This window comes from Girardinichthys multiradiatus, chromosome 12 (assembly GCF_021462225.1).
Source record: "Girardinichthys multiradiatus isolate DD_20200921_A chromosome 12, DD_fGirMul_XY1, whole genome shotgun sequence".
NCBI classification, from domain to species: domain Eukaryota; kingdom Metazoa; phylum Chordata; class Actinopteri; order Cyprinodontiformes; family Goodeidae; genus Girardinichthys; species Girardinichthys multiradiatus.
In genome coordinates, this window is record NC_061805.1 from 32,804,858 (window position 1) to 33,090,487 (window position 285,630).

At 39.8% G+C, this 285,630-nt stretch overlaps 15 protein-coding genes and 2 long non-coding RNA genes across 30 annotated transcripts in view; 11 read left to right on the forward strand and 6 right to left on the reverse strand.

Moving 5' to 3' along the window:
* Positions 1–15,696: 15,696 nt before the first annotated feature.
* On the reverse strand, positions 15,697–27,549 carry mvk (mevalonate kinase). Its single transcript, XM_047382614.1, has 10 exons — positions 27,253–27,549; positions 26,302–26,449; positions 25,930–26,074; positions 23,159–23,314; positions 21,157–21,260; positions 20,964–21,009; positions 20,725–20,815; positions 20,200–20,319; positions 19,860–20,013; positions 15,697–16,349 (listed from the first exon to the last, which is right to left on the reverse strand). The coding sequence occupies exons 1-10, from the start codon at positions 27,328–27,330 to the stop codon at positions 16,198–16,200; spliced, it is 1,194 nt and encodes a 397-aa protein (XP_047238570.1). The 5' UTR covers positions 27,331–27,549; the 3' UTR covers positions 15,697–16,197.
* On the forward strand, positions 20,721–34,177 carry mmab (metabolism of cobalamin associated B). Of its 4 annotated transcripts, none has more exons than XM_047382618.1 (10): positions 20,721–20,862; positions 21,172–21,316; positions 28,035–28,093; positions 30,116–30,209; positions 30,834–30,891; positions 31,073–31,145; positions 31,223–31,320; positions 31,398–31,462; positions 33,750–33,809; positions 33,901–34,177. In XM_047382618.1, the coding sequence occupies exons 2-10, from the start codon at positions 21,297–21,299 to the stop codon at positions 33,983–33,985; spliced, it is 612 nt and encodes a 203-aa protein (XP_047238574.1). In that variant the 5' UTR covers positions 20,721–20,862; positions 21,172–21,296; the 3' UTR covers positions 33,986–34,177. The 4 variants fall into 4 exon arrangements, with proteins under 4 accessions (XP_047238574.1, XP_047238575.1, XP_047238573.1 ...); XM_047382619.1 differs by having other exon boundaries at positions 28,038–28,093; XM_047382617.1 differs by lacking the exons at positions 20,721–20,862; positions 21,172–21,316 and adding an exon at positions 27,682–27,878 and having other exon boundaries at positions 28,038–28,093.
* Positions 34,109–41,682, reverse strand: aldh3b2 (aldehyde dehydrogenase 3 family, member B2). The gene is made up of 10 exons (XM_047382613.1): positions 41,426–41,682; positions 40,808–41,003; positions 40,452–40,562; positions 40,063–40,183; positions 39,901–39,986; positions 37,427–37,508; positions 36,961–37,350; positions 36,701–36,867; positions 34,568–34,667; positions 34,109–34,485 (listed from the first exon to the last, which is right to left on the reverse strand). Exons 1-10 carry the CDS (start codon positions 41,476–41,478, stop codon positions 34,286–34,288), a joined length of 1,506 nt encoding a protein of 501 aa, XP_047238569.1. The 5' UTR covers positions 41,479–41,682; the 3' UTR covers positions 34,109–34,285.
* A 101-nt stretch (positions 41,683–41,783) lies between these two features.
* Positions 41,784–59,533, reverse strand: ube3b (ubiquitin protein ligase E3B). The gene is made up of 28 exons (XM_047382612.1): positions 59,379–59,533; positions 59,134–59,199; positions 57,956–58,124; positions 57,733–57,850; positions 56,939–56,998; positions 56,745–56,849; positions 56,556–56,652; positions 56,372–56,457; positions 56,169–56,251; positions 55,925–56,030; positions 55,727–55,847; positions 54,029–54,206; positions 53,642–53,808; positions 53,388–53,555; positions 53,123–53,294; positions 52,740–52,858; positions 51,594–51,708; positions 51,394–51,493; positions 51,192–51,311; positions 50,925–51,101; positions 50,718–50,828; positions 50,498–50,635; positions 50,293–50,358; positions 50,154–50,212; positions 49,856–50,038; positions 49,609–49,720; positions 47,788–47,880; positions 41,784–45,058 (listed from the first exon to the last, which is right to left on the reverse strand). The coding sequence occupies exons 3-28, from the start codon at positions 58,114–58,116 to the stop codon at positions 44,867–44,869; spliced, it is 3,207 nt and encodes a 1,068-aa protein (XP_047238568.1). The 5' UTR covers positions 58,117–58,124; positions 59,134–59,199; positions 59,379–59,533; the 3' UTR covers positions 41,784–44,866.
* Positions 59,534–60,911: 1,378 nt separating this feature from the next.
* On the forward strand, positions 60,912–69,013 carry kctd10 (potassium channel tetramerization domain containing 10). Of its 2 annotated transcripts, none has more exons than XM_047381788.1 (7): positions 60,912–61,048; positions 62,616–62,829; positions 62,927–63,096; positions 64,850–64,936; positions 65,029–65,081; positions 65,196–65,391; positions 67,839–69,013. In XM_047381788.1, exons 1-7 carry the CDS (start codon positions 61,046–61,048, stop codon positions 68,049–68,051), a joined length of 936 nt encoding a protein of 311 aa, XP_047237744.1. In that variant the 5' UTR covers positions 60,912–61,045; the 3' UTR covers positions 68,052–69,013. The 2 variants fall into 2 exon arrangements, with proteins under 2 accessions (XP_047237744.1, XP_047237745.1); XM_047381789.1 differs by having other exon boundaries at positions 60,939–61,048; positions 62,620–62,829.
* Positions 69,014–69,269: 256 nt separating this feature from the next.
* Positions 69,270–104,602, reverse strand: myo1ha (myosin IHa). 2 transcript variants are annotated; one of them, XM_047381786.1, is made up of 33 exons: positions 104,476–104,602; positions 100,413–101,048; positions 87,630–87,764; positions 87,428–87,543; positions 82,146–82,344; positions 81,962–82,042; positions 81,547–81,726; positions 81,356–81,454; positions 81,168–81,281; positions 81,012–81,083; positions 80,801–80,920; positions 79,487–79,554; positions 79,245–79,350; positions 79,074–79,154; positions 78,569–78,660; positions 78,333–78,427; positions 78,172–78,218; positions 77,912–77,992; positions 76,945–77,050; positions 76,749–76,866; positions 76,542–76,655; positions 76,378–76,454; positions 76,233–76,301; positions 75,777–75,861; positions 75,529–75,691; positions 75,374–75,457; positions 75,201–75,294; positions 75,071–75,126; positions 74,855–74,990; positions 71,057–71,127; positions 69,768–69,865; positions 69,584–69,683; positions 69,270–69,498 (listed from the first exon to the last, which is right to left on the reverse strand). In XM_047381786.1, the coding sequence occupies exons 2-33, from the start codon at positions 100,446–100,448 to the stop codon at positions 69,472–69,474; spliced, it is 3,120 nt and encodes a 1,039-aa protein (XP_047237742.1). In that variant the 5' UTR covers positions 100,449–101,048; positions 104,476–104,602; the 3' UTR covers positions 69,270–69,471. The 2 variants fall into 2 exon arrangements, with proteins under 2 accessions (XP_047237742.1, XP_047237743.1); XM_047381787.1 differs by lacking the exon at positions 100,413–101,048.
* Positions 104,603–104,766: 164 nt separating this feature from the next.
* Positions 104,767–105,042, forward strand: LOC124878048. The gene is made up of 2 exons (XR_007040654.1): positions 104,767–104,908; positions 104,993–105,042. It is a non-coding gene; the product is annotated as an uncharacterized LOC124878048 (long non-coding RNA).
* Positions 105,043–106,537: 1,495 nt separating this feature from the next.
* Positions 106,538–118,294, forward strand: foxn4 (forkhead box N4). Its single transcript, XM_047380725.1, has 10 exons — positions 106,538–107,305; positions 107,806–107,911; positions 109,862–110,028; positions 113,307–113,419; positions 113,505–113,615; positions 114,768–114,895; positions 114,984–115,080; positions 115,184–115,391; positions 115,475–115,867; positions 117,688–118,294. The coding sequence occupies exons 2-10, from the start codon at positions 107,832–107,834 to the stop codon at positions 117,936–117,938; spliced, it is 1,548 nt and encodes a 515-aa protein (XP_047236681.1). The 5' UTR covers positions 106,538–107,305; positions 107,806–107,831; the 3' UTR covers positions 117,939–118,294.
* Positions 118,295–121,525: 3,231 nt separating this feature from the next.
* acacb (acetyl-CoA carboxylase beta) lies at positions 121,526–162,712 on the reverse strand. 3 transcript variants are annotated; one of them, XM_047380965.1, is made up of 54 exons: positions 162,610–162,712; positions 160,824–161,373; positions 149,584–149,716; positions 149,365–149,503; positions 149,126–149,235; positions 148,923–149,004; positions 148,742–148,840; positions 148,526–148,635; positions 146,874–146,984; positions 146,572–146,781; positions 146,309–146,479; positions 146,046–146,207; positions 145,810–145,973; positions 145,364–145,514; positions 145,157–145,260; positions 144,986–145,067; positions 141,887–142,032; positions 141,647–141,797; positions 141,407–141,541; positions 141,138–141,284; positions 140,861–141,049; positions 140,682–140,782; positions 139,863–139,951; positions 139,647–139,771; positions 139,437–139,550; positions 139,226–139,339; positions 137,616–137,705; positions 137,402–137,520; positions 136,855–136,878; positions 135,625–135,765; positions 135,435–135,534; positions 135,240–135,347; positions 135,106–135,162; positions 133,876–133,917; positions 133,560–133,775; positions 133,292–133,447; positions 132,079–132,282; positions 131,818–131,973; positions 131,617–131,739; positions 131,272–131,541; positions 131,068–131,165; positions 129,838–129,958; positions 129,649–129,759; positions 129,177–129,320; positions 128,980–129,100; positions 128,800–128,896; positions 128,626–128,722; positions 128,397–128,532; positions 127,130–127,307; positions 126,923–127,035; positions 126,688–126,842; positions 124,833–125,003; positions 124,465–124,601; positions 121,526–122,146 (listed from the first exon to the last, which is right to left on the reverse strand). In XM_047380965.1, the coding sequence occupies exons 2-54, from the start codon at positions 161,351–161,353 to the stop codon at positions 122,014–122,016; spliced, it is 7,287 nt and encodes a 2,428-aa protein (XP_047236921.1). In that variant the 5' UTR covers positions 161,354–161,373; positions 162,610–162,712; the 3' UTR covers positions 121,526–122,013. The 3 variants fall into 3 exon arrangements, with proteins under 3 accessions (XP_047236921.1, XP_047236923.1, XP_047236922.1); XM_047380967.1 differs by lacking the exons at positions 160,824–161,373; positions 162,610–162,712 and adding an exon at positions 152,589–152,748; XM_047380966.1 differs by lacking the exons at positions 136,855–136,878; positions 162,610–162,712.
* LOC124877620 lies at positions 122,158–124,758 on the forward strand. The gene is made up of 2 exons (XR_007040572.1): positions 122,158–124,091; positions 124,526–124,758. It is a non-coding gene; the product is annotated as an uncharacterized LOC124877620 (long non-coding RNA).
* Positions 162,713–163,649: 937 nt separating the features above from the next.
* Positions 163,650–183,853, forward strand: pole (polymerase (DNA directed), epsilon). The gene is made up of 48 exons (XM_047382688.1): positions 163,650–163,907; positions 164,000–164,135; positions 164,218–164,298; positions 165,713–165,757; positions 165,833–165,925; positions 166,016–166,170; positions 166,247–166,391; positions 166,480–166,560; positions 166,654–166,761; positions 166,836–166,946; positions 167,078–167,163; positions 167,333–167,452; positions 167,537–167,669; positions 167,759–167,872; positions 167,968–168,180; positions 168,257–168,364; positions 168,448–168,576; positions 168,660–168,762; positions 169,371–169,517; positions 169,605–169,750; positions 169,845–169,993; positions 170,077–170,169; positions 170,729–171,031; positions 171,117–171,312; positions 171,403–171,617; positions 172,218–172,320; positions 172,424–172,504; positions 172,592–172,714; positions 172,809–173,018; positions 173,161–173,373; positions 174,041–174,187; positions 174,281–174,421; positions 174,544–174,697; positions 174,983–175,089; positions 175,311–175,487; positions 176,260–176,483; positions 176,570–176,790; positions 176,875–177,079; positions 177,173–177,346; positions 178,128–178,253; positions 179,489–179,621; positions 180,907–181,108; positions 181,189–181,320; positions 181,392–181,585; positions 182,396–182,596; positions 182,677–182,802; positions 183,309–183,398; positions 183,483–183,853. The coding sequence occupies exons 1-48, from the start codon at positions 163,840–163,842 to the stop codon at positions 183,603–183,605; spliced, it is 6,885 nt and encodes a 2,294-aa protein (XP_047238644.1). The 5' UTR covers positions 163,650–163,839; the 3' UTR covers positions 183,606–183,853.
* Positions 183,854–186,798: 2,945 nt separating this feature from the next.
* Positions 186,799–195,766, reverse strand: p2rx2 (purinergic receptor P2X, ligand-gated ion channel, 2). Of its 3 annotated transcripts, none has more exons than XM_047382012.1 (12): positions 195,503–195,766; positions 194,904–195,024; positions 194,745–194,816; positions 194,585–194,660; positions 194,405–194,501; positions 192,805–192,885; positions 192,557–192,707; positions 190,668–190,798; positions 190,478–190,568; positions 190,322–190,387; positions 188,654–188,743; positions 186,799–188,340 (listed from the first exon to the last, which is right to left on the reverse strand). In XM_047382012.1, the coding sequence occupies exons 1-12, from the start codon at positions 195,667–195,669 to the stop codon at positions 188,245–188,247; spliced, it is 1,239 nt and encodes a 412-aa protein (XP_047237968.1). In that variant the 5' UTR covers positions 195,670–195,766; the 3' UTR covers positions 186,799–188,244. The 3 variants fall into 3 exon arrangements, with proteins under 3 accessions (XP_047237968.1, XP_047237967.1, XP_047237966.1); XM_047382011.1 differs by having other exon boundaries at positions 188,666–188,743; positions 194,904–195,039; XM_047382010.1 differs by having other exon boundaries at positions 194,904–195,039.
* A 706-nt stretch (positions 195,767–196,472) lies between these two features.
* On the forward strand, positions 196,473–210,061 carry pes (pescadillo). Its single transcript, XM_047380498.1, has 15 exons — positions 196,473–196,643; positions 196,819–196,898; positions 198,300–198,453; positions 198,713–198,822; positions 200,469–200,640; positions 200,723–200,812; positions 201,906–202,022; positions 202,128–202,205; positions 203,434–203,523; positions 205,887–206,017; positions 206,161–206,286; positions 206,523–206,707; positions 209,053–209,189; positions 209,274–209,441; positions 209,692–210,061. The coding sequence occupies exons 1-15, from the start codon at positions 196,620–196,622 to the stop codon at positions 209,761–209,763; spliced, it is 1,734 nt and encodes a 577-aa protein (XP_047236454.1). The 5' UTR covers positions 196,473–196,619; the 3' UTR covers positions 209,764–210,061.
* A 6,073-nt stretch (positions 210,062–216,134) lies between these two features.
* Positions 216,135–226,721, forward strand: gal3st1a (galactose-3-O-sulfotransferase 1a). Of its 3 annotated transcripts, none has more exons than XM_047381950.1 (3): positions 216,135–216,327; positions 220,680–220,830; positions 225,492–226,721. In XM_047381950.1, the coding sequence occupies exons 2-3, from the start codon at positions 220,703–220,705 to the stop codon at positions 226,639–226,641; spliced, it is 1,278 nt and encodes a 425-aa protein (XP_047237906.1). In that variant the 5' UTR covers positions 216,135–216,327; positions 220,680–220,702; the 3' UTR covers positions 226,642–226,721. The 3 variants fall into 3 exon arrangements, with proteins under 3 accessions (XP_047237906.1, XP_047237904.1, XP_047237905.1); XM_047381948.1 differs by lacking the exon at positions 216,135–216,327 and adding an exon at positions 219,102–219,253; XM_047381949.1 differs by lacking the exon at positions 216,135–216,327 and adding an exon at positions 219,143–219,253 and having other exon boundaries at positions 220,684–220,830.
* Positions 226,722–235,143: 8,422 nt separating this feature from the next.
* On the forward strand, positions 235,144–248,760 carry lztr1 (leucine-zipper-like transcription regulator 1). 2 transcript variants are annotated; one of them, XM_047382336.1, is made up of 19 exons: positions 235,144–235,735; positions 235,822–235,884; positions 235,970–236,026; positions 238,587–238,666; positions 238,762–238,870; positions 239,140–239,223; positions 239,323–239,380; positions 239,466–239,605; positions 239,681–239,882; positions 240,752–240,862; positions 240,965–241,057; positions 241,179–241,274; positions 243,868–244,060; positions 244,144–244,313; positions 244,541–244,824; positions 246,380–246,529; positions 247,214–247,319; positions 247,417–247,497; positions 247,936–248,760. In XM_047382336.1, exons 1-19 carry the CDS (start codon positions 235,584–235,586, stop codon positions 248,050–248,052), a joined length of 2,346 nt encoding a protein of 781 aa, XP_047238292.1. In that variant the 5' UTR covers positions 235,144–235,583; the 3' UTR covers positions 248,053–248,760. The 2 variants fall into 2 exon arrangements, with proteins under 2 accessions (XP_047238292.1, XP_047238293.1); XM_047382337.1 differs by having other exon boundaries at positions 243,871–244,060.
* Positions 248,761–254,314: 5,554 nt separating this feature from the next.
* Positions 254,315–255,158, forward strand: cldn26 (claudin 26). Its single transcript, XM_047382564.1, has one exon. It carries the CDS (start codon positions 254,339–254,341, stop codon positions 255,047–255,049), a length of 711 nt encoding a protein of 236 aa, XP_047238520.1. The 5' UTR covers positions 254,315–254,338; the 3' UTR covers positions 255,050–255,158.
* Positions 255,159–260,432: 5,274 nt separating this feature from the next.
* Positions 260,433–285,630, forward strand: part of LOC124878568 (apoptosis-inducing factor 3) — a 30,112-nt gene continuing 4,914 nt past the window's right edge. The window contains exons 1-14 of one of the 2 annotated variants that reach the window (XM_047382575.1): positions 260,433–260,809; positions 268,519–268,733; positions 275,071–275,284; positions 275,607–275,664; positions 278,537–278,646; positions 278,739–278,848; positions 278,951–278,995; positions 279,863–279,959; positions 280,070–280,182; positions 282,028–282,114; positions 282,204–282,295; positions 282,366–282,496; positions 284,397–284,512; positions 284,979–285,050. In XM_047382575.1, the coding sequence (XP_047238531.1) occupies positions 275,134–275,284; positions 275,607–275,664; positions 278,537–278,646; positions 278,739–278,848; positions 278,951–278,995; positions 279,863–279,959; positions 280,070–280,182; positions 282,028–282,114; positions 282,204–282,295; positions 282,366–282,496; positions 284,397–284,512; positions 284,979–285,050 (1,182 nt within the window). In that variant the 5' untranslated portion in view covers positions 260,433–260,809; positions 268,519–268,733; positions 275,071–275,133. The remainder of the gene's footprint in view (positions 260,810–268,518; positions 268,734–275,070; positions 275,285–275,606; positions 275,665–278,536; positions 278,647–278,738; positions 278,849–278,950; positions 278,996–279,862; positions 279,960–280,069; positions 280,183–282,027; positions 282,115–282,203; positions 282,296–282,365; positions 282,497–284,396; positions 284,513–284,978; positions 285,051–285,630) is intronic. The other variant, XM_047382574.1, reaches the window with a different exon arrangement.

A 285,630-nucleotide genomic window follows, 5' to 3' on the forward strand; every position in this document is an offset into this window, starting at 1 on the left:
CTTAACAGTACATCCAATGAAGAAGCTCTGTTGACACAAGAATGCATCACAGTCCTGACAAATTAAATAAACAAGTCCCCATTATTTATATGTATGCAAACATGGCAAGTATCTGTATAAAAGACAGTAAGACAAGATGAACCCTAAAATCTAAATAATTCTGAATGATAAACATGACATCTGCAATAGAAGATGTTTCAGTAAGCTTTAGAAAGGCAAATATAATTTTAGCAATGAAAAACAAATGAGTGTACAATACAGTTCTAATTCATAAGTTAAAGAGCAGTATTTTTTAATATTTCTGCAGGTCTTTACCACTGCTGTGATTTCTAATCTAATATGTGATAACCAGCAGGAGTTAAAGATACACTGAAACAGTCCTATCTGTGCTAAACATTTACTCAGGTCCTTAACTATGAACAACAATAGAAACAAGTTGCTAATCTTTGAAAGTCACCAGTAAACAGAATGATTAGAAAATTCCTTATTATGTAGGAGCGAAGGTAGGAGCACACAGGTGGATTACATCTTGTAGGCAATGTAATCTGAAGAAACTAAGTGACTGCAAGGTAGTGGTAGGTGAGAGTGTTGCCAGACAGCATGGGATGGTGGTGTGTAGAATGACTCCGATGGTGAGGAAGATGAAAAGGACAAAGACAGAACAGAGGACAAAGTGGTGGAAGCTGAAAGAGCTTCCCGGTGGTTTTCAGGGAGCAGCTGGGACAGGCTCTGGGTTGCCAGGAGGTGCTTCCAAATGACTGGACTACTACTTGGCATGTCTTCTGGAAGGACGGTTGATAAGAAGACTGGAATGAGAAAGTACAGGAGTGAATACGGAGTAAGAGATCAGCTTAGACAAAGTGGGACACTGTGAGGACTGAAGAGTCACCAGGATTAGAGGGAGACTCAGCTTTAAGTGAAGATAGAGGTAAGTAAGGCCAAACAATGGGCATACAGTGACTTGTATGATAGGTTGGACAGCAAGGAGGGATGAAGGATTTATATAGGTTGGTGAGACAGAGATAGGAAGGATGATCAGCAGGGTGATTAGGGATCGATATGGAAATGTACTGACAGGTCCAGCAAGTGTGACAGGAAGATTAAATGAGTACTTCAAAGAGTTGATGAATGAGGAAAAATGAGAGAGAACAAAGGGCAGAACAAACAACTATTGTGAATCAGGAAGTAGCAAAGATCAGTAAGGAGGAAGTAAGGAAGGCATTGAAAAGGATGAAGAGTTGGAAAGGCAGTTGGTCTTGATGATTTACTGTACCTGTGGAGGTATGGAGTGTCTTGGAGAGACAGCAGCAGAGGTTTTGACTAGGCTGTTCAATGAGATCTTAGAGAGAAGATACCTGAGGAATGGAGGAGAAGTGTGCTTGTGCCAATTGTAAAGAGCAAGGGAGATGTGAAGAGTTGTGGTAACTACAAAGGAAAGTTGATGTGTCATAAAATGAAGTTATGGGAAAGGGTAGTAAGTCTACGAGATGCATGTGTCTGTATTAACAGTGCAGCCATGGTGTAAAGCACATGATCCATATATGGAGGCTAAAGTCATCGACACCACCGTCATGGGTTCAAGTCTCGGCCCGTTGACCTTTGCTGCATGTCTCCCCTCTCTTTCTCTGTCCCTTTTCCTGTTGGTCAACTTACTAAATAAAGGTCACTTGTGCTACAAAAAGAAGGAACTGCCATTAACCCCTTCTGATCTTATCAGTCAAATAGGGAATTCTCTGTTATCTTGGAAATAACTCCTGTATTTTGTCCCCTCTTAATTGTAGGGTACCTCTAGGCTCTGTCTTGGGCCCAATTTTCTTCTCATTATAAATGTTTTCATTTGGTTTCACTTATAGAGAGCATAACATATCCTTTTTTTTTTTTTTTTTGATGATCATCTTAAAAGGTTTTTATTATGGTATTTGTATTATTGCATTTACTCATACTTTGTTTAACTGTCCCAAAGAACATGGTAGGAAATAAACCTCTTGAAATTTTTCCAGACAGAACTTACTCTGCAAGCTAAATCACACACAATATCCCAGGGAAGACCCCGATCGTTCAGTGCTTAGATGATTTATACAATAGATGACGTGTAACAAAATTACAATGATTGGTTACAAAAAGGTGGGGGGTGGAATCTGTGGGTGAGATTTTAGACGACCCTTCGTGGAGATGAAACGTTACTTCATCTCTGTCTTGGGTGAGTAAGTCTTGTTCTGTTATTTAGATTGTCCATTTACATTAAGAACTTATCATATAAGGCTCGGAGCCTATCAATTTGGGTTAAAATTATGTCATGCACAATCCAGCTGACTGCTGTTTGCCTCCTAAACAAGTATCACCTCACTGCAGGTATTCTACCCCGTCCCCCCTTTAAAAAAACTAATTTATTCATCATATTATCTCATTAAAAATTTTGTTATATTTGATTGTGTCTTTCATACGTTTATATTACTGCCAGTTTCTATCTTTCTCTTGTAAAACACTTTGTTCAATAGAAAAGTGATTTTAAATAAACATAAACATAACCTCTGTGCCCAGTAATTGACTGGAGATATGTCCAGGGTGTACCCTACCTCTCATTGGTCACTGGAGATGGGCAAAATCACTGCAGTTCTTTCTGGTATTATTATTATTCAGTTTATTGTTATTCAGCGTGTTTCTGTATGACCAACTGACAACAAATGCAATGTCAAGACACTTTACAAAAAAAAACGTTATTCTCCATTGCCATTTATACAGAAAAAACATAATTATCAAATCCACAACAATCCAGTCTGGTACAGCTATATAGACAGATTAGATTTAACGACAAACAACATCTAAACTGGAGGGTTAAATGTTGTTTGTTAGATGTATTTTAAAACATTCAAATTCAGTTGATTATACCAATTCATCAAAAGATGGCTATGTAAGGAAGTCCAGCCAATTGCATTGTTGTCAATGGCTTTGCAGCAATCCCTCCTCCTTAGCAAGCAGCAAACAAGTAGCAACAGTGAACAGATAGCCTAAAGGATTACTTAGCTCCTTTCACAAAACACTTTAAGATGGTATTAAGGTGCCTTTTTTAGCCATCTCCATGTGAGTCATTAAAGGACTGATGCGGTGAGGGGAGTAGAGATAGGCTACCCAGCGTTACATCCCTGTCTCACCGAGAGAGGCAGTCACAGCCCTGCAATGGCAGATTTGGGGTAAGAAGACTTCAAGGTGGAGGGTGTGATGTAGTGATGTTAGTACGACCTACCGGCAGTGGGATTTACAAGTGGAAACAAGATTTGGGAATCAAATTTGCTGAGAAGAGTAAGAAAGTAAACTATGCTGGCAAAAACTTAATGTTCACCTTCTACAGATGATCCACATAGCCCTGTCTTTCAGTGTTTAATTCTTCCTCTCTCCTAGACATAGCAATTGACTGAGCTTTTACTGTAACTAATTATATGTGCTCTCTTTCAGACTCTATCCTTGAAAACTGGCTCAGAGTTTATCTGTTCTTTCTTTCTAGATGAAACGACTAAAGGAGCTACATCCACTAACATTTACTTTTCCTTCCCATAGAAAGGACTCCTGGATCAGTGCTTCTGTGTTCTTTTTGTGTCTCTGCTCTGTTCTCTCAAACCCCCAGTCGGTCGTGGCAGATGGTCGCTCACACTGAACCTGGTTCTGCTGGAGGCTTCTTCCTGTTAAAAGGGAGTTTTTCCTCTCCACTGTCGCTACATGCATGCTCAGTATGAGGGATTGCTGCAAAGTCAACGCCAGTGACTGTCCACTGTCTCTACATGCTCATCCAGGAGGAGTGACTGCTACAAATCTCTGACTGGATGCAATCTGCTGGGTTTCCTTAGATAGAAAAACTTTTTATCCAATTTGAATAAAAAGCTAACTCCCTGCACTGTTCAATTGTTAGGATTAATTGGAATGTATGTACCTGACTGTTGTGAAGTGCCTTGAGACGACGTGTGTTGTGAATTGGCGCTATATAAATAAACTGAATTGAATTGAATTATATAATTTTTATTTAAAGCATTTGCTCAGCCAACGACAGAATCGCTACATGGAGTTTGTTTGCCATTATTGCTTTAAAAAGAACGTTATGGGGACGCTTCGGATGCAGATTTAATGCATAGTGCCGACAAAGATGCCACATGAAGCTTCCAGTCTTCTTGCACTGCTGGCTATATTTTTTGTACACTCAAAGCTTTGGGGGATATTGCTGTATCCACTTATGGTTTATGAATGACTAGAGGGAGCTCTGAGTCTTTGACGTTCTGTGACAGAGGCAACTTTGCAGAAATCCCTCCTCCTGACCAAGCGTGCGGCGACAGTGAAAAAGAACAACTCCCTTTTAACAGGAAAAACCCTTAAGCTGGACCAGGGTAACTATGAGAACCCATCTGTCTTGACTGCCTGAGATTCTGAAGATAGAAAACAAACCCATAAAAACAATGGACCCTGTTAATCAAGACACACAAAGATTTATCACAGGATACAAAGCTAGCCACCATTGCATTTAAAACTCTGTGGTTAACAGGGCTTTGCTGTCCACATGCAGACTTTTGAACTGGTATATTTTCATTTGCACATCACCAACAGGTTTACTACCACTGCATCAAGCTTCCTATACTGTAGGTCACTCAAACAGACCAACTATAGACTCAACACACAGACTATTGTTCATTCACTACAGAGAAAAAATAGCCCTTCAGCAAATGACGTGGTGCAGCTTAACCCAACTGAAAGATTTAAACACATTTTAAAGACATGGTAAAAACATCTCGAGATGATCAGTCCTAATTTTAATGTTTTCTTGCATTTGTCTCCTGATTTGTTTTTACATTTTCAGTTGGTATGTTTTATACATTGTTTTGCCTAAACAATATTGCTCTCCATGTTTGTTTAAATTAGGACTCTTGAAAATGAGATCCAATGTTTATGTAAGTAACAAAATGAATCAAATGAAAACATTAACATTTTAAATGTATACTTTAATGATATACCTAATAAAAAAGGTATTCAGTGCCACCTTTCTAAACTAACAGAAGAGAGTTTTGATTGGGCACAAATTAAGATTTTGATTGCAATTGTGAGATGCCACATTAAACTATAAATCAAATAAGAGCCAGATCTTCCATTTTATGTTGGCTGCTCGTTGGCATTACCCATTAACTAGTTGGAATATTGGAATAAAAGAAGTTGTATGGTGTCGTGAATAATGATCAGAGTACACAAACCAGACCACTACCTGTAAGCCCAAACATGCATTAAAGCACTGCAGAGCACAGTAATAATTTTCCTTCTGTTCATCATGGCATCTTTTAGATTAATCAAATACGGTGCTCATATCAGCCGTCATCACCTTATCAGCACCAATCACTGAATTTTGAGACAAGCTTTCTTTTCTCTTGGGGAAAGAAGTGACAGAAATAGTCATTTTAATGGAAGAAGCGCTTCAGTGGTCGAAGTGTTATAATTAGCATTCAAAGTGAAAGTGGGATTATGTGACCACTGGCTGGGAGCTTTTAGGTTCTGGCCCAGTGGACACAAAAAGTGGACTCCCCAGGGAGTGAGACATGCTGGGTTTGAGAGGGGTTACTGGACTGTGCTGTCTCTCTGACTGTGAACCACTGGGGACCAGAGCAGAGGCGTCTGATGGTGCACTGAAGCCTGAGTGCCACACCTGGGCTGCCCGTCATGGCTGCAAACGCTGACAACAAGACACTTGACAGGATGGGAGTCGAGGCTGCAACAGTAGAAGTCAGGACCCAGCTGACAGCGAGGATGAAAGGCGTACAGATCAAACTCAATAATTTCAATCCAAGCTGGCTTGTCTTCGTCTCCCTCTCGTCTCCTTGGCTCAGAGTTCATGGCCCCTTTAAATAAATCAGGGTCTTGAAGAGGCAGAACCCATCAATTAGAGTTATTTGATGAGACTGTGTGTGTGTGTGTGTATTAATCAACAGTGTGACAGGCTAAGAAGAGACAGGAGGGAGGGCTGCAGTGCTGAGGAGCTTTTGGAAGAGCTCTGACAAACAGGCTCTTAAAGATGAACTTCCCAGCATCCCTCGCTAAACTAAACTGATATCCAATTATGTCCCCCACATAGACAAGCAAACGGAGCAGCTGTGAGCAGAAAAGGCTCACATTGTCAGAATTGTCCAGGCGCGAGGCAGAGAAACCCAGGACCTTGAAGGAGATGTCACAAGGAGGCCAGAGTCAGCTGCTTGAGTGAGCGATGGTCCACACGCTTGCCTGAAAGCATGACATTGCCGAAGGGGGAAAAACACCATTTTATCATTCAGTGCGATTCGCACCCTCTCTCCCTGTCAAACATGCCATATGTCCCCGTCACAGGTCGTCTTGCTGGCTTATCGAGTGTGACAGGGCTATTCACACACTGCTCCCAATCAGACACTATCTCCTGCAGAAAAAAAATCACCACCAAAGCACAGTGACGGGCTGTCAGGCAGAGGGCACCAACCTCCACAGGGCATGTGACTCTGCCCATCTGGGGGGGTAAAGGCCAGGGGTTATGCTGGGAGAGCCTGGGTGTCCCCACAAGCAAACAGCTACTGCATACTCATACTATCCTTTTATTATTTAGTCTTCAAAAAGACAGAACTTTGTATGTCGTTAGAAACAAAAATTGGTCCTCAGTGCTGCCTTTGAAACAATTGATTACAACACACTGATACCCTAGAAAGTAGTGTTGAATTGCTGTTATAGATTGGTTCAGATCTTAATTATCAGACCAAGGCTTCATTGTGTCCAAAAAAAGAACACACATGGGGTTCCTCAAGGATCCATTCTCACCCCACTTTTATTTAACATTGATTTACTACTCCTCGCTCAGATTAGAGTATACAACATACTTTACCCTACGTATGCTGATGACACACAACTTTGTATTTCTCTGCGGCACAGACCGCAGTCCTTTACAGTCACTGAGTGTGTCAATAATATCAATATATGAATGGATCTGATTTTTTCCCCAGTAAAGGCAAATAAAACAAAAGTCATCGCAATGGTATAAAAAAAGGCAAAGTTGGACATTAGAACCCAATTAACCACACTGAGGCTAGAGACCATGGAGCATGAAAGAAATCTAGGTGTGACACAGCTATTACACAATGAAGAAGAAAATGACGGAATCGAAATGTTAATGTCAACATACAGTCGATGACTAAATAAACCGACTATCATCATAAAAATGCTGCCAGGATAGAGGGTATCCAGTTAAACAGGACAGAAAAAACAACGCATGCTTTAACTTTTCAACAGCTTAGATTACTGTAATAGTGCGTTTGAATTCATCAGGCCCCTGAAGCGACAAATGCTGCGGTCTTGATCCACTCTACAAAAATGCCTTATATCAAATCAGTCCCTAAATCACTTTTTATTTCCATTATTGTTGAAGAAAAGCTCTGAAGGGTTTTGAGCCTAAATACTTTTCAGAGTTGATGGTCATGTATAAACCACTCATGTCTACAGAGACCTGTTTACAAGGACTAAATAAAGGGAGGCAATATTTAACTTCTACACCCCTGAGTTCCCTAAAGTCATGAGACGTATAGAAACTGTTGGCTCCTTTAAACCAGGATACAAAAAAATTATGAACCTATTTTCTGTTATTCTTTTAATGTATTTATTGTCTTTAATGTAATTTGTAGTATCCTTGTTTCTTCATTACCTTGGTCTTGTCTAAAGACATAAAATCACTGGATTGCAATACAAATAAAGCGGTAGTTTCCAGCATAAAAGTGGTTAAAACTGAGTCAACCATCCAGCTCTCTTTTAGTAGTCTGGATCTCCATGATATGGATCATTGTGAATGTGAGGCAGGTTATTTGCCTGACAGGAAACAGAGGAAGTATGTAAACCTCACCTGGGACTTCACACAGGGATCTGCTCACCAGACAATTTTCCTAACCAGTAGACCATACAGGCCCCCTTATGTGTTACGCCAACCTGTGGCTTCAAGTCAGGAGAGCCAGAGGTCACACAAATGCATACACGCCTCGCTTCAGAATTGCCTCAGCTTCAAAGTCAACAAATGAACACTTGGGATGCCTGAGGATTTTAGTGGTACTTAGCCGCTTGGCTCCAAACACAGTAACACTGTAGATGCTGAATATATTCTCTAAGTGAGCAATCAGTTGCAAAGTGGGCTGAAAATTGCACTTATCTTACCCATAATGATATGCATAGAGAAATAAATCAGAAAGCAGAAGATGGAGCTGAGGGGCAAGAGGGGACAGTGGTATCACCTGATCTATCTTATGTTAAAAAGCAGCATGATTTGGTGCCTCTACTCCTCTGGAAGAAGAGCCAAAACCATCCCGTTACATTTTTTTATATGAGAAATGTCTGTGAAATGATTGCTAATCTATGCAAAAAAGCAATCAGTGACTCATTCATAATGCATGAGCAACAAGATACCAATTTTGCCACGCTTTCAGATTATTAGATGTTATCACCAATGCAGCAAATGAAATATGAACGCGCCTACCTGTTTCTTTGTAATTATAAGACTGCAGCAGTCCAGACACACTGTACACTACACAGGAGGAGGGAGGAAAATGTGAACAAACATACAGTCAGACAGACCATCAGATTGAACATCCATTACTATCTGACTGCAGATAGCTCTAGATGGGAATATTTGTTTCTAACAGCTTTATGTATCCATTTGGGTCGTGATTTATCAACCTAAAAGCCGCCGTTTTAAGTACATCTGGCTGACGTTTTAATGGTCCATCAATCACATGGTGTCACGTGATGACATTTTGAGATCATCTGCCTCTGAGCTGCTGTGTGTGTGTGTGCGTGGTTTGGGGAGGGAGGGGCGGCGTGGGATTGGGGTTATTTGAATCCGATAAATTGGCTGCAATCCCAGGGAAATTATGAGAAACTATTTCAAATTCAAAGCAAGTTCATAGTATGAATGTTAGATAAGCTGCTTCTCAAATTAATGCAAATCAAATTTCATTCAGGATGTTTTTGTTTTGCATTATAGATGCGCATAGGCTAAATATATTCCTGTGCCAGTATCTGAGCTTCAGTTAAAAGCCGGAAAAACAAATCCTGTTTGGATTATTAGATTTTTTTTTTTCATTCTGTAAAGACAAAAATTGAGTCTCCTATAAGAGTCCCTGTGAACAAAGGTAAAATTAGCAAATGTTTTAGATTAAAAAACACCTCAGATAATCCTAAATTACAATTTATTCAAAAATACTGTACATACAGCACCTGTAACACTTAGTTGCATCTTTGTAAAGATGTGTGAAAGTTGTTCCTCTTTTATTTCGACAGTAAAATGTTGGAAAAAAAACCAAACCTTAAATCAATGTCATATAGTCATCAGTGCCTTTCATACTGGAACTCCTAAGAATTCCTGCAAAATAATAGTAAATGAAGGACCATTTAAAACTTAAAGGTTTTAAGTTTCAACCCTTTAACATAATAAATTTTTTTGACAACCCTGTAGACAAGGGTTTCTGTTTCTTTCTTAGTGTGCAGCTCCCTACACACTCAGCTCCCTGATGACATTTTATAAGCTTTGGAATATATAAATTTTTTGCAGAGTTATAAGCCCAGCTTTAATTTAATTATTTTTATTTAGTGAGGCAAAAAAATCTCATGTGATGAAATAATTGCTTTAGCTAAATTATGAATCCCTTTAAAAAATGCAACTGAAGCCTTTCAAATCTATGTTTTACTCTTGTTGTAATGAAAACTTTAATTAGTAATGAATGACAAAATGTTTTCCTAAGGTATAAATATGAGGAGACACAGGGTCCTCTTTTAGCCACTCTTCAAAATGGGAACGACAACAGAACATAGCATTTAAGTAAGGCAGATGTCGGTTGATCTTAATAAGTTTGCCTGAACTTGCCCACACCTACAGCCAAAGGCTGAAAGTAAGGCAGAATGAGGCAGGATGAGGACCCAAACCTCTCTTGCTACCAGGCCTAGTGATGAGGATGTAAGACGAGTAAAAAACAAACTATTCTCTCCAACGCTCACTGTTAATGAGCTGCTGCAAAGACTGGCATTTTGGGGTCTACAAGTCTCCATAACAACCATTAGAAGCTTCTCACACTTAAATGTGTGGAGTTTGCTAAACTCTACTGGGCTGGAGCCCCTGGCTTTCGGAGATCTTTTAAAAAGAATGGGATTTTAAGTAGAAATCTGTTGGATTCCACCTAAAAATGGGTCATTATTGTGTCTTTCAACAGGATAATAATCCACATCATATGGCCAAATGAACAGAGAAATTGTTTACCAGACACAACATCGTCCTTCCATGGCCAGCTCAGTCCCAAGACTGAAGAGAAGCTGAGGAGAAGGGAGTATAAAAAAGGAATCCGGATGATCTAGAAAATTGTGCAAAGAGGAATGGTTAAAGATCCCTTCTCTGTATGCTCCAGCCTAAAGAAATGTTGGATTTTGCTTGGTTTTTCATTGAGTTCATGCTACTGTAATAGAAGAACAATGTATTTTAAGGTTTTTTAAAGACCTTTACCAAGGGTACTAATAACTGTGGTCAGGTGGAATATCTGTTTGTCTCTGTTAGCCCAATCACCCAAATGAACCTGTACTTCATAAGGTCTGTTTAACCTAACATTCAGCAATTCCTACTGACACTGAGACTGGCAGACTGTAGCAGAGCCTTTCTTCCCATTTTTTTTTTATTTAGCCAGAAAAAAAAAGAATGGACGCTCCTGACTTTTAATAGTTGAGTGTTAACGTGTCTAAATAGCAGCTGGAAGCCTTGTGAAAGGCAATGGCAGATCTCATGCTTTTACATTCAGGAAAAGTCTGACACAAGGGATTTGCTCTGAAAGCGGAGCACAGAGGATGAAGGGTGGTATAAAAATCAATGAGGCTTTTCAAAGGTAACATGAAAAGCCAGCGCCTTAGCCTGCAATTAAAAAACATACTGCTGCTGGTGCGTGGAGATGACGGAGTATGTTGCACAAGCCCTCAACTCCATAGGATCAATATCAAGATCAATACTCAGACAAATACAATTAAATAATGGAAAGAGAGACGTGGAGCGAAGGTGTCGTGTGTTTTCAGATATTTACTATTGTGCAACTCTGTCTGTTCCTGAGGGATAACAGAAACCCAGCTCCAGACATAAACTACCCTCCAGGTTGAAACCTAATTTTGAATGTTTTGGCTATGTTTAGATCTGTTAAAACAGGCTCCCAGTCCAAGAGAGCAGGTGGTTGTGGCCCACAGAGACATGATTAGGATGGCAAAGATAAAATAAATCCAACACATCACAAGTTTGGTTTCTTTTACTTATGCAGTGATGCCAGCTTTGAAAGTTTGGTAACATCTTAAAGAACCAAGCAGGAAATCAACAAATGACACATGAATATCAAGAGTAGATATTTATCACTGGTTAGTGTGGAAACGGAGGTCGGCCCATAAATGAGATCCAACAAAAGCCCCAAACAGCTTCATTTGATGTGCAGCTCAGATTAGTTGGCAGGAGTGACACAAACTTTGGGTTTGGCTCAGTTTACCGACCAATCTGTTGTCTGTGGGATCGAATTTCCTCCCAATCATTTGATCAGGTGACACCTTCAAACCTGATTTGTTTCTGCTAACCAGAGTTATTATTATTCAGCTAATTTCCCTCCTCTTCGTCATAGAGATAAGGGTTGGGGGAGTTTATTTGAGCTTTTCCATTTAATTCTAATAAAAATGTTTTCAAAATACTAGAAAGGATTAAAACTCTACTGGGAGGAACTTACTTAGGCTATCATGAATTTACCATAATTCTTTAGTTTTGATGTAAGATACAGTTGGTATTCCTCCCTCTCTCAAGTGTTGTCTCTTTGAGGCTCTCTCAAATTAAGTTAGAAATCAATCCTTCTTATTGGATACTCAGGATCTAATCAGTGACAAGCATTGTTTAAATAATGAAATAATTAAAAAAAAAATTTCTCCAGTCCTGTAGACTCAGGATCCGAAAGGCTTATGAGCTTTTGGTTAAGTTCAGCAGATATTTGTTTGGTCCGGAGATAATAACGACACTAAAAAATGAACATTACAACCTCCTAAGTGTAGAATTATCTGAAAGAACTATTTTCAATCATTCATTGCATCCATCGTAACTAAATTTATTTTAAGTTAGGTCGGCAGGTTTCTAGATGAGTAACTAAACAAGCAAGTACAATCCTTTTTTTGTTTCTTTTTTAAAGCAGATCAATTTTGTAATCCCAAAACCTCTGAACAGAAACTGTTTAGGGAGAAGCATTTGCCAAATGGCAGCAGGTCAAATAAGCTCTTCACAGGCGTCTCGATCACTGATATGTTGTTAATAAACAGAAAAGAATATTGCAGGTTTATATGGCTTAATCTCCTGAGGCTGGGCTAGATCATAATATATTAAAAAAAACATTTTAAAACCAGCAGAAATGAACCACACAGAACAGCTCACAATAGAGAACTAAAACCTGCAATATTATGGCACTCTTACAGCACTGCAGCTTCTTAGTAGTACTGGATAATAAATGTTAAAATACCATAACTACTTTTTTGAGTCAAGCTGAAGAAGGAGTCCTATCAGCTGTGGTTGGTTTGTGAGACTCCTGAGGCGGCTGATGGGTACCGTGAGGCTAAGTGTGCCGCAGCCCGGGCTGTGGCAGAGGCAAAAACTCGGGCCTGGGAGGAGTTCGGTGAGGTCATGGAGAAGGACTAACAGTTGGCCTCGAAGCGAATCTGCCAAACCGTCCGGCGCCTCAGGAGGGGGAAGCAGTGCTTCGCCAACACTGTTTATAGTGGGGGTGGGAGGCTGCTGACCTCGACTGGGGACATTATCGGGCGGTGGAAGGAGTACTTTGAGGATCTCCTCAATCCTGCCATCCTGCATTCCCTAGTGGAAACAGAGGCTGGGAACTCAGGGTTGGACTCTTTCATCACCCAGGCTGAAGTCACTGAGGTGGTTAAAAAGCTCCGTGGTGGCAAGGCTTCGGGGGTGGATGAGATCCGCCCTGAGTACCTCAAGTCTCTGGATGCTGTGGGGCTGTCATGGTTGACACGCCTCTTCAACATTGCGTGGCGGTTGGGGACAGTGCTTCTGGACTGGCAGACTGGGGTGGTGGTCCCCCTTCATAAGAACGGTGACTGGAGGGTGTGTTCCAACTACAGGGGGATCACACTCCTCAGCCTCCCTGGTAAGACCTATGGCAGAGTATTGGAGAGGAGAGTCCGGCCGATAGTCGAACCTCGGCTTCAGGAGGAGCAGTGTGGTCTTCGTCCCGGCCGTGAAACACTGGACCAGCTCTATACCTTCTGCAGGGTGAACAAGGGTTCATGGGAGTTTGCCCAACTCGTCCACATGTGTTTTGTGGACCTAGAGAAAGCATTCGACTGTGTCCCTCATGGTGCCCTGTGGAGGGTGCTCCAGGAGTACGGAGTCAGAGGCCCTTTATTAGGGGCCATCCGGTCTCTGTACAAGCGGAGCAGGAGTTTGGTCCACATTGCCAGCACGAACCCGGACTCCGGCAGGGCTGCCCTTTGCCACTGGTCCTGTTTATAACTTTTATGGAGACCAGTGGATATCGTCTCTTCTTTTTACAGATGACGTCGTCCTGGTGGCCCCCTCTAGCCAAGACCTACAGCATGCACTGGGGCGGTTCGTAGCCGAATGTGTAGCTGCTTGTTCACGACTGAAGGTAGAATCGACAGACGGATCGGTGCAGCTGCCGCAGTAATTAGGGCGTTGTGCCGGTCCGTTGTGGTGAAGAGCGAGCTGAGCCGAAAAGTGAAGCTCTCGATTTACTGGTCGGTCTACTTTCCTACCCTCACCTACGGCCATGAACTTTGGGTCATGACCGAAAGAACAAGATCCCGGATACAAGCGGCGTCACTTTATGGACGCCTTTCAATATATAGATTTTAGAAAGACAAGTTGACAATGAATTTATTGCATATATTTCTGCAGTAATCAGGCTTTACCTACAAAAACCACTTGATGGACGGACGGATAAATGGCTGGATGAACATGTAGATGCAACATTTAGGCAATTGGACAGACCTACAGAATACTTTTTATGAAATTCCAGATTACTCCGGACTGCATAGGGAGCCTTTAAGATGAGTTCTGTAATACTATTCTAACACCCTGCCGTCTTAATCGGACCCCTGCTTCCAATGCTGGTCGCCAACCCCTACTTAGCAAAGGGCAAATAGCCCCGGGAGGATCATGCAGCTCATGGTGTTGACTGTGCCTCTGTCATTGTGTTCCTATGAATGCTGAGAGGGAACGATTGCCTAAATATCCCCCACTGTGGCCAATTCCTCATCTGTGGCTAACACAGATATGACAAAACAACACACAAAACAGGCACTTTCCATAATAACAAGCAGAGACAAATGCTAATCTATGCATGTGAATGCATATGCACACACAATGTATGGAGCTGTATACTAAAATCTCCATTAGCAAAACCACTGGACATCAGCTTCACGATATCTTGTCACCCAGGTCTAATACTGCATTCACTCTTAATGGTTCCTGACAAGTCTCTCACCAGTTGACAAGGGACCAGAGGGGATGTGCAACAGCGAGCAAGACCACTCAGCAATTTCATATTTAGCATTTCATTCCTCCTGCTTGGACAAAATGAATAATTCATCCCTGTTTCGCTTACACAGATTCATACAGACAAAACTCCCTCAAACACCCAAAATGTTAAATGATTTTTACATACCACCCTCCCTCACTGCAAGGGCAACTCACATTCCTACTGTACATCTGAAAATCTGACATGCTCCCTTTTTATCCTTGAACCCCTTTCCTTACCCCCTCGGTTATCTGAAATAATCCCAGGCCTTCCTTAGATTCTATTCATCAGAGCAGAAAGAAGCCGGCACTGACACTGATATATAAAAAAATACCATCTGCGCCTCACTCGGGTAAAAGGACTGAAAGAAAATGAGACAGAAAATAAAAAAAGGGTTTCAAATAAAACTGGCTTCGTTGTGTCCACCCCCACTAACCCTCACCCAGTCTGCCTTCCCACCCTCCTCAATGCCATTTCAATTGAAAAGCACAGTGGTAATTAAATTCCAGCAGGGGTTAGGGGCAACTGTGCAGCACGCTGACAGGGGGGGTACTCTGACATAAAGATGACACAATTTAAGAGGACATAAGGGGCGGAAGCCGAGAAGGGCTGGGTGGGCGTGGTGGGGGTGGTTAGGGTGACAAATGCCGTTTATTCACTTACACTGCCAGATATGGGCTCCTCAATCTTCGTGACATTTGAAAAAACTAAATGAAATGAATATTCAATCTCAGCCGATTCCCACAATGACCTTTTCCCCAAATCAGGGGGTGTTCCAGACAGATCTGTCCTCTGCATCTGTGCCATTTGCTGCATATTTTGCAATGCTTAGGAGGATGAGCGATTAAGTGGAGGAGAATTTGGAAAAGCTGTTGTGTGTCTGTCGGCACAAATGTGTAACTCAGAGGGACGATGTTTGTTGTTTATTCACAGTACAGTGATGCTAATCCAGATCCTCCAGAGAGGCCGCACACGCCTGCTGTCCTGTTTTCTGCAACCTTCATTAGCAAAACAACACAACCTGTTAGTCTTTAACTGGAGATATAAAACTGCAAAATGAGTTAGTGTCTGCAGGTTTTTACTTTAAACTGGGACTAGACATCAATGCAACCATCAGTTTGTTGGAGAGTTTTTATATATTTAATCTGGCATGCATCAATTTTTGGAATAATTACTTCAAGTGGATTTACAAAAGGTTTTTGTAACTGATGTTTCCTAGCAAATAAATCACAGCTTTATCACGTTTACTAAAGCGGGTATTTTGCAAAATATGTTAAAATGTTAGAATTGTTGATTTAATATTATTTAACTAATCTATTTAAATATTACAATATTAGACTTTTTTCCTGATTTATCGGAAGCATTTGTGCTACTCTGCTGCCATCTAGTGTACAGATATATTACTGCATACGATTGTGCTTCAAAGTACAAAAAACCAGATTGATTAGTCAGTTAATGACACAAAAAACAATAAAATTCAGTGAAGAAAATCCATTGTAATCAATGTTTCTGTTCTTTCAGTCGCCGTTATCAGCTCGGTATATCACAGGTTTTGAGGCATCATAGGAAAAGTCCTACAGTGTATGAATCAGTCTTCTTGTTTAGCCACCGGCAGGCCTCAGTACCGATTTAAAACCTCCAGAATTTCCTCTTTAACAGAGAAGGGGAAGTGCTGCTGCACACCTGGTCCACCAATACTTGTTTCCCAGCAGTCAAAGCCGCAGTCCCTCAGGTCCTTTATCGTCCCCTGGACAGTCGTCGAATCAGTTTCTACAAAACATACCAAACACAACAATTTCAATAAACAAGAAAAGTCCGACAGGCATTTCTGTGAAGGCCTCAGAGGTTTGTTAGAGAACATTAGTGAACAAACAGCACCATGAACAGCAAGGATCAAGACACGTAAGTTGACACAGTCGACAGATATAGAAATGTAGCAAGAATAAAGCCATTGCTAAAAGTTCAACAGTCTCAATTCAAGGGTTTTTAACATAATTGATCTGGTCTTTATCCCATTTTAAAATTATTTAATTCTAACCTGACGTATGCAGAAACAAATACCACAGATCCATTAAAGACAAAATGTATTGAACACAGATGAAGCCAAAATGGAAAAGCTTGTGACAAACTAAGAACACCCCAAAACCCTTGATATGTAAAAAACACATAACATCCTTTCTTTTTTCCATGACTGTCTATCCCCAGGTGAAGGCATAGCATCTACAGGCAGAGATAAAATAACTTGTATGCACTCTTCTAATATTATTATAACGGCCATTAGAGCAGACAGATTTAAAAGGGTTTAAAATAGCTGCAATTCAAAAACAAATACATGAGAAGAAAAAGAAACTATTTGGAAATCTATTTTGGAGATTGAGAACTTGTTAACATTGCATATGCTGCAGGCATTAACAAAGACTGAACACAGGCTTTCTGATTGGTTCTGTACAGTATCTGCATGAGCACACATTTGTATATGTGCACACAAACTGCTTTTTTGTAAACCATCTCATGCATTGTCCTTATAGTCCTTACATCTGAGAAAAGGAGCGAGAGAGCGTCTGAGGAAAACAGAACGTTCAATGTCACCGAGAGGTTCTGGCAACTCAAAGTAGGCAGATCAAACGTATTTATGCTTAAACTGGGACTGCTAAAAATGTGGGTAGCCTAAGAGGCTGAAGAGGGTTATTAAAATGCATAAATGTAGTTACATTTTCCACCAAAACATAAACTTACAGACATTAATCATTTAATATTACTAAAAGAATTGCCTTTAGAAACATACAATATGGAAATAAAATGGATTTTTCTCTGCATAGTTGTCTTGAAAAGACGACCTCTCCCACTGTTTGCACTGGAATGAATGAAGGTTCGGATCTATCAGCCACAGGCATGAAGAATGTTTAGTTAGAAGAGGAAAGATGGAATTCAATTAAATAAATACCAGGAAAGTCAGAAAATAAATAAGACTGCAACTTCTAAAATTAAAAACATACTTTAAATTTGACAAAGGACAATATCAAGAGGCATGAATATTTTGCAAAGGCCTCTCGATTACTTTGAGCATTTCTTTTTTTATCTGGGTGGTTTTCTGAGGATCAGTGCAGGTAAGAAGGCCAACATAGGAAGTACTTTTTATTTACGGTATATTATTTTTTAACCTTCAAATGATGGAGCAACCTTTCCATTGGTTGTGAAAGCAAATAAGTAATTTTACATACGTATCACACTTCTCAGCCTCCATGGAGGTGCCGTCATACATGGATGATGACGGCACCGCCTAGAAATCTCCTATAGTGATAACTGAATGCATTGACTGAATTTATTAGTTCAGTTCAGACCAGGAAGCAGGGTCGTAGTTTAATACTCCTCTCTGCAGCTTCTGTACTGCTACCCACCCGTTACCCTATTAAGACAGTGTTGTGCCCACGCCCAAAATTGAATAGATTAAAAAATAATCTAGAAGGAGGGAATCATCAAAATCTAATAAAAATAAACACAACTCAGACTAAAAAGAAAAATAAAACAATTAAATGTGGCCTACTGAACATAAGATCTCTCTCTTCAAAGACATTGCTAGTTAGTGACCTGATTTGTGACAATCAGATTGATTTATTTTGCCTCACAGAAATCTGGCTGCAGCAAGAGGATTATGTTACTTAATGATTTAGCTCCATCATACATCAGAGATCTGATTGTTCCATATATTCCTAACAGAGCACTTCGTTCTCAGACTGCAGGTTTACTGGTGGTTCCTAGAGTCTCTAGAAGTAGAATGGGAGGCAGATCCTTTAGTTATCAGGCTCCTCTCCTGTGGAACCAGCTTCCAGCTTTAGTCCGTGAGGCAGACACCCTGTCTACTTTTAAGGCTAGGCTTAAAACTTTCCTTTTTGATAAAGCTTATAGTTAGTGGCTTAGTTTATCCTGAACTATCGCTGTAGTTATGCTGCTATAGGCTTAGGCTGCTGGAGGACATAATGACCACTTTCACCCTCTTAGCTAAATTCTCACACTACTCTCCAATTTTGCATTATTTGCTGTTATTTCAGCTTTTAACTTTATGTTCTCTCTCTTTTCTCTTCCTAGAAGCTACACCTGGCCTGACTCTGTATCTACCTGTGATACCTTTCTGGAGAGGGGCATCGTCCGAGCTTCTGCTGGCAACAACTTAATGCTCACCCTCTACCGATGATCCACATAGCCCTGTCTTTCAGTGTTTAACCCTTTCTCTCTCCTAGACATGGCAATTGACTGATCTTTACTGTGACTAACTCTATGTGCTCTTTTTCAGACTCTAACCTTGAAAACTGGCTCAGAGTTTATCTGTTCTTTCTTTCTAGATGAAACGACTAAAGGAGCTACATCCATTAACATTTACTTTTCCTTCCCATAGAAAGTACTCCTGGATCAGTGCTTCTTTGTTCTCTTTGTGTCTCTGCTCTGTTCTCTCAAACCCCCAGTCGGTTGTGGCAGATGGCCACTCACACTGAGCCTGGTTCTGCTGGAGGTTTCTTCCTGTTAAAAGGGAGTTTTTCCTCTCCACTGTCGCTACATGCATGCTCAGTATGAGGGATTGCTGCAAAGTCAACGCCAGCGACTGTCCACTGTCTCTACAAGCTCATCCAGGAGGAGGGAATGCTGCAAGTCACTGACTGGATGAAATCTGCTGGGTTTCCTTAGACATAAAAACTTTTTATCCAATTTAAATAAATAACTAACTCTGACTGCACTGTTCAATTGTTAGAAATAATAGGAATGTATGAACCTGACTGTTGTGAAGTGCCTTGAGACAACATGTGTTGTGAATTGGCGATATATAAATAAAACTGAATTGAATTGTTTTCTGGGCAGAAAAGTTTTTTTTTTTTTAACATGACCAATGCATGTGTGGCTGCTTATTGGAGACACAGAAAAATGATGGTGCGAGCACTTTAGTGGGAAAAGTGGCTAAGCTTAGTCTCCTGGTTTTGCTCCGGGATTATGAGACAACTGGAAATTGCAGTTTATGTAAAGAAACAACTCAAAGCTCGGGGATGAGGACACAACAAATGTTGTCGACTGCCTTGTGTTTGCCTTTTTCTTTCCCACCTTTTCTTTTTACATTTTTCTTGATTTCAGACATGAAAATGAATGTAACCACAAGCTCAAACACATTTGAAAAGGAAATATTATAAAAATGATGATATATGCCTGTAAAATCTAGTAAGGTATTATATACCGGTAGCTAAAAATTTAAACCGAACTGTTATGACATAGAAAAAACCCATTATTGTGCGGCACCTGGTCTCAGGAGGGTGATCCCACAGCCTCCTCCGCCTGCTCCTGTAAGCTTGCTGTGAAGCCCTCTGGCCGCCGTGACCTGGCACAACGTGTCTAAAGAAGGATGTCCTACACCCATCACATTCAGATGATGCTGGTTGATGTCAATCAGCTCCTATAATGGTTAAATGAAGCTGTAAAAATACAGGCCATGAACGGTAAACATATTTACGTGAATATAAGCTCTAGGGTTCCAGTGCTTTTATGTTATAGGATATTATCAAATAAAATAAGGTTGTACTTCCTGACTGCACATTTTTAATAAAAAAACATTTTACCCAAATGACTGATAAAATTTTACCTCTAAAATATTATAGTGCTCTCCTTTGATAGGCTCACAAGTCATCTCGTTTAGGACTTTCTCACATGTGCAGGAAATGGCATCGACTGAATCCAAAACGGGGATCAAGATGAAAGGAAACTGCAGGAGGGCAAAACAAAAACAGACCCACAAGGCAGATTAACATCTCCAGCATACCTTGTACACAGTTCCTGCAAATGCGAGTTTTTTTTTATGCGCTGAAATTTACAAATGCTGAGCAGATTTCAAGAGACAGCCTGCATGCAGGCAGCACATTTGACTGATTGTGTCCAATACTGGCACAACATCGTGCAATCCCAATCTCTGTCCGGGGTGGAAAGCTGCACACCTGCTGGTGTCGCCAAGGCAACGCCACACAGGGGTGCTGGCTAAGAGTTTAATTTTAATGTTTTATGGAGGCACTCAACCCCATGCCCTGGAGTATCAGCCGCACAAAAGCAGTGCCTATTATATTAATTATAGTGTCGGCAAGTAACACACGGGGAGGGAAAAGCCGTTTAGTACCTTGTTAATTTTGTCCTTCACCCTGGCAACAAGTACCTTGGTGCTCCGTGGTACTTTGGTGTTGGTGAGGAGGATTCTTAACAACGGCACCCTGGCAGTAAGAAAGATCGGAGAGTTCAGAGATCTGCTGATGAGGGGGTGATTTCACACACAAACCTTAATTTCTGTTACCAAAACCACAGAGTATAGCTTTTTTAATTGGCTTATTAATCAAAAACTCATAAGCATTGCATCAGTACCTGCTCAGTGGTATTATCTTTCCAGCTAAAAATCTCAGCATACCACCTATGTATAAAAAAATTTTAAAAGGAGGTTATTTGGTGATATTGTTAAGTGTTGGTAAAATAATAATAGTGTCTCTACTGAGATTAAAAGGTAGGAGAAACAATTTTTTGGGGTCATATGTCATGTTTAAACACTTTTCTGTCTCACCCCACGTTCCAACAGCGTTGTCTACTCCTGAGGGATTTCCATGGACGATCTTCTCAGCTTGGAAAGCCCAACTGTTGATGAGCTCCAGATCCTCCTGACACCATCTGCAGTCAGTTCACAACGACACAGGGTACTGTTTAATGAGCGATCACAATTACAGGTAAATAGCTGTGTGTTTAATTGAACTATTACAGAGGCACTGTTTGGGATTGCACAGTCTCCATTAGCACACTCGTGTGTTTTAGATCATTAAACACCATTTAATTTCAGATTAAGATTACATGGGTAAATAAAAAAAATATGCAGTTTTCTGATTATTTCATTTATTAGGAAAAAAAGCTTTAAAATCTGCCCCTACGTGAAAATAACTATGATCAACCATATTTTGGACAGCTGAGTTAAATGAATGAATTACTGCCTATATTGACCTCTAAAATCAAGAAACCACTTAGTCTGAAAGCACGGTGTAGGGTAAAAGATTTACAAGAGTAACATCAAGAACAAGAAATAAAGTCACCAACATCTATCAGCCTGGAAAGGTTAGAAAGCATTTTCTAAGGTTAAACCACAGTGAGAGCAATTATCCACAAATAGAGAAAATACTGAATAGTGTTGAACCTTCCAAGTAGTGGCTGGCCTACCTAAATTACTTCAAGAGTGCATCAATCATTGATCTGCGAGGGCACGAAGGACCAAGAACATCTTAATCACTGCAGGCCTCACTTGCCTCAGTTAAGGTCAGAGGTCATGAAGAAAGACGCCAGGCAAAATGGTATCCATGGTAGAGTTCCAAGGCCCAAACCACCGTTGATCGAAAAGAACACTAAGGTCTGTCTCACATTTGCCAACAAACATCTTGATGACTTTTGGAAAAATATTTTGTACTAAGTGGTTTTTGTTACATCTGGTATAAACGTACCACTACATTTAGGAACATCATACTTAACTTAAACAATTCTGCAATGAAGAGAGGATCAAAATTCCTCAACAGTTATGTAAAAGTTTAATTGTTAGTTATCACAAATGGCAGTTGTGATAATTGCAAAAAGCTGCAAAAACAGTAGTTAAGTTTAGGGGGTAATTACTTTTTCACACTGGCCTGGGTATCCAAATGAATAGCTTTCTTTCTCTTAATTAACGAAATCATCATTTGAAAAGTCCATTGCATGATTCATTAAGTTATCTTTGTAAAATTAAAATAATTTTAATGTTTGATATTCAAAATTGTTGGGATAAAATGATCTGAAACATTTAAGTCTGATTAAAAAGAGATCAAATCTGTAAGGGGGAAATACTTCCCTGATTTAAATGGATGTAACTCTCAACCAAATTTTGTGGATCTAAATAAGAATCAGATTTTTTGCAACACATTTTCCAAAAACACACGGCATATGCTAATGTAAATAAAAACAACAAAAAGTGATGAGTCGCAACTCGCGCAGGTCTTTTTCAAGTCAAGTTAAAACAATATCTTATGTATGCAATAATTTATTTTAACATTTGCTGAATCTGACACAAAGCAACAGGTTTAAAACAGGGGTTACGTTGATGCACAGGTAACTTTTAGATTGTACAGACAACTAATCCTAAAACACACATACAGTTTCTGCAACACATGAAACTTTCTGGCTTGGATGTGTCAGTTTTTTAAAACTTTTAGTTTTATTTGTAAATAAAAAATGCAACACGTGACTTTAAACCTTTTGAAAGCAAAAAGAATCATTGTCAAGACTGCGAGAAATGTTTCCTTCAGATCTGAAACATTTGCAGAAAGCTGAAAAAAGAAGCTTTGATCCAACGTAAGACAAATTTGCCAGGCCTTACTTTTATTAAGCATGTCACCACAATCAGATTGGAAAAATCAAGCCAGCAAAGCACAACTTAAACTTGCATAAATACCTTGTATAACCCAATGACTATGTTTACTGTTTAGACAAAAAACCCAGAGACTATTTGTGTTGAAGCAAAAATCCCAGCTCATAAAGGGAAACCCTGGTCTTACCCAGCAGTCTGCTCCCACTCTTTGAAGGGAGTGGGAATGGCTCCACTCGCGCAGAGGACAGCTGCAGCTAAACACACCGAGTAGGCAGCACTTGAGCCCAGTCCTGCTCCAGTCGGCAGTTCTGACCACACACACACCGTCAGACTGGGCATATCTCTGAAAACGCAACCACAAACAATAAATTCATGTTTTCAATTAACTTAAATTGTCTACATGTGACTAAAAAAAGCTAAAAAACAGATGACTGTGGTATGTTTTTTTATTTGAAGGGATAGATTTGCTAATACATCTGCAAAAACAAGGAAAAGATTGCATGATGATTCAGTTCCAGCATTAACATGCAGAATGAATTTCTTTTAATGCTACACTGATGATGCAGTAACACATAGACTGCTTAATAACAGCAGAAACAAACTTGACACTTCTGTCTATGTCATTTCAGAGTGGTTGCTTTCAGGCAGAGAAAAATACTCTAAACTAATTGTCCAGTACTGCTCTCAAGGGGGAAACCCATCCAGACTTGTTAAAGGGTGCAGAGTGGCCTGCACCTGACTCTCATTAGTGGCCATCCTGTCAGAAAACCTTCACCTCTCTCTGACACGGCAGCACCGTGTCAGCGGCGATTAAACCCTCCAGCAACCTGCAGCCCGTAATGTTCCTGAGCATCTTCCCTGCTCACAGCAGCTGGGTCTGCAGTGTCCACCGATCTGTCTCCATTAGCTGTCTTTATCTCAAAGAAAACTGTTTTAATTCATCCATTTAACACATCCATGCCAATAAGGAAATACATTTTCATATTAGGGTTGTAAAGTAAGGAGGTAAAAACTGCAGGCCTGCACATGAGTGCAATAAATCTCTAAACGAGTGTTCATCACCACGTTTTCTTATACGGGTACATCTAAAAACATTTTGAATATGATGAAAAAATGTTATATTTTTCCCTCATTTCAGAAAGTGTAACTCATATTATACAGATTCATTACCAGTCATTCATCCATCGTCTTCCACTTATCCAGGATCAGGTCATGGGGCAACAGGTCCAGGAGGGAACCTCAGAAATCAGAAATCCAGAACTTTGCTTTATGGGTCAGTTCTTTCTTTACCACAACAGATCGGAGCAGCGCCTGTATTACTGCAGACAGAGCCCCCAATGCGCCGGTCCATCTCTCGTTCCATCCTACCATCACTTGTGAACAAGACACTTGAACTCCTCTGCTAGAGTCAAAGACTGACCCCAGATCCAGAGGGGGCAGTCCACCTTTTTCAGGTTGAGAACCATGGTATGAGACCTACAGGAGCTGACTTTCATCCCGGCGCCTTCGCACTTAGTAGTGAACTGCTCCAGTGCACGCTGGAGGTCATGGCCTGAAGAAGCCAACAGAACCACATCATCTGTGAAAGGCAAAATGAGAGTCCTGAGGTTCCCCAACCAGACACCCTCCTCTCCACGACTATGCCTTGAGAGCCTGTTGGTGAACACCACAAACAGGATCGATGACTCCCTGGCAGACTTCAACATTACTGCTCTCAAGTGCACAAGGCAAGATCCATAAAGATAAGAGTGTGTTTGGTGTGGAAGAACTTCAGCGATATGCACAGATTCCTGACCTCAACCCAATAGAACATGTTTAGAATTAATTAGAGATGAGACTGTGAGCCATAAGATATCACTCAAGTTCATATGCGTGCAGGAAGATCTGTCAACGCCTTTGCCAATATAGTGCATCTGCAAACACAGTCACTATTAAAATGCTAAAAATGTAATAAAGCATTCCTACTGTCTATCCAAAATAACTGTGGGTGAGTTCCAGTAATCTTAATTAATATCCTCTAAATGTATTCCAACTTGTGTTTAATATAATTTTTTTTTGTAAATTGGGCCAGAAACCTCCCGTTACATGATATGGAGCACAGTGAACTTTTCCCGCACAAAATGTTTCCTTTGACAAAAATATAATACTTTGTCTGCAGACACAGTCAGTAGCTTCCCCTGCAACATTTGACACTTCCAGATAACAAAAACTTCAAATTATCACATAATTTACCTGTGGACCCAGAGCATAAACATCTGTCCGCATTTCTTGCCAACGGTGGTTATGAATTACCATACCTACTTTATTTATAAACCGCAATAAAACAACGACAGCTGAAACAACGTGCATAACTGCAAACTCTAAACACACATTGAAAGAAAAAACATAGAAATTAGAAAATTAGACTCCTAAACACAATGAAACCATTTAAAACAAAAAAGGCCACTGATGTTAAAAGCCAAAGAATTGAGGGGCTGAGGAGATACGTTGGGACAAGGTAATTCAAGCATTTAAAAATTTAAATAAACGTTTTAAAATAAACTCTTAAGGTTTTACAGGCAACCAGTGGAGTGAGGCCAGCACAGGGGAGATAAGTTCTGTTTTTGAGTCCCAGTTTAAAGGACGTGCAGCACAGTTTTGAACCAGCTGCAGACAAGAGAGCAAGGACGGACTCACTCCAACATACCGTCCATTACAGTAATCTAAGCGAGACGATATGACAAGCATCGTTCACTGTTTCAAAAGGTTGCCTGGCCAGAAATATTTCACTTTTGCCGACCGCCTTAAATAACAAAAGCAGGGCTTTAAAACTGCTCTAATCTGGCTGCCCAATTTAAAATCACTGTTTAACTTAAAACCCAGATCGGCAACAGTAGTTACAGTAGATGAGAAAGAATTTCATGATTTTATGGGCCTGGTTTCTGTAAAATGTGGAAAAGAGCATTGGCAAAATCTTACCCTGATCCGAAAAGTGATAAGTAGATGTAAAGGAAAGCTAAGGTGGCTGTGGTACTGCTGTCCAAATTTTCATTGGTCACACCCATAAATTCACGAAGTCTCTTGACCAGCTCAGGATCCATACATTGTCCCTCTTCTTTTTTACCTGTTAGTAATATAACAAAATAAAAAAAACAGAACAAACTATTTACAAAACGCACTAGCGTGAATTTATTCCACAACACGCTAGTAATAGGTTATTAAAATGTTTGTGTCGATTTAAACACAAGTCTGAATCAGTGGATGTGATCTGAAAAGAGTATTGCTCTAAAAAAGTTAGAAATCATCCCCCAGCCAGAGTTAAATGTGTTAGTGTGCTGCATCTTCTCTCACCGCTTAAACAGGGGTTCAGCTGCTTCAGTTCAGAGAGCTCCCAGCAGACGAACGTGTCAATATTAGGTAGTTTAATGGAAACTTTGCCATCGGAGCTCGCTTTCAATTGCAAATATGTTCTCAGGTTTAAACTCACAGCAAGAGCCACCTGCAAAAAAGGAACATGCAACTGAATTCATCCTTCAATAATCCCTTCTGATTACAATTAATCCCTTCCTATGTCCATTTCTTACCCATGTACTGAAACCATGGCATATCAGTTTATTGTTCCTTGTTCAGAAGTATTATCATGAATTATCTTAGTCAACTTAGTCAGGCCTTAAATCCAAGAGAGAAAACCAACAACTGGTATTCTTAAAGACTATGTTAACACCCATAATAGCAATACATTTTCGCTGCATTTTTCTCTTTCAAACACAACATATCGACTCTGTTGTATAGTACTGAGCGTGAGAAAGATTCAATGCAATACAAATCAGCACTGTAATTAGCCCGTTTTATATCCAAGGCACCCAGATTAGATTTTGAGGTCTGGGTTGATGGAAACTCTTAGTTTTCCCACTTGTTGACTTTTAGAGACATTCACTTCTGAGGGAAAATGTAAAACTACATTAAGCAGTGATGGATTTGAATACTTTAGTTGTTATAAAGCAACAGCCCGAAAAGGTCCTGTTGCAGCACTGTCTTAAAAAAAAATGGCGATGGTTATACTTTGAAATCTTAATATGAAAAATTGGGAGCAAAATACAAAGGTGCAAAATGACCAGCATCCAACAAGGCTTACATCAGTTCAAGCTGAATAATCAGCACACCAATAACTCGAACCCACTCTACACATTGATAATAATAATACACGAAAAGGAAACTTGACAGATTAGATGGTGCGCCTTTAAAATCTTAGTTTAGCAACCACAATCCCAGCTTGGTTTTAAATGTGTGTTTATATCATACCTTTCCATGAACAACAGCATGTTCTCCGTGGAGGATCGCTTTCCCGGGAGCAGAAATCAGACAGTCTCTAACCTGCATCTTTCTGCCGGTTTCTACAGCTTGAAATCTTCCCAAATTCAACTTTTTACTCACAGTGTTGTCATTGAAAAGGCTTAGTTGATGTTAATCCGCTGAGGCCGGGGAAACCAGGCAATAATTTAAACTCACAAATATGTGGTTAAATTTCGCGAACAATCGGAAAAAGTTCCAAGAATTGAACCACGCATTTCAACACCAGTCTAACGCTCTGACAGCTATCAACGAAGCTAAAAAAAAAAAACGTCACCTCCAACATCCAATCACCGCCGCAGCTGCGTCAACACATTTTCTTCTGACCAATCAGCGTCCCGCAATCTGCCTACGACGGGATGAGTTGACCAATCGTGCGATGAAAACGAAACGCCTACAAACTATGGACACAGATGAGGGACAAAACTCGGAACTAAACAGCACTCGGTTTCGGTTGCTACCCCGTAGCTCGGTATGAACTCGGTTATTATCAGACCTGCTCTCCTCCGCTGTTTTATGAGGACACAGAGGATCATAAGCGAGCATCGGACACATAAACCACTGTGTTCAGACAGAAGGTATCTGCGAACTCACATGTTTACAGTGTTGTCTCCTCTGATGCCTGCCCGTCATACCAACAGAGCAGAGAACCGCTGAAACCAACCATATAATGTTGTACATGTTGTCTCTACGCCTATGAAGTAATTTTATATTAATTACTTTCTTTTCTCCAGCAGTTATGCCACTGAAGACAACAAGTCCCCCAAAATATACACTAAAACTGGAGATAAAGGTAAATCAGCCTGAATAACACAATCCACGAACTACAGTTAAAACAACCCATAGATCTTGTGTGGTGTACAAATGTATTCGGTCCCCCTGGGTCAATACTTCGTAGAACCACCTTTGGCTGTAGCCAAAGCCGCCTGTCTTTTGGGCTATGCCTCTACCAGCTTTGCACATGTAGAGATAGATAAGGGGGTCCTTTTTCTTTGCAAAATACCTGAAACTCTGTCGGATTGGATGTAGAGTATCTGAGAACATTAATTTTCTTGTCCTTTCAGGTTCACAGTTGGATTTAGGTCTGGACTTTGACTGGTCCATTTTAATATGTTTTCATCTAAACTATCCCATTGTAGCTCTGGCTGTATGTTGAGAATCCAGGTTTTCTTTAAACATTTAATGTGTTTTTGCTCTGTCAATATTCCTATTAACTCTGACTCGCCTCCCTTAGCATGAGGCTGCACCATATTTCACTGTGGCGATGGTGTGTTTAGGGTGATGTGCAGTATTAGGTTGCCTCCATTCGTTACATTTAACTTTTAGGTCTGAAATGTTTAATTTTGGTCTAATCTGACCGGAGCACCATCCCCATGTTTACTGTGTCTCCTACATGGGTTGTGGAAATCCAGAAAGGAGACTTCTTATGATTGTCTTTCAACAATTTCTTGATTTATGCCACATTTCCAAAAAAGGCCAGATTTGTGGAGTGCATGATTAATAGTTTTCTGTGGCCTTATTTTTCCACCTGTGCTGTAGATTTCTGCAGCTTCTCCAGAGTTACCATTGGCCTCTTGGCTGCCTTGTTGATAAATGCTATTCTTGCATGCTTCTCAGTTTAGGTGGATTGCCATCTCTTGGTGGGTTTCCATCAGGGCTGTACTAATTCCATTTTCTGATTATAAATTGAACAGAGCTCTGTGAAATGTTTTTAGTTTATGATATGGTTTTATAACCTAACCCTCCCTAAAATTTCTCCACATGTTCATTCCTAACTTGTCTGTGATGTTCCTTGGTCTTCATGAAGCTGTTTAATCAGCAATGTTCTCTAGCAAACCCATAAGTCCTTCACAAAGCAGCTGCATTTCTACTGATAACAAATTACACTAAAGGACTCTAATTTAATAAGGTGACCTCTGAAGGAAATTGATTGCACTGGATTTTATTTAGGGGTATCAGAGTAAAGTTGGGTGAAACAAATGCACACATTTTCAGAACTTTACTTGTAAAATGGTTTAAAAAGCTGAATGTTTTTATGAGATGCTTTGAAACCTGTCAATTAAATATTTTAATTTCTTGTTGGAAAATGTATTACTATATGCTGGCTCCAGCCTGACCCTCCTACAAGGGACAACTGGATAGGGTTGGTTAATGAAGTGGACATAATAGAAAAGATAAAGCTTTAGGTCTGTTTACATGGAGATATATTTACAAAATTATGATCAAATTGAACAACTTTTATAAGACAAACACAGCCTGATTTTAAAGGACTTAATTAGTTAATTCTGAAGAGTAAGGGGTTTCTTATGAGCTGTAAATAGCTAAGCAGAAGGAAGATGTATCTGTTCTTTATGTTTAAAAAGCAGTGGGTGGACTGGGGATGCTTGTGTGATTTCTTCTATGTACATTTACATTTAAATGCCACATGATGTGTATGAGAAAATGCGCCTAATGGACCAAATTAAAGCATGTAAATCTTGTGACGACATCTGTTAGGTAAGCAGAGTCTCCTTGCAGTCATATGAGTGCATATCAATATTCACGATTTATATATTTTAAAAATGTGAATGTTTTGGAAAACAAGATCAGAGGATGAGAGCTCATGATGTATTGACAGTCATAGATCAAAAACAAAAAAATTGTTTCTATTATATTTAGAATGAGTACTAGTTTTTGTTGGTCTCTCACATAAAATAGGAAAAATAAAACAACATTTGGTTGTAAAGTGAGAAAATGAGTTCATGGTGAGGGGGTATAAAGACCTTTTTAAGGTAACGTATATTTAAAAGAAACTAACATGATTCCTGCCTTCTAGGTTTCTCCAGCACATTCACAGGGGAAAGGAGACCAAAGGAAGATCACATTTTCGAAGCTTTGGGAAACACAGATGAGTTGTCTTCAGCTATAGGGTAAAATATGTATTATTACACGGTTAACTTATTTTATGCACACATGTATTTAAAACATGTTTTCTTTTGTCAAAGGGTGGGAAATGTGCATAATAATATGTAATCAGAAAAGAAAAATAATCCTGCTTATTATGTATTATAATGAGCTGCTTCAGAGCTCAATATAAATGCAAATTACAAAACTGAAAGCAGATGAAACTGAAGCGAAATAATAATGATACAGTGCTGGCTAGTCACTGATGGAGAAAGTGGACTTTTCTATGATAGAATTATAAAAACCTTTTACATTTAGAGTAATTACCAACATTTTAGCTTTTTCTAGTTTTTTTTTAAGTTAGGTTTTACTGAATTGGGAGACAGAGAGGTTCAAACATGTTAAACAGAACTATCTTGTTGCAACTTACTGGGGGGATACCAAAGGCCTTGCTGATAAAAAGAAATCTCTCAGTTTCAGTGAACTTCAGTTTAAGTTGAGTTGGTAACATGCTGTGATTGTTGAAAAGAACCAAAGACAAGATGTCCTTTTGCAGAGCTGTTGACAGGAAGTAAAACACCACTGATTAAAATTAATATCTGCTGTGTATCATACGTTTGCCTGACACACCTTCCTATCTTACTTTACAGATTGGCCCGAGAATTTTGCCTTGACAAAGGTCACATATTCACAGATCAGCTGGACAAGGTTTGATTTTAATGCCAAATTTAACTTTTTGTGCTGAAACCAACCCGCTCTCATCTCTCCCGACAGAACGAGAGCAGAGTGCAGGTTGGTTTCAACACAAAAAAGTTGAGCAGGGAGGGAAAACACTGAAAGAGGAGAAAATTAGCATTCATTAAATACATTTTTACTTTGTTCACTGCAGATCCAGTGCATTTTACAAGATGTGGGCTCCAATATTGCTACTCCTCAGTCATCTGCAAGAGAAAGCCATAGAAGTATGCAAATACAGACTGGTCTGATCTCATTGTTTATCTCTACTAATCTAAAATACTTTTCTTTTTTGTTTTACCAGAGAGAACAAAATTCAGTCCTCAGACAATCACTGACCTGGAAACGTGGATTGATCATTTTACAGAGGAACTCCCACCACTGACTAACTTCATTTTACCTGTAGGCATCATTCTGCTCCTGTAGATTTACTCCTGTAAAATATCAGATTATTCACATGGATGATTTGTATTTTACAGTCTGGTGGGAAGAGTAGTGCAGCATTGCACTTAGCTCGGACAATCTGTCGGAGAGCAGAGCGCAGGTCAGTTTTAGCACATACAGTTAGTTCAAAGTCACTAACCAAATCTGCCACTGTTTTGGTAGAAATTATATCTCTTCATGGCCAATAATGTATTAGTATTAGTATTGTAAAAGAATAACTGAAAGCCAGTGGCTCATGACATGAATGCTGCTAATTCTGTGTAATTGAATTATTAATTAAAAGGGGCTAATTAAAATATTAGCAGTGTGGAGTTCAATTAGTGAGGTCATTCAGTCGTGAACAAACAGGTATAAAAAAGTGAATTATTTAACAATGAAGGCAGCAGATGTTATACATGTTGATGATGGTGCATTCCTCTCTGAAAATAAAATAGGTCATTGCCCACATTTTTAAAACAGAGTAAAAAGTTGATTAGAGGGGAAACGTTTAAAGAAGTGTAGAAAATGGCAGGCTGCTAAACTACATTCTTCTCAACCAAAATGAGAAATGCGTTGAAGAAACCGGAAAACTACCGCTGAAATGGATTGAAGAATAGCCAAAATGGCAAAGACTCAGCAAATGATTAGCTACTAGGTGACCAAACAAGGTCCACAGTTACCTGTGAGGCAGGAAGCCCCCTCAAAGGCCCATTGTTGAGAAAAACAACATGGAGTGAAGAGGTTACAGTTCGCCAAAGAACACATTGGGCTGATGACCGCAACACTGTTTCTTTAGGGTTTTGCCAAGCGACCCCCAAAGACTATAATGAAACCTCAGTATGTTGTGAAGCATGGAGGTGTAGGCATCATGCTATGGGGATGTTTCTCCTATGGTGTCAGTCCTATCCTTCCTCACCAAGGATGATGGATCACTTTGAATACATCAAAATAACAGAAGAGGTCATGTTAAAACAGAAATGAAATGCCTTTGAAACAGGCGTTTTAACCAGACAACCATCCCATACACACCAATAAGGGAGCAGCATCTTGGTTCCAGACCAACATGTTGGTATGGAGTGGCCCCCTCCAATCTCCAGCTGTAGAATCCAGAATGCTTCTCTGTATATCAAGAGTTATCTGGATTCACACAAACTGTAAACCCCAAAAGTTTGAATGAGGAATTGTTGTTGAATTGTTTTCTCTGAATTGCATCCTTTCTCCAATTTTGTGAGTTTTTGTATGGCTTTGTATATCTAGAGACAGGGTGTATATTGCTGTTTTTAGTGTTGTCTGAATTTTGTCTGGTATTGCTCCACACAGATGTTTTCCCCTTTTAGACCAAAGGTTTGCAGGTAGATAGCATGATATTCTTCTGATTGGCTGAGTCTCATCTGGCCTGTGCATACAGTGACTTGCAAAAGTATTCACCCACCCCCCTTTGCATTTTTAATGTTTCGTTGCCTGACAAACTGGAATTAAAATGTTTTATTGAGAGTTTGCACCATTTCATTTACAGAACATGCCTACAACTTTGAATATTTGTATTTTATTGTGAAGCAAACAACAAACAGGACAAAAATAACAGAAAACCTCCCTGACGCCTCCGACCTAGTCTCAATTCGCAGGCAGACTGAAGAATATTTAGCACTATCCACCTTTCCCTCACCACCAACCAGTTCCCCAGTCCCTGCTGCTGAAAAACATCCACACAGCATGATGCTGCCACCACCATGTTTCACTGTGGGGATGGTGTTCTTGGGCTGATGGGATGTGTTGTGTACAGCTTATTGTGGTCCTTTGGATAAATACTCACCAGCTTATTTTTTGCAGATCCATCACATAAAATAGGCTTAAAAAACATTTAAATTACAGGTTGGAATGTAACAAAATAGGTAAAAAGCCAGGAGGGATGAATACTTTTGTAAGGCACTGTATATATATCTGTTAGTTTTCTCATCTGTAAATGTGCAGACTCCAGCATCCAGTTAAAACGTGTCCACCCAGCCCACATTAAAGAGAGAAAGAAAGAATACGGAGTGCTGGTTATCTATTTTTTTGTAAATAAAAGCTATTGTAAGAATTTTGAGCTTCAGTGTATTTTAGATGTGTTTAGATGTGTTTTCTGCTCCAACACAGCTCATTTAAATGGCTGAATTTGTTCCTCAACTTGTCACCAAGTTCTGCAGGATCATTTTAATAACCCATTATTTAATTTAGGTGTGCTGAACCAGGGTAACATCTAAAACATGCAGGGAGGGCAAAGGGATTTTAAATGTGAATGTATACTGTTCTTTTACAAGAGATTCACTGAAATTTTGTTGCATGTCATACATGCAGTGACAAAAGATATGTGTTTCTCATTTCACTGTTACTATTTTTTGACAGCTCTGTGTTGTTTTTCTTTATAGTGTTGCTCCTATTGTGCGTTCTGGGGAGGCGGATCCAGATGTTGCCAAGTTCCTCAACAGGTCGGTATTGGTATTATGTGTTAAAAACACAAACCTTTTTTTTTTCTGATTCAACATCTGATAAAAGTATAAACTTTTTGTTTGTACTCAGGTTGAGCGACTACCTGTTCACAGCTGCCAGATATGCAGCCATGAAGGAAACCAGAGAGGAAAAGATCTACAGGAGACCTGAATGAACACCTATAAATTAAAATCCTTGCCTTTGCGATGAGGGATGCGGATACTCTAGTTGTGTTGTAGATATTTATACATACAAAAGTGTTTTTAGTTCAGACAAAATGAACCAGTTAAGCAGTGCATGTATATCAAAGTTATAATTTTACTCAAACTCAGCAGTTCATCATATAAACCTAAAATAATGTAATTAACCTTTTGATTTCACATTGATTGTAATTTCTCTCAGAATGATTTGGGATATTTCTCATAATATGTGGCTTCTGCTTTTACGTGTTAACACAGTAGAGTATTTGTGACAGTCACATGATCTGGCACCAGCCCTGGCTCCTCTGGGACAGCGTGCAGGCCCATGTCATTAGAGACAGGTTGCGGTCTTCATAGGGCGGGTAGCGCAGATAGGTGACGCACTCAAACCGCGTCCCTCTAAGCAAGCATGCTTTTCTGTGTGAGAATGTATCGAAGCTGTAGCGGCCATGAAAGGACCCCATTCCACAGGCACCTTAAAGAAAGTGTTGCAAGTGTTGTTAAAAAAACTATTTTTGCTTTAACACATGCCAGCGCTTGAGAGGCAACAGACTCACCCACTCCACCAAACGGCAACGCCACCATCAGGCTCTGAAAGATGCAGTCATTAGAGCAAAAGCTTCCACTAGATGTTTCACTCATGAGTTTGGAAATGACCTGCATTAAAATAAAGGTAAATACACAATCAGAGTTTACAACGACAAAGAAGAATCCCGCTCCAACGTGCTACAATGTTGGTCAGAAATTTACATCCAAACTTCATGGGACTTTCTTCTTTTCGAGGGGAGGAACAAGCAAAAAATAGAACTTCCTCTAATCTACAAAACCTGTGTGTTCTAAGAATAGAAGACTACTTTCTAATTCATCAAAATATGTTAATTTAAACTGGAAAGCAGAGTCCCGGATGCAACTGGATATTTCTATAGGACACTTACAGGAGTTGGACAATGAAACTGAAACACCTGGTTTTAGACCACAATAATTTATTAGTATGGTGTAGGGCCTCCTTTTGCGGCCAATACAGCGTCAATTCGTCTTGGGAATGACATATACAAGTCCTGCACAGTGGTCAGAGGGATTTTAAGTCATTCTTCTTGCAGGATAGTGGCCAGGTCACTACGTGATACTGGTAGAGAAAAACGTTTCCTGACTCGCTCCTCCAAAACACCCCAAAGTGGCTCAATAATATTTAGATCTGGTGACTGTGCAGGCCATGGGAGATGTTCAACTTCACTTTCATGTTCATCAAACCAATCTTTCACCAGTCTTGCTGTGTGTATTGGTGCATTGTCATCCTGATACACGGCACCGCCTTCAGGATACAATGTTTGAACCATTGGATGCACATGGTCCTCAAGAATGGTTTGGTAGTCCTTGGCAGTGATGCGCCCATCTAGCACAAGTATTGGGGCAAGGGAATGCCATGATATGGCAGCCCAAACCATCACTGATCCACCCCCATGCTTCACTCTGGACATGCAACAGTCTGGGTGGTACGCTTCATTGGGGCTTCTCCACACTGTAACTCTCCTGGATGTGGGGAAAACAGTAAAGGTGGACTTATCAGAGAACAATACATGTTTCACATTGTCCACAGCCCAAGATTTGCGCTCCTTGCACCATTGAAACCGACGTTTGGCATTGGCATGAGTGACCAAAGGTTTGGCTATAGCAGCCCGGCCATGTATATTGACACTGTGGAGCTCCCGACGGACAGTTCTGGTGGAAACAGGAGAGTTGAGGTGCACATTTAATTCTGTCGTGATTTGGGCAGCCGTGGTTTTATGTTTTTTGGATACAATCCGGGTTAGCACCCGAACATCCCTTTCAGACAGCTTCCTCTTGCGTCCACAGTTAATCCTGTTGGATGTGGTTCGTCCTTCTTGGTGGTATGCTGACATTACCCTGGATACCGTGGCTCTTGATACATCACAAAGACTTGCTGTCTTGGTCACAGATGCGCCAGCAAGACGTGCACCAACAATTTGTCCTCTTTTGAACTCTGGTATGTCACCCATAATGTTGTGTGCATTTCAATATTTTGAACAAAACTGTGCTCTTACCCTGCTAATTGAACCTTCACACTCTGCTCTTACTGGTGCAATGTGCAATCAATGAAGACTGGCTACCAGGCTGGTCCAATTTAGCCATGAAACCTCCCACACTAAAATGACAGCTGTTTCAGTTTCATTGTCCAACCCCTGTATTTCTCACTTCAAAACTTGGCATGGAAAGAAAAATCAGCAAAAATGGTAAAATCCTGACCTCAGCTATACTAAAAACATACGGACGAAGATCAAACCCTAGGCCAGTGGCAGAAAAACATCCAATTTATATGGATTTGATTAGTTCTGCAAGAAGAACAGTTAAATATCCAGCCAGAATGATGCCAGAACCCCATTAGGGGCCATAGAAGGCAGGTAGTCACAATGCAACTTGATAAGGACGTTCATACACATATCAGTTGTAGTGTATGCATTATAGGCAGTATGTATAATTTTGACCCAGTGTGGATCAGAGAAAATTAACATTTAAACGTGAACCATTCTTGTTCTTTTAATTGATGGAAGTTGTTTGTTGTGCAATCATTTCAAACTGAAAAAAAAACCCTAAAACTAATATGAAATTCACAGCTATGGTAAGTATATGTAAACGTTTGATCTGCACTGTTATCACTTGTTATGGTGTACCTTATTATTGGTGGAATATGCATACACACAGAGAGGCTTCTCTTGCTTATTAATAAAGGCAATTGCTTCGTCCACGTCATTTACAGTTAGTACTGGGAGAACCGGGCCGAAAACCTCCTGTTGCATGATGGGGTCCGATTCTGCCACTTCTGTCAGAACTGTTGGGGCTTCAAAAACAAAAAAGGAGCTCTGAGCCTACTGACATTCTGCATGTATACGTAGGTGTTATGTTAGAGATAGTCAATGATGTAAGTTCTTACCAATATACTTCTCTGCCTCAGTCACCTGCCCACCCACAACCACCTTGCCAGATCTCCACAACAGCTCTCTTGTACGGTTGAAGAACTCCAGGTTGACCATGCGACCAAAGCTGCGGGACTCTCGCGGGTCAGGGCCGTAGAACTGCATCAGGCAGCATTTCAAGGCCTGCACCAGCCGCGCCTTAACATCTGTGTGGCAGAGAATGTAGCTGGGAGCCATTATGCTCTGACCCGCATTGTGGAAACGTGCCCATGCAATTCGTTGCACGGTAGTGGCGATGTCACAGTGCTGGTCCACGTAGCACGGGTTCTTTCCTCCCAGGATCAGGGTGACAGGAGTGAGGGTGCGAGCTGCAGCCAAAGCAATTTTGCTTCCATCCTCTCTGTTTCCTTAAAAAGGAGTGACAGCCATGTTTAATCATTAAACCCATTAAACCTTGTATTAAAATGAAGACGATACGTTTACCTGTAAAGAAAACATGGTCAAATTTGAGCTCCACAATTTCAGGCAAGTCACTGATGCCTGCAAGAACCACATGGAAGCATTCCTTGAGGAAAACAAGAATTAGTATCAGCATTTCATTCAAATAAGATCCTTCCTGTAGTTTACGCAAATTAAATATAAATCATTCTTAAAGTGGTGCTGAGAATGACAAAAAAATATGCTAATGATGGTTTTATACAAGTGAACAAGACTACACTTATGGAGGTAAATTTTGTTCTAACAACTTTCAGATCAAATTATTTTTGTATCACTTTACTAAATGAGATCCTGACCTCCTAATTTAACAGTAGTAGAAAAAGATAACCGACTCTGATGAAAACACAGATGATGTTGAAATGTTAGCTTGCACAATAAAGCTGAAAACTGATCAGTGACCTCTTGCCCTTTGTGCTTTTCCATGTATGATGTCCTTTAGCTGTGCAGCACCTGATTCAGCCATTGTTTGTTGAAGGTGTGCACAGGGCCTTAATATTATAATAATTTTATTCAACTCCATTCTATGTTACTCACATAAATTTAAAGCTGGTGAAAAGTTTCCATACACTCATCTTGAGCAAGAATATCACAGTCGTGGTTTTTTTTAAACAAGGCATTTCAACAGTTTTATTTTTTATTTTTTTTACCAACAAAACAACTTCAAAACAATGAATTACTTGAAGTCTGAAATTGTGGATTTCCTCTAATCCATAATGTCAGTCATAAACATACAAACAGTACCTCCTCAAGCTTTGGTTTAATGTCCCTTCTGCAAGTTGCAGATTGCCACACATTTGTTGTAGCCATCGGGAAGATTCTGCTACATCAAAAGTTTAATGTTTACCTGGTTTGATCCATTTTAAAACCATGTTTTGGTCTGAGGTTCAGATCATTGTCCTGTTGTTTCCAAGTATCACCCATCTGACCCAAACTGTCCCTCTCCAATGAAAGGAAAGGTTGGGCTTTTCAAGAACATTCCTGGAACTACAAAGGGCCAAACTCTTCATAGACTGCATGCTGCTGGAAAACCAGTACCACTGTCCACAGTAAAGCAAGCTTGGCATCATGGTGGACTGGGAGGGTGGGAACAATGATACAACATCTGCTTCAAAACAGGCAGATTCAAGATTGACTAAAGTTTGCAGATTTTCACATGAAAAAAAGAGATTGAGCTGTTTGACAACAATTAGAAGTCAATGTGGAGGAGTTGAAATGAAGCTTTCAAACCTAGGAAACACTGAATCTATCAAGAATGGTGGTGGTGGTGGTGGTAACATCATGCTGAGGTTCGATTTAACTTCCAATGCTGGTGGGTGCTGTTGCACAGACAACCAACACATTTCCCTCAAATTACCAGCTCAGTTGAACATTTAACACAACCTGGTGTTTTAATACAATAATGGTCCCAAACACACATTATAACAGGTCTTGGAATCAATAACTCAGGCAAACTTTAACCTTCTGGAATAGTCCCAACCTCAATCCAATTAAAAAGGTACACACTCTGCTTCAAAGTGTTTGTGGCACAAACCCAACTGGTTCAAATTCCCACCACCAATTCTCCTAATAAAAGTGGTCAAATGTCCAGCCAGAAGTATGCTGAAAGCTTGTGATGGCTACGAAAGGTACACGTCTCTGCAACTTGCTGAAAGACATTTATCCAAATGTTAATGCTGGTTTATGCATATATTTGAGTTTGTATGTATTTGTCTGACCATGTGTAGACTGGAGCGATTATGCAATAAATTTGAATGTGTGCAACAAAGTTTTTTCTTGTTTTTTAAAATACATTGACGTTATTTGTTGGATGATTTGGTTATTCTGGAAAAAGGCCCAAATGGATTATTTCTAAAAATGAATGCCCATGATGACTGGATAGAAACGTTTTGTCTGCATCATATGTACAGTTTACGAATCTGAAAAAAAATGTAAATATTTACTCACTTTTGAGAGTTTTAAAATCCAGTTAGTTTGAAATTTTACACAAGCAATCATTGAACACAACTTTCAAACAAAAGTTTTAAAAAGGAGCAACAGCCAGTGTCTTTCTGCCGATTGGACCTCTCTACATCAAACATCACATTGCTTTTTGTTTTAGTGCGTTTAACTAGATTTTTACCCTTTAAATTTAAATTTTTTCATGGCATCTCAGATTTCCCAGAATTTTGAAAGCTAGTAAAATGATTCCCCTTGGAAGCTTCAGTAATAATTTAAGTTGTTAAGTCATAAATAAATTACTACAGAGTGACTTATCACGTCCTTAACACTTAAATTTGATTTTGCTCAGGGATTTCAGCTTGTAAGGTACTTTAACCTCAGCAAATGCTCTACAAACTTTTTTCCATCTACTTTCCAACATATTACACCACCAGCCAGCTGCTGTTTGGGAGGTGAAATCATGTTGTGTAACTTGCTGAAAGACCTTTGAAGCAGTCAGTCCTCTCTGCTCGCTTACTTACGTTGTCCAAGTAGAAAGGAATGAGACGATTCAGAAGCTCTGCTGTGTGCACGGTGTACTCAGAGGGACTGATGAGTGCACAGTTTCCTACAAGAAAGAGCAAAATATCACCGGTTGTGAGATTCTCCATAAGACCATGTGTGGTTACAAAAACGCTGCACACCTGCTGCGATGGCTCCAACCAGAGGCACTAAACACATCTGGACAGGACTGCACCAGGTCCCCATGATGAACACCACCCCCAGGGGCTCACTGATCACAAGACACTCGTCCAAGCTGGTAGACTTCACAAACAAGTTCAAAGTTAGGTTACAAGTAAAACAAACCAGCAAAGGAAAATACTTGATCCCACTGAGTTCTTAAAAGGTCAATGCAACTTAAGTTTAATCTACTTTGGTGGACTCGGTACAATGAATTTCTTTGTGGCAACCAGACTGGAATGTTTTCTCTAAAAAAAATTTAAAAACATTGTTGTGTAAGCCTTGAATAATCCCAGTGGGTTTGTTCTGAAGATGTTTTGGAGAATTGAGGCAACTCTAATGGGTTTCTCACCAGATTCTTTTCCACAGACTGAGGTTCCATCCACTTCTTCAGGTTGCTGATGGCGTGCAGAGCCTCATTCTTAACCGTGATCAGTTCAAACACGACCGTTTCAAACCGTGGCTGGTTGAAACGGAAAGAAAACGGCCAATATATGTGACACCAAATCCAACATTTTGCAGCTACTGCTCAATAAATTACAATATGAATGATAAGTTAAGCTCAGTTTATTCATTTAAAAGGTTAAACATACAGATTTGTTAAATGCACAGTGATATTTAATTTCAAGCATGAATTTCATTATGGCTGAAGCACTGAATCCACTCGTCAGTTTTCACTCAATGTTGGAAAGGGGACAGATGATGTACCTTATGAAGGTCCCTTCCAAGAGCATCCACAAAGTCACACTCATGCTCTTCCAGCATCCGCACCACAGCCTCCAGCTGGGCCAGTCTGAAACCTTCCTTCAGGGTCCGTCCAGCCTGAAAAGCGATTCTCGCCCTCCTCAGCAGATCTACACACTCCAGGGGGTATGTCCTCAAACAGGGCTCCCCCAGCCTGGTCCTGGAACAACAAACTAGTATCAGCACTAACATGGTCATTCTAAGGGAACTTCTAATCTGCATCACATTAACACTATACCGTCTGCATGTTAAACGACCATTCCTCTGACAAACATAACACGCTCTGATTTTTCCACTCATGTTCACTCAAGTCAAAGAATTAGCAGTGCTGGCTTCGCTAAAGGGGCTAAGTTCAAGTTAAGCCTGGGCACCCACTCAGTAAAAATCCCCACTGTTGGGGAGGATAGTAGGAAATCCTACCAACTCCAGCCAATCAGGTGATGCACATAAAACTAACAGTGCTGCAGAATGACCTGGAGCCACAGATCTTTTTCATACTTCCATTCATATTCGTGAAATAAGAGTAAAGAAAGTCAATAAATGCAGATGGCTCAAAGGAAAATAAAAATCAAATTAATTTACCTGCGCAGGGCTTTGAACCATCGGTTTGAAGATGGACTCGGTGGGCTGCTCATTATTTTACAGTTCAAGCTGAGGCAAAAAAAAAATGCGGTGCAGAAATGGAAAATCTGTAGAACCTCTGTTCACCTTTGCGGAGAGCAACCGAACCAAGGCGGTGAGTTCAGGGGAAAACGTTTGACACAAATGCGTGCGCATTTGCACCATAATCCTCCATGTGTGGTATGCAGAAAAAAAAGTGTAACAGCGAACAAGGACACAACCTTCAGCCTCCCACAGTGGGCCTCATGGCTCAAACAGGTGTTTTTAATCAATCATTTATTGAAGCTAAAGGGAAAAATAAAATCACTGACGGCACGCGCAGGATTTAAATGGTTTATATAATACTCAATTCAACAATACAGGATTTTAAAAAAAAGTATTTTACATGTAGACAAGCCTGTCGAAACAAAAAACACTCAACACTATTGTGCAGTCGGCTTTGAAGACATGAAGATTATACGTTTTGACAGGAGAGTGGGGAAGGATTTTAGCTTGCTTATTATTATTTCTCATACTAGAAGAGTGGATGGTTTTTCAAAGTCAGTGTTAGTTCAATGAAACGTTTAAAATCTATCCTGCTCTTGACATCATTAAAAAAAAAAAAAAAAAAGCACACACGGGGGAGCTCGAAGGGAGACAAAACATCACATCCTCAATGTAGTGTATCGAATAATTAGAAGCATTTCCAGTTCTTATAGAGATTAAAAAAGGCATTGAACTGACGTATGGGTCCCCCACTAGTTTGCTTAATTTAAAAATCTCGTTAGTAGAAAGGATGCAAATTCCTCACTGTGCCTGAGAGTTTAGTTACACTCATTATGGGCATGAATTTCACACTCGTTTGGGGCTTTAACAAGAAGCATTTCAACTGTTATTTTTCAGGATAAAATTGCCCCTTTTTTTTCTAGTTTACAGAAGATCAAATAACAGGCTCAAATATTAACATACACCCCACAGATATTTGGTAAATACCTCCCTGCAAGTTGCAGAGACTGCCTTCAACGAGCTTCTCGTACAGTTTTCAATAAACAACCCAGGAACCTTCTAGACACAAGCCTGGAACAGCAGTGCCACTGTCCACAGTGGAGAGTTTTACATTGCAAAGGACTGAGAGGATGCCAACCAACGTTTTATCATCATACAAGATGATGATGAAGCTTTTTGACCCCAAAGACAAGAGGATTGTTTGGAGGAGTGAAGGAGAGGCTTTCAAACCTGCAGCAATGTAACAGCGCATGGTGGTGGTAGCATCATGATCGGGGCTGTTTTGCCGCCAGTAGTAGAGCTACTGAACAAAGCAGATGAGATAATGAAGAAAGATCACCTCCAGATTCTTCAGTTTATCTCAAATAAAGAGCTAGATGTTTAAAGCTTGGACAAAAGTGGGTGTTCCAACAGGATGATCCCAAACATAGATGGGGTAGTAACAGGAAACCAAGGTCAGAGTCCTACACAGACCATAGATAAAGTGGGCTAACGTTAATATCATGGAGCAGTGTCAACCCTACTGCAAATTCGCAGAGTATTATTACAGTCAGAGACCGTGCTCTACCATTTCTGCTAAGACGAGTCTTTAAATACCCATCCAGAATTACACCAGAAGCTAGCCGAAGGCTACAGAAAGCATCGGATTTCTCTGCAACTTGCTGATGGACATTTAACCAATCAGTGGGGGTGTACACATGTATTTGATGCTGTTTGTATATTTTTTATCCAAAGACAAAACAAAACAAATTCAAACCTCTGCACTCAGTTCTATTTTTTTTTTAAATCGGTGAAGCTTTGGGTTGTATGATCATTCCACTGTAAAAAAATAGAGAACAGTTCAAATGTGTCCTTTGAAAGCCCAAAATAAAGGATGTTGATGATAATGATGAGTGTGCGTAAACTTTCCACCAGCACTGTACACGTTTGATGTTGAAACACAAGTTAGTGGTCATAGATTAGATAGTTAGAAACCATTCTCATTCATAACAAGAAAACATTTCTTTGCATATTAAAGATCTTGATGAAGATTTTCAATTTTCCTTCTCTTTCCAACTCTTTGAGTAAAGGTTTGTCTTTTCTCTTGTTACATGACCACAAACAGTCCCTTTTGTAACCGGCTTAAAGTAAAAAAACCCTGTTTAAATGAATATTCAGGTTTATATGGTCACATTTAACTTCATGTCCCCACAAAACCCAGTGCAACATTTTCAAAGGAAAGTCATCCAATCGAGTAGCTGTATTTGGATGACGAGTCAGTCGGGGACATCCTTTAAAAATTTCTTCAGACAGCGAGCGCTGTTCCACATGGCTTAAAGAAAAAGTCCACAGATATCAGAGAGGTTAAAAAGCCTCCGTGGTTGTTTTAGTTAGCGCTCTGTCTCGTTTAGAGAAAATAGTCCAGGTCCACAGCCCCAATATCTATGGCTTTTCTTCCAATACGTGGTAGTTGGTTAGAGCTGAAGCACAATTGAGCATGTGCTACCATGGGGCAGTGGTGACACATGAGGCACTCAGCATTATCATGAGGTGGAGTGAACATTGTTTTCTGGTATAAAATACATAGTAGACTGATTCACTTCATGACTTTAAAAGTGGAAGTTAAGAAGAGATTTAGCATATAGGACAGCTTTGTCTGCTCTACCCTGCAGGTAAAAATACCGACAAATCGTTCCCAGTTCGTTTTCTTCTCTTAAAGGTAACCAATGCTACAGGAAGGACATCTTTATATTAAATAACAGCATTAAGTGAGGGTGATGTTTGGCTCTCAGACATACAGTGAACACAAGGGGCTCCATGGGTCAATGCGTTTCCTTTTTGTAAGGTTAAACGCTTTAGATGGGACATTAGGTAATTAATGCTGAGTCACAACTTTGAGCGATTTCTTCTTTTTCTTGGAGGTTCAACACAAGACACAGATTTGTCTCACACTTACAAAAAATGCTTTTTTTTAAAAAAAAGACGTTTCAGGACTCATCAGACTCAAAAGTGATTGGTTGTTCAGTTTTACTCGTGTGAGTAAGACGTCGTGTCTAATGGCTTGCATTGCGTCTGTATTGCTTTCCAGTTTCCAGTCTGAAAACAGTGGCCTTGGATCCAAGAATGATTCTGTTAAGCCTGAGAAACTGAGATCAAACCACGTTATAGTTGCGTGTTATCATGTTAAATATATGAAAAATCTCTCTTTAGCAGATGTTAAAAATTCACTGTGATGCAGGAGCAGCTTCCACTTGAAAGAGAGACAGAGCAAATACTGCTCTCTCGATGCTCAACCAGTCGATATAGAGGCCATAAAGAGATCCTATCTTCCATCAACCTCCTCCCCACTTTAGCTGATGGCTCGTTAATGTGTCAGATAACCTGAGCCTGCCGCTCAGTTCACGTTGTTTAACACATCCATCCATCTCCAACGCAGACCTAGGAGAGCTCGAAGCCTGTATTCATACTGATGGCATAACGCAGTTTGTCACGCAGGATGCTCTTCTTGCTGTAGTTGGGCAGCTTGAGGAGGTTGAAACACGTAGACGAAGTGGGAAGTCGACCACCGGGCTCCTTCTTTCGGATCGTGAAGAAGCCCCTGAGGACACTGCCGAGGGTGTCTCCTGTGTCCTGGATACGGCAGACGAGATGTAAAAATCTAATACAAGCCATCAATGTGCATAAACATTTTTTTCTGAGTGTTAGACTTGTAGATTCTTGTGACTAAAAAGCATGAGACCATTTTAAACCATTTTGAAAACGTTTTCCCCTTTAATGCAACATATATCCTGTACAATTCACCTAAAACAAAAGCGTAAAAAATAAACAAGGTGCAATTATCTGGCTGCATATGTTAGTTGAAGCACCTTTTGATTCATGTACGGCATTTATTCTCTTTGAGTTCACATCTGTCATCAATTACAGGGAATCTAATCTATAACCCACGTAGACTTTTTTCTCATTTGAGTCTTTAAGCTCAAGCTGTAGACTGCAAGGAGATTAAAAAGGCTCAAAATTATCTCATTGTGCAAAGGTATGAGTCATGGGGAAGGGTATGAAAAAATTCACAGCACAATAAAGATTGTCAACAATGATTTGAGACAACGTGGAACAACTGGAACAGTAAAACAAAACTGGATGTTTCTTCCAAAGCTAATAAAAGATGAGACTGATATCTGTCATGGGGGGGCTGCCAAAAGATTTACAGCAAAGCTGGATACGCTACAGAAATGTCCAAGTATGGGTTGTGTTCTACATGTGATGTTTCTGGACTATGGAGTACGGTTCCAATACAGGGACTCTTTCCTTCAAAGAAAACATACTTTTGGGCCACAATAAAAAAAAGAAAAAGCAGCACAGAGCATCTCATTTATGGAACACCACACCCACAATGTAACACAGCGGTGGTAGTATTATGCTCAGGTGTTTCTTTTCTTCACAGGGAATGGAGTTTTTTTTGTGTGAAGGCCTATGGTATTATATACTCTTATCAGTCAGTGTTGATCCAAAAACCTTTAAGTGTCTGCTAGAAAGTTCGATAATGAACATGGATTTCATTTTTTAGCCTCACAGGAAGTCTAAACATACATCCAAATCAACAAATGAATGAATTCATGACAGGAACATGAACGTTTTGGAATGACCTAGGCAGCCTGGACATTGAACAAGAGATGACCTCACACTCTGAGGGGTTTCGAACGAGCAAACAGCAGGTGTTGTTTAATGAACTACTCATTCCAAGTATTAATTTAAGTGTGCACACTAAAGTAATATGAGGGACCAAAAATGACAAAATTAAAAATAAATATGTAAATAAATAAATACACATATAAATGTATAAATAAATAAGAAATAAATACACATATAAATATATAAATGCATAAATGAATAAATACAAAAATAAATGTATTTATTTATCTATTTATTCATTTATTTAAGAGTTTGATGGCACTACAACATGCTATAGTGAAGTTATTGACCATTTTATGCATATTTTACTGAATATTTGGCTATTTAGGCTATAGTCTCTGGGAAATTCCAATGTTTTTTAAGTATTAATTTCCAATCCAAGAAATGTAGTATGAAAAACGTTACATCACTTACACATACAACGATTTTAATGACAATACACCTCTCCTTGGCGACTTTATTGAATATTTCTCCATCATATTTTTCTGGTGTTGCAATTTGCAGACGGTCCCTGCGTATTTGTGGAGCAGCGATCTCTGCATAGAGGCCAATGAGTCTCCCAGCGCGGTGTTAGGCTCGTTTTGAGGAAAATACGATTGTAGCTCACTGTCTGCCTTGCTGTGGTTGCAGAGAGGTGTTGGTTTTCTAGAGGCAATGTTCCGCTGATGAGTTCTTGATCCGGAAAAGCCGAATCTGTGAATATCTTTCTAACTTTACCGAAGTAAGTTGGCGGCCAACTTCCTCCAGACTGTCCAATATAGTGGAGTCAACCTCCACATCCATCTCAGCTTGGAGCTGATTGAAATCCTCCGTGACCCGTGCAAAACGAAAATGGAGGTAGTCATTTTGGTCAATATCATTTGCCAATGACCTTAAATCATTGGCAATGGCTGTAAGAGAGCCCTCCATCATGCCAACCAAAAGAACTTCGGTACCGGAGTCTAGGCAGTAGCAGCAGGCTCGGGATCATGCACACAGTTCTAACCAATGGTGCTGAAGATACATGTTAGAACCACCCACCTCATTAACATACGGAGACAGAAAAGCAGAAATAAATAAATGTAGAAATACAGAAATAAATGTAGGAATAAATAAATAAAAGTATAAATAAAAAAATTTATAAATAAATGAACGAATAAATACATAAATGTATAAATGCACAAAAAGGAGAAAATAAATGAATAAATAAATAGATAAATAAATACATTTATATGTGAATTTACTTCTTCTTATATTTATTTATTTCTACATTTATATGTGTATTTATTTATTTACATATTTATTTTTCATTTTGTCATTTTTGGTCCCTCATAAGGCAACCACATTATTACTTGCTTTTTATTTTTACTTTTTGTTTTTCTTTCTGAACAGATTACCTCTTCAGTTCGGGATAAATGGAACATTAAAGGTTTTTAAATGATCGTGGTCTAATTTCTTTACATCTCCTCAACCAGTCATATTAGTGTGAACACACAGGGGCACAGTAGATATAACCTTTAACCTAAGAGAAAGTGGCGTGAAAATAAAAATGTGCTGAGACAAAGGTGACGTGTGCAGGAAGCAGCAGCATTTCCAGCCTCAAAATATTTAATTTGCTCTTATTTTTGTTTCATTTCAAACCTGTAAACGAAACAGTTTAGAAGAAACACACAGAGCAAGAAACAACCTACCTGATCATCTGAGACTTCCACACAACGGATGGAGAAAGGTGGTTTTAGGTAAGCAAAACCTAGAAGAGGTGGCCTTGAGCAGCTGGTAACAAACTATGGGAACATATTTGAAAGGCAATGAATAGTAAAATTACTGTGTACAGTGCCTTGCGAAAGTACTCGGCCCCTTGAACTGGTCAACCTCTTGCCACATTTCAGGCTTCAAACATAAAGATATAAAATTCTAATTTTTTGTGAAGAATCAACAAGAGGGACACAATCATGAAGTGGAATGAAATTTATTGGATGTGTCAAACTTTTTTAACAAATAAAAAACTGAAAAGTGGGACGTGCAATATTATTTGGACCCCTTGCGTTAATACTTTGTAGTGCCACCCTTCGCTGCAATTACAGCTGCAAGTCTCTTGGGGTTTGTCTCTATCAGTTTTGCACATCGAGAGACTGAAATTCTTGCCCATTCTTCCTTGCAAAACAGCTGGAGCTCAGTGAGGTTGGATGGAGAGCGTTCGGGAACAGCAGTCTTCAGCTCTTTCCACAGATTCTCGATTGGATTCAGGTCTGAACTTTGACTTGGCCATTCCAACACCTGGATACGTTTATTTGTGAACCATTCCATTGTAGATTTGGCTTTATGTTTTGGATCATTGTCTTGTTGGAAGATAAATCTCCGTCCCAGTCTCAGGTCTCTTGCAGACTCCAACAGGTTTTCTTCCAGAATGGTCCTGTATTTGGACCCATCCATCTTCCCATCAATTTTGACCATCTTCCCTGTCCCTGCTGACGAAAAGCAGGCCCAAACCATGATGCTGCCACCACCGTGTTTGACAGTGGGGATGGTGTGTTCAGGGTGATGAGCTGTGTTGCTTTTATGCCAAACATATCGTTTTGCATTGTGGCCAAACAGTTTGATTTTGGTTTCATCTGACCAGAGCACCTTCTTCCACATGTTTGGTGTGTCTCACAGGTGGCTTGTGGCAAACTTTAAATGGGACTTTTTATGGATATCTTTGAGAAATGGCTTTCTTCTTGCCACTCTTCCATAAAGGCCAGATTTGTGCAGCGTACGACTTATTGTTGTCCTATGGACAGACTCTCCCACCTCAGCTGTAGATCTCTGCAGTTCATCCAGAGTGATCATGGGCCTCTTGGCTGCATCTCTGATCAGTCTTCTCCTTGTTCCAGATGAAAGTTTAGAGGGACGGCCGGGTCTTGGTAGATTTGCAGTGGTCTGATACTCCTTCCATTTCAATATGATTACTTGCACAGTGCTCCTTGAGATGTTTAAAGCTTGGGAAATCTTTTTGTATCCAAATCCTGCTTTAAACGTCTCCACAACAGTATCTCGGACCTGCCTGGTGTGTTCCTTGGTCTTCATGATGCTCTCTGCGCTTTGAACAGAACCCTGAGACTATCACAGAGCAGGTGCATTTATACAGAGACTTGATTACACACAGGTGGATTCTATTTATCATCATCAGTCATTTAGTTCAACATTGGATCATTCAGAGATCCTCACTGAACTTCTGGAGTGAGTTTGCTGCACTGAAAGTAAAGGGGCCAAATAATATTGCACGCCCCACTTTTCAGTTTTTTATTTGTTAAAAAAGTTTGACACATCCAATAAATGTCATTCCACTTCACGATTGTGTTCCACTTGTTGTTATTTCTTCACGAAAAATTTGAATTTTATATCTTTATGTTTGAAGCCTGAAATGTGACAAGAGGTTGAAAAATTCAAGGGGGCCGAATATTTTCGCAAGGCATTGTATTTGTAGTAAGAAAGAAAGAAGATTTAACTCTGGGAAACAAATTGCAACATACTTTAAGAAACATAGCCCTCTCTTCAGCATTAAAGTCACTGGACAGGATGTCCCACAGCCAGATGATGACACGGTGGCTGCTGTGGAAACCTCCATAGTAGACAGTGTGTTTCCTTCAAGAGGCAGTAACAAAGCATGTTAAACTGGCTCAGTAAACGGAAGCAAAAAGCAGCACTAGACAAACACATCAAATAACATTTTGTGTGTCAGAAGAATGATAAAAAGCACAAAACTAAAGTTCAACTTACTTGAGGTCATCTAGATCAATCTCAGCATTATCCCCCGCGATAAGCCGCTGAACCTCAGGTGTGGAAAACATGTGCAGCCACTCTGGATTAATGATGCTGCGGAAACCCCGGATGAAAGCAGCCGTTTGCTCTTTAATCTGCGTGTGCATCCGGAAGTGAGCCATCAGGTGGATGTAGCTGATCCTGCAGTAGAGGGTGAAGAGGAAATCAGGGTATGACTGTAACCTGGCCAAGGGCATTTTTTTTTAATACAACGGGCCGACACAGGTTTTTGATCATGGAATCTTAATTTACGTACTTGTTTTCATTGGTGACTGGCATTGTTTTTCCTCCAGGTATTAACTCATGACAGACAAGCTGTAAGGAAACATTAACTAATCACTTGATATATTAGATAAAATACATTTCTGTTATACTACAATGTTTTATGTATTTACCTGCCCCATAACATCCTCGTCATAGGACAATGTCAGCCCTAGATCTCCCACATCTCCATCATAGCGCTAAAAATACAAAGACTTTAGCAACAAACTTGGGAGTGAAGAGGCTGGCATATTCTCTTCCGTTTTTAAACACATTTCAATAAAAAAAACATTCCACACTTTTCCAAAGGTTTTCAGACTTTTCCAGTAACTCACTGACCTTAATGGAGGTGAGGTTTTTGTAAAACTCAGAGTCCAGGGAGGGAAGCTCATCTATGGAGCTGTAGAAAGAGCTGTGGTGGTGTCCCAGAACTTGACTGAGGAAGAACGAGGCAAAAGGAACATCGACAACAATGCCCTAAGAACACAAACCAGACAGCTAATTACTACATCATTTGGAGAAAGAACCAGGAATGACCACTTTTAGAAAAACAAATTACCTCATAAACAGCTTTACCGAGCATCTTCCCAACAAACTCAAAGAGCTGCAGATGATTCTCATGGATGTAGGAAGTGGGTGAGGGATACAACCTTTCATTTCCACTTGTAGTCTATATGAAATAAACAATGGATCAAACCAGAACCTGCAGCAGAAATGTGGCGGTTTGAATTAAGACAAAATAAAGTGGACCGTTTGTCTGGGTCACCTTGAACAGGTTGAGGGCAGGATTGAAAACTTTCTTAATGATCTCCTCTAGAAACTCTTTGAAGACCCCATCCTGATCGATTCCAGCCTCGTCGACTCCAAGGTCGTTAACAAACTTCACACGGATGACGCCTTTTATGGAGTTCACCGGTAACCTGCGGAGCTGGTCGTATCCGTCCTTCAGGCAGGGAAATCAAGAGGTTATCAAGGAACAAACTAGAAAGTTATGTAATAAATAAACAAAAAATAAAATGTTTGTACTGTATACCTCCAGCATCCGTGAGCGGCGAATTGTAATATGGGTGACGTGAGGAGAAGCAGAGCTGGTTTCTACCAACCCTAAACTTTCTTTTTCCTTTGTGACGATGTTTCTGAACAGCAGCACTCTCTGAAATGACAAAGGCAGGAATTACCACTGTGCAACAAATTACTGGGACAAATGCTTTAACTGGAGAATCATGTTTACTCACATTTTTATGTGGGATAACATGGGGGATGTACTGCAGTAGAAGCTGGGCTCGTTTTTTTCCTTTCTCCAGCTCTTGGAACAACAAGCTCGGCTTCAGATCCCTGAATGAAACAACAGTGAAAGTCATCACAAAACAAGAAATCTCCAACCTGAAAGCCAGCCGGTCACCTGAGACAGCCGACAGTGTTTTAGAGTATTTACTTGCGAAGCCAGTGGTCATCAGGGGTGAACCTGCGTCTGCAGTCCCGTTCATACAGGACCATCAGCCAACCATGAACGCTGTGAAAGAGCTCCAGTTTTTCTCCCTTTGCATTTTCTATAAAGCACAAAATATAAAGGTATTTAAATCAAAACCAGATGTCAGTTCTACCGTTTTTACTGTTGAAATTCTTTACTTTTCAATCCTTTTTTTAAGCTATTTTTAAAATAATAAATAAAAACGCTCACAATAAATGTATAACAGATATTTCTACAGTGGTCAGGCTTTAAATATGGAACCTGACAAAATAGACTAGAAGGACGCTCCTCAGGTGTAAACATCACCATTACCAAACAGCATCTTAAGGCTGTGGCTGCAGACTTCTTATCCACGCTGGTTTGCGGTCCTAGATTTCAAGAATATGAGGACCTTGTTTGGTAAACGGTAAAAGGCCTCCACTTGTATAGCGTTTTATCAAGTCCAAGGACCCCAAAGCACTTTACACTACAATCAGTCATCCATTGTTGTCTTAATGTTGAGAGCCTACAATACATGTGAAGTTTGTTTCTTATGTAAAAATTATAAAACATTTTAAAATCAGGAAAGCTTTGAAATAATTTAAAGTTTTAGCTTTGATGTTTTTTGATGATGTGATTATATGTTTGAGATCACCACAATACTGAAGACTTAAGACTGAATACGAAGACAGTGTTGGTAGTATTTGGATAGTTGAGGTAATGATTATGGCTAAACCAATAGATTGCTGGCAGTTTTCTTCTGCAACTTACACTCACACTGGAGGCAAATGTAGCCCATATGTGACTTTTTCATGGCAGTCAGAACGGCCCAGTATCGATCTTTTAACCTCCATAAAAATCCAAATTGTGTCACTTCCATATACGGTGCTAAATCTGATGCGTATCAGATCGTTTTCAAAGCGTCCGCAGTCTAAACGGTCATGTCATATTTCATCCAACTTTTAGATTGTTGTCCTGGATCTGACTACGCATCCACGCTGACTTCTCTACAGAAGTAGCAGTCACTGCTCCACAGAAGGATCGTTCCATAGTTCCAGACTATGTAGAAACCCTGAAACTAAAAAAATTATATCATAGCTGTTCTGGTAAAGAGAGGTCACACAGACTCACCTAAGATGCCGTCCCAAATCATCTTGAACACAAACGTGTTCAGAAAAGAGGAGATAGTGATGAGTTCCTCTATCTTGAAGGATGTTTGCTCCTCATACACTTCAATGTCATCCAAAATTCTGAAAAATTTAATTTTAGTTACGTATGCAGCTTTATATCACAACAAATGTCACTGAGCAGGAATGTGCAGAAAGAGTGAAGCAAGTTAAATACAGTACTGTTAAATCAAATTTTTATTTTAATTCATCCCAAATTAAAGATCCCATTCAATCCAGGTAAAAACAGGATTATTCCAAGAGAAACAGAAAAGTTTAAAGTTTTCCAAATCGGAGTTTAATCCCTGCTTGGAGATTATTTTAAAATGAGGAAATCTATTAACTTACGTAATAAGATGACGTGAGCAGTCACAGAACAGCATTAGCATAGCCAAGAGCTGTTTGGACTCCTCTGTGTCGTTGTTCAGACACTCCATGAAAAGTTTGAGGCCCCCCTGTGGACCAAGCTCACAGATGAAAGCCCACAGTTTGGGCAAAAGGTCATCAAGATGTGTCAGACCTGTAGTAAAGAAAACAGGATAGAAACTTCATCCTTAATGACCTAAAACAGTATGTACAAAAACATTACAAAGTGTGAGATTCTGTGGCTGACCGGTGAGTATCTGGAGGCGAATCTGCGTCAGCGTGGACAGAGCGGTCTGGTAAAGCACACAGATGCTGCACACTTTCTGAACTTCAGCTGAGTCGACTCGCTTCCCTCCGACAGGTTTGAGAATGTTCCTCACAGAAGCCGACTTCTGAAACGCTCTCTTGAAAAGATCTAGAAAAATGCAGACACATTACAACCTTAATGACATACAATTCACAGCGTGGAAACATTCTCCAGGTTTTGCTTTGGTAACTTACTCTTAACAGGTAGATTGTTTTGAGATGTGCTCGGCTGCGGTGGCGGTGGGGTGGACTCCTGACTCTCCAGCTTCTTGGAGAGGACGTCACTGAAGAGAGTTCGAATGACGGATACGCCCCACAGGTGCTGAAGCTGCTTAGTGACCAGAGGCATCGACTCGTTCAGACTACGCAGAAAAGGAGACGGGAGAGGTAGACAGGAAATAAAGGACATATATCTAGCATTATTTAAAATAAAAAAGATAACAATAAAAAAAAAGAAATCTATTTTAGTGAAAAACAAAAATCTGTTTTTATTCTATCTTTTCTGTTCTGGTTCCATTTGGACTTTGTTGAAAGCTGGGTTTTAAACTGTTGGTTCGATTTTACATATAAAGACTCACTGACCCGTAGTCCACAGTTTGAGAGAACCAGCCCAGGACAGGGTGCCAGTGTGTAAGGTTGGACTTCTTTTGTGATACGTATCTTTGGCAGTATGACAACATGTCGGTCAGGTCCTTCACAAAATGGTTGGCCTCTTCTTCTAAGACTTTCTCTTTGAGGAATCCCAAGTGGATCAGGTTTCCTGTCGAACATGAGTCGGGTACATTTGAAAGGTAACAATAACTACAGATGCATTTCAATAAACTACAATATCATCAAAAAGTTGATTTATCTCAGTAATTTAATTCAAACAAGTCAAACTCATTTATTGTATAGATTAGATATAGATTATATAGACAGAGTGATAAATTTCAAACATTTATTGCTGAACTATAATTTCTATGATTGTCTTTAAAACACAAAAGCCTACCAAAAAGTATGATTATGTACTGTACAGTATGTGCTCTCAAAACTTTGAATGGGCTCTTTTTGCATGAATCACTCGATCAATGCGGCATGGCCCACAAAAAAAATAACTTTGGATTAAAAAATTTTATGTTTTATACATGTAACCAACACAATCATGGGTAGGAGGACTGATCTTACAGTTGTCCTGCCGATTGTCTCTAACATCCAGCATATTAGTGGAAAGTTGAGTAGAAGGAAAAATGTGGTACAAAAAGGAACAGGAGCAACTGTAGGTTTGGAAGGAATGGGAAGAAACCCCCATTTAGGAGTTTTATTAAAGATTTAAAAGGCATGGACTGCAGCTGGAGTCAGTGCTTGAAGTGCCAACTTACAAAGACAAATCCAGGAACTTGGGTCATCCCTTGTGTTAAGCCAGTCCTGAATCAGAGACAATCTCAAAAGCATCTTAGGGCAACAAGAAAAGGGGCTGGGTTGTTTCTTAGTGGTCCAAAATCCACTTTTCAAATGAAAGTGAAATTTTAATTTTGCTTGGAAATCAAAGTTCAACATATTGGAGGAAGAGAGGACAGGCACAGAATCCAAGTTGAGTGGGCTCCAGCATGAAGTTGCCACAGTCCGTGATGGTTTGTTGAGCCACGTCATCTGCTGGAGTTGGTCCACTGTGTTTTATCAAGGCTAAAGTCAGTGCAGATGTCTACCAGGAAATGATAGCAGATTGGCTTAATAGAGATGCTGATTTTATTTCCCTGCAGGACTTGGCTGGCACACACTGCAAAAAGAAAAAAACTCCAAAAAGTACCTTCAGCTGTTTTATTGACCATGGCTTCGCTGTTTGATTGGCAAGCAAACAGGACTGAATCTATCAAGCATTGTCAAGAGAAAGATGAGAGCCACCAGACCAAGAATCAAGATGAATTAAAGGCCATTATTAAGCAACCTTAAAAACCTTAGCAGACTCACACTCTGATCGCCTCCATGCCATGCTGCATGGATGCAGTAATTCATGTAAAAGGAGCCCCACCAAAGTACTGAAAACATATACTGTACAGTACATTGGTCTTTTTTAATACTGTAATTCCCCAAGAAACTGAATTAGCTGTAATTCATAATAAGGCACTTGAAATATGTCATTTGTTATGGATTTAATCTCTAAAAACGTGGAGGTTTCACTTTTAGATCAGTGATGATATTCCAATTCATTAAAACCAATGTGCATTTAAATCTTTTAATCTAAACAGAAAAAAAAATCAGTAGTTAAAAAGTTAAACCCATAATCTGCCTAAAATCCTTTACCAAGTAGGCAGAGTGTGTGGCTACCCTCAAGACACACACAGATGTCCAGACACTGTTCTTCCCGACTTAGAAACAAAATGAACTTCCGCAGGAGGTCATGGGTCTGGATTAATGTCATGCACTGTTGGGAGAAAGCATATATCAAGGAAACTAGTCTTAACATTTCATACTATTACAGACACAACAAAGGGCTTTTACCTCTGGAGTCAAGACAGTGAAATGGGACACGATGCCAGGAACGGACATGATGTGGAGGAGGAAGGAACGCAGCAGGTTTTCTGAGAAGTGAGCAGCAATGACTGGCCTGTAAAATATTATATTTAGTTTACAAGGAAGGCTGGCAATGTAGTTTTATAAACACAAACTAAACTGTAACAGACATCCATGTGTGGCAAACCTGTCATTTTTTACTCAAGTTAAGAACATTAATTTATGGAAATACCTCAGAGACAAAGAGAAAACAGCAGTCAGGGTGCCTTTAGACAGAGATGGTTTGGATCGGGCCAAGCCGTTGGTCAACAGGATCTAAATAAAAATGTAACACACGTTTCAATTTGAACAAATAAAAGTTCATTTTAACCAAAAAGAGACAACTGAACACCATTGTCTTGTTTAAATTGCATAAAACAAACATCAAAAGTGAACCTGCAGTATTGAGTAGAATCCCTTCTGATTCAGATGCCCCATGATATTTTCACAAATCCTTGTCAAAGCAGGTCTCAGAGCTTCACCTGCAACATTGACAGAGAAATATTTTCCAACATCATGTTTCCGTTTGAAGAAGGTGCGTCAGGCGGTAGCAGCAGATCTGTTTACACTTGACGCTCACCCTTTCCCCGGACTATCCGCCACGTCGACGTGTCGGTGAAGGTCACCAGCATGGTGAGGTAGAGCGTAACCAGCTTGTTGTCTTGGAGTATGTCAGGCTGAAAATCACACAGCCAGTTGTACAGTTACATCTAAAACATAAACACTGAACAAGTTTGATTTAATAATGAATGACTAAATAAGGAACTACCTTTAGATTTTTCAGTAGTTGACAACAAGTCCACAACACATCTTTGATCTGTTTCAGCCAGGGAATAGTGAGGTCTTTAGAGAGAGCCAAGGAAACATACCAGACCTGAAAACCAAAGGGAAGGAACGTCACCGAGAGAAAGTCAGATTAAAAAATGTTTGACGTGTAAAGGATAACAACACAGTCTGACTTACTTTAGGCTCATTTTCGACCTCCATGCTAGCCAGAATAGTGCGACATAGCTTCTCAAATCTCTGATGGACATAATTAAAACCAGTTTAGGTCACACACACGAATCTATAGGTTATACTGAGGCACTAGAAGACAGTGTCTGAGAAAAAATATATTATACTGCATTAATATGTTGGTGTTACTGTTATCATTATGGGCTAAAACTACACTAACACCACTAAAAGCAGAAGTTTTTATTGGCTGTACATACATTTTCTCAGTCAAATTCTTTACAGTGTCAAGTAGTGGCTTGGGATTCAATGTGATCAATATTTGCAACAGTGCATAATTGTGAAGAAGAACAAAAAGGGTGTATGTTGTTTTCAATATAAAAAAAACCCAACTATTTAATGTGTGACATGCATTTCAATTCAGCCCCTAGAGGTATGAGTTTGTTGTCACCTTTCTTCACAGTTACAACTACAACTTCACAATTAGGAACTGCTTTTTGTTTGCCCCTCACATAAAATCTATTAAATAAGATTAAAGTTTGTTTTTGATAGATGACAAAAATATGAAACATTTCAAGGAGCATGAACACATCTGTAAGGCACTGTATGAAACCGAATATGCAATGAGGTTGCAAATCTAACAGAAAGGCAAGAATAAAACAAGGTATCTCCCCTCAGTTTGATGGGATTTTCCAGTCTTATTAATAAGACAAACTGTACCAACTAAAGCAAATTTATTATCACAGATCGACATGAACAATATTTGTAGTAATCAATGTTTTCAAAGTGGACAGCAGGGAACTCACTATCTTATCCTCAAGGCAGTAGATGAATAGTAATTTTCGAGCAATTCTAAAAAGTGAAAGTGCATTTCTTTTTGTTGTCCCCGCTTCAGAAGCTTGAAAATAGTCATCAACCTCTTTCCTGGTAAGACAAAAAAAGTCCTAGTCACAGAACCACATCAAGAGAAATTGTAACTGAGAATAATGGCATACAACAAGAACCCAAAGCACTTGAAACTGTAGTCACCTGATTTGCTTCTGGAGCCTGCAGCGACAGAGGAATTTCCTCACCAGGGCTTGGATCTGGGTTGCTGCTTTCTCCTTCTCTTTGTATCCTTTTCTTTCCTCCCTGGCCTGCCTGGCTTTGTCCAGGAACTCAGACTTGGAGCTTTGAGGGACACTAAACATTTTGCACCCTAGAAAAGAAAAATGTAGACCCTAGGTTCTACTTCAAAAAAACTGTAAGGGAGAACCTAAATACATCTGATTCTAATCGAAAAGACAGTTGTTTTTTTTTTTAGAAATTGTTGTTATTACATAAAGTAATTAAAAAATGCTTTTATTTTTAACACAAATCTTGATCCAGGTCCGTCATAGTAAACCAGAATATCATCAAAACGTTTATTTATTTCAATAATGTTGATTGAAAATTACAATCCTATTTTCTTCATAAATTAAACTCCTTTTTCTGTTAATCTTTACGATTATGGTTTGCAGCTAATGGAAACCCAAATTTCAGGTTCTTAGGGATCTACAACATGACATACGACCAATGTATTGTACAGAAAATTCATTCAATAATTGGTTGGGGCTCCTTTTGCATGGATTACTGCATTAATGCAGCCTGACATGGAGGCAATCAGTGGCTCTACTGAGGTGCAGGAACCCCGGTTGTTTTACCAACAGCCTGAGATGTTGAGGAAGTCCAGGTTATTTTAATAGTGACCTTTAGCTCTTCTGCATTGTTGGGTCTGGTGTCTCTCATCTTCCTCTTGTCTAAACTCCATAGACTCTTTGTAGGGTTAAGGTCAGGCCAGTTTACTGGCAAAATGAGCACACTGTAAACACCAATGTTCTTTAGCTGTTAACTTGTGAGGACTAGTCTCGTATAATAGATGTAATATAAAAATTTTCTGAGAAATAAATTGTTTGTTTTCATAAACTTTACAAATCATCAAAATGTACAGTAATAAACGTTTGAACTATATCACTGCGTTATGAATCTATATAATACGTAAGTATGACACTATGAATTTACATGAAATAAATTAACTTTTTGATAATATTCTAAGTCACTGAGTTGCACCTATGCCCAGTTAACATATGGCAGTTATTTGGTAAGCGTTACAGCCCACATATGTGCTGTTTGAAGCTTGCTGTACCCTATGAAGTTGAACACATTCACACTGTTTTGGGAAAACTGACCTGTGAAGTTAAGAAGATAAGAAGATTTTGTCTGGCCTTCAGGCACTCCTTTCGCTATACATTCTCCTTCATTTGGCAGCCCGTAACATCCAACAAGGAGTAAAGTAAAAAAGAAAAAAACAGAAACAGATTTTTAACTTAGCATCTCTGGAGCTATGAACGACCCAGGGAAGATGGAGAAGCGATAGCTAGCTCGCAGTGCTAGTCGGTAGTTTTGTCGGTTTGATACTGACTATAAGACATACGTTTTAAGCATATTTAGAGTTATTTAGCATCATGGTGAGGTGGCGTCTGGTGCTGCGGCGATGTCAGCTTGTTCTAACGCAGGAGACACGCCGTTACTAAATGTAAACATTGAGAAGAGATCTCTACATAGACTGCAGTCGTTAATCTATTGCGTCGCATTAAAATGACTCCGGGTAGTTTTTATCCGGTTTTGCAAAGTGCTTTAGACGTTTAGATCGTGAATGGGAAATCTGACATTTTTTTAAAACGATCTCTGTTTGTGTAATAACAACGATTTAAAATGTATTTTGTTGAATATAGCTCTCATTCAGTGTGTTGGGTGGGCGTCGGATGGGGGACTGTTATTGCTGTTACACTCTGCTGCATCAACGGAAACGTGTGGGATAAGGGTTTTATTATTTACGTGAATTAAAATTAGTCAACCATAAATTTGGTGGAAGTAGAGCATTGTTTCAGTAATTATTGTCTAATTTCCTAACACTTTACCGCCTATAAGTTTAACATGTTTTTACCTCTCCCTTCAAACAGTGTTTGGGACGGTTGACGTCATTTTTGTGAATGCGCAGCGGTACACCGGTGATGTGCCGTAAAAGGCACCCCAGTCATGAGAAGCACCGTGTCTAGAACGCGCACGCGCATTTCAAGCAAGTCTATATGTGGGCCAAAATAAAATGGAAGAGATTTGGGTTTTTCTTTGCCATTGAAGCCATGTGAAAGAAAATACACAAAATTAACAAATGCTTTAACTGGATACATAGATGAAGTTATGTGCTTTAGCACAGCACAGCATTATCACATAATTCATGAAATAATTATACATATTTTTGTTAAACAAGTTAGAGGCTTTTAGTAACAATTTTATGATTTATTTATTTAATTACGATAGTTCTGTCTATAATAAAAGTATGTGGGTTGTGTACAGTTATAGACATGACTGCTCTAAAATCCACATAGGAATCAGTCAAATATAAGGCTCTAATTTGACGTGTTAGGATGAATGTTGAAATAATTTAATTGAACACTATAATAATATGATATAATGATTTAATAAATAATGAAAAATGTACATACAATTTTACACAAAATGAAACAAATGTTAAATAATTATATAGCTCAGTTTTAACGCAATTCAAAAAGATTTTTTTCCTTCTCCGAGAAATTAAATGTTGTAAATATTATCCTAGCTTCTTTAAATAGTTGCTGTAGTTGAAGATAAAGAAGGACCTCCTATACCGGTCTATCTACATTTTCAGATGTAATCATTGATTTGTATATTTAATAAAATATTTACATAATTATACATATATTTAACAAACACGTTAATTTTTTTCTTCAGGCATTAGGTATTTTTCGAGAACAGATATGAATTGTATTGCTTTAGCTCTTTTAAAAGTCAGGGCTGTATACCCCACCGAGTTTGACAATGAAGCCGCCCTTTTAATATTTATAGACATAAAACTGTGCTATGTTAATTTAATTAACGACAATAAAACTTTATCGTTAAGGGTATTTCATGAATCAGGCACTTTTGATGCCGCCCAAATCTTCTAGCACATTGAAAAGCGCTTCCTGTCACGGGGAGTTTTTTCAGCACAACACCGGAAAGCAGTGGGTGTTAGCTGACTGACGTTAGCAAGCAACAACTTCGAAGTCAGCTGTGGGTTCTATGGTAAATATGTGGGTTTTTTATGTTATAAAACAACGAGTTACTCTTTTGTAGCATCATATTAGGAAATTACGTTGATTTATGATGCTGTGATGTGAAATAATGTGCTCATTACTTAATAGCTTGGTTAATGTTTGAGTATGCTAACTAGCTGCTAGCCAACGAGAGGTTAAACGAAGTTGTGAGCTACGATCGTGGAAAAACATTTAATTGTTTTACAGACAAAGTAAAAGCTAATGTTCGGATTGCTGCTTGTTTTGTTTTTTTTTAACCCGACTTCTTAATCGTGAAGGTTTTCAGTACTTTCCTGATGGCCTGGATGACGATGCCCCCCCCAGTTGAATAAAATATTTTACTTCCCTTTCGACGCGTTTAGCATGATGCGATAATGTCACAAAAATGGGTTTTTGACAGATTTGATTGTCATTGTAAACAACTCAATATACATTCAGAGTATGAGAAAATGTAAAGACGTGTAAAAACTTTAGCTATATTTGTTAGGAGTCATTAAAATATTGATGTGTTGCTAGTTGTTTGACGTCACCTGTTCACAGAATCTGTGCGGTTCAGAGTTTTATCATGGCAGCTGACGTTAACCCACGTATCCACTATGTGTTTATTTATATTTGTTACCCGTTTAGGAACATTTGTCGTATATCCTCTATCTTCTCAAGATCAATAGGGACCAACGCCCAGTTCCTTGATAATTGTTACGTTTATAGGTTGTTTAGGATCAGGTCAAAAAAAGTAGAAGTCAGTACAATGTCTTGGTAAAGATGGAGAAAATGTACTTTTGTGTGTTTATTTTATTTTATCAATTAATAGGCTACATTGCATTGATTAATATAACATTATTATTGGCAGATTATGTGTGAAGAACAGTATAAGAATATGGATTGGTGATGATACTATGGTAATTCAGTTTGCTAAAAGTTTCATTAGCATAGGTTCTAATATATTTCATAGGAAATCTCAATGATTTAGCACCAAAGGCCTCGATCACTGAAATGTTGTGGTTGGTGAATATGCTCATGATTGTTAGTCACTGCACGCAGTTAAAGATGCATGTATGTTTGTCATAGCTTGCCTCATAAGCCACTTTTACATAAAAGTTCGGTTATAAACCTGCAATAAGAAGTCCCTGTCTGAGCTGCTTCTGGCTGTTAATTAATCACAAATCAATCAATATCCCCCAAACGTGATGTTTACAAAAATCGAGCTAGCATTGTAGAATCAGAGTTGAGGAGTGCACAGCCAGTTATAAAGTGATATTCATAGGGGAATAAATAAATGAATGAATGTCTGAAATCCCCTAAAAGGTTGATGGCATCAATGGGGCTTAATGCCTAATTGGTATTTCGCTCTCTCGCTCTCTGTCAACCAGCTCAGTCCTTTTACTAAACCAGTATAGATGACGAAAATGTGTCCAGTTCCGACCACAAAGTGTTTTGTGAAAGGGGCTACTCGTTTAAACAAGTTCATAGCGTTCTTCCTGGTGGATGCTCAGTAGCAGCTAGGCTGTTGTTCACGCACTGATTTACACTATCAGTGATTTCTTGTTTTGTACCAGGAAGAGATGTCAGGAGACAGTGTGGTGAGCTCGGCAGTGCCAGCAGCTACAACCAGGACTACATCCTTCAAAGGTTCCAGCCCCAGTTCCAAGTATGTGAAGTTAAATGTGGGTGGAGCACTGTACTACACTACGATGCAGACACTAACAAAACAGGACACTATGCTTAAAGCTATGTTCAGTGGGCGGATGGAGGTCCTCACAGACAGTGAAGGTAAGCTCTTCATGTAAATTTCTTACATAGTAATATCAACCCCTCTACTTGACATGATGTTTTGTGGTTTTACCCACTAATGATGTCCTGTTTATAGGTTGGATCCTAATTGATCGCTGTGGAAAACACTTCGGAACAATCCTTAACTACCTTAGGGATGGGGCAGTCCCACTGCCAGAGAGCCGTCGGGAAACTGAAGAGTTGCTGGCTGAAGCCAAGTATTACCTTGTCCAAGGCTTAGCTGACGAATGTTCAGCAGCCTTGCAGGTACCAGTTTCACTTCTTTAAAATTACATCTGAGTTTCCTTGACACTCGATTTAAAAAAAAATCAGGTTTAATTAGAGCGCGGTCGTGCTTAAATTCCTAAAATGAGGGAACATGTTTATTTTATGTTGGGCTTTAATATGTACGCTGTTCAGCCATTTCATTAGATACACCTTGGTAATATTGGATTGGATCCCTTTTTCCTTCAAAACTGCCATGATTCTTAATAGCAATGATTCAACTAGTTGTCAAAGTCTTTCCTCAAAGGTTTTCATTCATATTGACACAAGTGGATCACAAAGTTTCTTTATATGTGTCTACTTTCACATCCATGATGTCAATATTCCATTCCCCACATCCTAATGGCGCTCTATTGGATTGAGATCTGGTGGCTTTAAGGCTATTGGAGGGAAGTGAACTTATTATTTTTTAAGAAACCAATGGGAGATGGCTTGAGCTTTATGACATGGTGACATTTTCTGCAAGAAGTAGCCACCAGAAGATGGGTACACTGTTCTTATAAAGGTGACCTGGTCAGGATACTAAAGAAGCTGTGGCACTTAGATGATGCTCATCGTGTGCCTGGAAAGTATCCCCCCCATAGATTACACCACCAACGAGGCATGATGGATCCTTGCTTTCATGCTTACTGTACACTCCTAATGTCACAGCTGAAAGAATTACTCGTCTGAGAATGCAATGTTTGTATAATCTGTTGTCCAATTTTGTTGAGTCTACGCGAAGTCCAAATCCAGTGTGCTCTGCTGCTGTAGCTAAAATGCATCAATGCTCATTGTGTTCAAAGTTGGTACTCTGCATACCTTAGTTGTAACAAGTGGTTATTTTTGCTACTGTAAACCTTCTGTCATCTATTAACCATCTCTGCACATTCTCCTCTATATCAACAAGGCATTTTTGTCCACACTGAATTGCCACACACTGGATGTTTTCATTTTTATTTCTCTGTAAACCAGAGAGATGGTTGAGTGTGGAAATCCCTGTAGATTAGCAGATTCTGAAATACTCGGTTCAGCCCGTCTGGCACCAACAACTATAATGTGTTCAAAGTCTTTTCTGAAGTCTTTTCTGTCTCCATTCTTTTGCCTTCTGAATTTGAGGAAGCCGTCTTCACCATGTCTAGATGACTAAACCGTTGAGTTTCTGCCACATGATTAGCTGACTTGCTGTTTGTTTTAACTAGCAATTAAACAAGTCTACCTGATAAAGTGGCTGAATGTAGAAATATGTGTTTAATAAATCAACAAAAGATTATATAATAATAATCTGAAAGCATACATGTGATGCTCAAATATTCTTTTCTTTGCGTGCTCAGTCGGCTCCACATTGCTTTTCTCCTTGGCTACTTTGTTTTCTGCTTCGTATTCGAGCCTTATCATTTTGTCTGGATCTACTTTTTTCTCGTGCTCAAGAGCGTACCCTTCCCTGCTCATGTATTTGCCATTGAGTATCCATTTCTCTCTGCAGTGAAATATTTAATGGAGAAACATGCACCCATAAAAATGCTTAAATTTGATTTACAAAATTAAGTTTTTCTAAAGATTCTGGCTGTAATCCGTTACATAGGAGTGATTATTACCACTGTTAAAACCGAAATAACCGACTGACCTCCTGCTAGTGGACACTTATCAGTTACATAGCACCTTTTTAAATACAGTACATTTATTGTCACCTTTGGTTAAATACTTTGCTGTATTTTATATGTACTTTAAAAAAAAATTTAAAACTGTCTTTCAGAAGAAGGAAACGTATGAACCTCTTTGTAAAGTGCCTCTTATGACATCATGTAAGGAAGAGCAGAGACTCATTGCAACCTCAAACAAGGTATGTTTTTTTTTTTTTTTTCTTATAGCTTGTGCTGAATATTATGAGGGCTGTTAAGATTTCTTTTTAAAATAAACATTTTGTCTTTGCAGCCTACTGTGAAACTACTGTATAACAGAAGCAACAATAAATATTCCTACACCAGGTGAGTCTCCTCTGTAGGCTAACTGGGTTTAGGTTTGCTTCTTAGATCTGGGTTATAACCCAGATGACTTGAAGTGTTATTCATCAACCTTTTTTTTTTGTATCTCTTTTCTAGCAATTCCGATGACAACATGCTAAAAAATATCGAGCTGTTTGACAAGCTGTCGTTGCGGTTCAACGGCCGGGTCCTCTTCATCAAAGATGTGATCGGGGATGAGATCTGTTGCTGGTCCTTTTATGGCCAGGGTCGTAAGATTGCAGAAGTGTGTTGCACTTCTATTGTTTATGCTACAGAAAAGAAGCAGACTAAGGTAAAAATGCAATTTGTGCAACTCTAGATGTTCAAAACATCACAACACAAGAAATCAAAAATTATTTAGTTGCATATCATTAAATTAAGGTTGGAAAGAAGTGCATGAAAACGGGAGAATAAAAATGTGTATAGTTAGGCCCGAGCAGGAACAGGCCTATTGTAATCGCAGGAATTCTTATTATTCTTTGTTTGTTTTTTCCGTTGCGTCTTTGCGGGGCAATTTGGGGACTTTGCCGTGCACCAAAACGCGTAAGATTTTACCCAAAATTGTCCCCCGCGTGAAATTCTTGTTCCTTAATGTTGTCGTCAGTGGGCGTGGCCAAACCACTACAGTCCTACAGATCTGAAATTTGGCACAATGCTAGAGCTCATCAAACCAAGAAAAAAAGTCTCTAGGGGTATGCCCTAAAACGCACAGGAAGTCAGCCATTTTGGGTCAAAGGCCAATTTTTGCCCGTTTTTCACTTTTACTCACCTCGAACTTTAACGAACTCCTCCTAGGGATTTTGAGCTATCGGCTTCATATTTGGTCAATATACAGTTAAGGCATGGGGGATTAAAAGTTATCAAAATCGGCCATGTTTAGGGGGCGTGGCCGGGACACGAACTTGGCGTTCGTGCCGAAAGGGAAAAATTGCAATAACTTTCCCAAAGAAATGGCAAATCACACCAAACTAGTGGGTTTAACTTAGTTTGAAGCACAGTGGTGTTTCATAAAAGGGCGCCACGTGGTGGCACGGCAGAGTTGGACGTCACGCCATGGCCATACGTTTGGCTCTAAATTCCACATATATCATCTGATCTGCACCAAATTCCATGTGATTGAACCTTGTCCAGTCCCCAACAGAGATCTGATGACATATTTGGTGGGCGTGGCCTAATTCGTACACAGCGCCCCCTAGAATATTTTAAAAAATCAGCCCCAAGCCATGCTTTGACCGAGGATTGTGAAATTTGGTACACATATGTAACTTGTCAAGACCTACAAAAATGTCTCTTGGAGCGTTGGTCCAAACACCACAGGAAGTCGGCCATTTTGGATTGAAGTTGCCATTTTGACCCTGTTTTGGCCGTTTCTAGCCCGCATATCTGAGCGAACTCATCCTACAGCTTTTGACTTAGAGACTTGAAAATCACTCAGTAAACTCTTCAGGCATTGGGGATCAAAAGTTATCAAAAGCTTTTTGATACATGAAAGCATGTGGGCGTGGCCACGCCTCAAAATATAAAAGACAAAATTGATGTAGCTCCTACAAGGAAAGTCACAGAGACCTGAAACCTTCTGGGATTGATCTGCCTCGACCCTCAACAATATTCACTGATCAGATACTGACATCATTGAAGCCCCGCCCCCTGAGAACAGGAAGTGTCCCGTTTTCCTTTAGAGAGTCAATGTTTGTTGTTCTTCACCTAATCAATGTGAAACTGTCCCAAGTAACATATAACATCATGGTCTTAGACAGTCGCCAGTACTTACTGCTTTAGCTGGAGGGTGTGAATATGATGGCGTGGCGAATTCTGATGCCACGCCAGAGCCGTACGTTTGGCTCTAAATTACACATGCATGGTCTGAATCACTCCAAACTGAATATGGTTGATATCTGTCAGTCCCCAAACAGCTCTATTGGATTACATTGGAATTTGGATAAACAGCGCCCCCTAGGTCACTTCAAGGGCTATATCTCCCTCATAAATCAACGGATCCACTTGAAATGTAGTATACATGATCATGAGTTAATGATAGACATGTTGACACAGTCAATTGATGACATCACTTTAGCCCCGCCCACTAATAAATAAATGAGTGTAGCTTCCATATGGAAGGTCCGATTCACTCCAAACTGAATATGGTTGATCTTTGTCAGTCCCCAAGCAGGTCTAATGGATTACATTGAAATTTGGATCAATAGCGCCCCCTAGGGCACTTCACGGACTATATCTCCCTCATACATCAACGGATGAAATGTAGTATACATGATCATGAGTTAATGATGGACATGTTGACACAGTCAGTTCATGATATCATTTCAGCTCCACCCACTAATAAAAAACTCAGTGCAGCTTCCATCTGGAAGGTCGGATTTCTCCCAAATTTTAAATGCTTCTCGCCAGATGAGAACTCTGCACTACAGAAGATCATATGACATGTCGCTCAGAGTCCCTCCTAGTGGCAATGTGTGGAACTTAAAGGCAGCCTTGTCGCGCAGCTGGCGATGCCAGGCTCCTGCGGTCGCTGCACAGGCAGAGTTGCGCTGAGGTGCGAGGGCCTTCAATGCTGCTTGCAGCTTTAATTATTTATGTAATTTTGTAAATACATAATTAAATAATTACATGTAAAAATAACTTCAATTAATATTTTGAATACACTGCCCTGTACAACTTTTTTTTACATACATAGCAGTACATATTATAACTCTTGACTTTATTTTCTTGTGAAACATTTAGGTTGAGTTTCCTGAGGCACGCATTTATGAGGAGACCCTCAACATCCTTCTGTACGAGTCCCACGACGGTCGGGGCCCAGACAATGCTTTGCTGGAAGCCACAGGAGGTGCTGCGGGAAGATCTAGCCATCTGGATGACGACGAAGAACCCGTAGGAAGAGTTCGCAGGATCCATATCAAACGACCTGATGACCGCACACACCACCACCAGTGACCTCCCTCTTCTGACCCAGCAGTCTGTGTTTCTGTACCATGCTTGTGCCTTACAACAACAAGCAAATCTCTGGCTCCCTCACTTCACGTTTTCTTTTACCAGCTACTCCAGGAGACTGCTTTGAGTGTCATACAGCAGTTTGTAGTGGTGATTTACGTCTTTGTTTCTTGTCTTAGTTGTTTTGCTGTCAAGTTTTGTATTGTCCAAAATGACGTTTATATACCCTTGCTTACATGGATGTTTGCTTTCAGCAGAGAAAAGGTTTTACCTGTCAGACATACAGAGTTTTTTTGTCAGTATAAATCTGTTTAAGGGTCCAAGCTATGTGACCTACAGCAGAACAGGAAGTACAATGGTGTAATCAATTTAAAAGTAATCTAGATAGTTCACCGTTTCCTACTGTGGGTCTGACTGATCCACTTGCTTATCAGTTGTGTTGTACCCCAATGCGACCACACGATGGCACTGTTTTATTCCTGAAATGTTGCCATGGCTATTTTGTAGCCTGTTGATTAGTTATTAAAACTTTAAACAATATAATTGTTTTTACGATATCATGGAAGAATGCAACATTTCACTCTTGTACATATACTCTGTTTAGTTAGGATTTATACAATTCCCTTCACTCCACTATAAACGTTTTATTTCATGTTCCAGTAGAGGAAATTTGATCCGTCACCGAAGGTGTTAAATGTACTGAGTTGATTGAATGATGTCTGTTGAGGTTTAAGGGAATTGGTGCAACCGGAGAGCTGCCTGGCAGGAAGGGGATGCCTGTCTACAAGCTTTTAACAGAGAGGGGAATTAGACCTGTCCATCACTGCGTTCATCAGAGAAGATACTGTTTGCACACTATATGTTCAAGTCAAAGCAAGCATTGATTTTTAGGTCTGTTGTACAGATGTGAACAAATAATGTTTTATATTTATATATACTTTATCACAAATAAATTTCTAGATGCACTTGTTTGGTATGTGTTTAATTTCCACATTTTCCTTTGCAGTGAAAATACAAAATTAAAATAGACATGGCTTCATTGTTCAAAGATTAGTTAGTACCTGTTAGTACCATCACCATGCTCGTACCTGTTGTTTGAAGAAAGTATGTGAGTAATGTGGTTTCCCTGAAGTCTAATTGTTTTTTCGGTTAAAAGTAATTATTTGGATTGTGTTAAATTTGAACTTTACAAAACAGTATCCAGGTTTTAATGCAGTTAAATATTGTGTTGGAAATGAACTTTTAATCCCAGGTTTAAAAACAGATGAAAAGTAGGTTTCTGTTTGATGAAAGGGCTTTTAGCTGCTTTGAGGGGTGCAGCTGTTTTAGGTCAGGTGTGTATCCTGTGCACATGATCCTCTCCTTAGGGGTCCCTTGGTTAAATATGCAGGGGCTTCTTGTGTGTCGTCTTCAGCCCCAAATATTACCGTGTCCTTGTGCGAGTGGCGACCTGCAGCGGAAAAGTGATGTTTTATCTCATTCTGCAGGTAATTTTTAGGACAGGGTGTGATTTATTTTAGCTTTTTTTAACTCACCACCATGAGGTGTCCATTCTTGGCTTTGTACACCATTGGCTCCTGCCCTGTGCTAAAGTCTACTGCGTTCTCTCTGCCCGACTGGATTTCAAACTTTATGCTGAGGAACAAGGAAAACACCAAAGTTATTTCAGTCAATCTGTGTGGTAAAACTAGGCGTTTGATTCTCAGATCTTGAACTCACCTGCCCTGAACCACTTTGATTACATTCTGTTTGTTAGCAATGATGCTAAGTTTGGTTAAAACCTCATATAGGTGGTCACACTGTATGACCAGATCCCCCTAATACAAGAACAGTAACAAAATTACCTTAGTTTTTTGTTGTGTTTTTTAACCAGGGAATATAAGGATATAGTCTATGTAGCTGAATCTTTATAAACGTTTTACCTATGTCATTATTGTAATAAAACCCAGATACAGTGCCTTGCAGAAGTGTGGCATGCATGTGTATTCAGCCACCCCTGGATCAAATGTGTTTTCAGGTAAGTCTCCAACAGCTTTAGACTGACATTTTTGCCTCTTCGTTTTTGGTTGACGCTCAGTCAGATTAAATTGAGAATGCTGGCTTTTCAAGTCTTTAAGATTCTGAGTTGCATTATCCTCTGTGCTTTGACTGGGCCATTTTAAACATCTCTGCCTCGAGTAATAACTACCATTGCAGCTCTGGGTGCTTCTTTAAGAGTAGTCCTGCTCAAGTGTCAACCTCTACACCAGTTTTAGATTCTGTTTAAGATTCACTTGTATTTAGCTCCATACATCTTATCAACTCTGACCAGAAGAAAACGATTCCCATAGCATGATGCTGCCATCACACTGCTTGACAGTGGAAATGGTGCATTCAGGGTGATGTTCAGAATTAGTTTTCTATTTCACATAGTGTTTCACATGCAGGTCAAAAGTACAGTTTTTGGTCTAATCGGAAGAGAGCACCTTCTTCCATGTGTGTATGGAGGAAGGTGGCCACATGACTTTTGGCAAACTACAAACAAGGTCTTCTTTTCACAATAACCTTCTTCTATAAAAATCACATTTGTGAAGTTCTCAATTGATCCCTCCAACAGATTCTCCCACCTGAGCTGTGGATCTGTGCAGCTCCTCCAGAGTTACCGTGGGTCTCTCCTTGCAGTTGTGTCGTGCTCTTTCTATTTTAAAATGATGGATTGAACAGGTCCCTGTGAGATTTCATTTGATGCTGTCTGTTCACTAACCATCTGTAAACTCTTAAATTAAGTAAAGTTTGACTATTTGAGACTTGTGAAGGCAATTGGTTGCACATAATTTATTTAAGAGTATCAGAGTAAGGGTGCTGAATACCAATGAACACCACACTTTCTGATTTTTATTTGTAAACAAAAAATCTTTTTCCTTCCATTTCAAAATTATTTGCTTCCTTGTGTTGATTTATTACATAAAATCCCAATAAAATACATTGTGTGTAATGTACTAAAATGTAAAAAATTCAAACTGACTCACCTTCTGCTTGGGATTTTCACAGGTAATATGGAACACAATGAAGCCATCGCTTAGGTTGCTGACAGAAATCCCTGCAATGAGTCCAAACTCAGTTTTTACCCTGCATGAGAACACTAATAATGATTGTTAACTATGGAGGGCCGTTTTAAAGTTATACAGTCAAAAACTGACAGTAATATTTTGAGTAATTTAGCCTATCATAAGAGAAAAAAACTGGGGTTCATTTTTTAAAGTAATTCATACAGTTTTTAATTAAATATTTATATATTTTTTCCAATTTTATATATATATATACATTACAGACCAAAAGTTTGGACACACCTTCTCATTCAAAGAGTTTTCTTTATTTTCATGACCATGAATATTGTAGTTTCAAACTGAAGGCATCAAAACTATGAATTAACACATGTGGAATTATATACTGAACAAAAAAGTGTGAAACAACTGAAAATATGTCTTATATTCTAGGTTCTTCAAAGTAGCCACCTTTTGCTTTGATTACTGCTCCACACACTCTTGGTATTCTGTTGATGAGCTTCAAGAGGTAGTCACCTAAAATGGTTTTCCAACAGTCTTGAAGGAGTTCCCAGAGATGCTTAGCACTTGTTGGCCCTTTTGCCTTCACTCTGCGGTCCAGCTCACCCCAAACCATCTTGATTGGGTTCAGGTCCGGTTACTGTGGAGGCCAGGTCATCTGGCGCAGCACCCCATCACTCTCCTTCTTGGTCAAATAGCCCTTACACAGCCTGGAGGTGTGTTTGGGGTCATTGTCCTGTTGAAAAAAAAAATGATGGTCCAACTAAACGCAAACCGGATGGAATAGCATGCCGCTGTAAGATGCTGTGGTAGCCATGCTGGTTCAGTATGCCTTCAATTTTGAATAAATCCCCAACAGTGTCACTAGCAAAGCACCCCCACATCATCACACCTCCTCCTCCATGCTTCACGGTGGGAACCAGGCATGTAGAGTCCATTCGTTCACCTCTTCTGCGCCGCACAAAGACACGCTGGTTGGAACCAAAGATCTCAAACTTGGACTCATCCGACCAAAGCACAGATTTCCACTGGTCTAATGTCCATTCCTTGTGTTTAGCCCAAACAAGTCTCTTCTGCTTGTTGCCTGTCCTCAGCAGTGGTTTCCTAGCAGCTATTTTACCATGAAGGCCTGATTCACACAGTCTCCTCTTAACAGTTGTTCTAGAGATGTGTCTGCTGTTCTCTAATCTGAGCTGCTGTTAACCTGCGATTTCTGAGGCTGGTGACTTGGATGAACTTATTGTCCGCAGCAGAGGTGACTCTTGGTCTTCCTTTCCTGTGGCGGTCCTCATGTGAGCCAGTTTCTTTGTAGCGCTTGATGATTTTTGCGACTGCACTTGGGGACACTTTCAAAGTTTTCCCAATTGTTCGGACTGACTGACCTTCATTTCTTAAAGTAATGATGGCCACTCATTTTTCTTTACTTAGCTGCTTTTTTCTTGCCATAATACAAATTCTAACAGTCTATTCAGTAGGACTATCAGCTGTGTACTGTATCCACCTCCTGCACAACACAACTGATGGTCCCAACCCCATTTATAAGGTTTGAAATCCCACTTATTAAACTTGACAGGGCACACCTGTGAAGTGAAAACCATTTCAGGTGACTACCTCTTGAAGCTCATCAACAGAATGCCAAGAGTTTGTGGAGCAGTAATCAAAGCAAAAGGTGGTTACTTTGAAGAACCTAGAATATAAGAAATATTTTCAGTTGTTTCACACTTTTTTGTTCAGTATATAATTCCACATGTGTTAATTCATAGTTTTATGCCTTCAGTGTGAAGCTACAATATTCATAGTCATGAAAATAAAGAAAACTCTTTGAATGAGAAGGTGTGTTCAAACTTTACAGGTCCTTCTCAAAATATTAGCATATTGTGATAAAGTTCATTATTTTCCATAATGTCATGATGAAAATTTAACATTCATATATTTTAGATTAATTGCACACTAACTGAAATATTTCAGGTCTTTTATTGTCTTAATACGGATGATTTTGGCATACAGCTCATGAAAACCCAAAATTCCTATCTCACAAAATTAGCATATCATTAAAAGGGTCTCTAAACGAGCTATGAACCTAATCATCTGAATCAACGAGTTAACTCTAAACACCTGCAAAAGATTCCTGAGGCCTTTAAAACTCCCAGCCTGGTTCATCACTCAAAACCCCAATTATGGGTAAGACTGCCGACCTGACTGCTGTCCAGAAGGCCACTATTGACACCCTCAAGCAAGAGGGTAAGACACAGAAAGAAATTTCTGAACGAATAGGCAGTTCCCAGAGTGCTGTATCAAGGCACCTCAGTGGGAAGTCTGTGGGAAGGAAAAAGTGTGGCAGAAAACGCTGCACAACGAGAAGAGGTGACCGGACCCTAAGGAAGATTGTGGAGAAGGGCCGATTCCAGACCTTGGGGGACCTGCGGAAGCAGTGGACTGAGTCTGGAGTAGAAACATCCAGAGCCATCGTGCACAGGCGTGTGCAGGAAATGGGCTACAGGTGCCGCATTCCCCAGGTCAAGCCACTTTTGAACCAGAAACAGCGGCAGAAGCGCCTGACCTGGGCTACAGAGAAGCAGCACTGGACTGTTGCTCAGTGGTCCAAAGTACTTTTTTCGGATGAAAGCAAATTCTGCATGTCATTCGGAAATCAAGGTGCCAGAGTCTGGAGGAAGACTGGGGAGAAGGAAATGCCAAAATGCCAGAAGTCCAGTGTCAAGTACCCACAGTCAGTGATGGTCTGGGGTGCCATGTCAGCTGCTGGTGTTGGTCCACTGTGTTTTATCAAGGACAGGGTCAATGCAGCTAGCTATCAGGAGATTTTGGAGCACTTCATGCTTCCATCTGCTGAAAAGCTTTATGGAGATGAAGATTTCATTTTTCAGCATGACCTGGCACCTGCTCACAGTGCCAAAACCACTGGTAAATGGTTTACTGACCATGGTATCACTGTGCTCAATTGGCCTGCCAACTCTCCTGACCTGAACCCCATAGAGAATCTGTGGGATATTGTGAAGAGAACGTTGAGAGACTCAAGACCCAACACTCTGGATGAGCTAAAGGCCGCTATCGAAGCATCCTGGGCCTCCATAAGACCTCAGCAGTGCCACAGGCTGATTGCCTCCATGCCACGCCGCATTGAAGCAGTCATTTCTGCCAAAGGATTACCGACCAAGTATTGAGTGCATAACTGTACATGATTATTTGAAGGTTGACGTTATTTGTCTTAAAAACACTTTTCTTTTATTGGTCGGATGAAATATGCTAATTTTGTGAGATAGGAATTTTGGGTTTTCATGAGCTGTATGCCAAAATCATCCGTATTAAGACAATAAAAGACCTGAAATATTTCAGTTAGTGTGCAATGAATCTAAAATATATGAATGTTAAATTCTCATCATGACATTATGGAAAATAATGAACTTTATCACAATATGCTAATTTTTTGAGAAGGACCTGTGTATATATATATATATATATATATATATATATATATATATATATATTTCAACAAACTAAATATTTAGCTTACTCACTAAATATTTAGTTTGTAAGCTAAATAAATACTTTGTAAACTTTAGTTTGTAAACTATATATTTGGTTTGCAAACTAAATATTTAACTTGCTAACTGAATATTTAGTTTGGAACTGTGACATTTATAAATGTATGAATGACATGGTGAAAACATGACTGAAAAAAACCCACCTTCTTTTGTCTTATTGATTAATCTTGTCCATTGAACTATTTAATGCTTTTCAAACCTTTGAGAGAGGTGTACGACACTCGCTGTTTGACCTTGGCCTCCTCCACCACATAGGCAGCAGTCTTGGTGAGGATGAGCTGCCTCGGCCTCGGTTTGAAGCCGTTTCTGTCATACTTAATGACTGGGACACTGTACTGCAGAAACACAGGACCCAACTCAGTCAGTGCTTAATGTGGCTCTGGATTATGTCAAACTGATCATTTTATTTTATTACCTTAATCTGCTCATTGCGAATCATACTAAGAACCTGGATGTTTATCTCTTGTTCACCTGGAGAAAATAGAGAATGTAAATATGACTGCTGATAAACTGAAATGTGTGGAGTTGCTTTATTTTAGACTAACTGATTCTTGTGTCCAAGAAAGGTTGAGGGATGCTCTGCGGATAATTTTCCTTTTTGTCTTTGAAGATAGAGCTGGTGACAACTTTCATTTGAAGCTGAAATGTGAAAAAATTAACTATTAAAACAGAACTACAACATTTTTCAGTCTTACATGATGTGATTGGTGTTTCTTACTTGCGCCTTTCTCTGTGGTGGGATTCCTCGCACATACCTCCGCACCATCAGACGATAGTGAAGCTTACGTAGTATCTCTGATGCCTATAATGAAACAATAAAAGTATTCAAAATTTGACATTCCATCAGGCTGAGTTGATATTACAGTGAACTACCTCAGTGACCACAGATGGGGGTATTAGCCAGGTAGTCTTATCCAAAACAGTCTTTGGCAAATTTTTTTTCAGTCTGTTCAAGTAGCTTTGTCTCACAAAGGCCAGGTACTCTGAGTTATCTGTGCTTTTTGCTTCCCCTCTGTTCATGTAGGCTTTTATGAACCTGAAACAGGAGAACAAAATACAATTCATATGAAATGATGCAATAAGATTTAGAATCAGGGGGTAACTTTAATCTTCTTGCTTACTTCTTGATTACTTTTACGGCCCATGCTCTTTTCTCTTTTTCCTTCCTAGCCTGTGCTCCTCTCCAGCACGTCTCAATCTTTGTTGCTGAGGACGTGAAGATAAAATAAAATTTGTGTGCACTTGTTTTATTGTATAAAATAAGAATGTGTTTTTTTATCAGCATTTTGACGCCACTGCTTGGCTTCTAGGACACAGAGGACATGCAATAAACATCTGTACTTTGTGCAAGATCCCATGAGCTAGGCAAAAACGTGACGGGGAGAATGTTTTGAAGATGCACAGGATTAAATCATAAGGTCTTCCTTAAAATAATATGTTTTGGAGATATAAAAGGCATTAAGGTATAAAAACTGTTTTCCATTCCAAAATAGGGTGGTAGTATCATGGTTTGGGTTGGTTGTCTTCAGTTTACAAAAATTTAAGCATCACTCAACGCTGTGTGTTCTAGTATTTACCAGCCTCCTTCTGTTTCCTGAACTCTCCCTTGACTTTGTATCCTTTATACTTGGCTTGAAGTTTGGTTGCTGCATATTTAAAGCATAAAAACCATAAGTCTTAAACAGTTATATTGAACGCTTTTAAGATTTGGTTTAAACTCACCCAAGTCATGTTTGCATTTCTCATAAGCATCCTCTGTGGCATAAAGCGTCCTGGGATGACGGATGAATATTTTGGTTCTATAAAAATCCCATCAAGGATGGTTATTTTTGCTGAAACTGGCTTTTTGGGTATATTCTCCCAGCTGAATTAGAACGTTTCCTCACCTTCCCATTTTGTACTCGTCAGGCAGGTAGCCCAGATGTTGAGCCAAGAGTTCAACTCCGTCAGCAGGCACTCCTCTCCAATGAGGCCAGGTGGCTGGGCACAGGGGTTTATATCTGTGACATGAGCCAGATTGACCCACACAGGAAAAGCTTTTATAAGTGAAAGTCAAGCACAAATGCATGGAGAAAGACATGGTTTCTCAGTACCTCTTTAAGAAGTCTTCATATCGTCGACGGTAAGCAAAACCGGCTCTTCTGACTCTGAGATGCTCCATTAGGCCCAGGTACTTCACCTGGTGTCTGATCAACGCTTCATCGAACTGTCCTGTGATTGTATGACAGAGATGCTAACATGTCTATGTTGTTTGCATTAAAATTCTCCGCCTTTTCGGAGCTGACGAACCTGGCTGCTTGGACTCATTAGACTTCAGACAGCGTATGTACCAGGCCTCTTTAGCCATGAGCATCTCTGTGAGTTTCTGCAGGCTGTTCTTAAACTGGGTCACTACCTAGAGACACACCCAAAGGGTCATAATAAACCAGCAGCTCATTTGGCAGATACAGTAAATATGAGTTAAAATGTTCAGATCAGATGATAGCCGGTAAAACTCTTAAAAAAATATTTTGCAGTACCAGTCAGACATTTAAAAATGAGTTTATGTATGAACGTATATTCTGCATTTTGCTACCTCACCATGCTCGTCTGTTAGTAAGGTTTCTTTAGGTATGAAAGTCTTGACTTCTTCAAAAATACCCTTTTGTGATTGTGGTAAAACAGTTCCTTCTTTGTCCAGTTTGACTATAAAGCCTTTGTACACAAGTGTATATTTCAGTTGTGCATGAAGGTCCAGATTGTTGAGCAAGACCACTCTCGTACCATATTGGCGGTAAACTGACTTTTGTTCCAGTATCTTCCTATTTCCTTTCATCGGATAGTGATAGTTTGGGTCAGATAGTTCAAACTTGGAAATTATCAGCTGGTCCAACACGACAATGATCCCATACACACTTCAAAACAAGTTTTGGACAGTTTACATTAGGTTTAATGGCCTCCTAAAAGAGCTCAATCTTACTAAAAATATTTGAAGTGGCATTAAAATGGCTCCATGCCAGGAAACGAGCTATTTGAAAAGACAAACTGCACAATTTCTGATAGGAACAGTGGCCAAATACCCAAATCTTGTCTTTAAAATTCAAAGATGTTTGTTGCATCATCACTGTAATCTGGAAAAGGACCATTCAACTGATAAAAGCCCCAAATTAATGACATTCATGCTGATGATGTTTCTGTGTAAACGTCTGACCGGAATTAAACTTTATTTGCACTGTTTTATTGTTTTTGATGAGAATCAAAACACATGAGAACTTACTGTTTCTGGTCTTCTCTTGTTTGCTCTATCCACAGCGGAGAAGCACTCGCGGACAATGGCATTTTTTGACTGACACACCAGCTATAAATATAAGTCATAATGCACATTAATGCATACATTCACATCATAATAAGTTGTCAAATAAATGATCATTTACCATCCATTCTTATCTTGTTTAATTTACTGCAGTCCTGCAAAGACATTCCGTTTGATTACATATCTGTGCCTTATTAATTATAGTTGCAAAAATCCAGACTTACATCTTTTATGTTCCTGTATAACAGGTCGTTATTTTTGTCAAGAAAACCTAAAAATGTAAAAAAACAAAACCAAAATTCCAAGTCACAGAACTGCCACGATAAAACTGCAATGGTCCAGATCTTAAGGTTAAAAAGGCATTAGGATTGTGGTTTTATTTTACCCACAACGCAGTAGGTGACCTCCCCGGTGTAGTGCAACAGTCGAAAATCTCCTCTCTCCAGTGTCTTCCGTGTCATGTTGTCAGCCAGTCTGTGTCTGCAGTCAAGGAGGTGCAAACGTGAGTGTTGAATTCTAATTATTTGTCATTATGAAGCCACAATACACTCCGGTGACCAGAACCCTGAGGAATAGATTGAGAGGGAACGCTGTTCGATAATAATGCAGACTTTAACTCACGTTACAAAGTGTGGGTGATTTCCCATCTTTTTCTCTAATCTCTCCAGAAAGGTGAGATCTGTGGCATCTCCTGGCCTGAGACACTCTTCATCCTGCAGTATCATCAGGTGTGTTAAACATCAGTTATCCAACCATATTCAGTAAGTTAGAATATTACTGATAAGTTCATTTATTTCAGTAACTCAATTCACCAAACAAAACACAGTAAATACATGAATTACAAACAGACTGATGTTTTCAAGCCTTTATTTTTGTAATTCATGATTATTTTACATTAACAGCTAATGAAAACAACATTTCAGATTTGAATATAACATCAGACCAATAAAAAAACATTTTAATACAGAAATGTGGACTCAATGAAAAGTATGTTAAATACCTGCTTAAAGGTTATTCTCAAAAGGTACCTTTAATCTGACAAATGAGCCTCTTTGGAGGGCATATTTTAAGTTATTGAATATGACTGAATTTATGTAAAACGAGTACATGGCCCGTGATTACACACCAGTATTGATATGATTCCTCCATGTTTCTCCTCAACCAGGTCACAGATGATCTTATTGTTGAAGAACTGAACTGGCTCCCACTATGAAAAGAAAATACTCAGATTAAAGCTAATTAATGTTGATCATCATTCATTTTCCTTTTAAGTTTTTCAAGTTTTGATCAGTCTTACCTCAATTCCCTCTGCTTCATATTCTTCCTGCTCAGCTTTGAGTGTCAGCTGGATAAAAAGCTGCTGCAGCTTCTCATTGCAGTAGTTTATACAGAACTGTTCAAAACTAATGAAAAACAGGGCAAATATTGTTTTTTTTGTGCAAGATTTGGGTATGTTTGTAACATCTGTTTTTATTTTCTAGCTACAACAGTCAATAATATTTATCAGAGTATTTAATAATAATCCAGAACACAGCTAACCTGTTGACGTAGAACACCTCAAATCCATATATGTCCAAAAGCCCAATAACAGTCTTTCGTGAGGAGTCCTAGCAGAAAATATTACTATAAAATACATCCCTTGACCATTAGTGAAAGTGCATGATGCAAGGTTTTTTGTATTGTTTACAAACAAAAGAGTGGTGTGCATAGTTACAGAGTTAACCTCAGTATAAATCCAGCTGTTCTGTAAAGGCCTCAGAGATGTTTTAGAGAATGTTAGGGAACAAAAAGCATCATGAAGACCAAGATACACTGCAGACAAGTCAGTATTAGGGTTGTAGAAAAGGTTAAAGCAGAGGAAGTTTATATAACAATTTCCCAAGATTTCAACTTCTCACAGAGTTCAATCCATCACCTGAAAACAAAAAGATAACAGCAGAACAACAAACCTGACCACGCTGTCCACCTTAACTAAAAGGCCAGGCAAGGAGAACATTCATCAGAGAGCAGCCAAGAGGCCCATGGTAACTCTGGAGGAGCTGCAGAGATCTATGGAGCAGGTGCCAGAATCTGACAACATCACCACTATTGACTGTGCAGTCCACAAATCTGGCCTTCAAGGAGGAGTTTAGAAGAGAAAACCATTGAAAGTCCCATTTGTAGTTTTGGTGCAATGAAGTTGGAGACACAGCTAACATGTGGAAGAAGATGCTTTGGTCAGAACCTTTTGACCCAAAGAGAAACATGGCAGTGGCAGCCTTTCCCTCAGCAGGGACAAGAAACCTGGTCAGACATGATGGGAAGATGAATGAAGCTAAATACAGACCAATCCTAGGAGAAAACCTGTTAGACCTTGCAAAAGACTTGAGACTGAGGTGAGGTTTGACTTCAGCAGGACAGCAATCCTGAACATAGAGCCAGAACGGTGATGCAGTGGTTTAGATCAAAGCACTTCCATGGAATAAAACCCAGTCAAAGCAACCTGACCTAAATCCAATTAAGAATTTGGGGCAAGACCTGAAACCTGATGTTCATAGATGGTCTCCATCCAGTGTGACTGAGCTTGAGCTATTTAGCAGAAGACTGGGCAAAGCTGGTAGAAACAGCTCCCAAAAGTATTGCAGATGTGTCTGCTGTAAAAGGCAGCGCTACAAAGATTTTTAAAATGTTTGTAAAGACCTGTATCCTTCTACTTCTCAAGTACAAACTACTTTGTGTTGGTCTATCACATAAAATTACAGAGAAATATATTGAAGTTTGTTGTTGTAAAAGGAAAAAAGTGCAAGGTTTGTAAATAATTTTAGGCGCAGGAAATGCCACTGGTATGTTAGGTTTTGGCATACAATTCCTCACCTTGTTTTCCATGGACTCATTAATCCTGTTGACCAACCAGGTAAAAGTCTGTCCATAGATGGCTTTGGCCAGGGCGTCTCTGACATAGATGGCATGGTCAATTGTGAATGGGCTGAGGACCTGGTAAAGAAAAAAAAGATCCCTGCTGCATTTTGGAGAAACACAATTTTAGCATTCAATTGCGGTAAAAGAGGCTCTGTCGTCTGTGAACCTGTTCTGTTTTGGTTTCAATCTTCCGGAATGTAAGTCCCTCCTTAAGGTTGTTGGCATCCACCCCCAGAAGCTGTAAAGAAAACTGGAGTGAGTCATCAAATGTATTTCTGAGCCTGCTCTGGATGTCAGGGTTACGAATGTTTCCTTTCCTTACATCTGAAACCCAGTTTAGCTCTGTGTTGTTCTTCAGAAGGGCGTGGCCTTTACTGTCCGCATCAAAGTGAACATTTCCCAAATGGAGAACACTTGCAACAACCCTAAACAGATGCTGTACAGAGACACTCAAGTCTTTTACCAACATGTCCTTTTAAATGCTGGTATCTACAAAACCATTCAACTTACATTAGTGTTATTTTCATCAAATTCAATGACTTGCAGGGCATTTTTGACAGATTTCCAGTCATTTTTGTCATTAATAGATGACACAATGGCACATTCCCCCTGTTAGAAACAAGAAGCATGAGACAAACTGTAGGCTGGTAGAACGTTCTTAGTAGTCATTATTAAGAATATCCTTATGAAGTCGTATAAACCTGTGTTAGGTAGTAGTAATGCTGGACGTCTCTCTCAAGGCCCAGCTGCTTCAGTAGGTCGTCTGATCCTCCCTCCACCAGCTGGTAGAAGACGTGGAAGTTCCTCTCCCCGTGATTCTGGTGCACAACCCTCGACTTCTCCAGCAGGTAGTTTAGGATGTGGCCTCCAACAGCATCCCCCTTCAGACATCAGGATTTATTTCCCATTTTTCTAACGTGACATGCAATGTTGAGTTTGTTATGTGATTTGTAATGTGCTGTTGTAAGGCAAAAATGAAAACTGTGATAACCAGTCAAACTTACTGTAAGTTTGAGTAAAAATTCAGTGCACCCTTAGAAAATACATTTTTTATGCATTTGTTTTCTTTGTTTCTTTTTTCCTGATCATTTTTTTCTAAGGAGCATTTGTCCTTACCTGGCGGTCAAACTGAATATCCATGTACTTCCCAAACCGACTTGAGTTGTCATTTTTCAGAGTTTTTGCATTCCCAAAAGCCTGTAGTAAAAACAAAGCTCTTTCATTCATAATATTTGCAGTAATCACCTCTAAGTTTATTTGTTTATCAATGTTCTGGTAAAATCAGAAGCAGCTATTGAACCTCTAAGACAGGGTTGGACATGAGCATCTTGTCTCTGACGGTGTTCATTAAAGTGGTGCTCGGACAGCTGACAGCGTAATACTGCTGGATCTTCTTGGAGGCCTCGGTTTTTCCTGCTCCGCTCTCACCAGAGATGAGGATGAAGTGATTGTTAAACTCTGTCAGCATGGTGTGGTAGGCATTATCTGCCAAGGCGTAGCTGAAAGGATAGATAACAATCATTATACCTCAATGGTCCAGTTAGGAGAAAAATACGTATGCCTTTAGACCCGAGTGCTACTCGAACATGGTGGATCATTACCTACTCGTATCAAGAAATGATCAGTCTGTTGGGAATAAAGGGTCAGAGGCAGCAGCTACACTTACATAAAGAGTTCCTCAAGACTCTATCCACATAAAGACAGTAACAAGGTCAGCATTCTATCACCTAAAGAACATCTCCAGGATTAAAGGACTAATGTCTCAGCAGGACCTTGGAAAACTAATTCATGCATTCATCTTTAGTAGAATTGATTACTGCAACGGTGTCTTCACAGGTCTGCCTAAAAAGTCGATCAGACAGCTGCAGTTGATCCAGAACGCTGCTGCCCACGTCCTCACTAGAACTAAGAAAGTGGAGCACATCACACTGGCTCCCTGTTGCTCATAGAAAAGACTTTAAAATACTTCTGTCAGTCTATAAATCACTGAATGGCTTAGCACCAAAATACATTACAGACTTGTTGTCAGTGTATCAACCACCAAGACCTATCAGGTCTTCTGGCTCAAATCTACTCTGCATACCCAGAACCAGAACCAAACATGGAGAAGCAGCTTTTAGTTCTTATGCTCCACTAATCTGGAATAAACTCCCAGAAAAATGTAAAACCCTAAATTGTTTTAAATCAAGATCCAAAACTTATTTGTTTAGAGTAGCCTTTGACTGTGCCATCTTAACATTATTAGTTAAGTTTTCAGTCCAACTTTCATTTTATCATTTTATCATTAATTTTTAAATTGTTTATCCATTTTATTATAATCTTGTCATTTTAATTATTAATTTGTATTTTCTTGAATTGTTTGTGTTCGTTAATTATTTATTTACCTTTATGCCACTGGGATGTACTTTCCTATTATGTCTCTTTCTTTTTTTTTTTCATGTACAGCATGAATTGTCTTGCTACTGAAATGTGCTTTATAAATAAACTTGCCTTGCCTTGCCTTGCCTTGCATTGCCTTGCCTTGCCTTGCCTTGCCCCCCTCCTGATCTCTATATATAGGGGTTGGACAATGAAACTGAAACACCTGGTTTTAGACCACAATAATTTATTAGTATGGTGTAGGGCCTCCTTTTGCGGTCAATACAGCGTCAGTTCGTCTTGGGAATGACATATACAAGTCCTGCACAGTGGTCAGAGGGATTTTAAGCCATTCTTCTTGCAGGATAGTGGCCAGGTCATTACGTTATACTGGTGGAGGAAAACGTTTCCTGACTCGCTCCTCCAAAACACCCCAAAGTGGCTCAATAATATTTAGATCTGGTGACTGTGCAGGCCATGGGAGATGTTCAACTTCACTTTCATGTTCATCAAACCAATCTTTCACCAGTCTTGCCGTGTGTATTGGTGCATTGTCATCCTGATACACGGCACCGCCTTTAGGATACAATGTACAATGTTTGAACCATTGGATGCACATGGTCCTCAAGAATGGTTCGGTAGTCCTTGGCAGTGACGCGCCCATCTAGAACAGGTATTGGGCCAAGGGAATGCCATGATATGACAGCCTAAACCATCACTGATCCACCCCCATGATTCACTCTGGGCATGCAACAGTCTGGGTGGTACGCTTCTTTGGGGCTTCTCCACACCGTAACTCTCCCGGATGTGGGAAAACAGTAAAGGTGGACTCATCAGAGAACAATACATGTTTCACATTGTCCACAGCCCAAGATTTGCGCTCCTTGCACCATTGAAACCGACGTTTGGCATTGGCATGAGTGACCAAAGGTTTGGCTATAGCAGCCCGGCCGTGTATATTGACCCTGTGGAGCTCCCGACGGACAGTTCTGGTGGAAACAGGAGAGTTGAGGTGCAGATTTAATTCTGCCGTGATTTGGGCAGCCGTGGTTTTATGTTTTTTGGATACAATCCGGGTTAGCACCCGAACATCCCTTTCAGACAGCTTCCTCTTGCGTCCACAGTTAATCCTGTTGGATGTGGTTCGTCCTTCTTGGTGGTTTGCTGACATTACACTGGATACCGTGGCCCTTGATACATCACAAAGACTTGCTGTCTTGGTCACAGATGTGCCAGCAAGACGTGCACCAACAATTTGTCCTCTTTTGAACTCTGGTATGTCACCCATAATGTTGTGTGCATTTCAATATTTTGAGCAAAACTGTGCTCTTACCCTGCTAATTGAACCTTCACACTCTGCTCTTACTGGAGCAATGTGCAATCAATGAAGACTGGCTACCAGGCTGGTCCAATTTAGCCATGAAACCTCCCACACTAAAATGACAGGTGTCTCAGTTTCATTGTCCAACCCCTGTATGTGTTGCCTTTACTAAACACAAGATTTCTTCTCTTTTCAAGGCAGATTATATAAAAATCAATCTGCCCTAAAAAATAGGATCCAAAGAATCTTTGCAGCCATTTTTGAATGACTTAGATGACACTAAAGCATGGTTGAAGTTAAACTCGCACATCTTTCATGAAAAAACTAAATGTGATAAGGATTACTTCCTTTGAGTTTATCACTGCCATATTTCCAGCTGAAACATTAAGCCATTTCCTTCCTATCCTATTGGCTTCCTGTTTGCTACAGGATAGATTTTAGGATTTTTAAGATTTTCTATAAAGCTTTTCCTTGTTTATTTAATGTCTTACACCACTGTATTCCATAAGGAGAGCTTAGGTCTATTAATCAGATACTACTGGATGCCTGTGAACCACACATAAAAACAGGGCTGAAAATAACACCTTTGCAGTGGCTGGGCCAATTCTGAGGAACATTTTACTGATGCAGGTAAAGACTGCTGGGACACTGGACTGGCTCCTGAAAACCCGTCTATTTAATTGGTTTTCATTTTAGTAGAGTTTGAGACTCGGATCTAACCTTGTTTTATTTATTCTCCCTGAACATGGACTTTTCAATTTAATCTAAGATTCTACCAGCATTTTCAGAATGTTTTCTTTTCTGTAATTTTCGATTTCTATCTTCTTGTTTTGTTGTTTTAGTGATATGTTTTCTTGGTATTAGACATTATTGTTTGTCTGGTGCACCACCAACAACCTCATTTTGAACACCTCCAAATTAAAGGAACTGATTATCGACTTTAGGAGGTGTAAACCGGACATTCAGCCCATCACCATAAATGGGGACAGGGTGCAGATGGTGCCAGACTTCAGGTTCCTGGGCACCTACATCAGTGAATACCTGACTGCAAACTCCACCACAATCCTGAAGAGAGCACAGCAGAGACTCTACTTTCTGAGGATTATCAGAAAAAAACAACCTGAGATGTGAGCTCTTGATGACCTTCCACCGCTGCTCGGTGGAGACAGTGTTGAGCCACGGCATTTCACTGTGGTTCCCCAGCTGCACTGCGGCAGAGAGGAAGCAGGTCCAGAGGGTCATAAACACTGCCCAGAGAGTGATTGGCTGCCCTCTTCCATCTCTGGAGGGGATCCGCCTCAGGAGAGCTTACGGCATAATCAGGGACCCCTAACACCCTAGTCACCACCTATTTGAACTCTTACCTTCAGTGAGGTGTTTCAGGGCAATAAAGACAAGAACAAACAGCTTTTACCCAAAAGCTGTTGTTGCTCTGAACGCCGCAAATTCATCCAAAACCTAACGATTGTCATTCTAATTTTCTTGGCAATATCAATACATAGAAGTGTAATTTTCTTGAACATCTTGTTTCTTTAGTATTTGCTTCTAACTATATGTGTATGTATATATGTTTTTGTATGTGTGCGCAATATACATACATACATACATACATTATATATATACATATATATATATATATATATAAAATTAATACACATATAGTATCCAGACCCCAAACCACAGGATTCTTTTACCATCAATCATCAATGGTTACGTTTACAGCCAGATGGCTTTTACGCTGCTGCACAAGGAAGCCAGCCAGCAGAATTAAAAAATTCAATTCAGTTTATTTATATAGCGCCAATTCACAACACACGTCATCTCAAGGCTCTTCACAACAGTCAGGTTCATACATTCCAATGAATCCTAACCATTGAACAGTGCAGTCAGATTCAGTTATTTATTCAAATTGGATAAAAAGTTTTTCTATCTAAGGAAACCCAGCAGATTGCATCCAGTCAGTGACTTGCAGCATTCCCTCCTCCTGGATGAGCATGTAGAGACAATGGACAGTCACTGGCGTTGACTTTGCAGCAATCCCTCATACTGAGCATGCATGTAGCGACAGTGGAGAGGAAAAACTCATTTTAACAGGAAGAAACCTCCAGCAGAACCAGGCTCAGTGTGAGCGGCCATCTGCCACGACCGACTGGGGTCTGGTCAAGCTTTACTTGACCAGACCTTTATTCAGTCAAGCAGCAGCCAATCGGCTAGACAACAGAATCAAACAATGATCTATTAATCACTGATCTGTTATCAGCACTTCATAAATCCTCAGGTGTTACAAATGTCCTCTATTAATGTAATGCCCAAAGTCAGAATTTCCAGTCCATAAACACACCAACCAACGACATCAGGTTTGATGCACTTTTCTGATTTTAACAAAAATTACATAAAAGTTAGGGATGAATACTTTAAAACATACATGCTAATTTTGTTATTCCTTCTTTTTCTGTTGAATTTCAAACTATCACCTTTGTCAATGAGCCTGGGGCAAATTTTTAGTTAAATTTAGTTAAATTTTCTTTAGGTTGCTTATCGTGTTTAGTTCTTTAGGTGAATAAAATCCTTCATGGTGAGAAATACCTGGTGGTTGCATCTCCAGCAACTTTGATATGTTTAAAATAGTCAGGTGGCCCAACAACACTTCCCCAGAGAATCTTCCAACAATGATACACCATTATTAAGCCTGTTATCTGCTCATACTATATACTTAATGTCTTGTATTTAGATGACATTGTATTTTAATAAAGTTGAAATTAAATAAATCAAGTTTTAATTTTGCTCTGAGCTAATATTCTGCTAGTTAAATTACAAGGCCACTGTTTCAAGGTGGAACATTATAAACCAGGTGCGCTGCTTTTGTTATTTTCTGAATGTTTGGATGTCCACTACATACTCACATGTGTGGTGGAAGCTCAAAAAAGTTGACCCCCATGTACACATCCATCTGTTTTTTACTGTAGATGTCCAGCTCCTTATATGGATTCACAGACACCAACAGCGTGCCAATGTAAGTCTAAGGAAATGATAGAGTAAAAATGACTAATGACTAATGAAAACACATAATTTAATTTGGATATAATTTTTTTTTCTCAGACTTACGTAAATAAGGTCCTTGGTGAAACGTTTCTTTAGGTTGCTGATAACTGCCACCTCTGTGGTTTCATCCAGAAGAACAAAGTCCTGGATTCCCACTCGGTCCCTGGCAGTCAAAGCGCCCTCCATGTCCAACCGACCCTGTGCAACAAGTATTAATCATAATGGAGCTCAATGCATTGCTAAAAGCACCTGGGATGGCATTTTTAAAATCCAGTATTATTGGGGGATTTTCTATTAATCCAGTGGAATTTGTTCTGTGCCTTACTATTACTGAATTTTCATTTTCTACTATTATAACTTTAATAAGCTAGTAATAATACTAGATTGTTTGATTGTGCAAATAATACCCAATAGAGCACAGTAAAAAACAATGCAACACTTATAAATAACACCTGTAACAACAGTGCATACAAAAAGTTTCAAGAAATCTGTTTTGACAACTGCATCTGGATGAATGTAAGTTTTAATAAACACCTCCATGGGGGGGGGCACAGCAAAAAAAGACAAGAAAAAGCTCAAACATTGTATTTGAGGGACCTATAGAAATAAAAGTCTTGAGGTCCTAAATGTCTCTAAAGCGAAGGCTTTAATTGAACATATGAACAAACACAAGATGCTACACAGTTCACAAGAACCTTGGCTAGCAGCCCTTTATTCACTTGAGCCGATGCTCCAAGTAAACACAATACAGGGTGCAAAATGGACTGGCAGAGCCTGAAACAGCAGTGCGTTTCAGAAGCATAGTGGGAAAAAATTCCACCAATCTGTTTAGCATTCACAGCACCAACACTTTGACCAAAGGTTTTCACAGCTTTTGTTGGTTTTGTATTTTTTTCACTCCTTCTTTGGAAGCAGAAATCCTTTGATTCTCAACTCTCTCTGTAAAAACATTTAAAAAAGATAATCCATTGGATCTAATTGACACAAAGCCCTCCTTCCCCCCTCCCTCGGGCCTCCGTCCTCCTCCTATGGCCCTCGTTTCTTCTGAGAACGGCCAAGGGGCTTTTTGTCCTGTAAATACCACGAAGGAGAGACAAAAAAGACGTATTTAAAATGCAGTCTACAATCCATTACACATATTCTCCCTGCGTATCCATTCAGTAATTATTCATTAGAAAACATTTAATGTCACAGTGAATTTCACACTAGGCAGTCGAAACACAATGGAGGAGATTTGGCCTATTTTGGGGTGAGGAGTTGTGGGGTGGGGGGGTTAGCTGTACAGAGGAAGGGTGAAGATGGAGGGGGGAGGAGGGGAGCATTATTTGTCTGATCTGAGAACCTCTGAAACGGGGCCGTCTTGAGACAACGAGACAGACTAAATAGTGGCGTAACGGTCCGTGCTCTGCTGCTTGCTGTGACACTCATTTAGGGTGCTCTAGTGTGCCCCGAGGGCAAACAATAGAGGTTTGTTCTTAGCAATCCTGTGCTGTAATTTGGACTCCGTTACTTTGCTCATATGGGGCCCCATGGACGGACAGAGGAGGCTAGTCAAATGAGGGTGTTTTTTTTTTTTTCCACCTGTCAGCACCGCACCCCCAATCCTCTCAACCCTTACTTGAACAATACCCCTCACCCTGTATCCCCCACCAATAACCCTGACACGACCCCCTTCCCACAGCACTCCCCTTCCTCTCACCCACTTTAAGCCTATGAGACAGGTGAACAATATCATTGAAGGAACCCTTTTTTGGACGTCAGAATCAATCTGCTGATATGATGGCAGTGGTGCTGCTGCAGGATATCTGTGACACCCCCTTCCTTCATGGGAACAAACATCTCTCAGAGAAGCAAAAGGGGACAATGTGCTGGGACAGCGTGACTTAGGGGTGCCATACAGTGTTACAAGCAATCACACGGGCAGATAAGCTTCTGTCAGGAGATGGGATTGATTAATTCAGAGGTGATAATAATGCTGATGTTTGTGATTTTCTAAGCAGATCTGGAGGTTTGCTGTTTCCATTCCGGAAATACTTTTTCAGAAAGCAGAAGTGCTGAACACTAACTGGGCGTTCTTAGTGCAGGAAGACAACTGAGCCTAATTCTAAGAGGAACCTGATAACGGAAGAAGTTTTCTTCATATTTACAACGTCATACACAGGTCCATCTCAATAGATAAAAAACAAAATTTAGAAAATTTACTTGTGAAATGGCTTAAACTTTATTTCAGCAATTCATTTAAAAATTTGAAACTTAAATATAGGTTTATCACACACAGAGGAATATATTTCATGCATTTGTTTCTTTTAATTGAGTTGAATATGGCCAACAGCTAATGAAAACCTAAACTTTAATTTCTCAGAGAATTTAATTTTTCCAACAGACCAATAAAATGCCTAGGATTGTGACGTTTAATCACCAACTGCAGGCAGAATAATCAGAAAAGTCTAATTTAATCAGATAACGTCCAAAATCATAAGCGGAGGACAACCAAACCGACTAAACAACACAGGTAACATAAGAGAGCCAGGCAGCACGTAAAACATAATAGGATCATAATATGAAAATACAGCAGAACTGAGCCAGGGGTGTTAGAAAACAATACGTTGAAATACTGGGACAATGAGGATCTGTAATTAATGAGATCTGTAATTAACAGCAGGGGCGGCAGCTGTGGCAGAATAGGCCAGGTTTTCAGAGAGAACAGCTGGACATAGCAAAATATACACCAAAGAGACAACAGTGAACAAGGAAACCATAGTAAAACAAAGCACAAAAAACAAGGAAAGTAGAACACATGGATAAAAATAAATGAACAGAATACAAAGTAATAAGTATACGTTTGAAAAAAATAACACTGAAAACTAAAGGGACCGACAAAACACAAAGTCTTAAGGATTGTGACAGGGAAAATTTATTTTTAACAAAGAAATGGTATGTTATGACCATGTTATAGCCATAATTATGAGGAGGACTGCTGACTTAACAGTTGTTCAGGAGAGAGTTACTGACGCTTTCAACAATTAGAGTAAGCCACCAGAGATCATTCCTACAGAACCTGGTTGTTCACAGAGTCCTGTATTCAAGCATATAAATGCAAAATTGAGGGGAAGAAAAACGTGCTGTAGAAACAAAGTGAACATGCAGCATGGAAACTGCAGCTTTTACAGCAGGGGTTTGCCAACTCTAGTGCCCAAGAACAACTGTCCTGCAACTTCTAGATGCATCCCTGTTCCACCACATCTGAATAGAATAAACGGCTCATTACTAGGCCTCAGAATTTGATATGCGACGAGGTAATTCAGCTAAATGTTGCAGCACAGGGGCTCTCAGGGACCTCAGTGGGAAACTCCTGCTCTAAATAACTGTGACGCAATCCCATTCAAGGGTTTAAAGGAGATTCACAAGGTGTGGACTGAGCGTGTAGCCACCATACAGTAGGACATGGGCTACAACCTACCTCTATTGAAAAAGAGCAACTTGGACAAGCTGTTACTGCAGAACTACAGGCCTTTCTCAAACCTCCCCTTCATCAGTAAGATTATTGAAAAAGCTGTGTTTCAACATTTAAACAACTTCCTAACAATGACCAACTGCTTCGATGTCTTCCAGTCAGGCTTCCCTGCTCACCACAGTACAGAGACTGCTCTTGTCAAGGTGTTCAATGACATCCGTATAAATGCAGACTGTAGAAGAACCACAGTGCTGGTATTATTGAACGTCAGTGCAGCATTCGACACTGTTGATCACTTCATTTTATTAGAGCGCCTGGAAAACTGGGTCCGCCTTTCTGGTACAGCACTCAACTGGTTTAAATCCTACTTGAAGGACAGGGACTTTTTTGTGTCGGTAGGTAACTTTACATCAGAGACCACAAAAATCACATGTGGCGTTCCCCGAGGGTCCATCTTAGGGCCCCTCCTATTCAATATCTACAAGATCCCCCTAACTCAGATTTTAATAAACAACAAAGTAAGTTATCATAACTATGCAGACGACACACAGCTATACGTTACGATGTCATCAGGTGACTATGAACCCATTCAAGCGCTGGGTAAATGCTTAGAAGAAATCAATGCTTGGATGGGCCTAAATTTTCTTCAGCTGAATAAAAACAAAACTGAAGTAATAGTCTTTGGACAAAAAGGAAGAGCGTTTAAACGTTAGCACAGAGGTTCAGTTAATACAGCTAGAAACCACCAGTCAGGTTCAAAACCTGGGTGCAGTGATGGACTCAGACCTGAACCTTCAGAGGCACATAAAGGTAGTAACTAGGTCGGCCTTCTATCACCTAAAGAACATCTCCAGGATTAAAGGACTAATGTCTCAGCAGGACCTTGAAAAACTAATTTACGCTGTTATGATTTGGGGTTGTTTGGTTTTTGGTTTTTTTCTTTATATGTTCTTCACAGCTCAAGTTTTGAATCATGCTTCTGTTTATTATTTTCCTGTTTATGTTTTTGTTTCATGTTTTTCTAGTTATAGTTCTATTAGTTTGTTTCCTTGGATTTGCGTTCTGTTCAAGCCATGTTTTGCTCCTGTCACGTTGTGTTCTTTGTTAATCAACTTTATTCGGTTCACCTGCACCTAGTTAATCTGTCTTTCACACTCCATTTATACACACCTGTTCTGTTTACACATCGCGGAAACATTTCTCATATCATGTCTTGTTCTCAAATCATGCTCTTGTCTTGCTTTGTGGTTCATGCCAAGCCTGTCCTGCCTGTCCGTTTATTGTTTTGTTCCTGCCTCTTCTGAGAGTGAGTTTTTGTTTTTTATTAAATCGTTTTTGCACCATCACGCTGCCTGCTCGTCTGCATTCTGGGGTCCTATATCTTACAAGCCTTAACACATGCGTTCATCTTTAGTAGAATTGATTACTGCAACAGCGTCTTGACAGGTCTGCCTAAAATGTCAATCAGACAGCTGCAGTTGATCCAGAACGCTGCTGCCCGCGTCCTCACTAGAACTAAGAAAGTGGAGCACATCACCCCGGTTCTAAAGTCACTACGCTGGCTTCCTGTAGCTCAGAGAAAATACTTTAAAATACTTCTGTTAGTCTATCTGAATAACTTAGCACCAAAATACATTACGGACTTGTTGTCAGTGTATCAACCACCCAGACCTCTCAGGTCTTCTGGCTCAAATCTACTCTGCATACCCAGAACCAGAACCAAACATGGAGAAGCAGCTTTTAGTTCTTATGTTCCACTAATCTGGAATAAACTCCCAGAAAACTGTAAATGCGCTGAAACCCTAAGTTGCTTTAAATCAAGATTAAAAACTTATTTGTTTAGAGTGGCATTTGAATGTGTTATCTAAACATTATTAGTTAAGTTTTCAGTCCAACTTTCCTTTCATTTCCATCCATCATTCTATTCTCTTTATTTTTTAATTACCTCTGTTGTTTGATTTTCTGTATCATTGTAATGTTTTTCCTTAGGTACAGCGCTTTGAGTGCCTTGTTGCTGAAAAGCACTATATAAATAAACTTGACTTGACTTGTTACATTGAGAGACTTCAGTGTTGTCTTGGTCCAAAGAGAAAAAGAAATGTACTGTTGCTCAGTGGTCCAAAATCCTCTGTCCAGATGATGCTTCCCTCTGCTGATTTCATTTTCCAGCATAACGTGGTTCCTGCTCAGACTGCCAAAATTACCAATACCTGGTTTATTTACCATTGTGTTACTGTGCTTGATTGACCTAAACCCCAGAGAGAATCTGTTCAGATTAAGTTTACTCAGTCAAAGTAATTCAGATTTTAAAATAGAGTTGATCCTGTCCAGTCCACATCCCTTAAAAATACTGAAACAACCTTTTAATTTAGCATAAACGGGAATCTTGAATCACATATAAATTTGATTTCCAGATGCAGTTAAAGGGCATATTTTCTAAGAGTGCTTACACTGAGCACCAGACATCCAGTAACTCACTCAATGTTGTATGGAAATGACAAGAAGCAATAGAAATCTTGTTGGGATGCAACTAATATACCTTTTTTTTTCATGTACTTGTGCCGCCCTAGACACCACCACGGCACACTGCATTGATGCAGTAACTCATGTAAATGGAGGCCCAACCAAGTATTGAGTGCAGATCCTGTATAGTACATGAACATTCCCTTCACCTGGCTGAAATGTCAGCATTAACACTTTATTTTCATTTGAGTAATGTAATCATGTGAATGTTCTGTTTTCATTAGCTGTAAGCCGTAATCATCAAAATGAGCAAAAACAAACACTTCACTCTGTGTGTATTGCATCTGTTTAAAGAAAAATAACTTTGCAATGATATTCACATTTATTGAGATACACTTGTATAGCTAAAACACATGCTGAACAGTTCAATTAAACAATACACCATCTAATATGACGCAGTGTGGAAAGTGAGATTGTGTAATGAATCCTCAAAGCCACTGTCAGATCAGGTGAATTGCCTCAGAGTAAGCAATTGCATTTTAATTAAGAGATGGTCCCTTGGTCTAGAGTGTCATTGTTGCCTGAGACAGAGTGACCTCATCTGTGGGAGAGGTGGACATAACCTTCACGCGAGAGAGGGAGAGAAGCAGTGCTTTATTAATTTATTCCTAGACAAGATAATTTATCCTCCTCTTACAATGGAAAAAATGTCAGCAGTTCACCTCAGTGTTAATAGGGCAGTATCTTGCAAAGCTATCTACTACTTTGATATTAGCAACTAAAAGTAAAATGCTGCATTGGCAGCTGTCTGATCAGTATCATAAATAGCATATTACTTCAAAACTTTACATTGATTGATCTTTTTTGACTAAAACTAAGTTAGAAATGAACACAATTTATAGCTCAGTATGATGTCCTAAAAGTTCTCTATAAAAATGTCTATAAAAACAGCATAAATCAAGTATAAGAAATTTTCAACCAACATTAATATTTTCCTACCCAAGAGATTTAACAAATGTGTTTTTAATTATATACTTACTAAATAAGTATAGAATTAATAATGAATACATTTAGTTTCTAATTTTAAAACACATTCAGTTGCAATTCCTTCATCTATTCTTGGATTTTACTTCCGATTTTTCGGCATCAATCTAGTTTTCTAATTTTCCTCAAGAAAATAATATTCCCAAGATATCGTCTCAACACCAAAGCAACATATGAACTAAGAAAAATTCATACTTCTGGTGACATGTCTCAATACCTTTTCTCAGTAAACTTGATTTCATGTCACCTACCATGTTTTCTTTCTTTCTTTAACCACACAAATTAAATTCAAACCTGCATTTCAGAAGCTTGGTTAGTCTGCTATCCGGATGCAGAGTCTTAGTTTAGCTCCAAAGCCAAAGGCTTTCCTTCTTTCTGGAGAAGTTAGACAAAAATAGGGAGTCCACCTGTGTCTGCTTGGATGGAGGCCATTAGTGAACCGCTGGACTAACACTGAACTGTTTTTTACACAACAGCATATTTATTGTCTTCTTCTCATGTCCTCGTTCATGTTGTGTGTGGTGTCAGTACAATGTGGGTGAAGTTACGTGGAGACCAGTGAACACAAATACTGATGTCCTGAAGCTCAGAGCTGCTTAATCATTCATGTCTCAGAAGGTGGAGGGACGTAGAGATCTTATTCAGTGCTTACTTGGCTATGTGCTGCTCTGCTGAGTGTAACGTAACAAGACAGAAACAAGATCCAAACCACACCAACATATCACCCTTTACCTCTCTCTTTATTTCTCCAATCTCCATTACATCACAACCAAAACAAGAAGCTCCCAAATATATTATTCCTGCTGTCACACATCTGGCCTGGTTTCTGGTCCACAAGTTTTTACAGACTAATCATCAGCCGCTTCCATGAGTTTCAACCAGTCTCATGGTTCAGCTGGCTCTCTTGATTAAATGCAGCCCCCCATTTTGTTTTTTTTTTTGCCAGAGTAAAAGCAAAAATTGATAAAAACAATGGAAGGTTTTTACCAGAGCCCTTTGTGAAAGCTGTTTGACATTTACTGGGCATTTAGTTCTTGTTTAAGTAAATTAAAAAAGACTAAAAAACAGAATGCATGTAAAAGAACAATAACCATGTCAGAAATTAGCAAACATTGGCTTGTTTCAGTTTGTTGTTATTTATGTAGATCCATATGCCACCATTTCATTACACTGAAGTGCTATATCTAAGATAAATAATTGTTCAAAAAATGTAAAGAAGCAACCATCATATTGAGTCAAAGTCTTTATAGTTAAGCCTAAAACATATGCATAAGGCTGACAGATTTAGATTAAAAGTAATCTTTTAACTTTACTGACATTTTTCTTTTGACTGTAAGTAATATTAGGGTTTTGGAGTCCTGACTTGAATCTGACAGATAATCAGTGAAGGGAGTTAAAGATTAGGGTGATGGCAAGGAGGCCTTTCAACTTCAAAGACTTGAAGATCATCCCCAAAGATAAAGTGAGTGGAAACATGCAAAAAGCAGGTCAGCATTTATAAAAAGGGTTTGATTGCTGTGACGCCATGTATAAGAGTTCTCAATTATAAATTTGTTCAACAAAACTAAGGTTTAAAATCAAAGGTTTCTAAGATGAAGGGTGACAGTCAGTTTAACCAGTGCTGTATGGTGTGCATGAGTGGGGGATGTATGTGAAAGTGTTTTAATGTGCAATGAAAATAATATAGAAAGCAAAATGTAGCAGCATACATTTGGAGGAGAACTGACACAGGTTAATTAAAGAAACAGAGCCTTACCAGGTCCTAAGTTGTCCCACATCAACAATCAGTGGTGCACATGAAAGTCAAATGCCCAACCACAAGAGGTCGTAACACCCCCCCCTCCATCAAGACGCCCCCCGTAAGACAAAAACATGTGTGCAACTTAAATGCAGCAACAACTGACATTAACAAGTCAGCTATGCAAGTGGTTAACAAAATTAGAGACACCCACAAAATGATCACTATCAGGATGGTCCAATACCACAATGAAAGTCACTGCTGCTACACAGCCAACAATCCCAAAGGTGATCCAACCAAAAGTGGGCTGGCCTCTCCACAACACCAAAGGTCACATCATGGGCACAAGGCAAATGTTCTTTATGACTACCTTAAATACAGATGGTCCAAAACAGACAGTTATGCAAACAGGTGTATCATTAACAAGTCAAATGCTAGTTCATCTAATAATATACAAATTACCACAACTTTGAGGGATGGATTAAAAGTGTTTGCCCTTTCAAACTAAACCTTTAACCTTTTTCACTTGAATCATTCAAAACTTGAAACCACATCTCCATCCTTCCAATTTCCATTTCAGCCTGCTGAAGGGAATATTCATGTGCTCTCCGCCACAAAACATAAACAACAAAAAAGGTGTTTAATGTTACAAATACACAAAATCCAAGCAATGCAAAGAGAATTCCTGCTAACTGCCTCGCATGATCTTACTAAAGCTCAACCCCAGCCTTCAGAGGTCAGGGATGGTGGGTACTTACGCACTATATACCAGTAGTATGGTAAAGCGACCATCACTAGGGCAAAGGCTAACAGGGAATTCTCTGTATACCTGATGATTATCAGAACAAACACAAGTCTATTGCATAAAATCACAGTAAAATACACAGAATTTTGTCATTGGGCTTTAAAAGAAGGTGGATATGTCCAAAGAGAGTAAATAGTTTTTCAACCTACAGATTACCATTGTGTTTGATTGTGTAACTTGGTAACCACCAAGGTAGCACAAGTGTCCTTTTCCTTTGATCTGGTGACTCACAGTAGAGAAATAAAAGAAACGAAACTAAAGCTTCAGTCAGTTTATGACCTAATTAGTGTCTTGAAAGCATTGAGTCAATTGACTGTAATTGATAAGCATTGGAGTGTTCAGCATAATAAATTATTCAGTCTCCACTTGAGAAAAGTTGTCAAGGTTACTTCTTCTGTTGCCCCACCTCTCCTCCGGCCCAGCAATGCTTGTCCAATCTTAACAAGCTTTGTGCTACCCACTGGGCTGTGATTCAGCACGAGACCCGGCAAATCCAATTACACAGGAATCAGAGAGGTTGATTTTCCCATTATAGATTCCATGCTGAGAATGAGAGCTGATGATAACACTCACATCACTTCACTGCTGGCCCCTAACACTTTTCTGATTCTCATTTTCTGTCCATTTCATTGTTTCTCTCCTTTTATTTCTCTATATCTTCCTATCTAATTCCCTTTTCCCTAAATATTTTTTCCTGTCTTTTCTTAGGATGCACTGTGCTTTCATAGTGCATTATTCTAATATTTCAAGGCAGCGTAACAAAGCCTGGGCCCCATATCACTTCAGTCCCAAAGTAATGGGTCAGTCAGATTATTGCATAACTCACCATACAGAGCTTTTGTCTTTCTAGAAACGAATAAAAAAGAAAAAGAAAAAAAAGACATAAAATGAATTGGATCGCTAACATTTTGGTTAAATAAGCTCAGACATGTAAACCAACAAAAAACTGTGAAAATGCATCTTTTATCAAATGTGTTATCTCTGAAAAAATATCCTCCACGGCAATGGTGCCTCTCACCAGAGGCTTTGAAGTTAACACAAGCTCCCAAAGGTCAATACCACTGACCTCTGTAAAGATCCAATGAAGGATATTCTGTGATCCTCAAGGACAACAGGATTGAAAAGTGCGAGAGAGAGAGAGAGAGAGAGAGAGAGAGAGAGAGAGAGAGAGAGAGAGAGAGAGAGAGAGAGAGAGAGAGAGAGAGAGAGAGAGAGAGAGAGAGAGAGAGAGAGAGAGAGAGAGAGATAGATAAAGGTAGAATGACCAACCCATGTATAGAGGCTTCAGCCCTTAACGTTGCTGTCCCCTGGTTAAAGTACATGCCACAGCAACATATGCTGCATGTCTTCCCTCTCTCTTTGACCCTTTTCTTGTCTACCTACTTTCAAAAATGACAAAATAGAGGCCAGTAGTGCTGCAAAAACAAATCTTAAAAAGCAAAATGTTGTGGTTGCTGACACCTGATGGCGTGCAACAGCAACACCCACTTCGTACAGTACAGACCAGAAGTTTGGACATACTTTCTCACTCCGCACACTCTTGGCATTCTGTTGATGAGCTTCAAGAGGTAGTCACCTGAAATGGTTTTCCAACAGTCTTGAAGGAGTTCCCAGAGATGCTTAGCACTTGTTGGCCCTTTTGCCTTCACTCTGCGATCCAGCTCACCCCAAACCATCTCGATTGGGTTCAGGTCCGGTGACTGTGGAGGCCAGGTCATCTGGTGCAGCAACCCATCCCTCTCCTTCTTGGTCAAATTGCCCTTACACAGCCTGGAGGTGTGTTTGGGGTCATTGTCCTGTTGAAAAATAAATGATGGTCCAACTAAACGCAAACCAGATGGAATAGCATGCTGCTGTAAGATGCTGTGGTAGCCATGCTGGTTCAGTATGCCTTCAATTTTGAATAAATCCCCAACAGTGTCACCAGCAAAGCACCCCCACACCATCACACCCCCTCCTCCATGCTTCATGGTGGGAACCAGGCATGTAGAGTCCATCCGTTCACCTCTTCTGCGCCGCACAAAGACACGGTGGTTGGAACCAAAGATCTCAAACTTGGACTCATCAGACCAAAGCACAGATTTCCACTGGTCTAATGTCCATTCCTTGTGTTCTTTAGCCCAAACAAGTCTCTTCTGCGTGTTGCCTGTCCTCAGCAGTGGTTTCCTAGCAGCTATTTTACCATGAAGGCCTGATTCACACAGTCTCCTCTTAACAGTTGTTCTAGAGATGTGTCTGCTGCTAGAACTCTGTGTGGCATTGACCTGTTCTCTAATCTGAGCTGCTGTTAACCTGCGATTTCTGAGGCTGGTGACTTGGATGAACTTATCGTCCGCAGCAGAGGTGACTCTTGGTCTTCCTTTCCTGGGGCGGTCCTCATGTGAGCCAGTTTCTTTGTAGCGCTTGATGATTTTTGCGACTGCACTTGGGGACACTTTCAAAGTTTTCCCAATTGTTCGGACTGACTGACCTTCATTTCTTAAAGTAATAATGGCCACTGGTTTTTCTTTACTTAGCTGCTTTTTTCTTGCCATAATACAAATTCTAAGTCTATTCAGTAGGACTATCAGCTGTGTACTGTATCCACCTCCTGCACAACACAACTGATGGTCCCAACCCCATTTATAAGGTTTGAATTCCCACTTATTAAACCTGACAAGGCACACCTGTGAAGTGAAAACCATTTCAGGTGACTACCTCTTGAAGCTAATCAACAGAATGCCAAGAGTGTGCATAGCAGTAATCAAAGCAAAAGGTGGTTACTTTGAAGAACCTAGAATATAAGACATATTTTCAGTTGTTTCACACTTTTTTGTTCAGTATATAATTCCACATGTGTTAATTCATAGTTTTAATGCCTTCAGTGTTGAAGCTACAATATTCATAGTCATGAAAATAAAGACAACTCTTTGAATGAGAAGGTGTGTTCAAACTTTTGGTCTGTACTGTACCTTCTTTTACCACTGCCACTAGAATGTATAATTGGACATGGTCATATGCTTTCTCCAGATCCACAAAACACATTGACTGAGCAAACACGCAAACACTACAAAAAAACATAACCCCTCAATCCCCTTCAGAAAACTTGCGAAGTTAGATCTGGTCTACTGTGCCAGACTGAGAGAAATGCCACACTCTTCCACTTGAATCTGAGATTTCTGCGGTCAGTGCCCCCTTTCAAATACCCTGGAGTAAACTGAGAAACTGGGAAAGCGAGAAGGCTGATTACTTGATAGGGTCAGGATGTGGTTCTCGAAGTGGACCCCAAACAGAAAGAGGCAGGCAGAAGCAGCATGGTGAACAGAAAAAGTTTTAATAAAAAAATTAAAAATAAAAACTTACAGCCTGGCAGGAGGTAGCAGAAGCAGGTATGGACATGGGTAGACATTAGCATGAGAGAAACAGTATTCACCATCGAGGAGTAAACAGATGTAAACAGTATAAATAGTACAACAAACAGGTGAAAACAGGGAAACTAATTACCATAACACAGGTGGACAGAATGAAGCTAATTAGAGTGGGGAGCAATGGCATGAAAGCACAATATGAACATAAAACTAGATCTAACAGAAATAACTCAAAACGTACAAAGAGCATAACAAAATAAATAAATGCAATATAACATGAACCAAGAGAAAAACCTGAAAAACCTCACAAGAAAATAATAAATGTGGACATCATTAATGAAAACCAGAAACCAAATACTAGAGAATCGTGACAGATAGCTAGAACATATTATCCAGTTCCACTTTGTTAATAAAAAAGGGGAACATCATCCCAGCCTGTAAGCCTACAGATATTGTCTCTTTTGTGCACTGGACAATATTGAGTACCTATGCTGCTTTTCGGGTGAGTATGGCTGACAGCCTCCTCCTCTGTGTGTCCATTAGGTCACTCTAGGTGACGAGCTCTTCTGGGGGACACCGTGTCTTCTCCCTGAGGCGATTAGAGGGTTGGCTGACCTCATTCTCAGAGGACCTGGTGTGTTTTGAGTAAACATTTGGTGCAAGATGAAAACAGAGGCTGCAAACACGAGCCAACCCTCAGCTGGTGATCCCATTGTTTCCCTATTACCCCAGAAGAGGTGATGAGAAAAGACAGGAGAGCCACCACTCTGTTTTTTTTTTTTTTTTGCTGTAGGGACTCCACCTGCTCTTTAGAGGGTGTATTCATTACACTGAGCCAGGTCACCCCCTCAGATGTGCCCACAGGTCATCAACATGACCTTAAAAATCCTAAAGACATCATTAAGTTAACAACAAATCTTTTTTTTTTTTTTTTACCAACAATTATAACAATTATTACACATGCACAGCAGCAGGACACATTTTATTTGCCAGTTTTAAGGAAAAACATACACAGGTTAACATAAATCACATTGTCTTCTGTAGTTAACTGCTATGTTTCAAATCTTGCTAGTTTGTAATTATTGCAACAGGAATTCAATGTCTATTTTCACATAGTTCTACAGTTTAAAGGACAGCGGGAACTTTGAAGAACTAAGAAACAAAACACTGACTGTTGTCTTCCCATGAGAAGCAGTGAAAAGGTAATCCTGTGGGACGTTTAGAGAAAATAAAACCTTTTATTGTCATGAGAAAAGATAGAATCTCTTCATAACAATAATCAGCCACTTATCCACAATGTATTTTATTTTTATTTTATGGAAAAGACCAACAAGAATTATCACACAACTGTGAAATGGACGGATAGCTGAAGCAGGCAGAGAAGCACACAAGAAAGTTGTTTTGCAAAAGTATTTACAAATAAAAACCTGGAAGTGTGGTGTGCGTTTGTTTTCAACCCCCTATGGACAGATACCCCAAAATTAAATCCAGTGCAACCAGCTGTCTTCTGAAGTAACTCAATTAGTAAATAGAGTCCACCCTATTGTAATTTAATCTCAGTGTACAGGTCCTTCTCAAAATATTAGCATATTGTGATAAAGTTCATTATTTTCCATAATGTAATGATGAAAATTTAACATTCATATCTTTTAGATTCATTGCACACTAACTGAAATATTTCAGGTCTTTTATTGTCTTAATACGGATGATTGTGGCATACAGCTCATGAAAACCCAAAATTCCTATCTCACAAAATTAGCATATTTCATCCGACCAATAAAAGAAAAGTGTTTTTAATACAAAAAACGTCAACCTTCAAATAATCATGTACAGTTATGCACTCAATACTTGGTCGGGAATCCTTTGGCAGAAATGACTGCTTCAATGCGGCGTGGCATGGAGGCAATCAACCTGTGGCACTGCTGAGGTCTTATGGAGGCCCAGGATGCTTCGATAGCGGCCTTTAGCTCATCCAGAGTGTTGGGTCTTGAGTCTCTCAACGTTCTCTTCATAATATCCCACAGATTCTCTATGGGGTTCAGGTCAGGAGAGTTGGCAGGCCAATTGAGCACAGTGATACCATGATCAGTAAACCATTTACCAGTGGTTTTGGCACTGTGAGCAGGTGCCAGGTCGTGCTGAAAAATGAAATCTTCATCTCCATAAAGCTTTTCGGCAGATGGAAGCATGAAGTGCTCCAAAATCTCCTGATAGCTAGCTGCATTGACCCTGCCCTTGATAAAACACAGTGGACCAACACCAGCAGCTGACATGGCACCCCAGACCATCACTGACTGTGGGTACTTGACACTGGACGTCTGGCATTTTGGCATTTCCTTCTCCCCAGTCTTCCTCCAGACTCTGGCACCTTGATTTCCGAATGACATGCAGAATTTGCTTTCATCCGAAAAAAGTTCTTTGGACCACTGAGCAACAGTCCAGTGCTGCTTCTCTGTAGCCCAGGTCAGGCGCTTCTGCCGCTGTTTCTGGTTCAAAAGTGGCTTGACCTGGGGAATGCGGCACCTGTAGCCCATTTCCTGCACACGCCTGTGCACGGTGGCTCTGGATGTTTCTACTCCAGACTCAGTCCACTGCTTCCACAGGTCCCCCAAGGTCTGGAATCGGCCCTTCTCCACAATCTTCCTCAGGGTCCGGTCACCTCTTCTTGTTGTGCAGCGTTTTCTGTCACACTTTCTCCTTCCCACAGTCTTCCCACTGAGGTGCCTTGATACAGCACTCTGGGAACAGCCTATTCGTTCAGAAATATCTTTCTATGTCTTACCCTCTCGCTTGAGGATGTCAATAGTGGCCTTCTGGACAGCAGTCAGGACGGCAGTCTTACCCATGATTGGGGTTTTGAGTGATGAACCAGGCTGGGAGTTTTAAAGGCCTCAGGAATCTTTTGCAGGTGTTTAGAGTTAACTCGTTGATTCAGATGATTAGGTTCATAGCTCGTTTAGAGACCCTTTTAATGATATGCTAATTTTGTGAGATAGGAATTTTGGGTTTTCATGAGCTGTATGCCAAAATCATCCGTATTAAGACAATAAAAGACCTGAAATATTTCAGTTAGTGTGCAATGAATCTAAAATATATGAATGTTAAATTTTCATCATTACATTATAGAAAATAATTAACTTTATCACAATATGCTAATATTTTGAGAAGGACCTGTAAATCTAACTGTTCTTTGAAGGCTTCAGAGGCTTGTTGGAGAACATTAGTGATCGTTTTTAAATATTGGGAAAAGTGCCATATAAATAAAATTTACTTACTTACTGCACAAACAGTATTATGAAGACTAAGAACATGACATACATGTCAAGAAAAAAGCTAGATGTTAAAGCAGAGTTAGCATATAAAATATTATCCCAAACCATCTAACAGAACTCTGTTTAATGAATCATCTGAAGGAGGAGCAACAGAGATCCACCGCTCAGGTTGAGAATCTGTTGACCAGGAAAGGATTAGGCTATCCTGTCAACAGAACAGTATGCCAAGAAGAAACCCAATGTTGAAAGAAAGTCATAAAACATCCTGTTAGCAATTTCCCACAAGTCATGCAGTAAATGTGTAGAAGATTTTCTTCTTTCCTGTTAGATTGCAATTAAATTCTTCATTGGCTTTCTTTTTGTTTCTGCTCAGCTCTATATCTGGCCCATTAGTCTTCCTCCTTCAGCCGCTCTGCCCTTCTTTCTGCCTCAGCTGCTACTCATTCCTCTGATTACTCATCTGGTTTCCTTTTCATTTCCCTTCCCTGCCTCAGTACACCATACCATGTTTATTCCTCGTTGATTTGCTGGGTTTTCTGTTTATGCGCTATACTCAGTGCCTAATTGTAAGTCTTATATTTATATATATATATATATATATATATATTTGTAAGAAAGTTTGAAATCCATCCATAAGTTTTGCATTGTGTTGGTGTGACTTAAAATCCCAATAAAACAAACTGAAGTTTGTAGTTGTGGCAAATTCAAGAAGTATGAATACTTTAACAAGACACTGTATGTGTTAGGATTGTGTTCTGTTTGGTGGATCTGTTTGTGTTTACTTACCTTCTAGAGTCAGAGTGGCATGGGCGGAGTTTTCCAATCTACGCACCTGTCCTGGACTCTGCTGATGAGAGCAGCTGGCATTCAAGCTCCTGGAAGTGATCCATTCCTCGCCGGATTATTCAGTGACACTGGTACTGATTGAGACAGCCAATAATTTATCTTTGAGACCCTCTTGAGTAACGTGATGTCTTTGTGTTTTCTATTGGAAAACTTATTGGAGTGTGGAACTCACCTTTTGCCGGAGCTTAAGGACTTGTGTATTTGGATTCCTCTCCTGGAGACTCTCACCTGGAAACCAACCATCCTCCGTCCTGCCTCTTTCTCTCTCTCTCTCCCTCAGACCTGGAACACAAACGGACACCGAAACCTGGAACACTTACCTCCTGGATTTCCCTTGCCTCCTCCTCCGAACTGACCTCCCTCCCAAGAGCCTGTAAGAAAGAAAGAGACACTCTCTTCATTATACTCACCATTACTCCTGTGGATTACCAGCTAACTTCTTCCTATTTCTTTACAGGACGAACCCACCGTTTTGCATTCACTGTAAATAAACATCATTTAACTTTTCATCTTGTCTCTGTGTCATTGTTCTGTTTTTGCCTGAACTTGGGTACTCCTCTAGTTAAACCTCAACAGTATGTATGTATTTATTTATTTATTTATTTAGAGTTTAGGGGTAGGAACTTTGTCACTACAGGGAACTAAATATTACACTACTCCCATAAGTTCAAAATAATATGTTAACATCCTTAACATTTTAGTCCAAGATCCAAATCAAACAGGGCAAATAAGGAAGCACTGCACTTAGATTAACCCACCTTTACTGCATAGATGCTGACCTAACTGTAAGACCCGGCCGTCAATATCATGGCCTATTAGTTTTGGATTTCTAAAAAAAAAAAAAAACACATCTCCAAACATCACATTGCTTGCTTTAACTGAATCTAAAAGGCAAAAACAATATGACTAAATCCACATAGGTCAAAACTGGCATGTCTTCAAATAAACATTCAAATTAAAAACTAATTTCCACAATTATTATCGTTCAGTGTTCTGATATGCCTGTCATCATTAATCAACAAACTGCTGAGGGTGTGTTGAGGGCGCTCTGTTATTTTGGCCACCACCAGCTGCTTGTTTTTACCATTGTACTCGTCACTCAGGGGTCACACTGTCAACTAAATTACACCACCACAATCATCATCATCATCCAGTGAATCAATTTTATTTTTCTCCACGAGGTTAAGGAAGCAGCTTGTTCTAACGTCACAACCCCACGGGCTTTAGGACCTACAGGACCCCCTCTCTGAGAATGGTCTTGTTTTTGTCCGTTACCTTCATGCATGTAATCATTGATTGTGCCTATTGTGACAGGCCATCTGTAGGGTCCCATGGGACTGATGCTGCCGATAGAGCAGTCTATCCTTAATTTCCAGTCGCAGTTTAACCGCAAACTGGTTTCATATTTTCACCTGGCGTTAAAAGACCAAGCCAGCTGCACCCTCTGATTGTTGTACAGGATGATTTACACATTTATTTATTTGTTTTGTTGATTTAGATCTATATAATTACTTGTTCACGATTAATTCCAATCTATTCTAAATCAGAACAAGTTGTTTGAATAGGCCGTTTCCCAAAATTCTAGATACAGAACTGTAGACTACAATTAAAAGGGACAATATCTATAATAATAAAACCCCATCTTAAGGCTTCACTATCTCTGATCAGTTCAAAAGTTCTTACGTCGTGTATTTATTTTCTTTTACCTCAACCATATAGGTTATTTTAAATCACACAGTAAAATAATAAGTCAGTGGAAAAATACAGCTGTTTGGATAATTGTTCCAAAAAAATAAAAACTCGAGAAAATGTAAAAAAAAAAAAAAAAATGCACTGAATTGCATGCATTTTGTAAGTGAACCTGCTCTCCAGCCTGGAGGGAGCTCTTTGCCGCCTCCTGTTGCAGCAGCCCACCCTACTCTATGCCCTCCCTTTACCCGCCTCCCGGGCTCCCTTTTCCCACTGCTGAGAGGAGCAGGACGCGGCCTCATCGGCGGGAAGCAAATAATCTACAAGCACTTCCTCAAAGGAAAAAAAAAAAAAATTCACACACACATACACAGATGCCACCACAAGTTGCGACTCACAGCATTTCAGAGCCGAGCGAAGTAACTGCTGGGAATAACCCGAACAGGAGGCGCACCACGGACACAAACTCATCAGGCCTTTCTTCTTTAAAAACATATTTCACTGAGGATCTTTCTTTTCTGTCTGGATCAACAATTTTAAAATAAATGTAATGAACTTTATGGTCCTACGATCTAGTTTACCACATAGACTCAGCAGGATTGAGGAATAAAGTGATGCTTTTTTATACTGAGACGCACTTTTGAGACAGTGCGTCTCAGTAATGAGAAGACCACGAAATCTCTAAGACGTATAAACTCCTCCAGTTTATAGTCTTTCACCTAAACCTTCCTGGTGGATTACGACCTGAATGTTAAAAGCGTGTAATTTTCACAGTATGCTGCTGGATGTCCAGTAAGGAGCGCACCGATGCCCATAGGAGAAAAAAAGCAAACATCAGCCCTGATTGTCTAAACAGGTGAAGTGCTGGATGTTGACAGACTGTATTAACAGCTGTCAAACCCTCGGGATCCTCCTTCACCCCGGGCTCTGCTCAGGTCTCTACTGCGCATGTCAGAGTGCTGGACAGCTCCAGAGAGGGAAATTTAAAAACGGTTTTTTGGAGGAACCAGGTCCAACACAGTGGGATACAGTACAAGGGCTCAGGACCAGCTCTCATAATCTTCAATACAAACCAAAACAGGTAGGTTTATTCCAGGTCATGTTTCAAAGGTCAAGTTTCTAGGAAACTAGTGTAATTTTTAGATGGAGTTTGTTTTAATTATTTTAAATATGTTTATAGTTAAATCTCATCTCAAAATGTTAAAAATGCAAAAAACAAACAACAACAAAAAAAGTTTTTCTGCATGTTGAAAAGATGGCAATTATAAATGTGTTTAGTGTGGAAGATTTTTAGCATCAACAAAAACGTACTTCTGCAAACCTGATTATTAATTTTTACTACGTTTACGTTTTAAAATAGATGTTTATATTTATTCATTTTATTGTTTTTCTTTTTCTATTTCTTTTTTTTCTTTTCTGTTGCCAATTGTTTTTTATATACATTGTGATACTCCACGTTTTCTCAGTGTTCATGTACTTAAGCTGGACATTGCAATGCAAGGATGATTACATCTGTACAGTTTGTCATTTCGCTGTTAAAAAGGCAAATGTATGTAATCGTATATGTGTCATGTGCCGCAGAAAAAGGCTACAGCATATCCCAGGAAATGATAGAAGGTGGAATAACCTGCAGGATGTCAGGAATAGTTGACAATGCTGGGCATCATCCGTCACCACAGGACTACAGGTATTATTTTCTTGTGACATATAGTCAGAAATATTTTAAAATGAAAAAAGTGTTTTATGAATCACTGTGGAAGATGTTTTCCACAATCTTTAAACTAGTGTTAGATGGACAGTTCTTTTTGTGTTGGAGGGGTTCCATGAAAAGAATAGAAGGAAGAAAAAAAAAATCCAGAAGAATAAATGATTTTCGCTCTGAATAGATCTGTCAGAAACCATCAGCTCTGTTTACACTCCTGCTGTCGGTGCACAGAGAGCCTGAGCCTCTGGGCTGCCCAGCTCAGGGGGAGATGGGGCACTCTGGGTCACCAGTGTGCACAAGTGGTCCCCAATTAGAAAAGAAGAAGTAGGGGTAGAGGGTGCTGTTGCAGGGAAAGAGGAGGGCCAATATTTAGAGTTGTTGAACTCTGGGGTAAGGTTAGGATGAGACATGGAAACACCAGCTAAATGTTTTGCATCAGTGAGCAATTTCCATGCCGTGCCAGGGACAGAAGGGGTGTGAGAACATCCCTAATTTGCCAACTGTTAAATGGTTACCATTAGAACTTATTCAGTTGTTATAATAAAGGGTGTTTTTGAATGCAAATGATTGATAAAGTACTTGTAAAAATAAAATTATGGCTGGGAATCCTCAACTGTGTTACTGCTATAATGTATATTGTCAAAAATGAAAGAAAATTTATTCCTGTGAGAAAAATGAAAACAGTTAAAAAGTATGGGGACAAAAAAGGGATCCTGGGATGTGCACTACCAGTGTCTTAGACGTCTGATGGGGATTCCAGGCAGCAAGGATGTCACCTAGGACAGTCAACAAACAGCCCCGACCACAAATTACATTCACACAGCCTGTCTCACCCAGTCCTGAGGCCCGTTGAGTTCTCCGTTAGTGTAGGATAATGGTGGGGGGTTGGGGAATGGTAGGTTCTGTGCAGATAGGGGCTGGAAAGGGACAGGGAAGCAGATGGCATCCTATTTGTCCCTCTTATGTGAGGGCTGTCATTCCTGCAGATTAATGCTAGGGGCCGGGTAAAGAAAAGAAATGACAGAGACAATCAAGGAAGGCTCCAGGGAAGACAATAGAGACACGTGCCACTGGGCAGATTTGTCGTTTGGGACACAATAGGTGATCATTTTTCAATAGATGGGGCCAACTGTTTCAGGCAACATGTGCCGCCGTCCCATGTTTCAAACGATCTCATGTGTTGTTTACTTATGATTCAGCCAATGGGTGAGACGAGACTGTGGTCACCTGACACAGGGCAGGTTTTTTTTTATTAGAAGATGTGCTGTGTCTAGATGAAGAGGGGGTTGGTGTACTTCTGCACTGTTCATGGACCCACTAAGTAACTGAATTGTGCATGCTGTCATAGAGACTCGAACTGCGAAGAATGGTGTGTTTGCTGAGAAGGCTGAAGAGGATTCAAGAGGATTCCTCTCTTTCCATTCGTTCCCTTCAAGCATTTCCATTTAAAATACATAACTATGAGCTGACTAGTTAAACCAAAAAATCCATTTAGTTTACATTTTATCCAAGAATTCATTGAATTATTCCTTTAAAAATATCAAATGTAAAAACAAACACAAACTTGATTGAATCTCTGAGGTCTAAACAAATAAACAAACAATGTCTACATGATTGATAAAGTCACACGACTTTATTATCTGAATAAAAAGCTTATTTATCTCCCTTATTGCTGATTTAAACTGTCACTTCTATATAACACTTGTATTTAATCTTCTTATGCTTAACCCTGAGTTGCTAAAACAGAACTTTACCCAGAAGCTTTCAACCCCATCTCCCCTTATTAAGACCCCACAGATGGTTTTGTCTATCAGAGATAAGAAATACTCCATCAATGTGTTTAGATTTAAATTTCCCTTCTGATCTGTGTGCTGACAGCCATGTTAACCTTGCAAAACTCATTGCTACCCCCCCCTCCCTCTTCACTTGAAGGCTTCTGACCACGGACCCCTCCCAGCTGAGAGTGGAGGACCTCCCTGGGGACCTGCAGTCCCTGTCATGGCTCACCTCGGTGGATGTACCCCGACTACAGCAGATGGCTGATAGCAGAGGCCACAGCAACGGGCCCTCCCAGGGCAGCCTGCTGGAGCAACAGACAGGTGAGGGGACAACATTTAAAAACTGCATCAGCTCTCTGATTGGATAAATCAGAACAGATTTATCCTCATTGATTATCATTATATTATTGGTTCACAAAAACTCAATGTCTTTGTACTTTGACCTTTTTGTACTTTATCACATTACAAAAACCAACCTTAATGGATTTTATTGAGTTTTTATTTAATGGATTATCAAAAGGTATAGTGTATACCACTGAAGTGAAAGGATTGTTAAAAGTAAATTATTCTTACATATGAAAATATCAAAAGTTGGACAAGCATTTGTATCGGTCTATCTTTAATTCGATATCCCTATATAAAATTCAGTGTAATCAGATGAAGTCGCCCTAATTGGTAAATGAAGTGAGTGTAATTTAATGTCATTAAAAAAACGGCAGGTGAAGGCCTCAGAGGTTTGTTAGAGAGCATTAGTGGACAAACTGCATCATTAAGACAAAGGAACACAGTAGACAGGTCAAGAATAAAGATGTGGACATGTTTAAAACAGGGGGACTGGGAAAACATCATCCCAAGCTTTCAACATCTCATGGAGCATTTTCCATCCTTTTCCCAATATCCATCATCTGAAAATGATAAGAATATGGCACAAGTGTGAAGCCACCTATACACAGGCATTCACCTAAATACATAGACAGGATAAGGAGAGCATGAATCAGAGAAGCAGCCAAGAAGCCCTGGTAACTCTGGAGAAGCTGTAGAGATTCACAGCTCAGGTGGGAGAATGTTTCACCAGCACCAGTATTGGTCATACCCTCCACTATTTAGATTTAAAATGAAATGTATGACATAAGACTAGCTGCTGGTAGCATCATGCTGTGAGGATGCTTATCTTTAGGAAGGACAAGATGGAGCTGTATGAAAATGATGGAAAGAAAGACAAAGCTCAACAGAGGTCTATCCTGGAGGGAAACCTGTTAATGACTGCAAAAAGCCTTCACCTGCCAACAGAACAAGACGACTAATCATATGGCCACAGCTACAATGGAATAGTTAAGTTCAAAGCATATTCATATGTTAGCAATGTCCATTCAAATTCCAGAACTAAATCTATTAGAAAAGACTTCAAAACTGATGTACAGAGATGCTCTCCACTCAGTATGGCTGAACTTGAGCAATTTGCCAAAGAGTGAAGAGTCAACGAGAATTGGCAAAGATTTCAGTCTATGCATCTACAAAAGCAGCAGAGACATACCCTAAAAGACTTGTTTTAAAACCTTTGTTTCTTTTCACTCCCACTTCAAACGTATCACAAGAAATACAAATAAAATACATAGACGTTTGTAGTTACTAGTGACCTGTCCAGGGTGTACCCCGCCTCTCGCCCGTAGACTGCTGGAGATAGCTCCCCCGGGACCCAGTATGAAAGAAAGTATGGTATAGAAAATGGATGGATGGATGGATGGATGGATGGATGGATGGATGGATGGATGAATGGATGGATGGATGGATGGATGGATGGATGGATGGATGGATGGATGAATGGATGGATGGATGGATGGATGGATGGATGGATGGATGGATGGCTGGATGGATGGATGGATGGATGGATGGATGGATGGATGGAAGTTTGTAGTTCTTACTTCTCAAAAAATGAAAACATTCAAAGGTAAGACCCTTTATGTTAAAGCACAAGGATGTTTTTTTTCAATTTTTGGAATTTCTCTGCAATGCAAAAGTTTGCTTCAAAGATTAATATTATTTCCTATTATTGGTGAGCTAAAATTAAATATGTTTGCCATATGAAGACCGATGATTAATTTTTTTAAATTTTCTAAGCTGTGAAAAATTGTGAGTACTACAACCTATATCTTAGGCCTTCTACTAACGATCCTCCACAAATCATTGTCCATCCAAGGACTTAATTTTCTTTTAATAATTTAAAATAGTTTTGATCAGATGCTCCCCAAGTTTTCAAAATGTCTTCTTAGTTTTTTCTTTTTATGATTTTTGCTGCCCTTCACTCACTTTCTGCAAAATCTTTGCACTTAAGGATGTGACCATATTTTACAGTGCATGTGTAAAACATGAGAAAAGTTAAAATCTTGAAGACAAAAAAGTGATCCTGGGGGTTGAGCCTGGAGGATAGTGTCTAAAAGTAATGTCTTTAAGAAATAGGAATAAAAATCCATCTATGACTTGACACTGGACTCCAGTATGAGTTTTCAGTTTTCTTTAGGAAACACTCTTTTGGTACTGCAATGCTAGTTTAGGCATTACTGTTAGGGGTTGCGAGATAGGACCCCAGAATGCAGACGAGCACGCAGCGTGATGGTAAGTGAAAAAAGATTTAATCAACTAAAATTCACTCACAGATGAGGCAGGAAAAAAATAGAAACAATAAACAGGCAGGCAAGACAGGCAAAAGCAGACATGGGCAGAGTGGCAAGATAGGCTTGGCATGAAACACATGAGCATGATCCAGAAGACAAGACATGGTTTGAAAAATGTTTCCACGCTGAATAACTGAACAGGAGTGTATATATGGAGAATAAACCAGGTGGAGCAAGGAGACAGATTAGCTTGGAGCAGGTGAACCGGATAAAGATAATTAACAGACAGAACACAACATGACAGGGGCAAAACAGAACTTCAAGGATACAAACAAACAGAAATCTAGCTAGAAAAACATGAAACCAAAGCATAACCCGAAGCTCAATCCAAATAGACAACTAAGCAAAACATGAATACAAAAACTAAAGCATGACCAGGAAAACAAACAGAAAAACAATTCAAAACCTTAACTGTGAATAAAACCAAGAAAAACACAAAAACACCCACAAAACATAACACATTAAACTGTGTTATTGTTCTTTGTATCATAGATTTTACCTAACAATTGTATCTTTGTGACTATTTGATGCTAACAAAGTCTGTTTGCAAAGTTGTTTATTAGACATAAAGACAGCAATAGCTCATTCTATAACTATAGTAGGTTTTTATGTTAAAAACAATAAAAAATATTTCTCTGAAAGTGGTAAATGTCCAAAGATAAACTTTGAAATACTCAAAGCTCTGACTGCTTGAAATCAAAATATAAAATATAAGGGTTCTGAGACTTTTGCATAATTTTGTGGATCATTATTTGTTTGTACTACATGTACTACAGTTTTAAAATGTCTGTTAGTGTGTTGGTTCTTGAAAAAACTGAGATCCACAGCACTACAGCATGTGACTTTAAAGCAGAACAAGCACCTGGATGCATATACACCTTTTTGAAGAGACAGTCACCTGAACTGTTGTGTTCTGTTTTTGTGTAGCTCAGTTGAATAGCATGACGATACCAGTGAGTCAGAGCTCCATGCTGCACCTTCAGAGTAACATGCAGCACAGCCCTCTGGGAATAAGTATAATCAACACCCACAGTGGAAGTGTGAGTAATCACAGCTTTACAAGAATAAATATTAATATTTATGGCGCATAGTTTGATTACAACTGTGTCTGCGTTTGTTTCACAGATGTCTCCTTTCTCCATGAATGGACTGCCATCTCCAGGCTATCAGTGCCCTACCTCAGTGTACCAGCCTGCATCCCAGCAGGTGTACTCTCTAACCCAAACTGGACAACAGGTGATGCTCTATGAATGGGCAATTTTATCAATGTAAAATACAGTGGGCAAACTAAGCATCAAACACTTCAATGTTTTTCTGAGTAAAGATTTTTCTAATGAGTCCCACTGACATGAAATCTTTACTTAAAACAAGTACGTCTTTAAATAAAGTTTTGTGTAATACGTGAAGTGTATGTACACTGAAAAACAAGTAATTGGATGCACTTCAAGAAATGTAGTCAAAACTTGTTCAGAAGTTTATATTAGCACATCTCCTGTATGTAAAAACTAATCACATGCAGGGCCTAGATGTGATTTGGACTCATTTCAGACAAACTTCAAATCGGAAAGGTTCTGGTGTTGTCATCTATGCACTATGATCTTCATTTTTTGAATAGATTTCTAATTTAATTCAATTTCTCTGACCAAACTATATTCCCATAGTTTTTCTCCAAATGTTCAGCATCAAGCTTTAAACACGCTAAACTTTGCCCTTTTTTCTGCAGTGGAGTCTTGTGCAGTGAATATGTGTAAAGGGTATTGTGATTGAGTGCATTACTTATTGTTTTCATGAGAAAAACTGTTCATTAAAAAAATATCTTGTGGCTACTTTTTGGACTCCTCTGTCAGAAATCTTGCTAGGAGCACCTGGCCATGGCTGGTTTATGGTGAAATGATTTTCTTTCAGCTTCGGGATTATGGTAATCATTCCAAATAATCCTCACTGAAGCATTCAGATGTTTAGAAATACTTCTGTGACCAATTTCATCAGTATGTTTCACATAATAATTCCCATTCAAAGGCAGTCAATTAGGACTAAACTAGCTGACACAAATGATTATTGATATGAGGCAAGACTGCTTACTAAACATCCACGAGTTTCAGCTGGTTCTTGCATTTTTTTGCGTCTCTGCAGCTCCTTTTCTTCATGTACTTAGAACCTATCCCCTTTATTACTCCACTTTATCCCATATGACTTAATTTAGGGACTAATGTGGCTTGATTTCTTGTTTGTGTGAATTACTTTGGTTACTATCAACATCTGATTTTAACTTCATGTCAACAGCCCAACTAGAAATATATTTACAGAGAAAAATATTGATGTTTTCAATGTCTATTTCCTCCAAAGTATAAAAGGATGAAAGCTTCATAATATTCTCCTCTGTTTTAGTGCTCAGCTGGTGGACTTTATAGCAATGTTTCTTTCAACAACCAAAGTCTGTTCACACAACCTCGTCTGGCCCCACAAGAACAGGAGCCGCAGCCCAAGTCTTTCCCCAAGCCAATCTACTCCTACAGGTGAGCACATACACAAAGTAGCCTCATGGCTCTCCTCATTCTTCTGATCTGTTTTGAACAAAATTTAAATCATGTTATTTTCTTCCAGCTGTTTGATTGCCATGGCTTTAAAGAACAGCAAAACAGGCAGCCTCCCAGTCAGTGAGATCTATAGCTTTATGAAGGAACACTTTCCATATTTTAAGGTTTGATTTGCTTTATATTGCAGATAAACAGAGCGAAAAAGAAGGTACTGTGATATTCACATGAAGAGTGCAGCTAATTGTGCAATATGTTTATTCTGGACAGACTGCACCTGATGGATGGAAGAATTCAGTCAGACACAACCTGTCTTTAAATAAATGCTTTGAGAAGGTGGAGAACAAGACTAGCAGTTCTTCCCGTAAAGGCTGCCTGTGGGCACTGAACCCTGCCAAAATTGACAAGATGGAGGAAGAGATGCAGAAGTGGAAACGCAAGGATCTTCCAGCTATTCGCCGCAGCATGGCTAACCCAGGTCAGAAAAGTATTTTTGAAAATTTTAAAGTTCAAACATCCTGCTTTGAACTTAGTCTGAAAGTCTTTTCTGCTTCCTTACAGATGAGCTAGACAAACTCATCACCGACCGCCCAGAAAACTGCAGACGGAAGCCTCTAGAGCCCAGCATGACCCACCTGACAGGCTGTACAACTGGTCTCTCGCTGCCGGTTCCGGCCCAGATGCAGTCTCAACCCATAGTCACCCTGTCTCTCCCGTGTTTGCCCATGCATCAGCACCACCAGCTTCAAGCTCAGCTCCAGGTTCATGCTCAACTGGGACCCATGTCTCCTGCCCCTGCCCAGACGCCTCCTCTTCACACAGTCCCTGACCTTTCCCACAGTCCGCTCACCCAGCAACCCAGCAAGCCTCCTGATGATTTTTACAGTGTCCAGAGCGACACAAACACAGAGGTGGATGCACTGGACCCGAGCATCATGGACTTTGCCTTTCAAGGTAAATAGATTTTAAGATAGGCTGTATGAAAATATAATATATATGTGATCATTTCAACAAAACTGGAAATGCATACCTTACATTAATAAGTAAATGCATTGATCATTGTGTTAATATTTAAATTAATTAAAAACATAATTTAAACAGTAATTATGAAAACAATTTACTAACATGTGCATTTGGTGCAAGCAGCAACATGCCTTTTAAGGTTTTTCAGATTCCTGTATTGTGTTGATTCAAAACAATTTTTGAATGAATCCTCCATTAAAATATGTAATAAATTTTTTTATTACAGACACAATATTTATTTACACAATTTATTTATTATAATTATATTCAAATTTAAAGGCAAACATTTACAGATATTTATTCCAGAGATTATTTTGGGGGCTGACGGCACTTTTGGCCCTTGAGAATTTAAAGACTTTTTTTGTATATATATTTCTATATCCCCACAGATCTTACCTGATTAAAATGTTGACACATCTCAAATAAAATACATTTTCAAACTAAAAATAAGCCATCCTTAAAAGCCTGTTTCCTATATTTATTTATTTATACTGGAATAAATAGAAAGACTATATCAGTTTATATCAGCAAATCTAAATCAAATGTGCAGTATGAAAAGGTTAAAAACAAGAATCTGACTGAACTTTGTTAATTTGTTGAAGTCCAGCACTGATCCGTAGGAGTGAAATAAGTTTTTTGAATACTTAATTATATAAACCTACTTGTAGAGTTTTAAGGGGAGGTCACAACCTTTGTCTTCAGAATGGCTGAGGCGGGAAAACATACACACACACAAAAAAAAAAATCACACAAAATCCAAAGTTGCAGAGCATTGTATTTTTAAAAAAAAATGCCTTACACTTTGCAGAAAGACATGATGTCCCTGCCTCAGCCAGCACCAAAACAGTTTCAGACCACCCAGCTGTTAGTCTTACAGTCTATAGCACTGCTAATCAAAGGCATGGAGACAAAAGTCACATTTGCTATAGATAAAAACAATATTAACTAAATTAAATGTCTGGAAAATATACTAACATTATTGTCAACATATTTACACTGAACTAAAATATCCTAAGGTCAAAACCAAACAATAAACTAAACCCAAATACAATCCAAGTCCTGACCCTGAAAACAACAATTCCTTGTCAGCAGTGCTAATTGGCGTGTTTCCATGGCAATAAATGACTAGGTGACTTCAAAAAGTCAGATGATTAGAAAAACATCTTTAAGTTACATTAATGAACTGAGTTTGAGCCCCTTCTTAAATAGAAAAACAAAATAAATTAATACATTTGTATAATTAATAATTTGGTGGACAGAGATTAAATCTAAAGCCAGCACCTGTTAGTGAGAGGTCAGATCCCTCACACTATTTATCTCATCACTCAGGCTTTTAGTTACACTGTATTTATTATTTATTTCCATTTCATTAAGCTAACAACTTTTTACAAGTTTCACATTCTTACCAACTTCATTGTATTTTACCTTTTTTCTAAGTCTTTTTATTTTTTCAACTAAAGTTTTAAGTTTCAGAGTTTGTGCCTTGGTATATTTTTACATTTATTTCCTCTGTTTCCTCCGTTCTTCATCCTTTATAATGGATTTTTTAAATACATTTCAGATCCAATTAAATTTTCCATTGTAGTAATGTGTTAACCTTTGCAAAAGATTTGGTTCCAGTCATCTAAAAATAAAGTTGGATCTAATTTTGAATATTAACTTAATTATTAGAGATGTGTCTACATAGGTAAATGTCAGAAATCAACCAAAATATTTTGATTCTTTGCACTAACACCTTAATGGTTTTTAAGGGAACCTGTGGGAAGAAATGAAAGATGACAGCTTTAACCTGGATGCTTTGGGCACCTTCAGTAACTCCCCTCTGCGACTATCAGACTGTGACTTGGGATCGGCGAGCCTCCCTCCGTCCTCCAGCGGAGTAAGCGTGCCGCTGTCAGATGTCCAAGTGACGGGGCTGTACACCTCATACACCTCACAGGATACCCTATCCTCTCAGTACATGGGCAGCCAACCCAATAGCAAACCCATTGCCCTGCTTTAAAGAAGCCAAACTGTTTCCTAAAAGCTAAAAAATTATTCACTCTGGGTTCCTTCCCCTTTCATTCGGACGACAGTTGAAGAAGTTTAATTCCCTTCAAAGAGGTGAAAGTTCTACATAAATGGTGACTAGAAGAAAAAACAAATGTCAGTTCCAAAATCTTTAGTTTGGCCAAGCAAAGACTGAAAACCTGTATAAGTACAAAGACTGTGTGGAGAACTGCATGTAAGTTAGCTCTTACCTGTTCCTCTGTTGTTCTCCTTTCTGTTATGTAGCTCAAAAACTCTTGTCTGTTGTATTGTGCTAGACTTCATTGCTGTGATGTTTTATTTATATTTATAAAAGACAGCTGGAGAAGGTGACGACTCTATCAGTCTTTTGTTGTACATACGTCATCGTTTGAACTTGGTGTTACCCACGTCCTTTCAAAACACACCCAGTAAACCAGCTTTCACTCACTGCTCCTCCACACATTATGATTAGCATGGCTGGAGGGAAGATGTCTGCTTTGCTGTTTGACTTGATCATAATAAAAACTGGATAAATAAAGGAAGCAAATTTGTATTTAAATACCTTCATGATGTTTTATTAAAAAACATCCCTGGGTAAAACACAACAAACTGAAGGTGAGAGTGTATGTGATGTTTATGCACATCACATACACTCTCACAATGACAAGCTGTTGACACGCACAGTTGCATCTCAGTAAATTAAAGTATCATTGAAACGTTAATTTATTTCAGTAATTCAATTAAAACAGCTAAATTAATATTTATTACATACACACTAGTATATTTCAGTTAATTTAGATTATGGCAGACAGTTAATTAAAATTCATGTTCAGTTTCTCATGAGGTTTACAATATTACAGAAGTCCAATAAAAAAACGATGTCTAATTCAGAAATGCCTTTCTGTTGAAAACTATGTCTCTGTTTGCACAGTGGTACCATAGTCACTTAAAAAGACATTGGTGCATTTGGATGTGGTGGCTGGCGCCAAGTCCTGCTTTAAAATGAATCAGCATCTCCATAAAGCTTGTCAGTAGAAGAAAGCACAAGGTGCTCTTAAATTTTCTGTAGACAGCTGCTCTGACTAAAACACAGTGGACCAACACCAGCAGTACAACATGACTCTAAATATCACTGACTGGGGAAACATCAAACTGGAACTCAAGGACCTTGAATTTGGTGTCTCACCACTCTTCCTCCAGACTCTGGACGTTCTAAACAAAATGCTAAATTTACTTTCATCTGAAAAGAGGGCTTCAGAACACAGTCTAGTCAGTTTTCTCCTTAGTAAGATATTTACATTGTCTGTGTTCCTGGAGTGGCTCAACTCAAGGAATGTGACATCTATACCCCATATTCTGAATGTGTCTGTGTGTGGTGACTCTTGACACTCTTACTCCAGCTGCAGCCCACACCCTGCAAATCTCCCCCAAACACTTGAATGAGCTTTATTTTATAATCATGTCAAGGCTGTAGTTGCTTGTGCATCCTTTTCTTCCACATTTTTTCCTTCCACTCAACATTCCAGTAGTATGCTCGGATAAGGCACTCTGTAAACAGAAACTTTTTTTAGCACTTATCTTTTGAGGCTTACCCTCCATGTGGAGGGAGTCACTGACTGTCTGCTGAACATCTTTAAAGTCAGCATTCTTCCTCATTATTGTGTAAGGTATAGGATAGCATCCCTTAATATATTTTAATGCAATATTGTAATTTTCTCAGAAATGTAATTTTGTATTTTCATGTATTCATAGGGCTCTGAGTGAAAACAATCTATATGACTTTTGCTTTCTGAATTAAATTAGTGAAAAAGAAACTTTTTTCCACAATATTTTAGTTTAATGAGATGCACCAGATGCCTACCCTCAAAACAAATCCATGTTAATATGCTGGACCTAGCTCCTTCAGCATTTTGCACTTTTGGTTGTCTGTCCAATAAGTACTAATAGGAACCATCAGCCCCAGAAATTTTTCCAACCATGCAAGATTTCATCTTGACAAAACATCATCTTGGGGCTGTTTTGTAGTTGGTATAAAAACCCATGATTTACAGGGGTCATATCATGCAAATTCCACTTTTTTAGCCTTTAAATTGATTTTGTTGTGCAATTGGAGTCTGTAGGAGTCTATAGGAGTGCAGAAAAGTTCAATTTAGTCTCTCCAGCTGTTTGGGTCATATTTTTCAGTCCATTCAGTTTTCTCTATCATCTGTTATGTTTTCCCAACCATTATGTCACAGTATTTGCTGCGGAACAGTTAAATAAGGTCATGGACTTCTGGCTGATGGATTTAGTCTATTCACCATTTTTATTTCTCGCTGCGATTTTCTAGTCTAAGCTCAAGTATTCCTACGCTGCAAGGGGATAAGTTCGGTTCGGTTGTTAGGTGTATTAATCCACACAATTCATTACACCGGCCCCCAGCATCAGAACCTATTCGAAGTGCCTAGTTACATTTTTATTTTTCATGGAAATGTTCCCAACATCAGTGGGGAAATTCCTCTTCATCTGCATGAATCACTTCAAGGATGAGTGCCTTCAGCAACCTCCGCCACTATCAAGAAGGATTTGCTGAAAGACTTCATCTGATTAAGAGGTCATGTCCTTCTGTCTATGGAAACGATGAACACGGCAAACCGGTAAGCTGCAAATAACTGTAAAATGACAAGAAACTTTATTTATTGAATTTATTGTGTGTTTATATGACATCCTGGCCTTCTGCTTATGTTACTGCTATGTGCTGCTTTTAGCTCCTTGAGCACAGAACCATACTGCTTGTTTTGAATATTATTACATAAACAGTTTTGCATTGTTTTTGCTATTTTCTCTTGTTTTGGCGGTGCTAGATAATTATAAAACTACAAAAATGCCCAAACGGGTTAAAGTTCAGCACTTTTTGACTTCAAGGGGGGCAGGGTGTGAAGTGGCTCAATAGCATTTAAAGAAGCCGCACCAAAACGAGTTGCTCGCAGAAGCACCTCAGAACAGGGGTAAAAGAGGAGCCTTTTACAATAACAAAGAATTCAGACCAAAGCATTGCAGTTCCACTTTATATAAACCACAACTGAATGATTTAAGTGTGAAAAGGAAGGATTTAAAAGCATGATATGCCACCTTTAACATAATTAGCTCAAATCTACTACTAGTCAAGTCAGAAATTGTGGCAAAGTTGCAGCAATTTTGATATCAATCTGCTGGAGAGTTCTCATAGTTCATTTGGCTTTATCAAGGGTCCCTTGATCAATCCATTTTTTTTATTTTGTCGTAATTCACAAGAATTAATTACTCCAAATGAAGATGAGATACAATGTTCAGAAAATAATGATTAGTAATTAGATTGTTATTTCTATTTCTTCATAATTCATCAAAGGTTGTACTACTAAAAGTGGTAATGTGCCTGGATACGAAAGGGTTTGCTCACAGAATCAAAATAGGAGAGTAATGATATTTTTCTGTCAGTGCATAAATAACAAATTTGATTGGTTTTTCTATTTCTCTTATTTTTCAGACGTTTTATTAAAGAATCCAAAAGAGTGGTATCTGAGCTTATTTTTACTGATATTTAAAGACAAACACACATGCTCATGTCATAACTTTAATTAGAAACAATAACTGGGGACCAAAACAAAATTATTTTATTTCAAGAAGCCCCAATACATGGCACACAATCCAAGTAAAGCAAAATTGCATTGACTTGAGCTCCTAACATTTACCACTGATGTGCTTAATACAGCAAAGTGGGGTGTGCATTACAGTGTTAGGCTGTCGAGTGGAGAGGAAGGCTTACTGGACTGAACCGGTCAACATTTCTAAATTCCTAGTTTAAACATACAAGGCACTAATAAACCCGTAGATCATGACGAGCATAAAAATGAAACTTAACAGCACTGATTTTTCATCACTGTCTTTGCACATTTTAGTACTTCAGTGCTAAAATGATGTTCTATTAGCTTTATGTCCTGGATCTTTTAACACTAAAGCAACTCTGTGCTTGCACACTTCAACAGTGCAAGAGACTACAATAAAGTTTTTGTTCTTTTTAACCGCACAAGTTGATGAAGTCCCAGAGCTTAACTGGTGCTGGTGCTAGTGGTGTCCATCGTCGCGAGCAGATGCAACAACGAGGCCCTCTGGGAGGGAGAAATAGTCTGGGTCATGTGAATGATGCAATCCATGGCTGTGTCAGGGTTGGCCTGCACCAAGCTGCACAAATAAGCACAATTATAACAGTGAAATGAAAAGCAATGCAAAACAGAATTTTGTGTAGTCGAAATCAAAGTAAATTTCAGTTATTTTAAAACATCTGCCATATTCTTTCTATTCTATGTATAATTAAGGAAACAAAATAAATGCAATATTAGGCAAAAACTGTTTTTGAGGTTCTGACTGTTGGTTCGGATGCAAATGATGAATACCTTAATATAGGTAGTAATCAAAACAAACACTCATGTCTAAAATTAAAATTAAAATTAAAATTAAAAAAACATAACAAGCTAAAGGTGATATATCAGGGTCCATACGCTACCCTGAACCTTTATCTCTCAGAACTTAATCGCCCTGAACCTTTAACTTCCCGTTAGCTGTTTGCTATGTGCGTGACGTGACAACTGTCAGGATTTTGACTAAATTTTTCAGAGTTGCTACTGCTGGAGTCTTTACCAGTGTGTGGGAGAGAGGGAAAATTTAAAGTCTTGATTTTTAGCAATACAACTTTAACAAAGTGCTCTGTCACAGCAGCTTCACTCTGTAACACCTGTAAAGTCCCACCAAACACTGTGTGAGATGTAAATCTAACAAGTGGTAAATGTATTTCATGGATGGAGAATTACACATTCATTGCATTTATGACAGATGAACAGGAGATCTGATCTTGTGTTGCAGCCATAACCTCAGTCTTTCACATTGATAACACTCTGAAACAAAAATAAAATCCCTCCAAACTCTGTAAGCGGTAACATTGGCAAATGTTCAAAAAATTAAGCCAATGAGATTTTTCCCAAAAGAGCACCGCATAATAAAATAAAGAAAGAAAGGGCACTGATACTCTGATAAAAAAAATCTCATAGACCACTGTATAGTTTTTTTCATCTGAAAACAGAAAGAGTATGGCACAATGGCTGTCCACCTAAAGGTGACAGGCTGGGCATGGAGACCCTCAATCAGAGGAGTAGCCAAGAGGGCTATGTTTACTCTGGAGAAGCTGCAGAGATCCAGCTATCAGCTGTGTTCTCTATAAATCTGGCCTTTATGAAAGATTGGCCAGAAGAATGCTGTTGTTAAAAAAAGCCACAGGAAGACCTGCTTGCAGATTGCTACAAGCCATGTAGAGGACACAGCAAAAATGCTGAAGGAGATGAATGGCCAGATGAAATTAAAATTGACCTTTTTGTCTTACATTAAAAAAAAGCCATGTGTGCTGAAAACCTAGCACAATCATGACCTTGAACACACCATCCCCACAATGAATCGTGGTGGTGGCAGATGTTGTGGCGATGCTTTTCTGCAGCCGGTACAGGGATGTTGTTCAGAGTAGATGTGAAGACACACTGAGATAAGTACTTGGCAATCGAGGAAAAAAACCTGTCAGAAGAACACTTACAGCAAAAATTCACGGTAAATGTTGTTCTACAAAAAAATTACTTACGCCTGGTTCACATGGCAGGATTTTCAAGTTGTCGGCTGATTTTCAAAACTTGTGAGACTTCACATGTGACGATAAAAAACTGTCATGTGTATGGGGTGCCGAATGTAAAAATTGAGCAAAAAAAAAAAAAAAACTTGGCACGTTTCTGTTATTTAATGCACTTTCTTCACCTTTAATGAATTTTTCTTGCATTTATTGGAAAATGCTAAATATAAATCTTAAATCTAAATCTTATATCTTATACCTAAATCTAAATCAAAATCTTCAATCTAAATCTAAATCTCGAATATAAATCTTCAGAAGATATGCTAATTAACCACGCCCCTTCAACGTCTCAACTCGTGGCCACGCCCCCAGTAGGACCGTTGAATGAGAAGAACGGGGAGGTCAACAGCCAACATGGCGGTTTCGCTGCAAGCGGAGGAAATTAAACGGCCTGTAGTGGCAGTTGTGCAGGCTTCACTGCAGGGTACGCTCCCGCATCCACCACCCTCATCAATTCTGGTAAGTACAACAGTTTTTTCACTTAACTTCTGTACATAAGTGAGTTCAGGAGGAATCTGCTCTTAGACAGCCAGATATTCAGTGTACCGTGGGGTCGGTGCTTAACGTTGGTGCAATTGCATATGCGCCACACACAGACAAAAGCAAACGCTTGCGCCACACACAGACAAAAGCAAACGCTTCCGATAGATTGATCTATATTTAGATATAGTTTACAGATTTAAGATTTAAATTTAAGATGAAGATTTAAGATTTATATATAATGTTTTATATTTATATTTATACTTAAGATTTAGATATAAGACATAGGATATAGATTTAAATTTAAGTTATTGTAAGTTATCAGATATGTGAAATCTGGGCTTGTACATACCTGCGAATGTGCTTTAAAGCGTTTTCTCTTTTCAAATACTTGATATTTTCTCGAATGACAGAGCTGGTGCCATCCTCTATGGACAAGTGCTTCTCAAGCCACTCCACCACGGCTTGGTTGTTATCCCAAAGATAAGCCTGTAAAAGCAAATACACATCAGATCAGCTCAGTTTCATCAGGCAAATACAATTTATTACTAGATGTTTAAATGTGGTCCAACACTGGAACTGTTTAACAATTCAGTTAATAAAAGCAAGTACATGAGCTTAATAAAAAAAGACTGTTTTCTCCATAGGTTGTGTTTTTTTTTCTGCTGTGTGCATTTCTGTATGTGCAAAGGTGTTGCAGCATTGGGTGAACTCACACACCTTCACTGTTCCCTCCGTTTCAACGAACCATCTTCGCAGCATCGACTGCATGTGCCCATCACTGAGATCCTTGTTGGCCTCCATAATCTCACACTTGACTACCTGTTCCAACAGGAGCCGCCGCAGACGCCAGTAGAAGAAGGTTCGTGCCTGTTTCCAGTTTAAAATATCCTGTTAAAAAGCATAAAAGGTCAAATTAGTTTTACTACTCTCTAAATTTCCCATTGAACAGAACATACAGATCCTTCTCAAAATATTAGCATATTGTGATAAAGTTAATTATTTTCCATAATGTCATGATGAAAATTTAACATTCATATATTTTAGATTCATTGCACACTAACTGAAATATTTCAGGTCTTTTATTGTCTTAATATGGATGATTTTGGCATACAGCTCATGAAAACCCAAAATTCCTATCTCACAAAATTAGCATATTTCATCCGACCAATAAAAGAAAAGTGTTTTTAAGACAAAAAACGTCAACCTTCAAATAATCATGTACAGTTATGCACTCAATACTTGGTCGGGAATCCTTTGGCAGAAATGACTGCTTCAATGCGGCGTGGCATGGAGGCAATCAGCCTATGGCACTGCTGAGGTCTTATGGAGGCCCGGGATGCTTCGATAGCGGCCTTTAGCTCATCCAGAGTGTTGGGTCTTGAGTCTCTCAACGTTCTCTTCACAATATCCCACAGATTCTCTATGGGGTTCAGGTCAGGAGAGTTGGCAGGCCAATTGAGCACAGTGATACCATGGTCAGTAAACCATTTACCAGTGGTTTTGGCACTGTGAGCAGGTGCCAGGTCGTGCTGAAAAATGAAATCTTCATCTCCATAAAGCTTTTCAGCAGATGGAAGCATGAAGAGCTCCAAAATCTCCTGATAGCTAGCTGCATTTACCCTGCCCTTGATAAAACACAGTGGACCAACACCAGCAGCTGACACGGCACCCCAGACCATCACTGACTGTGGGTACTTGACACTGGACTTCTGGCATTTTGGCATTTCCTTCTTCCCAGTCTTCCTCCAGACTCTGGCACCTTGATTTCCGAATGACATGCAGAATTTGCTTTCATCCGAAAAAGTACTTTGGACCACTGAGCAACAGTCCAGTGCTGCTTCTCTGTAGCCCAGGTCAGGCGCTTCAGCCGCTGTTTCTGGTTCAAAAGTGGCTTGACCTGGGGAATGCGGCACCTGTAGCCCATTTCCTGCACACGCCTGTGCACGGTGGCTCTTGATGTTTCTACTCCAGACTCAGTCCACTGCTTCCGCAGGTCCCCCAAGGTCTGGAATCGGCCCTTCTCCACAATCTTCCTCAGGGTCCGGTCACCTCTTCTCGTTGTGCAGCGTTTTCTGCCACACTTTTTCCTTCCCACAGACTTCCCACTGAGGTGCCTTGATACTTCACTCTGGGAACAGCCTATTCATTCAGAAATTTCTTTCTGTGTCTTACCCTCTTGCTTGAGGGTGTCAATAGTGGCCTTCTGGACAGCAGTCAGGTCGGCAGTCTTACCCATGATTGGGGTTTTGAGTGATGAACCAGGCTGGGAGTTTTAAAGGCCTCAGGAATCTTTTGCAGGTGTTTAGAGTTAACTCGTTGATTCAGATGATTAGGTTCATAGCTCGTTTAGAGACCCTTTTAATGATATGCTAATTTTGTGAGATAGGAATTTTGGGTTTTCATGAGCTGTATGCCAAAATCATCCGTATTAAGACAATAAAAGACCTGAAATATTTCAGTTAGTGTGCAATTAATCTAAAATATATGAATGTTACATTTTCATCATTACATTATAGAAAATAATGAACTTTATCACAATATGCTAATATTTTGAGAAGGACCTGTAACTCACAGTGATGACTCCTTTCTCCTGCATCCTGCCTGGAGTGTCGTGCAGATCGACAAACTGTACCGCCACCTGGTGGTAGATGGGCAACAGGAATTCTTCCCTTGCTTTGAGTTTCTCCTCCAACTGCTTGATTTCTTTGTCAGACAGATCTAGTGAAGCTAAAATAACAAAAGAATGTCATAAACCTTGAAGTTCTGAACACTTGCACATTTTTGTAATTAGAATCAGAAGGCTTTACAGAGCTGCTCAACCAGACTGGCGTAGACCGAATCAAGTCTTCTCATTGCCTTTAGTAGGTCCTTCCTCCTGAATTTAATCTCCACTGTGCCCTCTGCCTCAAGCACGCCCCCTCTGAATCAAAGACGCATAACCATAAACGTGAGGAATATGCTTAGAATCTCAGATAGCAGTTGCTTCGATTAAAAGCACCAATTAGAAAATATACCTGCTCTGCCTGTCAGCATAGAGCTCCATACACAGCAGGTTGATGGTGGGATCTATTACCACCCAAGATCCTCCTCTTAACTCAGCATGTGGTGGGATGTACACCAACACGGGCTGGCGAAAACTGTGCAAGGCGTCCACAATGTAGGCCCCGAACTTCAGCACCTGGTCATACATATCTGAAACAGAACAAACAAAGTTACTCTAGATTTCCTGCACAGATTTGTACAGTCAAGACCACGAGTTTTTGCAATGTTACTTGTGGTTAACTTTTCTTAGAGACTAAAGAGTGCATGTGTGTAGGATGAAGAAAGGTTAACCTCAAGTGAGAACATATAAAGAGAGAAGGTCAGTCAATCATTTTCCCACTTATTCCATAGTGGGTCGCAGGGAAGCTGGTGCCTATCTCCAGCAGTCTACGGGCGAGAGGAGGGGTACACCCTGGACAGGTCGCCAGTCCATCGCAGGGCAACACACACAAACCAATAGGGCAATTTAGAGAGACCAATTAACCTAACAGGCATGTCTTTGGACTGTGGGAGGAACTGGAGTACCCGGGGAGAACCCATGCATGCACGGGGAGAACATGCAAACTCCATGCAGCCGGGAATCAAATCCAGGACCTTCTTGCTGCAAGGCAACAGGGCTATCAACTGCGCCACCATGCAGCCCAAGAGAGAAGGTTTCACAAATAAAAAAGTTAAGCCTTTTGACCACGCCCTATTCATACTGCAGTTGCCATCTTTACGTTTGGACAGCAAGAACTGTCTATGGTTCAGAAACTACCTCTCTGATTGACTATAAAGTTTTATTGAAGGAGATGTTCTGTCTTTGCTTATATCTCTTTTCAAAGGGTGTTCCCCAGGGATGAGTTCTTAGTCCACTTCTGTACACAATTGATATAAATAATATTTGTAATATTCGTTATACAAATGTACCTTTTATCTTCACGACTGTCTTTGGGTTAAACATCTTTTCTTCCAGAGAGCTTTACTCGACTAGGACTATAATAAAATAACTAAGTGGTTAAAACACAACTGCAGTGACAATGAGAAAGTGCATCACCAGAGCAGATTAAGCTATGGGAAAAATGCAACCCAGTTTCTCAAATGGCATTTTTCATCCACACAGTAAAACTGAGAAACATAAACATTTAGACTTCACTATTTTATGTAAAACCTGCAGCTTTAGTTCAACTAAAATGTGTTGGAACCAGAATAAAATGCAAAACTCTTGAACTTTGATTATGCACTTGAAAAGACGGGCACCTTTCATTCCCCCAGAGAAGCCCCTCCAGTTGGCAAACACCATGAGAGGCAGATGCTCACGGTTAAAGTCACATATTGCCTGAGCTGTTTTGAAAGCAGAATCTGGAAACCAAACCTGGCCAGCCTGCTGCAGAACCTGATGAGATCACAAAGAAAAATCATTCATTTAAATTTTGTTATTTAGAAATGCAGCTCATTAAAATGAAAACATGCAGAAGTATTGACTTACTTTAGATTCTGAATCCAGGTTTGCAGGATCTGCGGGGATGGTGAGCTCAACTGTACGTGTTTCAACAGCAATTACACCAAGGGGAATTCCTCCCAGCCTAAATTAATGCATAAAATATATTCATATTATTAATAAATTTAGTTGGCACACAAGGACTATCTTGTACCATTTTACCTTGCTCTTCCTACGACCACAGTTTGAGCCCAGGACCCCATGATCTCCATAAAAGAGCCGTGGTCAAAGAATCCACTCTGCCACACACCTCTTGACACTAACAATTTACGTGAGAGAAATGAAATGATTGAGCTTAATATCCACATTAGTTAATAACACTGTTTAAAGGGCATAACTCACTGGGGTGAGGCCTGCCAGCCAGCATCCAACGTGGGTCGTAAGGGGCTTTTGTGGGAACAAACTCTATCTCTCTGTCTACTGGGTCTGTAGTTGCTATAACAGGCACAGGGGAGTGGTTGTTCTGTGAGGACACAAAGAAACTTCAGTAAATTACCTGACCATCATAACTGTGTTTAGATTTAAACATTCAGCAGAACCTTTGGCATGTATGAAAGCCACTGCAGGATGGTGAAGACACCCTCAAAGTCATCAGGAACCGTTGTATGTGTGACCCCGTTGTTGTGCATGATCTGAATTCCTCCCAGCTGGTTGTTGGACGTATAGACTTCTCTGCCTAGAACCTGGGCAAAAACAAGGACTTACACAATTGTGACTAATGGAAGAAAATAAAACAATTTCTTCCCCTTAAACAAAACATCATTATTATTACAATTATTATTGTGTCCATAAATTAGGTAATGGATTACAATTTACACCATTTATTATTTTGGTATGTATCTACAGTTACAGAATTGTTATATTGTTGTTATATCTTCACCATTGCATCTCAACAGAGATGTATACAAATCAAATTATTGCCAACAAGCACACTATAAATATTAATCTATATATTTACTTAATCTATTTTCTATTAAGCTGATAAAAAAAGACAACAATCAGACAACAAACCTTGTTAAGCGCACCAGCTCCGGTCAGGATGATGTGGGAGTTCTCCACCTGGATCACTCGCTGTCCCAAACGGACCAGATAGGCTCCGATTCCAATAGCACGACACGTCACCTGTGAACAGACCCGGAGGGAAATCAGGAAGACTTGGCACTTTCTTGCCTCTAATAGGAATCAGACGCACGTTCTCACCATACTGATTGTGATAATCTCTTCATAGGCCTGAGAAGATTCCCCTGCGATGGTTCCTGAACCTCGCAGGTTTTCAACACCAAGACCTTCATCGTTCCCAATGATGTCAGTGATAATATATCTGTAATGAGCAAGCAAAATTAATGGAGGATCATAATTAACCTAAAAATTTACTGTAAACGGTCAAAGTTTATAACTTATTTCAGTTCTTTTAATTTTTGAGTTAGTTACATGTCTGTGCGTCATCCCGGCTCCACAATAAGCAGCATTATTACATGTTTTCAATTTTGAATCAACAGACCTTTCCAGACTAAAAAGGTACATTTCTTCATCTTCGACCATTCTAACAACATCTGTTTAAGGGAAGTTTGTGTATTTTCTTAAACCGTTTCGGGTTTACTATCAGCGCTCTCTATCCAGTAGATCCCCAAGTTGGAGTCAGGACTCAAAAGATTTGGGGATTTAAGGTCCAGATTAAGCTAAATAACAAAAATCATAACATTGAAAGAATAGTTATGCTATAAATGTTATAACACATGCTACAGCACTTAAAAATAGATAAATATATATTGGTTCTCTTTGTTCTGTTTGCGCTACTGACATCTTGACCTTGTTTTGTTGAACTAACAATGAGATATTTCCTGATCTTGGAATAAAATTATCTTAAACTGTTTGCTGACTGATCAAATTGGGTGAAACACAAGACCTACTCAACTTGTTATCTATAAAAAGTTTGTTTCTTAAAATGATATAATTAACTGATCAATATCACATCAGAACATCTCTTGTTTCAGCACTTCTATTTTAAATAATTACTTGGAGACCCTGTTTACACCAACCCTGATATTTTGCCAAAATTGATAAATATTTTGCACTTTCTGTCAATGAGAAGACAGTTTTGGCAAAATTTTTAAAAACTCTATGGCGACCTGTGAACGTCATAATCCGGAGATCCGTAGATTATTATGAAGCCAAGACATGGAGGTCTATCTTGGCATAAGCCCACTCTGGCTTTCTGTGCTAAAGAAGCATAACAGTGAAGATGTTTTTTTTGTTTCCATACTTTCCGGATTTCAAAAATGCTAAAACCAAATTACATAATTTTCCAGGGTTTTAGGAACCCTGCAGGAATCTGGATTACTTAAGAAAGCTGAAATACAAATGAAATATGTGGATATTTACAAAGGTGATGTTGCCCTTTCATTGGAAGGTAAAGCAAGTATATTTTACCTGGATTCTCCTCCTTCCTCTACATGCTGACAGTGAACAGAGTTGGTGGAGCTGATCCGGGTGTAGTCCTGCGGTGTCAGGTAAAGGTATTTAAAACCCTGCAGGAAGAAATATAAGAAAGACATTGCAAAACTTTTACCACACAAAGTCTCATCTGCTGCCATAAATACCAAAAGGGAAACAAAAATGTGTTGCGGTAGTGACCTTGTAGGGATCAGCAGGGTCTATCCAGGCCACCTGGAACATATGTTTAACCTCTTCGGCAAGCCCGATACGAGCTCCGCTGTTGGCTGCGATGTAAATGCGAGGGATTCCCTCAGCCCGAGCTACCTCAGACGCCCGGAGGAACAGCTCGTCCTCCTGAGGACCAAACGACCCAATCATGTGAGTGATGTCATTACAGATGACAATAATATCTCTGCCCTCTGGGTACTCTGGGGTCTTCATCTTCATCTTAAAGGCCACCATTCCCACCTGAGAAGAAAGGTAAACATGAATGTTAGACAGAGCACTGCTGTTGATTTGAATGTTCCCTTTAAAATGTCCTACGTCATTATCTGCCGGCAGCCGGTTCATCTGAACAAGTCGACCTTCTGAGTCAAGAACAAGCTCAGTGCACATCAACGCATCTTTAGGACATTTGTCTCCTGGAACCCACAGCTTGAATAATGCCTGAAATAATTTATGGAGAGCAAAACATTTGCAAGACTTCACAGCAGAAATAAATGCAGCTCAGTGAGTTAGCAGTACCTGTCTGAACATCTCAGGGACATCATACACATAGGTAGTGCCCAGGGTTTGAGCTTGGAAGCGCTTTGCTTGCAGGAGGTCTTTGGTCACATAAGGAGTGTTGATCAGCATACCATGCAACGGACCCTGCTTGTCTCCATAAGACTGAAACATGATCTGCACAAGCAAAATTGAAGGGATAAATGTTTTCAAGTACAAAGCCACAAAACACAGAATAAGGTCTCTAATACACTCACAAAATGCTCAGCCCACTGTCCTCACCTGTCGAGAGCTTGGGTCAGTGACTTCTTTATACAGACTGATGTCCAAATAATAGCCCGATTCATTAGTGAGGAACAGACGGATAGGAATGGCACTGCCAGTTGGTGTCAGGCGAATGTTGATCTTTAGCTCGGCCTGCAGGACCCGTAGTTTCCAAAGACGACTACCATAGCGCATCACCATGGAGCGAACTGATTCCTCTATCTTATGGACAAAAGCACAAACCAATTGACATTAAATTAAAATATTTTGACATAATACAATGAGAAAAAAGAAAGATATACAAACATACACTACCTAGCAACGGTAAGCGCATTCCTTGAACTTTTCCACATTTTGTCTTGTTACAACCTAAAACTTCAATGGATTTTAGTGGGATTTTAATGATAAACCAACACTGAGTAGAATACAATTGTGACGAAGAAGGAAATGGCGATACGAGGCAACTGGCTCAGTGGGGAGAGTAGTCATCTTGCAATCAAAAATCCCTGGGCAAGGCACTTAACCTCAAGTTGCCAACCAATCTGCCAATAGGTGTATTAATGTGTGCGTGAGTTTGATTGGGGTAACTGCGGCTCTGATGTAAAGTGCCCTGAGTGGTTGCTATGACTGGAAAAGAGCTATACAAGTTCCATCCATTTAGCATATTACTGAAAATGTTTTACAAACAAATATCTGGAATGTTCAGTGTGTACTGATATCTCTTTACATCTTTACTATGATATGCACAAATAAGGTTTTGTCCAACCAACTGCCTTCAGAAGTCAGATAATTAGTAAATAGTGTAACACTATGTTAAATTTAATCTCAGTCAAAATCCAGCTGTTCTCTGAAGGTCTCAAAGGTTTGGTAGAGATCATTAGTGAGCGCCCAAGAGGCTCTCTGCCACTCTGGAGGAGCTGTAGTGATCCAGCCAATAGTTATGCACAGCACAGATCAAAGAAGAGGGTTTTCTGATTAGATGAGACTAAAATTTAACATTTTTGCCGGTATGCACTACTTTGCGTTGGTCTATCACACAAAATCCTAACTAAATGGTTTGAAGGATGTGGTTGTAACATGACAAAATGAGAAAAAGTTAAAAGCTATTCATGCTTTTGTAAAGCACAGTATAATGGATGCATGGATAACCTAATACTAGCCACTGCTGTTTCTGCAAACCTCAGCAATTTACAGTAAGTCTTAATTGTAGAAGAAATTACTGCAAACTGACTTTAGATGGATCCATGATGACAGTAGGGACAAAGTTAAGGAAGATGTGATTGCAGTCTGTGCGAACACTGGTATTACTGAAGGCAACCTCCAACTCATCCATGGCCTCCAGCAGGAGGCGCTCTCCTTCATTTTGCAGGTACTCAAATGACGCTTCCTGATTACAAAGAAAGAATGTGAAATGAAACCGTATCTCAATACAAATTAGATTTATTTTGCCTTTAACGAAAACATCCTATTACAGCATGTTTCTTTGATCTTCTCCTTACTTTTGTAATGAGATCAGAGTGGCGCATAATTGCCCGTATAAAGAAGCGGTAGTCCGTTACTTCAGCACCCTCTTGGACTCGAGCCGCTCCGAGATACAGGTGCATTTTCTTGTTGGCACAGGGGACTGCTGTCAGGTCAAAGTTCCTCATTCGGTTCAGCTCCAGCTGAAACGCTAGAGCTGGCTCCAGATTTCTGTAAATTCGGTCTTCCTGGAACTGAAAAAAGCCATCAAAATGGAAGGGGAGGAGGACAAATCAAGTATTTGGACATCCACACACTGGCTTGTACAGCACAGTTAGATTAAGGAAAACTCACCTCATCTCGAGCCCTGAATGTGAAGAACTTTGGAAATTCTCTCTGAATCAAACAGAAGAAAGATGAAAATTAGACAATAAAGATGTTCTTAAAACTATAAGAAATGCAGTAAGATGCTGCTCGACTGTAGTTGTTAAAAGAAGTCCTTGTTCTTAACTTGTTAAATAAGTATAATATGAGAAGCTGTTAACCAGTTAGCAGCAACTGTACTAACAAAATAAAATGCCTGCATATTAAACATTTCACTAAATATTAGATTACAATTTGTTACTTCAGTGATTAAACTTGGAACAGGTCTGGATCCATCTGTGGTTCTAACTGTTTATATACTGTTATCATCTTTAGAAGCAGCCAGAGATTCACATCAAACTGTGTTTAAGCTTTTTTAAATAATTTAGTCAAGTTAAAATTGGTACTTAATGTCAAAATGACTTGATATATGTTTTTTACACTCCTGCGTATTAATTACAAACCTTACATTAGACCACACTTAACTGGAGACAGTTATGTTTTTATGTATCTTGGCATCTATAGTTTGATGATAACCTTTAAAGCCCATATTGATCGTCGTACGGAAATGTTTATTTTCTGCTCAAATATTGCTCCAGTGTGTAGAATTAGTTTACAAAATCATCCACAACTGCAGTTTTTCTAACATTTGTTAATTACATGTGTAATAAACTGCAAAAAATTATTTGGATTCATTTCCCTCAGTCATTTTAAACTTTTGCAAACACCTTTGACATAAACGTACATGCATTTAATTAAGTGTATAGGATAGTCATCATCTTGGCTTTCTTTTTGTCTCGTTTATTTGTTTTGTGTTATAGTTTACTGTTGTGTTTATTTTTAGCCTTTTGTTTTTAGGTTTATACATTTATGTATGAAATGTTTTTCTCTCATCTTAACTAGGACTTCCAGGATGTTCTGGTTAAATTAAATAAAGAAAGAGAAGTAAGTAAGTGGCAGTAATGGCATTAATTCAAAATATATGTCATTTGTTTCAGTAATTTTGGGTTATATTTGTCATTTAAAGCAAAAGAACAACACACTTTTGTTAAATAATCACAAAACAGCACAACAATGGTTGGAGCATACTGTATTATGTGTTTTGAACTCATTAGGATTTGTAAAATATTATAAAAACAACTGAACAATCAAAATATATTGCAAAAAAGGTTCAGATTTTACTGCAACAAAAGTATCACAAAGAGATGTTTTCAGTTTTACCTTCTGAGTAATCAAAAAGGTCATTCTCCTGATCCCATACTCAAAAAGAATGGCTTTCTGTAGATATATATGGATAAAAAATGTTAGTATTAAATTAAAAAAATGATAGTCTTATTACAGACATGGCTGCTGACCTTTGACTGAGCGAAGGCGGTGAAGGCTGTGACCAAGGCGTCGTCGTCCTCTGTGTCAGCTGTTTTTATCGACACGTTAATGATGTGGATGGGGTTCTCCCTGTTGTTCTGTAAAGAGCAGAAGAGAAGCTGCTGGCTGCAGAAACAGATCAACATCTTACTTCACATTAAACCCTTACAGAACAATAGACCCACCTTCATGTTCTCCTCCTCATAGAAACTTGAGCAGGACTCTAAGAACGAGCCGCTCTCCAAGAGCGGTTCAGCGAAACTCGACAGAACTTCATCAAAATTCCTGAAAACATCGCCAAAAGGAAATTGCTCATATTCATATCTATTTGGACTGTAAATGCTGAACAGGAGGTATCATAAAGAGAACAGTGACCTTTTGAAGTCATCAAAGCACTGGAAAGCTACCATAGCTCCCATTCGTTGGCAAGGTGGAGACAAGGCTCCGTCCATTAAGAGCTCACTGCCCTGCCGCTTCACTTTAAACTGGCCTGACCCACCTGCTGCCACAGGAAGCCTGAACAGGAGACAGAACCGCTGAATGTGCAGAGATTCATACAGAGAGCAAATAGCAAGCCCAGATGTTGTCTTCTGTTTGACAAAGAATAGGACGCATAACAGATTCACATACATGAGATGCGGCAAAGTCAAGGTTGTACAAGTCTGAAGTCTTAAGTACGAAGTCCCTATTCAAGTGCAGTACGAGTCTAAATTTACAGCTTTCACTATGCCTAACACAAACAAAACACATACAAAAGTATTCATACCCCTTGAACTTTTTTAAATTAGAAATCTGAAAAATGTGTCGATACTTCACAGAAACACATTCTGCTGACTTTTTAACTGGTACATCGATGCTCTTTGAAGATATGTTTGGAAATATTCCCTGTTATTCTTTAACCTGCAACTGACTTTTGTTGGACCTGATTTCATGAGTCAGTTGTGAAAAGCTATGGCACATGAACTTACTTTCATATGGAAAGAACAATAAGGAGATTTTAATTGTTGTATAAGCTTTAAAATATAAAAAAATCACAATCTTTTCAACTATTCCCTTACAATGTAAGTCACAAAATCCTCACTTCAGCACCTAAATGTTGGACCAATTAAAATCTCCCATTAATCTACTAAACTCACTTGTCTGTGAAAATTGTTCAAGTCCAGGTTTAAACACTGAAGTCTGACTCTAATTCAAGTCCTTACTAAGCAGTCGATTCATGTGCCAAAATAAAAGAAATTATGAACTGCCGTTACCCAGAATAGATTGTATGATACATGATTGAAGTTTTTTTTGTTAATATCGAATTCAGGAGGTTACAACATTTAGCAGCAATCACTGAAATCTTAGGCTTGAAGGTTTTTTTTTTTAAAGGACTATGAAACAAATAAAAGTTGGACTATTGCTCTGAAATGCTTTACACAAAGAAAGAGAGAAGTGATGATAGGACAACTGGCGAAGCTCAGCTTGGAACGTGATTAAGGTTTGTTAGAAGAATCCTACGTGGATGGCAAGTAAGAAGCGACATGGTGCATCCAGCATGCATTGCTGTGAGACATACAGAGACGATGGAGTGCTTTTGGCTGGCTGGGAGGAGCTTTACTCTACCTGTTCAGAGTAGGGCTGCTCCCTCTGAAACAAGATGATTGATATATGAATATTAGCAGAGGGTGATGAAGGGGAACAAGGTAACTAGGTGCAGAATGATTAGATCCTAGCATTCACTACACATCTGTGCACATTAGTATTACTGAGTGGGAAGAAAACTATCTGCATTCCAAGTTAGCCACAAGCAGCTACAGCAACAGCTCACACACTTGTCTCCAGCTTCACTACTGAGTAGAGCTCAACTATTCAGCACTTTATTCTGATATATTTAGGACAAATATAAAGAAGGATATGGAGGGCAAAAGGACACAATATAACATTTTTAAGCCTGGATTTCTTTACAAACTGCTACACTTTGAGGATTCTTACACTGAAAATATTTTTTCATCAAGCCTACTCAACATCAGGAAAAGGTTTCAGCAGAGAAACAGCTTTACAGCCTCTGATGCCATGATAAGGTACTTTATTAGTTTTTTGTGTGGAAGCAGGAGGCAAACAATAGTAACTCAAGGTCCAAACAGGTTGTTATCAAAGGGAGCCCCATCACCTGTTTGGATGTGATGATGGCAACATGAACTGGAAGTCCACAGCGCATGTTCCATCCAGCAGCTGATGATGCTGGATGCTATTCAGCTCATAGGCAATATAAGCCCTGCGTACGTACACCTGGAAGCGAAGAAAACACCAGTGCCAGTCAAACATTCAAAACTAAAAAACCAAAAAGAAGAAGAATCACTTAGTTTGACTTCGGTTCAACTTACCTCCAAGGCAGCCATGCATACTACTTGATTGGAGTGATAGAAGAAGTTAGGCAAGACGTCAAAAATTGAGGTTTCAGAGAGAATAAGTTTCTGTAACAAATATATGATAAAACTTTAGCTGATTTTTAGTTTGCAGCAAAGAGACTGTTACAGACATATGTCTCTACACAAGGTTGTCAGTCTTACCAGGTGTGGTTGGTCTCAATGAGAAGAAATGAAACACATTTTAGGAAATATCAAGTCCTGTCACGTCTATGACATATGTGAGTTGCTTATGATGCCTCGTTTCTGAATAGTTCCTTTGTATTGGGATGAAATATATAAAATATACAGTGTTGTAGTACGTCACAGCAAAGGAAGCTACATATACTTTGCGGTTGGCCATCTTGGGTTGAAAGTTCAATGTTTTACACACACTCTCCCAGTGCCTCCAAGTGGTCACATAATTATTAGCTGAACTGATCAGAAAATAGGATAGACTGCTTTCCTGTGGGAGCCACATTAAGCATTCAGTAAGCCAAGGTGAGTGAATCAACAGTGCAGAAAGACAAATGGTCTGCAAAGTTAACCTCGAAATAAAACAACATTGTTTTTTGGTCATTGCTGCTACATTAGAGTATTATCTAAATTATGAATCAGTGAGGCCTATCTCTGGTATACAGTTGCTGTAAGCTCATACTCCTGACAGATTTACATTTAAAGTAATATTTTACTGGGGCTAACCCGTGGGTTGCCGGTTCAATTCAATTACTGATGTTGGTCGGAGGGTTAGGTGGTGCCAATTATATGGCAGCCTCACTTCTGTAAGTGCGCCAGGGCAGCTGTGGCTACATTGTGGCTCAACACTGTCAGTGTGTGAATGGGTGGATTACTGGCTGTAGTGTAAAGCGCAATGGAGTCCTCAGACTTGATACATCACTATACAAGTGCTGGCCATTTACCATTTACGTTTTAATTTGAGCAGGATGATTCTTCTGATTTGAAATAAAACGTGTGTTCTGAATTGGCCCAGGCAGAATCCAATGATTAGGGTGGTTGGCAAAGTGTTTGATTGCTGTAATGCCAGAAAGGATTTTCCATTGATTACTGAAGAAAAATATTTTCAAAATGCCAAAATAAGCCAAAATAATTGTATGAAATAACTATGTATAAATCTGCCAGAAGTACAATTCCAAGAAAGATGGGATGTTGTGTAAAATGTAAATAAAAACAGAACACAGCCAAAACATACACTACAAAGTCAAGATATTAGATGTTCAAACTGATAAACTTTGTTTTTTTTGCAAATATTCACTTATTTTGAATTTGATGCTTGCAGAACATTCCAAAAATGCTGGAACAGGGGCTTGTTTACCACTGTGTTACATCACTTTTCCTTTTAACAACCCTGAATAAGCATTTGCAAACTAAGGGCACCAATATCTCTAAGTTGTAAAGCTCATGTCACAATCGTTTCTGACTTGTCCAAAAATCTGTGGAAGCATGGCTTAGTTGGAAATTATATTACCTAAGGTACAGTCTCAAATGCATTGTTGTTTACATAAAGCAGCAAGACCTCATACATCACTGAAAAGCAAGCCAGATATACAATAAAATTATGGGGGTGTCACCTTCAAATTTTCCGGGCAAAACTGATGGCCGTACATATCAATAGCTGACAGAAAGATGGACTCCACCTGGTTGTGTCTCAGTTCATAGGATGGCATATGCGATGCAATCAAGACCTAAGAGTTGATAATGTTACTTTAGCTATTTTGTTAGGATGCTTGGATCATGTACAAAATAAGAAGCATATTTTAGACTGAGCTGCAGGAGGCTTACTTGTCTGGCTCTCAAGGTAACCCTTGAGTTTTCCATCTTGCTCAGCTGTGTGAGTTCATTCAGAATAACCATGAGCTCATCTGCAAGGGTGGGATCACGTCCACACAGCTGGTCCTATGCAAAGACACAAATGCACACTACATCAATATTTCTTATTGCAACAAAGAGTAACAAGAGGAGTCCATCTGTGGAGGAGGAAAAGAGCCTTACAATGAGCATCGTTACCAGGATGTTCTTCTTGGACACCTGAGCGTGAGAGAAGATGTAGTCAAGCACGGGACTCATGTCAGGTTTGTGCTGCTCTCTCAGGTTGATCACACACTTATCATAGTGAGCTGTAGGAGAGAAACATGGTACAGTGTGTGTATTTCAGCTAAAACTAAACTACATATGGAACTTAGAAAACATCTGGTTAGAAAATGTTACCTTGCTGAAACTGCATCTCTACCTGCAGGTAGCGCTTCAGCAAATCAAGAACCACAGATTTCATGTACCCACGGATTCCACTGCGATATCTGAACAGAGGCAACAGATATAACACTGTTGTCATACTGTAAGTCTTGCGCCATTAAAATGTTTCAAAACATCCAAAGCCCCCTTTCAGTTTAAGTGTAATCTGACAACTCATCATCCACCATCTGGTTACAGTCCACCCCTGATAGCGTTAGACTAGCAGCAGCAGCAGCAGGACAAGTGTTTATTAAAAACTGTCGCTGTGTGTACAGTTAGAAATACCCTTCGAAGTGTGGTGCTGTAAATGATATGCTGTCAGTATATTATAGTGACCTTTTAACCAAGTTAGCTTCTATATGGTCAAGCACAAAGCTAGCACAGAGTAACTCTGACTCTGTCAAGAGTGACACAATTGCAGTGCTAATGTAAACCATGTAAAAGTGATAAAATTGGCTATTTAACTTCAAATTTCAAGTTTTCAAGCATATAAGTTGGATTGATTTTAATCATGTTTATGAGGGATGGGATTTGTATCGGTAGCAGAGCCAAAACAAAATTTCCAATCCTCATAACTTTAATTATTACTAATAATTAAAAAGAGAATTAAATAAAAAATTTCAAAGCCACTGTAGTCATCATTGTGTTACACAACCTACTATGAACATATGCAGAAATGATCTAAAATGGTAAATTAAAATGAGATATCTGCAGACAGGCCCAGGCCAGTAATTAAATAAAAATCTGTAAATTAACAGTAGGTTTTCAATATCGTACAAAACATTAACAACTAACCTCTGCACCAGTTGAACAATACTTTGAGTGTTCATGAAGAAAATCTCCCGGTCAGCCTTTCTCTGCAATGTGGCTGCATGGCTGTCTAAAACGTTAGCAATCTGAAATCAAACACGCAATAAATATTAAGAAAAAAAGCTGTTCTTAAGTCAGCATGTTGCCATTGGACAGGTGTTTACCGTTTGACTGGGGAACTGGCAGAGGACAGAGGTGATGTTGCTTGCATACTGAGCCATGACCTTACGGATGTCCTTCTCAACAGTAGCTGGAATACGACTGGCCACGCTGGTCATGATCTCCTGAAGTTCCAGCAGTGGAAGCGAAGGGTCCCTCAGAGTCTTCATCAGGGTTGCGACCCATTCTTTCAGCTGTACAAAGGAACATGGAAATGTTCAATAAAAGTTAATGTGATCGTATCATATAGGTATGTTTGAGAGCAGAGAGGTAAATACATACCTTGGTGCTAAAGTAAGGCTCTTCGAGGCAGTAGCCGTCCATCACTCTGACCAGATTTTCTAGCACATTGTGGAACACTTGATGAAGCTTCTCCCCGACCATGGGCAGTGGCTGCTGTGGCGGTAGTGTAGCTGTGTTGAGTTCCACCTATAGCAGAGGCCAAAATGAGAAACAGCCTTAAACAATAGCATCAAACTCACAAAATACTTGTGATTAGATAATTAGGGTAAAAATATTTGTTTCAGGAACTGACTGTTGCAGTTATCTACCCTGTGTATAGTGCTGGAGTCGTCCAGATCCATACGTGCTGTGACACAACCAGGCTCCAGTACAGCCCCTGGCCTTTTGACAAAGTGTATGCAACCAGACTGCTGCACGGTCAGAGTCATTACCATCTTCATCACCTGGACACAAAGCACAATCAAAACTATAATAAAAAGCTATAAAAAACTATAAACTAATTATAATTAAAAACAAGATACTGCTCCTTTTCTCAGGGTTTGTCAAACCTCAATCTCTGCATAAGGTTCTCCTGCAACAATATGCCCTCCATCCTCCACTGTGTACTGCAGCAGTTTACCAGCAGAGGGTGACCTCAGCACTGTGGGATCCCTCTCCTTCTCAAACACACAAGTCTTGTTGCCAACAGTGATGCGGTAGCTACAAGGATGAAATATTGTGGGAAATGAGCAAAGATGAAGTGAGGTAGGAAGATGAGTACTGTGGATTTCCCACAGTGAAAGTCTTGCCTGTTTACTTCCTCCTTCATGTATGTAGTGTGGCTGTTGCCATTGTAACACAGCAGGAGACCCCCGTCATTCAACCTGTGAACGTCAATTTCAATGTCCGAGCCGTTCATAATGATGACGTAAGTTGTCTGGGATTGGCGTGCCACCTGAAGCCAGCAGAGATGGTAGTTAGTAAAATATAAACTCTTTCCAGTCCGTGAATATTTGTTTGTCAATTTACAACAAACAAACCTCAAGGTATTTTATTTGGGATTTTCTTTGCAATAGACCAACATCAACACAAAGTAGTGCATACTTTTGAAGTAGAAGGAGTCTCCTATTTAGTTAAGAGTCCACCTTTGAGTAATTTAATTTCAGTAGTTTAATCCTAGTGAGCCAACAGCATCTTGAAGCGTCAAAGAAAATGTTGAAAGGTTTAAAGGAGGATTAGATTATTAAACAGTATTTTAAAAAAATCATCCACAAATGGAAAGATTATGGCACAACTACAATCTGAGCTAGACATAGGAATAAACTGCACATAAACTGAAAGGCCGGGCAAAACGAGCTAAATTTACAGGCAGTAAAGGTAACTCTGGAGGAGCTGCAGAGATCCAGAGCTCCGGTGGGAGAAGGTGTTTACAGGACAACTCTTAGTTGGGCACATGTGACCTTTATGAAAAAGAAGAAAGCCACAAGAAACCCCCTTAGTTTCCAAAACAGAGTGACACTAAAAGTACCAGTAATATTATTTAGATCTAGTTTTCTTGTTCTTAGAGTAGAAGCTATATGCTTTTTTTTTAACATACAGTCCCTTGCAATATTATTCGGCCCCTTTACTTTCAGTGCAGCAAACTCACTCCAGAAGTTCAGTGAGGATCTCTGAATGATCCAATGTTGAACTAAATGACTGATGATGATAAATAGAATCCACCTGTGTGCAATCAAGTCTTCGTATAAATGCACCTGCTCTGTGATAGTCTCAGGGTTCTGTTCAAAGCGCAGAGAGCATCATGAAGACCGAGGAACACACCAGGTAGGTCCGAGATACTGTTGTGGAGAAGTTTAAAGCCGGATTTGGATACAAAAAGATTTCCCAAGCTTTAAACATCTCAAGGAGCACTGTGCAAGCAATCATATTGAAATGGAAGGAGTATCAGACCACTGCAAATCTACCAAGACCCGGCCGTCCCTCTAAACTTTCATCTTGAAAAAGGAGAAGACTGATCAGAGATGCAGCCAAGAGGCCCATGATCACTCTGGATGAACTGCAGAGATCTACAGTTGAGGTGGGAGAGTCTGTCCATAGGACAACAATCAGTCGCACACTGCACCAATCTGGCCTTTATGGAAGAGTGGCAAGAAGAAAGCCATTTCTCAAAGATATCCATAAAAAGTCCCATTTAAAGTTTGCCACAAGCCACCTGGGAGACACACCAAACATGTGGAAGAAGGTGCTCTGGTCAGATGAAACCAAAATCAAACTGTTTGGCCACAATGCAAAACGATGTTTGGTGTAAAAGCAACACAGATCATCACCCTGAACACACCATCCCCACTGTCAAACACGGTGGTGGCAGCATCATGGTTTGGGCCTGCTTTTCGTCAGCAGGGACAGGGAAGATGGTCAAAATTGATGGGAAGATGGATGGGTCCAAATACAGGACCATTTTGGAAGAAAACCTGTTGGAGTCTGCAAGAGACCTGAGACTGGGACGGAGATTTATCTTCCAAGACAATGATCCAAAACATAAAACCAAATCTACAATGGAATGGTTCACAAATAAACGTATCCAGGTGTTGGAATGGCCAAGTCAAAGTTCAGACCTGAATCCAATCGAGAATCTGTGGAAAGAGCTGAAGACTGCTGTTCATGAACGCTCTCCATCCAACCTCACTGAGCTCCAGCTGTTTTGCAAGGAAGAATGGGCAAAAATTTCAGTCTCTCGATGTGCAAAACTGATAGAGACAAACCCCAAGAGACTTGCAGCTGTAATTGCAGCAAAGGGTGGCGCTACAAAGTATTAACGCAAGGGGGTCAAATAATATTGCACGCCCCAATTTTCAGTTTTTTATTTGTTAAAAAAGTTTGACACATCTAATAAATTTCATTCCATTTCACGATTGTGTCCCACTTGTTGTTGATTCTTCACAAAAAATTTTTATTTTATATCTTTATGTTTGAAGAGTGAAATGTGGCAAGAGATTGAAAAGTTCAAGGGGGCCGAGTACTTTCGCAAGGCACTGTAATTTTCCACAAAACTTAACATCCCATTGAAGATAATGTATCCATCTTCTTTTTTGCAAACGTTGTATGTTTCTCTGCATTTTAAAACCTAAAAATGTAAATAAAATGTTGGCTACTGACAACAAGTTCTTTATATTAAATATTTTTCAAAAACTATAAATTGTCTTTTTTCTAAAGGTCATGTAACATTTGTGGCTCTAAAGTTTTATTTAGCTGAATGGCAGGTAAAATGTTTCTTTGGATTGCAAAGGATGCAGACCCCTCATCTAGAAGAACGTGCTCTGGTCAAATAAGACTTAAACTGAACATTTTGAATAACATGCAAAATGTTATGTGGAGTAGAGAAAGCATAATGTCCCCCTGGTGACTAGTGCTGGTTACAGCGTCATGGTGGTTGGATGTTTTTCTTTTGCTGGCCAGAGTTGATGGGAAGACGGATGGAGTTAAACACAAGGCAATCATGGAAGAAAACATATTCATCCATTAGATTGGTCCAGGCAAAGTTCATCCAATGTGATTGAGGTTAAGCTATTTTACAAAGAAGAATAGACTAAAATGTCAGCATCTAGAGCAAAGGACAAGACATAACACAAAAGACTTGCAGATTCAATTGCAGTTGGTTTGTGTTCCGAAACATTCGTATTCAGGGGATCAGAAAATAAATGCACATCACACTTCCCAAATTTTATTTGTAAAACATTTTGGAAACTATGATACCTTCCACATCACAATTATGTACTTTGTGTTGCTCTATCACATTCTCAATAAAATTATTCTCAATAAAATACACTGAAGTTTGAGGCTGTAATATAACAATGTAATGTGCAAGGTGTATTAATATTTTAGAAAGTCACTGTAATTAAAGCAGATACCTTCAAACAGTACTTGACCCCTTCATATATCAGGTCTACATTGACAGAGTTGAGCAGGCTCTCTGCCGGCAGTACCTGGCCTCTGCAGATTCAGCAGATAAAGGTACACTTACTGTGAGTTCAAATTGTGGAACAGCGGGACTTCATTAACAGAAGAGGGTGTCTACTGGCCTTTCCAGGGAATGCAGGAAGTCTGACATGCTCTTTCTGAAGACAGCATCAGCAACATGCAGAGCTCCACAAACAATGCCCAGCATGGTATCTGGTCTTTCTGCCTGTAGAAGGAGGGCACCTCTTTAAGAATGTAAACACTGCAACCATAATGCAACACCTGGCTCCGGAATAAGTTACTGTATGTACTCTTGCAAAGACTCCGACCTGCACTTTCTCTGCAATGAGATGATCCAACCAGCCGGTGTCAATGTCATTGTTTCTGAAGCTTTCGGTCTCAAGAAGCTTGATGAGGTATTCCACCGTAGTCCTAAAATCTCCTCTGATGGACAGCTCCTTCATAGCTACCACCATGTTTCTGTGGAACATCAGAATGCCTTTTAAATATTTGTTCTTCTACAAAAGATATTTTCAGAAGTTTGAACTTATATTGATTTATTGCACATTTTATTTATGCACTAATTAAGAAATGCATTTTAAAAAGTTCAAGCAAAGTTGGCAGGACTCAATTTCCGCTTTGTTTTATTATGTCACAGGCTGTTACAATATCAGAATAGATATTGCATAATTTGCAATGACTTACAATCAACCAAACACCCAAAGGCTTTATTAAATAAAGATCCGACATCACAGCATCATAAAAAAAGGCTTACGAGATGGCTTCTTCACGGTTCTCTCCCCATGAAAAACAGTGTCCAAACTGGGAATCTGCAAATTCATGGAGGCCACCAGTGGCCCCCACACTGAAATACCCCCAGACGTTTTTACTGCTGCGGAAGTTCAACTCCTGCACGGTGCCAGAGCTGGGCTTGAACCCCTGAGAAGGAGCCAATGATCACAATCATTAGTGAAAATAAAATGCAAAAGTGTTAATGAAATTAAACTTTACCTCATCTGGATTCTCACTGGTGATCCGAGCTGCTATAACGTGACCTCTTGGACTTGGAATGCAGTCTGGAGTTTCAAAGTTAACAATGGAGTCACCCCATGGACTTTCCTCATAAAGCACTCGGATGTCCTTAATTCTGTACAGAGGGATGCCCATTGCAATCTACCGGATAAAACACAAGTTCACTGTCTTGATGCAAGAAGGTCTCAATTTGCATCTGTAACAATTTTTTTAATTTCTTTTAAATCTCCGCTGGAGTTTACCTGTAGTTGTGCTGCTGGCAAGTTTACATCTCCAATCATCTCTGTGCATGGATGTTCCACCTGCAAGCGAGGATTTAGCTCCAAAAAGTGGAAGCTTCCGTCTTCTGAGTAGAGATACTCCACAGTGCCGGCACTTACATAGCCCACCATCTTGGCCATCCGCACTGCATACTGGGTTAGAGAGAGAGAGAAGAAACAAATTGTTCTTAAACAGAGCCAAACTTTGGTTAGCCAAATAAAACTAAGCAGGGAGACAAGCTGACCTGCTCCATTTGCTCTAATGTAGAGGCAGGAGCAATGGTAGCGGGAGCCTCCTCTATAATCTTCTGGTGCCTTCTCTGGATGGAGCAGTCTCGTCCAAACAGAGAGATTGCATTTCCGTACTCATCTGCCAGTAGCTGCACCTCCAGGTGCCTTGCATGCTGCGCCAGTTGCATGATGAAAATGGGTGATCCTGGAACCTCTGTCTGAACCTGCATTCAGAGAGAACAAAGGACGAGTCAAATGCAGGGATCTATTTTTAAAAGATAAAATGTTTTGTCTGATGAACCATATGAACACAAACTTGTCTGAAGAAACTTGGAAATTCATCTGAATTTTCAACTTTCCGGATGCCCTTTCCACCTCCACCCTCAGAGGCCTTGATAACAACTGGATAACCAATTTTTTCAGCTCCCTGAAAAGAGAAAATAAATTATAATATTTGGCAAAAATCAGTGGCCTCAGGACTCACTGGCAGCCCTGATAAAAATGTATAAAAGCCTTAAAATAAAATCATATTTTATTCCAGCAGCCAAATCCTAGACTATTAAATATAGAACAATCCAACCTTTTATCTGAGTACATTTATTTATTATATATAATTTTCAATAGGTAATTTGTGACGTTCTGTTTCCCTGGGATATACAAATAATATGACAAAGAGGCAAAGGTTTGTGGTCCACCCTTTTAAATGGGAAAGACAATAGAATATGTGTGAGGAGGGAGGTAAATAAGTAAAAATTAAGTATCCACAGCCCATTTTCAGAACGTTGCAACACCATGGCATCTTCACATCATCAAGTCTCCATAAAAACCATTAGATAATCTACCAACTAGATTTTTAAGAAGGCATGCCAGTCTTTTCTGCCAAACTATCACAACTGTAAATATGAGTAGTTTCCTAGAATCTACTGGTGCTTCAACTGCAACTGTGCGCCCTGTTCAGAAGAGACTAATGGTGCTCGTCTTTGTACTCGGAACATGGATTTTGCAGGTTCCCAGACAGAAAAACAAGAATTGTGACTGTGGGACCTTGCCAAAGAGACTCGAGCTGAAAATCCAAAATGGCTGCACGCTTTTAGAATGTAGTAAAAGTTACCTGTCTGAACTATAAACTAAGCACTTCTAAACGTTAAACCAGCGACACACCCAGTACTGTAAAATATCCAGTTCTGAAGAAGTTTCTTTTGCATTTCAACCAATTAAATAATAAGATATATATTATTATTGGCTTGTATTGCTAATAGTAGTTGGACAGAGAAAAATGGCAAATCCAACTGGTTTCAAACTTGCAACCACAACACTCACAACTCAGCAACAAGATCGAGCGCTTTGGCAGAAAACACTTGCTCGGCATAAAACAAACGGAAAATATTCCTGCCTGCTGTTAGGTATGGTGGAGGATCTGAGATGCTTTGGGTCTGTTTCCCTTTGAGGGCCCTGGTCACCTGTTAGAGTGCATGACATCATGGACCATATTTAAAATACCAGGAGCTTTTAGATTTAACAAAATTGCGCCTTTCTCCCAGTAAACTGAAAACAGGTCGTCATTGCCAGGATAATGACCCAAAACGTGCCAAAATTTATACAGCAATGGTTCACCAAACACAAAATCAACCTTCCATGGCCACCTCAGTCCCCAGACCAAAATCCACTTAGAAAACCTGTGGTGTGAGCTGAAGAGAATAGAACATTAAAGAAGATGCAGGACTCTGGATTAGTTAGAGAGGTTATACAAAGAGGAATTGTCAAAGATCCCCCTGATCTATGCTTCAACCTGAAATGTGACAGGATGTACTGTGACAGAACTGCAATAAAAGAGTTTCTTTTCATGCCTTATTTACACATAAATATATGTGTTGCCTATAAATGTGGAAAACACCGTATAAACATTTGATTAGATAAATTTGTAATAGAAGAAAATATTAGGTTTTTTTTTTTCATTTATACACTTACTGCCAGGCCATCATCTACATCACGGACACAGCCCTTTGTGTAGACCTCTAGAGGAACACTGATTACATGTCCCTGTCTTTGGTCCTCTTCACTCCACTCCACTCTCAGACCTGGACATGCCACATTAGCACATAAACAGACGTACAAGACAAGAGCCTACAAATGTTTGACCACCCTTTGTAAGAACTAGGACTGTGTGGGCAAGTAATGAATCACCTGATCCGCTCCATGGTAGTGTGGGAATGTCAGCGCTCTGGGCAACAATGGAAGAAGCCACCTTATCTCCAAGAGCCCACATGGCTTTACTAGATGGACCTGAGAAACACTGCAAAATTAGGTGGATGAAGAAAGGGCGTTAAATCAAATGAAGGCTATGAAGCTTTAAAGGAGGTTTTACCCAAGAATGATATCCCTGCTTTGTTCAGGAGTTCGGGCAGCTTTGGGTTTTCAGATGCATGGCCCCAGCCGGCCCACACAGCCTGTGCAAAACAATACAAGTATAAAAATATATGTTTATTTGTGGATTCGGTCTGTTATCATGGAGATAACTAAGAATAAAAGTTGAACTGTTACGCCATGAGGCAAGAATGTGAATTGTACCTGCACTGGGATTCTTTTTGCAATGTCTACAATCAGCTCTACGTTGGCGTAGTTGTTATTGTTGGTGCCACCGGGCACAGGCACATAATGGTCAGCCATTTTTATGTATTCTGCACAGGAGAATAAAAGAAAACAATATCAGGCCTCATGACTCAACAGCAAACTCACCGTATTAAGTGCTTTCTCACTGTAACTCAGATGATCTTGGTAATGACTGCTGAGTAACAGTGCACAATGACCTGCGTTAGCCTTCAAGTCTTCAGGTGTAACCATGACCACAAAACGGATGGTCCTCTCATTACGGAACATCTCATAGGACCAGCGACGGATAGAACGCATGCATTTGACTGCAGCGATGCCATTGTTGGCGATCAGCACCTGTGTCACAGAAACAGAAACTACCTGATTAGCCTCAGGAAGCTGCTGCTGTGTCATGAAAACAAACAATGTATTCATACCTTTTCTATGACCCGGTTGCCACCGAATCGGGTGACAAACTCAGCAGGTGAGGCGACCGTGAAATCCCTGTGGAGATCCATCTTTCTGTGTTCACGTCCTTTTTTCACCAAGTGAGGACCAGACATGCTAGGTCTAAAAGGGAAAACTTAATGGTATGTATTCTGGCCAGATACATGGCAAAACTCACCCACTTGAGTTTGTTCTGTTCTTTTAACTCGGTATGATATCTTACAAAAATGTAAGCATGTCATTTTCTATGTCAGTGTTAAAGAGGACAAAAAGAGAAAAACAGCGCTGAAAACCAAAAACCTGAGTGAAAGGTCAGCTGCAGAGACAGACTGTGCAACTACTTTAAGTCTGGCCTCCAAAAAGACACCATTATATAACTCTCTATTAGCAACATAAACGTAGACAATTATTTACTCATGATTTCACTTTTTATCAAGTTTTAACAGTTCTGGAAGTAACAAAATGGAAATATATCAAAAAACTGACACACTGATGCCGACTTTTACCTTCGTTCCATTTTCTAGTTTCTGGAACAGACATATTTTGCAAGCACACTAAATAAGCCTGTTTCTTCTCAGAGAGCAAACTTTGATCCTGAGTATCATTAGCTCTGGGAAAGATCTTTAAACTCAAAGTGCAGAAAATATATTTACAGATTATGATGCTCAAAAAGCCCTCTTACCTCTAACATATGGATAACTAAGAAAAGATTGAAGGGAAACATTTTTATTAAACCTAAACTTCTTAATCCTAGGTTTATGAGTTGTAGAATGTTAGACCCAAAGTAACAACTCAAATGTTTAAAATGCAAAAAAAATGCTGGCAAGTCAATAGGTTTTGACTCATTTGATAATTTCACATTTGGTTCTTACAAACTGTAAATTTAAAATTGAAGTTCTATAGAAACAGAAATTATACTAACAACAGGCAAACAAATTTAAAACAAAGTTTTAAAATGTTTGTTTCAACCCCACTTACATTTTTCCTCATACTATTCTTAAAGCATACAATCCTTTTAATGAGATACTGAAGGAAAAGTGCTGGAGTGATCAGAATTTTCCCCACTGTAAGAAACACAGGCCCCTATCCTGACTGTTTCTAGACACTGCCAGTCAGCTGGCTGAAACAATGCTTCTACACTTTACCCTTGCTTATAAGAAATATGAATTTGTCTGACACGCACACTAGCTAAAGGGACACCACTCTTTACTCTTGTTAGGGTGAAGCTATTTAAAACTACAGTTGGCGAACTACAAGCAGCCCTTACTGCTGAGCACCTGACTGCAGACTGGTTACCGCAGATAGCCCAACTAATTAACCCGCAAATATCAGCTTGTAATACTCCCACGGTTTCTATATAAAAAAAAGAAGGGCAAACAAGATTAGGTCTAAAGTATGTGTGAAAATCAAAATAACAATAACTAAATGCATGTATAATATAATATTAGAATGGTAATAATATATAATCTTAATTTGGCAGCAGTTGAAACATGTGTTGCTTTTGTTACAAATAAAGCAGTTATATAATGTTATGCATTTTGGTTTTTAATTAACATGTAAATACTATGAAATAGTGGTAGTTTTACTCAAGCTTATACCTTATGATCTCTCTGTGTCATACCACCTATACCTAACTGACTAAGACATTCAATCCTTAGACCAGTAGAATAGCACTCTGGCTCACAAACTTTACCTTCTGGCCCACAGAAAAAAAACAGAACAAGAGAAATGTGATCCTGACTATCAGTTCAGTATTCGGTATTACAAGAAAGCAGGGCCGGCCCAACACTAAATGAGGCTCTAAGCAGAGTTTGACTTGGATCCCGGCTGCCAACAGTACTACCATTAAATTATGATTCAACTAACACAACTATCGGTCAATAAAAATATTCACAATCAATGCACTTGATGAATAGTACAAAACATAAATACATTTTATAACATTTCATTTATAAGTAATTAACAATTACAAATAGTTGAAAATCTGCAAGTTCAATGGCGAGAGTTAAAAGCTTGGCCAATTCTTAAAAACTAGACAACCAAAAGCAACAAAACAAGTTCAAGCTCAAATATATTCAAAATTGCTTGGGGGTCTTAAGCAGCAGTTGATTTTGTTTTTGCTTAGGGCTGGCGGTGCTTATAAAGAAAAATATAATAACAACTCAAGCAGTATCAACTACCAGTGTGTAGCTTTAACTATTTGTAGGTACTGATTTTTTTGTTTTTATTATTATTGTACTATTTCTGAGATCTGATTAAAAAATAGTTTAAGTACATACCATCAGTATCCATGGGCTTCTCTCTATTGTCCTTAATGCATTAGGATCCATTTACTTTATAAATGTTCAGACCCATGTTGGGTAAGAATGACAACCGCCTGTGTGAGCATTACTTAATGTCTGCTGTCTGAGTTGGTGTGAACTTTAACTCTTGAACTGTACCTTTCACTGAGGAAATACAGCCTGCCATTAAAATACAGCCAGATAACGTTGTTTTTTACAGCTCTGTGTTATATACAGTGGAGCAGCATAGAGCAGGTAGGGGCCACCTAAAAGAGGCTCATGCTATATTGCACGATTAGACTCTAATCATATTCATGAGGGGGTTTTTCAGAAAATCGCTTGAGCAAAAACAATGCCAGCTTTTAACTGCACCGTTTCATGATAAGGTCACACCCACAAAGTTATTGGTTGTGCACATCCTTCCTCTAAAACGTACAAATTGCATTGTTTTACCATTTCCTTAAAACAAGCGCTAAAGTGTAATGAACTTTGTGAACTCCAGCAAACGATCTATTTCCTGTTCTAACGCGTCTGCAGAAGTTGCTATTAGCTGTCGATTTAGGCTCTGCAAGCATAAAGTCGTCAGTTATTTTTTCTACATTTTTGTTGAAACCTGAAGCTAACACTGTTTACATTCCGATTGCAGAAGCAGCTATCAAAGTCTCGGGTTAAACAGAGAGAGGGGAGTGAAGCCTCTTTCTAAAAACACTCACCTCTGGAGGTAAGGGAACAAATTATTCCGATCCATTATTTGCCCCGTTTTACCGCGCTGAGGCTCTTTAGCGGATTTTCAAAGCTATTTCTGCCAAGACCAAAACAAAGAGGTCTCCACACAGTCCGTCCTCCTGGGTCCTAGTGAGCCTCCTTCCCTCCTCCCTCCCACAAGAACAGCAGCGCAATTTCTGCAGATCCCCTGAGGCTCATTGTTGGCTGCTCTCTGCAAATATGTAACAGAGCTGCAACTGTTGCTTCTGGACATGAATAGTGTGGGATGGGGGGGGGTTTATCACCAGGATGTCCCACAGAATCAAATACAAAAAGCCTTAGTTCGTGCAAAAATGCTGCAGGACTTCAGCAGAGAGATACAGGAAGAGATATCACGCAAGAGATACCATATGTGTTTCAGTGTACTGAAGGGAAAATTGTTGGTTGGAAATTGTTACTACAGCATGGTACAATGTACGGTGGCCGACAGGTGCAAACCCGAAGCAAACCGCTAAACGCACAGCAAACACATGAATGATGCCAACTCCAAAATACACAAACAGCTGTTGCTGCAAAGTCAATGCAACCGACTGTCCACTGTCTCTACATGCTCATCCAGGAAGTGTGAATGCTGCAAGTTGCTTACTCGATGCAACCTGCTGGGTTTCCTTAGATTGATATTGAGATTAATAAACTGAATCCGACTGCACTGCTTGATAGTAAAGATTAATTGGAATGTGTGTACTCGACTTGAAATCTGAATGATTCAATTGAATTGACTTTCTACGTTGTCTTTAGACGATGTGTTGTGAATTGGTACTATATAAATAAACTGAATTGAGTTAAATTGAATTATAAATGCCCATGAAAAGAAGTGTTTGTTTGTGAAATGCAGAATTTTACTGGTATTTTTTCTATATTATAATTGCAAAGAAGGATGATAATGAGCCCACCTACGCTTGAAAACATGTAATTTGGGAACAATATTTCCAAAGGAATATCTTTTAAATATGATTTTTTTGAAATTCACTTTGAGGTATTATTCATATTTATGAAGTCAAGAAAAATGTAATCCTCCTTTTTCATAAGAGTTCATTACCAAAGATTTTCTTAGGTAATGTATGTGATTTTTCCATAAGAAATTCAATAGTATTTGGTCAATAGATTTAAGAGTTTGATTGTCTAAATCCAAGGAAAGCTCAGAATAATTAGTTGTTATATCCCCTCAGATTTAGATGACAATACCCGTCCTCTAAAACTTAGGTCTCTTTGAAGCCATAGATTAAGGCATTTTTTTGGTTTTCAGTTAAGTAATCAAGGGAACAAAATTTAATGAACATATTTCGGAGTTGTTCTTTGAGATAATTACGCCTAAATATGTGACACTTTCTTTAACAGAAATATCACATTTAGATTCTAAAGCACAACCTTTAACCGTAAGAAGTTCACAGTTTTTTATATTCTACGGAGCCCGCAAGGGGACATGGGGGAATTTTTTTCTTTTGCGTCCCCACGCAATACTTTTGCGTTCGCTCGCAATTATTTTGCATTCCCACGCTATACTTTTTGCGTTCTCACGCAATAGTCTTTGGGTTATCTCGCAATACTTTGTGGGAGACCTGTTTTTGAGATTTATTGAGTCTTATTTGGAAATCGGCCATAAATAAAAGTCTTCAATCAGACTTAAAGACAGTTATCATCCACATGCTGTCTAACTACTGAACTCAGGACAATAATACTGCACGGTAAACCACATCTGTGACACTTTATTTGCTTATTACTGCTGTATGATGTGTACTTTTTTTGCACGCCACTTTTGTTTTTATAGTGATTTGAACGGTTCTTCTTATCCTAAGCATTTAATCGCATTGTTGACAGCATGTTAATCTGCATATGACAAATAAATTCAATTCAATTCAATTAAAAAATACTTTATTAGTCCCAAATGGAAATTAAATGTTGTTGTAGCTCATATTATGAAGGTTTCTTCAAAGAGCCGTTGTAGATGCTGATGGCTGTGGGCAGGAAGGATCTCCTGTAGCGCTCCGTCTTACAGTAGATCTGAAGAAGCCTCTGACTGAAGACACTCTGTTGTTGTAGGACAGTCTCATGAAGAGGATGCTCAGGGTTCTCCATAATGTTCTTCATTTTATGAAGAATCCTTCTTTGCACAATGATCTCCAGAGGTTCCAGAGGAGTCCCCAGAACAGAGCCAGCCTTCTTCATCAGCTTAAGTCCCTGGCTCTGATGCTGCTTCCCCAGCAGATGATGGCAGAAGAGATCACACTTTCCACAACAGACTTATAGAAGATATGCAGGATCTTGCTGCAAACACCAAAGGACCTAAGCTTCCTCAAGAAGTACAGTCTGCTCTGTCCCTTCTTGTAGATGGCTTCGCATCCTCCTCTCCTGCTCACAGCCAAACAGACATTCCACCTTCCTTTGACCCACAGGACCCACAGCTGTCCAGTAACACCTCAAAATTTTCATCTTCCACCTCAGCCCTAGACTCTTCTGCTTCTACATATTTGCCTTCAACCATATCAGAAGATGCTGATGCTTCCTTTGCTTCCCCCTTCCACCTGTGTGTCTCAAGAAGTCAGGTGAAGATGCAACTGGAGAGACTGAATCGGAATAAGGCTGCAGGTCCAGATCATGTCAGCCCTAGAGTCCTGAAGGCCTGTGCAGAGCAGCTCTGTGGGATTCTGCAGCACCTCTTCAACCTTAGCCTGGCCCAGAAGAAGGTTCCGGTGTTGTGGAAGACCTCCTGTCTTGTTCCAGTACCAAAGAAAACTCACCCATCAGTCCTCAATGACTATAGACCTGTTGCCCTGACATCCCACATCATGAAGGTCCTAGAGAGACTCCTGTTGGCTCACCTGAGTAAGCAAACAGTAAACCATCAGGACCCCCTTCAGTTTGCTTATCGCTGTGGAGTTGGAGTTGAAGATGCCATCATACACCTGCTTCAACAAACCCACTGTCATCTGGACAAAGCCAGCAGCACTGTGAGGATCATGTTCTTTGATTTCTCCAGTGCATTTAATACAATCCAACCTCATTTGCTTTGTCAGAAACTCCAGAAGACTCAGGTGGAGGCCTCAACAATCTCCTGGATCAAAGACTACCTGACAAACAGACCACAGTTTGTGAGACTGAAGGGTTGTGTGTCTTACCAGGTAGTCAGCAGCACAGGAGCACCACAGGGGACTGTACTCTCACCATTCCTTTTCACTCTGTACACCTCAGACTTCCAGTACCAGACAGACTCCTGTCATCTGCAGAAATACTCGGATGATTCTGCAGTCGTGGTGTGGATCAGAGATGGACAAGAAGCTGAGTACAGGAAGGTGGTGAACTGCTTTGTGGCATGGTGTGGAAACAATCATCTCATTTTGAACGTGACTAAAACAAAGGAGATGATTGTAGATTTTAAGAGAAACAGGAATAAGTCAAAAACTATTTCTATCATGGGAGAAGAAGTGGAGGTGGTGGAGGAGTATAAATACCTCGGTGTTCACCTGGACAACAGATTAGAGTGGAGATGCAACTGTGAAGCCATCTACAAGAAGGGACAGAGCAGACTGTACTTCTTGAGGAAGCTTAGGTCCTTTGGTGTTTGCAGCAAGATGCTGCATATCTTCTATAAGTCTGTTGTGGAGAGTGTGATCTCTTCTACCATCATCTGCTGGGGAAGCAGCATCAGAGCCAGGGACTTAAAAAAACTCAACAAGCTGATAAAAAGGCTGGTTCTGTTCTGGGGACTCCTCTGGAACCTCTGGAGATCATTGTGGAAAGACGGATTCTTCATAAAATGAAGAACATTATGGAGAACCCTGAGCATCATCTTTATGAGACTGTCCTACAACAACAGAGTGTCTTCAGTCAGAGGCTTCTTCAAATCTGCTGTAAGACGGAGCGCTACAGGAGATCCTTCCTGCCCACAGCCATCAGCATCTACAACGGCTCTTTGAAGAAACCTTCATAATATGAGCTACAACAACATTTAATTTCCCTTTGGGATTAATAAAGTATTTTTGAATTGAATTTAATTTAATTATCCACACAGAAGTTTATATAGTTGGTTACACACTCAGTCATGGCATTGATGTCCTCTCCATGTGGCTGGCACAGTGCGTCCCAATCTGTAGCCTCAAAGCAACCTTGCAGAGCTTCTTCAGATTCCTGTGACCATTTTCTCACAGTCCTCTTTATTACAGGTTGCCTCTGAACAAGGGGCTTATATTTCGAGCAGAGAAAAACAAGATTGTGATCTGATTTGCCTAGAGGAGGTCTTGCTGTAGAGATGTATGAGTCCTTGACATTTGCATAAAACAAATCCAACGTTTTGTTTTCTCTGGTAGAGCAGCTGACAAACTGTTGAAACGTTGGAAGTGTAGCAGAAAGTGAAGCGTGGTTAAAATCACCAGAAATTGCCACAAAAGCATTGGGGTTTTGTGTCTGTAGCTTAGCAACAACTGAGCTGATGGCATCACATGCAATGTCGGCAACAGCAGAAGGTGGAACGTAAACTGTTGCATAAATAACTGGTGAACTCTCTGGGTTCAATATCTGGACTGCAGAGTTGACACTTCACAGTTACATGTCCTGGATTACACCATCTGTTGTTCACAAGTACTGCCAGTCCACCTCCTTTACATTTGCCGCTCCTCTTTAAATCTCTGTCTGCTCGTATGGTTAAAAAGCCTGGCAGAGAGACGCTGGGACATGATCCTGCAGCCATGTCTCAGTGAAGCACGTAATATTGCATAATACTCCGACTGGGTCCTTTATTGGGCTTGGAGTTCATCCAACTTGTTTCCCAACGATCTCACATTGCCCATCATAATCGACAGAAGAGATGGTTTGAACTTCCTCCTTCTCTCTCTTCTCTTAGCTCCTGTTCTGCATCCACGGCGTCTCCTTTTCAACTCATCAGGGATTTGGGGTTGTAGTTGAAGTATTATTTGAGCTTTTGAGATATTAATCAGCTGCTCCCGGTTGTAAGAAACAACCCAATTGCCATGGCAATGCATCATAACAAATGTCCAAAAGTAGAAAAGTATTAGGAAAAATCCTCCAAGCTGCACATCATCCGACACCGGAGAGGACAGTCGTCCAAAAAAAATCAACTGTATCCGCCACAAGAGGAAGAGTTCCCAAAAAAGAATAAATCAGAATAAAAAGTAACAGAGCTACTCCTACCTGCTGCCACCTTAAGTGGCACAATTCTAGAATCTAGACCATCAATCTAGAATATAAACCATACCAATGCCATATCAGTGCTGTTTGTTTTGTGAGTAATTTATCAAATGTGCTGCTGCACAGCTTTCTCAAGGTGATCAACAACTTTTTGCGAGCGAATGCAAAAGTATCGCGTGGGGACGCAAAAGAAAACAAAAAAATCCCTCCATGTCCCCTCCCGGGCTATGTAATATTCAAATGAAGCCCTGATATATCAGAGAAAGTTTGGATTAAGTTTAAAGCAGGGGAAACTTTGGTTTTCATTTAAAAACAGCGGCGTATCGTCAGCTAACTGACTAATTCGGATTTCTTTACCAAAAACAGAAATATCTATTAGTTGTTTATAGAAATATAATCAGCTAGGAATTGAGTGGCTAAAAGTAAGAGATAAGGGGAAATTGGGCCACCCTCCTTGCATAATTGCTCAATTAAGATTGAATCTATGGGAGGTAACATTTTTTTATTTGACAGAGCAATTAGTGTTATTATATAATATTTTAATTATATTGCAGAAGAGCATGTCTGCTCTCTGCTTCTGCATCCGCCCTCACATCAGAACCGCTGAGCCTTATTTTATAGGTTCTTGCAGAAAAGTGCAGGGCGCACCTTGCCCTTTACAAAATAAAAATAATGCTTTTCTTTTCAAATTGTCCCTGGATCCTCTTGCATTGAAAGAAATAAAAGGTTTTAGGCTTTTGCAATGCTGTTTGAACAGTAACCGCTTAAGAAAATATCAGAACATACACCAAAAGCCAACTAAATGAATAGGTTTTAGCTTCTTTTTTAAGTATAATAGGAATAGACTGTACGTCCCTCTAGTTTCTAAATAAAAACAAATTCCACCCTCGTTGTAAAACTATCTTCAGCAGCATCTTTAGACAGTATCTTAAAATCTTTTAGTCCTTTGCATAAATGCGAAGGCCCTTTATGTATACGAAGGGCCCACGGTAATAGGCCTGGTCCCCAGCCTTCCTAGTCTGAAGAATCTGTGGCCACAGTTTCTCTCCCTCTCCAGCTGGTCCTCCTTCATCAGACCCACCATAAAACGGACATCAGAGGACTCGCAAACCACAGAGGTTTTGCTCATCTTCCATATGCCATCTCTATGCTGTCGTTTGGTAAACTGTACAATAATCTGGAGGGTTCGGTTCTCCTCCATCTTCCTAGCAGATGAACTGTATCAACGTATTCATCCATCCTCTCAGCCCATTCTGGAACAATCTTCCCCAGGAGTTGAATCACATCCTACCGAACTTTTTCCCACATCGTCTCCTTCATCCCTCTGATCCTTAAGTTCTATCGTTGTTTATAATGATCCAGTTCTCTTAAGTTAACTTGGAGCTTGTTAACTTCCTTACGCATAATTGACACCTCAGTCTCCATAGTAGCTATCTTCTCCTTACAATCTTTCACTTTGGCGGCATTGCACTCTGGGGCTTTGGAAAGACTACTGATCATTACCGTGTTTTGGGTTAACTTTGCGGTCATGTCTGCCATCTTTTCATATTGGGTGTCAAATCTCAGCTGTAATGCTTGAATGGCGTCCAGTAGATCCTCCATTGTTGTGTTATGGTTCGTTATTTTGCAAACATGAGCTCCCTTGGAAGGAGTATGAAGCAAATCTGCCATATCATCGAGGGCACTTTTCCCTCCTGCACCTCTTTTAGTCTCCATGTCTGACATGTAGTCATGATCCATTGTAGCTGAAATTGTGTCTTTCTTTGCATTTTCTTTTGGGGTTTGGGTCTTGTGTAGCTTTCTTTGTATTTTAAGCATGACTGAGGTAATAAAACTGAAATTTTACAGGGTTGAAAAAAAGCTGGTAAATTATGTTTGTGTGGAAACACACAAACATAAATATAATAAGGGCTCCTACACATTGTTCATTCACATAAATTTCAATTTTTCGATTGTTTGTGTAGTTTTTGTAACATCCTGGAAATTTGAGTAGAAAATATTAACCTTAAATCAATGAATAGTTGCCAGGTTTTAACTGCATCAGTTAGCCAAATCATGAAACAACACAATGTTGAAATTGGCGTCTGATGGTCAGTACATGTCTAGGGCTATTTCATTACTTTATTTAGCATCTGGACTATATTTCTAAATCTATAAATTGTGAATTTTAAGAATACAGAACAGCATATCTTTAAGGCACAGTTTTTGAACTTTGTTACCTTAAGAAACAGCAGGTTTAGTAACTTTGTTTAGAATTTTAATCAGATCTATTTTAGGAAATATGGGTCTAGTTCGACCTAGATATAAAGTAGATCACAAAAGTAGCAAAATTACCTTTAATTTTATTTCTGTTTCTGCATGCATGTAGTCAAAAGGTTAAAAACCAAAATACAGATGAGTAATATTTTAAAATCAATGTGTGATGTTGCAAATCAAAGATAAAACATGTCATATAAATAGAAATTGGAACAACCACTTCATCACTGCATCCTACCTTTCTCTTTTTCATGATGATGGTTACCAGAATAAGCACGCCAAGCAGAGCGCATACCTATAAGCACTAAACTACTGCTCTGGCTTTCCATCCCAAAAAAGCTATTTCAGCCTGAGCCAAAAAAACAAACATTTCTGGTAACTTTCAAGAGTTTCACAAAAAAAGGTGAAATCTAAAAATCAGCCAAAGACTCAAAAGAAGATTAATCTGTTGTGATCCAGGTCACACAAACTTCAGTTCTGAAAGTCACAGGCCAAGGCTCTTGTTCCAATAATAGAGCCGAGATGTTTGGCAGGCAACAATAACACAGCTCTGTGTAGTCAGGTGATAACGCTTGTGGAGAAGGAGAAGATCGTGTTACCAGACACTACATATTACTAACATTAGGTTGGTCAGCTTAAGATCAAAGTTTAGACCTGGAAAACTATCCTGTTTAGTATTTAGTTGGTTAATCAGACGCTTTTACATGTCACATTCCAGGGCTTTAAACACTCTCTGAGCTCAAATCGTGGGAACTAGATCTACTTAGAAAGAGACAACCTCTTACTTTAGCACCAAAGAGCTGGACGGTGGCACAGCAGCAGACGCCTGGTCAGTCGCCGATCTGGATGCAGAAACCAGAGGTTGAGATGCACCGCTTGGAGGTTTTGTCATCAGCACTTCCTCATCTGAAGAATTATCCTCCGATGCTCCGAGAATGAACTTGAGGCGTTCCCGACGCTCAGATCTTGAGCTCAGCATCGGTGGGATGGTATTAGACGGGTTCTGTGGGGTCTGCGGCAGCGGTGCCTGCCCTGAATTTACCTTCGGGGAGGCCTGGAGAGGATCACACTTCGCTCCTTTGACTGAAAGACCTGCACACTCACAGCTGGCCAGATGGTTGTTGCCATCATTGCATTTTGATTTGGGAGCAGCTGCCGAGGGAGATGGTTTGCTTGCATGAGAGCAGGCATGTGCAGTGGAAATGTCCTTCTCAACTGAATCCTCTCTTTTCCCAGGCATCGCTACTGTTGTGGTTTTATTTCTCCATAGTAGCATTAATATCCAGATGAATGCCAAAGCTACAAGGAGGAACATTTAAAGACATCTTTCTGAGGCTGTAAGAAGAACATAATGGAGATAATCAAATACAAGGATAAAAGGTACAGGAAATATTTTTGTCTGATTCAATGTCAGACAACAAGAAAAAAGGGAATATGTCTCTTTACACAATGTATGTAAAGCTCTAGTCTCAGATGTAAACAATACAAATCCATCAGAAAATGTATTTATATTATTTATTTACAATAAAATGAATTATGGTTAATGATAATACTGGCCACAAAGATACCGAATCCTGACAAAGTTGTGGGAGGGCTGCGTCCTTCACTTCAGTAATCTGAGAAAAACTCAGTTTTTATTTCTATGTAGCATTTGCTTCTGTTAATCTGAAGAGCTGTCCTCTGAGGTGATAAGGGGCCAGACGCTCACAGGGTTAGCCAAATTCATGTAAGTATAAGTGCCAGTAAAAAGCTGCACTCTCTTCCTTGTTGATCAGCAAAAATGTGTCCTTGAATGGCAGCAGGACCTGACTGAAGACATTTCCCAACCGTGCAGTCCAGTAAACAGGCTGATTTAAACAGCTGACATACATGAGAGCTAAGTGTGGCTGCTCAATATGGACTAAAGGTCAACTCTGAGAAGGCGAATGGAGTTCACACAAACTGTAGTTACACTGACATGGATGTGTTAAGTTAAAAAAAAGAAAGTATGCAAGATTAATGAAAGATCTGTTAAAAAAACACAACAAAAACGGATATGTGCAATCCATATAGAATGTAAGGAGGCATTAAATACGATTAGTATTTAAATTTCTAGTTATAGTTTGTTGATGTTACTGTCCAATTAAAGAGAAGAAATTATAAGTTTAGCTCTGTTTGACATCAACCGACGGATATACACAAAATGACAGAGCAATGTGTCGTATCATCTGCGGGCTGATTTATGTTTATTATATGTATATTTCTACAATCGGACCCTTTTTTGATAAACTATAAGCCTAAACATAAAAAACAAGCAGCACAAACATGTAAAAAATCGGGTTTACTCACTGCAACGACCACAAAACAAGCTATTTTACTTGCCGTTATGTAAGTACCTAACTGACATAAAACTCATCGTTCATGTGTAGAACGTTAAAAAACCCTGACATGTATTTACTTTATTTTTTAACTGATAGAATAAACCCATTTGTTGTTTAACATGGGGAGAAAAATAACAGTCGGCTCAACGAAACCCGCTTGTCAGTGGTTTAATGTTTCCCAAGCCAACTGCGGGCTGTAAATGTCACCTACCAGCAGCAACCGGTGAGTCCTCCTCTGTCCGCCGGCCAGCTCCTCCTTCTCCCGGTAGTGATGGTAAACACATCCATGGAGGGGAGGCTCAAGCTCCTCCCAGAAACAGAAACCTTCAAAGATCGTGTATATACAACAAGTCTCACTCACTCCCTGTTTGAGTGTTCAACCTGAGCACTTTATATAAAGTGCTGTACTTAAGCGCCAATAATAAAATAATAAAAATAAGAAATGAGCTAAATTGCTTATTCTGACTGATAACTAGCATTTTCCCTTCTTCCTCTTACTATTATTATTGTAATAAAAACTAACAGTTGAAAAATCAGGTGAAGGTGTTTCACATACACCCTTTTTTTTTTATTTTTATAATAATGCAATTCAAAACAAAACAGACAATGTAGTTATGTATAAAATATGAATCATTTTTAGAGTTGCATTAAGGTAAGTTTAAGTGCATTTTAACCACATTGTGTTTTTGGTATTTGTTATTCTATTTTATATTTTTAACTGTTAATTTTTGTCTCACTCATCTTCATTACCAGTGCCAATGAAAATGAATATAACTATTTATTAAAATTGGCTCAATGTAAATAAAAGAGTTTCTTTAATTCAAAAAGAAAAACCAGACATTTCAGTTTTCAAAACGAATTTTGTCGCTCACAATATGACACTCGTTGGCACTGCATAAGGAAGCACATAGTTTTCTAAGTCAGTCAGCGGTTGAAAACATTTGTTTAACACTAGAGTGTAAATAAATCAACTATATTTATCATGTTGATTAACCTGCTAATCGTTTGGATTCTGTTTATGGCCTAATCTGCCATCGTACTTCTACACCTGCATTACTCAGCAATTATGTATCCAAATAATGACCTGCCAGCACTCATATTGAATGTTACAAATGTATTTTATTCCTTTAGATATCAATGGAAACGTGTTGGAATAAATCCTTAACTTTAAGAACGCAGAATGTGTGAAACGTCTCAAACGAATCATCTGTTTAAAATAAATGATCTTTGTTCTTTCTGCTCCGGTCTCGCGGCAACTGCAGGAACGCGCCAAACGAAGAAAAACTAAATGGTGACACAGCCGCGTTGACAGAGGAAGAAAGCCCAACCTTTCAAACTATCCCAGTATATCTTCAAATGTGACTGAGGTGGTTTAAACGTAGGGATTTAAGGGTTAGCTGATACCTGTTATTGTTTGGTGCCGGAGACCCAGCGACAGAAGATGGTTTTGCAGAACAGCGGACGATACAAAGCGGACAGGGGCCAAAGTGGAGCAGACAGAGAAAACCAGTAAGTTTCCCTACAACTGTCTGTTATAAAGTTAATGAAGTACGTGGCTTAAAGAAATCGTGACATTAATGTTGTTAACGTGTTTCAATCAGGGATGATGGATCCTCCATGTCGGCGCTCAAGCGGCTGGAGCGCAGCCAGTTCACCGACGACATGGACGCCCGCTTCGGCTTCGACAGGATGAAGGAGCCCGGGGAGAAAACGGGCTGGTTGATCAACATGCACCCCGTGAGTCCACGCACAATGTCAAGTGGATCGGATTTAGCTTCACATGAGCCACCAAACACGTCCTACTCTTGTGTTTTGATAGACGGAGATCCTGGACGAAGACAAAAGGATGATCAGTGCTGTGGACTATTATTTTATCCAGGAGGACGGGAGCAGATTCAAGGTGTTCATGTAAAAATCAACATGTACTGTAAAGTAGTGTGTTACAGTTTTGTTTTTTTGCAAATTTATTCTCGCCGCTTGTCAGGATACAACCACCAACAATATGTTTTATTGGGAATTTATGTCTCTGACCAACACAACGTAGTGCATCATTGTGAGGTGGAAGGAAAAGGAATACTGCATTTTTCTAAATTATTCTGAAAAGTGTAGTATGCATTTATATTCAGACCTTTTACCTCTGCTGCCCTTAAATGTAATCGTGCTTTCAACTGATTCAATCTAATTAGTAGACTCCAACTATGTGCAGCTTATGAGGAGCTGCAAAGATGTACAGCTCAGCTGAGGGAATCTGTTATAGAGACAACTATTAGTTATTCATGCTAGAATGACCCTATTACAGTACATACCTCTAGATACAATGAGAATCTATGGCAAGGCTTAAAAAATGATGTTCTCAGATGCTCTCCATCCAGTCTTTCTGACCTTCAGCTATTTTGTTAGGAAGAAACAGCTAAAATCACATACTGTAAACTGTTTAGAGACATACTCCAAAGTACTTTCTGATATTTATTTGTAAAAAAAAAAAAAAAAAAAAGGAAACCAGGTAGAGCTGCACAATATGTTGCATTACTGTACTACTGTCACTAAGGGCTGTTTGGGATACTATGATTGTTATATTCACAGTTTGCATGCCAATAATATATTTTGCCAGTTGTATGCAGCCCCACTGCAGTAGAGACTCTCACCTGATGCAGATGATGGGGTGATGGCAGCTATAGGTTACAAAGAGAGTTGGAGGGACTCTAATGACAGATGAGAATGAGAACAGTGAGTAAAATGTAGATTAATATTTGCCAACCCGTAAATTCCTTACATTGCCATCTATCATTTTCCTTTTACTTCAAAGTTATGCCCCACTTTGTGTTGGTCTGTCTTACACAATCCCAATAAAATGCAGTCAGGTTTGTTGTAAAATAACAGAATGTGAATAGTTTTTGCAAGGCTCTGTAAATATTAAACATTTGCCCCGTCCACACGGAGACGAGCTTAGGTGTATCTGCAAAGATGCTTTGCCTTTTAGGTGTTGCGTCCCCACAGATCCGACGTTTTGGAAGACCAGAAGCGATCATTTTTTTAAACTGGATCCCAAAGTGGAAATATCTCAAAGCGGTGTTTCTGTGTGGACATGTGAAAGGCATCTTTACTGAAATGTTGATGGCGTAGCTCCATCCTTCCTGTGCCCATGTTGCTGTGTTTACCTTTTTGTCCACTGGTTTTGGTGTGTTTCTATGACGCGTGCGCTCATGTGGATGCACATTTTTCTAAATCATTCTTGACACAATGCTGTTTTCGTCTTCGCGTGGACAGGGCCTTAGAGTTTAGACTGCTCTTACATGTTTATTTCTGCTCTCTAGGTGGCTCTTCCCTTCAAACCTTACTTTTACATAGCTACTAAAAAGGTAGGTTTGTCCATACCCTCGGTTCTAGTCTTGTAATTCTGCTTAGAAAGAACTCTAAAAGTGTCTTGTCTCCAGAACTGTGAGAGAGAGGTCATCTCATATTTATCCAAGAAGTTCCAAGGAAAGGTGGCAAAACTTGAAATTCTCCCAAAGGAGGACTTAGACCTGGTGAGAGCTTTAGTGTCCTCTTGACAGCATTCAGGTGGTCAAAAGAAAAATTAATCAGAGGAGTTTAACACAACAGCTTGCTCTCCTCAGCCGAACCATCTAGTTGGACTGAAGAGAAGCTACATCAAGCTGTCGTTCAACACTGTGGATGATCTGGTCAAAGTCAAGCGTGAGATTTCACCGGCCGTACGCAAGAACAGAGAGCGGGAGCAGTCCAACGACGCCTACACGTCAATGTTGTCAAGGTAACAGTAATCCATCGTTCTGAAGGCTTCACGTCGACACTTCATTTTTTTAATGATGTCCTCGTGTATCTTAAAGTGCTCTATCAGGAGGCAACGTGACCTCTGCCGATGAGGACGGGATGTCGAAGAGTATTGCCGATCAGCTGGACAACATCGTGGACATGAGAGAGTATGATGTGCCTTATCATGTCCGAGTGTCCATCGACCTCAAGATTCATGTGGTGAGAAGAATTTCCTTTCATGCTTGTCTTTTAGAAACTCTCTGTAGACACGCTTTCCTCTAATCGGTACCGGTTCTGCTTTACTCAGGCTCACTGGTACAACGTCCGATACAGAGGCAGCGCCTTCCCACCAGAGATTGTGCGAAGAGACGACCTTGTGGAGCGCCCGGTGGGGAGACGTTATTTATGTTGGGACAACGTTGATAACTGTACCCTGTCGGGACATTTCTTTTACACTCAGCTCATGTATTTATGCTTTTAGGACCCAGTTGTTTTAGCTTTTGACATTGAGACCACTAAACTTCCTCTGAAATTCCCAGATGCAGAGACGGATCAGATTATGATGATCTCCTACATGATCGACGGACAGGTTAGTGTGACGTGATTCGCATGCTTTCCCATTGTTGGTGTCAGTTTTCACAGCTCTAATTGATTTCCTTCAAGGGCTTTCTAATCACAAACAGGGAGATCGTCTCTGAGAACATAGAGGATTTTGAGTTCACCCCTAAACCAGAATATGAGGGGCCTTTTACAGTTTTCAATGAGGATGACGAGGTAATGGCAGTGGCTAACAACGCTGACTTGTTTTCGTTTTCTTAAATTCCTTGAAGTTTGTGGTTGAAAAGGTTATGGTACGATTATTTTTGATATGTAATAACTTGCTGTTTAATGACTCTGGTGTGCAGGCAGCTCTTATTCAGAGGTGGTTTGATCACGTTCAGGAAACCAAGCCGAACATCTTTGTAACCTACAACGGAGACTTCTTTGACTGGTGAGCCAGGTTATTTTTACAGCCCTGTTTTCTACCAGACTGAAGCAATAATTTGCATTTTACTTGAATTCTATATTTACTTCAAAAATCAGCAAAATCATCATATAAAATGTTAGTTTCTAACTATCGTGTTTAATTCTCCTCCTCACGTTGTTTCCATTCTCTGTAGGCCTTTTGTTGAGGCTCGGGCGGCACTCCATGGGCTGAGCATGCACAGGGAAATCGGTTTCCAGAAGGACAGCCAGGGAGAGTATAAATCCAGTCAGGCCATCCACATGGACTGTCTCAGGTGGGAACGCTCCTGACGCTCGTAAAACGACACGTTCGTAAGATGGTTTCCTCATTTTTCTGTTCTGCTTCTCCTCTGCATCAGGTGGGTAAAAAGGGACAGCTACTTGCCTGTAGGTAGTCACAATCTGAAGGCAGCAGCCAAGGCTAAACTGGGCTATGACCCGGTGGAGCTGGACCCAGAGGAAATGTGCCGTATGGCGACTGAGGAACCGCAGGTACAGAAAGGGGATTCAACTTTCAATTAAATTGATTCAAAAAGGCAGTTGGATGTTCTCTGACTGTTTTTTTTTGGCATCACCTTTAGACCTTAGCAACCTACTCCGTGTCAGACGCTGTGGCCACATATTACCTTTACATGAAATATGTTCACCCCTTCATCTTCGCCCTGTGCACCATCATCCCCATGGAGCCTGATGAGGTTTGTCTCCAGGTTCTTGTTGTGGAAATAGATTTAAATCATAACAGTTTTAATGGATATTTGTGTCTTTCGGTGCCCTCTTTTCATGTGAACAGGTGCTGCGTAAAGGTTCTGGCACCCTGTGTGAAGCCTTGCTCATGGTGCAGGCCTTCCACGCCAACATCGTGTTCCCTAACAAGCAGGAGCAGATCTTTAACAAGCTGACAGGCAACGGCCACGTCCTGGACTCCGAGACGTATGTGGGCGGCCACGTGGAGGCTCTGGAGTCCGGTGTTTTCCGCAGTGACATCCCCTGTCGTTTTAAAATGGTACGGTAGAGCCTCTTTTCTCTCGGCACAAGTTCTTCATCTTTAGATGTGACGGTCCGGTGCGATGTGTCCACAGAACCCAGCCGCATTCGACTTTCTGCTTCAAAGAGTCGAGAGAACGATGCGCCACGCCGTCGAGGAGGAAGAGAAGATTCCTCTGGATCAGGTCACCAACTTTAATGAGGTGCGTGAATTTTCCTTGGTCTTATTTTCGTGTGTTAAGTCATCACTCCCATCGCGACCTTATGGACTATGATGCGACGTCAGGTGTGTGATGAAATCAAGAAGAAGCTGACTTCCCTGAAGGACGTTCCAAATAGGATCGAATGCCCCCTCATTTACCATCTGGACGTTGGGGCGATGTACCCCAATATCATTCTCACGAACCGTCTGCAGGTAAACATTTAAGTAGTTTAAAATAGACTGTGTGTACCGTAGAAACAGATGAGGTTTAGTGTCTTTATCGTTTTCTGTTTTAGCCATCAGCTATGGTTGATGAGGCCACATGTGCTGCCTGTGACTTTAACAAACCCGGGGCCACCTGCCAGCGGAGGATGTCCTGGCAATGGAGAGGAGAAATCAGTACGTTTATCACCTAAAGACCACAAACGTCAGTGTACACCATTGGGATTTTATGTGATAGACTAACGCAAAATGGTGCATAACGGTAAATTCAGAGATTGATGAAACATGGCTTTTAAAATGATGTTCAAATAAATCTGTGAAGTGTAGCATGCCCTGGTATTCAGCCTCCCTTAGTGAATACCTTGTTAACCCTTCGGTTGCTGCAGTTCCAGCTGAAAGTCTTTTGGGGTATTTTGTACATCAACAGAAAAACATTTGGCTAATTTTCTTTATAAAATAGTTCAAACTCAGTCAGTTTATTTAGAACATCTATGAATATCAATTTTTGATTCCTAGATGGATTCAGATCTGGACTTTGACTGGGTCATTCCAACATGAATTTTCTTTGAAAAGATTTTTAAGACAGTACCATGTACTTCACGGGGACGAGGAAGTGAAATCATCATCCGTAACATGTTTTTATTGTTTAAGAACATGTGTCAGGGTTGTAAGGTTCTGGGAATGTAAGAAACTCACACTAGGAATTATTGAAAAGTGCTTTAATTTGACATTGTGAAAACGGTACGACCCCCTGAATATTAAAAAGGTTCAAAATCTGTCCTCAGTGCCCGCAAGCCGCAGTGAGTTCCACCGCATCCAGCAGCAGCTCGAGTCGGAGAAGTTCCCTCCTCTGTTCCCTAACGGGCCTCCTCGGGCCTTCCACACTCTCAACAGGGAGGAGCAGGCCAAACACGAGAAAAAACGCCTTGCAGGTGGGTCCTGCTTGTGGCTCACTCAAGGTAAATATTATATTTAAGTAGTAGAAATAATGGAATTCTATGCATCTGCTTTTGTATCAGATTATTGTAAGAAGGCCTACAAAAAGATTCACGTCACGCGACTTGAGGAGCGAGTCACCACCATCTGTCAGAGAGAAAACTCCTTCTACGTGGACACCGTCAGAGCTTTCAGGGATCGCCGTTATGAATTCAAAGGACTTCACAAAGTATGTTCTGTATTCTTTAAAAAATCAAATCCACATAGTTAATCTGTATTATTTACTGTGACTTACCCATCTTGTCTTTTTTTTTTCACTGAAGGTGTGGAAGAAGAAGCTGTCAACAGCTCAGGACAACGGAGATGCTGCTGAGGTGAAGCGCTGTAAAAACATGGAGATCCTGTACGAGTCTCTTCAACTGGCCCACAAATGTATCCTTAACTCCTTCTACGGATACGTCATGAGGAAAGGGTAGGCAACAGCAAAAAGCTCTTATTCTACTGCTGTTGCAGGAGACAGAGCTGCAGGACTGATGTTGTCTCTGTTTGTGTCAGGGCGCGCTGGTACTCCATGGAGATGGCTGGCATCGTGTGCTTCACTGGAGCTAACATCATAACTCAGGCCAGAGAGCTCATTGAGCAAATAGGGTGAGCGAACTGTATGCAGCTGCGGTCTTGAGAAGAATCCAGCACATCCAAGACAGTGATGAGGCTGAATCAAAATGTAGTTGAGACTGAGACATGATTAAGACTTTTAAAATGTGCTCTCAAGACTGGTCTTCAGAGCAAAACACAAGTCCAAGACGTTCTTTGCAATATTATTATTGTTCCTTCTTCCTTTTGTTCTTTCCTACTATGTGCCCTACTTTCCTCCCTTCCATGCATCATTTCTTTTCTTCGTTACTTCCTTTCATGTCCTCTTTCCTACATGCATTCCAGCCAGGTTCTTGTGTTACCCCCATTCATTTATAACCTCTGCTATAAATGCATGATAAACATAAGTACATTACACTTTAAAATAAATCTAAAGGACAGAAAATTCTGGAAAGCTGAATGTGCAAAAGTATGAAACTTCTACTATAAAATGTGAGTGAATCCTGTGCTCACGAAGCTTCCGATCACCAAAACATTTACATTGCATTTTCAGGAATTCAGCTGTTGAAAAATGCTCTTCATCACAATATCTCTCATTTTGTGTGCAACCCAGGAGGCCCCTGGAGTTGGACACTGATGGGATCTGGTGTGTTCTCCCCAACACCTTCCCTGAGAACTTTGTGGTAAAAACCAGCAATGAGAAAAAACCCAAAGTGACAATCTCCTACCCGGGAGCCATGCTCAACATCCTGGTGAAGGAGGGATTCACCAACGACCAGTACCACGAGCTGGTCGACCCATCTTCACTCACTTACAACATCCGGTCAGAGAACAGCATCTTCTTCGAGGTGGACGGACCATATCTGGCAATGATTCTGCCCGCCTCAAAAGAGGAAGGGAAGAAACTGAAGAAGAGGTAAATAAAAATACATCTTTAGGTTTATTTCCTTCTCTATGAAATTTAATTTCAGTTGTTCAAGGATCCCCTGCCTCTTGTTTAGGTATGCTGTTTTTAATGAAGACGGCTCCTTGGCTGAGCTCAAAGGTTTTGAAGTGAAGAGAAGAGGGGAGCTCCAGCTCATTAAGATTTTTCAGTCGTCTGTGTTTGAGGCTTTCCTCAAAGGCACCACTCTGGAGGAGGTCTATGCATCAGTGGCCAAAGTGGCCGACTACTGGCTGGATGTGCTTTACAGCAAGGTGGAAGTCCGGAATCAAACGTCGTGTTGGATCATGATACAAGTTGAGTCACCGAGTGTCACATTGACTTCACCGTCTTTCTTTCTGCAGGCCGCCAACATGCCAGATGCGGAGCTGTTCGAGCTCATCTCAGAGAACCGCTCGATGTCCCGGAAGCTCGAGGACTACGGCGAGCAGAAGTCCACGTCCATCAGCACGGCCAAGAGGTTGGCTGAGTTCCTGGGAGACCAGATGGTGAAAGACGCGGGTCTGAGCTGTCGCTACGTCATCTCCCGAAAACCAGAGGGTTCCCCTGTCACGGAAAGGTGGGGCAAGAACACAGCAACTGTGTTCATGATGCGGAGTAGGAACTCAGTAACATCTCCATAAAATAATATGTTAACAGGGTCCACGTCCATTAGGGATCGAGGTTATAGGGGTCTGATCTCAGAGTATCTTAAGAGCTTAGATTTGTTAAGTGAACAACTATTAGTTATCCTACCTGAGCTGTGGTTCTTTGTAGCTCATCCAGAGTTACCAGGGGCCTCTTGGCTGCTTCTCTGGTTAATGCTCATTTCGTTGAAGTCATCTATGAGATGTTCAAAGCTCAGGACGTTGTTTTGTAACCCAAACCTGTTTTTAATCTGTCTGCTGTGTCCCTTGGCCTTTGTGGTGCTGTTCTCTGATGTTCTCTAGCAAACTTCTGAGGCCTTCACAACACAGCTTTTGTTTTACTGATGTTAAATTACATGTAATATTTGCTGATCAGATGACTTCTGAAGACCACTGGTTGAACTCGATTTCATTAAGAGGGTTGAATACAAATGTAATCCAGACTAATACTCCCTGTGGACAGCCGTCGTTTTGCTACACTACTAGAACTAAAAGAGGAGATCTTGACACCATCTATGCATTTTGTCCCTAAGGGCCATTCCTCTGGCCATCTTCCAAGCAGAGCCCAGTGTGAAGAAACATTTCCTTCGGAAGTGGTTGAAGATGCCCAGCCTGCACGACTTGGACATCCGCTCTGTGAGTCCTAAAATCATCTTTCATGAAAAAGCCTCAAACCACCCTTAGTTTCTTGTCTAAATTCTGCTTGTCGATATTTATTATTTCATGTGTTTGCTTCCAGATCCTCGATTGGAGCTATTATATTGAGAGGTTGGGTAGTGCAATCCAAAAAATTATCACCATCCCCGCAGCTCTGCAGCAAGTAAGTAGTTTTTTTAATTAAACGGTTCTTTAAATATGTTCCAAATTCATCTAAAGATCCATTTTAATGATTTGTTTTTGTCACAAGGTGAAGAATCCAGTTCCCAGAGTGAGGCATCCTGACTGGCTTCACAAGAAACTCCTGGAGAAAAACGATATCTACAAGCAAAAGAAAATCAGTGAACTGTTCACCAGTGAGGGCAAGAGACAGGTAGCTTCAGCAAGATGCTTCTGTAACAACTTTAAACACTAAAAATATCATCTGGTAAAATATGATGTCTTTTGTTTTTACACCTCTGTCATAGATTGCCCATCAGCCTCTCGAAGCTGGCCAGGCTGCAGATCTGGAGGACTTTGGGATGCCACCTAGACCCCTGCAGCCAGCTATCCTCATCAGCACCAAGAGGAAGCGGACTTCTCAAGGAGGGGACAGCCAGGTGGAGTCTCAGGATGTGGAGCTCACACAGTCCTGGAGAGACATTCTCGGACCTCCACCGCCTATGGGAAAAACACGGGTAGGAAAGCAGCCAAGTAGATGACTGAGAATCTGAATTTATTTCCTGTGCATTTTAAGTGGAACAGGGTTCATATGACTGACGGTTTTTTTTTCTACTTTGGTCTGATTTATATTGTCCTGACAATTTTATCTCCACTTAGGAGGAGCGACTTGTGTGGCTGCGCTATCACAAGAAAAAGTGGGAGCTGCAGCTGAGGCAAAGGAAGGAGAAGAAGAAGAGGAGGAAGCTGCTGGATGGAGAACCACAACTTGTTGGAGGAGGAGTCATTAGAGGTGGCCCTACCACTGGGCTGGGGAGCTTCCTGCGGCGAACAGCACGTAGCATCCTGGACATGCCATGGCAGATTGTGCAGGTGAAGAACAAGTGTCCTGCAGATGTGTTCACGTTCAAATTTACAGATGTTGCTACCACAAACCTAAAGTTGATTCTGTTAGGGTTTTCTGTTGGGACTTTTGTGTCTGGCTCTTAATAACTGTGGAGGAGCTGCAGAGATGTGGCTCAGGTGGGAAAATCTGTCAACAGGATAGAGCAGGGGTTCGAACCAGCAACCCACTGGTTACAGGACAAACTCCTACCACCTGAGCGTTTTAATGGTTCAGTGCATTTGAATGAAATGAATGGTTCGTTAGTAGGCTCCTGCAGAACATGACGAGGAAGTAATTCAGCCCTGTGAATCACCTGTGTTGAAGCAGGGACACATCTAAAGCATGCAGCAGACCTGATCTTTAGGACTAGAGTTGGCCGCCACATGTTGTGGACATAATAAATGGTCATACAGACCACTCAAAGCGGTTTACACTAGAGCCACATTCACCCAATCGCACTCACTAACACATTCATACACTGATACACAGATCGGTCGGCAACTTGCCCGACATATGGCAGGAGGAAGCTGGAATCGAACCCACAACCTCCTGATTGCAAGACGACTACTCTTCCTACTGAGCCACAGTCGCCTCTAACAAAACACTGTGACCTTATTACAAAATGTGAAATGATGCGTCTTTTGTGTGTCCCAGATTGCAGAGACGAACCACCCTGGTCTGTATAAGCTGTGGGCTGTGATCGGAAACGACCTTCACTGCATGAAACTCAACATCCTGCGCGTCTTCTACGTCAACCAGAAAGTACCAAAACAGGACGAAGGAGGAGTCGCGTACAGGAAGGTACACATTAAGAACATGTTTTATAGTTAACAAAGATCCTGAAAAAACATGAAGAAATTTAAAGGTCACTTCGAAAAATGCCCACATCTTCAGGTGAACCGCTTGCTGCCTCGCTCCAACATTGTGTACTACCTCTACGAGTACTCCGTTCCAGAGGACATGTATCAGAAACACATCAACGAGATCAACGCGGACCTCTCTGCACCTGACATTGAAGGAGTCTACGAAACACAGGTTCCTCATTTATTTAGCTCTCTGTATGCTTCCTCCTACGCTGCGTCTTTCCCGTTCATTTTTCTATGTCAACGCTATAAAAACAGAACGCATAAAACATCTGCTCCTCATCTTGGTGTCAGGTCCCCCTGCTGTTCCGTGCTCTGGTGCAGCTCGGTTGTGTGTGCATGGTAAACAAACATGTTGTGAGGGATCTGGCTGGCAGGGAGACTGACTCCTTCGATCTGGCACATCTGGAGATGAGGTCTTTGGCCCAATTCAGCTACCTGGAACCTGGTAGGTTCTGTTGAAGATGGCATCATTGTTTCCAACTCTGGTCGTGTGTGTGTGTATTAGATGTTTCCCCACCACAACACGGCTGATTTGAATGGATCACTGTCAGGTTCTTGCAGAGTTGCCGTGTTAAGTAGATGATTTATCATTCAGATTGGTTTTGATGGATCTGCCACATGCCTAAAACCTCCAGGAAATTGGCCAGAAAAATATTGTTGCTTTTTTTAATTATTATTTTGTTTCTTCTAAAAAAAAAATAATTTGTCCTTGTGTATGCGTTGTTCTCAGGGAGTGTTCGCCACATGTACCTGTATCATCACAGCCAAGGCCAGAAGGCTCTGTTTGGCCTGTTTATCCCCTCTCAGCGCAAAGCGAGCGTCTTCATCTTGGACACAGTAAGAAGAACATGATTTTCGTTGTTTTCACGTCTTTACAAATATTGCACGGCAACATTAAGACACTGATCTGAAGTTTGAACTCTCTCTAGCGCCACACCAGCAGCAGGTTGATGATGTTTACCTCAGACATTATTTTTACTTTTTCTACTGCTGCTGTTATTCCAATGCACTGCTCCTGGTTACAAGTCTCAGGTTTTGTTGCAAATTTGTGATTTCAGGTCAGAAGCAACCAGATGCCCAACCTGAGTAATGTCTACACAGCCGAGCGCACCGCCCTCCTGGAAAAGACGTCAGAGGAGCTTCTGCCTCCAGAGAAACACACCTTCGAGGTTCGAGCTGAAAATGACATCAAGGCTATCTCTCGTGCTGTGCAGCGCATACTGCTGAACTACAAGGTAGAATCCACTGTGTGACTGTGTGTTTTATTAAATAAGCCCAATGCTAAAATAATAAACATCTTGTGTTAAATTTAATGGGTTCAAAACTGTCTGCAAATCATCTGATGCTTAAAAAGTCATCTGAAGTTTTTGCAAATGACAGAAATGTTTGTTACTTCTCTTTATTATATAAACAAGATCTACAAAGCTCGTACCAGAGATGGTCTGAAACTTCAGACACACTTAAGTCTCAACAGAAAACACTCTATGTAGACCTGTGCCCTAAAGACTTGAGACTTGACTTAGACTCGTGGTCTAAGATTTGAGTCTTGTTAAAAATCTTCATTTGAAAATGTATTCTTGATAATTATGAAAACCAGTCAATCCAGAAAAACCCATGATCATTTTTTTTGTCCATATTGCAGCCTGTTGGTTCCATATCATCTTCCTTGCCCTCCTGTTTACACGAAGTAAAAAGTCTGGTTTTTAAGATGGTATCTGCTTCAATAGAAACAAATAAAGTAATAAGACGTTAATAATAACTGAGATTTATTTTTAAATGCTGCCATTCACAAAACACTGAATCCCTTAAGGACCACAGAAATTCCCGCATTAATAATGACACCATATCAACTAGCAATATATTAATGTACAAAAATCCCAAACACAAGCAATCCCAAAAAATTGCATTTCTGACTGGTACTCTACAATCAAACGCTGAAACTTTCAGCCTAGTGATTTAATTTGCATTATAGGACTTAAATCTTGTTGCTTTGTTCTGCGTTTCCAGGAGGAGCGACGGGGGCCCACCCTCATTGCGGTGCAGTCTAACTGGGAGCTGCGGCGACTGGCAGCGGGGATGCCTGTGCTTGAGGAGTTCCCAGTCGTTCCAGTGCATGTGGTGGACGAGATCAGCTACAATGTGCTGGACTGGCAACGTCACGGTGCCCGGCGCATGATCCGCCATTACCTCAACCTGGACAGCTGCCTGTCGCAGGCTTTTGACATGGCCAGGCATGAATAGCTCTCTCTTTTCACCGTTTATTTTACATTACCCTTGCACTCTTTGTACATAATGTCATAATGGCTCCTGGTTTTAGATATTACCACCTTCCTGTGGGGAACCTGCCTCAGGATGTGTCCATCTTCGGCTCAGACTTGTTCCTAGCGAGACACCTACGGAAACACAACCACCTGCTGTGGCTTTCTCCCACATCGAGACCAGACCTTGGAGGAAAAGAGGCAGATGACAGTCGTTTGGTCATGGAAAACGACGAGAGGGGTTCTGTGGAGATAAACTCTCAGGGATGTTACTCCACAGGTACACAAACAACCATGCTGTCACAAAGAGTGGTTTTACCAACTTTTATTTATTTTAATTTGTTCTCATGTTTCTCTCCACCAGCCTGTGTGGAGTTGGACCTGCAGAGCCTGGCGGTGAACACAATCCTCCAGTCGCAACATGTCAACGACATGGAGGGCGGTGCCAGTCTGGGCGTCAGTTTTGATGTGATCCAGCAGGCCTCGTTGGAAGACATGATGTCAGGAAACCAGGGTGCCAGCGCTCTGGCTAGCTACGACGAGACGGCGCTCTGCTCCAACACCTTTAGGTACGTAAACATCTGTCGTGTGGCGCTTGTCAGCGCAGCAAACTTATTCGTGGATTGTTTTGTCTCATTGTGGTCTTCGTCTTCTCCGTGCAGGATCTTAAAGAGCATGGTGGTTGGGTGGGTGAGGGAGATCACACAGTACCACAATGTATATGCAGACAACCAGGTGATGCATTTTTACCGCTGGCTGCGCTCTCCAAGTTCTCTGCTCTACGACCCGGCGCTGCATCGCACCCTGCACAACATGATGAAGAAGGTGTTTCTACAGTAAGTGACACAATGTTAGAGAGATCTTCTGTGGTTCATCAACAATCCAGTGCACTCCTGGTTACACATGGAGTGTGAAAGTTCCCTGTTTTGAGCAGGCAGAAAACAGGCTGCAGCATGTACCAAGGATATAGGTTTTGCATGGTGGAGTATTCTGGCAGCACTAGTTGCTTATCCATGAGGTGTGCCCCATGCTCACCTGTTTGTTTGGTCATCAGAGACTCTGAAGCCGCATCCCAGCTTCAATCTCATTATGCCTAAAAAGATTTCCAGAAAATAGGGTTCCCAAATAAAGGGAAGTGCATACCACTCCAAATTGCACATATAGGATAGTTGCTAATAGGATGAGGGACGTTGAGGTTTGCACGCTGTTGTTCAAATGCCAAATGTACCTGTCGTGGAGTAGTCCAGGCATCATGAGGAGGAGGAAAAAGTGGCAACAATCGTTTTATAGGACAATTTCAAAGCTAAAATCAGAGAATAAGATAAGACATAAATAAGCACACAACCTTATTTCTTTATGAATAACAGAATTCAAAGAGATTTTTAATGTCCGCTTCAGGAACCATACAAAACAGAAAACGTTACTTCTCAGTCAGAGCCTCTGTGTGTTTATTTAAAGGTATATATATTTAAAGGGATTATGTATTTATTTTCCAGAGCTTCGTTGTCTTGTTTCAGTTGTCGCTGCTGCTTCTGCATAACAGCATGATAAATCAGCTGTGCTGTTTTATTTTCTACCGCCGCCTGCTGCTCTTCATCGTTGTCTTTCTGCTGACAGGCTGGTTGCAGAGTTCAAACGTCTGGGGTCAGCTGTGGTGTACGGGAACTTTAACAGGATCATCCTGTGTACAAAAAAACGGAGGATAGACGACGCCATTGCCTACGTGGAATATATCACCAACAGGTCGGACATCCATACCCTACTGATTACATCTCTATTATATATTGTATACTTATGTGTATATTACCATGGTCCATTATGTTTATTTGGGTGAATATCCTGGGGTATTGTACATCATTTAACATGTTTTACAGAACATTAATATTGTAGGTAAATACAGTCGATGTATTTTTACCCCTTGAACTTTTTTAGGTCAAGCTTAGACTGCGTGAAGAGCATCTGAAGTAAAATGTTTAGGCCTTGTCTTAAACTTGGCTGTTTTAACACTGGAATTTGCTTTGATTGTAACCATGTCATTGTAGCTCTGGCTGTATGTTTGGTATCATTGTTCTGGTCCTTTTCAGCCTCGAGCTCCAACCATCTTTAGCTCTGACTGCCCTCCCTATCCTGAAAAAAAGGGCTCCCACAGCATGGTGCTGCCATCTCTATGTTTCACTGTAGGAATCACAATAAGTTACATGACAAAGTCTTAAAAGGTTTTAGGGGTGTGAATAATTCTGCAAGGCACTCTAGATCAGCACCTGGATATATTTTTTAAACTGATACTAAGTCAGTGGAGGAGGCCCTCGTTTTATACATTTTTCGAAGTACGAATTGGGTAGGACAAATAAATCACATTTAGAAACCAGTAAATGGTTTTGTGGTCTTCAGGGTGTTGAAAATGATTCCTGAAATTCAAGCCCAGGAGAGGAGAATTTAATTAAGTTCATTTATATAGCGCTAATTCACAATACATGTCGCCTTTAGCCACTTTCCAAACGGAGGCAATTCAATCCAATCACACAGACAGATACCAGGTCAGTTACATGCATTTCAATTGATCCTAGTTAAGAAGTGCAGTCAAGTTCAGTTTATTGTTAGAATTTGTTAAGTTTTCTATGTAAGGATACCCAGCAGATTGCATTAAGTCCCTGACCTGCATCATTCACTCCTCCTGGAGGAGGATTTAGCGACAGTAGCCAGTCGCTTGCGTTGTGTCGTTGACTTTGCAGCAATCCCTCATACTGTGCATGCATGTAGCGACAGTGGAAAGGAAAACTCCCCTTCAGCAGGAAGAAACCTTCTCCTATGGAGCAAATCTCTAAATTGTGATGTGATTTTCTCAATAACAAAATAAAAAAAAAAAGCAACTATTTATTTAAAAAGTTGGATATTTTTGTTTTTTGATATAAACCTTTCGTGCCACAGGAATCTGTTTTTATGTACTAGACAACCTAACTGATATGTTTCTCTTCTAGCATACATTCAAAAGAAATCTTCCACTCTCTGTCCATCTCCTTCTCGCGGTGCTGGGAGTTCCTGCTGTGGATGGACCCAGCTAACTATGGCGGTGTGAAGGGCAAACTGCCTTCCAGCGTCTTGTACGGAGAGGTGAGACATGCATGCCACTTTGTGTTCAGTTAAGGTGTAGCTCTAAATTAGCTAGAATGATGACTGAAAGTGTCAGAAGATATGGCGAGAAAACCCGCCTGTACAGATAACTGAAATAATTTGGAGGTGCACCAGTCGGAGATTTGTGGTCGATGTCTGTTCCCTGGTTCTTGTAAGCTTTGGGCTGCTGATGCAAATTGTATACAATTTCAATAGCATCTTACATTACCAGCACAGGTGGATATGAACACTATATTAAATTCTGCTTTTTTTTTATAATTAATCCATCAGTCTTTTATATTTATTCATTTGTTTATTCACAGATGTGAGTTCCTTACCTTCCTAGGAAACGGTTAATTATTGTAGATTTAAAAAGAATTTAATTTATTTCTCAATGCTGTGATTTTTTTTTTCAGAGATACATAGACTATGGGAAAATGAACTACCAATGGAATAAACATGTAAATCTATATTTAATCAAACAAATGTATATTTACAAGTATTGACTGATTATAATAATGTAATTAACTGAACTAACAACAAAAATGAACAAAGTACAATTTTCTTCTACAGATGCAAATAAAAGGTTGTCTGAAAAAATGAAAGAACGTTATTTAACAAATTAAGTTCTGATGTTTATCCCGACTTCCATGAAGGCTTGTGTGTACTCTTCGAGGAATCCATGCAGATCCAAACATGCGTCCTGACAGACAGAGGTTGAAACTGAGTAGCTTTGCTTTACCCTGTTCAGCCTTTCTGTTATTTACTGAAGTTCGGTTCAGCTCAGTTCACAGAAATGTCTGCGAGGAGGGGATGATTTGACCTCCTGCGGCACGCGACTCTAGTGTGAAAGACCAAAATGGCAAAATGACCGGCATCCGCCTAAGGTTAGCTCGCTGGAGTAGCCTCATCAATGGCCAGCTGACATACCTCCATACATTGTGCTTTAAAATAGGTTATTACACTTTTGTTCTCCTTCTGACTTTATTTTTAAAAATATCAAAGCTAACTTTGAGTCTTCTTCTTTCAGTAAGAATGTCCACTGCGAAGAATGTGGTTGCCAGTGCGACCTGTTGGCACTTAAACACGGTTGCACTGATCGGGAGAATATCTAATTTTTTAGTTTTGATCAATACTCAGGACCCATGAAGCTGAAAATTGCCCCATTCCGGTCTCTAGCCGATTTTTCTGTGCTGCTCTATCCTAAACATTATTTTAAAAAACCAGCAAAGCTTCACACTGCCTAACCCTAAATGACACGGTTAACAATGATGTGCCATTTTAGGAAGGAGCCAAACAGAAGAAAAGCAAACAGAGAGACGAAGATGGTGAGGGGAGTGAAGATGAAGATGAGGAGGATGTGGAGGAAGATGATGGAGATGCAGAGACTGATGAGGTTGAAGAGCTGATTGAGAGCAGCTGGAATATCATGCATTATCTCCCCCAAACAGCCTCCTGTCAGAAATATTTCCTCATGATTGTATCAGGTAAGAAGAAAAACATCTACACATAATGTCTCCTGGTGAGCTTTCAGCTTCCAGTAATCCGCTCACCCTTCTCATGCCAGCCTACATAGCTGCAGTCTACCACAGCATGAAAGAGGAGCTGAGACGTAATGCTCCTGGTGCAACGCCAATCAAGAGGCGCGGAGGCAGCCAGGCTTCCCAGCAGGCAGTCGGGGACATGAGCGCTCTTCCTGGTAAGATGCTGTTCAGGAGGTAGCGTCTGTAACTAAAGACGTGACTAATTTTCTTATTTTCTTTACTTCAGGTATGATCTCCTTCTCGCAGGAATATGTGGCCAGTGAGCTGACGCAAAACATTTTCACCATCACCCAGAAAATCCAGAAAAAGGTGACGGGGACCAGGAATGTAACCCAGACTTCAGAGATGTTTCCCGTCCTGCCCGGCTCACACCTGCCGCTCAACAACCCGGCGCTGGAGTTCGTCAAATACGTCTGTCAGGTGTGCTGCTGAGAACCACAGTGTCTGCAGGATAGAAATCTCTTTAAAAGCTTCTCTTACAGGGTTCCCACACAGTTTGGAAAAGCAGAATATTTGATTGGATCGTTTTCCACATCAGGATAAGTATGAAAAATGGGAAATTTAATATAGGGAAGTGTTTGAGTTTCCAGATGATTTCATTTTCCATTATCTAAAAATATGTAAATTTCTTCATTATTAAAAGGGGCTTCTCGCCTTTTTTTTATTTATTTAGATGGTGTCCTCCTGTGCCACAATGAAACTTAGATTTTAATCCAACTTGTTGATTATTTTTGGTTTGTTATGTGCAGAGAGCCCTTGGATAAAAGGAAACTATTCAAATAAAATTAAAATTTTGAAGTTGTTTTTTGCCCGCTAGACCCTTTTAGAGTTTAAAACTGGTGCTGTAGGTCTTACTCTGTCAGATGTAGACGCCTTTTTAAAACTTTAATAACAAAATAAAAGTATCCCTGATTACAGTCATGTTTAAATACTAGTTTAGGGTCATCCGTACCAGATTTTATAATCTAAGGGTTGTATGTTTGAAAATAGAGCTGATCTAAGTTAGTCCAGATGCCAAAAAAGCTGTAAAATACACCTTTAAAACACTACCCAACCCATATTGTACTTAAATATCCAGAATGACATAAAAACTGAAAATCTTGAAAATTGAGCCTGAAAATTATAAAATTTTCAAATGACACTTTTGAAGGAACCTTGCTCTCATGTGTTACTGAACGATTAGAATTACAATCAATGACCCATTTATTGACCTTCTTCCTACATCGTCAGGTCCTTTCACTTGATGCCAACATCGTGAATCAGGTAAACAAACTAAAGAGAGACCTCCTGCGTCTCGTGGACGTCGGCGAGTTTTCCGAGGAAGCCCATTTCCGTGATCCCTGTAACTCCTACATACTGCCAGAAGTCATCTGTCACCACTGTAACTTCTGCCGGGACCTCGATCTCTGCAAGGACCCATCTGTGGCACAAGTAAGTAATACCTGATGTTATTAAACTATAAATTCATAACAATACCTGCAGCCAGGAGTCTAATATCTGTGTGTTTTTAGGATGGGTCTGTCTTGCCTCAGTGGTTCTGCTCAAACTGCCAAATGCAGTATGAAACGGACTCTATTGAGATGGCCCTGGTGGAAGCTCTGCAGAAGAAACTTATGAGCTACACTCTGCAGGACCTGGTGAGTTAAACATGCTAAATCTAACAGCTTCATGGCAAAAGGAAATTTAGCATGGAAAAATTTGTTCTTTATACCATTGTGTACATCTGTTTGTCCATCCGTCCGTCCGTCTATACATCCTCTTGCTCCACCAGTCTATCCATTAGTTGATTATCCAACCTTTCTTTCCTACATCCATCTCTTCCTTATAGTCTCAAGTTTTTGCAGACACCATATTTAAGTTGTTACCTCTGTAAAAATGGATTTCATAATTTCATGCTAAGCTTTTGTATTAATGCTTTAAAATTGGCTAAAAATGGGTTGAAAACACTAGAAAGTTGAGTTTGGAAAAGTGTTGAACTTTGACATGAAAACTGGGTAGGGACCCAATATAACATAATGTATAAAACAATACAAAAAAAAGAGTATTCATGGTTTTAAAACTATGAAACCACTAAAGCTTCCATGTGTTTGTTTGACTCATTTCTCACTTGAATCTTTTTGACAACATAAATGTAATTTTTCAGGCGTGCACCAAATGCAAAGGGGTGAAAGAAGCCAACATGCCCATTTACTGCACATGTGCCGGAGACTTTGACCTGACCTTTTCAGCCAAGGTTTCTGCTCTCAAACATATTCACCATTGTTTAAATCACAAAGTGTTATTATTCCCGTTGACACTGTTTGTTTTCCATTTAAAGAGCTTCTCCGAGCAGATCACGGTGTTTCGAAACATAGCTGCCCACTACAACATGAGATTCCTGGAGGAGACCATCGACTGGCTGATTGTGATGAGCCCTCAGATCAGCCAGAGCAGGCAATGAAATGGGACACAGAGTGAAGATTCCTCCAACTCTGGATCTGGGAAGTGCTGAAACCCGACGCAGCTCAGCAGCTGTCATCTCCGGTTTTGGGATTATTGATCCCATATAATGAGGACAGTGATTGGCTAGCAAGGAGGAGAAACAGGTGGACTGTAAATAAAGTTAAATTCTTTTCTATCTTGGATTTGAATTTATATATTTGTATGAATTTCTGATTTGCAGATGTTAAATAAATAAATGATGCACAAGTGTTTGTAATTGCTTTGTGGTGATTAAGTGTACGGATGACAAATATTTTATGTAAATTTATTTATATATATACAATTCAGCTTAAGACATTTTTACTCTATGCTGCCCTGAACCTTCATCCCCTGAAACATCAACCAGATTATTGCAGGTTTTTGGTTTGTTGGATGGTCAGGATGAATACCCCAGTACAGGTCCTTCTCAAAATATTAGCATATTGTGATAAAGTTCATTATTTTCCATAATGTCATGATGAAAATTTAACATTCATATATTTTAGATTCATTGCACACTAACTGAAATATTTCAGGTCTTTTATTGTCTTAATACGGATGATTTTGGCATACAGCTCATGAAAACCCAAAATTCCTATCTCATAAAATTAGCATATCATTAAAAGGGTCTCTAAACGAGCTATGAACCTAATCATCTGAATCAACGAGTTAACTCTAAATACCTGCAAAAGATTCTTGAGGCCTTTAAAACTCCCAGCCTGGTTCATCACTCAAAACCCCAATCATGGGTAAGACTGCCGACCTGACTGCTGTCCAGAAGGCCACTATTGACACCCTCAAGCAAGAGGGTAAGACACAGAAAGAAATTTCTGAACGAATAGGCTGTTCCCAGAGTGCTGTATCAAGGCACCTCAGTGGGAAGTCTGTGGGAAGGAAAAAGTGTGGCAGAAAACGCTGCACAACGAGAAGAGGTGACCGGACCCTGAGGAAGATTGTGGAGAAGGGCCGATTCCAGACCTTGGGGGACCTGCGGAAGCAGTGGACTGAGTCTGGAGTAGAGACATCCAGAGCCACCGTGCACAGGCGTGTGCAGGAAATGGGCTACAGGTGCCGCATTCCCCAGGTCAAGCCACTTTTGAACCAGAAACAGCGGCAGAAGCGCCTGACCTGGGCTACAGAGAAGCAGCACTGGACTGTTGCTCAGTGGTCCAAAGTACTTTTTTTGGATGAAAGCAAATTCTGCATGTCATTCGGAAATCAAGGTGCCAAAGTCTGGAGGAAGACTGGGGAGAAGGAAATGCCAAAATGCCAGAAGTCCAGTGTCAAGTACCCACAGTCAGTGATGATCTGGGGTGCCGTGTCAGCTGCTGGTGTTGGTCCACTGTGTTTTATCAAGGGCAGGGTCAATGCAGCTAGCTATCAGGAGATTTTGGAGCACTTCATGCTTCCATCTGCTGAAAAGCTTTATGGAGATGAAGATTTCATTTTTCAGCACGACCTGGCACCTGTTCACAGTGCCAAAACCACTGGTAAATGGTTTACTGACCATGGTATCACTGTGCTCAATTGGCCTGCCAACTCTCCTGACCTGAACCCCATAGAGAATCTGTGGGATATTGTGAAGAGAACGTTGAGAGACTCAAGACCCAACACTCTGGATGAGCTAAAGGCCGTTATCGAAGCATCCTGGGCCTCCATAAGACCTCAGCAGTGCCACAGGCTGATTGCCTCCATGCCATGCCGCATTGAAGCAGTCATTTCTGCCAAAGGATTCCCGACCAAGTATTGAGTGCATAACTGTACATGATTATTTGAAGGTTGACGTTTTTCGTATTAAAAACACTTTTCTTTTATTGGTCGGATGAAATATGCTAATTTTGTGAGATAGGAATTTTGGGTTTTCATGAGCTGTATGCCAAAATCATCCGTATTAAGACAATAAAAGACCTGAAATATTTCAGTTAGTGTGCAATGAATCTAAAATATATGAATATTAAATTTTCATCATTACATTATAGAAAATAATGAACTTTATCACAATATGCTAATTTTTTGAGAAGGACCTGTATATGTGGAGAAGGTTTTGAAATGATTTATAATGGTGTCATCTTTTTAAAATCCAACAACTGTTTTACAGGAGGGTTTATGCATTTGATATATTTAATGCTTAATATATCATATGCTTAGCCCCCTTCCTACACAAAGCTCCACCCTGAAGGTTCAGAGTAATAGCCAGAATGCTACCTCCCCACCAGGGTTTTATATTTCTACCTTGGTAATCTGTTTTTACTCTGGAATATGCAGTCGGCAGGGAAGGGAGGATATTGTTGCCTGCTTCCTGAAAAAGGTAACTGCACCTTTTGATGCTAAACAACAAATAAGCAAAAAAAGAATCTTGAAATGGAAAATTTATGGGAAAAATAGTCTAATTCTGCAATTAAATAGAATAAGAAAATCTAAATCACAGTCATGGGTTTCATCTATTCATTGCAGGAACAACATGGTTATTGATATGCTTTCAGTGTGGATCATTGTGGTTTTAACCCACACACTTAGATTTAATAGCTGAGTCACTTTGCCTGCAGATGGATGTCTCCCTATCACATAATCTCATTTAAAACTATGAGCAAAGCCAAAATTAGATCGTGTCCTCAGACGATCTTTTTGACACCTGCACTTGAAAAATGAGGCATGAGGGAGATCATCTAAACTCTAATGCTGGATTTTCAGTCTTAGCTCCAAGATACGTATAATTTAAACTCAGTTTGAGCTGAGATTCGCTTTAAATGTCTTGTATTTCACATCAGAACCACATGGTTTCCAAACTAACATGTGGCTACCATTATTGCATTCCTCATGGCAGATATCGATCCAGAAACAGTGGGTTCTCGAGAATTGCTTCACCACTGACATTTGTTCTGCTCTTAGGAAAGGAGATGGGTTCAGTTTCCAACAATCTAGTTAGAGAAATCGTTTGGTGGGAAATGCAGAGATTATTTGATCACTGGTCTCAGCTGTCTTTGTGCGGCTCCTCACAGTTTCCTCTCGTTATCCCGCACACTCTTCAACTCCATTTGTACCATTTGTCATTCGGGTTAAAAGACAAACGTAAGCCAAATCAGCAGATTCTGATACAACATAACGTAATTTCCTTAATAAAGAAAGATGATTTTAAAGAAGTGTTTGCCACATGTACGCTTATGTCTGAATCATGAGTTTTAAAAAGGATATTTATTAATTATTGGGCTGAATGTTTGAGATACAAGGGAACAGTTTTCATGGTTTTTAAATCGCTTCTACCATATTTTTCTGCTTTGAAAGTGCTATAATTATTGTAAGAAAATTCTCTACATGTGAATATACATGTTTTCTGAAGGTAAAGGAAGACAGGTTTCATTCTGGTGGCGAACAGATGAAAGCCCATTAAGGCTTGAAACAATCTATGCACAAAACCTGTTTTGCTGTGCAAAAACTGTTTTACTGAGAACAACACGTGAGAACGTCAGATCATCAGCATGTGGTCCTCATTCCTCGGTTCATTCCCATTAACACTGTTCCGTGCAAAGGTTTTCTTACATTTCAAACTTTTTCTGTGTTTGTCACATAAAATTTACTTTTATTGTGATTTAATGTAAAAGACCAACACAAAATAGTGAGTAATTGTGAAGTGGAAGGAAAATGATACCTGGTATTTAATCATGAAGACCAAGAAACACAGCAGACAAATCAGGAGGAGGGTTGTGGACAATGTTAAAGCAGGGTTAGAGTTCAAAAACATTACTCCAAGCTTTGTATATCTTATGGAGCACTGTTCGATCCATCCAAAATGTAATGGCAATCCAAGGTTTTCCACTAGCCATGCAGTAGATACAGCAAACAGGGAGCAGAAGGTGCTCTGGTCAGATAAGGCTAAAAGTGAACTTTTACGGTAAAATGCTGTGCGTGGAGGGAAACTATCGCCACACCTCACCCTGAACATACTATCCTCACTGTTGAAACATTACTGTCGGCAGCATCATGCTTTTTTTCAGCAGGTACAGTGGAGCTGGCCTATGTTGAGGGGAAGGTGGATGGAGCTAAACACAGGAGAAAATCTGTTAGAGGCTTTAAAGACTTAGAAACTGTGGCAGAGGGTCTCCTTCCTACAGGACGACGACCATGAGCACACACCCAGAGACACAATGGAGAGGTTTAGAACAAAAACTGTTCCTATATTACAATGGACCATTTAAAGTACAGACCTAAATCCAATTTAGAATCTGTGCCAAGGCTTGAAATTTGATGTTCTATGGTCAAAAAGTTCAATCTCTAACTGTCCAAAGCTGGTAGAGTTGCAAAGTATTAACTCAGGGTGACAGAATGTATATGCATGACAATTTATTTGTGAGAAGTAAAAGGAAAGTATGTATTATTTTCATTCCACTTCACCTTTATGCAATACCGCGTGTTTGGTTATCCATAAAATCCTACTAAAATATACAGAAGTTTTTGGTTATAATGTGACAAAATGTGAAAAAGTTTCAGGGGCTGTGATTACTTTTGTAGTAGTGTTTTGTGACACCAACTCTGGACTTCTGTAGACACTTTAGATCCTAAACTGAAATGCTGCTGTTGTCCTCATCAGGTTGGAGGAGGAGAGTTTAAGCAACTCGGAGTCATCAGAGCGGAACGCCGTCGGACAGGTCTGAATGGTTTGAACCAAAGCTCCTGATGAAACTGAACTCAGTGTGAATTGTGTCTGTGGGTTCCTTCACCTGCAAAGAAACAAAATCACTTCACTTGTAAAGGTAACACAAGATGCTACTGGCATCGTTTAAATGTACTCAGAATAAAATCATTTGCAGTTTAGTTAAACTTTAAAGCAAGCTGTGTTAGGTTGCTGCCGAGCTTTAACTGGGTATACTGGGAGGACAAAGGAAAATCTATGAGGGTAATATAGAAAACAAAATGTCCTACAAAAAGTAAATATTTTGTGAGTGAATGTTTAGAAAAAAATAATATTCAAATTTTAAAGATTAATTGGAGTTCATCTTGTAAAATATTAATACATATAAAAATATAACTCACCTTTTTACTCACTTCATCAAACTTTCTCTCCCTGTAGACTTCATTCTTGTCGATAAATGTAAGCATGATCCAGTCACAGATAATACTGCACTGTAGGGAATGAAACAATGAAAAGAAAAATGTCTGGCCTTTTCAAGACAAAAAATATCCACAAAATGTTATGCATTTTTTAAATTGTTTTTTGAAAGGTAGTTATGTTGATGTTAATTATTATATAATAATTATATTATTATAATATATTATATTTGGGCAGGTTGACTGAAATTTCAATTTTAACTAGACTATTAAGACAATTGTCTTGGGGGGTTAGATGATATCTAAATGTCTTAAAATTTTTTATAGCTTTACCTTCACCTTCTGGTGTCATTTTTGTTTGCATTATTTTCATTTCCACTGTTTCTACCAGGGCAAAATCAGATTTCTCAGGCAGTGGTAGGGATGTAGTACTTTTGAGATTACCCTGAGTCTTCGGGATGGACCTTTTTGAGGGAAGCCTACAAAGCATTTTACACTAGAAGAAAACTCAGCATTATATTTTAGTCAAACGTGTTTACATTTCACTTAAACCAATATTACCTGTTTACTTCGATACATACAATACAAATCACTGTTCCCCACTTTCAGTAGTCTGTGGAGACAGAATGAATAGATCCTCGATTTAAAGTAATTTTAGGGCTTTAACCATTATGTCAGAAAGTTAAAAAGTGTTTTGAGGGACAAATTAAAAAACAACCAAAATCTCCAGGAATGTCTGTTAATAAGCTTGTAATAAACAACGGTACTGCTCATCAGGAAGGAGGGAATGCTGCAAGTCACTGACTGGATGCAATCTGCTGGGTTTCCTTAGACAGAAAAACTTTTTATCCAATTTGAATAAATAACTAACTCTGACTGCACTGTTCAATTGGTAGGATTAAGTGGAATGTATGTACCTGACTCTTGTGAAGTGCCTTGAGACATCATGTGTTGTGAATTGGCGCTATATAAATAAAACTGAATTGAATTGAACTGCTGTGATTGTTTATAATGGTCTTTTGGGATACATACAGCCTAATGTACTGAGCATTTGATAAATTTACAGGTTACCTCTAAGTTTGAAGGGATTTTAATATTGTTTCAGGTTGAAACCGCTGGGATAAAAAATCAGAGGTTAATATGCAAAACATCAGTTTGTAATCCTGATCAGAAGTCCTGCTCATCTACCACATCTACCACTGATGTAATGAAAGTTGGCATCTGTAAAATGCATGAAAACATTTAGAGGTAAACCTTTTTGCAGAGCTTAGAGGAAAAACAGAATAACAGAATAATTTACTATGGGTTTATTGCTGAAAATCCTTAAAACTGCCTCCCTTTCATTTGTGCATTTTCTTTCTTTTAGTGAAAACAGTTAGATCGGTTTGAATTCACTCAGTGAAACAAAATTTACTTTAAAGAAATCAATAAAGATTGATATAGTTAAAATTAAAATCAAACAATACATTTAAAAATTATTTTAGAAGAAATAGAAAATAAAATCCACCTAGTTTAATTGAAAACCACCAGTGGTAAAGAATTTGTATTCATTCAAGCAGATTCTGTTTATTTTTTTAAATGTATTTTGAAAATTTGGTATATTTGTTTATGCAAACATGGTTGAGTAAATGTTTGGTTTTTGAGTGTACTTACAATCCCAACGGAGGTCAGAGCTGTCACTGTGCTGATGATGGTTGGAATGACACTAAATTTTCCAGCCTGTGGAGAAATTACACAAGCACTAAATACCTGGTAATCATCACAGCAAACAGGGGAAAAAAGCAGTATTTAAAGGGACGTTTGTTGTACCTGTCCGTGAACTATGATGTCTAGACGGATGCCATAAGCCTTGATGAGGGTCCGAGACTCCACACCATTCTTATCATAATACTTGGCAAACCTGGACAACAAAATGTGCTTAAAAATAATAAACCTGTTTCTTGACAAAGTTAAGTTTGTACCCATGAACATGGTCAGTTGGTGCTGGGTTTTTGCAGACCTGTAGTAGTAACCAGAGTCGGCCAGATCCTTTCGTGGGTCAAGACGACGAAATGTATAAATAGGTTTGCAGTGTGAAGGATCCAGATCGAGGTTACAATCCCAGTTGATGAAAACGCCGATCACTCCCCCCTAACAGCAAAGAGAATGAAACAAGGACACATTGCTGTGTTATTTAACTGTTACTGTACAGCAAAGGACCTCCTACTTCACTTTGTTTGCTGTTCTCAACTTTTGTTGCTTTACCAAAAGAAACCTAAACATAAATGGAAGATTTAACAATTAAGATTTTTAAAACAGAAAGGATAAAATACATCTAGTGAAAAGACCTACTGGAAGGAAACTGATCCTCGGTCTCTGAGTTGTGTGTAATTTTCAGCATTAAAGTAGACAGACATTTACCTTTTCTACACTACATGCAGTTTCTTTCTTAGAAAATAAAAGGACATGTAACAACATACTCGCAAAGCACGTGTAAATCTTGATTTAACTGAAAATTAAGTCTACAAATGGCAGTAGATGGCACTGTATGGTCACTTTGTTAGGTACACCTTGCTAGTACATTTGTTGGAACACCCCTTTGCCTTCAGAACTGCTTTATTTCTTTATTAGTTTATCTGAAACTAATAAAGAGTTTCTTTGACTGTGTTTGGGACTGTTGTCCCAGCTTTTCATTTCCAAATCTTCTGGAGCAAACTTTGAACAAGTTTTTACCTGCTTTTTCTTTAGCAGTGGACTCTTGCACAGTGAGTGTGCATAGAGGCCATTGTGTTTGAGTGGATAACTTATTGTTTTAACAATAAAGAGTATGCCATTTCCAGGTCTTTCTGAAGCTCTCTGTGAGCACTCCCTTGGCTCTTGGACAATTGCTTTGATTATGCTTTTGACTCTGTCAGAAATCTTACGAGGGCCACCTGGCCATGACTGGTTTTTGGATAAAGAATGTTCCTTCCCCTTCCGGATTATGACCCCAATGGCACTCATTGGAAAATTTTGAAATTTAACTAATCATTGCCACTGGTATGTTTTGCAAAAATAACACTTTTTAGTAAATGTCTCTTTGCATTTACCAATTATAATACTCTTTGTAATTTTTTAGTATTGAGAAACCTTTTTATAAGCCATCATGATATTGTTGATATTGATTTGCAAATAGCAGCAGGGAGGCCTTCTAATTACTGCCAGATTTCAGCTGGTTTCTTGGCTTTCTATGCGATTTTGCACATTATTTTCTTCTTGCATTTAATACTTATTCTGTGTACAATTCCACTTCATTACACATAACTGAATTCATGGGTTGTGTTGTTACCAACAGCTGGTGTGAATTTAATGTCAATAGAAATACTAAAAATATATTTACCGAGAAAAACATTGAAGTGTTCAGTACTTCTCTCACCCACTTTATATTGGTTGTTAAGGTCTGTGTTGCTCCTGATTATTTCAATTCACGTAAATGCTTGTTTAAATGACTGACTTATTTTTTGGGTTTTGAAGTGCGAATGTTTGGGAACCTCTTGATCTAATTGTCTTTTCTGCATTACTGTTTGCTCCCACTTCTATGTTTCTAAATCAAATATCTGACTTTTTTATATTGTTCATTTGCCTTTAACCAGTGGTTCTGAGGTAAGTTATTTTGTTCAATTATCTGCCTGCTTCAGAATAAAATGTTTTTGTGTTATCTTCATCCACAAGGCCGAATATTATGTGTCAATGAATTGTCATCTGCAAAATTTGACGTCAGCTTATATCTGTTTTAATTTTATATTTTCATGAATGAATATAATGCAAATAAATACAGTGAATCAAATGCTAAAGATTCAAGCATATTTCAAATTAAAGTAAACTTTTATAAGTCCAGCCCCTGACTAATTCTGGGGTTCTCATACTCACAGTCCTGCAGAGCTCGGTGAAATTCTCCCTTGCTTGATTCGCAATGTAACCCAAGCGGAAGATTGGGCAGTAAGGCGCTTTCTCCTCATGATAATGACACTTCTTGAGGTATTTTTTAGTTTTCATCCCTGGGGGACTATCAACATTTACCCTGCAAGCAGAGACCATGTTTATGATCAGTATCTGTAACACAAATGACCATAAGGATAAGGTTCAGTGTTTTGTTTGTGGGTTTGAAAATACTTTACCTAAACACTTTAAATTTGGGGAAGTGGATGGAGTTCCTGATGAACAGTGTGAAATTAATAGCCTCCACTAAGGGTGATTCTCTGTTAAATGAAACCAAAAAAATGGTTGCTTCATATAGGGAATGACATTGTTGTTTTGCAACAGTTTCTAGGTTTCTAGCTGATTTCTGCAGCTGCATCTTTGGTTATTCGTTTCTGATTACACATGTTTCTGTTTTCTTGTAGGTACTCCTTGTACAGTTGTTTCACAGGTAGCTTGAGGGACAGAAAAATATCTCAGTTTCAGTTGCATGTTGCTGATTGCATAGTGTCAAGGATTCAGGGAGAACCCTGGGTATGATAGTGTGGAGTAGGGGAGATCGATGTTGGTTTTCACACTCATCATATATGAGCCCGCAGAGGGCACTGCAAAATAATGTTTAGACTGAAATGTTCAAAAACTAGGTCAAAAGTCACTGGTCAAAATATTTGTTGGGAAAGACATCCAGCATTGTAGTCAGAGGACCAGTAATTTTTTTGGTAAAAAAAAGTGATTTTACAGATGTCTAGAAAAAAAATTCTAATTTATTGGGAAGAATGTTTGAAGCTTAAAAAAGAGAAAAGCGTAAGCTTCAAGATGAGTAGTTTTTTCTTTGCTAAACTAAAAAAATGTAGCTTAGCTATTAGCAAAAATATCCAGTCAGTGTTGGTTGTCACACTGTCTTCAAGGAGACACCCCATGCTATTCTAGCGTTAGATCTTTTATTTACCTTTCTATTTTAAAGATAAAATTGGCAGGAAGTCCACAAGGAAGACAAAGAGGGGCCTGATCTTACAAACTATGGGATCTTTTGCCACTTTTAAAGCCATTTTCTCTACAAGTTTGACTTTAAATGAAATTAATGTTTTTTGAGTTTTTAATGTTTTTGCTATTTAAATGATCTTAATTCCATGTTGGTTGTCACGGGTGAAATTTTTTTGATTTAGTCATCAATAATTTTTGAAAAGCATAAGATACTGGATAATATGTAAATTGTTTTAATAACTGAGACTATAAGCTTTATCCTAATATAAAAATGAAACTTTTTAGACTAAAATTTTTTTAGGAATTTGGACAATTGTAAAAAATGTGACAACCATCACCAGTCTCCCCTAGGTCTACTCAGATTATATGCTTTCTACTTAAAGCTTGTAACCCACGGTCCCTGAAATGGGGTCCAGGTGGGGAAGGGTGTAGCCAGACATTTTACTCAACTAAGGATAGCATTACTTCAAAATAATATTACTCAAGTAGAAGTAAACAGCATGGTGCAGTAAAGCTAATTCTAGAAGTGTATTTATTCAGAAAGTTAATCAAGTAAATGTAACTAGTTACTACACACTCCTGCTGTCTGGGTGACGTCTGAAGGAAAAAGCTGCTCTGGATTTCATTTTAAGATCAGAGCAAATGAGGCTGCATATTAATCAACACTTTCTATTTCTAAAAACATGAAAAACATGTATCATTTTTCTTCCATGTCACAAACATTAAGTAAGTTGTCTTGTTCTATAACATAAAATCCCCAAAAGACACACTAAACTGTGTAATTGTAACATGCAGATTAAAACTCCAGTGCCTTACCGGACTACAGCATACTGTTCAATAGGACACCAAGCCATGATTTCACACGTTTTGAAAGTGTAGTTGTGGTACTGAACACATCTGCCAGTCCTAATACCTGTGTTTACATAACAAGGGATGATGAAATTAATATGAAACAACCAAGCTGATAAGAGATAATGTGAGAAGTCATAACATTACCATGACTATCAAAGTTTGGTAAGCCTGGAAAACAGTCAGAGTCCGAAGTACAGTTGGCGTTGTCTACACTGAAATGCTGAAGAGAAAAAAAGCCAAAACAAGATGAAGTGCAGCTGCAACACTTTTATACATATTTTTTTTAAGGGAATTGATCTCTCACCTCAGGGCAGGTACCTTGCCTCTGATCATAAGTGAATTCTCTTCTCAATATTGTGCTGATGACATCAACTCCCTATAAGTAAAAGTCAGAAATATCCAATATAGTCATGTGATCAACAAAGTAGTTATTATTTTTGGCAGAATCTTGGATATGATGTACCTCCGGGGGATGAGAGTACTCCACATTATCCAGGACGTCATCCCCGTGCACTGCTTTGCCCTTCATACGAGTGTAAACAGAGCTTTCTGGATGGGTCTCGCTCTCCTGGTATGCTTTTTGACTTATAAAAACATACCTTTATCGATAACAGAACAGACAGAAGCAATAAAATGTCTTCTGCTATCACATGAAATTTCATTAAAGGTGTCATGTTACTCAGGATTTATTTAAACCACCAAAATGAAGCCAAGGAATCAAGATGACGCCCTTAAAACTGAGGCTACCAAGAATTACCTTGTGCTCTGAGATATCAAGAATATTTGGATTAAAAAAAACTTTTTATTTAAAAGACTTGATCTTCTGAAAGGTTTTCTTCATATAAGTTATTATTTTTCTATATACTTATTGAAAACTGAATGTTCCTCTGTTTTAAAAGGGCAATTAGTGGGCAAAAATTCAAAGCTGCTAATATTTTATTGCATTTTACTTTAACTTTAATCTTAACAAGAACATTTATAAAGATACACCAGGAAACAAACCTTTTATGTTTGAAATGTTGCACGTTATCAGGACAATATACAAACATGCTTAGAACTTACCAGATGAAATAGGTGATCACCAGAAACTGAACAGCTCTGTAAATGACTCCAAGAGGTCTGTTCTTGATCACCATCATCTTAGGAGTCTCATAGTCCCAGAAACCTTGAAAGTACTCCTTTAGGAAGTCACGGACCCCACTGATAACTGTATATAATCCTTCACTCATTTCCAGAGATGAGCTTAAGGCTGGTTTTTGAATGATGTTTCCTCTACTACTCTACATTATTTATCTTTCTCTTTATCTGATGCTGCTCTGTTTCTGCCTCAAGCCTGTGAGGCATCAGCGAGTCAGGAGTGGGACAGGGGTGGGGCTGAATCTTACGTTGTTAGACATCACAATCCATTGTGGTATTTATTCATTTGTTTATTTATTCCTTGTCTCCAACATTTCAAACAAGGTAAAGCAAACAAACAAACAACAAAATACATTAAAACCAAATTTGATTCATCCGTTTTCATTTCCTGGGTTAGTCTTGGTTTTATTTGACAGGTTTTTTTTTATTTTTATTGTTTACCTTGTAAGAAACAAATATTTTACAGAATGAGCATAGTATAACCTCTACAAGCAACTTTAAAAGGATGAAATTAAGCCATTTTTGGTAATATTTTAAACCATAAATGTCAGGTACTAAGTACTAAATAGCAGATATCTGTACAGTAGTAGTATAGAAATTGTGTTTTGCTATCTGTAAAAGGCTTTTCTAAATGTAATCAAAAATAATGTGTTGTTTTAAGTGTGTAACATGTTTGTTTTTAATGCATTTTCACTCTATTTTAATGTACAAATGTACACCTGTTTTTACTAATATCTATGTTTTTATAAAATTTGATAAAATGTCAATTAGCATTCATGGAGCAGTTTTAGTAGCACAAAAATAATAACAGTGAACTCATAACTTTATTGAGCATAGTTGGGAACACAAAAAAAAAATTTTCTTACGTAATATTGCGTACAGGCGGATAACGGTCAACCCCTGGGTCCTGGTTACGGCTCAACTCTCCTGCGCATGTCAGACAACACGTGCGGCAGCAGCGGTTTGTGCATCTGTTAGCTTGTTATTTGTTTCCGTAAATAGGACTTTCTTAAAGTGCTGCGGAGCGACAACTCGTCTGTAAATGGGGGGTCTTCAGAAGAAAAAGGTAGGAGTTCTTGTCAGACTCAATAACATCAAAATAAACAACCGCTATCGGGCGAGTTAGCTAGCAGGCCTAGTTAAAGTTTGTTTTCAGACTCACAAACAGTTAGGCTGAGTTTAACAAATCTGTATAACAGACAAATGTATTGAATTAAATATGACTTTATATTGTTTTACAGTATGAGCGGGGCTCTGCAACAAACTACATCACCAGGAACAGAGCACGGAAGAAGCTGATGCTGAGCCTCCCTGACTTCAGGTAGATCTTCAACTTGTAAACTGTCTGCGGTGGAGTCCTACTTTTTCAACTGTAGACACTTTAAAGTGTTAAGATGGTGGATTAGATTGTTAGAGTCTTACCGCTCTTCAGGAGTTCCCCAACTGTATTATTATATTCAGTTTAACCTCATTAAGACACGGAGTCCAGTGCTGAGGAGATACCAGTTTTAAGCAAATATAAAATACAAAAAAAAAAAAAAAAAAGGCTGTGTTTCACACAATAAACGCGGAAATCATCAACTAAATACAGAAAACACATGCCACGTGACGTTTAAAAAATATCCAACCATCTGCTGATGTTTTCTCTACGGTTCTTAAACATCTCCAAAAGCTGCACAGCTTCATGTTCTCCTAAAGTTTATCCAAGTGGAAAGGGTGTTATAGGAGCATGTCTTTTTCCATTATCTGAACAGAACAATATTTGTCAGTGGACCCTGTAGTTGCTCTTTTTCAGTAACTTATTGGAGGGTAGATGCTCTTGTAGTAAACCAGTGATTGATTTGTTAATTAAAATATATCAGTGTTACAGTCAGTGTGTGGACATGAAGGCCAGTTGAAATTAAAAACTTTTGTATTGTAAAATAATTGTAGATTTTTAATTGTAAAAGCGAGTTTATCCTCTGTTAAAACACCAAGATTTGTATAGAAAGGCCTCATTTATATAAAATGTAAAAACGTGTTGGCCCTAATAAACAATTTTGAGGGACCTGTTTTGTGACAATATGCCAGGGGTCTGCAAACTATACAATCCAAAAAGCCAATTTTGCCATCAGTCCAGCTAAATAAAACTAGTTTTTAGCTGCAAATGTTGCATGACCATTTGACAGAAGGTTAAAAAAGCTTTCTGAGAAATTCATGCAGAATTGGTTTCAAAAAGTGGGTGGCACTGAGAATTACATAGATTTAAATAGTAGCAGTCTTCTGGTTTTGTTTAAAACAGTTGTGCAATATTTTTCATGTAGTAGACTAGAAACGGTGTAATAAGCTAATGCTAAGCATTAAGTCAAATTTAAATCATTATCATGCCACATCAAAACCGAGGTGGTGGTTATCATTACATATTGTTTTCATAATTTTCATACTTTCTGGGTTCTGTGGGGGGATATCTTTATGTGCAAATTATGTCTTTTGTTCCTTAAACAAATGTTTCATAATTCAAAGTCAGCCATAAATTAGTCATTAAAAGTTCAGTTTATTTTGGTCACCTCTTACGTTTTTGCTTTATGAAGCCCTCTGACTACAAAGGTTAGTAACTGTAAAATGCTACCTGCCAGTAACTGTGATAGTTTTTCTGTTTCTGCCACAGATTCTAGATCTTTATGTCCAGTTAACAAGCCTCTCTGGAAGCATCAAAAACATTTCATTTCTTCCTGAATTGTAGGCGGCTGTGCATCCTTAAAGGAATCTATCCGCATGAGCCAAAACACAAGAAGAAGGTGAACAAAGGCTCCACTGCCCCAAGGACTTTCTACCTGCTCAAAGACATCCGCTTCCTGCTGCACGAGCCCATTGTGTCAAAGTTCAGAGAGTACAAGGTATTTCATAAGCCCTAGTCTAAAGATCTGGAATGTTTAATAACCTTTCATTTCCTGTCATCAACTGTATTTTCATAAGTTATATTTATTAAGAGAAAAAAATAATTTTGAGGTTGAAAGGTTTCTTTTTGTGTTCTCTTGTGTTTTTGTGAGTCTGACATTAGCCAGTGTCTGGTGGTTTCCAATAATTTCATTGAGCTGAAAATAAAAACCCCACACAAAACGGCTAACTCACCGTTAAAGTGTTTTATCTCAACAGATCTTTGTACGTAAACTGAAGAGGGCTTATGGAAAAACAGAGTGGTCTGCTGTTGAAAGACTGAAAGAGAACAAGCCTGCCTATAAATTGGACCACATTGTGAAAGAAAGGTGGGAAAATTATACTCCTTACTCATCAATGCAGGGGCGGGGGAGTGAAGCATGTTAGATCTGCTCTGTCACTTTAATTTGAACTCTATTAGTTTTAAGCAAAATGAAACTTAAAACAGCAGAAAATGAGTTTCATGTAAACAACCTGTAACTTTTCTTTAGTATAGGAGATCAATAAAGAAAATTAGTTGAAACATGTTGCGTTCATTTAAACCAAGTGTTTCTGAATCTGAAAGCCAGGATTTTGGATCAGAACATAATTCTTCCTTTTTATTTTTTTTGTTAACATACAGTTTTATTTTGGTCACCGAGACTGTAGTGAAAAAAGCTGGTAAAGACGAGTTTGTCGTGATGAGCAATTTTTTTTCAAACCACATCTTTTATTTAACCCTTGTTCTGGGTTTATGAAGGAAGTCGGAGGGTTGGTTGTTTCAAACCTATTGGAGAAATTACTACTGATGATTCTGGGGGACAACGTCCTTCTGTCTCTTCATCTAATCCCAGAGACACTAGATGATGCTCTTCTGAGCTCCCATAGCAGGTCTTCCAGGTCTATTTGTTCTTCATTACGCTGGAAATGATCCTTGATGACAAAGGTTTTACATTCATAGGTGCTACCGTGCTTTTATTACATTATGGAAAATATGATTTGTGATTATCAGGATCAAATAAACCAGTTGTCCTGATTAGACTGGAGATCTATGAGCCATCCTCCATGCTTCACTGTTGCTTGCAGTGACTAATTTCTGAACTGATGTCTTCCCATTTGTAAACAATCTGCATTCTGCTACAGCTAAAGGTTTAAGGTGATCAACCCAAATATTGGTTTAGTTTACCTCTTCTTCAACAAATATAAATTATTATTTATTTATGGACATGAAACCATTATTTCCAAATCTGCAAAACATGTTTTCACTGCACTTTGTCTTGTGATGTATGTCCATATACAGGTTTGTTTTGTATAGCATTGAGCTTAAATTACTGTAAATTGCTGTGGGATGGAGGAACTAACTTTAGTCAGCAGATGGCAGAGTTGCACAGTTTATACAGCCTCTTTAATATTAAAAACTAAATATTTATAAAATTTATTTTTACCCTTTAACCAAGTCCTCATAATTTTTAAAATGTAGGTCATGGAAATCTTAGTTATAATTGGTGTTCTGCTTAATGATCGATTTTCATTCAAGAAAGGAAAACAAAAAAGATGGTTGCTATAGTGGTGACATGAAAATGTTTTTTGAATGGTGAAATGATGATGAAATTATAAATGGTGCCAAATGTCAGTCCATCTTGGACATGGAAATCTGGAGATGTTTTGCAGGGTACAGTTGGCAGATAATGATTATTCAAGAAATCATTCTCTGAATGCTGAATTTTAATCAAGAGATTTTTTAAAAAGTGTTAATGGGTGTGTACACTAACACTACCAGGTTTTTGCACTTTTATTCCCTTCCAAAAAAGTGGATTTTCAGTTGAATTGTATCCTATTAAATATGGAAAAGTTTTTAAACCGATTGTGTTCCACATTTTTTTTTTTTTTTTTTTTTGCGTTACAGTTTTTAACAAGTGTGTGTAGACTTTTAACAGCAAACTGTATATGACATGAGTGCATTCAGGTTCTTACTGAGTTTGGTGTTTTTTGGCAGGTACCCCACCTTCATCGACGCCCTCCGTGACATTGAGGATGCCCTCTGCATGTGTTTTTTGTTCTCCACATTCGCCCGAACAGGAAAATGTCACGTGCAGACAATCCAGCTGTGCAGACGCCTCACTGTGGAGTGGATGAACTATGTCATCGTGTCTCGCGCGCTCAGAAAGGTTCCGGTTTTCTCTGCACGCCACATGGGGGGGGGGGCCTCACGAACGTTTATTCTAAACACTTTGTTTTTATTCCTCGAAGGTTTTCCTCTCCATCAAGGGAATATACTACCAAGCTGAGGTCATGGGGCAGCTCATTACATGGCTGGTGCCGTATCAGTTCTCCCATGATGTAAGTGCAGATGGCTGCTTACAGCCAACAGGGGTTATGCTAATAAGCAGATGCGCTAATTTTGTGGAATTAAACAGAAGGTTGGTGGGACCTTTTGTCAACGTGCAGCACTGAGTCATCAAACAGCATTGCTGTTTGTTAGAAAACTGCAATTAGTTTCATGATGGTCCTGAGCTCTTCAGCTGCTGCAGTAGGCAATTTATGGAGACAATAGTGGTTTCTCCTGTTTGGTGTTGCATGTTTGCATAGTGTGGTTAAAGCAGCCCGTCTGTGGACATGATTTAAAAAGTACTGCCTGGACAAAAATAAGCCACATTATTAAATAAACGCAACCCTGACTATAGTCCGGAAAACCTGGTGATAAAAATTATAAAGTACTGCTAGGTCAGGCATGTGCTGTAAAGATGACCTGAAAGTAGTGATGTAAACTAATTAATCTGTTTGGTTCCCCTGAGGCTGTACAGCTGTAAATGGTCTTTCTTTGTTTTCATTGACCAAATTGAGAAAATATTCGACACGATCATTTTTCCTTTAAACATATTTTTTTAAGGCATAAGTTGTAGAGTTTGTTACAAAACAGTATGTTTCTTAGAAAATCATTTGTGACAAAAAAGGATTAAAAGCGGTCTTACAAATTGGAAATCAGCCTTTCTGCTGTAAATCTACTGTTTATAAGTGGAGGATTTTTAAACCAACTGCCAAAATGCTGACCGCAAGATGCTCGAAGAAGTCTCCATTCTCAGTTAATATAAAAGTGCATGCCTGTACGATTAGAAGGAGGAAGCATAAGTTTTACTTTCATGCAAGATGCCACTTCCTGTTCCTGATTCAAATAAAAAGTTCAGACAGTGATATGTGAACATTTCTTTATTAAAAACTGTATATTTAAAGGGCTGAGGCTCAAAGTGTATACATGTATGTATTCTAGTCACAAAATAAGTATTTTAGTCAGGGCAATATTAGCTTTATATTTAGGTCTGTACCCTGAAAGCTGCCTGCATATTTATAGATGCAACACAAATGTACATGAGTGAGTTATGTTTTCTGTTTTACCTCTAAATCATTGCGAAACTAAAGGTTTTTGTTCTTTCAGCACCCAACAGATGTCGACTACAGAGTCATGGCAACTTTCACAGAGCTGTACACAACTCTCCTGGGGTTTGTCAACTTCAGACTCTATCAGTCTCTCAACTTGGTGTACCCTCCAAAGGTACCGCAGACTCTAAAAATGCTTGAAGGGATTTTATAATGTGTGAGTATGTGGCATTCGTCCAGCGAGTGTGTTCTCAAGCAAATATTTCCTTTCTCCTTACAGCTGGATAGTAAATCAGAATTGGAGCTCAAGGAAGAGAATGAGGACAACTATGCCATGAATTCAGAGAGCTACTTGGAGGCAAGTATCTTATTTAATCAATCTTAAAGGTTTTGTTTTGCAGTCGTACTATCACACATCGCCTATTCTTTGTAGATCGTGCAACCCTAGATACACAATAAATTTTTTATATCAGGAACTTTATGCTTACAAACAACACTGACTCCTAGAGCTATCTGATTGTTGAGGTATGAACGTCTTTGTTTCCCAGTCTTATCAGTGTCGGATTATTTCTTTCCTTGAAGCTATGAATTTAACTGTTCCACATGAGGTCAAATGATTCCTTAAGCAGATTCTGGAAAATATTCTGCCTGTTTGAACCACATTGATAAACTCATTGAACGGTGTAAAAGCAGTGGTTTAGCAAGACTGAAGAACTAGTCGGTAAACATAATGTTTGCCAGTAGTTTTCACTAGTTTTCATCAATGATCATCCTTTTGAACTAGTTCATGAGTTCAAATATCTCAGAACCTTTATCAATAGCACTTTATGCTTTTTAACCAATGTGTATTAAATTTAAAAAAAAGCTGTGCAGCGTCTGTATTGAATTAGGAAATTGAGTACGTACAATGTAAGCACATGCATTTTAGATACAGTTTATAAAAATCTTGTTGAAAGTGGATGTTTTCTAAGTTGAGACATCGGCATACAATAAATATCTTTGTATGCTTTTGCTGCCTGGGACTGTGGCGGCAGTAAACAGTAACGTATATAGAAAATAAGGCAATTATTAGTTTTATTATGATAGATATCCTAGCTCAAACTTACATTGTTGTGTACTGTGGATATGTTGTAACCTGCTTCTCTTCTGTGTTACCTATACATGAAATTTTTTAACATTGGCTTTGTTTTAGCAGAATAATAAGCAACTCATATGTCTCATTTATATTGCTGGGAGTTCACAATTCATTTGTATTAGCCTTACTTCTATTCTTGAGATGATTGAAACAACAGTTTCTCTTCCATTGCAGTTTGCTGTTCTGCAGAGTGGGCAACAACTTGCACTTAGCCTTTTATTTAGCAAATAACTCAGTAAGAGGAAATAAAATGATTCTTTTCTGTCTATGGTTTCATATTTTGACAGTATAAACTACCTGAAGCTTTTAATTATTTCTCAGTTTTTAAAGCAAACATCTGGCCAGATCCTGGCTGGTTACCAGATTGTTGTTGAAGTTTTAGTTTAAATTATAAAATATTAATCATTTGTAATGATAAATGAACTGATTTTACTTGTAATCCTCTCTGCAGAAACTTTCAGCTCTCAGCTCCAGCCTGGCACGTGTTGTTTCCTCAGAGGAGGAGGAGGAGGCTAAACTCGATCAGTTTCCTGTCGAAGGGGTGAGAAAGCCAGCCAAATGTCATTTTGTTCGTTTTGGTCGATGTTAAAAACAAACGTCTTTAAAGGAAACATCTAAACATGTACAACCCGTGATGAACTAATTAATCTCAGAGGACAAACATGAAAGGTGACATTTTTTCAGCAGAGGATTGACACCTCTTGGTACCTAACTGGGGATTTACAGTTTTATGTTGGGTTGCTATGAACAGGGTGTTCTCACTTGAGAAGATTGTTTTACCCAACTGATTAGAAATCATCAACCATGGGCCCCACTTCACCACAGGGACTTTCCATGAGCTGGCAAAACCTTTCTCCGGATGGATTACATGCTGCATGTAGTTCAGCAACCCAGGCCTAATCCCTCCTACAGCCTTTGCTCTGCCTTCTAACATCCCACCAAACAAAAGCAGATGCTAAAAAAAACAATAAAAGCTTGCACTGCCTTGCAAGTATATGAATGGAGATCAAACCAGCAGTTTATGGACTGAGTGGGAATGGATCAAAGCTTTGGATTGACTTGGATTATGGGAAAACACCACCAGTGGGAGGCAATGAGTTTCCACATAGGCAGCGCCTTTGGGAGCGGTTTAGCTCTTTATCAGCATACAGTCATAAAACCCACCAAGGCGGGAACTCCGTGAAACAGAACACAAGGGCTAACCAGTGGAAAAACACAAAGGGCCATAAACGATGGAACAATGGCGATAAACACGAGGCTCAGGTCGTAAGCCTTATTCTGCTTTAAGAAAAGAAAAAAAATCCACTTTAGGTTCAAACTGGGTCAGCGCTCAGTTGATCAGAACACGGTATGTATGCACCGCCATTCAAAGTTCGCAGTCCAACATAATTCAAAAGGAATCACAGTTCAGCATATACATTTCAAAATTGCATGCAACAAGTTAATACCTTGGATTAGCTGATGGTGATCCTAGATGACAATAACTATGCCTCACCCTGCCCAGACTAGAGACCAAAAATGTCGAAAATAGGAAACAGACGAGTTTGCCGGGGCATCGGCTGATGGTCTCCGATCAGGATATAGATCTTCCAATCTTCTTATATCAGACAGATTTACAGCTTGTCAAGCTCTTCTGGGAATGGCCAGGTAAAGTAAACCTGCCTACGAGCTTCTATTACTACAGAGATTGCCTCCGAGCGTAGTATTGGCACACTACGGCTGGAAATGGCAGCTCAACGTTCACTTCAGTGGGTTCAACTCCGGACGACAGAGCTGTGACGCCCGTTGAGCTGCGTAGTAACAGTCGTTTACCCAACCAAAATGGCGGTGGTCCAACACTTCTTATTTTTAACGCTAAGTAATGACTTTTTTTCTGGCCACTCTTTCATAAAGCGCAGCTCTGTGGAGTGTATGACTTATTGAAATCCTGTGGACATATATTCCAGTCTCTGCTGTGAAACTGCAGCTCCTTCAGGGTTACCTTTGGTCTCTGTGTTGCTTCTCAGATTTATGCCCACTCTTTGAGTACAAAGCGACAAAGTTGTTGAGTACTTCTCAACTTCCTTGGTCTTTATGGTGTTGAAACCTCTGGAGCCTTTTCACGGTCTTTTAATACTGGCAGATCTTACACAGGTGGACTTCATTTCACTTATTGAGGCTTTTGAAGGTAATTCGTTGTACCCAAACTTTTTAGGGGCTTCATAGAAAAGGGTGTACATATGCACATGCCAATTTTAGTTTTTTTCTTCTCACTGTTATAGAGATTCGATTTTACCAAACATTTAAGTGAACTCTGATCACAATCTTTCCTCTTTTTTTTTTTTTTTCTTGAAAACATTTCCCCACGAAGATAATGGTTCACCACTTTCCTTCTGGTTTGTAATCAGGCGTTGCACAGCTCCTAACTCAGTTTTAATAGTTTCAACAATCCTTTCCAATGTTTGGTTAATACTTTGACCCTTCTAAAGAAGATCATCATAGGTTCCAGCTCTGAATAATTCTGCAAGGCACTGTAGGTCTTGTGATTCTTGTAGCGGTGTCTTTTTTTGTTTTGCATTATGTTAAGAAAGGAAGTTGGATCCCATTATTTTTGATGTATTGAAGATCTTTTGCACGCGCTGTTGGTGTGTGAGAAAGAAGTCTGAGACTTTATTTTATCTTCCTGTGTCAGACGCTGACCCATGTACACATCTAACTTCCTAATACACATAACAAGTTATTGGATATTAAGTAATAACGAGCATGGATAGATAAACGTATGTACTCTGTTTAAATGTCTTGAGAAAAGAAGTGTGAAAAACTGAAAATTAGCTTCACACACCAGCCTTTTCCATCTTATTTAAGGCTTTGCAAATAATAACAGTTGATTCTGAATACTGATTTTTTTTTTTTTTTTCTCCTCAGGAGGACATGGAGAAGATGGAAGCCAGAGAAAAAGAACAGAAACTGCTGGAAACCCAGAAAAAGATCTTTGAGGGGCTCAAATTCTTCGTCAACAGAGAAGTGCCCAGAGAGTCGCTGGCTTTTGTCATCAGGTGCGAAAGATGCGATGCTAGTGAAGCCGCAGAATATTAAAGCCAATGTCTTTCTCTCTTAAAACGCCACTTGCTCATGTTTAAAAAGAGGTTTTATAATAATATGTCAGAACTTAAACAGATTTGAATCTCCATACTCGCAGGTGTTTCGGTGGTCAGGTGTCCTGGGACAAATCGGTTTGCATTGGAAGCACATATGATGTCACAGATGAGACTATCACACATCAGATTGTTGACAGGCCTAATGTGGACAAGCAGTACATGAACAGGTAAAGGGATTCTTTTAAATTCTCATCACTTCTGAGCTTATGTTGCAGTTTAAAGAACTAGAAAATCTGATTATGGCCTGATAAATCCTTTACAGGGTTTTCCTCACAGTAGCCCGTCTTGTTTTCAAAGATTTTCTTTGTCATGTTAGACAGACTTGTCCTCTGAAATGTCATGAGCGAATATAAAAATTCTCAGGTATTGGTCTATTTAGGTGTTTTTTATGCTGTTGTTGTAGGTACTACATCCAGCCCCAGTGGGTGTATGATTGTGTCAATGCTAAAATACTCCTGCCTGTGGAGGATTATTTCCTTGGAGTCACTCTGCCACCTCATCTGTCTCCATTTGTGGAGGAGAAGGAAGGAGACTATGTTCCCCCAGAGAAGCTGAAGATAATGGCCTTACAGCGAGGAGAAAAACCTGGTACGGAACCCACATTTTTTTATTATTAGGTTTTTCCGTAGTTAGATGGGAGTGATCTCCACTTAATTACACCCAGTAACATGTTTAATTGGATTTTTGCTGTATTTTATCAGCAGAAACATTTACCAGGAACTAGTGCTTCAGGAGTTATTTTTTTTCTTGCCCCCCTCCTTTCCAGAGCAAAAAAGATGACCTCTGAAGCAGCTCTGGTTTGAAGGTTGTTCAGTTGAAGGGAACCTCAGTATGGGTCCTGGTTGTTTATTCTCTACGTGTTACTGCCTTCTTGTCTCAGCCCAGCCTGCTTTAATATCCGGAAAAACCTGGAAAATAAATTGAGAGTTGTGCGCCAGGGACGACTGTTGCTGGTTGTAAACACAGCCTTAGAACTACTATTATCAGTAGTTATTACTATTACTACTATTATTGGGCCACAAACATGTGGAAAGATGCAGCTGAGTTTCCTTTGCCCAACTTAGATGTTAGGGCAAAAATAAAGACACCCCAACCTGTAGCCGAGTGATTTTTTGTGCATTCAGCTTTTTACTTTAAAAAGTATCATATCTGTATGATATGAGATTCTCTTGGTGTCGTAACCTTGATTAATCATACCAGTATTATAGTTTTATTATATATCACAGTATTTGTTTAAAAAAACATTTTTCTACTGCTACTAATTCTAAAATAGTGTAAAATATGGATTATTAGTTGTAATGTTAGAATATATATTTATTATTGTGATTTTAATGCATATACTTGAGCAGAAAAATTGCATAAAGCCCTGCCTAGATTCAGTGGTTTAAAGTGGTTTATCATGCAGAATATTATACATTTTTATTGTTCTAATCTTTTCAGTGTAACACAGGTATAAACTGATATCTGGTTAATTAGTTGTACCCAGCCTGCAGTCTGCTGCTTAACAGACAGGCAGGTCATAGCTTACCAGTTTCGTCTCTAAAACAGTATCACCTTTAAGAATTATTTCTTGTAAGCGAAGGCAAAGTGTAATGGCCTTCTTTCAGTCGGCTGACGAGCAGTGAGCAGCAACTAGGGGTAGAGGGGGCACCACTGTCACTCCATGCTGAGAAAACTCCAGCCACTCTGGCTTTTTAATTTTAAACCATAAAAGCAGTATGATGGAAAATTGTAATTGTTACTTTTTTATAAATCACCGTTAAACTTGATAAACGGTAACGGGTCCACTCCACGTTTGTCAGGGCTGTCCATTTCAGTCCACAAGGGCCGGTGTCCTTCAGGTTTTAGATGTGTCCTTGTTCCAACTCAGCCTAGTAATGAGGTAATCGTTTGATTCAGGTGTGCTGACCCGGGGCGTCGTCTAAAACATGTAGGAGAACCTCCCCTTGATGCCTGACTTTGGACACCATTGTTCTAAGGGCGACAATCTCCTATTAATGAATGCTAAATAACCCATGGCCCTGCTGACCTTTAGGGCTGTTGAGGTAGAACGCTACATTTCAGGACACGTAGTTTACCTAATGTAACTTGCACCTTAGAACTTGGTAAAAAACAAGAAGAGCAAGGGATAAAATATTTTTTGGGTGGCTTAAAAATTGTTCTTGGGCTGTTAGGTTCTGGGAACCTGCACTTGATTAAATTGTCCTGCTTTACAAGAAAAAAAAGGTGATTTAAAGGAGAAGTTCAGATGTTTCAAATTAGGTTCCCTTACTTGTAGTAAACCAATGTTCAGTTCATAGAAAAGTGAAAATATTCACACAGCAGTGGAAGCAAACAGCTGATAAGTCTGACCTAAAATGTTCATGTCAGTGGAGTATAACTATGTTAGCAGATATTCTTCTTCTACAGTTTCACAAAGACCATTGCTAAGTTTGTTAAGAAAGCACAGAAATATTCATTTCCATTCCAACCCGAAGATCTAAATGTTTCCAGCACTCCAGGCAAACTTAAAGCAAACTTCCCTGCTGGTTGATACGACCATCAGCTTCAACCCACATAACCTCAGCATAGTAACACCGACCTTGGACTGAGAACACTGAGAAAAACTTTACCTGCGATCTCTTGCAAATTGTAGAGGCAATATTTGCAAATTGTGATCATTTTGTATCCCACAAATAGGAACATTTTCAGTTTGAGCTTTTTAAATTGCTAAAACGAAGCTGTTGGCCTTTCACCCCTCTGTGGATTTATTCATTTTTCACAGAAATATAATGTCTACTACAGGTAGGAGAACTATTACTGATAACCTCACAATTCCCCTTAACCAGTTAGACTTGTTTTAAGATGTTTCTGTTCAATATGTCCTAAATACAAAACGTATCGTTTCATCATGTGTAAAATGGTAAAAATTATGTTTTTTTTTTCTCTTATAGCTCAACAAGATGAAGAAGAAGAAGAGGAGGAAGAAGAAGAAGAGGATGATGAAGATGAGGAGGAGGAAGAGGATGAAGAAGAAGAAGCCGAAGAGAAGAACCTTAAAAAGATGGAAGAGCAAAGATCTCAGGGGAAGGTAAGAAATGTCTGTTGTGTTTTTGTATCCTGTTTTTTTCCTAAGCTTTTGGATTCTCTGACATGTCTCCTTCCTCCATTTTAGTCTCTTCAGGTTAAAGTGACGCCTGGAAAAGTGAAGGCAGAAAATCCCGCCCGCTTGGAGCTGGAAGAGAAGGCGGAGGAGAAACGTCTAGCCATCATGATGATGAAGAAGAAGGAGAAGTACCTGTATGACAAGATCATGTTTGGAAAAAAGAGAAAAGTCAGAGAGGTGAGTTTCTGTTTCTTTTTCAAGTCAATAAGACTGTTTAACCACGTGAAACTAAAACATTGTTCTGCTATCTATTTCTGCACACCTTACTGTCAACACTAAGCCTTTATCTAAGAATGCTTAACCACGCTATCCGGCTGCTGTTTACAAAGCGCCATGGCCCACCCTTGACCCCTTCAGTGCACTGACCCTAAAATGCTCTTGAAACAGATGTTCTTTTTGTTAACGTTGGTCAATCTCTTCTTAACAGGCGAACAAGCTTGCTGCCAAGAGGAAAGCCCACGATGATGCTGAGAAAGCGAAGAAGAAATCAAGAAAATAACCTCTGAACCTGATTTTATGTATAAAACCTGATGGGTTAGTGGTGCAGGTTCACAATTGATAAAACCTGTGGCTGCACCAGTAAGCTCCCAGCATGAGGTGCAGCCTCTGTTTGATTGCATTGACCTTATGTATAAATTCATACAGAGATCCAGGATGCTCCATATGCTGACTGTGTAATTATTGATTTAAAACTCATTGTCTACAGTGTTCTTATCATACTCTAAAATGTAAAACATTAGCTTCATTTTTATGTCTGTATTGGAAATAATTAGTTTTAAAGTAAAACATAACTGTAACATGTTTCTTTTATCCTTTTGTGGCAGCACCCTTTCCACATCGTGGTTCATGTGCAAACTTTTAAAGACTACACATCTTTATCATTTCCTGTATAGGAAGAAAAGCTTTAGTGTAGAGAAGTGTTCTTTACATTACTCGTACTCGTACTCGTCCGCTTTATCTGGGACCGGGTCGCGGGGGCAGCAGACTCAGCAGAGACGCCCAGACGTCCCTCTCCCCAGACACCTCCAGTTCCTCCGGGGGAGCCCAAGGCGTTCCCAGGCCAGCCGAGAGACATAGTCCCTCCAGCGTGTCCTGGGCCGTCCCCTGGGCCTCCTCCTGGTGGGACGTGCCTGGAACACCTCCCGAGGAAGGCGTCCAGGAGGCATCCGGTATAGATGCCCGAGCCACCTCAACTGGCTCCTCTCGATGTGGAGGAGCAGCGGCTCTATTCCGAGCTCCTCACCCTATCTCTAAGGGAGTGCCCGGCCACCCTACGGAGGAAGCTCATTTCAGCCGCTTGTATCCGGGATCTAGTTCTTTCGGTCATGACCCAAAGTTCATGGCCATAGGTGAGGGTAGGAACGTAGACCGACCGGTAATCAAGAGCTTCACTTTTCGGCTCAGCTCTCTCTTCACCACAACGGACCGGCACAGCGCCCCCATTACTGCGGCAGCCGCACCGATCCGTCTGTCGATCTCCTTTTCCATTCTTCCCTCACTCGTGAACAAGACCCCGAGATACTTAACCTCCTCCACTTGAGGCAGGAACTCCCCTCCAACCTGAAGAGGACAAGCCATCCATTTCCGGTCGAGAACCACTTTATGATCCTCATCTCAGCCGCTTTACACTCAACTGCGAACCGCCCCAGCTCATGCTGTAGGTCTTGGCTAGAGGGGGCCAGCAGGACCACGTCATCCGCAAAAAGAAGAGACGAAATCCTCCCCAAACCAGATTCTGTCCGGCCCTTGGCTGCGTCTAGAAATCCTGTCCATAAAAGGACCAGTGACAAAGGGCAGCCCTTCCGGAGTCCAACATGTACCGGGAACAGGTGATGCGAACCAAACTCCTGCTCCGCTTGTACAGAGATCGGATGGCCCCTAATAAAGGGCCCCTGACTCCATACTCCTGGAGCACCCCCCACAGGGCATCACGAGGGACACAGTCGAATGCCTTCTCCAGGTCCACAAAACACATGTGGACCGGTTGGGCAAACTCCCATGAAACCTCGAGTACCCTGTAGAGGGTATAGAGCTGGTCCAGTGTTCCAGCTATTTACATTAAATAGCTTCAATTATTACCACCAGAGTAAAGCTGTCAAAGGTCCAAAGCGGTGCTTTTCAGAGCTGTTCTTAGTTTCCGATTTTGAAAAAGAGCTGATCCGAGCGATTACAGATGTCACAAAAAGACAAGAAATTAGAAACAAATGAAATAGTCCTTCGCTGTGCTTCTGACCATTGTGTCATTTCATCATTTATTGAACACAGTTCCTGATCAATCACTGTTATTGGTAGCAACTGTTTCTACATGGAAAATCATTTAATAGTGCATGCATTAGTGATAGAAAACAAGCCCTACACAGACTTTCAAGCTGCCGATTCTGACATATTTAAAAGGTAAGGTGGAAAATGATAGCATTGTGGAGTTTAATCAGCGAGGTCATCCATTCTCGGGAGAAACTGGTATCAAACAGTTGGCTCTTGATAAATACAGCAAGGATAAATCTTCACTGAGGGGAAAGTGTACCGGAGTCCAATTTCTTGTTTATGTGCACAATCTTGGCAATAAAGCTAATTCTGATTCTAAAAGGAGTAAACGATCCTGGCAAAATGGATAAATCCAGATGTTATTCAGCGTACATGGAATAAAAAGGGGAATATGGTATCAAGAAGTGGATGAAAAGTGAAAACTACCATTTTAGTGGTTTAAGGAAGATATGTCAAAGACAATAAGAAGAAAGGAAAATGTTTGCAGTTACCTGTCAGAACTATAACAATTATAAGACCCCTGTGTGAAGCCACACTGTTGGCTGGAGGTGCTACAACCTTTCATTGGTGAATACATTAGAATTTCCCAAAGAAGCCATTGCCTGACCTGAGGAGAATTGCTGCACCATTTTCTGAACTGAAGAAAGCATTTTTGCTGTTTATGGATCCTCAAAACATTACATTTAAGGTGAGGTCTTCACACTGAAGCATGGTGGCTCAGGTATCACGATATCGGGTGTTTTTCATAAAATGGTGTCAGGTGTATAGGCGTAGGAACCAGGGGGACGTGTACCCCACCAATACTGGAGACAGGTGCATTTGTCCCGCCCAAAAATTAAATCGCAGATTTAGAAACCAAAGGGTTATGTTTACAGTACTATATCTTTACCATAGCTTTATCTTAATCCTTGGATGGGCACCTGTGCTCCCAAGTAACGTCAGCACCATCCAAAAAATGTTTTGCCATCCTTTTTCAGCAAAATGCCACCACCAAAGAAATGGCTTAAACAACAGCAGGACTTTTTTTTTTCTTAGAGTGACGTTAGTGTTAGTCATGGTTACACATCACAAGGTCAACACTTAATCATACTCGGCTATTTAACATGTCTGACGTTATATTAAATATGTGCAATAATGTCTTATCTGGAGAATGACAGTACAGAGGTTGTGAGGCAGTTGAAGCAATAAAAGGTGAAGAGACAGCTCGAGTGAGGACTGATTAGTGATAATCAGGTTGTTTTTTTAAAGATAATTCTTTAGTCGTTATTTCCACAGTACTATAAAGGTTTGGGTTAGGATATGAAGTTATCAGCTGCACTAGAACACCCCACAAGTGTTTTGCACATTTATATGGTGAAATGCCCATAGTAATTGAGAGGTGGAATTTTTTCACACATTTATTTTTAATATGTGCCACCTTTATGCTCAGAAGTGGTACCTTAGACATGCATCTCTGAAGCTATTTTGTATGTTTAGGAGCAGCAATGCAGCAGGTCAAACAGAAAAAGTAGAGGGTGATACAGGGGTGGAGGTGAGGTCTTAAAATAAATCAGTGAACACTTCTGATGTCAGGGTGAGGCTATGCTATTAACAGATTTTACTGTGTGTGAGTCTAAACACATCTGCAAATCTTTATAAGAAAAGCCAAAACAGATGCTGCTTTTCTATCTTTTGTAAGGCAAATCCTGATACTGTATATTACCTTATGTAATGTCGTAATGCCATGCAGGGACAACAAGGGTTTGAGACATTTTGGACCAATAAAACATGTTGAACCATTAACGGATCTGTAAGGTGTCCCCCCCCCTGACCAACAAGATTCATTATATGAAGTCAACCCAACAGAAAACCTTTGGGTTTGACATAAAATATGCCGTTTCTAAGGCAAACCCAAGTATTCCAGAGGAATTGTGGAATGTAATCCTGGGCTGGAAAATCTGCACAGGTACTAGATGTTGCTTGGCTCCATTTAGCAAAACCGGTGATTAAACAGTTAAATATCAGTTCAGTGATACACAGTTATAAACTGAACTTGACTGCATTATTGTTTTATAACTAGGATCCGACTGGAATATAACTGACTTGGAATAATTATGCATGATTATGTCGAAACATCTATATTTACTGTATGTCAATGAGATTTTTCAGTGAAGTGCATTGAGACGACGTTTGTTGTCTTGTGAGTTGGCGCTATTAAAATAAACTGAAATGATTTAAACTGATTCCCAGGAAAGTTAAATCTGTAGTGTTCCCAGTGCATTTGACTGGATGGAAATAACACCTATAAGCATTTTTAGCTTTGAATATAACTGTAGAAAACAAAATCTGAGTAGGTAATTGTTTGGTAATTGAATGCCCAGAATGTTTAAAAATAATGGAATAATTTCAAAATTAGAGTCTGAAAGGGAAGTAATTTTGAACAGAACAGCTGTGTAGAAACCCTGTATTCAATATTCATTCAAATAAGCCATCCCTTTATGGTCCTACAGCTGTGCACCGATGCTGAGCAGATGCAATAGACGACAAGAGTTCCCACCAGTGCAGTGGGGTACACCTGAGGTCACTGTGCTTGTGTTGTTGGTAGGACTCATTCATTGATTGGTCTACGCTAAAAGCAGTAGGTGTCGATGACGGATAGGGATCAGGCCTTCTGCCCTCTGATGGGCCGCTGTGATCGTGTGGGCATTAGGTCAGCCCCATCGCACTCCACTCTCCCCAGCATTATAACTCACGCTCTTTACACCCAGCTCTGCATTCCACGCATGCCTACCCAGTTTAGGTCTTGACCTGGCACTCAGTGGGGGTTTCTGAAGGCAGAGGCGCTCCCAGTCGAACAAGTGCATCCGTGTTATGCTTCAAGGGGATGAGCAGTATAGATTGGGTCTGTCTTCTAGGTATCCGTGCTTCAGTATAAGGGAGATGGAGTTGGGGTTTACTATATGGGGTGAGGCATTGTGGCAACATATTGTTGCATCCTGCCATACAGACCCAAACAGACCCATCAATCACCCTGGAATGCTCATTTTATCCTCTATTGAAATACTGTATTACATAGGAGGTAATGAGGAACAGCATTTGCACAAACATGGATTATGTTTCTTAAATATCGCAGCTAACACAATGCCTTGAAAACGTATTCACACCCCTTCGTCTTTTGCATTTTGCTACATTACAACCACAAACCTCAGTGTTTGTTTTATGTAATAGACCAACAGAATGTCGCGTTGGAAGGCAAAAGTATACTTTTTCAGAATTATTAACAAAAATCTAAAAGGTGTGGTGGTGATTTATATTCAGTCCCTTCACTCAGTACTTAGTAAAACCACTTTTTAATGCAATTACAGCGGCAAGTTTTTAGGGATTTGTATCTACCAGCTTTGCATACTGAAGACTTACTTATTTTCCCATTCTTGTTTACAAAACAGCTCAAGCTCAGTCAGATCATCTGAAGAGTGTCTTTAAACACCAATTTTCAAGTTTTGCCACAGATTATAAGTCTGGACTTTGACTGGGCCATTGTAACACATATATAGTTATTAATCTAGACCATTCCATAGCTCTGGCTGTACGTATCGAGTCGTTCCCATGCTCTGCTCCTGAGTCAAGTCATCTTGTACCGGGTCAGTCTTTCAGGATTGCCCTGTAGTGAGCTCCATTTACCTTCAGCTCTGATCAGCTGTCCTCTTCCTGTTGGAGTAAAGTCTGCTGATGCTGCCACCAGCGTGTTCTGCTGTGGGGCTAGTGAGTTCAGTGTGATGTGCAGTGTTAGTTTTACAACAATGGTTTAATCCAAAAGTAGAGACTTAAAAAAAAAAAATGTCTACCCCTTAACTTTTTATTTCACACTTAATGCCAGTCTATACTGCATAAAATTCTAACAAAGTACATTTATGTTTTTAAAACATGGAATAGTTTATGGGGTTATGAAAACTTTTGCAAGACCTTGTGTCACCAAAAATATTTCAGGATTTTTCTGACCAAAAAAGATTACTAACAGGATTAAACATTAAGCGGTTGCAGTTGCATGTAAGCTTCTACACATTATTGTGACTTTATGAACCAGGATGTATTTGTTCATATATTTGGCTGATCTGTTGTGCAAAATCTAGAAGCCATACTGTTTTTACTCATCCTACCCCATGCAGAGCTCCAGCTTGCTAAATAAGCATTTCAGACAATAGACAGTGCAATCTTGATTAGCTGGAACAATTAGGGTCTTTGTGCTTTGGATTTCTGCATTTGTCCTTTTTATGCCTTCTTCCACTCCTCCTATCAGCATGCAGCTCAGACTTCAGTGTCCACACTCAATAGCCCCTCTGTATGTGGACACAGAATAGGGACTATATATGGCCTCTTCTCTCCCTCCCTTTCTCTTGCTCACCCTCCCTTCCCTCCTTATTTTTTTCATACTCACTGACTTGTGCATGTCCCCTGACAGAGAGATCCCGACGTCACAGGTGGCTAGATGACCCTCCCTGCAGTGACTTATTCAGCAGGATCAGTTTTGGAATTGAAAGTGGAGACAGGAGGCGGCAGGCAGCACGGAGGCATCAGGTGTGCACGCACAGTGACAGGGGAATAAGAGGAGAGGAGGAAGAGCAAATAGATGAATGGGAGCTGTGGCGTTGGACGTGTGATGAGAGGAGCGCTGGAGTCAGAATGAGCATGTTAAGTTCAGACACACAAGGAGCCTAAAGAAGGAGATTAACTTCCCTGATTCATCCAGAATTGGATAGACAACATGGTGCAGTAGGACAACTAAAATTTCAGTTGTTTCTCTTTGGATAAATACATGAGGGTAAGAAATTCCTCTTCTGTGATTTGAGATGCATTTGCTCTAAAATTATTATTTTTTTAAAGCTATTATTCTGTGTAATTATTAAACAGATTACAATATTGCTGATAACTGTAGCATTTTTAGGATGTAATTGTGTGATATATGAAGATTATTTCTGGGAGCAGTATTAGTCTTAAGCTATTTTTAGCACTGCAGCAATAAAGAGTCGACTTTGACCTGAGGTGCATTCATGCAAAGCTCCTGGCCGTTATTTCATTTTGAATTAAGTGCAGACAAATGACAGTAGATGTAGTTATACAACCTAATCACGGTTAGGTGTGGACAAAAGCAACGGCATACAGTCATATCCAAAGAAATTTGGATATGACAAGACTCCTTTGAAAGATTAAAAGTACCTTTTGAAAAAACAACCTTTAATCAGCTTTTAAACAATTTTTTTATTAGGCCCACATTACTGTATTAAAATATTTTTTATTGGTCTTAAGTAATATTCTAATCTTCTAAGAAATTTAAGAAGTAAGTAAAGCTTTATTAATAAAGCACGTTTTCACAGACAAATGCCACAAAGTGATTCACCAGAAGGGTAACTTTACAAAATACACATCAATAAACAGTACAGAAAATAAAACACAATCATACAAGCTAAAATCCAACTACAAGCTTCTTGAAATAATGTCTCTGCTATTTAAAAGTATCCACAAAATCCAGACTCCTTAGGAAGATGGGCAGTTCATTTCGCAGTCTGGGTGCAACAGCTTGGAAAGATAGGTCTCCTCCAGTTCTGAAGCAGGTGCGGGGCCACTAAATGGTTCTGATTCAATTAGCTGAGACTACGGGAAGAAGTATATATTTGAATCAAATCAGAAATACAGAAAGGACCTTGAAAAGTTAAAGATATAAAAATAATCCTAATCAGGATTCCAACAGTAGATCGAATAAGTTCTTCAGTTGTCACAGAGTGATCAGGAGTTCTGAGAGGTTTCGAAATCCGGAAGCCTCAACTCTTCAGGCTCAAGGATTGAACCGCTTTCAATACACCCTTCAGTCGTAATTGAGGCTCTAGAACTTCCAAAATCCGAGATTTTCTTAAAATTAGTTCTGACACAATCTCTGACCACGTTGTTGACTTCTGTTGGACAATAACTGCTTCTTATTTCCTTGCATCATTCTTATATACCCCAGAACTCTCAGATCCTACATGTGGTTACATGTGCCTGGTTGCTGGAATCTCTCACATTTTAATACTTACTTTTGAATACTTTTCAAGTACTCTCTCACTTTTGCCTTTAAACACACATAATCCATACCACCTGAAGATGTCACAGGCTCTTACATGAGACTACCAGAGAGTGCTTCCTGGACTTCTTCTTTTGCCTCTGTCGTTCTGCTTGACTAAAACTTCAGTTTTCTGTCGTTCCACTTCTCTCGCCTTGCGTTAAGGAAGCCTTATGGGAATCAGCTCATAAAAAAACAGGACTACTGTTGAGTTAATGATGTCCAAACCCTAACAGCAATTATTAACTCAAGCAAGAGGATCTTTAATACAGATTCAGATTTCTATAAGAAACCATGCCACTACGATTAAGACTACGATTGTGAAGACCACCAGGATATTTCTTTTTTAAAGAGATTTTCCAGGAAAAAAATCACTTTTTGAAGTTGCAACTACAATAAATTAATAGAAATAGTTGATTAAGGCGATTGAGGACAAAATATTATAACTTCTGTTATAATTATCTAAGGGACAACCATGTTCAAATAAACAAATGCTTTAGGAAAAGCCGCGAACGTCTCAGTGCTGTTCAGAAATAGCAACATAGTCTGTTGATAACAGGTAATAATCTTGAAAGAGATCGAATAAAAGCCCATGTTTCAAATTGGAGATAGTAACCTAGTAACTAAACAGTGACCACATTGATGGATTATTTCTTAAATTAGAATACTGTTCCAATAAACATAAATCTTGTGATGCAATATGGTTTATATAATATGGAGTGTTAAAGGCTAATCAACATAGTAATTATAAGTTATTAAGAACACCAATGGAAACATGGGCTTGTTGTATGGTCTGATCTCTGATATCTCTGATAAGTCTTTTTTGTCCACACCCTCACTGGATATCTTCTGTTTTTTGGACCATTCTTTGTAAACCCCAGAGACGGTTGTGTGTTAAATTCCAGCAGATCACCAGTCTTTGGAATACTTAAACCACCCTGTTTGACACCAAGAACCATCCAGTTATCAAAGTCACTTAAATGCCCTTCCTTTGCCATTCTGATACATTCTGATACTCTGTTTGTCCTTCAGTAGGTTGTGTTGTCTCCATGCTTTCATCTGTACTATATGGTCTTTTTGGAAAACCATATTCCCATTTATAATATAATATAAAATAAAATAAAATAAAATAAAATAAAATAATAAATATAATATAATATAATATAATATAATATAATATAATATAATATAATATAATATAATATAATATAATATAATATGATTTCTCTCATTCTTTCCTTTCTTGTGTCCTTCATTTCTTTTGTCCTTTCTTGCTTTCCTTGTGTCCATCCTTATTCCCATCCTTGGCTCTTCTACATTTCCTTCCATGTTTCCTTCTTTTCACTCTTTTTCCTTTCCTGCCCTTCCTGTCCTTCCTTCCCTTCTTCCTCTCCTTTGCCCTCTGGGTGTCTGGTGTATGCAGGTTCCATGTTTAAGGCCACAACAATGTAGAAACACCTGACGTAAATTCATGGTGATCTTTTGTATTATATATTGTAAAGTGGGTGCAAAAAGTCTGTAATTTTTATATGAAAAATGTGTAGTAACCCTGTTACCATGGAGACTAAAAGCAGGTAATTGCTGTCCAAGAGGTTAACAGATTTCTGACGCAGGAGATGTTAAGATGTGGTAGGAGCTTCTCCACTGCCAGGTAATGTTTAATTGCTATGTTTTAGGAGTGGACTTCTCTGATATATCCTACAGGCGAGTGAAAGGCATGTTGTTTTAATGTGTATTTTTGATTAATTTGAAAAGAAAACATATCCCTTGTTACTCTTTCTGAACCACATTTTTAGGATCTAGGTTTATGTTATAATTATTTTTTAAACTTTTTATTATTTGTGACACTTTGATAAAGAAGATCTCCACATTTAGCTGTGTCAGAGCACCATTTCATTTTGCACAGTAGTAAATAATTGCCCTAAATAATTTTATACACTCAATATTACCACTTCACTTTAATCAAATTAAAAGAGATGTCAATTTTTGAGTATTTGCTTTTTTGTTGGCTGGAACTGGAGGGATTTGTTTTGTAGTATTTCCTGTTTTAACATCTAAACAGTTTCTACATCTTTTGTTAAAACAATAAAACTGCTCCATAAACAACTGAATACAGAAGAACCAGAAGCTCATTCTAGTAAAAAATTTTTCCTTTGAAAAAGACAATAAAGTCTGAAAATAAGCCCCGTCCCCAACCCTCTATGTACAGCGTATTCCCTACATCATAGCTCTGACGGGTTATCTAAAGCTGTAAATTTTCAGGTGCTGAGTGTTCTGGCCGAGTCAGCAGGTAGCTCATCTTACCGCAGTCTGCAGGAGAGAGCACTATATCATTTTCCACTGTACTGCATTATTTATTCTTTAAAAAGGAACAGCAAGCACTTAATTTCAAACACCATGATTTTTTTTGCCAGCCATTGAATTATAACTGCAACCAGTGTCACCTCATGTAATTTGGCTGTCCATGTTATGCTTACGGAGTTCCTGATTGAGCCCCACAAAGGCATCTAAATCTAAACGTAAAAATGTGAACTTAGAGTTCATATCCCACCTGTTGGGTCATGTGTCTCAGCAGCTTCAGTTACAGTCCATAGCGGTACTCCAGTCCACAAACAGATAAACTGTTATTAGTACAATTATTAATTTGTTTTTATTCAAAAATGATCATATTAAGTCCTTTTTTATCTCTGTGAGAGGCTTATTTCTAATCTATGCATGTGCTCGATCAACTTTCTAAAAGCTAGGAACTTGTTCTTCTGTTCTTGCTGTCATCCCTATTACAATGCAATTTTCTTTTTCCAGTCGGTCATGTTTCTGTCTCAGGACGCTCTGAAACCGAAGAACCGAGATTGCAATCTACATGTAGTCACTTTCTAATTAAATCCCCAGGGAATGATCTGAGTTAATTATTTAAGGTGTCGTCATTGTGTTCTCCAGACTCATCTCCTGTTAGCAGTAACCACTTAAGAAACATTAACAATATTTTTGAAGTCCATGTTTTTTGTAACACGAGAATGTAACAAAAAAGCAGCATGATGGGTTATGAAAACAATGAAGATATGTTCTGTCTCTTTAAGGTAGACTTTAAACCTGCTGGACCATGGCTGTTAAGGAAGGGAAACATTGGAGGTCCATGTTTAAAGGCCTCATCCTGGGAACACTTCTCACCAGCTGTATGATCCTGCTTTACTCCCTCTCCATCCAACAGATCTACTTCAACCTGCCCGAGTAAGACTTAAAGTGCTTATGTATATTTATTTCATAAAAACCAATGTGTAAAATCAGAACTCGACTCCTGCAACACTACAGATGACATGTAAAACAATGTGTGACGGATCTAACCACAGCCAACCAGTTAAGCACTCCCTCACAGTTTCATTCAACTCTTTTCTTTGTTACTTCTTTTCTGAATATTTTATTCAATTTTTACCTGACACAAAATAGGAAATGTATATAATATCATATAGTAAAGTAAAAGTAAAAGATGTTTAACAAGTTTAAAATATATTTCTATGAAATACTTTACATAGATAATAAAGCAATTTATTTTTACCTCTTATATTTTGGCAGCAGAGTGGAAAACCTGTCAACTTATTCCTTGTACCGTATTTTAGAGTTTGATCAGTTTATTCATTTATAGTGCCTTCTAAACCTATTTATCCCTCTTGAACTTCTTTCACATTTTGTTATGCTCATCGTCGTCGTCGTCTTCCGCTTATCCGGGACCGGGTCGCGGGGGCAGCAGACTCAGCTGGAGAGACGTCCCTCTCTCCAGACACCTCGTCCAGTTCCTCCGGGTGGAGCCCAAGGCGTTCCCAGGCCAGCCGAGAGACATAGTCCCTCCAGCGTGTCCTGGGCCATCCCCTGGGCCTCTTCCCGGTGGGACGTGCCTGGAACACCTCCCGAGGAAGGCGTCCAGGAGGCATCCGGTATAGATGCCCGAGCCACCTCAACTAGCTCCTTTCGATGTGGAGGAGCAGTGGCTCTACTCCGAGCCCCTCCCGGATGGCCAAGCTCCTCACCCTATCTCTAAGGGAGTGCCCGGCCACCCTACGGAGGAAGCTCATTTCAGCCGCTTGTATCCGGGATCTCGTTCTTTCGGTCATGACCCAAAGTTCATGGCCATAGGTGAGGGTAGGAACGTAGACCGACCGGTAAATTGAGAGCTTTGCTTTTCGGCTCAGCTCTTTCTTCACCACAACGGACCAGCAGAGTGCCCCCATTACTGCGGCAGCCGCACCGATCCGTCTGTTGATCTCCCGCTCCATTCTTCCCTCACTCGTGAACAAGACCCCGAGATACTTAAACTCCTCCACTTGAGGCAGGAACTCCCCTTCAACCTGAAGAGGACAAGCCACCCTTTTCCGGTCGAGAACCATGGCCTTGGACTTGGAGGAGCTGATCCTCATCCCAGCCGCTTCACATTCGGCTGCGAACCGCCACAGCGCATGCTGTAGGTCTTGGCTAGAGGGGACCAGCAGGACCACGTCATCTGCAAAAAGAAGAGACGAAATCCACTGGTCCCCAAACCAAACCCCCTCCGGCCCTTGACTGCGTCTAGAAATCCTGTCCATAAAAGTTATGAACAGGACCGGTGACAAATGGCAACCCTGCCGGAGTCCAACATGCACCGGGAACAGGTCCGACTAAGTGCGGGCAATATGGACCAAACTCCTGCTCCGCTTGTACAGAGACCGGATGGCCCCTAATAAAGGGCCCCCGATTCCATACTCCTGGAGCACCCCCCACAGGGCATCACGAGGGACACAGTCGAATGCCTTCTCCATGTCCACAAAACACATATGAACCGGTTGGGCAAACTCCCATGAACCCTCAAGCACCCTGTAGATGGTATAGAGCTGGTCCAGTGTTCCACGGCCAGGATGAAAACCACACTGCTCCTCCTGAAGCCGAGGTTCGACTATCGGTCGGACTCTCCTCTCCAATACCCTGGCGTAGGCCTTACCAGGGAGGCTGAGGAGTGTGATCCCCCTGTAGTTGGAACACACCCTCCGGTCCCCCTTCTTATGAAGGGGGACCACCACCCCAGTCTGCCAGTCCAGAGGCACTGTCCCCGACCGCCACGCAATGTTGAAGAGGCGTGTCAACCATGACAGCCCTACAACATCCAAAGACTTCAGGTACTCAGGGCGGATCTCATCCACCCCTGAAGCCTTGCCACCGCGGAGCTTTTTAACCACCTCGGTGACTTCAACCTGGGTGATGAAAGAGTCCAACCCCGAGTCCCCAGCCTCTGTTTCCACCAGGGAATGCGTGACGGCAGGATTGAGGAGATCCTTGAAGTACTCCTTCCACCGCCCGATAATGTCCCCAGTCGAGGTCAGCAGTCTCCCGCCCACACTATAAACAGTGTTGGCGAAGCACTGCTTCCCCCTCCTGAGGCGCCGGACGGTTTGCCAGAATCGCTTCGAAGCCAACTGGTAGTCCTTCTCCATGGCCTCACCGAACTCCTCCCAGGCCCGAGTTTTTGCCTCTGCCACAGCCCGGGCCGCAGCACGCTTGACCCCACGGTACCCCTCAGCCGCCTCAGGAGTCCCACAAGCCAACCACAGCCGATAGGACTCCTTCTTCAGCTTGACAGCATCCCTTACTGCCGGTGTCCACCACCGGGTTCTGGGATTGCCGCCACGACAGGCACCGCAGACCTTACGCCCGCAGCTATGGGCAGCAGCATTGACAATAGATGCGGAGAACATGGTCCACTAGGACTCTATGTCTACAACATCCCTCGGAATCTGGTCGAAGCTCTCCCGGAGGTGGGAGTTGAATACATCCCTGGCCGAGGGCTCCGCCAGGCGTTCCCAGCAGACCCTCACTATGCGCTTGGGCCTGCCAAGTCTGTCCGGCTTTCTCCTCCTCCAGCGGATCCAACTCACCACCAGGTGGTGATCAGTGGACAGCTCAGCCCTTCTCTTCACCCGAGTGTCCAAAACATGCGGCCGAAGGTCTGATGATACGACAACAAAGTCGATCATCGACCTCCTGCTTAGGGTGTCCTGGTGCCAAGTGCACTGATGGACACCCTTATGTTTGAACATGGTGTTCATTATGGACAATCCGTGACTAGCACAGACGTCCAATAACAAAACACCACTCGGATTCAGATCGGGGAGGCCATTCCTCCCTATCACGCCTCTCCAGGTGTCACTGTCGTTCCCCACATGGGCGTTGAAGTCCCCCAGCAGAATAATGGAGTCCCCGGGAGGGGCACTATCCAGCACCCCCGACAGGGACGCCAAGAAGGCCGGGTACTCTGCACTACCACTCGGCCCGTAGGCTGAAATGATAGTCAGAGACCTCTCCCCAGCCCGAAGGCGCAGGGATACGACCCTCTCATCCAGTGGGGTAAACCCCAACACGAGACGGCTGAGCTGGGGGCCAACAAGCAAACCCACACCAGCCCTCTCGACCTCCCGCACAAGCTCAGGCTCCTTCCCCCCCAGCGAGGTGACATTCCACGTCCCTAGAGCCAGCCTAAGCCTCCGGGGATCGGGCCGCTGAGGTCTCCACCTTCGTCCGCCACCCAATCCTCTTTGCACCAGAGTTGTTATGCTGCAACTCTGAAATTGAATGTATTTTATTGGGATTTGTTTTGAAAGGCCAACACAAAGCTTTTCTGAAAGGTGTGGCAGCATTTGTATTCAGCTCCTTGCTATGCTGTTACTCCTAAATGAAATCCAACACAACCAAATGTCATCTATTTGGTAAATGGAGTTCACCTGTGTGTAATTTAATCTCAGTTTAATTTAACTGTTCTGAGAAGGCCTCAGAGGTAGAAAACATTAGTGACCAAACAGCATCATGAGGACTAAGGAGCATAGCAGACAGATCATTGATAAAGTTGTGGGGAAGTTAAAAGCAGAACTACATGACCTACACTATAATGCTAAAAGTACTGGGTCCCACCACTAAATCAATGAATTCTGGTGTTCCAATCACTTCCATGTTTGCAGGTGTATAAAGTTTATTGTGGAGAAACTTGACTGACCTCAACCTTCTTAACCACCTTTGGGATGAATTAGAGCAGAGGCTGCAGTTGTGGTTTTCCCGTCTAACTATGAACACACTCCTAAACTTTGTGGAAGATGTTTGCAGAATAGTTAAAGTTGCTATGGCTGGCAACCGTGGGTCCATTAACAAATTGGACCCTTTAGATTAAGAATAGGACGTCATTAAAGTTCATGTACATTTAAAAGCAGACATGCAAATACTTTTGGCAATATAATGTACATACAAAATGTTTTGTGTTGTGGAAACACTGCACCTTATCCTGAATGCACGTTATCCATGGCAAAACATAGTGGTGGCATCATGGTGTGGGGGGACATTTCTTTAGCAGAAACTGAAAAGCTTTTTAGAGCTGATGGAAAGATGAATGGAGCTAAGCACAGAGCAATCCTGGAACAAAACCTATTATTGGCTGAGAAGATTTAATGCTTGGATAGAGGTTCTCCTTTCAGCATGACAGCTACCCTAAACCTGAATATTGATGATCACTGATACTCTAACTCCAGTTTCACTGAGTTTAAGCTATTTTGCAAAGAAGGAGCAAAGATTTCAGCATCTAGAGGTGTAAAGGTAGTCTTCGTAGGCATGCAGCTACTATTGTGAAAGTACAAGTAAATAAGTAAACGCCACACTTTTCCCATCAATATTTGTAAAAACAAATTTGAAAATGTTTCCTTTTCCCACTTCACTTTGCTACCTTACTACTACTACTTTATAGTGACAAGTATATTGGTCAGTCACATAAAATTTTAATGAATAACATTCAAGCATATTCTCACAGTGCACTGCACATCCTGTATCAGTCATTCCAGTTTCCAAATATCTTACAGCTTCTATGTTTTTCATGTTTTCTCCTGTAGGATCCCAGTGCCTTACTCCTGTGCCCACCGCCCATCCCATCTTCACCCTAAAGCAACCACTAATACGTCACAAAAAAACTCCAGCCAGCCCTGCTCTCCTAAAGTGGACATAATGTTCATGAAGACCCACAAAACGGCCAGCAGCACTTTTCTGAACATCCTGTTCCGTTTTGGAGAGAAACAACATCTTCAATTTGCTTTTCCTGACAGCAGAAATGACTTCTTCTATCCATCCCTTTTCCAGCGCTCCCAGGTCAAAGACTACAAACCTGGAATGTGCTTCAACATAATCTGTAATCACATGCGGTTCAATGCTCCAGAAGTGGCTAAGCTACTTCCTTTAGACACATCCTACATCACCATTCTGAGAGACCCGGCAGAACTTTTTGAGTCATCATTCCACTATTTTGGCCGGCTGGTGCCTTTTACCTGGAAGATATCAGGTGACGACAAGCTCGCAGAGTTCCTGCTTGACCCACACGGCTACTTTGATCCAAAGGGCTTCAATTCCTTCTACCTCAAGAACCTGCTGTTCTTTGACTTTGGACAGGACAACACTCTGGAGCTGGAGGATCCACGGGTAGACGAGGGAATCAGATACATCTCGGAACGTTTCCATCTGGTCATGTTGGTGGAACATTTTGAGGAATCACTGATCCTGCTCAAAGATGCTCTCTGCTGGGAGATGGATGACTTGCTCTTCTTCAAGCTAAATGCCCGTAAGGGATCCACTGTGTCTAAACTAACCCCCAAGCTGAGGGCCAGGGCTCTTGAGTGGAATGCCATTGACTGGAAGCTATACCAGCACTTTAACAAAACATTTTGGCAGAAGGTAGATGCCTATGGACGGCAGCGTATGGCCAAGGATGTGTCAGAACTTAGGAGAAGAAACAAAGAGATGGCATCAATCTGCATCGAGGGAGGCTCTGCAGTGGAAGCCAGCAGTATCCAGGAGACAGACATGCAGCCTTGGCAGCCCATTGGAGAGAAGTCAATCATGGGCTATAACCTAAAGAAGAATGTGGACAAAGCTCATCGGAAGTTGTGCCGTAAAATGTTGATGCCAGAGATTCAGTACCTGACAGAACTGGGGGTAAACCTGTGGATCACCAAGCTGTGGGGTCATGTCCGAGGCATCATTAACTGGTGACTAGACTTTTGAGCATGAGCTGGCACATCAAACTTAACAGACTGTATCAAAAGATGAATAAAATATATCGGAGTGCAGCTGACAGATCTGTGACTGATGGGTGCTTTAAAAAGGTGTTGACATTTTGTAGGTAAAATGTGGTATTGCAAGTCTGTTTTCAAACATTCATTAGTTTCTGTTCCCAACAGTGAGTGGATAAATTCACAATGAAGTCATTCATCTCTCTGATGAAGTTCTAATTGTTGCCATACCAACCAAACCTTTAAAGGAAACAGAAATAACTGTATATAATTATACCTTAGAAATCTGAAGCCATCCTCCTTGGAGAAAACGTTTAACTTGTATGCATGAATGAAGGGTAAAAAACAGTAGTAGTATTACATCCTACACTGTTGCGTATAAGAGGCAAAACATTAAACAGAAACAAAAAACAAACCAAAAATCATTCTTACAAACATCAGAATCAATGAAAGTGAAGAACATAATGGAGGACCCTGAGGATCCTCTTCATGACACTGTTGTACAACAACAGTGTCTTCAGTCAGAGGCTTCTTCAGATCTGTGTCATAATGGTGGGTTTAAGACTCTGATGCCACACAATCACGAGAAGCAGAGAGTAAGTTTAGAAAACAGTTTATTCTTAAGCCCGGTGAGTGGATGAACAGGAACCAGAACTGGGTCAGTGGATAGGACTGGAGTTTATCTAGGCATACCAGACAAAAAAAAAAATAGACAAACTTAGACGGGCTCAGACATAGGAAAAAAGGATCTTGCTGTTAGTGATTTCTTTCGGCTGACTTACTGAGTGGGAGGCTGAGCTGGACGGTGGGGAGAATAAGTCCTTCTCCACAGTGTCTGTGGTTGGCAGTCTGTGAGTCGACTTATTCCAGTAATCTCCAGTAGGTGTTATCCTGTTTTTTGCGGCGAAGCTCCACTGTGACTTGAGGGGAACGTTGGAGGGTGGACAGGCAGGTGAATGCTCCTCTGAGTTAGGCTTGGTGATTTTCCTTGAGAGGCTGGGCTTGGAGTTGGAGAATAGAGCAAGGACCATGAGTCGATGTGTTTCCACACTCCTTCCGAAAAGACTCAAATAGGCTGGTGCAGATAACTCCATGAAACACCCGACAAGGCGCGATCTGTAGATCAGGGAAAACAATGAAACGATTAGTTTTCAAGGATAGCAAAGCTGCATAGAAGCAGGAGTCGAGCCGTTTACCACTAAGTGAACAACAACGGGCTGAACACCTTCCTCTGGCTCTCCACTCCCTAAAGAAGCCCAGCTGATTGCTGACAGATGAGGAACACCTGTGCAGTATCACCTGCCCGTTAATAAAGTATTTTTGAATTCGAACTGAATTCGAATTATGAGGGATGTAAACACTTTACTATAGAAATAGCCCACTGCACGGATATAAAACTAGATACAATTGTAATTAATTGCAAAAATGATAGTTTACTTTGTTTAAAAGTAGTGCACAGAAGGCCTAAAAAAAAGGGGATTTTGTATAATTAACTGAATTAATAACAGATCTAGTATCTGTTATTCTGAACTCTATTGAATAGTATGAGAAAAATCAAATGAATCAAGAAGGAAGTAAAGCTCTTTGCAATCAAAAACTCAAATAGTTTTTTTCATGCCTGTAATAGTATTTGTTGAGATTTCTACTACATTTTGCTTCTCCGGGGTCTTTTATCTTTCTAATACCTCAAGGTCCTTTCATAGGTAATGATGATATATATATATATATATATATATATATATATATATATATATATATATATATATATATACAGTACAGACCAAAAGTTTGGACACACCTTCTTTCTTTATTTTCATGACTATGAATATTGTAGCGTCACAATGAAGGCATCAAAACTATGAATTAACACATGTGGAATTATATACTGAACAAAAAAGTGTGAAACAACTGAAAATATGTCTTATATTCTAGGTTCTTCAAAGTAACCACCTTTTGCTTTGATTACTGCTCCGCACACTCTTGGCATTCTGTTGATGAGCTTCAAGAGGTAGTCACCTGAAATGCTTTTCACTTCACAGGTGTGCCCTGTCAGGTTTAATAAGTGGGAATTCAAGCCTTATAAATGGGGTTGGGACCATCAGTTGTGTTGTGCAGGAGGTGGATACAGTGCACAGCTGATAGTCCTACTGAATAGACTTAGAATTTGTATTATGGCAAGAAAAAAGCAGCTAAGTAAAGAAAAACAAGTGGCCATCATTATTTTAAGAAATGAATGTCAGTCAGTCCGAACAATTGGGAAAACTTTGAAAGTGTCCCCAAGTGCAGTCGCAAAAACCATCAAGCGCTACAAAGAAACTGGCTCACATGAGGAGCGCCCCAGGAAAGGAAGACCAAGAGTTACCTCTGCTGTGGACAATAAGTTCATCCGAGTCACCAGCCTCAGAAATCGCAGGTTAACAGCAGCTCAGATTAGAGAACAGGTCAATGCCACACAGAGTTCTAGCAGCAGACACATCTCTAGAACAACTGTTAAGAGGAGACTGTGTGAATCAGGCCTTCATGGTAAAATAGCTGCTAGGAAACCACTGCTGAGGACAGGCAACAAGCAGAAGAGACTTGTTTGGGCTAAAGAACACAAGGAATGGACATTAGACCAGTGGAAATCTGTGCTTTGGTCAGATGAGTCCAAGTTTGAGATCTTTGGTTCCAACCACCGTGTCTTTGTGCGGCGCAGAAGAGGTGAACGGATGGACTCTACATTCCTGGTTCCCACCATGAAGCATGGAGGAGGGGGTGTGATGGTGTGGGGGTGCTTTGCTGGTGACACTGTTGGGGATTTATTCAAAATTGAAGGCATACTGAACCAGCATGGCTACCACAGCATCTTGCAGCAGCATGCTATTCCATCTGGTTTGCGTTTAGTTGGACCATCATTTATTTTTCAACAGGGCAATGACCCCAAACACACCTCCAGGTTGTGTAAGGGCTATTTGACCAAGAAGGAGAGGGATGGTTGCTGCGCCAGATGACCTGGCCTCCACAATCACCAGACCTGAACCCAATCGAGATGGTTTGGGGTGAGCTGGACCGCAGAGTGAAGGCAAAAGGGCCAACAAGTGCTAAGCATCTCTGGGAACTCCTTGAAGACTGTTGGAAAACCATTTCAGGTGACTACAACTTGAAGCTCATCAACAGAATACCAAGAGTGTGCGGAGCAGTAATCAAAGCAAAAGGTGGCTACTTTGAAGAACCTAGAATATAAGACATATTTTCAGTTGTTTCACACTTTTTTGTTCAGTATATAATTCCACATGTTAATTCATAGTTTTGATGCCTTCAGTGTGAAGCTACAATATTCATAGTTATGAAAATAAAGACAACTCTTTGAATGAGAAGGTGTGTCCAAACTTTTGGTCTGTAATGTATATATATATATATATATATATATATATATATATACTGTTAGGTTGAATGTATATACCTTGATGTTCACCATTATCACTCACATATATTTCTTGTCTATTCTAAAAGGTCACATGCAGATGTGACCCAGTGTTTTGAAACACTCTGCACTTAATTATTATCTTGGTCTATATGCAGCTGGTTTCGCAGCACCCGAAAGCAGAACCAGCTGTTCCTGTTTCCACTCTCTAAACTCTGCCTGACATGACATGTCTAGCACCCCTATTGACTGTGGTTTGACTTGATCACTCATATATATATATATATATATATATATACAGGGCTTGGACAATGAAACTGAAACACCAGGTTTTAGACCACAATAATTTATTAGTATGGTGTAGGGCCTCCTTTTGCATCCAATACAGCATCAATTCGTCTTGGGAATGACATATACAAGTCCTGCACAGTGGTCAGAGGGATTTTAAGCCATTCTTCTTGCAGGATAGTGGCCAGGTCACTACGTGATACTGATGGAGGAAAACCCTTCATGACTCGCTCCTCCAAAACACCCCAAAGTGGCTCAATAATATTTAGATTTGGTGACTGTGCAGGCCATGGGAGATGTCCAACTTCACTTTCATGTTCATCAAACCAATCTTTCACCAGTCTTGCTGTGTGTATTGGTGCATTGTCATCCTGATACACGGCCCCGCCTTCAGGATACAATGTTTGAACCATTGGATGCACATGGTCCTCAAAAATGGTTCGGTAGTCCTTGGCAGTGATGCGCCCATCTAGCACGAGTATTGGGCCAAGGGAATGCCATGATATGGCAGCCCAAACCATCACTGATCCACCCCCATGCTTCACTCTGGGCATGCAACAGTCTGGGTGGTACGCTTCTTTGGGGCTTCTCCACACCGTAACTCTCCCAGATGTGGGGGAAAACAGTAAAGGTGGACTCATCAGAGAACAATACATGTTTCACATTGTCCACAGCCCAAGATTTGCGCTCCTTGCACCATTGAAAACGACGTTTGGCATTGGCATGAGTGACCAAAGGTTTGGCTATAGCAGCCCGGCCGTGTATATTGACCCTGTGGAGCTCCCGACGGACAGTTCTGGTGGAAACAGGAGAGTTGAGGTGCACATTTAATTCTGCAGTGATTTGGGCAGCCGTGGTTTTATGTTTTTTGGATACAATCCGGGTAAGCACCCGAACATCCCTTTCTGACAGCTTGCTCTTGCATCCACAGTTAATCCTGTTGGATGTGGTTCGTCCTTCTTGGTGATATGCTGACATTACCCTGGATACCGTGGCTCTTGATACATCACAAAGACTTGCTGTCTTGGTCACAGATACCCCAGCAAGACGTGCACCAACAATTTGTCCTCTTTTGAACTCTGGTAGGTCACCCATAATGTTGTGTGCATTTCAATATTTTGAGCAAAACTGTGCTCTTACCCTGCTAATTGAACCTTCACACTCTGCTCTTACTGGTGCAATGTGCAATCAATGAAGACTGGCTACCAGGCTGGTCCAATTTAGCCATGAAACCTCCCACACTAAAATGACAGGTGTTTCAGTTTCATTGTCCAACCCCTGTATATATATATATATATATATATCCAGTATCTGTTATCGTTATATGTACATATGTATATATGTATTATATGTGCTTTGATGGTAAATAACAGTGTTAACAGTGTTAAACATTTATTGAATTGAATCATTGATTGTACGCAGCCTTGTTGTCATAACCTGCAGTGGCAAAAGGAAATCAACAGAGGAAAGTAATTATATATATTTTTTTTATTACTCTGTAAGACTTGCATGTTTCTTCATTTACATTTGTTTAATAATAAATCATCTATTTCTATTTCTATTGTGTTTTTTTTTTTTCTTGTTTGGTTCAGTATTTATTAAGGGACTTATTTGATCATTCATTCATTTGTTATCTACTGGTTTCCCTATAGTTCCTCATTTCTGCCAACAAGATGCTACAATACTTTTGTTATTGTTTAGTAAAATGTAACATTGTCTATGTTGAAAATAACAATCCAAAGCTTACATTTTCTACTGTTGCTATTTTTAATGTGTACTGTACTTTATGGTCCAGGATTGCTCTGTGTTTATACCTTTTAACATAAAAATAAACAAGATTTCTTTATTGACATTAAATGCCAAGTTAAGTTACAGATTAGAAATTTAACACATGAGTTACAGGTTAACCAGTGGCTTCAGACAGTGAGAAACATACAGTGGATGTACATAATAATGTGAAAAGACTTTTGGATTGCAGTTAAAGTACAGTAAAGAAGGAGCTTCTCTCCACTTACCACTGAAGTACTTTTTCCTTGCTTCCTTGCTATTTGTGTAGCAAAAATAAAACATACAAACTCAATTTTTTCTTTAGAAACCACAATAACTTGATAGGCCTATTGTCAGGTTCAAACAACCTAAAATACTTATAATCATCACAAAAAGAAGAGAAAGACAAAGAATTAGTTATTTCACTCGCTACGAGGAGAACGGACAGAGATGTGCTTTCAGTTACAAATCTCCTACCGCTCTGAAAACCATCTGTCCGTACCTCTCTTTTTATTATCTTTGGGGGTCCCTGGTTACAATGAATGTTGCTCTCTAAGGATGGGAAAAACAGCTGCATCGTAAACAGGTCATAAACATCATTATCTTGTAACAACACACTTCCACAGTCTCCCCCATCCTTAAGATCAGTGTGTTGTCTGTTCAGCACAATCAGCCTTCATCTTTATGACACCCTCATCTGTGACTGCTTCCTTCTCAGCTCCACTTTTGATGTTTGCCTGCAGACAAACTCATCACATCCTTACTCACACATACATCATGAAAAGTTATAAAGATCAAATAGTCAAGTTAAAGAAAAGGAAAATATATAAGATAAATCTATATTCAATTATTCCAACACCTATGTAAACGAAAATCAGTAACATGATACAAGAACTACAGTCATATTTAATAAAATAAAATATTATTGAAAAGTTTATTTGTTCTAGTAATTTGACTCAGTAAGTAAAACACAATTTATAGATTAATGAAAAGTATGTTTAATACCTATATTAAACATACTTTTCATTAATCTATAAATTGTGTTTTACTTACTGAGTCAAGTAAGTAAACTATGTTTAATACCTGGGCTGCACGGTGGCGCAGTTGGTAGCACTGTTGCCTTGCAGCAAGAAGGTCCTGGGTTTGATTCCTGGCCTGGGGCTCTTTCTGCATGGAGTTTGCATGTTCTCCCCATGCATGCATGGGTTCTCACCGGGTACTCCGGCTTCCTCCCACAGTCCAAAGACATGCCTGTTAGGTTAATTGGTAACTCTAAACTTCCCTTAGGTGTATGAATGAGTGTGTGCATGGTTGTATGTGTGTTGCCCTGCGATGGACTGGCGACCTGTCCAGGGTGTACCCTGCCTCTTGCCCATAGACTGCTGGAGATAGGCACCAGCTCCCCCACGACCCACTATGGAATAAGCGGTAGAAAATGACATGGCATGTTTAATACCTGTTTAAAGGTTGTTATTTTCCAAAGGTGCTTTTATTCTGACGAACAACCTTCATTGGAACATCGATTCTAATTTATATGACTGTATATTGTTTTAGTTGTGTCAATTTCCTTGTAGTTCATTTCAGTACAATAGTAATAATATTAATATGCTTTTTGTTGTTTGTTTATTCTAACGGGTCAGAGCAGAAAAACGATATTTATATTTAGAAGTGAATAAACAGGTAATAAAGACAAACAAATACAACAATATATACACACAGGAAACAAATCAAAAACCTGTTTGAAATGGAGTAGGAAAAAGTATGAACACATGAATTGTTGCATACTTTTTTTGTATATGACTGGGCTGCATGGTGGCGCAGTTGGTAGCAGTTGGTAGTTTCCTTGCACCAAGAAGGTCCTAAGTTCGACTCCCGGCCAGGGTTCTTTCTGCATGAAGTTTGCATCTTCTTCCTGTAACTGCTTTTGACAATGAGTTAATTATTTAATAAGAATAAACTAATTACAGTGACTGCCAATGCATGTTTGGACACAATTATAATGATCCTAAGGTATAAAAGATTTACCATAATTTGACAGCAAATGATTAATTATAGAAAATCTCCTGATTTACATTTCTGAAATGGTTTGTAGTTCAGTGTGTTTTCCAAGTCATAATTGTAATTGATTTAGTATTTAGTGTTTGAATCAACTTTGTAAATATTTATAGTGTTCTGAAATCTTCTAGTTTTGTTTTTTGTTTTAATGTAATTTCTTTAGTTTTATGGGTTAAAAGGAAATAGGACTGTCATGTTGCAGTGCTTATGAACAGTGGGATTAACCCTTCCAACAGCCTGGCACACATATAGCACTGTGTTTGTGCAACAATAAGGTCCTGAGTTCTAATCCTCACTGGCAGTCTTTCTGCATGGAGTTTACATGTTATTCCCATCCATACTTGGTTTTCCCGGTCTCTTGCGCGATCCAAAGGTTTTAAGCTAAATCTAGTTCCCATGTACTTCTCTTCCAAGCTGCAAGATTTTCTAGTAAAATCTTTTTAAGGGGATCTTGGTCACTATTTTTCTCTGGACTTCTGCTGCCTTTTCATATATTTACTGTTCAGCCCCTGTACCTAACCATGACAGCATATTATGCAGTGTTAAGAAAAGTGGACAAGACAATGACAGCAGTAGTGTTAGGTCTAAACAGTTACATAGAGTAGATCAACAGCATCTGTAAGTCATGTTAAGTAGAAATTTTTTTTCTACTAAACAAAACCAAAGATATACCATCCTTCATGTGATTATCTACAGTAATAAGTGATGGGGCTTAAGCAGGATGTGGTCAGGAGGACGAGGGGGTGTAATATTCACGTGAGAGAAAAGTATTAGTCAGAAATCTTCATAAGAATAAGTTAGGGACAAGGGAATTACTTCAAATATCATCAGGGGATATAGTTGTTGGTATTTTCAGTTAAAAAAAACCAAACAAACAGGAATTTTAAACAGTTAAAATGTTGGGATGATAGCCTCTGATCCATAGATGGCGGTAAGGCACCTAATAGTTGTTTACCAACCGCCATAAAAAAAGAGGGAGAAGAAGAAGAAGAAGAAGAAGTGAAACCATAACCGGTGTGACGGGGGCGTGTTGTGATAACAATCCTCTTTTTTCCAAGTCTCCGTGTCGAATACCTCGAAACTGATTTGTTCAATAAGTATTTGGATTTGATACAGTTGTTCGATCGGTTTAACAGATGTCTTAGCGTAATGCTAGTAGCACTGTTTGTGTTTTTAGCTTAGCCGAATGACGCTAGATAGCTAGCTAGCAAGCAGAGGATAGCACGGAGATAACTCCGTGACATTTTTTACGTTTCTTTAAACTTCCCAAAAAGCTTTAAATGCTTTTACAAAATATAATAGCACTATTAGCCAAGGGCTGCAATTAACAATGTCGCTAACAGAGAAAGTCTCTACGGACGAGTTGCCCTGAGAACTGATCCTGTCTGTCAGTTGAGTTGCTAGCCAAAATGTCCTGCAAGTCAACTAAAGTGGCCCCCAGTGTTGATTTCGACCACAGCTGTTCGGATAGCGTGGAATATCTGACGCTTAACTTTGGCCCATTTGAGACAGTACACCGCTGGAGAAGACTCCCTCCATGTGATGAGTTTGTTGGTGCAAGGTACCATGCTGCCACTCATCTTCACAAATCCCTATTCTTTGCTTTAATCCTGTGTTCACCCCGAGTCTACGTTCACCCTTACTCAGGCGCAGCAAACACACCGTTGTGGCGTACCGGGATGCCATATATGTGTTTGGAGGAGACAATGGGTGAGTGTTTGCTGAGACTGACAGCTGATGGTTTTCTATTTTGTACACTACATGCAGATTGTTTCAGCTCTATACCTCCCAACAGGAAAAACATGCTGAATGACTTACTTCGCTTTGATGTCAAGGACTGCTCTTGGTGTCGGTAAGGTTCCTGCATCTATATGAGAAACCTGCATATATACAGTACCTTGCATAAATATTTATATACCTTTAACCGTCTCACGTTTTGTATTTTTATAGTCACAAACTTCAATATACACTGCTCAAAAAAATAAAGGGAACACTTAAACAACACAATATAACTCCAAGTAAATCAAACTTCTGTAAAATCAAACTGTCCATTTAGGAAGCAACACTGATTAACAATTAATGTCACATCCTGTTCAAAGAGAATAGACAACAGGGGGAAATCTTTGTCGTTTAGCAAGACACATTCAATAAAGGAGTGGTTCTGCAGGTGGGGACCACAGACCACTTCTCAGTACCTATGCTTTCTGGCTGATGTTTTGGTCACTTTTGAATGTTGGTGGTTCTTTCACACTCGTGGTAGCATGGGACGGACTCTACAACCCATACAAGTGGCTCAGGTAGTGCAGCTCATCCAGGATGGCACATCAATGAGAGCTGTGGCAAGAAGGTTTGCTGTGTCTGTCAGCGTAGTGTCCAGAGCCTGGAGGTGCTACCAGGAAACAGGCCAGTACACCAGGAGACGTGGAGGAGGCCATAGGAGGGCAACAATCCAGCAGCAGGACCGCTACCTCCGCCTTTGTGCAAGGAGGAACAGGAGGAGCACTGCCAGAGCCCTGCAAAATGACCTCCAGCAGGCCACAAATGTGCACAATGTCTGCACAAACGGTTAGAAACCGACTCCATGAGGATGGTATGAGGGCCCGACGTCCACAAATGGAGGTTGTGCTCACAGCCCAACACCGTGCAGGACGCTTGGCATTTGCCAGAGAACACCAGGATTGGCAAATTCGCCACTGGCGCCCTGTGCTCTTCACAGATTAAAGCAGGTTCACACTGAGCACATGTGACAGATGTGACAGAGTCTGGAGACACCGTGGAGAGAGATCTGCTGCCTGCAACATCTTTCAGCATGACCGGTTTGGCAGTGGGTCAGTAATGGTGTGGGGTGACATTTCTTTGGAGGGCCGCACCCCCTCCATGTGCTCACCAGAGGTAGCCTGACTGCCATTAGGTACCAAGATGAGATCCTCAGACCCCTTGTGAGACCATATGCTGGTGCGGTTGGCCCTGGGTTCCTCCTAATGCAGGACAATGCTAGACCTCATGTGGCTGGAGTGTGTCAGCAGTTCCTGCAAGATGAAGACATTGAAGCTATGGACTGGCCCGCCCGTTCCCCAGACTTGAATCCCATTGACCACATCTGGGACATCATGTCTCGCTCCATCCACCAACGTCACGTTGCACCACAGACTGTCCAGGAGTTGGCGGATGCTTTAGTCCAGGTCTGGGAGGAGATCCCTCAGGAGACCATCCGCCGTCTCATCAGGAGCATGTCCAGGCGTTGTAGGGAGGTCATACAGACACATGGAGGTCACACACAATACTGAGCCTCATTTTGACTTGTTTTAAGGACATTACAGCAAAGTTGGATCAGCCTGTAGAGTGTTTTTCCAGTTTAAGTTTGTGTGTGACTCTAAATCCAGGCCTCCATTGGTTAATAAATTTGATTTCCATTGATGATTTTTGTGTGATTTTGTTGTCAGAACATTCAACTTTGTACAGAACAAAGTATTCAATGAGAATATTTCATTCATTCAGATCTAGGATGTGTTATTTGAGTGTTCCCTTTAGTTTTTTGAGCAGTGTGTTTTAGTGGGATTTGTGTGTCATAGACCAGTTTTGAAGTGGAATAAAAGGATACATGGTTGTCAGATTTTCTGAAAAGTGTGGTCATATTTATTTAGGTCAATACCTTGCAGAATCTTAATCCAATACCATTTTAGAACCAACTTTTGTTTTGGTTAAGCCTGAAAGTGTTTTGGATTGTGTCTCTACTAGGCCTTATACATCAGATTAGATGGAGAACATCTAAGAATGACCGTTTTTAGGTCTTGTCTTGAATTCCCAAGTGAATGCAATTCTGGTCATTGACTGGGCCATTCTAACACATAGATATGCTTTGATCTTAACCATACTATTGTAGCTGTCTGTATTTTTAGGGTTGATGTGCTGCTAGAAATCTCTAACAGGTTTTCTTCCAGAATTGCCCTATTTAGCTCCATCCATTCTAATCAGTTGATGTTCCTGCTGAAGAACGGTTTTGCCACATCATGATACTGCCAGCACCATGTTTCAGCCTATGGATGATGTGTTCAGGGTTGTGTGCAGTGTTCATTTTCCACCTGTCTGCTGTGCTAGTTGATCTTTATGAAACTGTTAACTAATGTTCTCTAACAAACCACGGAGGCTTCACAGAGCAGCTGGATGTATACCAAGATTAAATTACACAGAGGTGGATTCTGTTTGCTAATTAGGTGTTTTAATGATTGTGCTGGATTTTATTTAGGTTCAGATAAAAGGGGGCTGAATACATACACACGCTTTCCAGATTTATATTTGTGAATCATTTTAAAACCATGTAAAGTTCTCTACCTACTTCAGTTAAATGTACTACCTTGTGTTGGTCTGTCACATGAAAATGATCTAACACCAGGTCATAATGTATTTCACAGAGCTTTCACCACTGGAACTCCACCAGCTCCAAGATATCACCACTCAGCAGTGGTCTATGGCAGCAGCATGTTTGTCTTTGGTAACTTGGTCCTTTTTTTAATTTTTAAAAGACGTTTCTTTTCTACTATTGTTGAACCCTCAAATGGTGTACTGTTTTATTCTGTGATATGTCAGGGGGCTACACAGGAGATATTTATTCAAATTCAAACTTGAAAAACAAAAACGACCTTTTTGAGTACAAGTTTGCCACGGGTCAGTGGACAGAGTGGAAAGTGGAGGGAAGGTAAACATTTGAACTTTTTTATACGTTATGGATCAGTAAATTCAAGAAAAGGGCCGTTATGTAAATGTTTTTTATTATTATTATTCTTTGAATTTATTAGTGTTTATTGATATTAAAAGTAATAATCTAAAACAGAAGTGTTCTGTAGTGCTGGAAGGAAGTATTATCATGCTCCATTAGTTTTTATTACCTTACAGTTAAAATTATGTTCTTTGCAGGGTTACAATATGCAGAACTTTTTATCTCCTTGTTTTTTGACTCTGTTTTAGCTTGCCAGTGGCCAGATCTGCACATGGTGCAACAGTTTACAGCGACAAGCTGTGGATTTTTGCTGGCTACGATGGGAACGCCAGGTATGATTTTATTTTTATTTTTTTAAACGTTTTCTCCAATCACACTCTGACATCAATGTGCTGAATCTTTATCCAATAATGTTTTATGTTTGTGTGTAGGCTCAATGACATGTGGACAATCAGTCTGCAGGATCGAGAACACGCATGCTGGGAAGAGGTTTGTTAAATTCTTACTTTAAATTAAAATCATAACAAGTAAAATGGCTAGAAAAGATTTATCTCCCTCTGTCTATTTCCGCCAGATCGACCAGAGTGGGGAGATTCCCCCCTCTTGCTGTAACTTCCCTGTCGCTGTATGCCGGGATAAGATGTTTGTGTTCTCCGGTCAGAGTGGGGCCAAAATCACTAATAATCTGTTTCAGTTTGAGTTCAAAGGTCACATGTGAGTAAACAGTTTTTTTATAAAGCTCAGATATTTGTTGCATCTCAATAAAGTTAATAAAATCCATCTTTGCAGGTGGACACGCATCCCAACGGAACATTTACTGCGGGGCTCTCCTCCTCCTCCTCAGAGACGCTACGGACACACTATGGTTGCCTTTGATCGGCACCTCTATGTATTTGGAGGTGCTGCTGACAACACTCTCCCCAACGAGCTCCACTGTTATGATGTGGACTCTCAGACCTGGGAGGTGATTCAGCCCAGTCAAGACAGTGAGGTATGAACTAGAGTAAGCGATACAGAACCTTTATGTCATACAGATGTTAAAGAATATGCTTTCTTAACAGAGTGAATTACTAATACATTAACGTGTTTGTTTATTCCTTATCCAAACAAATAAACATCCAATGAGCTGTTCACTGACAGAGATACAATAGTTCATTACAGCAACTCTCAGCTTCTGTACAAAAGGAAGCCATGTTGGATTTTTCAAGTCCCTCATGTGACTTCAGAGGCATCCCACAGAGTTCCTATGCAGTCTAGAAAATTAATGAAATTGATTTCAACATTTTCCAGGTGTGCATAAATTTGTAATAGGAAAATAAAAGTATATAAAAAATCTTTGTTTTTCAATACTTACCCTATTCCATTGTCTAAAAATTGTTCTTTCATCCATCCTTCTTTGTGTCCTTTCTTTCTTTCTTATGTCATTAGTTTGTTTCTTCTGTTTTCTTCCCCCATCCATCCATCCATCCATTTTTGTTTTTATGTTTGTAAAAGACTTAGATTTCAGGAAAAAAGTCTGGAATAGAATATCCTTTTGACATTGTCACAAGTACAACACAATTGAAAAAAAGCCCAGGAATAGCCATAGTTTACATCAAAATGTGGATGAACGGTCCTAGTTTCTTCTTGTGATTTCAACCTGAGCTTAAATGAAACCCATCTACTCTTTTTGGGTCAGCTCCATAATACTACCGTAGTCCCACAGTTCTTTATTCTGTGCACAAGAACTGATGGTTATCAGAATAGAGCATTGTTTACCATTTTACTGTAATTGTAATAAAGGAACTCTAAAGGTTTTTTATGCAGCGCTGAAGCACTTTTCAACATGAGCTGACTGTCATTTGTCCTTTCCCCACTCAGATGCCAAGTGGGAGACTTTTCCATGCTGCTGCTGTGATCCAAGATGCCATGTACATTTTCGGAGGGACTGTGGACAACAATGTACGTAGTGGGGAGATGTACAGATTCCAGGTAAGTGGGAATGGTTGCTGAAATACTCCTCAACTAGCACCTATATGTTATCCATCATTTAGACAGAGATAACAGGCTGCTTCATAAATGATTGTCTTGCAGTTCTCAAGCTACCCAAAGTGTACCCTTCATGAGGATTATGGCAAACTGTGGGAGAACCGTCAGTTCTGTGATGTGGAGTTTATTCTGGGCGAGGTGTGTGAAAGTGAAGCCGTTCTTCCAACCTCGTGATGGAAATTAAAACTCGACTTCCCTGTGGTCCAACTAGCATGTTTTGTTTTTTCATTGGTTTGCCTCTTTGTTGTGTTGTTTACAGAGAGAGGAGAGAGTCTTGGGGCACATAGCCATAGTGACTGCAAGATGTCAGTGGCTGAGGAAGAAAATCCTGCAAGCCCGAGACAGGCAGCGACAGGTCAGAGTCACACACATCACCCTGTTGCAGGAAATCTCTTTAAATCCACACAGTGAGCTAAACACCAGCTTGTTCATTGCAATCCAGATACACAATAGCTGTGAAATGTAATCAAGATGAACTGGCAAGCTGTTGATTAGTTGTGCGCTCCACAAATGGAAGGGTGGCAAGAAGAAAGCCATTGTAGAAACACAGACAAGGACACATGGACGGACACAGCAAACACAAGGAAAAATGATCAGATGAGACCAAAACTAAACTTTTTGGACTTAGATGTAGGTTCGCCTTCCTGCTCCTACACCTAAATGCAATTAAGAATCTGTGGCCACAATTTAAACATGTTGTTCACAGACATTCTCGTTCCAGTCTGACTGAGATTGAGTTATTTTACAAAGAAGAATGAACAAAAACTTAAATTTCCAGATGTGCAAAGAGTTGCAGTTGTACTTGTAGCAAAGAGTGTTTCAACAGAGTTTTGACTCACAGGGGTTGAATACAAATGTTGCCACACCTTGCATTTTTTTCTTTTGCTTAAAAAGAAATCTTGTTTAAAGCTAAAAATTCCCTAAATAAAGTTTGTGGTTTTAACTGGACAAAAAGTGACAAAACAATTATGGTGTATAAATACTTCCAAGCACCAGCAGAAAAAAGTGCTCCAATTTAGTGAGGATGCACTTATCCAAAATCCAAAATTAGTACTTTTGGTCTTCTCGTTTTAACTGGCCAGTATCACTTTTATACCAAATATACTATCTTGGGTCACTCTACAGGTCCTTCTAAAAAAATTAGCATATTGTGATAAAGTTCATTATTTTCCATAATGTCATGATGAAAATTTAACATTCATATATTTTAGATTCATTGCACACTAACTGAAATATTTCAGGTCTTTTATTGTCTTAATACGGATGATTTTGGCATACAGCTCATGAAAACCCAAAATTCCTATCTCACAAAATTAGCATATCATTAAAAGGGTCTCTAAACGAGCTATGAACCTAATCATCTGAATCAACGAGTTAACTCTAAACACCTGCAAAAGATTCCTGAGGCCTTTAAAACTCCCAGCCTGGTTCATCACTCAAAACCCCAATCATGGGTAAGACTGCCGACCTGACTGCTGTCCAGAAGGCCACTATTGACACCCTCAAGCAAGAGGGTAAGACACAGAAAGAAATTTCTGAACGAATAGGCTGTTCCCAGAGTGCTGTATCAAGGCACCTCAGTGGGAAGTCTGTGGGAAGGAAAAAGTGTGGCAGAAAACGCTGCACAACGAGAAGAGGTGACCGGACCCTGAGGAAGATTGTGGAGAAGGGCCGATTCCAGACCTTGGGGGACCTGTGGAAGCAGTGGACTGAGTCTGGAGTAGAAACATCCAGAGCCACCGTGCACAGGCGTGTGCAGGAAATGGGCTACAGGTGCCGCATTCCCCAGGTCAAGCCACTTTTGAACCAGAAACAGCGGCAGAAGCGCCTGACCTGGGCTACAGAGAAGCAGCACTGGACTGTTGCTCAGTGGTCCAAAGTACTTTTTTCGGATGAAAGCAAATTCTGCATGTCATTCGGAAATCAAGGTGCCAGAGTCTGGAGGAAGACTGGGGAGAAGGAAATGCCAAAATGTCAGAAGTCCAGTGTCAAGTACCCACAGTCAGTGATGGTCTGGGGTGCCGTGTCAGCTGCTGGTGTTGGTCCACTGTGTTTTATCAAGGGCAGGGTCAATGCAGCTAGCTATCAGGAGATTTTGGAGCACTTCATGCTTCCATCTGCTGAAAAGCTTTATGGAGATGAAGATTTCATTTTTCAGCACGACCTGGCACCTGCTCACAGTGCCAAAACCACTGGTAAATGGTTTACTGACCATGGTATCACTGTGCTCAATTGGCCTGCCAACTCTCCTGACCTGAACCCCATAGAGAATCTGTGGGATATTGTGAAGAGAACGTTGAGAGACTCAAGACCCAACACTCTGGATGAGCTAAAGGCCGCTATCGAAGCATCCTGGGCCTCCATAAGACCTCAGCAGTGCCACAGGCTGATTGCCTCCATGCCACGCCGCATTGAAGCAGTCATTTCTGCAAAAGGATTCCCGACCAAGTATTGAGTGCATAACTGTACATGATTATTTGAAGGTTGACGTTTTTTGTATTAAAAACACTTTTCTTTTATTGGTCGGATGAAATATGCTAATTTTGTGAGATAGGAATTTTGGGTTTTCATGAGCTGTATGCCAAAATCATCTGTATTAAGACAATAAAAGACCTGAAATATTTCAGTTAGTGTGCAATGAATCTAAAAGATATGAATGTTAAATTTTCATCATGACATTATGGAAAATAATTAACTTTATCACAATATGCTAATTTTTTGAGAAGGACCTGTATGTGCTATTTCTTTCTCATAACTACTCAGCCCTCAGAGACATCATGGCATCTGGTTTGCCTGAAAAGCAAACCAGATGTCTGAAAAGTTCCAGCAACATTGGTATAAAGCACCCGCTGCCCTAAGTTGCTTTAAAATGCTTAAGTAAATAATTGTATTATTCAGATACTGGTGAACCGAAACACAGAAAAGATGTTGCTTAAGTTGTTGTTTAGCAGAGGACCAAACGGGAAAGCAGTGATGAAAGTGATGAGGGAGCAGCGGGAGGCCCACGAGATGTCCCAGTAGGCAATAGGCCATCAGGCACACAGCCCCTGCTGGAGGTAACCATCAGGGAAGCAGAAGCCCAGCCTTTTGAAGTCCTAATGCAGTTTCTCTACACTGACAAGATTCTGTACCCCCGCAGAGGTACACCTAACCTTTCCCTGTTTATATGCTAAATGCAGCAACATGCTGGTGAGAAAAAAAAGTATTCATGTATTTTCAAACAGGTCATGTCCAGGACGTTCTTCTGATAATGGACGTGTACAAACTCGCTCTGAGTTTTAAGCTTTCACGGCTGGAGCAGCTTTGTGTGCAGTACATCGAGGCATCTGTGGATCTGCAGAATGTTCTCAGTGTTTGTGAGAACGCCAACAAGCTGCAACTGGACCAGCTCAAGGTACATCCCAGATTTAAAATCTCCAAACCACCAGATACAAATCGTGCTTTTACTGACCTCTAGTGGTTGTAGTTCAGTAAGTCTTTACCTTGACTTTCAGTTTATCATACCTATTACACAAATCTCTATTTTACTAATGTTAAGTTAGTCTTGAACATCAGATAGACTAGGGAGAGATAAATAATAAATTCTGACCTTAATGCCAACAAAATATTCCCCTTTTCCAGGAGCACTGCCTCAACTTTGTGGTGAAGGAGTCCCACTTTAATCAGGTGATTATGACCAAAGAGTTTGAGCATCTTTCCACCCCACTGATAGTGGAGATAGTGCGGCGGAAACAGCAGGCTCCCCCAAGAGTATATTCAGACCAACCTGTGGACATCGGGACCTCCCTGGTCCAGGACATGAAAGCTTACCTGGAGGGAGGAGGTCTGGAGTTCTGTGACATTATTCTGCTGTTAGACGGTCATCCTCGACCGGCACACAAAGCCATACTTGCAGCTAGATCCAGGTATTGGAAACACAAAGTATGTGTCAGAAATTTTTATTTTTTCTGCTCAGATGTTGGTGGTGCTCATACCCCTGGTACCTTTTTCACATTTTGTCACATTACAACCAGAACTTTAAAGTATTTTCTTGGAATTTTAAGTATTAAGAACTAGACAAATATCTTAGGTCTTGGTTTCATTGTAGGTCTGGCTTTATGTCCATCATGATGCTCCACCACCATGTTTCACAGTGGAGAATGGTGTATTTAATTTGCTGTTCAGTGTTTGGTGGAATCTGTTCACTTCTTAGGTCATTTCTTAAGGCAACTATTTGCACAGGATTCTATTTACGGTATCAGAGTATTTACAGTGTCTTGCCAAAGTGTGTACACTCCTCACATTTTTGTAAATATGGCAGTGTATCTTTTTATTGGAAAAGGGAAGTGTCTCTAACCTAGTGGTTAGAGAGCAGGGCATTTGCGTCCTGGAGAGGATCCCACAGCCTGCCACTTTGGGTCCCTGAGCAACACCTTTAGCCCCTGAATGCTCCCTAAGGGATGGGTTAAATACAGAGGACAATTTCTCCATTGTAAGATCAGTAAAGTCTTTATTATTATTATTATTTAAAAACACTGAATATATGCCATTTTGATACAATGTAAAGTAGTCTGTGCACAGCTTGTATAACAGTGTATATTAGCTGTCCCCTCAACACACAGCTAATATTGACTAAACTGCTGGCAACAAAAGTTGGTACACCCCTAAGTGAAAATGTGCTTTACTGGAATCCTCTTCCTCTCCCCCATGATGTCATTACAGAGCTGGTGGATGTCGGAGACCTTGAGCATCTGTGGGACACCCTCAAATGGAAGGTGGAGACCTACACAGATGCTCAATAGTGTTTAGATCTGGAGACATGCTTGGCCAGTCCAGTCCAGTACTGGACTGGCCAGTGGTCGTCTTGGAGGTGTGATTGGGGTCATTATCATGTTGGAATACTGCCCTGCAGCTCCCTGCAGTGTGTCACAGTATATGTTGGCATTCATGGTTCCCTCAATGAACTGTAGCCCCCCACAGCTGGCAGCACTCATTCAGCCTTAAACCATGACACACCCATACCATGCTTGACTGAAGGCAAGACACATTTGTCTTTGTACTCCGCACCTGGTTGCTGTCACACCATCTGAACTAAAAGTTCATCTTGACTCCATCAGACCTCAGGACATGGTTCCAGTAATCCATGTCCTTAGTCTTCTGGTCTTCAGAAAACTGGTTTAGACATTAATGGCATGTGTTGAGCTATTTTGAGAGGGCAACACATTTATACTGTTATACAACCTCAGATTTGTATTTGTAAATAATTTTGAAAACCATGTATCATTTTCCTTCTACTTTATAAATGTGCTACTTTATGTTGATAGATCAAAAAATCATGAAACACTTGAAAAAGTTTAAGGGGTATTAATAGTTCTGCTAGGCACTGCACATCTGGACAGGAGCACCTTTTCCTATTGATAGTCATTGTTTTCCAGACATCTTAGTAATGACACTAACGGACTCTTTATATCGATGTTCCAGTTACTTTGAGGCGATGTTCCGCTCCTTCATGCCAGAAGACGGTCAGGTGAATATATCCATTGGTGAAATGGTCCCAAGCAAGCAGGCGTTTGAGTCCATGCTGCGCTACATCTACTACGGGGACGTCAACATGCCTCCAGAAGATTCTCTGTATCCTTCTCAAACTATGATAAATTGCATTTAACTGTAACAATAATCGCAAAGTTCCCGTTAAATTACATGGAAATCTGGCTTCAGATGTTTTCATCTGTTCAGGTTGAAAACGTTTTAGACTCTGCATCCTCTGAGATTTATATGTTTCTAGATGTTTGGCCAAGTTCTTCTTTAGCTTCTGTTGAACTGGACAGAAAACATATTGATGACATAAATATAAGCTCTGATAGTGGTAATGGGAGGGAACAATATAAAGAAGGAAATGGAAACATTTCTATGGTAGTGGTTCGTCCTGTGTCCTTGGGCAAGACAGTTCACCCGCCTTGCCTGTTGATGGTGGCCAGAGGGCCCAGTGGCGCCGATTGCTACATTGTAGCTGTGGCTACAATGTAGCTCACCACTGTCAGGGTGTGAATGGGTGGATGACTGACTTGTAATGTAAAGCGCTTTGGGGTCTCTGGGGACTAAAAGGCGCTATACAAGTACAGGCCATTTACATTTGTAAGTTATTCGAGGGAGTCCTGAGTTAAAAATGTTTCACTTTAAAGGCTAACTGATGGTTTTGATATAATGTATGTACAACTTTATTGTTTAAACTTGTTCTTTTTGAATATTTGGTCTGTTTCACAGAGCTTTTTTTTTCTACACGTGAAGCATTTTGCCTTGACCCTCAATAACCAGCTATTTGTTTGCTGCTCCCTATTACTACGGCTTTTCCAATAATAGGCTCCAGGCTTACTGTAAGCAGAATCTGGAGATGAATGTGACTGTGGAAAACGTCCTGCAGGTATTTTATATTCTCCACCCTGGGGAAATCTGTGACCTAACTGAGAAACATGATCTCTTTCTGAATAAGGAATTTCTTCTCTTCTCGACACCCCCAGATCCTGGAGGCAGCAGACAAGACGCAGGCTCTGGACATGAAGAGGCACTGCCTCCACATTATTGTCCACCAGTTCATCAAGGTGGGTGGGCTTGTATTTGGAGCCTTGAGGGTGTGCTGCCCACTCAGTGCAGCTGAGCTAACCCTCTAGTCTCATCGTCTTTGTGGGGAAACTGACACGTTTGACCTCTTAGCTGAAACGCTCCATTTTTTGAGTAGAGAGGAGACTGTTTACAGCTTGGCCGGCTGTGTAAGCACTTCATCAAAGCACGACGGGGCGCCGCAGTGGCACACTGATTGTTGTTTGTTATCTAACGAAACAGTGAAACATTCAATTTTCACTTTTCTTCATTGGAGAGTTGGCTCTGCTGTTTGTGTTTCTGTTCTGCTTCTTTTTTGCACTGTTTTCACTTTTTTTGTGCATGTGCAATCAACAGCTTCTTATTGTCTGTTTTTCTCTCTCTCATTGTCTTTATTTCTGACACATTTTTTCATTTTGCCTTGTTCTCCCCTCCCAAAGGTATCCAAGCTCCCCAACCTGCGGTCTCTCAGCCAGCTGCTGTTGTTGGACATCATTGAGTCTCTAGCCACGCACATATCAGACAAACAGTGTGCTGAAATGTGCTCTGATATTTAGGATTGGGATAGGACTCGGAAAGGAGCTCTTTACTTCTAAGAAGCCATAAATCTCCTACTTATCTATTTCTTTTCATTCCTGCTGCACCAGAATTCATTTGAAATTTATTTATGTTTTTTTTCCCCTGCATTTCTCAGACTTGTATACAATGAATACCTTTTATCCTGCTGTGTGTTTGAGGCAGCAGTAAAATCAACAAAGAAACAAGAATGTGGCTTAGAAATGTTAATTACTATAAAAAAAAAAAACATTTTACATACTTTGTCATTTATCTTGTATACACAAACATTTTGCAAGCTTGTCCTCTGCTCAGTATTTATGTAGTGTTTTTAAACCCATATGCATTTTACTTTTCATGCTTGTGACAGTATGTTTAAAAGATGTTTCAGGGCTCATAGTTTATCCAAATACAGCTTGGATGCCATCAATTGGATCATCTTTGTTCTTCAGTTTGTATTATTCTCAACTGTGATAAAAGTCTGTAATCTGTGACGTAAGGAATTAATTTCATTATACAGAAACGATAAGAATGTGTACAATTTGTTTCATTATGTCTTTGTGTAATGATAATGTTACCAATACTAACCAGAAACTCTTTTATTCATCTGACCCTGAACCATGTAATGGTGACCTTTATGTTAGTGTTACAAAACATATATCCACAGGGGATTCATGTATTTAAAGCCTTAATAAACTACATATAAATCAGTCATGTCATGTTTACTGTTTTGAGCTTAATTTGGACACAAATGGTTTTGTCTTTAAAATCCTTCTGACTTTGTTTTTATTTAAACCTTTACATTGTTTTCACATCTAACATTACTTTGGCTTAGATATCTAAACTCCACACTGGTCTCTCAGGGGTTAGGTCAAAAATTTACTTTCACTCATCAGATATATATATATATATATATATATATACCTCATGTTCACTCATGCCAATGCCAAACGTCGGTTTCAATGGTGCAAGGAGCGCAAATCTTGGGCTGTGGACAATGTGAAACATGTATTATTCTCTGATGAATCCACCTTTACTGTTTTCCCCACATCCGGGAGAGTTACGGTGTGGAGAAGCCCCAAAGAAGCGTACCACCCAGACTGTTGCATGCCCAGAGTGAAGCATGGGGGTGGATCAGTGATGGTTTGGGCTGCTAGATGGGCGCGTCACTGCCAAGGACTACCGAACCATTCTTGAGGACCATGTGCATCCAATGGTTCACACATTGTATCCTGAAGGCGGTGCCGTGTATCAGGATGACAATGCAGCAATACACAGAGCATGACTGGTGAAAGATTGGTTTGATGAACATGAAAGTGAAGTTGAACATCTTCCATGGCCTGCACAGTCACCAGATCTAAATATTATTGAACCACTTTGGGGTGTTTTGGAGGAGCGAGTCAGGAAACGTTTTCCTCCACCAGTATCACGTAGTGACCTGGACACTATCCTGCAAGAAGAATGGCTTAAAATCCCTCTGACCACTGTGCAGAACTTGTACAGGTCCTTCTCAAAATATTAGCATATTGTGATAAAGTTCATTATTTTCCATAATGTCATGATGAAAATTTAACATTCATATATTTTAGATTCATTGCACACTAACTGAAATATTTCAGGTCTTTTATTGTCTTAATACGGATGATTTTGGCATACAGCTCATGAAAACCCAAAATTCCTATCTCACAAAATTAGCATATTTCATCCGACCAATAAAAGAAAAGTGTTTTTAAGACAAAAAACGTCAACCTTCAAATAATCATGTACAGTTATGCACTCAATACTTGGTCGGGAATCCTTTTGCAGAAATGACTGCTTCAATGCGGCGTGGCATGGAGGCAATCAGCCTATGGCACTGCTGAGGTCTTATGGAGGCCCAGGATGCTTCGATAGTGGCCTTTAGCTCATCCAGAGTGTTGGGTCTTGAGTCTCTCAACGTTCTCTTCACAATATCCCACAGATTCTCTATGGGGTTCAGGTCAGGAGAGTTGACAGGCCAATTGAGCACAGTGATACCATGGTCAGTAAACCATTTACCAGTGGTTTTGGCACTGTGAGCAGGTGCCAGGTCGTGCTGAAAAATGAAATCTTCATCTCCATAAAGCTTTTCAGCAGATGGAAGCATGAAGTGCTCCAAAATCTCCTGATAGCTAGCTGCATTGACCCTGCCCTTGATAAAACACAGTGGACCAACACCAGCAGCTGACACAGCACCCCAGACCATCACTGACTGTGGGTACTTGACACTGGACTTCTGGCATTTTGGCATTCCTTCTCCCCAGTCTTCCTCCAGACTCTGGCACCTTGATTTCCGAATGACATGCAGAATTTGCTTTCATCCGAAAAAAGTACTTTGGACCACTGAGCAACAGTCCAGTGCTGCTTCTCTGTAGCCCAGGTCTGGGGAATGCGGCACCTGTAGCCCATTTCCTGCACACGCCTGTGCACGGTGGCTCTGGATGTTTCTACTCCAGACTCAGTCCACTGCTTCCGCAGGTCCCCCAAGGTCTGGAATCGGCCCTTCTCCAAAATCTTCCTCAGGGTCCGGTCACCTCTTCTCGTTGTGCAGCGTTTTCTGCCACACTTTTTCCTTCCCACAGACTTCCCACTGAGGTGCCTTGATACAGCACTCTGGGAACAGCCTATTCGTTCAGAAATGTCTTTCTGTGTCTTACCCTCTTGCTTGAGGGTGTCAATAGTGGCCTTCTGGACAGCAGTCAGGTCGGCAGTCTTACCCATGATTGGGGTTTTGAGTGATGAACCAGGCTGGGAGTTTTAAAGGCCTCAGGAATCTTTTGCAGGTGTTTAGAGTTAACTCGTTGATTCAGATGATTAGGTTCATAGCTCGTTTAGAGACGCTTTTAATGATATGCTAATTTTGTGAGATAGGAATTTTGGGTTTTCATGAGCTGTATGCCAAAATCATCCGTATTAAGACAATAAAAGACCTGAAATATTTCAGTTAGTGTGCAATGAATCTAAAATATATGAATGTTAAATTTTCATCATGACATTATGGAAAATAATAAACTTTATCACAATATGCTAATATTTTGAGAAGGACCTGTATATGTCATTCCCAAGACGAATTGATGCTGTATTGGACGCAAAAGGAGGCCCTACACCATACTAATAAATTATTGTGGTCTAAAACCAGGTGTTTCAGTTTCATTGTCCAACCACTGTATATATGTATGTATATATAATTTGTGCCTTGTTAAATCATAAAGTGTGATCAATTTTGTGAGGCACACCAAGGCCATATCACTGCCAGACTTGCAGTATTAAAAAATATATAGTTTAGATAAAACCCATCTAGCAACATGAAGTAGGCTACGTAAATTTAAATGCAATGCATGTTCCAATATAATGGAATTCAACAGAAAAAGCTGGAGAAGCTTCCAAAAATGTGGGGACTTCTGCAAACAACATAAAAAAATGGAACAGTGGTGAACCTTCTAGTGAGATCCATATAAATTTACTCTGCATCAATGAATCATCTAGGAGATCACAAAAGAACCTGGAACAACATAGAAAGCACTGCATTGCATGTATCATTTATCTCAAAAAGTGTTGATTCAATAATAAACAAGACTAGGCAAAAAGGCCCAAACCACCTCTAAACACAAAAAGCACAAAGGCCCGTCCTACATTTGCAAACATCTTGATGATTCTCAAAACCTTTGGGAAAATATTCTGCGGTCTGAGACAAAAATACCAATTTTTCTGTGTGTGTCTAGTTTTATCTGCTGTGAAACTAAAACACCATTTCAGAAAAAGAACATCATACCAAAGGTAAAGCATGGTAGTGTGATGGTTTAGCCATCAGTGTCTGACCAATAACGCACACCTGGGTTGCAGCAGGTGCTGCATTGATCCATAACACACTAGCAAGTTAATCTCTAAATGACTCGTGGACAAGTCGAATATTGGACTTTAATGCTGTGGCATGACTTTGTGCCATGACTTTAAACACACCATTTATGCTCAAAGCCCCTCCAGTGTGGCTCAAATAAAACAATTATGCAAAGATGAGTAGGTCAGAATTTCCCCAGTGATGCAAGGTTTGACAAAAGAAATAGCAATAACAGAATAAAGCTGTAAGGGGACAAATACCTTTTCACAGCATTGTAGATAGGTACTCCTCAATAAGTAAATAAGTTTGAGTATCACTGAAAATTATTTTTCTATCAATTAAAGTATCCTAATTGTTTATTTCTGTGTACTGATTACAAAATCTGAACATTCATAACTCAAAAGGTAGCATGGCAATAACGAACATAACTGAACTTAAGACAACCAAAACTAACATCAGTTGCACTCATCCACACTGACCTGATCCTCCCCTGTTTTACTGAATCCTTTGGTTTAAATACTCTAAAGCTATTCCTACAAAATGTCTCCAGTGAAAAATTCCTTATAATATTAAGACTAAACATTACAGTCATCAACTAATTGATGTTACTTCATACCAGCAATAGTCAAACAACTTTTAGAGTGTTGTCATTACATTACAGAATACCAAATACAAAACCAAGGGAAACAAAAAACTTAACTTTAACTTTACCCGGCCCTTTCTCTTAAAATCACTATTATACAGGAAGCAATAAATGCAAGAAGTGAGGCAGCACTTCCTCCTTGTGTTCCTGGGTCACGGGTAAGTAATGTAAATTCATAGATAAAATTCACAAATTGACTATGTGAAATTACTGTATATTTATGTACACAAATTGAATCTTTTTTGTAGTGGCTTGAGATGACATATTTTGTGAATCAACGCTTTAAAATATTTAGGTAAATTAAACTGATACTGCACTTTACCTCAACACCTTGCAGATATTGGTTTTTACACAAGCAGTTGGATTGTTTGCATATTGGCCGAAACCAGGCAAATTAAGTAACTGTCACCTGAGACACTTTGCTAATCCATAAAAGGGGTTCCACAAGGTTCAGTTCATTATTTTCCTTATATTTAAAACATTTAGAACAGAACATTCTGAGCTCAACGTTTCACCTAAATGCTGATGACACTTTAGTTTACCGCTCAGCATTTATTCCCCCAAAGGCTTTGAAGTATCTCCAACATGCCTTTGAGACAGTAAAGGAGCAGGTATTTGACCTGGAACATGTTTTAAATGCAGAAAAAAAAACAACAGATTGATGACATCTTGTCTTTTAAGGAAAATGTTCATTATCTCAAAAAAAAGGCTGAAGTTCATCTTAGACTTTTATTATGGAAATAAATGTTGCCTTAATTTTTATGTAAAATATAAACTGACTGAATCAGCCTTTTGCACATTACTGATCATCTTTAATGTTTCGACTGAGAGTCTTTGCATATTGAATAGAGTATATCCCAGGGTACCAATATTTATTTTAAAGATTTATATTTTTTGATGGGCTTCAAGTCTTTGAGGTTGGAAGGCCTCATTGGAAGAATATTTATCTGCCTCCACAGATTTTCTATCCAAATCAACTCAAGACGCTGGCTGGACCACAACAAATGTAAAAAGTACTTCCAGTCCAGGTCATAGTTTCTGGAAGAGAGCTATGATCTCAATGGCACAAACCTGGTTAGACAAAAGGAAATGAATGATTAAAATAAAATAGATGCCTTTAAGGAACCAATGAGGAAATTTGGATTTTATAAAAGCATATCAAAAATTGGGGGAACTAAGAAAAACTAATAATGAAGTTCACTGGAGTTTTGGCAGTCATACTATCAGAACTGAAACTCAGAAAGAACTGGAGCCTGGAACACTTTGAATGGTCCAGTGGAGTGAACACAAAGTGCTTTTCACAGTCCAGACACTTGAGACACTTGGCTAATAAAACGCTCCCGTTTTGGTTTCTTTAGTATGTAAATGTATGTTTTAAAACAGTTGTCTTGTCAGGTACGTCACTGCAACAAAAGGGAAAGAAACGCAATTATAAATGTACTGAATGCATACTTAAACAGGTGTGAGTAGCAAATAAAGCTTCTTTTTATGTTGAAGCGTGTGTATGCGGTGCCCATGCTGATCATGTTTCATTCATTTAAGCTAAATTCTGCACACATGCACACTGGGCCTGGAATTTCACTGGACATACCTGGTTTCATTTAAAAACAGTTCATTAGTCACTGTGATGACATTGAACGCTGAAACAAAACAGTGGGTCTATTGTCGACCCTCGGTCCTGGATTATCTCCCTGTTATCGGGTGCATTTTTTTAAAGGAGGCTGTAGAAGTGGGCCTTCCGAAAACTGGGACGGGCCACAGAATCTCTCCGGATCTCTGATCTTGTTACATGAACTTGGACTGGATTGTCATAGCACACAGTGTTTGCACGCAGAAGCACAAGATGGGTTTTCTAACAACGAAAATGATGGAGAGAACTGCACTGTTTTTGTCTTTTGGCAGCTATCTCACTTCTCTGACCACTGCCTTTTTACCCCTGTGGAAAACGATGAACTCTGATCTCAACGAGGTGGAGAACTGGTTTTCAGGGCTTTGGCTCACCTGCCTCTACACAGACGAGAGGGGGATTCAGTGCAAGGCTTATGATTCAGTCCTGGGTCTGCCAATGGATCTGCAGATCTCCAGGGTGCTTGTATTAATATCTATTGGAACTGGAGGTTTTGCTCTACTGACTGCCTTTCTAGGTCTGGAGGGGGTAGAGATGTGTGTGAGGAAGCCAGATGTAAAAAGAGGGCTCCTAATCTTCAGCGGGGTGATGACCTGGCTGTCTGGACTTACCACTCTGGCTCCTGTCTCCGTTGTTGCGTATACAACAGTGGTGGAATTCTGGGATGAAGGTTTTCCTGATGTGATGCCTCGGTGGGAGTATGGTGAGGCGATGTTCTCGGGATGGTTCGGAGGTCTGGGGCAGGTCATTGGAGGAACTCTGTTCTTTGTAGCTGTGTGCATGGGGGACTATGACCTGCAAAGACTGAGTGTTCCAGTCAGTCCAGAGCTGAAGCCCTGGACAAAGCACTACCTGAAGACAGAGGTCTTGTAGCTTTCTGTGTCACATCCATTTTTATTTGACAGAATGACAGCATGTTTTTACAAGTCATTAATAAATTTGTGAATGATGAATACATTTGTAAAAATAGCTTTCATTAAAAACTGACGTTTTTGTAAAAGTTACAAGGCTATGTAAATTTTTATGTGATGCAACTGTGCTGAGATTTGTTAAACTAAAGGAATACTATGAACAAAAGCAGCTCCTTTTATTATTTAGCATATAGCTGCTACCTTGCAAAAGCATTCATGCCCTTTAAACCTTTCTCATTTTGTTACATTACAAACACAAACCTCAATGTGTTTTATGTCACAGACCAACATAAACTAGTACATAAAATGGAAGGAAAACAATACATGGTTTTTAAAGTATTTACAAATGAAAATCTTAAAATTGTGTCCTGCATTTGTATTCAGACCCCTTTACTCGTGATGCCTTTAAATAAAATCTAGTGCAACCAATTCCCTTTAGAAATCACCCAATTAGGAAACAGAATTTGGTTGTAAATCCATATCACAAGTTTTGAACATTTCACAAAGCACTGTACAATCCATCATCTCGAAATGGAACAAAGTATTACATGACTGCAAAACCTATGAAAACATGCTTGACCACTTAAACTGCAAGACCGGGAAAGGAGAGCGTGGTCCTTGATGGCCCATGGTGATTTCGGGGTAGCTGCAGAGATCAACAGCTCAACTGGGACAATCTGTTCACAAGACAACTATTAATTGTGCGCTTCACAAATCTAGCCTTAATTGAAGAGTGGCAAGAGGAAAACCACTGTTGAAAAACAAGCCATAACAAGTCCCATATGAAGTTTACCACAAGCCATGTTTTAAACACAGCAAACATGTGGAGGAAGATGCTCTGGTTAAATGAGACCATGACTGGAACCGTGAAACATGGTGATGGCTGCAGCATGCTGTGGGGATGCTTTTCTTTCGCAGTGACATAGAAGTAGATGGGAGGATGGATGGACCCAAACACAATGCAATCGTGTAAGAAAACTTGTTAGAGGCAGTGAGACTGGGGTGTATGTTCACCTTTCAACAATGATCCTAAACATACAGCAAGAACTACAATGAAACGGTTTAGGTCAGTGGTGTCTGAGCTGTTTGCCACACAGGCCCAAATTGTCAAGATCCATGTAATCTATGGCCACAGAAATGTATTTCTTTTAAATAAAAATGCAAAAAGGATTTTATCATGAACACATTTTTTTTTTAGATTTACCCACTCAGCAGTAAACTAAACAACACTTTAATGAATAAAACAAAGTAGTCCTAATCCTTGTAAATGACTGTCTGTAAATCCTTTTAGATCTGAAACACAACTTGCCTTATTAAAAGACAGGCATACAAAGGGTCTGTCTGCATTAACTGCTTGTGCTGGTGGGTCACATTTGTTTGACTCACCAGCACATGTTTATGTGCTAAAAGTCCAAAATTGACATCCACCAAAGAAGACATCTCTTGACTCATCATTTCAGTCCTTTTCAGTAAAGACAGTAACTGAGTGTCACCAATATAGTCTGTGAAATTAGGCATATACAAAGGTTTAGGATCAAACCACCTGCAGGCCTTCGGTGTTTAAGAGACATAAAATTGTCTGAACTCCAGTAGTACTTCCACTCATTCTTTATGTATTTCCTAAACGTCTTGTTCTGTTTAGGTAAAATTTTCCAAGCATGTCAAAATTGCATTTGTGACGTTTGCAACACCTTCCTGAACCAGAGGGTATGTTGAGCAATTCTTCACAGATCTCCATCATGTCAGTTTTCAGCAAGATATTTCACCCAGAGGGTGACTGAGTGATCTACAAGGATGGTGAAACATGTGAGTTCTTCTCTGCAGCGGATGTCTTGTCTGACTCTAAAGCTTGATATTGTGTTCTGGGAGGTACTTCTGGACTTTAATATCATTTATTGTGCTATAGTTTAAGGTCAGTTAATGTAACTTGAAGGTTATCACCTCCATTTTTTCCCTGCTGAATATGCTCTCTCTTTATATAGATATATACTGTATGTATTAGAAGTTAAAAACACATCAAGCAGAAAGTGAAGCCATATTTTAGTACATGGGCTTGTCGTCTCCTTTAGATGAGGCACAATCCATTTTTCTGCACAGCACCGTGAGGTAATGCTTGTATGAACATTTGGCCTTATAATTGTATTTGTTTCTATGATTTTACATCACAGCCACAATCACCAGAATAGCACTTAGCCACAAGGATGTTGATTTTTTGAGCAATAGAGACAAACTGAACAAGTGTCTAACATCAATGTAAGGGCTGGAACTATTTGTTTCAACCTCTGTCAAAGTTTAAATGTCCTTTTGGGGAAAATGTGCTCATTTGTTCACCCCAGTTAGTAAAGCTGTTAGCTTGACTCCTCCATGAGCAATGAGTCTTCACACTTGAATCATGATGAACACTGTTTACTGCAGGTAAGATACTGACTACTCTTAAAAACTCAAAGCAGCTCAGCTTTAATTTACAATCCTTTAAAAATGCTTTATTAATATATATTTTTGGAAGCATTCATTAGGAAGCTAAAGCTTTTCTGGACACATGTCTTGGTACCCACAATTTGACTGTTTACATCTTTCTAAAAAGATGGGTACATTTTTGGCTCCAGTAAAGATTTTCTGATACAGTAAATGTAATTTTATAGTAAATGAAAAATGTAAAGTCTTCAAACAATCTAAACATTTATATGTTATTATTTGGTTATAAACATAAATTTCTCTCCTAAAATATTGTAAGAGAGCTAAAACCAAAAGACACAGCAGCTGATTACTTTACATCAGCTGCTGTTGTTGAAATATTTGCCAGTAGTCTCATTGATGCTTGGCAACAAAGCTTTCCACTCACCACCCACTCACTCTCCCTCCTCAAACCATCACTATTTTTACTTTTTGTAAGCCTCTTCCTCAGTCCCTTTTGTCAGTGAGTAAACCAGAATAATCAGTAAAATCATAGTTATTAAGCAACTTTATAATATGTACCAGGGGTCAACATATATTAGTTTTAAGGCCATCTACCATGACCATCTAAACTGACAGGTCAGGCATTGGGAAGCCAGGAGGCCAGTTGTAACTATGGAAATGGAAAAATCCACATTGCAGGACATTTATTAGTTGCGCAATGAAATAATACAAATGGATTTGTCACTGAAGTATGTCCTCCATCAACACTTGGAGAGCTTTGTCAGTCATACTTTTTGCGCATGTGTTTAGCCCCTGGTTTGACTCCCACTTAGACATGCTTTCACACACAAAACACAACACAAACAGACACTGGAGTGCATAAGCACACGTCTTCTGTCAGCACCCTGTAGAAATACAATAACACACTGTGTTCAGTGTCATTATTTTTGTAACTCGCTACATCTGAGATCCTCTTCTATCTAGTTCATTTGGTATTATCAAACAGGTTGTCTCAACAATCATACTTTGAAATGCTGAAATCATAATTTTTACAGAAATTAATCAGTTGTCAGGTTTTTATACTGTGTTTTCTCTTTTGTTCCTTTCAAGCCCCTGACTATGGCACACAATTTGTGTAAATATTTGAAATCCTTGACATCGCCATGATCTTCAAAGACTAGCTTGCGACCAAACTACACTAATTAGATGTTTTTGTTTATTTTCGAATATTTTTACTGGTAAAACGTTTTGTCAAGTGACTGTTTTGTCCCACCAGTAGGGGCATACATCCTTCTACTAAGCAAAAGTGTCGTGCTACTAGCACAAATGTCCCAACTTCTAGGCTTTCTGATGCACTAGTTGACAAATATGTCATGCTAGTTAACTAGCTGGCAATAAAAACTGCAACATCTTAAAATTGTTGACAGAAATGCGGTCTATAATGTGTGCAGGAGTCGGCTGATGCAGCCTGAAAATGTTATCTGACCAGTACTTCCTAGTTAGCAGCACCGTTGTCTTGCAGCAAGAAGGTCCTACCTGGGGTCATGTGTCCATAATTGTTCAATATGTTGAATTAGTGGTTCAAAAACACTACTCAGAAACACTTTTTTGCCAACTAGTGGCATGTTTGGCCAATTAATAGTCAAAATGTCACAATAGTAGCTCAAACCTTTCAATTAGTAGGCTTTTAATAACACTAGTTGACATCTATCTGACCTAGTCAGTGACAGAAACCTAAAATTTAACTGACTGAATAGTAGAGCCCAAAATGTGTACTAGTAAACTAGATTAAGCTTTTATTTTCTCACTATTTCAAAGCAACAAAATCATCTAGAAAACTAGTATATCCAAAATGCAAACTAGTCAACTAGTATCGCTTGCTAAAACTGCATACCAACTGAGTAGTAATATTTTAAGCAATTTCTGCCTAGCTATTTAACTAGTGGAACTAAAAAATATCTTCTCACTAACTAGTATGATTTTTTTGCCACCCTAATTAACTAGATTCCAGTATGTAGTAGTATAGCCAACACAGTTACAATTAGTCAATTAGTAGGTATTTTAGACTCTACTGGTTGACAAGTTGAAGTTTTAGATCTAGACTAGTTTTCCAATGCGCACATTTAAGGGTTGCAAAAACTAGCGGGCAGAATTTGTGTCACCTAGTTAACATGTTAGGGCTTTTATCCTAGCTAGTTAACAAGTATGACAGAGTAATCAACTAATCCATTGACTAGGGCCTGAAAAAAGCTTACTAGCTTGGAAGTTTGCACTTCATGTGAGACACTTTGGTTTACTAGTAAAACATCTGCTCCTACTAGTTGGATGAAACTGACACTTGTAAAGAAAAGGGTTTAATTGCGTTTTGGAGCTAGTGCATGAAAATATTGTGCGAATGTGTGCAAATATTTAATGGAGTGCTGTTGCAAACTAGTAGGCAGAAAATACTTGATATCAAGTAGGTGACATCTTGAATATTTACACAAATGGCTTGCCATACCCACCTGAACTTTGCATTTACTGCAACTATTTCATTTCCAACCTCTCTCCCTCTGCTGATCACACAGAAAGATGTAAGGCATACATTAAAAGCTGTATCAGTGCTTGCAGCAGTTTGTTTCACGTGTTGTGTTGGCCAGAGTAAAAACTGGCAACATCAAGGTGGAAGAGTTTTACAACAGCTGATGCTTGTACTGCAGCACAATGCATGCAGACGAAGCAGGTAGTGCAAAGAGTGAGGAGTCTGCATGCGGTGCAGCGAGTCTTTGATCAGGTTTAACTGGCAAGTCAGGTCTTTGACATGTGAAGGGGGCCTGAGAAGGTCTGAAGGGAACAACAAGCAGCTGAGAGAGAGAATGAGAGAGGGAAACAGGGTGCCTCTGCTCAGGGAAAGAGAAGAGGAGGGGTGGGAGGACAAGAGCAGGGAACGGTGAGGATTCATGCTGTGTTAGCATCTCCTCAGCAACTCCATCAATACTGTATACAGCTGAGAAACTGGCAAAGGTCTTCTGTGCTGCATTTTCAGGCTAGACCAGAGAAAGAGAGCGACTCCCACGACCGGTCAGCTCAGTCTGCTGCTGGAGGGGCGCTTTGTGAGGAGGAAAGCACACATACATATACAATAAGAAACACACTGACACACTCTCTCTGGAACCTCTGCTGCATCAAGAGGCAGAAGAGGGACACACGATCTGGGAATATTCCAGAGGAGAGAGCCAATCCTGGAAAGGGACAGCGAGGAAACTCTTGCTGTCATGCCCCTCATGGGAAGCTGAGCTCTGGGAGAGTTTGACAGGACCTCAGTGCACCTGCTCCATGCACACTGGTAAGCTGATTTATTCCTTCGACTGTCAGGAAAATGTAGCCCAGCTTGGTTACTTGGTAGATGTTTTTTTTTTTGTGATGCTGTTTGTAAAATTTGAAATATTAGTTGATTATTTTATCTCAATTGATCACTAGGAGTAAACATGTTTATTTCTTTTTTTATCTGGGACTCAGTACTTTATTCCTGGAGTCACAAACACTGTGTGGTTGCAGTTTATTAGCTGAAATCACCAGAATGTAGTCACTTCTAACCACTTTTGTTACACACATTAAATCAAGTGTATCAGTTTCTAAGACACAGCTAGATATCAGCAAATTTCTCTCTGTACATCAAAAATTGTAAACCTTTTAGTGGGTCACAGCAGAACAATTGCAGGCGAATTTGCACGTTTAAGGCCGTGCTTTCATTGAAAGCAGGAGGTAGAAAACTGTTACGTGGTAGCACAGCTCCCCTGCAGGGGTGCACACCCCTTTTTAAACCTCAGTTTTGGTTTTCCATGACATCATGGAGAGGTTATCACTTAAAGCGGTGACAAAGTGACCTGAAACAATCCACTTGTGCTTTTATCCTGTAGCTGTGGCTCAGGGGGAGGTGTTAATGCCAAATTCAAACACTTAGGATTACATTTCCACGTTTTAAATGTATGTTCATATTGCAGTATAAAACACTTTAGACATGTGAATATGATTTTTTTATATTCCACGTGGCACCTAATGTGTACGTTATTGTTATAACTGAAGGTTTGTTTTTGAATTCCTTTTAAAGCTTAACTGTGGCCTCTGTAATCTGGTGAAAATATGGCTCACATCTCAGGCATCACATTTCATGTTTTTTCATTTATTTTCTGCAGGTCTTATGCTAACATGTTGTAGGAGCCATTTAACCACAAGAAAACAAACGTTAACCTATTAAAACTCTAATACACTTTCTCACAATGTATGAGGCATCTTACACAGCCTAAGTTGTCCCATTTCTTTGTGATAAACTTGTATCCAAAGTGAGTAAAAAGGCCTCTTGTGTAATTTTGTCATATATTTAACTTTAAGTGGGATTCTTGCCCAACATCTTTGTTGCTACCATCGTCTTCCACTATAATTAAGCAAAAGTAAGACTTTACCACCAACAACCTCAATGTTAAAAAGTCTCAGTTTGGTGTGTTGGTTACTTTGAGGGCTTCATTAAGCTGAAAGCACAAAAAAGTGTTGCACCAGGTAAAAGACATTTGCTTAACAAGGGCTTTAAGCAATCTGAAGACAATTCCCAAAGCTTATCTCGTATCTCCCAAACCAGAAGAACATGCAGTCTGTGGGTAACAGAAGAGTGGCCAAATATAAGGCATTAGAAGTTATTGTCCTTTTATAACCTTAGGATCAGAGAGCTGTTGTAGCTAAGTGCAATGATATTGGATGGTTACATGGCGAATGATCCTGTTATTTACAGATTTTATTTAATTTAGATGTTGGGACATATTTATGGTTTGAAAACTGCTATATACAAGGTTTCTGAAATATATTTGCACCTCTTGAATTTACATTTTCTTTCATAAGAACTACAATCCTCAATTTAGTTCATAAGTTTCTTAGGTGAACCCACACTGGACGTCCGCATGAAAATAGCATTCCCTACAATGAAACATGGGTGTGGCAGCATAATGCCGTGGGAATGCTTTTCCTCAGTAATGACAGAGAACAGGCACGCTGTTCAGGGATGATTGGAAGATCTTGTTGTGGATCTCAAAAATATCAAAAATATACACCCCCTTGTTGAAATTCCAGGTTTATCTGATGTAAAAGTATGAGACCCAAAAATATCAATTCATTTTACCTTTATTCCGCACAATTCAACTGAAAAACTGCTGTTATGTAAAACATACAAAATTAAAACATAAAATAAGCTGGGTGCAAATCTGTGCACACCCTAACTAGTGCTTTGCTGAGGCACATTAGATTCAACTAGTCTGCACAGAGGTTGTGAGGGATCAGAGGGATGCACAAAGATATCAATCTGGAGGAGAATACAAAAAGTTTCACAGCAGTTATTTGTAGACCACCAAACAATCAAGATGGTCATCAAAACCTAGAGTTAACTGATGAAATCAGTGACGTACCAAAACCTACACATTTTCAAAAATAATTTTAAAGACGAGATGAAAAATGGTCTGAGAAGCTGCCAAGAGGCCTATATGAGCACCAGAGGAGCTGCAACGATTGGTTATGTTGCTGTTTTCTCCCTTACATCTAGGCTTCGAAGTTGGGTTTTGAGACAGAAAAAGTTTGTTACATAGAAAATATCCTGGTGTGGCTAAAATCTCTCAATCCTTGTTGAGAAAAGTATCATGGTCTGAGAAAATAAACATTTTGTGCAACAGCACTTCAGCGCATCACCAAAAGAACAAAATATCCGCAGTGAAACATGGTAGGGGCAATATCATGCCCAGGGATTACCTTTCTTTAGATTAAACTGGGCTTTTTATTAAAGTGGATTTAAATATGGATAGTTTCAAATGCTGGTCAGTTTTGACCCAGAACCTGCATGCATCTGCTAAAAAGCTGAAGAGGAGGTATTTAATATTTCAGAATCACAGTGAGTCCTAGCAATCATCCAAATCCACTAAAGAATGACTTTATCAGAGGAGAATTACATGTTAGAATGGCCTGGCCAGAGTCCATAACAAAATTTGTCATATAGGGCCTGATCTTCAAAGATTCCAAATGAGGAGCATTAATTACATGTGCAAAAAAAAATTGCACATGCAATAAGTGGCCATGTTGCGCACGATCTACAAAGATTGCATGCGCAATGAATAACGAAAGAGTGTGATGACCGCCCTATTTAAATGAGGAAATAACGTGTGCTGCTGGATGTCACTATAGAGTGTTGGGGAGCAGGGCGGCCGTAAAAGAAAGATGAAGTGCAAAGCCATGGAGTTGCACGTAATAATATTATTAATAATAATAATAATAATAATACACTGCATTTATATAAGTATCTCAAAGTGCTACAAAACAACATTAAAATATTTAAAACCTAAAAAGAAGTACTAAGGTACTGAAAGCTACAGTTAAACAATGAAATATCAATTGTAAAACCGAGAAAAGCTGAGAACCACTGTCAGACCTAACCCTGTCCGCCAACGGAAATAAATAACATGGCACAGCATAGTGTATGCAGATTAGCACCTGCCATTCAAAGGTACTAAATACAGATAAAAAAAACAGTTTTCAGGTTTGATAAATTGTGTTGCCGGTGGTGAAGGATTACATTTGCATTTCCCCTCCCATAAATTTGCGCTTTTGGGTCATTATCATATGTGTGGAGGAAAACTGACTCTGCATATCACCCTAAACAACATCCTCCAGGGTAAAACATGGTGGTGGCAGCATCATACTGGGGTTACTTTTCTCCATCAGGGACAGGGCTGCTAGACAGAGTTGATGGAAAGCTGAATGGGTCTAAATACATTGCAACAATGAAAGAAATACAGTTTGAGGCAATAAAAGACTAGACACTGGGACAGAGGCTCTTCCTGCAGGACAACAATCTTAAACAAACAGAAAGAGCTACAATGGAAAGATGTGCAGCTGTGAAAAGTGGTGTTGCAAAGTGTTGAAATAGGAGGGCTCAGAACAAATGCATGCCACCCTTTTCAGATTTTTGTTTGTAAAATTATGCCAAATCAATTTCTCATTTTCCTACAAATTGACAATAATACTTATTTGCATTGTTCTATCACATAAAAATGGCAACAAAATATGTTGAGAGTTGCGGTTGTAATGTAACACAAAATGACTAATGATGAGTTATTAAATGTTACTATTTATCATTTCAAGTTTGCAGCAAGTTCAAACCTCGGTGACATTTACTGCTGCAAATCAGTTTGAGAGATTTTGTTGCATTTATTTTTGTACTATACCATCACTGATTGCAAAATACTGTACGAATGCCAAGTTTGGTTCTGACAGATGGATGTGACCCTTAGAGGGGAGGGAAGACCTTTTGACTGTTCAGAGTTCATTAACAAACAGTGCTTCTCCACTTCCAACCAGGAGCTGTGTTTCGCTAATTCCCCCCTCCAACATAATTCCAGTAACAGGTAGTACATTCGTAGTGAAACTGACAGCTTGTTTGCTGGCAGGATTATTAGCATTGCTCAGGGACAGGCCCAACAGCGACAGAGCGGGATCTGCGTCATATGTTGTGACGACCAAATCTGCTTAACCTACTTTAGTTTTTGCACAAAATATCTAGGGTTTGTTGGAAGGCCAGTGTGGAATAAATTCTTGGCTTTCCAGTGTTATTCATCAAAATTTCAGTAGTGACAAATTATTAAAGTGCCACATGTCAGAGGAAAGTTTTTCCATGCAGTTTCTCACTTAGGGAATGAATTTGAGCTGTTGTGTGCATTTAGTTTAATCCAATTCATGGTTGGTGGCTCAATTAACCCCATCTGGAGGACACTAAAAGGGGATAGTTATATTTATTAGTAGAAATAAACATAATCACTAGGTATAACACATGCTCTTTTCTCGGTCCTTCTGCCAGTCTTCATTCAAAGGGCATTTAGCCCACTGACTTAACACCATGAATTTGATAGCAAGTCAACCTCCACTGTGTCATGGTTATTCCACTTTAATTCAAAGTTAATAATGACCACCAAATTACTTGTCAAAGTCGAACACTTGAAGTTGCAGCTAACAATTATAACTTAAAAAGAAATAAAAGTCAGGGATTTCTAGGCTACTTTCTAGTTTGTCAATATAAATCTGACCTGTTCCAAAATTATGTATAATATAGGACACACAAAAAAGTCTGCAACACAAACCTGTGTTTATACTTTCAAGTTGTACTATTCTTATCTTATTTCTACTTAAACAATTTATCTACTGAAAACATGGACTTTAAAAGCAAAAAGTGTCCACGTCCTTATTAAAGTAGCATATTGTTTTGATGAAAAGGAAAAAAAAGGACATGATTAATCAATTCATCCTTAAAGTATAGATATAGCATAATATGCTGTAGAATAAATAAATAAAAAGACAAACAGCTGCAATATCCAGGTTTGAACACTCTTAAACTTTGCTTTTTAATTCACTTTTAGCCTTGAGTCTTCTTTGGTAGGAGTCCATCAGTCTCCCAGACTGCCAGACTTGGCAATATTTACTTAACCCGCCTTGGAAGAGTCTTCCAGTACTTTCCAGTTTGTGAGGACATCTTACGTCCACAGCTCTCTTTTGGTGACCCCACAGATGTTAACTCAGATCTACTTCTGGATTGCGGTTTGACTATTCAGTGGGGCCATTCTTAGATTTACTGTGATGCTGAAAAACTGAATTCCTCTTCCAACACCGGAAGGCTTTGTTTCAAACCTGACAGATTTTTGGAACTGCACATAATTTTATCCTCCTCTCCAGACAGCGACCTGTGAGAAAAGTACAGTAACCGAACATGATAATTCTGATCAACCACAACTTTTTTGAATTGTGAGCCAAAAGAAATCTGAATAACTATTTTATCAGACCAAAGCACATTCTTCCGTGGAGATTGAAGGGATTTTTAGCTTTGCCACAATGTTTTCTTTGATGAAAATTGATCTATTCAATCCTCCTTTGTCCAGACGTGGAGATATCAAAGGATGACATGAAGTACATAATCTGTAATCTGCCAGAAATTTCTACAGTGTTGCTGTAAGCCTGTTTACAGCCTCCCTAACCAGTTTCAGTCCCGTTGTTTTTAATCTCCAGTATTTGCAGTGTCACTATAGCTGCATATTTTCTCCTCATTGCACCATGACCTTAAAATTATATACCTGGCTCTGGCAGATTTAGGTTTAAAGTAATCTTTTCATTTTACCAACAAGTTTTGTTTGGCTGGAAGTATTTTTAGTGTTTTACGGAGGCCTAGCCAGAGTCCCGACTTTAGGTTGATTGAGAACCTGTGGAGGGGGCTAAAGATTGGGGACCACAAGAAGGCCCTCCAGCCTTAAAGACTTGGACCTCATAGGCAAAGATAAATCGTCAAAATACCAGTGAAAACATGGCAAAGGCTGATCAGCAGTAATAAGAAGGATTTGATTGCTATAATGGCAATAAAGATTTTTCCTTTGATTATTGAGAAGGGTTTAAATCATTTTACAACATGTTATTTTCAAATAAAACATAACAAATACTCTCAAATACATTTTTACTCTTCTCCTGACTTTGTACAGGGACATCCTTTTTGAAGTTTTGTAAACTTTCTGCAAATTATGGTATACGCTAAACGATCAAAATTAAGCAAATTCCAGGAAAATCCTACGAGAACAAGTGCACTTTATCTATGGTTAATGTGGTTCACTGTAACTGAAGGTATGTGTGAGTTCAAGAAGAATGAATAGTGTGGCAACCAGGTTGTTGCCACACTATTCATTTTTTAAGACTTTTCCCTCAACAGACTTGTTCCTGAGTTGAATCATCCTGGATATGTGTCTTATTAAATGGGGAAAAGGTTTTGAAATTGTTCATCTAACTTTTAGTCTAACTTTTATAAATCATTTTACCAAATCAACTGGTCATTTATGAGTAGGTCACTTCTGGTGGCATAAAACTTTAGCAGAAAATCTGTGACAATGAGCTCCATCCCTCAGTTCCAACAGTTTACTTTGCTCAACCCATTTCAAAGTGATTAATAAACAAAAACACTAATAAAAATAGTTGGTGGAAAAGTTCTAAAGGTTCTTATGAATGTAGGAGAAAAATCTAGCTGATCCAATGTTTGTGATAAGTGTAGAAGAGAGCTGACAATGCAAGTTTTTAAAATGACTCTGACGTGCTTTGTGCTTAAAAGTAAATCTCTTTAGTTTTTATTCAGCCACTGCGAACCAATATGTGTAATATTTGAATGAAGTCTTTGCAGTTTCAGAGTTGCAGGTTATTAGCAGAAATCCATTTCCCATGAGTTTTTTCTGCACACCATTCAACAGTGAACCTCCTTTTTAAAAGTTCAAGTATGTTTAGATGTGCTCAGAATATCAAGCAGTCTCTGTGCTCGTAAAGGATAATTAGTTGATAGATTACACCACAGTTGATGAGGCACCTGTCATTGTGAGTGTTCAGATTCATAGCAGTGAGTGCCACATGTGTAACGTACCACAGCACATGTTGGTGAAATAGCAGAGTTGGCAGAAATGTGAGGGCTATGTGGAAACAAAACAGACGGGGGGGGAGAGATTTTGAAACTCAAGAGGCCCCTGCTTCCCTTTAAAATACTGTCTGACAGGAAGGCTTATATGTGTTGGAGTGAGGTTAATAAATAACAGGTTCCCATGCAAAATGCATGAACAAAGGTAGCAATGTGTGTGGAAATGTTCCTAATTAACAAAATGACTTCCTTTTGACAAACATTTACATATTACATAGACATACACACAAACAGTGGTTGGTTTAACTCCCACCAGTAACAAAATCTGTGACGGTATATCAGTGACGTCTGTGGTGAATAATACTCGTGTCTGACTGTGTTAATAACTATAAAATAGAACCAAGAAATATGGAGACGAAAAAAAATTATATTTATAACAGAACCACCGAAATAAGTAAAAATGAAAGCATTTTCCCATTGTCTTTAAATAACTAGTTTTATTTTAAAAATGTTTTTCATGGTCCTATTAAATCTTACATATTTGCACACCTGTGAGGCGTTTCATTTTGACGCCATATTTCCCGTTTTCACAGATTATATAGAAGAGCCGGTGTGCGCAATGGCATCATTCGACCTGCAGGGTTTTGTACCGCCTGTTCTGCATCACTGTTCTCTCCTCACCGCACAGCCTGGTCCGAGGATCTGACCACACCTGTACTCCCTCTCCCCTGATCCCTCCCTTCCTTTTCCTTGGTGTCAATCGTTCCTGTGCCCACCATGGGAGGATGCTTCTCCAAACCTAAACCAGGTGAGAAACATGCTTTTCAAACTCATGCCAAAGGAGATATAGAGTTGAAACCACACATTAGAAAATAGACATAACATTTTTTTTTGTTTTATCCCTTTTCAGGTCAGTTAGGATCATCAAAACCGCCAAGAAAATATTATTTGCTAAGTATAAAAAAATGAGTGAGAGATACCTTTATGGCTTTTTTAAATTCTTTTCAGAATTTTTTTACTTTCTTCAGATTCAAAAGTTAACATGCGTTTCCTCAGTATTTGGCCAAATTGCCTTTTAAACCCTATGATTTGGGTGAAAACCTTTGGTTACACTTCCTCACTTTTCTCACAACAGTTTGTTGCAATTTTGGCCTATTCAACCTGACAGAACCATTGTAACTGCTTTGTAGGCTGCCTCGTTCTCACACACCTTTTCAAATCTGCACACACATTTTCAATGGGGCTACGGTCAGGACGATGTGTTTGAGATGCCTTTAACAAACATCCACAGGTGTACGTACAGTTAACTAAAATGTTGCATGTTGTAGGACTGCGATGCATCATATTATAAGACAATGTTTTCGTTTAAAGATGCACTAATCATAATTTCGATTATGATGAATTCTCATTTTCCTGACACTTACATAATGTCCCCACCAGTCTCCCTGAGCTCCAGCATCTCAACCGCAAAAGAAATACTGCTAGTGTTGGGAATAAAAGAAGTTAGACTCCATTTAATTAGCCAAAAATATTATAGATATGTACAAATTGAATGCATGACACATAAAATACTATATCCTACCAAATATTGCAAGTCATTTTAAGTTGCAGTGGCACACACATTAATATTGCAACAATGGTTGCAAATTATAGTGCACAACAAATTTTTAAACAAATAGCAAACATTAAGTCTTTTTCCAACAGTAACAGCGTCTACACCGAACATTGTTGTTCACTGATTGGAAAAAGATAGGATTTTTTGGGTTTTGGCCTGTCTGATCTGAAGGTGCAGATTTTGTAATTTCAATCAAGCGCTGTGGCTCCACGGGGGCTCAGTTGGTAGCACTGCTGTCCTGTGTTCAACTCCCGCCTGGGGGTCTTTCTGCATGGAGTTTGCATGTTCTCCCCGTGCATGCGTGGGTTCTCACCAGGTACTCTGGCTTCCTGTCCCAAAACAAGAATGTTAGGTTAATTGGTTTCTCTAAATTGGTGTGAATCATTGTGTGCATGGTTGTTTGTCCTGTGTGTGGCTGTGTTGTCCTGTGATGGACTGGTGACCTGTCCAGGGTGTACCCTGCCTCCCGCCCATAGACTGCTGGAGATAGGCACCAGCTTCCCTGCGACCCACTATGGAAAAAGCGGTAGAAAACGACTGACTAAGAATCAACCGCTGTGCATCTCTAGTTTTGTTCACTGTGCTACTGCGGGGCAATGCAACAAAGATATTGCCTAAAAGCAAAATATGCATTCCAATTGTAAATAAAGGAAGATATAGCATAAAACATCAATCCTGTCAACGTGGAAACCACTAAACTGTGGTTAACTGTCGTGTGTGTTCATTTATAACACAAGTTCATTAGGTCATCTTGGCAACCGAACTTTTGGAGAATACTTCTGCACTAACTTTACATCAGAAGAATATAAATATTATAAAAATGGCAAAATTTATTTTTCTGGTCTGCAGAAATTGAAGATGTGTAGATGTAGAATAATTTAATTTATTCAGTTTGTCTCAATAATTTTCTGATTGCCTCCAAATCCTGCTGTACACATCACTTCAGCCTCCTCTGTTTGCAGTACAATGTTTTGTGTGGGAGGAAGTTAAATGTACTCTGTAGCATCTTCAGTAAAATAGGATTACATACTGAGACACAAAAATAACCTGAAAAGAACATGTTGTCATGACTCTGTTAGCTGTGTTAAGAGACACAAAGTCACATGTGCCGTGCATCACATGGAGGAGGGAGAACAAAGAAGAGCTATTTGAATGTAAATTGCACTAAAGGTCTAGTTCAGGGTTTTTGAAGTGAGGTTCTTTTAAAAGGTTATAAGCAGTTAATATCTTGCCAGCAATAACTTTCTTTGTATCTTCATTTAATAAAAATCCAGATTAGCAGATCCTGGCGTCAGAAGCTAACAGCTAGTCCAAGAGTGGCCAAAACGAGGTGGACTTCCACAATTTAAAAACAAAAGAGTGTAAAAAGAAACATTATTGTTGCAACTTAGTTGAACACTATTTTATTATTATTATTTTAATATTATTTATATACACCAGTTTACTTTTCTATCATGTAGTTACTCTAACCAGAAACACCTCACCTATTCTATTCTTTGTACGTGCTTCACACAGGAAGGCAATTTGTGATGCACTGCCTCCTATTTACATGTGGAGTTATTTTGAGATAGGGAAGTCTGCTTTGGAGTTGGCTCTGCTTGGACTAAACCATGGCTCCAGCCTCCTAGACCAACTAATCTGGAATAATAGTAAATGTTGATAGTTATCTACTGTATGATGTCCATGAGGCATAGAGCAGTGAAGGCATAAAGGTCACTTTGTAAAAGTGTTTTTCTTATTTTTCCCTGAAAAAAAGAATAGCTAAAATGTACCAAAAGACCAAAAATAATTTAGTGGGCCCACTAAAAAGGTCAGCTAAATATAAATTAACTCAAAAAAGTGGCTGAAGAAATGATTAGTTGATCAAACAAAAGTACAAGCAATCTTAACCTTTACTTAAAATAACTAACCTAATACAAAGCCACAGAAGGGTATCTTATACACAGGTTTGGCCAAATCAGTTTCACACTGTAGGGAATAAACACAGGTGAACATCAATGTAAGCTAAACTCACAGAAAACTAACAGAACACAAAACACCATCTTGCTGCCAAGCCAGCTGGCTTTCCTCATTCAGGAAGGAGCCAACACCCAACCAATAGGTAACTCAAAAACAAAACTTAATTAATGCGGTAATCCATCGTGTGGCTTAGGTTTTCTCTATATCAATATGTTATTTATGAACAGCCTATAATCTTTGAACAGAACTTCACTTAAAAAAACTGAACTGCCCTTTTAAAGCAGAATGTTTAGAGAATAGTCGGTGACAAGTCAAACCAGTAGCCAACAGACATAACCTAATATCATCTATTGACCTTCATAGGATCAAACAGAAATAACATAAAAGGATATAATTATCATCTTTCACTCTAGTCTGAGGCCTACAGTCCTAGAAAGAAGTTTACTCATTATGGAAATCTGCTATTCATATTGGGCTTTAATAATTTAACTGAACCACTGGTTTTCCAGAGTGGACGCAATATACAACAAATGCAGACTACAGGCTGAACAGAGTAAAGTATGCCCAACGTCCGTTCAGCAATTTGTATCTCAGTCACATGCTTTTTGTAGCTATCAACAATTAAGTTTCCTTAATACTTCCAGTTGGATATTTCATCACTTTTCTTGGTAGGATTGACATAGCTAATTTAAACTGGTAGGTTCCCTGGTCGACCTTGCTTTTAAACACAATGTTTACATTTTTAGTAGGGCTAAGGTCTGAGCCATTTCAGAAGTTTGTTATTCAGTTGAATTTGTTCCAAGACCAGTATGTTTGGGATCATTGTCCTGTTGGAACCCCCTACAGCTTTCAGGTTTTAGCCATTAATTGAGTTGAGGTAAAGTTGAGGAAGTCTCACAGTAATCGTCTCACTTCAGTATTCCATCTACTTCGATTTGAGCAACAGTATCTTTGGCCATGTCGGCCCATGTTGGTGTTAAACTGGCTTCAGTGTGGACAGTGACTGCTAATCCAGCATCTTCCAGTGGTAGGCTAGAACCTTGGTGGTTCCTGGGTGGTTCCTAAACATCCTAACATGTTGTTCTCCATCAATTTGGACTGTCCTTCAGACTTTGGCAAATTAATAACATGTCTATATGTCTTGCACAAATTTACAATTGTTTGAACTGACCATGTTGGAATCTGCAGGATTTTATAAAAGGTTCCTAAAGTTTCCATACTTGTGTAGGTCCACATTTCCCCTTATAGACACTCAGGTTGTGAGGTTGAAGGACATTCTTGAATCTTCAACACCAACCAGGAAACGTGTGCACCAAATCTTGGCGTTAAACATTCATGGAAGTCATATATTTTATAATCATACCCTGAGAAAACATTGTTTCAAATAAATCTATAAATGCCCTAAATTAAAAACACATTCAGCCCAAAACGAGTTTATGTAAACTGCTCACAGTTGGATGAAGAGCTTCAGATATTCAGTCGGTCCTGTTGCCTTCACTGGAGTGTTTATGGCTCTAACATGAGCTGTATTTAGGAAGGGAGGGCTTTAAAGACGTGCCACTGTACCAGCTCATTGGCATAAAATGTGTTCCAAACCAGATACCCCTCATCTGTTCAAATACACCATCGATGCAACAGCAGTTTATTAAGATCCACACATTACACCAACATCTAGAGGTTCTCTACATAGGCACACAAAAGCCTTCTTTTACCTTCACTTCTGCAATTGCACTCACTATTACGATTTTCCATTGATTTTAATTAAGACTTGCTCAGCAGGAGAAAATTCCAGCCAGATTACTGTGTAAGAACCGGAATGATCAGCACATTTTTCCAGCTGGACAGATAAAGCCTGCTGCAGTGAAAGGGGAGTTACACAACACTTTCTTAATGTTCACAGTGGCAACAGCAACGCATTGTGTGCCGCCAAAACTGAAACCTATACATGAGAAAGATTTTCGTCTTATCTTTAGGAGAGCAGAAACTAAAAGATACCTTTGTTTTCAGCTCAGCTGGTCAGTTTACTTTGAAAAACATATGTATTATAACAGGTTCATTAAGAGGAGAATTTATGATTTTTTAAATTAGATTTATCAGCTACAGTGCTGTAAAAAAGTATTTGTTATCTTATAGATTTCTTCAGATTTTTCACCACTACTTCTGTTGCACCACCGTTAACAATCTATTGCAACTGCAATCAATTCTTTGCAGTAGCTAATAATGGGTCTTTTACATCATCATGTTTGTAAGTCTGAGAAGGTCCTTTATGTTCCTCCTGGTCAGCAATGGTTTTGGTCATGTAAATGTACCTTGGATGTAATTTTTGCCCAGTCTCTTTCTTCTTTTTGAATCATGTTGAGTCAACACTGACCCTGAGACCAGTAAGGCCTGCAGTCCTTTAAATATTATTTTAAGTTCTGTTGTGACCTCCTGGATGAGTCATCAATGGCGTTATTTGGTAGGCCGACTGCTCCTGAGAAGGTTAATCACTTTGTTGTTATTACTTTGTAACCCTTTTTTAGGCTGAAAGAAGCCAATGGCTATAGCCCCTTTCACAAAACACTTAATGTGTGTTTATAGCATCTCCATGTGTTTTGTTAAAGAATTGATGCAGCTAGGAGGTAGAAGGTAGCCTGCTTCTGTTATGCCCCTGATTCGCCAAGCAAGGTAGTCACAGGCCAACATCTGCTGTTTTGCACAAGGTGAAGCTGGCTTCATGGGTTGAGGGAGTGAGGGTTATGGTTAGGGTTGAGAGAGTGATGTAGTGAGGATGTATGGTTTTTGTGACTAGCCAACAGCAGGATTTTAAGCAAGACTCAGAAACAATTTCAGATGAGAAGATTAAATAAGATATATGATTAAACTTTGAAGCATTTGTTCTGCCAGCAACACGATCACCACACTGAGTTAGTCCTCTATTAATGTTTTGAGAGGAAAGGTTTGGAAAACAGTTTGCGTTTGTCATCTGTTCTCAACTTTAGATCAGGGCATGTTTTATTTTGTGACCATGTTGTCAGACAAGTCCAACTCAAGTAATGTTTTGATTGTACAGGTCTAGCAGTAATCAGGCCTGGGTGTGCCCTGAGGTTAATCACTGTGTAATTTTGATTTATCCAGATTTCACATAGGGCAATGTTGGGCTGCCCTTTTCATTAAATAAAATACAAACAGCAATTTGTTTTTACTCAGGTCAAGTTTTTCTTATATTACAATTTTTCTGTTGATCTGAAACATATGTGTGACAAAATACTTTTCACAACACCATGAAGCTTCAGTTAGGTGTTTATTATCAAGATTTTTAGTATGTGCTCATGGACTATCGATTTCTCTAAATGGCAGAAGGAATTTAAAAAAAGAAAGAACAAGGATGTCTTTGACAATATTTCTGATTTCTGATTACTGCTTTCATTTGTCCCAGTTGTGGAGATGTCAAAGTCAGTTTGACAACATTAACAATCAGCCCACATAAAGATGTATATCGGGTCTCTGGTATTAACTGTGGCATAATAATGACTGCTCTGAATGTGTTTATTCAATGAGTTTTTAAGTAGGACATGTCTGTGTTGTTCAGTTGAAGTCAAAGTGGAACTCTCTCTTCTGGAAAAAGAAAAAGAGGTGGACGGCCTGTCCCCTAATGGCAAAGCCAGCCCCTTTGCTGACTGCAGACCAAATGGGGCCCTGGCACACAGCTCTGATGAAGACTCCATGCTGCTACCGCTCAACCACAACTGCCGCGACTTTGTGGAAGCCTCCGTGTGTCACGTCAAAGACCTGGAAAATGGACAGTAAGGAAAAGGAATTTGTTTTTCAATCCCCAACTTAAACACACTCAGGCATAGATCCAAAATGAGATCATGTGTTTACTTTATTAAAGTTTATGCTTTAGTTTATAGCAGAACATTTTCTTTTCTTTCACTTGTGCATCACTTGAACCTTTAAGTGTTTGTCATGTTGAAACCACAAATATCATTGTACTTTATTAAAATATATGATAGACCCACACTAAGTAGTGCATACTTTTTAAGAGGAAAGAAAATCATACATGGTTTTTAGCTTTATTTTTACAAATAAAAATCAGAACAATGTGTGGCATGTCTTTTTATTCAGCCTCCATCAGTCTTTACTTAGAGCCACCCTTTGCTTCAACTACAGCAAGTCTTTCCAGGTAAGTCTCCACCAGCTTTGCACATCTAGAGACTAAATGTTTCGCTCCTTCCTAATTGCAAGGTAGCTTAAGATTAGTCAGACTGAACTTTGACTGGGACACTTTGAACTAAACCATTCTACTGTAGCTCAGGGTGTATGTTCAGACTTGTTCTCCTGTTGGAAGGTGAACCTCCACCCCAGAATCAAGTCTTTTATAGCCTCTAACAGGTTCTCTTCCAGAACTTCTCTGTATTTAGCTCCCTCTATCTTCTCTTATCTCTGACCATCCTACTTTTCCCTGCAAAGTGAAGCATCCCCACAGGATGAAGTTGCCTTGTGCATGGTGTGGTCAAGGAGATCTGCATTGTTAGTTGTCCTTCACATATAGTGTTTTGCATGTAGGCAAAATGTTTCAAGTTGGACTAATCTGGCCAGAGCTTGTCCCACATAGTTACGTGGCTTGTGTCAACGTAGAAACGGGGCTTTTTAAAGCTTTCTTTCAACAACAGCTTTCTTCTTACCACTAAAGGTGAGGTTTGTGAAGTGCACAACTAATAGGTGTCCAGCTTACAGGTTGTCCCACCTTCGCAGTGGACCTCTGCAGCTCATCTATAGTTACTACGGGACTCTTGGCTGTCTCTTAGGTTGCAGTTGGACCATTCTCTTTCTTTTGTCAGACTGATTCTGTTTTATAATGCAGCTCTGCTCAAAACCCCTTCACAACTTTCTCCCTGACCTCTCTGTTGTGTTCCTTGGTTTTCATGATGCCATTTGTTCACTAATGTTCACTAACAAACCTCTGAGGTCCTCACAGACCAGCAACACAAATGGAAACTATTTACTGATCAGATGACTTGTGAAGGCAGTTATTTCCTCTTTTATTTAGGGGTATCAGATTAAAGGGACGATATACAAACGTACGCCACACTTTTCAGATTTTATTTATCATGAATTTTAAGACCCGTGGATCATTTTCCATCCACTTCACAAAATTTGCACTACTTATGGATATCTTACATAAAATCGCAATAAAAATACACTGAATTTTGTGGTTGTAATGTGACGAAATGTGAAATGTTCTAAGAACTGTATCCTAAACACAGCTGTAATTTTGATTCATTGAGACTCATTAGAAACAAACCAAGAAATACCACAACTTTGACTGAGGAGCTGTTTATTGGAGCTTATGTTGAACATCAACAGCAAAAGTCTTGTTCTAGATTCAGCTGGTGGATAACCTAACTTTACACACATGGATGAATCCATTTCTAAAACTATGTTATGTATGTGTTCCTAAAGTATTCCAAGAACTTAAGGTTCAAGAGTTTTCAAAGGGTAGTATTACCTTCTGAGTTAGCTATGTCTAGGTTCAGGCCCTGAAGCAGGGCGTAAAGAAGTTAAATGGCAGCAAAGAAAAGAGAGATGTAGGATGAACAGGGGTTGGACAATGAAACTGAAACACCTGGTTTTAGACCACAATAATTTATTAGTATGGTGTAGGCCCTCCTTTTGCGGCCAATACAGCGTCAATTCATCTTGGGAATGACATATACAAGTCCTGCACAGTGGTCAGAGGGATTTTAAGCCATTCTTCTTGCAGGATAGTGGCCAGGTCACTACGTGATACTGGTGGAGGAAAACGTTTCCTGACTCGCTCCTCCAAAACACCCCAAAGTGGCTCAATAATATTTAGATCTGGTGACTGTGCAGGCCATGGGAGATGTTCAACTTCATTTTCATGTTCATCAAACCAATCTTTCACTAGTCTTGCTGTGTGTATTGGTGCATTGTCATCCTGATACACGGCACCGCCTTCAGGATACAATGTTTGAACCATTGGATGCACATGGTCCTCAAGAATGGTTCGGTAGTTCTTGGCAGTGACGCGGCTATCTAGCACAAGTATTGGGGCAAGGGAATACCATGATATGGCAGCCCAAACCATCACTGATCCACCTCCATGCTTCACTCTGGGCATGCAACAGTCTGGGTGGTACGCTTCTTTGGGGCTTCTCCACACCGTAACTCTCCCGGATGTGGGGAAAACAGTAAAGGTGGACTCATCAGAGAACAATACATGTTTCACATTGTCCACAGCCCAAGATTTGCGCTCCTTGCACCATTGAAACCGACGTTTGGCATTGGCATGAGTGACCAAAGGTTTGGCTATAGCAGCCCGGCCGTGTATATTGACCCTGTGGAGCTCCCGACGGACAGTTCTGGTGGAAACAGGAGAGTTGAGGTGCACATTTAATTCTACCGTGATTTGGGCAGCCGTGGTTTTATGTTTTTTGGATACAATCCGGATTAGCACCCGAACATCCCTTTCAGACAGCTTCTTCTTGCGTCCACAGTTAATCCTGTTGGATGTGGTTCGTCCTTCTTGGTGGTATGCTGACATTACCCTGGATACCGTGGCTCTTGATACATCACAAAGACTTGCTGTCTTGGTCACAGATGCGCCAGCAAGACGTGCACCAACAATTTGTCCTCTTTTGAACTCTGGTATGTCACCCATAATGTTGTGTGCTTTCAATATTTTGAGCAAAACAGTGCTCTTACCCTGCTAATTGAACCTTCACACTCTGCTCTTACTGGTGCAATGTGCAATCAATGAAGACTGGCTACCAGGCTGGTCCAATTTAGCCTTGAAACCTCCCACACTAAAATGACAGGTGTTTCAGTTTCATTGTCCAACCCCTGAATATACAAAGGCACAGAAAATACAGACTTTTTATTGCAAATTTAGAAAAAGAAATGCAGTTTGGAGATGTTTGACACCTAGAAAGATATTCCCCATGATGGCTGTAAAGCCATTTTTCTTTTTTGTTTCCAAGGTTAGTTAGATGATTGTTGAATAAGAACCTGTTTTGTTTTTGCATATGGGACAGAATGCGAGAGGTTGATTTGGGATGTGGCAGAGCTTTGCTGATCAAGCAACACGGGGAGTTTTCTGCCATGGCCCACAAGTGTCCGCACTATGGAGCACCGCTGGTCAAAGGTCAGGATATTAATCATTATAATTACAGCTATTATTTCATTCATTATATTATTATCACTGGCACACCTTTGGGTTACTATCTCTCATTGTAGGTGTGCTATCCAAAGGACATGTGCGTTGTCCTTGGCACGGTGCCTGTTTCAGCACAGTAACAGGAGACATTGAGGACTTCCCAGGTCTGGACAGTCTGCCAACCTTCCAGGTGACATTCCCTACTGCTGGTCCCCCATAACACATTCCCCACCTTTTCATGTCTATAGCACCATCAAAAAGTGTACACGTCACTGATGTCTGTTTGCTCCAGGTCAGAGTTGAAAAGGACAAGGTGATTATTCGTGCAAACAAGCAGGTAAGAAACAAACTTTTCACATTTGTCACATTACAATTACAGACATAAATGGATATTATTAGGATTTATTATGATAGATTAACAACAAACTGAGCTCAATATAAACCGGGAGAAGTAGTAAACATGGCTTTCAAAGTTTTTAAAAATAAAAATCTTAAAAGTGTGGGATGCATTTGTATTTAGGTCCTCTAAGTCAGCACTTAGAACCACCTTTTACTGCAATTACAGCTGCAGATCTTTCAGGTATGTCTTTACCATTGTTGCACATCTGGAGACTGAGATATTTGCTTAGTCTCTTTTACTAAACTAGATCATTCTAGTATAAATATGCTTTAATCTGAACTATTCCATTTTAGCTTTATGGTCCTGCTGAAGGTTGAATTTTTGCTGAAGTCTTCCGCAGCCTCTAACAGATTTTCTTCTAGGATTGCCTTGTGTTTAACTCCATCCTTCTGACAAGCAAACAGGACATCTTATGGCTATCCTTCAACAATTACTTTCTTCATGTCACACTTCCATGAAAGCCATTTATGGAGTGCAAACCAATAGGTATCCTGTTGACAGATTTTTCCACCTAAATGGTGGATCTCTGCAGCTCCTCCATAGTTACCATGGGCCTCTTGGCTGCTTCTCAGGCTAGCGTTCACCTTACCTTGCCTGTCAGTTTGGTTGGATGCTCATGTCTTGGAAGGTTTGCAGCTGTGTCATACTCAGATAACGGATTGAACAACGTTTTATGAGATTTTTTAAGTTTGGGATTTTGTTCTATAACCAACCAAAATGTAAAAAAAAACATTCAAGAGGTACTGCTACATGGCTTGCAGGGTAAAACTGCCAATGGATTCATATTCTTTAATACTTTTTTAGGCTCTTCAGTCACAAAAAAGATCAAAACCCATGTCCCGATGTTCGGCCGTCATCAACTCCAACACAGGCTTCAGCCATGTTCTCATCATTGGCTCAGGTTGGTGTAGGACGCAGACTTTAATGTAAAACAACCGCAGCACAGTTTCCATACCTTTCTTTTTTGAAAGATAATCATTTTAGGGGTTAAATTTGTGCATTTGTCTGCAGGTCCAGCAGGTCTGGTGTGTGCAGAGACACTGAGGCAAGAAGGCTTCACAGATCGCATTGTCATGTGCACCATGGACAGACATCCTCCGTATGACAGGCCTAAACTGAGTAAGGTTTGTACACAGACCCCAACCGTATACACTGAGATGCAGCTTACATAAGAGACTGCACAGTTGCTGCTGTGGTCAGTGGATCTTTTGGGAACAGCTCCTCAGTATGCAGCAGCCAAGCTGGAGAAAATTGAGAAGTGAACAGTTATACAATGCCTCACATAAGCAACCATCTTTTTTATGTAATTTATTGGAATTTTAGGTGATGGACCAACACAAAGTAGTGCATAACTTTGAAGTGGAAGTAACATTTTTAACACACAAAGTGTTTTGCATGTCTTATGAGCCCCTATTTACTCTAATGTCCCTAAATAAAATCAATTCCCTTTTGAAGTCCCCTAATTAATTAATTGAGCCATCAGGTATGTAATTAATTTTCAGTATAAATCCAGATAGAACATCTGGATTTATACTGAAAATTAATTACAATCCTCTGAGGTCTTTACAGAACGTAAAGACCTCAGAGGATTGTTAAAAAACATTAGACAACAAACAGCATCATCAAGACCAAGGAACCCAGCAGAGAGGTCAGGGAGAAAACTGTAGAGAAGTTTAAAGCAGAGTTAGATTATAAAACCATATCAAGTAGTTTGTTGAAAGCAGAGAGTCTGTTAAAATGCCAAAAGAATTAACAGTTCGCCAAACACTATCGAGTGGACACAGCAGACATGTTTAAAAAGGTGCTCTGGTCAAATGGGACCAAAATGCCATGTGTGGTGCAAATTTACATCTGCCTAAACAAACCGTCTGCACTGTAAAACCTGGTGGTGGCAGCATCATGCTATGGGGATCATTCTACATGCATGCTCAGTATGAGGGATTGCTGCAAAGTCAACGCCAGTGACTGTCCACTGTCTCTACATGCTCATCCGGGAGGAGGGAATGCTGCAAGTCACTGACTGGATGCAATCTGCTGGGTTTCCTTAGATAGAAAAACTTTTTATCCAATTTGAATAAAAAGCTAACTCCGACTGCACTGTTCAATGGTTAGGATTAATTGGAATGTATGTACCTGACTGTTGTGAAGTGCCTTGAGACATGTGTTGTGAATTGGCGCTATATAGATAAACTGAATTGAAGTTAATTGAATTCTCCTCATCATTCTCCTGGTCAGAGTTGATGGGAAGATGGATGGAGCTAAATACAGGAAGAAAACCTGTTAGAGACTGCCTAAAGTTTGAGAATGAGGCGAAGTGTTACGTTCCAGCAGGATGACTGCCCTAAACATACAGCCATGGCCACAATACTGCGGTTTAGATGTTTTAGAATGAGACAAAGCCAAGACCAAATCCAACTGAGAATCTTTGGCAAGACTTGAAAATTGCTCCTCTTCATTCCATCTGACTCAGATTTTGCTGTTTGGCAAAGAGGAATCGGCAAAGATTTTAGTCTCTAGATGTGCAAAGCTGGTTGAAAATGTCCCAAAGACCTGCAGCTGTTATTGTAGTGAAAGTTTGCTCTTCAAAAATTTGACTCAGGTGTCTAAAGACTAATGCATACCAAACTTGTCAAATCTTTACTTGTAAAACAATATTTAAACAAGTATAATTTTTACCCCCCTTAAAATCGAATCCTTTGTTTTAGTCTATCATATAAAATCTCAATAAAATACATTGAGGTTTGTGGTTGTAATGTGAAAAAATGTGAAGAAGTTCAAGGGGAGTCACGCTTTGTTTAAGTTAAAAAGATGAAAACATGATGTTTTTGATTGTGCTCACAGAAATACTTTCATGGCGTCATCAGATCATAATGCCAGGATTGAAAATTATCTGTATTAGGATCTGTAGACAATTTTCAACTGAATTTTAGGGTTTTTTGTTTTATACTTGCTGACTTTGTTGTCCTCAGTCTTTAGAAAGCACAGCAGAGCAGCTGAGGTTACGCTCCATGGAGTTCCTACAGGACCATGACATTGAGCTGCTTAAAGAAAAAGAGGTGAGATACCTCTGAATATGGTGGGAGATTTATCTGAGAACTTAGACTAAGTCTTTAGTTAAGCAAAAAGTCTCAAATTATTGTTTTAGGTTGTAGCAGTAGATGTAAAGACTCGATCTGTGACGTTTGAAGATGGCTTGAGGATGGAGTACAGGAAACTCTTTATTGCTTCAGGAAGCAAGTAAGAAAAAAATGTACTTTGTCTGGTGACTGAAACTCTAAATGCTTAATATAATTACCTTGTTTTAAAGACCAAAACCCATGAACTACAAAGGCAGAGACGTCAGGAATGTTTTCCATCTCCGGACGCCTGAGGATGCTAACAGCATAGCGAGGCTTGCCAACAACAAGAACGCTGTGATTGTGGGAACATCTTTTGTTGGTGAGACAAAAACTCATATTTCAACACAATTCTCAGATTCAGGGGAAGATTTTACTATTAGGTCAAAAATGATCGAATCTTAATTTCTTTCAATTTCACTAGAATGTTGAGAGATTAATTACGACCCTTTTCCAGAACAGGTTTTCACATTAAATAAATTATTTAATGATTAAAATAGTTCAGTATTTTTTTCTGTTGTGTATTTTTCATGATCCTGACATAAACAATATGCCCAAAATGAAAAAATCCTGCAAAAAAATAAGATAAGATGGAGTAATATGATTTAAATATATACTACAAACATGCAGTGTTAAATTGGTGACAAAGAGAGAAAGACATCAGCAATGAAGATTAATTGTGTCTACCCATCAATCTGGGAAAGGTTTTTATTGTGAAGTGAAAAACATTTATAAAAGTTTAAAATGTTCACTTGGGATTAGAAACCTTAAACTTTCTAGACAGTACAATCAGAAAAAGACTAAACGTTTGGCTTTCCAGGAGAAATCTTCTCTTCTCCACAAAAACGTAGGCTTGCAGTCAGTCGCATCTGAACGAACCACAAAATTTCTGAAAGAATCTCTTTTGGACAGTTGAGACCAAAACAAAGATATTTGGTCAAAATGCACAAACACGTTCCATCAGTTGTCAGGCATGGTGGTGGAGGGGTGATAATTTGAGCTTGTATTAGAGCCCCAGGATCTGGATGGGCACCTTAAGGTTATTAAGTCATGTTTTTATTTATATATAAAAAAAAGAAAACCAAGTATTATTTCCTTTTACTTCACAATTAAGCTCTACTTTGAGTTGTTCTATCAAGCGATGTTCGAAATAAATCACACTGAAGTTTGTTGTTTACTGTGACAAAATGTGGACAAAAAGGTTCAAGGGGCAAAAATACTTTGTAAAGGCCATGTAGTTATTGTGTTAAGGGAAGGAAACTGGGCCATGGGATCTTTAGCAGCCAAATTTGCTGAAAAATGACTGGAGCTTTAAATAATGAAAAAAATACTACTGGTTTGCATAGTAAGCTGTAAGCGTTCTGGAAACTTTGCACCAAAATACACCATTGAAAACCGGCCAGTGGGTGGCAGTGTGGTGCTTTGACTAATGATGTACCGCCAGTCATGCTGGGGCTAGTTTAGCACCTGAGTAAACAATGTCGCAGAATTATAGTTCTGCATGGAAAAAAGCTTTTCCTTCTTAAAATAAAACCCAGACTGGTTCAGAATATTAAATACATAAAAATCTAAATTCTCTGGAACCTTCCTTCAGTTAAACATCCACCTATCATCTATACCCACTTATCGTTGCAGGGTCCTGGGGGGGCCCAAGCAGTCATTGGGCAAGAGGCGGGTAACACCCTGGACAGCTCACCAATCCATCGCAGGGGAACACAGAGACATACCATCACACATACAATTTAGAGAGAGACAAATTAACCTAACAGTCATGTTTTTGCACTGTGGGCGGAAGCCACAGTGCTCATAGAGAGAATCAACACATGCATGGGAAGAACGTGCAGACCTCATGCAGAAAAAGCCCAGGTCAGGATTCAAACCCATGAACATTGCAAACAAGTGCACCATCATGCAGCCCTGAATCAAACATCTGAGGGATGTTCTAACTAGACAGATATGTTCTACAAATACATTACTCATCACCGTATATGAGCTAATGCAAACAGCTTGTTGCAATAGTACACCTGCAAACTGTAGAGGATACAGGGGGAGTTGATAAAAAAACATTGGAATGTTTTGGCTGAAAGACCTGCTAAGTATTCAGTTATTGGTATTAAAGTTTTGGCTGTTCTAATAAATAGACAGAATTTGCTAAAACAAATAAAGATAAATGCATGAAAAAAATTCCTGCCTTGACGCTGTGTCTTTTGTTGTGCTGGCAGGTATGGAGGTGGCTGCAGCGCTAACTGACAAGGCCCACTCAGTGTCTGTCATCGGGATCGAGCCTGTCCCCTTCAAGAAAGCTCTTGGGGAAAAAGTTGGGAAAGTCATAATGAAGGTAAAGGCTCTCTCCAGGGAAATCAAGCCTTTTTGACTATGAAGCACATCCACAGCAGGACCATCATCAGTATTCTCCCTGCGAAAACACTGCTGGTTAAAATGCAGATCCTGTTATTTGTTGCTGGCAACTGTGGCTCAGTAAGAAGAGTAGTTGTCTTGCAAACAGAAGGTTGTGGGTTTGATTCCAGCTTCCTCCTGCCATATGTTGATGTGCCCCTGGGCAATGCACTTAACCTCAAGTTGCCTACTGATCTGCATATTGGTGCGTGTTAGTGAATGCAGTTGGGTGAAAGTGGCTCTAGTGTAAAACGCTTTGAGTGGTGTGCATTACTGGAAAGGCGATATATGAGTTCAGTCCATTTACTGCAGCAGAGAGTAGAGCAACGATTGGTCCAAAAAAAAAAAAACGGAGGCTGTTCTTGTTGTGGTTTCACTGTAACTCTGAGGTGTGTTTATCTTTGCAGCTTTTTGAGACCCACAGGGTGAAGTTCTACATGCTGAACGAGGTGTCAGAGATGATTGGTCAACATGGACAGGTATTCAGAAAGTGAGAGAAATAGCAGGACATATTGCTTAGTCTCCTCATCTGTAGATGCTCATTTTTTTAATCTAAAGTATATCTTTATGTAACAGGAAATAACTACATAAACACAAGTACTGCAATTACTTTTTACCTAGAGTTTAACATCAAAGATAATTTCCTGACAGAGAATGCATGTTTGGAGTTCAAACTTATTTGGTGTACAGCAGATGTTGATTTACACCTAAAAATCCTTTTTGCATTTTTGTGTTAAAACAACAACTCATTTATGTACCAGAGATTATAAAGAGTTGTCAACAGTGAATGGGAGTTAAGATTATCTCTAAATTGCAGTTTCAAAAGTAAAAACTACTCTACATGCAACATACAGTTCCTGGCCAAAGTATTTTGAATTTCATATTTTGTGAACTTTGTACATTTCTCGACAACAAATCTTAATATATTATGTAAATTGTGCATAATTGTGAAGTAGCAAAATCATACATGGTTTTCATATTTAGTGAGAAATCTGAGAAGTGTTGCATGCATTTGTACTCAGTCCCCTTTATTATGAAACCTCTGTATAAAGTGCCGTC

Excerpts from the sequence above, each read along its gene's own strand:
- mvk (XM_047382614.1), bottom strand. The coding sequence starts at position 27,330 with ATGCAGGTTAGAGACTGTCTGATTTCTGCTCCCGGGAAAGCGATCCTC. Across the intron at positions 26,075-26,301 it reads GCTGAACCCCTGTTTAAGCG|GTAAAAAAGAAGAGGGACAA; the intron begins GTGAGAGAAGAT and ends TATTACTAACAG. Across the intron at positions 21,010-21,156 it reads CAACGCTGTTGGAACGTGGG|GTGGTATGCTGAGATTTTTA; the intron begins GTGAGACAGAAA and ends TTTTATACATAG.
- mmab (XM_047382616.1), top strand. The coding sequence starts at position 27,775 with ATGAACTCGGTTATTATCAGACCTGCTCTCCTCCGCTGTTTTATGAGG. Across the intron at positions 27,879-28,034 it reads CCACTGTGTTCAGACAGAAG|CAGTTATGCCACTGAAGACA; the intron begins GTATCTGCGAAC and ends TCTTTTCTCCAG. Across the intron at positions 30,210-30,833 it reads GAGTTGTCTTCAGCTATAGG|ATTGGCCCGAGAATTTTGCC; the intron begins GTAAAATATGTA and ends CTTACTTTACAG.
- aldh3b2 (XM_047382613.1), bottom strand. The coding sequence starts at position 41,478 with ATGAGCAGCCCACCGAGTCCATCTTCAAACCGATGGTTCAAAGCCCTG. Across the intron at positions 40,563-40,807 it reads TTGGAAGGGACCTTCATAAG|CCACGGTTTGAAACGGTCGT; the intron begins GTACATCATCTG and ends CGTTTCAACCAG. Across the intron at positions 40,184-40,451 it reads AGTCTGTGGAAAAGAATCTG|TCTACCAGCTTGGACGAGTG; the intron begins GTGAGAAACCCA and ends TTGTTTGTGAAG.
- ube3b (XM_047382612.1), bottom strand. The coding sequence starts at position 58,116 with ATGTTTAGTGTCCCTCAAAGCTCCAAGTCTGAGTTCCTGGACAAAGCC. Across the intron at positions 53,556-53,641 it reads AAACAATCTACCTGTTAAGA|ATCTTTTCAAGAGAGCGTTT; the intron begins GTAAGTTACCAA and ends GCATTTTTCTAG. Across the intron at positions 50,359-50,497 it reads AAAACCTCACCTCCATTAAG|CGCTATGATGGAGATGTGGG; the intron begins GTCAGTGAGTTA and ends TTGTATTTTTAG.
- kctd10 (XM_047381788.1), top strand. Across the intron at positions 63,097-64,849 it reads AATGTTCAGCAGCCTTGCAG|AAGAAGGAAACGTATGAACC; the intron begins GTACCAGTTTCA and ends ACTGTCTTTCAG. Across the intron at positions 65,392-67,838 it reads CAGAAAAGAAGCAGACTAAG|GTTGAGTTTCCTGAGGCACG; the intron begins GTAAAAATGCAA and ends TGAAACATTTAG.
- myo1ha (XM_047381786.1), bottom strand. The coding sequence starts at position 100,448 with ATGTCCATACCTGCTTCTGCTACCTCCTGCCAGGCT. Across the intron at positions 77,051-77,911 it reads ACAAGAGAAGACCAGAAACA|GTAGTGACCCAGTTTAAGAA; the intron begins GTAAGTTCTCAT and ends GTGTGTCTCTAG. Across the intron at positions 75,458-75,528 it reads CCCCATCTGTGGTCACTGAG|GCATCAGAGATACTACGTAA; the intron begins GTAGTTCACTGT and ends GTTTCATTATAG.
- foxn4 (XM_047380725.1), top strand. The coding sequence starts at position 107,832 with ATGATAGAAGGTGGAATAACCTGCAGGATGTCAGGAATAGTTGACAAT. Across the intron at positions 113,420-113,504 it reads TCAACACCCACAGTGGAAGT|ATGTCTCCTTTCTCCATGAA; the intron begins GTGAGTAATCAC and ends TTTGTTTCACAG. Across the intron at positions 113,616-114,767 it reads TAACCCAAACTGGACAACAG|TGCTCAGCTGGTGGACTTTA; the intron begins GTGATGCTCTAT and ends CCTCTGTTTTAG.
- acacb (XM_047380965.1), bottom strand. The coding sequence starts at position 161,353 with ATGTTCCTCCTTGTAGCTTTGGCATTCATCTGGATATTAATGCTACTA. Across the intron at positions 133,776-133,875 it reads CATTCAGGGCTCGAGATGAG|TTCCAGGAAGACCGAATTTA; the intron begins GTGAGTTTTCCT and ends GGCTTTTTTCAG. Across the intron at positions 131,542-131,616 it reads GGCTGCCGGCAGATAATGAC|GTGGGAATGGTGGCCTTTAA; the intron begins GTAGGACATTTT and ends CTTTCTTCTCAG.
- pole (XM_047382688.1), top strand. The coding sequence starts at position 163,840 with ATGGTTTTGCAGAACAGCGGACGATACAAAGCGGACAGGGGCCAAAGT. Across the intron at positions 167,873-167,967 it reads TCCCCATGGAGCCTGATGAG|GTGCTGCGTAAAGGTTCTGG; the intron begins GTTTGTCTCCAG and ends TCATGTGAACAG. Across the intron at positions 177,080-177,172 it reads CTCTGCTCCAACACCTTTAG|GATCTTAAAGAGCATGGTGG; the intron begins GTACGTAAACAT and ends TTCTCCGTGCAG.
- p2rx2 (XM_047382010.1), bottom strand. The coding sequence starts at position 195,669 with ATGAGTGAAGGATTATATACAGTTATCAGTGGGGTCCGTGACTTCCTA. Across the intron at positions 192,886-194,404 it reads GAACAGTATGCTGTAGTCCG|AGAATCACCCTTAGTGGAGG; the intron begins GTAAGGCACTGG and ends TTCATTTAACAG. Across the intron at positions 188,744-190,321 it reads CTCTGACCTCCGTTGGGATT|TGCAGTATTATCTGTGACTG; the intron begins GTAAGTACACTC and ends CATTCCCTACAG.
- pes (XM_047380498.1), top strand. The coding sequence starts at position 196,620 with ATGGGGGGTCTTCAGAAGAAAAAG. Across the intron at positions 200,641-200,722 it reads TGTCTCGCGCGCTCAGAAAG|GTTTTCCTCTCCATCAAGGG; the intron begins GTTCCGGTTTTC and ends TATTCCTCGAAG. Across the intron at positions 206,287-206,522 it reads GACAAGCAGTACATGAACAG|GTACTACATCCAGCCCCAGT; the intron begins GTAAAGGGATTC and ends CTGTTGTTGTAG.
- gal3st1a (XM_047381950.1), top strand. The coding sequence starts at position 220,703 with ATGGCTGTTAAGGAAGGGAAACATTGGAGGTCCATGTTTAAAGGCCTC. Across the intron at positions 220,831-225,491 it reads ATCTACTTCAACCTGCCCGA|GATCCCAGTGCCTTACTCCT; the intron begins GTAAGACTTAAA and ends TTTCTCCTGTAG.
- lztr1 (XM_047382336.1), top strand. The coding sequence starts at position 235,584 with ATGTCCTGCAAGTCAACTAAAGTGGCCCCCAGTGTTGATTTCGACCAC. Across the intron at positions 238,667-238,761 it reads CAGCAGCATGTTTGTCTTTG|GGGGCTACACAGGAGATATT; the intron begins GTAACTTGGTCC and ends GTGATATGTCAG. Across the intron at positions 240,863-240,964 it reads GGGAGATGTACAGATTCCAG|TTCTCAAGCTACCCAAAGTG; the intron begins GTAAGTGGGAAT and ends ATTGTCTTGCAG.
- cldn26 (XM_047382564.1), top strand. The coding sequence starts at position 254,339 with ATGAACTTGGACTGGATTGTCATAGCACACAGTGTTTGCACGCAGAAG.